The sequence below is a fragment of the Delphinus delphis genome, chromosome X (genome assembly GCF_949987515.2).
Source record: "Delphinus delphis chromosome X, mDelDel1.2, whole genome shotgun sequence".
NCBI classification, from domain to species: Eukaryota; Metazoa; Chordata; class Mammalia; order Artiodactyla; family Delphinidae; genus Delphinus; species Delphinus delphis.
The window spans coordinates 65,316,733-65,532,052 of NC_082704.1; the positions used below are offsets into that span (position 1 = coordinate 65,316,733).

Below are 215,320 nucleotides of genomic sequence, written 5' to 3' on the forward strand. Positions count from 1 at the left end.
GTCCTCACTTAAATTCAATGCAGAGTATGGACAAGGGAGACTCTAAGGTTACTCCCAGCTTTGTCATTGTTATAGGTCTCTCTTCTGTATCACCCTCAATTCCAGGCTGCTGCCTGGCTGTATAACCCAGCTATACTAGCCCATTCAAGTTCCCCCATCAATTACAAGGGAGAAGAAAAGGAGTACAGACCCTGGCATAAATTTGATTTGAAATGAGATTTCAGTTCTGAAACTAAACTTCCTGCTGTTAACCAGGTTAAGACTATTTCACCCATGTAGGCAACATAACACACCAAAGCTGGATTTTTAGATCTGTTTATTTTGTTCCAAACCTTCTGAGGATTTAAATGTCCCAGATCTCAAGCTCCCAAATTTTGTTCGTTCTCCTTGATTTAACTGTGGTGCATAAGAGGCTGCATCTTACCCTAAATATTAATACTGTGCTGCTTTCGCCAACCAACGTTCTCTCCAAAAGTGCACAAGCACGCACATGCACGTGTACATGTGTGGAAGAAGTAAACTGACACCCTGCCACGTTATGTGACACCTGATAGGGCAGATTTGGGACCTGTGAATGTCTTTCCTTCATCTGGAGAGAAGTGGGTAGCACCCTGATTCTTAAGAGCTATCCATACCATGAGCAACAAAGGAGGCCCCTGCAGAACTGCCCTCAGGTGACTTGGTGGGAGTGGGCAGGGAGCAATGGAAGCAGGGGCTTTGTTGCTCCAACATTTTCAATGGCCTCTTCTGGGACTTAAAGAGCTCCTGGGGCCCAGCTCCTCCTGTTCCACTGCTGTTTGGGATAACAGGATCATAATTAGGCAGGCCCCTTCCTATTCACAGAGCCAAGAACCAGTGGGTTTTCCTTTGGGGAACTGATAAGAGCTGGACTGGGACCAAGGGAGGGGGCTTCAGACTTTGGCCTTGAATGAAGCCATCAGAGGCCAACCATGCCCCAGCTGCCTGTTCGTAACGGAAAAACTCATGGGTGGGGACCACTGTCTTCTTTGGAGCTCCTCAGGGGCGATCTCATCCTCCTGGCCCTGGCTCGGGGTGGCAAGTCACTGTTAGCTCTAGGTGACAGCCAGGTATGCCTGGTAAGAAGATGATGAAAGGTTAGGGTAATAGGAACACAGCAGAAAAAGACACAGAATAGGGAGAAATACAAAGAGGCTGAGTGAGGGAGGCTGAGCTCCTAATACGGTGAGTTGTGATGGCCGGACACGGCGTGGCTGGAAATGATCTTCAGCAAGAGTGCTTCCCAGAGCTTAGGCATAGGGAAACATCTGGTACCTACTTCAGAGGGATGAAGATGGTCCAGAGTCTACCTTTCCTGGCACCTTTAATGCCCACTAAGTAGAGTGGTCCAGGATGCCCAGCATGAGGGACACATTAGGTAATAAAGGTTAGGATGGTTTCCTCTTCCTAGAAGTTTTCCAACCCTATGTGCAGCTGCTGCCTCTACCTTTGGGGGATCCAGGTTGGGAATGGGATTTTTCCTCAAACAGTTCCTTTTCTGGCCTGGCCCAGGTGGAAATGTTGACCCGTTATGAATAATGAGAGATGGAGTCGGTCCTTCCCCAGGTCCATAACTATTGCTCCTCCCCCCACCATGCCATTCCCCCTGTCATCAGTCTTCCTCTGCCTGCTGAGAATGAAAGGAATTTCTTCACATTTTGACAGGTGGATATAAGGATTGGGAGCTGGGACAGCCTGCAGGTTAATGCATTGTCCTGGAAAATCTGTAAAAAATCAGTGAGTGGAATTTTACGGTGTTTAAGGTCCCTTTCCTATGTGATATTCTATTATTCCACTATAGGATTATAGCAGCTTGGGCCAAAATATGAGATGTGGCTCAGCCTGAGATGAGTGGAATTGATGCTAGTGTTAGGGGTGGGCTGGGCCAAGGTGAGGCTGATTGGCCCAAGCTCTGGGTCCCTCCTTTCTTCAAGCACCCACGAGTCTATATGACAGTCATAAAAAGAAATAGAGGGGGATGAGAAGGGAGAAGAGGCAGTAGAGGAAAAAAAGGAGGAAGGAAAGAAGAAAGCAGACTGTTAACCAACCATATGATGGGGAGACTCTCTGTACACTTGTAAAATGATGTCACCCATACCTCTTGGGAAGCCATAGCCCTCAGAGACTCTGAGGCTAAACAAGGCTCCTCATCTCATTTTACCTCTATGCCCTTTCCCTTGCACCCCCCGATGGTTCCTAAGGACAGATGGCAAGGAACTCCTCAGCACACAGGCTTGGATCTTCCCACCAGGCTCCTGGGGACACAGTAGCACCTTTGGCAGTTGCTTTTAGTGGGTGACTAACAAGCTGGGCCAGGAGTTCCCATCCTCCTCCTCCCCCAAGAGTTAGAAAGTATATGGAGAGGGTCCAAAGGCGAGGGGGTGATCCCAAGCTTTCCTAGATCCTGGGAGGAGAGGACCCTGGCAAGTTTAAAGGCATTCACAGGGAGAATTTGGTTAATGAGTTTGGAACACCTGGAGCTTTGGCTCCAGGGGGATGGTCAGGTGGCTGAAATGCTGCATGTGCAGGTTTGGGAACAAGTGTGCTGGTGGCAAAAATGTAAATGCTGAGCAGGGCAGGGTGAAGGGAAAGGTTTGGGGAGGAGCACACAATGGCAAATATGAGGCATTAGATTGGTTCCTCAGGGGTGGGGGAGCCTGGCAGCAGCTCTCCATTGGGGTCTGGGTCAGGGGTCAACATCTTATCCTTGCTGGAATCCCTTTGCTCTTTCTTGAACATCCTTTGATGCATCAGAGGGACAAACAAGAGGATTACAGCTCCGACGATCGGGGGCACACCGGCAAAGTAGAAGGCCACATGATAGTCCCCAAAACAGTTGCGGAGGAGGCCTGAAAAGTCAACAGAGACAAGTCAAGCCCAGCTTTGCCCTCTTGTACAAAGGTGCTCTCTGCCTCTTCTAGGGGCCATCACAATGCCTATCCAGAGACTCTTGGCCTGTACTGCCTTGACCCGAGAGCCCCCTCAGTTTAAACACTCCTAGATGGAAGAAACAAAACCTCTATTACAAAGACAGGCTGCTCCTCTCTGAGGCACTGGGGTTGCAGGCTCTTGAGGTTATGAAAGAAGCAAATGAAGCTTCTCAATTTCTCCATTTCTGACTTTCATGAAGCTACAGCTAACTTCTAGTCACTCCAAGGTATGGAGTTAGGAGGGAAGCTACTCTAAAAGAACTCCAGAGAAGATGACCAAGACTTGTTTTGGTTCACAGTGATATACCCTTCCACCCCCAGCTTGTTCTAGAGTGTTCTTGTGGAACAATTCAGCCAAGTTCCTATTTTCCCTTTCTTTGAAATGCCCATTTGCCCTAAGAGGAGGCTGTATGTGTATCCTTCCTTCTAGTTACAGATATGGTTGGCCCCTCTGGATCCCTCTAGGTTGCCAATACGGTAAATGTGTTTGGCATGGGATACAGGGCCTTCCCTGCTCACCTCCAGAAGCTAATGTGGGACACCTCATGGGAGGATGAGCCCAGAAACACTACCGAAGAAAGGCAAGTAGGCCCTGAGGCTGCTTAGGAGGTAAGCAAAATGGAAAGAGATATGGATTCTGAGATCCACCTTTGGGATCAGGAGTTGGGTAGAGGCTCCCCTCCCCCAGTGGACAGTGTGGCTGTTGAACAAGGGCCTGAGTAGAAGGTTTTGTCACTGTAACACAGCATGACCAGTGCCCTCACAACACCTTGCACAGAATTGGTATTCAAGGAATACTTGTTGAGCTAGCCCAGTTGGCCAGCCTAGGAGACTCTAGCCTATGAATCAATATTTGCAATAAATCCTAAAGAAAGGAAATGATGTTCTCTTCTTATTAGTTTTCCTTGTTTCCTAAGTTCTCTGGGGTACCAACAATGTCCTTCTTGGAAGTGGACAGAGAAATTGGGAGTGCTGAAAGATGGCAAGCCAACACTTTGCTTGTTGCCTGCAGGAAGTGAGCCTCATTGGTCCAGTCCTGGGTTGTGTTCTTAATCAAATCTTTTCTACAGGCTCAGTTCAGAAGCTGGTAGAGGAGGAGGGGGTATCTCTAAGTCTTAATAAAACCAGGGCCCACTTTCTCTTCTCTTCCTGCTCAACTACCTTCCAAATAATTACTTGCCTGTAAAGAGAGAGAGAGAAGATTCTGGATCAATAGAATGGTCAGGAAGGCCAAACCCATTTCTCTCTCTACCGTCCCAGAATCAGCCATGCTGTCTACAATAAAACCCCACAGCAACAGATATACAGCCATGAAAAGCCCATCCCCCCCAAATGAATCCATGCACATATACTGTCCTTAGTCTCTTTCACCAGTGGTGGTAAGGGGTTTCATGCACTCTGACGAGGCTGCTTAAATAGAAAAGAAGGAGAAAAGGGACTTTAAGCAGAGGTGCTTAGGAGATCTAGGTCCCAAGGAAGACAGGACTCCCCCACTCATGCCCTCCCTGCAATATTAACCTCACCTGCAATGGGGGGTCCGGCAATCATCGGCAGGGCCATCATGCCCAGGAGGTAGCCAATGGCCTGTGAGGCCTGCATTGGGCCCACCAGCTCAAATGCGATGGGGGCCATGATGGTGATGAAGAAGCCATCACACAGGCCCAAGAAGAGGCAGACAACGATGAGGCCCCCGAAGCCCCGGCAGAGGGGAATCATCATGGACATCAGGCCCAGGAGCAGGAAGGAGATGACCTAAAGGAGCAACAGCCTGAGGTCATGTTCTGCTTGCCTGCCAAGACCACATAGTAAATCACATCTCCTTTCTCAGGGCCTCGTTTCTACGTCTGTAAAATGGGGCAAGGGGATATCAACAGAGAGCCCAGTGGACTAGTTACTTAGGCCCCTTCTAAGTCCTGCTTAGAAGGACTTAGGATTTAAAGATTTTAAGAGAGCCCCTATTTAACTTTGATTCTGTCAAGACTTTTAAAAGAGGAGGCATTGCTCCTGTCCTCAAAAAGTTGTCTTTTAATTGGATTCTGAGATAAAGGGAATTGCTGTTGCTGCTTTCTGATCCTGTGTTTGTCTGCCCCAGGCAACAGGGTCTGGGATCAGACCATGCTGGTATTTTCAGATCCATGTTAGATATGGGAAGAGGAAGGGGAGGAAGTGAGGATGACTTGAATAATTGAATAATGATTAGATGGGGGCATGAATGGAAGGCACAGCTTCCTGAAATGAGGAGGGAGCCAGTCCCCATTTTTGTGGGAGACTGATTTTAGAAAACACCTTGGTATGAAGGAGGCCATTGGGAGGTTCACCCAGGTTCCTTAGGCTTTAGGACATGGGACACACCACCCATCTCAGACACTCAGACGTTATGGCTCTGGGGGCTTCTGGGCTTGTCTGGGCACCCTGCGAAGGCAACAAAGGGGGCTCTAAGGAGAACCAAGACACTAGGAAGAGGTCTAGGGTGGCTGAAGCCAGTCCAGGGGGCACTGACTAGCCACTGGGCTTTCTTTGGGCTGAGCAAAATGACTCTGAAGTAAAGAAGCTGCCTTTCCAGAGGCTGGTTTTTCCCTCTCAATAGAGATAAGGGCCACTGGACACACAGCTGGCCTTTTGATGAAAGTCATCTGCCACCTGTGTCCGTGAGCCAGACTGAAGACCTGGGCTCCACCCACTGTAGCCAGCAGAGCCAGGTTGTCCCAGGGTCAGGGCTAAGGCCTGATCTGTTAACCAAGGCCTTGACAGGATCCAGGATTTTCTAATAGTTCACACAAGCAGGTTGACTTACCCAGGAAGCGTAAGTCACCACATGGTAAGGGTATGTCACCACATCACCACATGGAAGGCAGGTAGGAGGGTCAAGGCTGTTTCAAGCACTAAAGATTTTCTGTGTTGTTGCTGCCAATGGGTTTGTTAGGCTAATTGGTTGGATTTTGCAGAGGATAAGAAATGTCCTGGTCATGCCATCTGAGGAAATCTCTTTGTTGAGGGACTTTTGAAATTTGCCCAAGATGTTTTGGGATAGCTAGGCAGAATCTAGGAATAAGAACCCAGATATCCCAGTTTCTCCTCTAGGAGATTCATGTACAACTGTAAGATAAAACCAGACCCACTTATCAACCAAGTCATAATGGTATGGCAATTAAGGAGTTAATACCATTATATAATACAAAGGACCCCATTAACTGATTTCAATTGGCTGTAATTACTACCTACTGTATCTAACTGCCTCTTAACATCCTCCACAAGGCCTTGCCAAGGTTCAGAAATTAAAAATCCCTCTTGGAACTGAGAATCAGGCCTCAAGAACTGGCCCAAAGTGAGGTTGTCCTGCAGGTTGTCACCACTTCCTTACCAACAGACTGTCCAGGGCCTTGATACCAGACACGTGCCTGTCTTTGTCAGTAGTAGGAACCACAAAGTCTAGTGGATGGCTCTTCAGAACCTGAAGCTGTGTACACTCCTTTTCTCTCCCAGACCAGTACTCCTGCATCTGACCCAGGGAGAAAGGGAGGCAAATTCTTGTGATGGAATATCTTGAGTAGCTCAAGAGAGAGAAGTTCATTCATTGTTTTGTGCTTTCAGCCTGAGACACTTACCAGCACAATGAGTTTGAACAAATCACTTTCCCTCTCTGGGCCTCAGTTCCTCAGTTTGTAAAATGGAGAATTTGGACTACAAGTTGATGAAGATATGTTTCAGCTAAAAAGTTCCAAGATTATTTTATATTATTCTAAGTGGTAAAACTGGGTCAAGTAAGAGTGGAAAAGGGGAGAGATTGTTGGGTGGGTAGGGGAAATGTTCAGCAGAAGCACTGGGCCATAAGCCTAGTTCTTCTTCTGACTAGCTAATGCCTCTGCCTCTCTTGGAACTCCCTCTGCACAATACAAAGCAAAAACTGCTTGGGCCCTACCTTTCTCCTAGGGACTACAGTGAGAAATGAGCTATATGGCTAGGCAAGGGCGTCTGCCTTTCCTCAAGATAAAGCCCTGGCCCAATACTAGCTTACCCTGATCTCCAGCACTCTTTGGCATCTTGGAGTTGCTGATATTGACAGGGAAGACCCACAGGGGTGCCATGTGGAAGAGGCTGGGAAAGCCACACACAGTCCTATGCAAAAAGCCACCCAGGTAAGGTCTTGCTGATATTGGCACAGGAATTTAAAATTTTATAATTGGTTTATCTCAATCACAGCCTTTTGGTTTGACCTTGGTCTAGTCACTTATGTCTGGGACTTGGTTCTGCCATCCATCGCTTAGTGTAAAGTGGAATATGAGAAGAGTGCTACATAGGAGTTCAGTTCTGCCATGACTCTCTGAGTCTTTCCCTCAGTTTCTCCATCAGTGTAATGAGAGGTTGGACTGGATGGACCATAATGGCACCCTGAGCTCTGACAAAGCAGATTCACTAGCTCTTGCAAATCTAACACAAAGTTAAACACAACAGGAAACCTTAATCATATCCTCATCCAAGACATACGAGGGTATTTAGGAAAACACTTGGGGCTATCAGAAGACAGAGAAATCCCTGCTGTGTGTATAGTCAGGGCCCCTTGGAAGTTCTTTTAGGACTTCTCCAGGATAGTCAGAACTCAACCACATTCCTGATGGACTGTGACCCACATGTTTTCTGGGGCTGCTGTTATCCCTTCACAGGGTTCCACACTTGGGCACCTTCTGGTAAACCCAACTGCTGTTGGCTCAAGCAAAAAGCATGAGCCAGGTCAGAAAGACAATATTGTTGCCCAGTAGACAAAGACAGACAGCTTGAGCAGTAGTCTGTATTAAAGCCAAACCAGAGCCCAGATCACACAAAAAGTGGCCTCTTGAGCATCCACATGGCTACTGCCCACAATATGAGGCTACCTGTGTCACTGTGAGAAGGATTAAAACTTCGCATGGCTATAACACTTTTTACTTCTCAAAGCCTGGTCACACCTGTATTCCTTTTGATCCTCACCTGCAAGGTGAGATAGGAAAGGCAAGGATTATTCTCATTGCACGAAAGAGGAAAGTGAGGTGTAGAGAGGGCAAGTGAGGTCTGGCCTTTTCTGGCAATTATTTTGTGTCTGTCAAGAGGATGGCATTTGAGAGCCAGTGTTTGGTGCCAAGTAGCTCTGGAGGTATAAGAAGTGATGGGTCTGGGCCTAGAGGAGAGAGACACTGGGCCACAGAGTACTGCAGATGCTCAAGACCCTCCAAGAGAGTATAAGGTAGCAATGAGTTCAGTCTTCAATGGGGGCAGCATCTAACTCCTGGCTTCAGTTTCCCTCTTTCAGATGGGAGAGTCTTTATTAATAAACATTTTCTTTGAAAGTGTTCTTAGAGGTTCTATTTACACTGACAGCTTTCACTACATCCTCACTCCATTTTGATGAAGGAGGCAGAACAAGGATGATGATCTTCACTTGAAAGCAAGGGAAATGGAGGCTTAGAGAATTTGATTGACTTTCCCATGTCACATAGCAAGCTGGTGTCAGAGCTGGGGCCCAGGCCACAGCAGTTATACATCCTACCATTGTATCCCAAAGGCTGGATAACCTAGCATCTGTGGCAGGCTGTTTTCCCCACAGTAGACAGGGTGGTCACACTCACCTGCAAGTAGATCTTCTTAAGTCCAGGAATGGAGTCACTGACACGGCCTGACACAAGGCGACCAAGGCCTGAGGTAGCTCCAATACACACCAAGAGCACCCAGGTCTGCTTGATTTCCAAGAATTCCTCTTCCACATACTTCATCTGAAAAGCATAGCATCAGGCCCACGGGATAAGAGGAAGAAGAAGAGCTGGCTGGTTAATTGTTGGCATACCCAGAATGCTCTACTGCTTACTTCCCTGGACCATGGCAAGAGTTCCTTCTCTTGCAGCTCCCTCCTTTATAGCCTTAGCTCCAGAACAAGCTCTCTGGCTGTTTCTAACAGTTTAAAAGGCTGCATATCCCTTGGCTCTCTGGATTCTGGGTTTCTGAGCAACAGCTGAGGGCAGTGGGTGTCTCTAAGCCCCTTCCAAGCCTTGGCAGGACAGAATACAGCCTTAACAACTGAAAAAAGTCCAAGGGTTCCCCTATTATCTCCTCATTCCCTGACCCAGAACTGACAGCCTAGGGTAACAGCAGGTCACCAAGGGAGAATGATCCACTAACTTCCAGGTAATATTCCAAAAGTGTGCTTTAAGAAACACAAGGTCTGTGGAAGATAACAGTTGGACCACAACCAACAAATCTTTGGTCATGTAAGTTGGGTGTATGGTGGTTAAACAAAGCTTAATTGATTTCTTTACAGCAGGATTTTTGGTACCTTTAAAAGATTGCTACACATTATGAAGCTAGAGAAATCTAGTATATGTTATTTCTTAAACAAAATTACTTGACCCCAAAGACTAGCATTCCATAAGACACACTCTTAGAAAACTCTATCATTGAGGGACTTCCCTGGTGGTCAGTGGTTAAGACTCCATGCTCCCAATGCAGGGGCCTGGTGATCCCTGGCTGGGGAACTAAGATCCTACATACCACAACTAAGCCAGCGTGCTGCAACTACTGAGCCCGTATGCTCTAGAGCCTGCATGCTGCAACTAGAGAGCCCAAGCACTGCAACCACTGAGCCAACATGCTGCGACTACTGAGCCCATGTGCTGCAACTAGAGAAGCCCACACGCCACAACGAAGAGACAAGGCACTGCAACGAAGACCCAGCACTGCCAAATAAATATAAAAAAAAAAGAAAGAAAAGAAAACCCTATCATTGGGTCATCTGAGGCAGCCTCCTGTATCCCGGTGATGCTTATCTTCTCCTGAAAATCCATCTAGATTTATCAGTGGGGGAAACCATAGGCATGGGCCTCCCCGTGAGGAACTTCCCCCATTTCCCATTGAGGTCATCCCTCAGCCTGTGCTCTTTCCTACTCTGGGTCTCTCCAACCACTGTTTTGTCTTTCTCCAAAGGTTCCAGGTCTGCCCTTTCAATGTCTTCTGCTCCTACCCTCTGGACTTCAGGCAGGTTAAGGGCAACTTCTTGGGGTCAGGTAGGGTGGACCCACCCTGGTATTCCTCACCAAGTGTACATAGGGAACGAAGTAGCCAAGGGCAGCAGCAGCGATCCCGAAGGCCCAGATGCGGTAGGTACGTTGGCGGAACACTCGCATGTTGAAGTACTTCCTGAGCTGAGCCAGAAAGCGTTGGCACAGGGTGTGGACACCTCTCTTGCTTGGGGTGTCCTGCGAGCTGGGCAGGAGGGGTCGGTAGGTGAGTGAAAGCAGCGTAAGAATAAACATAAAGGTACTCAGCACCTGGAAGGTTTGGGCGAGCTTGATCTTAGCCCCCAGCGTTTTGATGAGGAGGGGGAAGGATATGGAGAAGATGCTACTCCCAGCAGACACCACACCATTGGCCAGACCCAGACGGCGTTGGAAGTAATGGCCCAGGATGACGAGAGATGGCTGAAAGGCGAAGGAACAGCCACAACCAAAGAGAATCCCGTAGGTGAAGTAACGCAGGCTTAGTGAGCTGTGGGAGAGACACCAAGAGCTATCCTCAGAAGCCTGACCAACAATCCACCTGCCCTTCCCCCCTCACCCTTCTGAGATCTGCATACCCCCACCCTTAACCCATGGCCCCAGTTACTACTGACCCTCAGAATATACAAGGAATAGGACCTTCTGATCCCCATTTTGTAGATGGGGAGACAGAGGCTCAGAGAAGTAAAGTAATTTACCCAAGGTAGCATAACTGGGAATCAGCAAAGCTTGGACTTGAATCTAAGTCTGTGTGACTCTAGTTTGAATCATAGTACCCCATCAGAGAGTACTGTTCAAAAGAAAGCCAAAACTAGCCTATGCAAAGTCTGGATGAGGGGCTACAAAGAGTAAGTCAGTGCCTTAGAGAGAATAGTTACACCTACTGCTCACCTAGACACCATGGTTGGGCTGGTAACCAAAGCTTTATCCCAAGTAACAAGAAAGTTCTGCAAGGAGCCAAGATTCTAGAAGGTTGAGACCCTCCATAGGACTCTTCAGTGTCTTTCTTCATGCTCAGGGCCCTTAATATTTCACAGAATGGTTGATGGTATTCTGAGAGACGCCCCCTCTCCAACCATGCCCATGGTCTGGATGTCCCAAGACCCTTTACTCCAGGCCCTAGATAATTTCCATGGGGATCCTAAAGTAAGGAGTTTCTATAACTTCCAAAGCCTGGCTCCTGTTGCTGGACATGATATGGACTAGCTTCCCAGAGTAGCTTGGCTGCTTGATGGGAACTGGAAACTCAAAGAAGTTGTGGGCCTGGCCAAGTAAGAGAGGCTCTGGCTTAAAACCCTTAGGCCCTGCTTTGACTATAAACTTCTATAACAGAAGGCAAAGTATCAGAAGGGAAAAGGCCATGGGAAGGTCAGCTTGGTTGGCCATTTGCCCTCAGATGATATTGGCACAAACTAGTGAAAAACTTTGTTTTCTTTTTGATGCCTCCACATATTTTGCAATACTTCTTATCTGACCACGTAATAACCTAATACTTTCCATGGTTGGGCAGTTCCTCTCCATAGATAGATCCAGTCCTCATACTAAAGGACTGGACCTATGCTGCAGAGACGAAGTGGTGCTAGTACTCATGATTCCAAGACAGCTATCATCATCATTTCTTTCTATCTGCTTGGATTCATTGGATATGAGCAAGGGCTTTGGTTTCAAAAGGGTTGCCTCTACTTAGAACACATAGCTAAGCCAAGTGCTCCTCTTCTGTCAGATTCCTTGGGGCTTCCTCCCATTAGAATCTAAGTACATTTGGGATTGACCTGGGCTGGGGGCCTTGTCTAAGGGAGAGGAGTTATGAAGGTCTGAGGGAGACCCTCAGGGAGGGGGCCAGTGGGAGCAAAGCATGGGATTCAGTTCAGGGAGCTGTGTGGTGGATCTATTTCTAGCTGGGCCCAAAGGCAGGAGGCCCCTGAGCAGGCTTGCCAAGGCCTCCCCACCCCTGCCCCACCTCACACCATCCAAAGGAACTCAGAGCCCTGATTCAAGCAACAGGAAAGATGACTTGGAGTTCTAGCCACAAGCAGAACCATTTTTCCACTGGATGTGAAGCCATCCAGAAAGTTTCTTGGCTTTGAAGATGTTCTTGCAGAAAGGGCAAAGGGGGTGGGGGAGGAGCTTAGGGGCTGGAGAACAGAACGCCTACTCCAATGTGCCTAAAGAAGAATGCCAGGAGAAAGCACATCTGAGCTCCTTCCCCTCCTGTAACTGAGCTCATGTGGATTGGAAGGAAAATGGGATCCGTATGTTGCTAATTTGTTTACACTTTGCTCTGCTTGGCCTTAAAAAACAGGCCTCTGATGTGTAGCTCTGAGACTGGAGCCGCTTCTGAGGCCTAGCTCCTTCCCACAAGGAGCCAGACACGAGCTTGCTGAGGGCAAATGAGGCCGACCACCAGAGGGGTCCTGAAAGGGTTTGGAGCTGCTGCCCTGGGAAGACTGAGCAGATTACAGACAGGATATGGTTTTCCCTGCCTCTGTCCCAGTTGGATGGGACCAAGCCAAGAAACCATTGCAGGCCACATCCAAGCTCTGTTGGAGGGTGGGCTGGGCAGCCGGAAATGCTCAAGTCATAAAGAAAGCTGGCTCAACCTCACAAGGCCCAGTTGTAGCAGAACACAATTATCATCCTCTGCTGTGAGTGGAACCTTAGGCCTGGAGAGCATAACCATGGTCCTTCTCTGGGGAGCCAAGCTCAGAAAGCAAGTCTCTGATAAGCTAGCCACGTCTCCAGGCTGGCATTCTCCTACACCAGCCCAGGCAGATTGGAAGTAGGAGGTACCATAACTCCCAAAGTGTCTTTGGCAGAAAGTCATTGGAGTTCTTTAGGAATCCCATATTCCTCAGGCTGTGGTGGAGGGTTTTTACTTCTCTCCTCCCCTACAGACATGCTTCTGGAGAGCTGGCAGAAAGAAAGCAGAAAATGAACTTGTAGCCTGCTCCTTGCCTGACACTACCAGTTTCTGCCAGTGGGACCTATGGGACCAGAGTTTGAGTTTACCTAGCTTAGGCCTAGTTGGGTAGCTGGGTGCTGGGTCTGTATCTCAGTGAGGGAGGCTGCTAAACATCCCTTCTCACACCCAAGACATGAATCTTTATCTGTTCCAAATCATCCATGCATTGCTATCCAGAAATGGAAAAGGACCAGAAATGCTAAACAGCCTTGGGCTCAGCTGACCTCTTTTTCAGCATAAGATTACCTTAGGAATCCTGTAATGGTAGGTGTTCACATGGGCTTACTCCAGAAGTTCATTTCCAGGAGGGCAGTTGAGGTCATGAGATGTGTGGCATATTGAAGGGAAATAGAATGGCAGAGCTGGAAGACACCTGAAAAGACCTGATCTAATCTCCTCATGTTACAGTATAAAAATTGAGGCCCAAAGAGGGGAATGGTACTCATGAATTGTTCCATTGCCATTCAGTGGCCAAAACTTGACTTGGGCCCAGCAGTATGAATGCCCAAGCTTTGGCTCCTCCCACCACTTTGGAACTCTTGGATCCTCTTTGGGTATATTCCCTACCAATGTGTCCTGGGGACCCTACCAAGATGAGTCCCATTGGACAATAATTCCTGGGAGCAGGGTCTTGAGGACCCTACATGGAAAGGGCCACAGGGGATTCTACAATGAGAAGAGTGTCTAGTTGAGGCCCAGAGAGAAGCCAACCCTCAGCCTTGGGCAAATGGTCGGCAACTCCTAGCCTTACCTGGTGAAGGAGCTGGTATGGAGGCCAATGAAAGCGACGGCAGCCCCTGCAGTTGCTGTGATTCGGCAGCCCAATCGATCAGTGAATATACTCACAATGGGAGAACAGAAGAAGATCATGCCCATTGAGAGGGCTCCTACCCATGCTGCAGAGAAAAGAAGCACAAAGACACCTTAGTTTAATGTGTTACCTGGTGGTGCGGCTGGTATCTCAGATCTTCTCTGGCCTTTCACTGGGGGCATTGCCTTGGTCTGCACTGCCAGCCTGCTAGTCCCTGATGGTCAGTGAGGTTAGGAAATTTTCAAAGTGCCTGTAACAAAGGAATGTGAGAACCAGGAGTCTAGTTCATAAGTATACCCAGAACTTCAAAGCTGGGGCAGGGAGCCTTTAGAGATCAAGTCTGTGATGGAGACTTCTAGCTAGCTACCACACAGCTACACTACATTTCTTAGCCTGTTCAGCTGTTTGGCTTGACCATGTGACTGAATTCTGACCAATAGCATGTGGGTAAAAAAGACTAATACCACTTCCAGGCCTGGACCATAAAAAGACTACCATGATGTTTTTGCTTACTTGGGAGCTATAACGGCAGAGTGACCTTGGAAGCCATGTATTAAGACTGGCAGAACTGCCATCAGTTCTGTCTGGGTCTGTGAATGGAGTGAAGTTTCCCCTCTCTCTCCAATCTGGAACCCCTGCCCTGAATGTTACATAAGAAGTAAAGAAATGTCTTGTCCTTTAAGCTACTGAATTTTCTAGGGCTATTTGTTATAGCAGTTAAACAAACAAACTAAAACAAAGAGATTCCTCTACAACCATTTTACTGATAAAGAAACAGCTCCAGAAATGTGAAGGGACTTGCCAAAGATCACACAGCAAGTTAAGTGGAAGAGCTGGGACTCAAACCTAACTCTCCTTATTTCTAGTCCAATGTTCATTGTATTATATCTCTTACTGGGATGAATGAAGCTTCCCATCATTGGAGGTGTATAAGCAGAGGTAGATATAAAACAGGAGATTTAAGCACTGTGGTCAGATTTGGACCAGCCAACAATTCAAGCTTCCTTCCAGGGATGCTAAGCCAGATTTATAGCCTTAGGCATTGGGCTACTTGGCTTCAGTGCCAAGGAACATGAGAATTAATTAAGCCTTCAGGAGCTTAGGTAAGACTTCTCTTGGTCATTGGAACAGTCCTGTGAAGATGCTAAGACTAAGGAGTAGGGAAGGCCACAGACAAAGGGCTCCTGGAATTGTACAGGGACACAGGGCAGGTTCAGGAGATACTCAAAGATTTATAAGGACACTATGCAAGAGGGTCATGTAACTCTCATGCTGAAATCCTTCATCAGAGCCAATGTTTGGCAAATCTCTGACTCCAAACTCAAATAAGAAGAGTTTATTCTGTTTATAAAGGCTCTTAAGTGTCTGTAACAATCCTCAACAGGGAGGAAGAAATTTTCCCTTTTCCTTGGATTCTTCCAGCCCATTTCCCTTTGCTCAGCCCTCAGAAAGAAAGCCCAAGCTTTTTTTGTTTGAAGGCTGTATCAAGTTTCATCATGGGCCTCTGTTTTCTAGGCTAAACAATTCTTAGTTTCATTAATATTTCTTCGTAGCTTTAATTTCTAAATCTGTATTACTTTGAGAGCTCTCCTGTTAACACATTCCTAGCCTTCATCATCATCATCAAAAAGTATTCATTGAGTGTCACCTGAACAGGATGCCAGGCCAGCTTCTGGCTCTCTTCAATTGTGGAGCCCCAAATGGGCCAGAGGAGTGCAGTCTGAGGTTAGACTAGTCCACTGTCTGAGTCTCTTTCCTCAGTGCCTAATAGGTTGCTCAGATCTCCACTGGTAATCTTTGCTTTGCTGTGGGTGCCATCTTGAGTCTTAGCTGGCTGGCTCCAACAGTACTGGCCTGAGACCGCAGGAGACCCTAACTCTCATCACAATTTTACCTTATACCTTTCAATTTCACCTCTTATCAGCTATGGGACCTTGAGCAAATTACACAGCACTTCTCTAATCCTCCGACTTCTCATCTGTAAAATGGGGATTAAAATTCTCCATGTGCCTTCCCCAAAGTTTTTTTTAATCTAAAGATTATCAGATGTGATCATATGTATGAGAGCTTTATAAATACCAATAGTCACACCGTACATAAAAATTAATACAAATGGATCATAGACTCAAATGTAAAACTTAAAACTTCTAGAAGAAAGTATAGGAGAAAATCTTTTTGAACTTCAGTTAGGCAAAGATTTCATAGATAATTACCAAAAGTGTGATCCATTAAAAAATTGATACATTAGACTTCATCAAAGTGTAAAACTTCTGTTCTTTGAAAAATACTGTTATGAAAATGAAAGGGCAAACCACAGATTGGGAAAAGTATTTACAATACACACATTGATAAAAGACTGGTATCCAGAGTACAAGTGTGAGTTGACTCTCATAACTCAATAAGACAGCAAACAATCCAATTTAAAATACGGGCAAAAGATTTGAACAGACATTTTACAAACACAGGACGTGAATGGCAATTGAACACATGAAAAGATGCTCAATATCATTAATCATTCAAGAAATCCTTATTAAAACCACAATGAGATACCCCTATACAACCACTAAAAAGGCTTTTTTTTTAAAAAATGACAATACCTAGTACTGGTGAGGATATAGAGGAACTGGAAATCTCATACACTGTTGATGGGAATGTAAAATGGTATACCTGCTTTGGAAAACAGTTTGGCAGCTTCTTAAAAGTTAAACATACAGGGGGACTTCCCTGGTGGTCCAGTGGTAAAGAATCCATCTTACAATGCAGGAGACGCAGGTTCTATCCCTGGTTAGGGAACTAAGATCCCACATGCCGAGGAGCAACTAAGCCTGCACGCCACAACTACTGAGCTCACACGCCTCAACTAGAGCCTGTGTGCCGCAAACTACAGAGCCCACATGCTCTGGAACCCGTGCGCCACAACTACAGAGCCCATGCACCCTGGAGTCTGAGCGCCACAACTAGAGAAGAGAAAACCCGCACGCCACAACTAGAGAGAAGCCCACACGCCACAATGAAGAGCCCGTCTGCCTCAACGAAGATCCCACGTGCCAGAACTAAGACCCAATGCAGCCAAAAATAAATTAAAAAAAAAAAGTTAAACATACAATTACCATATGACCCTAAAATCATTCTCCTGGGTATTTACCCAAGATAAATGAAAAATTATATTCATACAAAAACCTGTGCCTAGATGTTTTTACAGATTTTTCATAACTGCCAAAACGTGGCAATAACTCAAATTGTACTTCAACTGGTGAATGGATAAATACGTGGATATACATTAAGACAATGGGATACAACTCTGCAATAAACAGGAATGAACTATTGATACAGGCAACAACTTGGACAATTCTCAAAGGCATTATGCTAAGTGAAAAGAAGCCAGACACAAATGATTACATTTATATGTAATTCTGGAAAGGCAAAACTGTGGGGTCAAACAGATCAGTGCATGCCAAGAGGAAGGGTGAGGGGAAATGACTCATTGTAGATGATCATGAGGGAACTTTTTGGAGTAATGAAATGTTATATATTTTGACTGTAAGTGGTGATATTCTTTTGTCAAAATTCGTAGAACTGAGCATATAAAAAGGGTGAATATTACCATATGTAAATTATACCTCAATAAATCTGTTATAAAAAAAGAAGAGGGGGCAGGGAAGAAGGAAGTGCCAGTGTGAGATCTCATTTATGATGTATGTATTTTTATTCTGGCTGGATTTTCAAAAAAACTAGTTCAAGAGTATTATCAAAAATGAAAAAATACTTAAATTCAGTAAATTATCTTACTGTCATGTTATCAACTACAACTCACCATTATTTGGCCCTTCTGAATTTCTAAAATACAATGAAAGCTGATGATTGGGCTTGAAAGTATCTTTTGCACAGTCAAAGAAAAATTAAATTATATTGGATATAGCTTTTTATGTTAATGACATGTATTCATCATTATGGTATTATACAGAACATTTTCACTGCCTTAAAAATACCATACTCCACCTATTCATTCCTCCTCCCCTCCCAACCTCTGGCAACCACTGATCTTTTTACTGTCTCCATAGTTTTGCCTTTTCCACAATGTTATATAGTTGGAATCATACAGTATGTAGTCTTTTCAGATTAGCTCCTTTCACTTAGTAATATGCATTTAAGCTTCCCCCATGTATTTTCATGACTTGAAAGCTCTTATTTTTCAGCACTGAAAAATATTCCATTGTCTGGATGTACAACAGTTTATTTACTAACTCACCTACTGATGGACATCTTGTTTGCTTCCACATTTTGGCAATTATGAATAAAGCTGCTATAAATATCTGTGTGCAAATTTTTGTGTGGACGTAAGTTCTTGATTCATTTGGTTAAACACTAAGGAGCATGATTGCTAAATTGTATGTTTAGTTTTGTAAGAAATTGCCAAACTTTCTTCCAATGTGGCTGTACCATTTTGCATTCCCAACAGTAGTGAGTGAGAGTTCTTGTTGCTCTACGTCCTTGCCAGCATTTGGTGGTGTTGGTGTTCCAGATTTTGGTCATTCTAATAAGTATGTAGTGGTATCTCACTGTTGTTTTCATTTGTATTTCCCTGATGGCATATGGTGTTGTGTATCTTTTCATATGCTTATTTGTCATCTGTATATTTTCTTTGATGAGGTCTCTGTTAAGGTCTTTGGCCCATTTTTCAACTGGGTTGTTCATTTTCTCATTGTTGAGTTTAAGGAATTCTTTGTACATTTTGGATAACAGTCCTTTATCAGATATGTCTTTTGTGAATATTTTCTCCCAGTCTGTGGCTTATCTTCTCATTCTCTTGATATTGTCTTCTGCAGAGCAGAAGTTTTTAATTTTAATGAAATCCAACTTATCAATTAGTTCTTTCTTGGATCGTGACTTTGGTCTTGTACCTAAAATGTCATAATCATACCCAAGTTTTCCTAAGTTATTTTCTAGGAGTTTTAGAGTTTCATGTTTTATATTTAGGTCTGTGATCCATTCTGAGTTAATTTTTGATAAGGATGTAAGGTCTGTGTCTAGATTAATTTTTTTGCATGTGGATGTCCAGTCGTTCCAGCACCATTTGTTGAAAAGATTATCTTTGTTCCATTGTATGGTCTTTGCTTCTTGTCAAAGATCAGTTGGCTATATTTATGTGGATCTATTTCTGGGCTTTCTATTCTGTTCCCTTGATCTATTTGTCTATTCTTTCACCAATACCACACTGTCTTGAATATTGTAGCTTCATGGTAAGTCTTGAGGTCAAGTAGTGACAGTTCTCCAACTTTGTTCATCTCTTCCAATACTGTGTTGGCTATTTGGGGTCTTTTGCTTCTCCATGTAAACTTTAGAATCAGTTTATCGATATCCACAAAATAAATTGCTGAGATTTTGATTGGGATTGCATTGAATCTATACATCAAGTTGGGAAGAACTGACATCCTGACAATATTGAGTCTTCCTGTGCATGAACATAGAATATCTCCATTTATTTAGTTCTTTGAATTTTAGTTCATCAAAATTTTGTAGTTTTCCTCATATAAATTTGTACATATTTTGTTAGGTTTATACATAAGTATTTCATTTTTGGGTGTGCTAATGTAAATGGCATTCATTTTTAAAGTTTCAAATTCCTCTTGTTCATTGCTGGTTTATAGGAAAGCGATTCACTTTTGTATATTAACCTTGTATCCTGCAACTTTGCTGTAATTGCTTTTAAGTTCCAGAGTTTTTTGTCATTTTTTTCAGATTGTCTACATAGATGATCATGTCATCTGTGAACACAGACAGTTTTATGTCTTCCTTCCCAGCCTGTATACTTATTTCTTTTTCTTGTATTATTATATTAGCTAGAACTTCCACTACAGTGTTGAAAAGGAGTGGTGAGAAGGGACAGCCTTGTCTTGAACCTGATCTTAGTGGGAAAGCTGCAATTTTCTCACCATTTAGTATGATATTATTAGTAGATTTTAAAATATTAATCTGAGTTTTTTTCAACTTTTGAAACAATTATAGATTTATAGGAAATAGCTAAGATAATCCAGAGAAGTCCCATGAACACTTCACCCAATTTCCCCCAATGGTTACATCATATATAACTATACTATAATATCAAAACCAGAAAATTGACATTGGTACAATATGTGTGTATAGTTCTATATCATTTTATCACATGTGTAGATTTGTGTAACCACCACTGCAATCAAGATACAGGATTATTCCATCACCATAAAGATCTCCTTTGTGCTACTCTTTCATAATCACACCCAGTCCACTCCCCCACTGTCCCTAACTCTTGGCAACCACTAATTTTTTTTCCATCTCTATAATATTATTTTAAGAAAGTTATAGAAATTGAGTCATATAGTGTGTGACTTGTTGAAATTGGCTTTTTTTCACCCAGCATAATTCCCTGAAGATATATATTTGAAGTAAGTTTCTTGTAGACAGCTTATAGTTGGGGTATTTTTTTTTTCCTGCCAATCTCTGTCTTTTAATCAATGTATTTAGATCATTTGCAAGGAAGTAATCATTGACATGTTAGGGTCATTTTATTTTTGTTTTCTGTTTGTTCCCTCTGTTTTTCCTTTCTCTACTTTCTTTTTCTCTGCTTGCCTGTAGGCTCCCTTAACAATTTTTAGAATTCCAATTTGATTTATTTATAGCGCTTTGAGTGTATCCCTTTGTATACCTTTTTAAGTAGTTGCTCTAGCTATTACATCATAGTTTATTGATGTTGACATTTCACTAGTTTGAGTGGAGTGTAAAAACCTAAACTCCCTCATGTCCTTTCACTATCCTCCATTTATAATATAATTTTCTTAAATATTTCCTCTATATACATTGAAACCACATCAGGAATCATTATAATTTTTGCTTCAACTGTTAAACATAATTTAGAAAATCCAAGAGAAGAAGGAAACTCTATTCTATTTACCCATAATTTTACTCTTTTAATTGTTCTTCCTTCTTGATGATCCAATATTCCTTTTTCTATTGTTTCCTTTTTGTTTAGAGAATTCCTTTGGCCACTCTTTTAGGGTAGGTCTGCTGGTGACAGATTCTCCTATTTTTCCTTCATTTGAAAATGCCTTGATTTCCCCCTTTGTTCCTGAAGGATATTTTCACCAGATATGCAATTCTGGATTGACAGTTTATTCTTTCAGCACTTGAAGAATGTTTTGTGACTTCTTCCTTCTACCCTCCATGGTTTTTGATGAGAAATCCACTATCATTTGAATGTTTTTCCCCTTAATTAAGGCGTCATTTCTCTCAATTTTTTCAAGATGTGTGTGTGTGTGTGTTTATATTTCAGAAGTCTGTGATGTGTTTTGGCATAGATTTCTTTGAGTTCACCCTCTTTGGGATTCACTCAGCTTCTTAATACTGTAGATTTTTCTTTTGCCAAATTTGGGAATTTTTCAACCGTTATTTCTCTGAGTAATTTTTCAGCCCCACCTTCTTTCTCCTCTCCATTCAGGACTCCTCTGATGACAGGAATATTACCTCTTCTGTTATAGCACCACAGTTCTCTGAGGCTCTGTTCATTTTTTAAAAATTTATTTTCCCCCTGTTGTTCAGATTGTATAATTTCTATTGTTCTGTCTTCAAGCTTACTACTTCTTTCCTCTGCCCTCTCCATTATTTAATGGAACCCATCCAGTGAGGTTTTAAAAATTATTATTATTTCAGTTTTTGTATTTTTCAGTTCTAAAATTTCCATTGTTTCTTCTTTGTATTTTCTATTTATTTGTTGAGACTCTATTTTTTCATTTGTCTCAAGTATGATTGTAATTGCTCATTGAAGCATTTTTATAGTGGCTGCTTTAAAATCCTTGTCAAATAATTTCAATATCTGTGTCATCTTGGTGTTTTCTCATTGAAAACAACATGTAGTCTTTTCTCGTTGAAGTTGAGATTTTCCTAGTCTTTGGTGTGACAAGTGGTTTTTCTATTTTACCTGGGAAATGTTGGATATTATGTTATGAGACTCGGTATCGTATTTAAATCTTGTGTTTTAGTAGGCCTACTATGACACTGTGCCAGCAAGGTACCACCACATTATTTCTAGATGGGGTGGAAGAGATGGGGATGGAAGTCCAGGTTCCCTGCTTAGCCTCCATGGACACCCTGGGGAGGATCGGTGCCTTGTTATGCTGAGCAGGGGTTGGTGTTCAAGATCCCCACTGGTCTTCCTCTGATCCTTAACTGGTTGGGAGAGGTCTTCCTCTGATACTTAACTGGTTGGGAGAGGTAAGAGTCTCTCGTTACTATTCTCCACTTTGCTTCAACTGATACTGTACTGAATGATGCTAAAAGTCCTAGTTTCCTACTTGGCCTTCACTGACACCACCTTGGCACCTCTTCAGGAATGGGAGGAGAGCCAGAAGTTACAGACTGGCAAGGGTGAACGTCCAGGTTCCCTGCATGGTCTCCACTGAAACAATGGACGGAGAATAGGCCTTGCTACAACTGAGAGGATGACATTCCTGGCTCCCTACTCAGTTTTCTCTACTACTACCTTGGAATGGTAGGCGGACAGATTGGGGCACCTTGTTATAACTGGGTGAGTATATAAGTCAAGGTTCCTTATTAGGCCTTTGTTGGTAAAGGTCAGAAGGTATGCATTTTTCCCCATGGTGTTTGGCTGGAGTAGAGTGGTTATTGTCTAAAAGTTTTCTGTCTTGATAGGCTCCTCCTTTCTTGGTCTTTTGGTTAGAGAAATCAGGCTTTTCTCAATGCTTATTTTATTTGTTTCTGTTGGCATTTCTGGGTTGCAAGCTTCTTCAGCTCCAGGTGTAAGATATATGAGGCAAAAAGAAAACCCAGGTAATTCACCACTGTGTTGTTCCTTGAGTCCTGAGATACCTAGTCCATCAACTTTCTTCTCTCTACCTTTTAGTCTTCTTATATTTGCTTTACATAATGGCCAGTGTTTTTAGCCATACTTCATGGGAGGAATAGGGAAAAGTACCTTGATATAGTTTTTGACGCTAAATGTACATTTAAAAAAAATGAAGCCATCTATATATGATATTCATTTATTTAAAAGTTATTTAACATCCTTTCTGGCCCAAATACACAGCTATCCCACAGGTACTGAGGATGCTAAATGAGTGACATATGGTCTTTGCCTTCAAGGATCTCACAGTAGAATAAGGAACACTTTTTTGAACAGGACAGTAAAATGTATAAATCCCATGGTTCAAGACCACAGTAAAATTTTCTATTTAAAGATTTTCAGAGAGGTCAGACATTCCAAGGGAAAGAAAATTTGCTACGTTAAGGAAAAGAAAGGTAATTTAATAGCTAGATCAATGACTGAAGAAGAATAGAACAATTGTTAGCAGGAAAGGTTATCAGAGGAAATTTTGTAAGAGAAAAATAATCAGCTATAACTATATTTAAAAAAGAAGAACTAATAGTGATAATAATAATGATAATTATAACCATGTTGATGGTAGAATGAGTGTTGTTGGTTATTCTTTATCTTTCTTGCACTCAATTTCCTTTTTTGGAAAATACAAGGCATGGGTAGAGGTTTTCTAGAACTCTTGACAGTCCTTGGACTCAAAGCTGGGGAGTTTTTGTTGTTCCCCATATTACCCTTGCTCTCATATGAGGAAGACAAAGTGATTTTTTTTTAATTCCCTACTGCTGATGACAAAGTGATTTTGATGAAACAGCTGAATGTGGGAGAGTTCAAAGGGTGAAAAGTAGACTTTAACAGGAGGTATAGAAGGCTACCTTTATAAACAGTCTTGGCAAAATCAGAGATGGCACCCCACAACTTTCCATCAGGCAGAGAGCATTATTTTCAATGCACAACTGTGCTAAGTGCCAAGCGTCTAATTTCTGACTAATAAACTTTCTGTCCAGCAGAGCCCTAGGACTTTAAGGATTAACTATGTATAAACCCACCATCCACAACTTTCATCCAATGATACCCAGAATTCTCTTCAGCCTCAACCACTACCCTCAGGTGAGTTAAGTACTCCCAAAGAGTTGGCCCCCAAATACCTGTGCCTGAAGTGAACACAATGTCTATATTCACTGGACACCACCTCCTTTCCTCCTCTAAGCACCCATAGCCAGCTGGGCTTCTGTTGAGCCTGAGCAGTGCAAAAGCAGAACCCCAGCCTTTCCAGCTCCATCCTGGACCTATTGGCCCTCAAATTTCCTTATATTCCAAGTCTTTTCACTCAAGTGCCCAATTAGTGCCCTGGCTCCTTACCCAGGCTCACAGTCTAATGTCTTTGAAGTACAGGGAGTCTGCTCAGAAAAGAACTCAAATGCGAGACCAGATTCCCCATTCCTTGGTTTCCAAAAGCCAACTTCTCTGAGCTCTCCCTCTGAGTTGGAAAGTGGGGAGAGAGTACTCTAAGAGCCAAACTCTCTAAATAAATTATAGGCTTTCACAAATTCCTGTTGTTGTGGGGAACTAACAAAAGCTCAAATGAGGGAACGATGGAGCAAAGCCAAAGAAAGGGCAAAGCTGGGGAAGGGTAAAGGAGAGAGAGAGGTGAAAGGGGGTGACACGAGGGCAGAGATATCTCTATTCAGGAGCCCCTGCTTCATGACAAGGTGAACAGTATGATGAAAGACTAGCAAATAGGATTAGGAGCCATGTTCTGAAGCTTGCTATGCAACGCTAAGTGGAGGAAATGTCACTATTAACCAGAGTCCCTGTTGCCAGAAATATTCCCATTTCTGCCCCATCTCCACCCTTCTTCAGAGTCCCCAGAACACAGTAAAGAGACTAAACCTAGATGGGATAAGTGAGCATGGTCAGAATGGCATAGGTAGGGCATGGGGACCATGTGGGGTTGGTGGCAGGTAGCTCAGGACTGTGCTGATGGTATGCTGGCACATCTAGCCAGTTGATCAGCACACATTAGTAAGATGACTGAAAGCATTGGTGGAATACATTTAAAAGGAGGCAAGTAAAAGCACTTCAGGGGTCAGCTGGGGCACTCCAGAGGAGAAAAATGCAACACTCTGGTCTTCCTTGGGGACTGGGATGGCAGGAGCCCTGCCTTTCATTCTCTCTGTGGCTGACTGGAGAGTGACCTCCAGCTGAGCTTCATTTATTAACTATTTCTCTAGCCTTGTGCTAGGAGTTAAGTGCTAGGTAGTTATTTTTCTGGTGAATAAATGTAACAATCTTGTTCAGGGAAGCTGATTCCAAAACTTTTTCTATGGTTTGATAAACATTATGTTGAGAAGCTCTTTCTTCCAGCTCTCAGCCTATCGAAGTCCATTTACTTTGGTAGCTACTCACAACCACCGTGTCTAGAACACTACTCCAGATCTGTAGCAAGCCTTTATTTTAAAATTCCAAAAGTGTTTTCATATTTGTCCTGGCAGTGTTTTATTTTTTCTCTTCATTAGAATGTGGTGGCGTTTTGCTGGGTTGGCACAGAAATACTGGAAAACATTCTTTTCCAAGCATTCAACATCTAAACAAACCCCATTTTTAACCTTCTACACTTTGTCTCAAAACATGCCAACTTTAATGGGCTACCTACTTTTGAGTGTCAAAACTTGTAAAGTCAAATAATCACTGAAAACATAAGTTGTCTTATTACCCCCCTTATTATTTTATTTGACCTCATTCTCTGTGCTGCTATTGTTTATTTACTTCCAGTTTTTGGAGTTGGAAGATCTAGACATCCAGTTCCTAATTTTACAGATAGTCAGACTGAGGCCCAGAGAGACTCACTTAGAAGTACCCATGTCAAGTCTGAAAATGCAGTCCTTCTAACTCCTGCCTCAGTCCTTCAGGGATGATAGGCTTTACTTAATGTCTTATGGCCACTGATTTGGCAACCACTGGTTTAGGACAATGGTCAGTTATCTATTCTAATGGCTAAGGTATATTAGAGGTGGTTCTTGAACCCAAACCATCAGTGCTTTGGAAGAACTACGACTTGAAACAGTTTCCTCAGTTTTCTCTGAGGGGGCTGGCTAGCACCTAGAGACTCTGATTGTCAGACACTCACCTGATAAAGAGTATGGAAAAGAGGCAGGAGACAGAGACAGAAAAGAAATAAGGAGACAGAGAGAGAGATGCATATATCTAAAATAGAAAGATTGATGATGAGCATATTATTAGAACTGCAAAGTGTTAAAAATGAAAGGGTCCTCAAGAATCATAGAGGGGGTAACCAAGATGGCTTCACTGGTGAATTACAAACATTTAAGGAAGAAATAATAACAAGGTTACACAAACTGTTGCAAAAAATAAAATAGGAGGCAATACTTTCCAACTCATTCTACGAGTCCAGTGTTACCTTAATACCATAACCACCATAAAGACAGCACAAGAAAAGAAAATTACAAATGAATGTCCCTCATAAACACAGTTGCAAAACGCTTAACAACATTTTAGCAAATTGAATCAAACAATATGTAAAAAGGATAAAACATCATGACCGAGTAATATTTATCCCAGAAATACAAGGTTAGTTCAACATCCAAAAATCAACCAATGCAGTATGTGATTATTAACGACTACAAAATTTTAAAATCCCATATAATTACCTCAGTAGATACAGAAAAACACTTGACAAAATTCAATACCCATTCAAAATAAAAACTCTCAGAAAACCAGTAATAGGTGGGGACTTTCTCAACCTGATAAAGGGCAACTAGTGAAAACCTATAGCTAACATCATACTTAATAATGAAAGACTAAAATCTTTCATCCTAAGACTAAGAACAAGGCAAGGATGTCTGTACTTGCTATTTCTATTTAATATTGCATTGGAGGTTCTCACCAGTGCAATAAGACAAGAAGAAGAAATAGAAGACATACAGATTATAAATAAGAGTTACTTATAGTTTTACAACTATCTCTGTTTACAGACAACATGATTGTCTATCTAGAAAACATTAAAGACTACAAAAAAGCAACTAGAAGTAATAAGTGAGTTAAATAAGCTCACAAGGTACAAATCAACATACAAAAACCAAATGTATTTCTATATATTAGCAATGAATAATTAAAAACTGAGATAAAAATACCATTTACAATACCATCCGAAATCTGAAATATTTATGGATAAATTTGATGAAAATATGTACAAGATCTCTACATTGAAAATTACAAAATGTTGATGAGATAAATTAAAGAAGACCTAAATAGGGCTTCCCTGGTGGCACAGTGGTTGAGAGTCCGCCTGCCGATGCAGGGGACACGGGTTCGTGCCCCGGTCTGGGAAGATCCCACATGCCGTGGAAAGGCTAGGCCCGTGAGCCATGGCCACTGAGCCTGGGCGTCCGGAGCCTGTGCTCCGCAACGGGAGAGGAGAGGCCACAACAGTGAGAAGCCCACCTACCACAAAAAAAAAAAAAGAAGACCTAAATAAATGAAGGATATATCTTGTTCACAGGTCAGAAGACTCAATATTGTTAACATATCAATTCTCCCCCAAGTTGTTTTACACATACAATGCAATCCCAATCAAAACCCCAGCAAGGTTTTTTTTTTTGATAAAATTTGGCAAACCGATTCTCAAATTTATGTGTAAATGTACAGGATATAGAATACAAAAATAATTTTTACATTGAAGAACAAGGTTGGAAGGCTTATAATGACTTGATTTTAAGACTTACTATAAAATTACACCAATCAAGACATTATGGTATTGGGGCTTCTCTGGTGGTACAGAGGTTAAGAATCCACCTGCCAATACAGGGGACACAGGTTTGATCCCTGATCCAGGAAGATCCCACATGACATGGAACAACTAAGCCTGTGTGCCACAACTACTGAGCCTGCGCTCTAGAGCCTGCGAGCCACAACTACTGAGCCCACGTGCCACAACTACTGAAGCTCGCGTGTCTAGAGCCCGTGCTCAGCAACAAGAGAAAACACCGCAATGAGAAGCCCGCACACCACAATGAAGAGTAGCCCCCACTCGCCACAACTAGAGAACGCCTGCACTCAGCAACGAAGACCCAATGCAACCAAAAATAAAATAAATAAAATAAACAACAACAAAAAAAGGTATTATGGCATTGGCATAAAGATAGACATATAGATCAATGGAACATAACATAGTCCAGAAATGCGCCCACACATATATGGCTAGTTGATTTTCAATTTAAAAAATGTTAAAAAAATTCAATAGGGAAGGATAATATTTTTCAACAAATGGTGCCGGGTCAACTGGATATCCACATAAAAAAGAATGAAGTTGAACTAATATCTCACACTATACTCAAAAATTAACTCAAAATGGATGGTAGACCTAAATGTAAGAGCTAAAACTATAAAACTTCTAGAAAACATAGGATAAAATCATAGTGAACCTGGGTTAGGCAAAGATTTCTTAAATAGAGCACAAAGAGCACAAAGTATAAAAATACATAAAATTAACTTCATCAAAATTTTAAAATTTATTCTTCAAATATACTTTTAAGAGAATTAAAAGACAAGCTACAGACTGGGAGAAAATATTTGCCAATTATATATCTGATAAAGGAGGACTCATATCCAGAGTGTTTTAAGAATAATTTCTTATTTACAAAAACAAGAAAATAAAGAACCCAACTGAAAACAGGCAAAAGATTTGAACTGATACTTTACCAAAGATATATGAGTGGTAACCAAATACATGAAAGAATACTCAACATCATTAGCCATTAGGGAAATGAAAGTTAAAACCTAATGAGATGCCAATACACACCCATTAAAACATCTAGTATTTTTAAAACTGACCATACCAAGTGTTAGTGAGGATTTGGAACAACTGAAACTCTGAATTGCAGTTGCATAGTTGCTGGGACTGTAAAATGGTGTAATCACTTTGGAAAACAGTTTGGAAGTTCCTCAACTGGTTACATATAAAGTTACAATGACCCAGCAACACCCCAAAATTAAAGCATATGTCCACATCAAGACCTGTACATGAATATTTATAGCAACTATATTTGTAGTAGTAAAAAACTAGAAACAACCCATGTCCATCAATATGTAAATGGACAAACACATTGTGGTATATCCATACCAAGAAATGGTACTCAGCAACAAAAAGGAATGAACTATTGATATATGCAACAACTTGGATGAATCTCAAAACAATTGCAGTAAGTAAAAGAAGTCAAATTTTTTAAATACCTACTTTTTATTCCATTTATATAAAAAGTCTAGAAAATACAAACTAATCTGTAGTGACAGAAAGAAGAGCAATGGTTGCCTGTGGATAGGAAGAGGACTTTGGAGGATGATAGATATGCTCATTATCCTGAATATGGTAATGGCTTCATGATGTATACATACGTATATCAAAACTTCTTGTACTGTGCAATTTAAATATGAGCGTGTTTATCGTATGTCAATTATAGCTCAATAAAGCTGTTTAAAAATAAAGTAACATTTTCCTACTTTTAAAAAGAGCTGTATATTTTCACAATTGAAAAATTAGAAAAACAAAGAAGCAAGGCAAAAAAAAATCTCCACAATTCCAATCACTTGGAGACAAGTATTTTTACCTTGATATGTATCCCTCCAGATTTTTCTATACATTTATATCTATATAGTTTTTTCAAATACAGTATATATAGTATACATCACTTATAAGCTGCTTTTAAAATTTTCTCATGTTTTAGAGACCTTTCCATGTTAATAAAATTCAACACCATCTCCCCAAAAGAAATACTGGAAGAATGGAAAGAAGGTAGAAAGGGAGGGGAACGAACAATTGATACATGTAACAATATGGATGAATCTCAAAATAATTATGTTGAGTGAAAGAAGCCAGAGCCTACCAAAAAATACATACCCTATGACTCCAGCTATATAAAACTCAAGAAAAATACAGATTAATCTATAGTGAGAGAAAGCATATTAGTGGTTGCCTGGGAGTGGGGAGGGGCCAGAAGTGGGCTGGGAGAGAAGAATTATAAAAAGACATAAGAAACCTTTTGGAGGTGATGGACATGTCCATTACTTTGATCACAGTGATGGTGTCATGAGTGTGCACATATGTCAAAACTTGTCAAATTGTATACTTGAAATATATGCAGTTTATTGTATGTTAATTATTCCTCAATAAAACTTTAAAAAACCATAGATGGGGAAATCGAGGCTCAGAGAGGACACAAACTACTCAGGGAGACACAGCAGGTCCATTGCTGAGCCAGAACTAAAACCCCATCTTTGGACTCCTAATCTAGTGCTCCTTCCACTGTACCACAATGCCTGACAGGCCTCCAATGATCTGCCCAACCACCAGGGAAGAGCAGCAGGGTCAGATGGCTGATTTTCTAAGCTCTGCTTTCAGCAGAACAAGAACAGAAAACAAATGCTGAAATGATGAGCCCCTTCCTTCCCTGAGACTGAAACTAGATAGGGCTCTGCCCTCAGCTTTGAGAACACTCCTGAGCTAAGGAGGAAGCCAGTTTGGGTAGTTCCTTCAAGTAGGCAGGTAACAGCTCTGTCTCCAGAAATAGCTCTCTCCACACTTGCAGTCCAGCAATTAGGAAGGAAACCTTGGATGGTCAGCCTGAGACAGATGACAAGGTAATCAATCCAGGGAAGACTGGCTGCCAGGATCAATAGGGCTTTGATTCTCAGAGCTGAGATAAACACTAATGTTAGCTACACAGTTAGGGACCTCCTGCTATGGCTTCAGGATGTATCAAAGCCAGAGGAAATCTCACTTCTGATATTAGGCCATGTTCCTGCCTCTGAGCAGGAATCTGCTGACAATCCCTAGCACCATTGGATTCCTTATTAGAGCGGAGGGATGGAGGTAGGGAAAAGATGGCAGAGGGAAGGACTGGGGAAACATGGGCAGAACCCATTTTTTCAATGTAAAGTGCTTTTTCTAGGGATACTGACCCTTTCTGTTGAGTGTTTTATGAGAGAGATGGGGAAAATGAGGAAAAGAACAGAGGAAGAAAATCAAATCCCTGCAGACCAGAGAATATTACAGTGGTTGGCAACCTGCTTCCCAACAGAGAAATTTCCTTGAGCCTCAGCTTGGCTATCTTGGAACCAGGCTGTTGGGACCCGTACCACTACAAGGAAGGTTCTGGGATGGATTAGTCTTTCTATAATGTATAGATTAAGAGCACAGTCTCTGAAGTCAGAGAGACATGGGTTTAGGAAAAGATCTACTTACCTGCTGTTTGACTTTGAGCAAATTACTTCATATCTCTAAGCCTCAGTTTCCTCATCTGAAAAATGGATATTATAAAAGTGCCACTAAGTGTTTGTTTTGTGAAGATTAAGTGAGGTAATATAAGAGACCTGGCATGTAGAAATTAAATAATGTCCTGGAGAGAGCAGATGAAGACAGTCACTTCTCTCAGCTGTTACTGAAGGGAATCCCACACCCAGACACATACACCCCTCATTTAACTAGCCCAGATTTGTTGGATGGTCATTATGTAACTGTGTCTTTGTGTGCAGAAGTCAATGACTGTTCAGAGCAGTAAGTCTTCATGGCACCCCATGGGTTCCAGCACACCCCCAAACTTGAAAAGCAGCAACAGCAGCAACTAAGAGCCAGACCCTCGGCAGAGCAAATGCAAAGTGCAGTCTGGGCGGGCGGGGCACAGGCTACTTATCTGAGAGGTGACTCTGCAGTAAGGGTGGGAGTGGAAGTTGGCAGAGGGATGGAGGTCAAGATTTCAAATCTCTTCTTCCAATTCAATCTGCCAGGAGGAGTAAATCATCATGATGGCAAGGATAGGTAGGTGGACAGGGAAGGAAATAGCCAGCACTGAGCAAGTCAGAGATCATAGACTCAAGATAAACCTCTTGGCAGCAAGGAGGAAGGTCCCAACACCTTTATGTTTTAATTTCAATACCATCTCACGTTTGAAAAGTGCTTTTATCTTCCAAATGCTTTTCCAGCACTTACCTCATTACATCCTCATGGCAACTGTATAATAACCTAACATAGATAGGCCAGCAAATGTCCTCCTGCATGTCTTCCTTTTCTTCATAGTGGTAGTAGTAATAGCTGAGACTTGTATAGTACTTACTATGTGGCAGGCACTATGTTAAATTCCTTATGCATATTAGCTATGTCATCTCATTTAATCCTCATAACAACCTGATAAAGTAAATACTGTAAGTGACCCCACTTACTTTCCGTCAACTAAGTAAACAGACAAAGAGGGATTTGGTGACTAGACTAGGGCACATGGCTAGTAAGCAGTAGAGCTGAGACACCAGCCCAGGTCTGTCTGATTTTAAAGCCCTTGCTCTTAGCTACTATGCTAAGGTATATAACCCTATTTTGCAAAGGAAGAAAATGGAGCCAGAGAGCTTGAATGGCTTGCCCAAGGACACAAAGCAAGCTAGTACCAGAAGGAGGCCTAACTTTGGGCCTTCTGACCCTCAGCCTAGTGTTTACTCCCTTATTCACTTCCCAGCCATTGGTACTACACTCCAGGTGCCCTGTGGTCAACATGCACTTGGAATGCCAGAGATCAGGTAAACATGCCATCTACCAACAAGGTCACAGTTTAATCTTTCATTATTTTATGATACCTGCTCTATAGATGAAGTAACCAAGGTGCAAAGGAGGCAAACAGCTTACCCCAGATTTTCCACTGTACCAGGAGCAGAGGAATTCCTCAAAGTTCTTAACTTTCAAGTCTGGGCTTGTTTCACTCGAATACCTCTGTGTGCCCACAAGGCAGCAAAGAAAGCAGTGTGGATCAAAAGACAATCAGACAAAAGAAACCCAGTATACTCCCTGTCTCCTTTTAATTGGATCTGTGGAGCCCTTAGGGCTGGGACAAAGAGAGCTGACACAGAAGTGAGGTAGCTGAAGAGAATGTCAGGGGTCTGCAGGGATAGGACAAGAGAGGTTTGAAAAAGCATATAATTTGGGTAGAGGTAGAGGGTAATGTTAGGGTCTTGAAGCCTTGGAATACCTTTTTGTAGAGGCTCTGTGGTATCCTTTAAGAGGGTATGGAGAAGGCAGGAACACAAGCAGAGCTGTAAACCCATTTCTATCCTGGTCTTCAGCCATGAAAACAACACTGACTAAGAACCTGCCGGGATTTTGGCCTGGTACCAGAGACTGAGGTGGCTATGGTGCATTGCAAGCCAAAGGTCTAGCCAGTCAAGCAGGAAGCTAACATACATGTAAAGGGAACTTGTCCAGTGATCCCAAATGCCAGGCTTGGGACCATACTTACCTGGTTGCATCTGCACTACCTAGGTAATTCAAGGTCATTGTCAAGTTTGGGAAGCTCTGTATTGGCTCAACTAGTATTTTTCAGTGTCAGTGACCATTGTGGGGAGTGGTCAGAAGGACCATTTGGTTGGAGCTCTCATTCAGAAAAGGTCTCCAATGTAGACCTTATTAATCTTGTAATTATCTTGTGAATGACATATACATATATATATTTTAACATCTTTATTGGAGTATAATTGCTTTACAATGGTGTGTTAGTTTCTGCTTTATAACAAAGTGAATCAGCTATACATATACATATATTCCCATATCTCCTCCTTCTTGCATCTCCCTCCCACCCTCTTGTGAATGACATATATTAATTACCTTGTATTTATGTGATGTGTGTTAAAAGCATATTTTGGCAATTCCTTGTTTAAAAGTACCCAGAGAGCCTCACAAAATGGATGTGTCTTGAGCCTTTCCCCTGCTCTGCATGTGGAGAGCTATGAATGACAGGGTCAGGGAAAGGACCTGGATCTTTACATACTGGAGACCACACACACACACACACACACACACACACACACACACACACACACACGGTTCAAGTGGAATGTTAAAAAGATAACTGTGGTCATTGTGTCCATAAAGGTGTGGAGGCAGGATTGGAAACCACCACTGAGGAGGCCAGTGTCAGAATTTTTTAGGGATGGTAGGAAGAAGCCTGGACTGGAGACCTGCCAATGAGAACAGGCTTAAGACTGAACCACATAAACAAGAGTTTGGAAGAACAACTTTTAGTGTTTATCTAAACTCACCTCCTCACTTTATGCATGGACAAACTGTGGCCCAGAGAGATTAAACATATCACCCAAAGTCACTAATTTGTTACAGCCTAAAGTAACATGTTACATATTTCTAGTACACAAATACTTAAGATATTAAAAAGGGACAGGACTCTTTCTGGAGAGGAGGGAGGAGAGAGCTGAGGAGGACTCCAAGGTTTCAAGTATGTACCTGCATCCCAGATAGTGCCAGAACCCAGGACCCTCCCACCCTGTGGAAGATGAACAGGATTTCAGGGAACACCTCAAAGAAAGTTACTGAGGGCCTACCTCCAGGGGCTCTTTCCATGCAGTGGGCCAGGGGTTGGTCGGGTCCCTGGGTAAGGCTCCCCACCTGATGGGTTTTGGTGGAGAATCAGGTATCAGTAAAAGCCAGGCTACCCAGCTCCCATTGCAGCCTGTTCTACTCTTCTATGTGGGTGGCATTCCCCAAGGGCCAGGGTGGGGGCAGGGTGAACAAGCAAGCAAACACCAAGGTGAAGAGGAGCAGGAGCTATTTGTTAAGACATGTGCTCTTTGGAGGGGGTGGCCTTCATGCCAAGACAAACTCTTTCAGAAATAAATATGGCACATAAAAGACTAATTATGGGTTTGGTCTTTGGGATTTAGTAGGAGAGAACTGGCTCTCTTCAGGATAAAGTTTTGCAGTCTGCAGTACCAGTCTGCAGCAGGGGAACATGAAAGGGCAGGGTGGGAAGGGGTGTCTCCAGTACCCCTCAGCAGGCTCCTCTGGCTAGGAAGTGATGTTTACCTAGGGGGAGACAGTTTTACAAAGTTGGTTTTACTAGGAACTGAAACAAAAGGGAGCCAGAGCAGAGATGCAGCCCACCATAAATGGCAGCAGCTGCATTGGATTCTTCCCTCTTGTGCTACTTGCCCAAGGGGCTTCAACTATACCCTCTCCAATCTTCCTCCTCAACTGGCTTATGCTGTTATCATCAGTTGCCACGAAAAAGCCTCTTCACCACCAGGCCTGGGGATAATAGCACTCTATCCCCTCCCACCCCGAGTTGCTTGCATTCTGTCTTGTCTGCCCAGCCAGGTAAATACTGTGTCCAACATGGCACAAGTGGAAGCCAGGCAGCTGTTCTGTACGCAGCCCAGGCCACGCTGGTGAGAGACACTAAAGAATACTTTGACAATTGAAGGCCCAGCTCTAGCTTCATCCTTTACCTTCTATATAACTTCAGACAATTAACACCTTCAAATTAATTTTCCTACTCTGTAACATGAGGGTAATAGTAGTCATCTTATAAGGTTAGTATAAGGACTATATAAAATAATGCATATGACTCTCAACCTGTCTCCTGTAATGAAGATAGAAGAAAATTTATTTAAGGGAAAGCAGAATTGCAACCTTTTTCTTTGGATGTAAAGTACCTTGAAAAGCTGTTGCCAGGCCTCTGGACCCAACAGGACCCTATAACTCTTACCTGAATTGGATTGAGCTGAAATAAAGAGGTAAAATCCTAAATCATCCATTGAAATCTTCTTGAAAGGGTTCCTGGACACAAGATGGCAGAGCAGAAGGACATGAACTCACCTTTTCTTATGGAAACCCCAAAATCACAACTAACACTGAACAACCACCAACAAAAAATGCTGGAACCTACCAAATAAGATACTCTATATTGAAAGACAAAGAAGAAGCCACAAAGAGATGGTAGGAGAGGCACAATTGTGATAAAATCAAATCCCATACACACTGGGTGGGCGAGTCACAAAAAGGAAAATAATTATACCACAGAAGTACTCCCACAGGAGTGAAAGTTCTGAACCCATGTCAGGCTCCCCAGTCTGAGGGTCTGGCAATGGGAGGAGGAGACCCCAGAGAATCTAGCTTTGAAATCCAGTGGGGTTTGATTGCGGGAATTCCAAAAGACTGGAAGAAACAGAAACTCCACTCTCAGAGGTCACACAGAGGGTCCCATGCACAGCAGGACACAGGGGAAAAAAGCAGTGACCTCATAAGAGACTGGGCCAGACTTACATGCTAGTATTGGAGGGTAACCTGTGGAGGCAAGGGGCAGCTGTGGCTCACTGTGGGGACAAGGACACTGGTGACTGTAGTTCTGGGGAGTACTCATTGGTATAAGCCCCCTTGAAGGTCGTCATTTTCTGACCAAGACATGGCCCCACACAACAGCCTATAGGCTCCAGTGCTGGGATGCCTCAGGTAAAAAAACCCAACAGGGCAGGAACACAGCTCCACACATCAGCAGAGGGGCTGCTTAACGACTTCCTGAGCACATATCTGCCAAATAAACACACCCCCTAACATGGCTCTGCCCACCAGAGAGACAAGACCCAGCTCCACCCACCAGAGGGCAGGCACCATTCCCTCCCACCAGGAAACCTACACAAGCCCCTGGTGCAACCTCACCCACCAGGGTGCAGGAACCAGAAGCAAGAGGAACTACAAGCCTGCAGCTTGTAGAAAGAGGACCACAAACATAGAAAGTTAGACAAACTGAGACAACAGAGAAATATGTTGCAGGTAAAGGAACAAGATAAAAACCCACAAGAAAACTAAATGAATAGGAGATAGGCAATCTACCTGAAAAACAATTCAGAGTAATGAATCCTATGCATCCTATGGGATGCAGTGAAAACAGTTCTAAGAGGGAAGTTTATAGCAATACAATCTCACCTCAAGAAATAAGAAAACCTGTAGGAACCAAGATGGCGGTGTAGAAGGACGTGCTCTGACTCCCTCTTGTGAAAACACCAGAATCACAACTAGCTGCTGGACAATCATCAACAGCAAGACACTGGAACTCACCAAAAAAAATATACCCCACATCCAAAGACAAAGGAGAAGCCACGATGAGACAGTAGGAGGGGTGCAATCACAGGAAAATCAAATCCCATAACTTCTGGGTGGGTGACTCACAGACTGGAGAACACTTATACCACAGAAGTCTACCCACTAGAGTGAAGGTTCTGAGCCCCAAATCAGGCTTCCCATCCTGGGGTCCTGGCAACTGGAGGAGGAATTCCTAGAGAATCAGACTTTGAAGACTAGTGGGATTTGATTGCAGGACTTTGACAGGACTGGGGGAAACAGAGACTCCACTCTTGGAGGGCACACACAAAGTAGTGTGCGCATCGGGACCCAGAGGAAGGAGCAGTGACCCCAGGGGAGATTGAACCAGACCTACCTGCTAGTGTTGCAGGGTCTCCTGCAGAGGCGGGGAGTGGGGGGCTGTGGCTCACCATGGGGATAAGGACACTGGCAGCAGAAGTTCTGGGAAGTACTCCCTGGCATGAGCCCTCCCAGAGTCTGCCATTAGCCCCACCACAGAGCCCAGATAGGCTCCACTGTTGGGTTGCTTCAGGCCAAACAACCAACAGGGAGGGAACCCAGCCCCACCCATCAGCAGTCAAGCAGATTAAAGTTTTACTGAGCTCTGCCCACCAGAGCAACAGTCAGCTCTACCCACCACCAGTCCCTCCCATCAGGAAATTTACACAAGCCTCTTAGATAGCCTCATCCACCAGAGGGCAGACAGTAGAAGCAACAAGAACTACAGTCCTGCAGCCTGTGGAACAGAAACCACATTCACAGAAAGATAGACAAGATGAAAAGGCAGAGGGTTATGTACAAGATGAAGGAACAAGATAAAACCTCAGAAAAACAACTAAATGAAGTGGAGAGAGGCAACCTTCCAGAAAAAGAATTCAGAATAATGATAGTGAAGATGATACAGGACCTAGGGAAAAAAACGGAGGCAAAGATTGAGAAGATGCAAGAAATGTTTAACAAAGACCTAGAAGAATTAAAGAACAAACAGAGATGAACAATACAATAACTGAAATGAAAACTACACTAGAAGGAATCAGTAGCAGAATAACTGAGGCAGAAGAACGGATAAGTGACCTGGAAGACAGAATGGTGGAATTCACTGCTGCGGAACAGAATAAAGAAAAAAGAATGAAAAGAAATGAAGACAGCCTGACAGACCTCTGGGACAACATTAAACGCAACAACATTTGCATTATAGGGGTCCCAGAAGAAGAAGAGAGAGAGAAAGGACCTGAGAAAATATTTGAAGAGATTATAGTCGAAAACTTCCCTAACATGGGAAAGGAAATAGCCACTCAAGTCCAGGAAGCGCAGCGAGTCCCATACAGGATAAACCCAAGGAGAAACATGCTGAGACACATAGTAATCAATTGGCAAAAATTAAAGACAAAGAAAAATTATTGAAAGCAGCAAGGGAAAAATGACAAATAACATACAAGGGAACTCCCATAAGGTTAACAGCTGATTTCTCAGCAGAAACTCTACAAGCCAGAAGGGAGTGTCATAATATACTTAAAGTGATGAAAGGGAAGAACCTACAACCAAGATTACTCTACCCGGCAAGAATCTCATAAAGATTCGAAGGAGAAATCAAAAGCTTTACAGACAAGTAAAACCTAAGAGAATTCAGAACCACCAAAATGGCTCTACAACAAATGCTAAAGAAACTTCTCTAAGTGGGAAACACAAGAGAAGAAAAGGACCTACAAAAACATACCCAAAGCAATTAACAAAATGGTCACAGAAACATACATATTGATAATTACCTTAAACGTGAATGGATTAAATGCTCCAACCAAAAGACACAGGCTTGCTGAATGGATACAAAAACAAGACCCGTCTATATGCTGTCTACAAGAGACCCACTTCAGACCTAGGGACACATACAGACTGAAAGTGAGGAGATGGAAAAAGATATTCCATAAAACTGGCAATCAAAAGAAAGCTGGGGTAGCAATACTCATATCAGATAAAATAGACTTTAAAACACAGAATGCTGGGCTTCCCTGGGGGCGCAGTGGTTGAGAGTCTGCCTGCCAATGCAGGGGACATGGGTTCGTGCCCCGGTCCGGGAAGATCCCACATGCTGCAAAGTGGCTAGGCCTGTGAGCCATAGCTGCTAAGCCTGCGCATCCGGAGCCTGTGCTCCACTACGGGAGAGGCCACAACAGTGAGAGGCCCGCGTACTGCAAAAAAAAAAAAAAAAAATACAGAATGTTACAAGAGACAAGAAAGGAAAATACATAATGATAAAGGTATCAATCCAATAAAAAGATATAACAATTAGAAATTTATAGGCACCCAACATAGGAGCACCTCAATACATAAGGCAACTGCTAACAGCTATAAAAGAGGAAATTGACAGTAACACAATAACAGTAGAGGAATTTATCACCCCACTTACACCAATGGGCAGATCATCCAAACAGAAAATAAATAAGGAAACAGAAGCTTTAAATGAAACAACAGATCAGACAGATTTAATTGATATTTATAGGACATTCCATCTAAAAACAGCAGAATACACGTTCTTCTCAAGTGCGCATGGAACATTCTCCAGGATAGATCACATCTTGGATCACAAATCAAGCCTCAGTAAATTTAAGAAAATTGAAATCATATCAAGCATCTTTTCTGACCACAATGCTATGAGATTAGAAATGAATTACAGGGAAAAAAACTTAAAAAACACAAACACATGGAGGCTAAACAATACGTTACAAAATAACCAAGGGATCACTGAAGAAATCAAAGAGGAAATCAAAAAATACCTAGAGACAAATGACAATGGAAACACGACGATCCAAAACCTATGGGATGCAGCAAAAGCAGTTCTAAGAGGGAAGTTTATAGCTATACAAGCCTACCTCAAGAAACAAGAAAATCTCAAATAAACAATCTAACCCTATACCTAAAGGACCTAGAGAAAGAAGAAGAAACAAAACCGAAAGTTAGCAGAAGGAAAGAAATCATAAAGGTCACAGCAGAAATAAATGAAATAGAAACAAAGAAAACAATACCAAAGATCAATAAAACTAAAAGCTGGTTCTTTGAGAAGATAAACAAAATTAATAAACCATTAGCCAGACTCATCAAGAAAAAGGGGGAGAGGACTCAAATCAATAAAATTAGAAATGAAAAAGGAGAAGTTACAACAGACACTGCAGAAATACAAAGCATCCTAAGAGACTACTACAAGAAACTCTATGCCAATAAAATGGACAACCTAGAAGAAATGTACAAATTCTTAGAAAAGTATAACCTTCCAAGACTGAACCAGGAAGCAATAGAAAATATGAACAGACCAATCACAAGCAATGAACTTGAAACTGTGATTAAAAATCTTCCAACAAACAGAAGTCCAGGACCAGATGGCTTCACAGGTAAATTCTATAAAACGCTTAGAGAAGAACCAACACCTATCCTTCTCAAACTCTTCCAAAAAGTTACACAGGAAGAAACACTCCCAAACGCATTCAATGAGGCCACCATCACCCTGATATGAAAACCAGACAAGGATACTACAAAAAAAAGAAAATTACAGACCAATATCACTGATGAATATAGATGCAAAAATCCTCAACAAAATACTAGCAAACAGAATCCAACAACACATTAAAAGGATCATACACCATGATCAAGTGGGATTTATTCCAGGGATGCAAGAATTCTTCAATATATGCAAATCAATCAATGTGACACACCATATTAACAAATTGAAGAATAAAAACCATATGATCATCTCAATAGATGCAGAAAAAGCTTTTTACAAAATTCAACACCAATTTATGATAAAAACTCTCCAGAAAGTGGGCATAGAGGGAACCTACCTCAACATAATAAAGGCCATATATGACAAACCACAGCAAACATCATTCTCAATGGTGAAAAACTGAAAGCATTTCCTCTAAGATCAGGAACAAGACAAGGATGTCCACTCTCACCACTATTATTCAACATAGTTTTGGAAGTCCTACCCATGGCAATCAGAGAAGAAAAAGAAATAAAAGGAATCCAAACAGGAAAAGAAGAAGTAAAACTGTCACTGTTTGCAGATGCAATGATACTATACATAGAAAATCCTAAAAATGCCACCAGAAAACTGCTAGAGCTAATCAATGAATTTGGTAAAGTTGCAGGATACAAAATTAATGCACATAAATCTCTTGCATTCCTAATAATAATGATGAAAAATCTGAAAGAGAAATTAAGGAAACACTTCCATTTACCATTACAACAAAAAGAATAAAATACCTAGGAAGAAACCTACCTAGGGAGACAAAAGACCTGTATGCAGAAAACTATAAGACACTGATGAAAGAAATTAAAGATGATACCAACAGATGGAGAGATATACCATGCTCCTGGATTGGAAGAATCAATATTGTGAAAATGACTATACTACACAAAGCAATCTACAGATTCAGTGCAATCCCTATCAAGTTACCAATGGCATTTTTTACGGAACTAGAACAAAAATCTTAAAATTTGTATGGAGACACAAAAGATCCCGAATAGCCAAAGCAGTCTTGAGGGAAAAAAACGGAGCTGGAGGAATCAGACTCCCTGACTTCAGACTATACTACAAAGGTGCAGTAATCCAAACAATATGGTACTGGCACAAAGACAGAAACATAGATCAATGGAACAAGATAGAAAACCCAAAGATAAACCCACACACCTATGTTCAACTAATCTATGACAAAGGAGGCAAGGATATACAATGGAGAAAAGACAGTCTCTTCAATAAGTGGTGCTGGGAAAACTGGACAGCTATATGTAAAAGAATGAAATTAGAACAATCCCTAATACCATACACAAAAATAAACTCAAAATGAATTAGAGACCTAAATGTAAGACCAGACACTATAAACTTCTTAGAGGAAAACATAGGAAGAACACTCTTTGACATAAATCACAGCAAGATCCTTTTTGACCCACCTCGTAGAGTGATGGAGATAAAAACAAAAATAAACAAATGGGACCTAATGAAACTTAAAACCTTTTGCAAAACAAAGGAAACCATAAACAAGACGAAAAGACAACCCTCAGAATGGGAGAAAATATTTGCAAACGAATCAACGGACAAAGGATTAATCTCCAAAATATATAAACAGCGCATACAGCTCAATATTAGAGAAACAAACAACCCACTCCAAAAATGGGTAGAAGACCTAAATAGACATTTCTCCAAAGAAGGCCTACAGATGGCCAAGAAGCACATGAAAAGCTGCTCAACATCACTAATTATTGGAGAAATGCAAATCAAAACTACAATGAGGTATCACCTCACACCAGTTAGAATGGGCATCACCATAAAATCTACAAACAACAAAGGCTGGAGAGGGTGTGGAGAAATGGGAACCCTCCTGAACTGTTGGTGGGAATGTAAACTGATACAGCCACTATGAAGAACAGTATGGAGGTTCCTTAAAAATCTAAAAGTAGAATTACCACATGATCCAGCAATCCAACTACTGGGTATATACCCAGAGAAAACCATAATTCAAAAAGACACATGCACCCCCATGTTCATTGCAGCACTATTTACAATAGCCCGGTCATGGAAGCAACCTAAATGCCCATCGACAGATGAATGGATAAAGTAGTTGTGATATATATATACAATGGAATATTACTCAGCCATGAAAAGGAACGAAATTGAGTCATTTATTGAGACGTGGATGGATCTAGAGTCTGTCATACAGAGTGAAGTATGTCAGAAAGAGGAAAACAAATATCGTATATTAACGCATGTATGTGGAACCGAGAAAAATGGTACAGATGAACCGGTTTGCAGGGCAGAAGGTGAGACACAGATGTACAGAACAAATGTATGGGCACAAAGGGGGAAAGCTGCGGGGTGGTGGGGATGATGGTGTGATGAATTAGGTGATTGGGATTGACATGTATACACTTGATGTGTATAAAATTAATGACTAATAAGGACCTGCTGTATAAAAAAATAAATTAAATTTAAAAATTAAAAAAGGAAAAACCTCAAATAAAGAACGTAACCTTACATCTAAAGCAACTAGAGAAAGAATAACAAACAAAACCCCAAGTTACTAGAAGGAAAGAAACCATAAAGATCAGAGATGAAATAGAAATGAAGAAAACAATTCAAAAGATCAATGAAACTAAAAGCTGGTTCTTTGAGAGGATAAACAAAATTGATAAACCATTAGCCAGACTCATCCAGAAAAAAAGGGAGAGGATTCAAATCAATAAAATTAGAAATGAAAAAGGAAAAGTTACAACTGACACCGCAGAAATACAAAGGATCATAAGAGACTACTACAAGCAACTATATGCCAAAAAAATCGACAACCTGTAAGAAATGGACAAATTCTTAGAAAGGTACAACCTTCCAAGACTGAACAAGGGAGAAATAGAAAACATGAATAGACCGATCACAAGTAATGAAATTGAAACTGTGATTAAAAACCTTCCAACAGACAAAAATCCAGGAGCAGATGGCTTCACAGGCAAATTCTGTCAAACATTTAGAGAAGTGCTAACAGCTATCCTTCTCAAAATCGTCCAAAAAATTGCAGAGGGAGGAACACTCTCAAACTCATTCTACGAGGCCACCATCACCCTGATACCAAAACGAGACAAAGACATCACAAAAAAAGAAAACTACAGGCCAATTTCACTGATGAACATAGATGCAAAAATCCTCAACATAATGCTAGCAAACAGAACCCAACAACACATTAAAAGGATCATAGCGCATGATCAAGAGGGATTTATCCCAGGGATGCAAGGATTCTTCAATAATAGCAAATCAATCAATGTGATACACCATATTAACAAATTGAAGAATAAGACCATATGATCATACCAACAGGTGCAGAAAAACTTTTCGACAAAATTCGACACCCATTTATGATAAAAATAACTCTCCAGAAAGTGGTCTTAGTGGGAACCTACCTCAACATACTAAAGGCCACATATGACAAACTCACAGCAAATATCATTTTCAATGGTGAAAAACTGAAAGCATTTCCTCTAAGATGAGAAATGAGACAAAGATGTCCACACTTGCCACTTTTATTCAACACAATTTTGGAAGTCCTAGCCATGGCAATCAGAGAAGAAAAAGAAATAAAAGGAATCCAAACTGGAAAAAAAAAAGTAAAACTGTCACTGTTTGCAGATGACATGATACTATACATAGAAAATCCTAAAGATGCCACCAGGAAACTACTAAAGCTCTTCAATGAATTTAGTGAAGTTGCAGGATACAAAATTAATGCACAGAAATCTCTTGCATTCCTATACATTAACAATGAAAGATCAGAAACAGAAATTAAGAAAACAATCTCAGACTTCCCTGGTGGCACAGTTGTTAAGAATCTGCCTGCCAGCGCAGGGGACATGGGTTCAAGACCTGGTCCCGGAAGATCCCACATGCCGTGGAGCAACTGAGCCTGTGTGCCACAACTACTGAGCCTGCACTCTAGAGTCCGTGAGCCACAACTGTTGAGCCTGCATGCTGCAACTACTGAAGCCCATGCACCTAGAGTCTGTGCTCCACAGCAAGAGAAGCCACTGTAATGAGAAACACGTGCACCGCAACGAAGAGTAGCCCCCGTCGCTGCAACTAGAGAAAGCCAGCGTGCAGCAATGAAGACGCAATGCAGCCAAAAATAAATAAATAAATAATTTTTTTTAAAAAAGAAAACAATCTCATTTACTATCACATGAAAAAGAATAAAATACCTAGGAATAAACCTACCTAAGGAGGCAAAAGATCTGTACTCTGAAAAATATAAGACGCTGATGAAAGAAATCGAAGATGACACAAACAGATGGAAAGATATACCATGTTCTTGGGTTGGAAGAATCAATACTGTCAAAACGACTATACTACCCATGGCAATCTACAGACTCAATGCAATCCCTATCAAATTACCAATGGCATTTTTCACAGAACCACAACAAAAAAATCTTAAAATTTGTATGGAGACACAAAAGGTCCCAAACAGCCAAAGCAATCTTGAGAAAGAAAAAGGGAGCTGGGAGAATCAGACTCCCTGACAGAAGACTATCCTACAAAGCTACAGTCATCAAAACAGTATGGTACTGGCACAAGAACAGAAATATAGCACAGTGGAACAGGATAGAAAGCCCAGAAATAAACCCATGCACCTATGGTCAGTTAATATATGACAAAGGAGGCAAGACTATACAATGGAGAAGAGACATCTCTTCAATAAATGGTGCTGTGAAAGCTGGACAACTACATGTAAAAAAATGAAATTAGAACATTCTTTAACATCATACACAAAAATAAGCTCAAAATGGATTAAAAACCTAAATGTAAGACTGAATACTATAAAACTCTTAGAGGAAAACATAGGCAGAACACTCTTTGACATAAACCACAGCAATATCTTCTTCAATCCATCTCCTAGAGTAATGGAAATACAAACAAAAATAAACAAATGGGACCTAATTAAACTTAAAAGCTTTAGCATAGCAAAGGAAACCATAAGCAAAACAAAAAGACAACCCACAGAATGGGAGAAAATATTTGCAAACAATGTGACTGAAAAGGGATTAGACTCCAAAATTTACAAACAGCTCATGTGGCTCAATATTGAAAAAACAAACAACCCAATCAAAAAATGGGCAGAAGACCTAAATACACATTTCTCCAAAGAAGACATACACATGGCCAAGAGGCCCATGAAAAGATGATCAACGTCACTAATTATTAGAGAACTGCAAATCAAAACTACAATGAGATCTCACCTCACACCAGTCAGGATGGCCATCATGAAAAAGTCTACAAACAGTAGATGCTGGAGAGGGTGTGGAGTAAAGGGGACCCTTCTACACTGTTGGTGGGAATGTAAATTGGTGCAGCCACTATGGAGAACGGTATGGAGGTTACTTAAAAAAACTAAAAATAGAGCAACCATATGATCCAGCAATCCCACTCCTGGGCATGTATCTGGAGAAAACCATACTTTGAAAGATACATACACCACAATGTTCACTGCAGCACTATTTACAATAGCAAAGACGTGGAAGCAATCTAAATGTCCATCAACAGAGGAATGGATAAAGAAGATGTGTTTTTTACATATATACAATGGAATATTACTCAGCCATAAAAAAGAAGGAAATAGTGTCAGTTGCAGCAACATGGATGGACCTGGAGATTGTCATACTAAGTGAAGTAAGTCAGCCAGAGAAAGACAAATATCATATGATATCACATATATGCAGAATCTTAAAAAATGATACAAAAGATCTTACAAAACAGAAACAGACTCACAGAAATAGAGAATGCACTTATGGTTACCAGGGGGGAAGGTTGGGGTGGAGGGATAGATTGGGAATTTGGGATTGACATGTACACACGGCTAAAAAAAAAGAGATAAAAAATTTCAAATTTAAACAACAAAATAAAATACTGCATATGAATGGTATGTAAAGAAGGGGAGCACTTAATTTATCATGCAAATCATGCCAATTTTGAGAGGAAATTTTAATTTCAATAATTAGAATGTGACAATATACATAAACGGGGACATCCAGTTATTCTATTTATACAGGTTGCCTATTATTAAGAAACCTGACTTTCATTTCTGCAAATGATCGCTGTGGAACATTGAGCAAATGACCTTCATTATCTGGAACTCAGACTGTCTATACGTGAAATAGAGTAAACAGGGTACAGTGGTAGTCTCAGAATTACACTGACGTTTATAATTGTTTCTTTGAGACCAGTCAGGATTGTGCATTTTACTTCAGAAATTTAAAGCACTGCTTTAAATTGCTAACAACTGAGTGAAATAGAGATTTTCAGCTTTCTGACCACTGTAATAAGTGTAAGAGCCCTGTGTTCCCTGGGTCTCAGTTCCCAGCTCCGAGAAAGAAGGGGCTGAACGCCACTACACCTATGCTTCCTCTCTCATCCAAAGTCTGACAGGGGTGGGTATGGCATGGGGGCGAGAAGGGAAGTGTGTCCCCCAAAGGACTGGAGGCCCACTGGGATCATTGTTTTTCATGGGCACAGGCCCCACCCCCCAGGGCCAGTGGCAAAGAGAGACCATATGGACAGAGTCTGTGGGTGGGGGCCCCAGGGACCAGAGGGCCCTTCACTTTCTGTTCCAAGGACACATACAGCTTCTCAATGCGTCAGTACTTATGAAACAGCCTGGAAACCAGAAGTCTCAGAAGCCAAACAACAGGAGTGACCAGGCGGGTAAAATAAGGCATTTCCTTATTTTTTCCCTGAAAGTTTCACTTAAACATCCCTGTGTGTCACTGAGCTCAGTAAGTAAAGGATCCACAGGACATTGTCCCATGCTTTTCCCCCCTTCTTTCCTGTGTCACTCCTCCCCCCCCACCCCCACATACATAGGAGAAGAGTAGCAGGGATGGAGAAAAGGGGCAGCCTTGCTCCCTGCCCTTTATGTTAATTGTCAAGGTCAATGGAAGCTAAATCACAAACACAGGTTTGAAGAAGGCAATATCTTGGCCCTCTGCATGAGTGGGGGAAAAAGAAAACGGTTTCTCAGAACAATTGAACTGTTGCCATTTTTGGAGGCCTTGCAACCCACACTTTGCATCACAAGAGCCAGCAAGAGAAAGGGCACCCAGTTCATATTCAACTTCTGCTCAGAACAGCCACTGAAGACTCAACAGTGAGCTTTGGGGTCCCTAACCACTACTTTGAGAACCCCTGGTGTGATGAAGGGGAGCCTCACCTCTTCTCCAGGCCCCAGAAGTTGCCCAGTTATCGGTGACGTGACAAAAAGTTCCGGAGAGTAATCCGCACCCTTGACCACGTCTGCCTGGCCTGAAGAGGGGAGACCGATGGCTCCCCAAGGATACCTTCCCAACCAGCTAGAACCGACTCCTCCAGAAATGGGCACGGACAGCCAGGAAAGTGCCTGCAGCACAGGATGGTTCCTGAGACCCTGAGACGGGCTCCGCTGGGTTCCCACAGCCCCTGGCTTCCTTTAGCCTGGGGGTAGCTCCCTGGGTTGGACTCACCTCTCGAGCGCTTGCCTGCCTAGCTAGGCTGCAAGCTCTGAGAGGGCAGGGACCACGTCCCACTTGTTCACTGTTCGGTTCCCAGTCACTCGGTCACTAGTTGTTGAATAAAAGAAGTAGCTAGGATACTCAGTGGCTCGTGGTGGGTGGTCAAGTTAAGCGTCCCAGCTCAGGCACTTGGTAGTCAGACATGCTTGTGACCTTTCTCCCTGTGGCGTGCATGCATGTGTGCCTGTGTGCCTGTGTGTGCGTGCATGTGTGTGCGTGTGTCCTGTATTTGCCCAGGAGAACCCAGGAGCTCCCTGAGGGTGGGTTTCATAAACTGGTTTTAGTTCATGCCACAACTCTGCTCCTTAGGGGACTGGCTCTCCACTTCACCATCACCCGCCCTGCCCAGGCAAGATCCCTCCTGAGGAGGTCTCCAGCTCTTTCCTACCCCAAGCTCCTCCCTGTCCCAGCTCTGTGTAACCTTGGACAAGTCCCTGTTTCCTTGTCTGGAAAGTGAGGATGTTGGGCTACATGGAGGGCAAGGAGCCAATCGGTGCCACAGTTGCTCAACTGCATGATGTCTCAACACTGCTGCCTCCTGAACGCCTCGGGGATTGGGAGCAGGGACTTGAGGGCTCTAGAGCCCACTCTGCCACCATTGTGACTTGAGTTGTGGTGATGAAAATGGCTGTCACCCACCCAGGTACTTCTGGGTCAGCCAAGAAGCTTAGACAGACCCAGGCCTCGGCCAGAGGAAATGAGGCTCAGAGACAGTGGGACACAGGCAGGAAGACCCTCCTGACTGTAAAGGTAAAGAAAACCAGCAATCATTTACCAAGGAATGTTGTGGGTCTCCCTTTCCTGGAGATCACAGAAACGTGGAAGCTAACGGGCCCCTGGAGATCGACTGGTGCAGCCCCCTCATTGTATAGATGAGGAAACCGAGACCCACAGGGAGGAAGTAGCCCACCCAGGGTCACAGAGCAGCGTAATGAAAGAGCAGAGACCCAGACCTGCCACCAGGGCTCTCGGGCCAGAGCTGATTCCATTACTCCAAGCTGAGAGGCCTCCTTCAACCACAGGGCAGCCCAGGCGATTCTCTGGAGTGTCTTCGCTGCACGGATGAAGACTCCCTGAGGCTCTCAGAGGGTAAATGACCTATGGGAGGGAGGGCTGAGGCCAGAGGCCAGAGGCCCCTGTCCTCAGGATGCCCAAGCCCAGGCTGCTGCCTGGGCAATCCCTTGCCTTCTCTGGGGGCAAGAGAGACCCCTATCACTCTGGAGTGTCTGATGGCTGTTCCTGCCTGGGGTCCGGGATCTCTCCTCAAAGCCTTGCCCGTACATTGAGCCCACTCACTCTCCAGAAGGCCCCTCACTCGGGCAGTCAGTCAGTTAGTCAGCTGCCCTTTGGGGAGTACCTTCCAAGTGACTCTGGGTGAGGCTCAGCTGGGGCAGGTCACAGATATCCAGAAATAAGTTCCCCGCACTTGGGGTGCTTCTGGGTGAGGGAGAGACTGAGGTACATGCACCCAAGGGCAGACACTTGGGAATAGAGAGAAATGGGCCAGGGTGGTCAGAGGAGGTGGGAACGCGTGGGTCTTTGACAAGATGCTAGGCAGGACCTGGACTAGGAGGCGGGGACAGGGTGGAGGCCTTCCCTGCCTCCTTCCTAAAGCCTTCCCCCGCCTTTCTGGAGGCAGGACAGGTGGAGGTGGCAGAGTGTGTTTATTAGGAGTTTAGGCTCCTGACATGAGTTCCCGGCCTGGCCCCCCCCCCCCCGCCCCGTGCCTCAGTAGCTGGGTGACCTTGAGCTCTTCATTTCATTGCTCTGAATCTCAGTCTCCTCATCCCAAGAGTTGGGAATTAATAATGCCTCACATAACTCAAGGCAGGGCTCACAGGAGGCCTCAGGAAGAGCCCGGGGGTTAGTGGTTTGCAGGGTAATTTCGGTTTCTTGGGATTTCAGTATATTGTAGGGACATACTCGGGACCCAGAGTTGGTATAAAGATTGTTTTAGCTGAAGACATTTGAGCTTTGATAGACAACAGGGAAAAAAAGCCTTTTCTGTAGCTTCCCTTATCTGACTAAAAACAGCAACTTCTAGGAAATGAGGCTGCCAAAAATTCCTTCTCAGGGCGGATCTACTCCCGGAAGGTAGACTGTGAATAAAAAGTCTACGCCAAATCTTTTCCCCAAGTGAGTTTTGTGGCCCTGAAAAGATAGAAAGGCCACTCACACCTGTATAGACAAACATGACAGCCTCTCTTATCAAGTGTTGGTTCTCCTGAAAATCCGTGTATCTTTCCAAAAAGTCATTTATACTCCTGGCAAGTGCCTTTCTCCCCCACTTCATCTATTAAGATGGTATGTAAGACCCAAATTCCAACCACTCCTTTGAGTTATCATCACTGAGTTCTTCTGTGTATATGGAAGTTGCACATGTAAATACACTCTGTTTCTTTCTCCTGTTAGTCTGTCTTTTATCAGTTTCATTCGCAGGCCCTAGGTACTGAACCTAAGAGAGTAGGAGAAAAGTTTTTTCTCCCCCAAAGTGTTCAGAAAGGGGAACCTCTAGATTACCGTGTGGCCTTTATTTAGACCTTGACTCAAATAAACCGTGAAATCAGAACAAAAAATGAAAAACAATCAGTACTTCATGATATTGATGAGGCATTTGAAGTTTGAACACTGCCTGGATATTTGATGAGATTATGGAATTATTGATAATTACTTTAGGTGCTCTAATGACACTGTAGTTCTGTTAGAAAGAGAGTTCTCATGTTTCAAAGCTAGATACTGAAATGCAGTTACAATGATGTGATATCTGGCCAGGGGTTGATAATTGTTGATGCTGGGTGATGTCCACGGAGCCTCATTATGCTATTCTCCTTGTATATAGGCTTGAAATTTTCCACAACAAAAAGTTTTTAATATGAAATAGAAAAGGGTGGATCAAGGAGATGTTTACCCAAATGTGGCTTAGCTGTCTGCCTTTGGAAGACTTTTCATTATAGAGAACAACAATCGCAAATTTAAGAAAAGCCTGGTATCTGTTTTGTGAGCAACAGCGACATATGACTAGAGACAGTGATTTCGCCCCCTCATTTCAGCCCCCTCATTAGGCAGCATCTGTGCTGCTCCTCTCAGCCTGTGGCAGCCCAGTTTGGTTGCCAGGCAATGGAAGCCAGAAGCCAGAAGCCCTTTACTTGGGAGGGAGAAAGGGGGAAAGGGAGGGAGAAAAGCAAGGAGTGGGGAAGGCAGAAAGAAGCTGCCCAGAGGAAGGCTTGTCCCTGCCTAGCGGCCTGGCCCAGGGGGGATAGATGGGGTGGTGGGGTCCCTTGTTGGACGCTGGTTTCCTACAGCCCCCACTTTCCATGGTTTATTCCTGGGGGCAGCCTCACTGTCAGAGCTTGAGGCCCCACAGAAGGAGTGGGGTGGGGGTGCACACATGTACACCTCCTGCGAAGACCAGTGAGGTCTGCGGTTAAGTAAGATACCAACTAGCACCCACTCAGAGTCAGAATTTCGGACAGGCCTCCCCTGGGGGATGCTCCTGAGCTCTTATTGAGTTAAAAACAATTCTGGGAAAGCAGCTCGTCAAATGGAAATTCTCCACTGGTGATCACCCTTTGCTGGGGCCATTCCAGAAGGCAGGAGGGCAGGAGGCTTCCCCCTCGGGGTGGAGAATTCTGTCCTCGCTGTCTTTTGGGGAGGGAAGGCAGAAGCCTCTGGTGCTGTGCAGTGGCCTGGCAGTCTCATGGACGCTGACTGTGTTGGGGAGCCCTGTGTTCTGGCATTGGTTCAGACCCAGCTCTAACTGGAAGGCTGTGTGGGCCTGAGCCCATGTCTGACTCTCAATTTCCTGATCTCTAGAAGCCCAGGGAGTATGGTACCTTGCCTCCCTTCAGTCTCAGATGGGCTGGGGTTACAGTGCACACCCCACCCCACCCCCGACCCTGGGCAGGAATTGCTCTCATCCAGGGTAAAAGGAGCCTGGCCCACGCTGAGGCAGGAGGTAGATGGGCCCCAGGCTGAGCAGCTGGAGTTGGTCCCCTGTGGACAGATACTCCAAGATGAAGAGGAGGAGGAGCTGAGCCCTGCCCAGGTAAGAGACAGAGACCACATACTTCTCATTCTCGAGGTCAAGGAGACCTTCCCGACTATACATGTGCAGAAAGGCTCCTTGGAGGTCAAAAAGGGATTGATGTCAACCTACCCATAGGCCTCTTCACTAGAATCCATCTTGGCTAAGAGATGCGTGTGCACACATGGGAGGACCCAGAGATAAACCAAATACGGACTCAGAACCAGGCAAAGCAAGATGGTTGGCCAAATTAAACCCGGAAGAAATGCCCCATATAAGTGATTCAAACTACCACAAGGGCGTGACTCTCTCTGAGCCCACCCGTGTGTGTGTGTGTGTGTGTGTGTGTGTGTGCCTATTCACACATACTCTTTTTCCTCCTAATAGACACTTGTTTCACTACTTTCTGACTCTCTGTGGAAATTCATTTCTACACAGCTGATGGGCCAGGGCCTTGTTACTGGCCACTGGTCCCTGGTGGTCTAGTGGCAAGGATTCAGCGCTCTCACTGCTGCGGCCTGACTTCAGTCTCTGGCTGGGAACCGAAACCCTGCTTCAAGCCTCTGCAGGCCGAGGCCACCCGAGATCAACTCTACTTCCACCCACCAGGCCAGGCTGGAAGAACCAACACAGTCAGCGACCTCTGAGAGACAGAGTGAGGGCCCTTCCTAGAGCCACCCTGCTATGATCATGAACTACCTCCTGCTGTCCTGGGAGGTGGGATTCAGAGAAGCTCTAGGCAGGCAGGATAGGGGGTGAGGTCAGGCAGCTGCCCCAGAGATCAGCCTTTCAAGACCCAGCATCTGAGAGAGGAAGGCTGGCTGTACTCAGTGAGAAAAAAACGTCAGGGAGGCAGTAGTCAGGAGCTGAGCAGGAGCAGGGCCCAGACAGCCCCCTTTCTCTGCAGCATCTTTGTGGCTCCTGGTTGTTAGGAGCAGGCTCTTCCGTTGCTAAGCAACTGGAGCCTGGTGGATTAAAACCAATTTCCTGAGCTCACTGAAAGGGGGAGGGAGAGGAGGTACAATGCAGATGCCCTGGGGAAGCTCATCCCTGCCTCCAACCTTTGTCAGTGCACTCGGGTGGAGGTGAAGGGAAGGTGAGGTGCAGCTGGGAGCTGATCTCTAGGGAGAAGGTTGGGGGTGGGGTGGCTGGGGGAGGGCTATGCACCAGATATCCATTATAAAGACCAAAAGACCAGAGCGAAACTGGCAATTAAGATGCCAATTAGAGCACTAATGAATGCTAATGCTGCTCCTTTTTGAAACCCCAGAAAAGGCCTGCAGTCCCTGGGGTGTTTCTGAGCCACCTGACCAGGCCAGAAAGGATTGGGCAAGGTTTGTCCTCCAAAGATGGGAGGATCAGAGCATTTTAGGGTCCACGGGCCCCCAACAGTCCTGGGGTCCTACCTCTTGTTGAATGACAGAGGCCCCTCGACACGCTGCCCTCTGCCTAGATAATAACCTCCAGATGACAGGGAGCTCACTTCCTCCTGCAACAGCCCTTTCTGTATCTTTCCCATAGAGAGTGCTTTGCCCCACATGGCCCAAGTCTGTCTTCCTGTGGCTCTTTCCCGCAGGAGCCAAGGGAGTCATCCCAATCTGCCCTGCTGTAGGGACATGTAGCCTCTTTCTTCTGTGAGGCCCACCTCCTACCTCTTGCCACTACTCAAGGGACAGAATGGGTGGGGCCTCACCATCACTTGGTGCCCTCTGATCCCCCACCCCCAGCCTGGTCTTTAGCCTCCTTAAGGAAGAAGCCACTAGGATGGACAAATTTACAAAGAGGTCCTGGATCCAATTCCTGCCCCAGAGTCCAGGCTTCTCCCACTACCCTGCTCAGATGAGATCTTGGGTCAGAAAGAAGAGTCTGTGTCTGTGTTGGGGACTGTGGTGGGGTGTTTACAAACTTAACAGAGAGGGTTCCGGTTCTAGAATAGGGATGTAATAAGCCTTGTGGACCCATTTTCTAGTGAAAAAACCATAATTGGTATAATCTCTTAAACTTATTAAGAAGTTGTTCTAATATCATATAGCAAATGGAGCAGCATTTATTCAAAATACTCTAATAAATCTTGATAGGAACAAGAGTCCATGGCATTTGAGCCATGACTTGTTCCCATCTCTGCCCTCTCTTGCTCAATGTAATATAAGCTCTATTGTAGGTGAGTGTGGCCAATAATAGGGAGCTCTGTCTTCCTCCAGGTCCCAGTACTGGGCTACAGTTTTATTCCTGGAAGGATGGGATACAGGCATCTCTCATCCTTCCTTCAGCTCTGTGTTGCAAAAGCTTTGTTCCAGACAGGCAGGGCCAAGAGGATTGATAAGCCTTTCTACCACTCAGCTCCTATTGGTATGGTGAGAGCTCTACTCCAGACATGGCACCTAGAATATTGTCTCTGATAATCTCTGCCCTAATTCACTCATAGGGTAGAGGTTACATGTTAGGAAAGACAAGTCAAAAAAAGCAGTAGCTACCATCTTGCCTAGCACCCTGCTCATAGAGTTGGGGTGTCACTCTGGGAGATGTGAGATGCTCTCCCCACCTCCAGTTCAAGTACAGTGAAGCAGAAGTTTCCATCCAGAGGAAAGACAGACTTTTAAGATGTGAGAGCCCCTTTAGCTCTCCCTAATGGGACTAACTTTATGTGGAAAAGAGAGCGGAGAAGTTCTTGCCAAAGGGTATTGTCAGAAACAATGAAGTTCTTGATGTTGAGCAATTAAGAGGGGACTTGGAGCTTCAGAATTTTAGTAGCAACTGTAAAATGTTAGACCAGTTAGAAGTTTAACAGAGAGAACCAGGGAAAGAACTAAGAAGAACTATTCTAGGGTCTGAGCAAGCCTCAAGGACTGATAACACCCTGCCCCTGAAATGGAGCAGAAACTTTAATTGGATCAGATTGTGGAATAATTTATGCCCACAGGCATGATTAAAAAAAATAGTGGAATTAAGAAGAAATTAGTAGAGGCTAATAGCTGGGTGTGATACCACTAGAGATAGATCAGTTAGAAGCTAAATGGGAATCTCAATGAAAGAAACAGAGATTCCATTTGAAAGCACAGTAATCACTTGTAGTAGTGATGCTGTGTACATATCCATGGCTGCGACTTTTGAGGAGGTCGTATACTGCAGGAAATAGACCTCACAAACCTAGTCCAGAAAAGCCAGTAACAGTAGCTCGAGTTTTACGGTATATTTTTCAACAAAAAAATTATGAAACATGCAAGAAACAGGAAAGTGTAACCCGTAAACAGGAAAAAAAATCAGGCACTAGAAGCTGTCTTGAGGGGGCTAAATGGTGGACTTAGAAGACAAAGCTGCTATTATAAATATTTGCAAAGAACTGAATGAAATCATGTTTAAAGAATTAAAAGAATGCATGATGACAATTTCTAATCACAAAGAGAATATCAATAAAGAGACAGAAAATTTTTAAAAGAACCAAATGGAAATTCTGGAGTTGAAAAGTACTGTATGTGAAATGAAAAATTCAACAAGGAGCTCAACAGTAGATTTAAGGCGGCAGAAGAATAACATCAGCAGACTTGAAGGTAGATCAAAACATATCATGCAAATTGAAAAACATTGAGAACATAGAATTAAGAAAAATGAACAGAGCCTCAGAGAAATGTAGGGCACCAATAAGCCCACCAATATACATGCAGTGAGATTTCAGAAAGAAAGAATACTCAAAAATAATGAAAACTCCTCAAATTTGAAGAAAACATTAATCTACACATATAAGAAGCTCTACAAATAACAAGAGGATAATAAACACGAGGAGAGACATCCCAGAGACCCCATAATCAAAATGTTGAAAGCCAAAAACAAAGGGAAATCTTGAAAGTGGCAAGAGAAAAATGACTAATCATGGACAAGAGAAACTCCATAAGATTAATGGCTGACTTCTACCAAATAGAATAGAGGTCAGAAGGCAGTGGGATGACATATTCAAAGTGATGAAAGGAAAAAACTCTCAATCAAAAATATTTGCTATGGAATGTCCAAAATAGGCAAATCCATAGAGACAGAAAGTAGACTATTGGTCACCAGGGGCTGGGGAATGGGGAGGTTGAGAAGAGATAGCTACTAGGAAGAATCTTCTTGGGATGATGAAAACGTTCAGAAATTAGAGAGTGGTATTGGTTGGAAAAAATTGGAAATATACTAAAAACACCAAATTATACACTTTAAAAGGGCAAATGTTATGGTATGTGAATTTTATCTCAACAAAAAATTTTAAAAAGTAAAGAGCTCAAATCATGAACCTAACTTTCCAGCTAAAGAAACTAGAAAAAGAAGAGCCAACTAAACCCATAGCATGCAGAAGAAAGGCAAAAATTAAGACTAGAACAGAAATAACTCAAATAGAGAATAAAAAGTGGAGAAAATCAATAAAACCACAAGTTGGTTCTTTGCAAATATCTATAAAATTGGCAAACCTTTAACCAGATGGACCAAGACAATAAAAGAGAGAAGACTCAAATTAGTAAAATTAAGTACAAAGAGGGGATATCACTGCAACCTTACAGAAATAAAGGAGCATAAGTGAATACTGTGAACAGTTGTATGATATAGACAAATTCATACAAAACCTCTACTCATAGGGTAGAGATTACATGTTAGGAAAGACAAGTCAAAAAAAGCAGATAACAGATGATATAGACAAATTCATACAAAACCACAAACTACCAAAACTGATGCAAGAAGAAACAGAAAACCTGAATAGAGATATAACAAAAGATTGAATAAGTAATTGAAATACTTCTCCCATCCTCAAAAATAAAAAACCTAAGCCAAATACTTTTACTAGTGAATGGTACCAAACATTAGAGAATTAATACCAAACTTCACAAACTCTCCACAAATAGCAGGGAACATTTCTCAACTCATGAGGCCAGTATTACCCTGATACCAAAGCTAGCCAAAGACATCACAAGAGAAGAAAACTACAGACCAATATCTCTTATGAATATTGATGTAAAAGCCCTCAACAAAACACTAGCAAATTGATTACACTAATATATAAAAAACGATTATACATCATGACCAAGTGAGGTTTATCTCAGGAATGCAAGATTGACTTAAAATCTGAAAATCAACCAATGTAATACACTGTATCAATAGAATGAAAGAAAAAAAACACATGATTATCTCAAGAGATGCAGAAAATGCATTTGAAAAATCACAACATTCCTTCAAGATAAAACATTCAACAAATGAGGAATAGAAGGGAACTTCCTTGACCTGATAAAGGTGATTTATGAAAAACCCAAGGACAATATCATATACGTTGGTGAAAGACTGATTACTTTCCCTCTAAGATCAGAAACAAGACAAGGATGTCTGCTGTCATCATGTCTGTTCAACATTGAACTCAAGGTTTCAGCTAGGCCAATTAGGCTAGAAAAATAAATAAAAGGCATCCAGATTGAAAAGGAAAAAATAAAACTATCTCTGTTTGCAGATAACATGATCTTGTATATAGAAAATCCTGAGGAATCTACCGAAAAAAAGAAAAAACTTCAAATAACCTAGCTCAGCAAGGTTGCAGGATACAAGATCAATATACAAAGATCAGTAGTACTTCTGTACAATAACAAACAATTTGAAAATGAAATTAAGAAAAAATTCCATTAACAATAGCATCAAAACATAAATTACTTAGAAATAAATTTAACAAAAGAAGTATAAAACTTACACTCTGAAAACTATAAAATATTGTTGAAAGAAGTTAAAGAAAACCTAAATACATGAAAATACATCCCATCTTCATAAGTAAAAAGATGTAATATTGTTAAGATGGCAATCTCTCCAAGTTGATCTATGGGTTCCATATCAAAATCCCAGCTGCATTGTTTTTTGCAAAGATTGACAGGTTGACCCTAAAATTTGCATGGAAATACAAGAGACCCAGATAGCCAAAAAAAACTTGAAAAAGAAAAAGTTGAGGACCCACACTTTCTGATTTAAAATTTGCTACAAATCTATAATAATCAAGGCAGTGTAGTACTGGCATAAGGATAGATACATCTGTTAATGGAATAAAATGGAAAGTCCACAAAAATTACATTTATTGTGAATTTACTGCTTGCAAGAGTGCCAAAATAATTCAGTGTAGAAAAAGTAGACTGTTCAATGAAAGGTGATGAGTCAATTAGATATTCACATGCAAAAGAATGAAGACCCCTACATCACACCATATACAAAAATTACCTCAAAATGGAGCATAGTCCTAAATGTAAGAACTAAAACTATAAAACTCTTAAAAGAAAGCATAGAAGTAAATCTTCACGACCTTAGATTAGGCAATGGTTTCTTAGATATAACAATAAAAGCACAAGCAACAAAAGAAAACTGTAGATAAACTGGACTTCATGAAAATTAAGAACAGTTTTGGGGTTATATACCCAAAATAATTGAAAACAGGGACTTAAACAGATATTTGTACACTCATGTTCATAGCAGCATTGTTCACAACAGCCAAAATGTGGAAACACCCAAATGTCCATCAATGGATGAATGGATAAACAAAATGTTGTATATACAAACAATGGAATATTATTCAACATTAAAAAGAAAAGAAATTCTGACACATGCTACAACATGGATGAACCTTGAAGACATTATGCTAAGTGAAACAAACCAGTTACAAAAGGACAAATATTGTATGATTTCACTTATAATGAAGTACATAGAGTAATCAAATGCATAGACACAGAAAGTAGAATGTTGGTTGCCAAGGGGTCAGAGGAGGAGAAAATGGGGAGTTATTATTTAAAGGGCATAGAGTTTCAGTTTGGGAAGATAAAAAATGTTCTGGATATGGGTGGTGGTGGTGCTTGTACAACAACGTGAATGTACTTAATACCACTGAAACATATGCTTAAAAATGGTAAATTTTGTTATGTATATTTTAGCACAATAAAATATTAAAAACTTTTGTGCTTCAAAGGACACGAGCAAGAAAGTGAAAAGACACCAACACAATAGGATAAAATATTTGCATATCATTTATCTGAAAAGTGCTTGTAAGGCCAACTGGCTCGAGGCAGGGGAACGCAATCAGACTCACAGGTTGCATCAGACCAAAACTTTCCAGACCACCCAGTTCCAGGAACTGACCTGGGGACTTTCCACCCGGCCCAGCCTTCCCACCTTTCGAGGGGCGGGACTAACGGTCCCAAGACTGACGCAACCGGCACCGGATATTGCCACGATACCCGAAGAGACCACGAAATAAGGAATAACCTGCGCCCTCCCGGATTCACCACACCCCTTTCCCTTCTTCCCCTATAAATTCTGCCCAAACCCTCGCCCGGGCACGACTTCTCTGGCCCCTTTCTCTCGGACCAGTGAACCTCGCCCAGGAGCGTTCCCAAATAAAGCTTGTTAAAGCTCTCCTCCGTTTCTTGGTGCCGTTCCTTACAGTGCTGAGTATCCAGAATATATAAAGAACACTTACGATTCAACAATAAAAAGACAACTCCATTTTTTTTTGCCACGCCATGCGTGGCCTGTGGGATCTTAGTTCCCCAACCAGGGATTGAACCCACGCTCCCTGCATTGGAAGCATGGAGTCTTAACCACTGGACCACCAGGGAAGTCCCAGCAACTCCATTTTAAATAGGCAAAGATTTTATGGTCTGGCATGTAAGGAGCTTGGAAGTCATCACTCCATCCTAACAACAAATAAAAAGCTGAACAAACTAAAAAATCAACAACTCTTCTTAGATTCATTAGAGAAGTGAGGTCACAGGACAAATTACTATACTAAAAATTATAGAGACATACAGCTGAATACAGAGAATCACAGCTTACTAGAGCAGAAACCCATGAGCAGAAAGTTCCGTGAAACAAGCATCAGGGTAAGAAAACCTGAATTGTAACTGACAAATTGCTGGAGGCTCAGTGTGGACAAGTGTGAGTCTTAAAAACTCCACGGGAGCCTATCATGGTGGGGGTTGGGGGGCAACCCTTTTGTGAATTTTACCTCAGGAGCTCTACCAGGTTCTCACAGTGAAGACTGGAGAAAAATTCTTTCATGTTTCTAGCAAGGGGAGGGGGAAATGTAGCTATTTTGAAATATATCAGAGCATTCTGTTCTTAACAAGGTCTGCCCACAAGAGAAACTATTTTACCAGAGCCTAAACTGTTGAGGCTTTATCAGAGTCTAACTGATCTGGGGGAAGAGAAATACCCAATCAACCCCTTTTAGCCATCCTGTCCCACCTAAAGGGGAAAAAGAACTGTGACATACTTTTGAAGTTCACAGCCCAGAAGCACAGGCTCACTAAGAGACTGAGACTTAATGATAGGACTATAAAATACTTTCTCTCCCTCCCCACCACACCATACGACCACATCACTAAAGGCCTATTTACCAGAGTTCATTTTACCTAGTACATCATGTCTGACTTTCAACGAAAAATTACAAGCATACTAAAAAGCTAAAAACAGAGTGTAAAGAGACAGAGTGAGCATCAGAACCAGACAAGATATGGCTGGGTTGTTGGAATTATCAGACAAAGAATTTTTAAAAACTGTGATTAATAATATGGTAAGGGGTTCTAATGGACAAAGTAGACAACATACAAGAACAGATGGACAATGTAAGCAGAGAGAAGGAAATTCTAAGAAAGAATCAAAAAGAAATGCTAGAGGGACTTCCCTGGTGGTGCAGTGGTTAAGAATCCGCTTGCCAATGCAGGGGACATGGGTTCGAGCCCTGGTCCGGGAAGATCCCACATGCCACGGAGCAACTAAGCCCGTGCGCCACAACTACTGAGTCTGCGCTCTAGAGCCTGTGTGCCACAACTACTGAGCCTGAGTGCCACAACTACTGAAGCCCGCACACCCAGAGCCTTTGCTCCACAACAAGAGAAGCCACGGCAGTGAGAAACCTGCACACCGCAACAAAGAGTACGCCCCGCTCACCGCAACTAGAGAAAGCCCGCGTGCAGCAACGAAGACCCAACACAGCCAAATAAATAAATAATTTTTTTAAAAAAAGAAATGCTAGAGATATAAAAACAGTGTAACCGAAATGAAGAATGCCTTTAATAGGCTCATTAGTATTAGTAGATTGGACATGGTTGAGGAAAGTCAGTGAGACTGAGGATATGTCAATAGAAACTTCCAAAATGGAAAAGCAAAGAAAAAGAGACTGGAAAAAATGGAACAGAATATCCAAGAACTGAGGGACAAGTACAAAAGATGTAACATATGCACAATGGGAGTACCAGAAGGAGACAAAAGAGAGAAAGGAGCAGAAAAAATATTTGAAGCAATAAGGACTGAGAATTTCCCCAATTAATGTCAGACACAAAATCACAGATCCAGGAAATTCAGAGAACACCAAGCAGAATAAATGTCCCAAAACAACACCTAGGCATATTATATTCAAACTGCAGAGAATGAAAGGTAAAGAAAAAAAAATCTTGAAAGAAATTATCTTACCTAAAGAAAAGATAAGAATTACATCTGACTTCTCCTCAGAAATCATGTAAGCAAGAAGAGAGTGGGGTGAAATATTTAAAATGTTGAGAGAAAAATAGCACCAACCTGGAATTCTGTACCATGGGAAATTAACCTCCAAAAGTAAAGGAGAAATACTTTCTCAGAAAAATAACAATTGAGGGAATTTGTTGCCAGTGAACCTGCCATGCAAAAAAATGTTAGAAGAAGTTCTTCAGTGAGAAGGAAAATAGTGGGTGGGCCAAAAGGTTCATTCGGTTTTTTCCTTAAGATGGCTCTAGTAGCACCTAGCTGTCTTTCGGCTCTGTGCTTTGTGACCAGCTAGAAGGGTGGGATAGGGAGGGTGGGTGGGACGGAGGCGCAAGAGGGAAGAGATATGGAGATATATGTATAACTGATTCACTTTGTTATAAAGCAGAAACTAACACACCATTGTAAAGCAATTATACTCCAATAAAGATGTTAAAAAAATAAATAAATTTAAAAAATATATTAAAAAAATAAACAAAGTTGGTGAATTTTTGTGTAGCCATTTTAATATTGAAGACAAAAGAAAAAAAAGCAACATTTTCAGCATATTATGCTTTATTATTTCAAGAAAGGTAAATATGCAACTGAAACACACAAAAAGATTTGTGCAGTGTATGGAGAAGGTGCTGTGACTGATCAAACATGTCAAAAGCGGTTTGCAAAGTTTCGTGCTGGAGATTTCTTGCTGGATGATGCTCCATGGTCAGGTAGACCAGCTGAAGTTGACAGCGATCAAACCGAAACAATAATTGAAAACAATGAACGTTATACCATGCAGGAGCTAGCCGACATACTCAAAATATCCAAATAAAGCACTGAAAATCATTTGCACCAGCTTGGGTATGTTCATTACTTTGATGTTTGGGTTCCACATAAGTTAAGTGAAAAAAACCTTCTTGACCATTATTTCTGCATGCAATTCTCTACTAAAACTTAATGAAAATGTTCCATTTTTAAAATCAATTGTGACGGGCGATGAGAAGTAGATACTGTACAACAACGTGGAATGGAAGAGATCGTTGGGCAAGCGAAAGGAACCACTACCAACCACACCAAAGGCCAGTCTTCATCCAAAGAAGGTGATGTTGTGTATATGGTGGAATTGGAAGGGAGTCCTCTATTATGACCTCCTTCTGGAAAACCAAACGATTAATTCCAACAAGTACTGCTCCCAATTAGACCAGCTGAAAGCGGCACTCGACAAAAAGCGTCCAGAATTAGTCAACAGAAAATGCATAATCTTCTATCAGGATAACACAAGACCACATGTTTCTTTGATGACCAGGCAAAAACTGTTACAGCTTGGCTGGGAAGTTCTGATTCATCCGCCATATTTACCAGACATTACACCTTCGGATTTCCATTTATTTCAGTCTTTACAAAATTCTCTTAATGGAAAAAATTTCAGTTCCCTGGAAGACTGTAAAAGGCACCTGGAACAGTTCTTTGCTCAAAAAGATAAAAAGTTTTGGGAAGATGGAATTATGAAGTTGCCTGAAAAATGGCAGAAGGTAGTAGAACAAAAGGGTGAATACACTGTTCAATAAAGTTCTTGGTGAAAATGAAAAATGTGTCTTCTATTTTTACTTAAAAAACCGAAGGCACTTTTTGGCCCACCCAACAATATAGGTCATAACTTTTGATCTACATAAAGAAAGGAAGAGCATTGGAGAACAGATGAGCGAAAGTAAAATAAAAACTTTATTTTTAATTGATCTAAGAGATCAATTTTTTGCTCAAAATAATAATAGCAACAGCATTCAATTACGTATACTTACATATAAGTGAAATAAATGACAGCAATGATAGAAGGGACAGCAAGGAAGAATTAGGATTATTTTGTTTTTATAAGATACTTGCACTACTCATGAGGCAGTATAGTGTTATATAAAAGTGGTCTTGGATTAGTTGGTTATGACTTTTTAGATATGATCCATAAAAGGAAGAATTGATAAGCTGTATTTCATTAAAATATAAAACTTTTGCTCTGCAAAAGACACTGTCAAGAAATGAGAAAATAAGCCACAGACTGGGAGAAAATATCTGCAAAGGATATATTTAATAAAGGACTGTTTGTTATCCAAAATATACAAAGAACTCAAAATTCAACAATAAGAAAATAACAACCCGATTAAAAAATGCGCAAAACATCTGAACAGACACCTCACTAAAGAAGATATATAGAGGGCAAATAAGCATATGAAAAGACGTTCCACATCATGTGTCATTAGGGAATTGCAAATGAAAACAACGAGATCCACTACATACCTATAAGAATGGACAAAATCCAAAACACTGACAACACAAAATGCTGGCCAAAATGTGCAGCAACAGAAACTGTTATTCGTTGCAACAGAATTGTTATTCGGTGAGAATGCAAAATGGTACAGTCACTTTGGAAGATAGTTTGGCAGTTTCCTACAAAACTAAACATACTCTTACCATATGATCTAGTGATTGTGCTCCTTGGTATTTAAGGAAATGAATCAAAAAACCTATGTCCACACAAAAACTTGCACATGATTATTTATATCAGCTATATTCATAACTGCCTAAACTTGGAAACAATCAAGATGTCTTCAGCAGGTGAATGGATAAATAAACTGTGGTTCATCCAGAAAATGGAATATTATTCAGTGCTAAAAAGAAATGAAGTATCAAGACATGAAAAGACATGGAGGAAATTTAAATGCATGTTACTAAGTGAAAGAAGCCAACCTGAAAAGGCTACATACCATATAATTTCAACTATATGACAGCCTGAAAAAGGCAAAACTATGGAGACAGTAAAAGAATCAGTGGCTGCCAGGGGTTCAGGGGGAAGGAGAGAGGAATAGGTAGAGCATAGAGGATTTTTATGGCTGTGAAACTATTCTGTATGATACTTAATGGTGGAGTTTGACGTTTGTCAGAGTTCATAGAATGTACTGATACAAAGAGAGAACGCAATGTAAACTATGGACTTTGGGCACTGATGATGTACCAATGTAGGTTCACTCATTGTAATAAATGTATCACTCTGGTTTGGGATGTTAATATTAGGGGAGGCTCTGTGTGTGTTGGGGCAGGGGGTATATGAGAAATCTCTGTACCTTCCACTCAATTTTGCTGTGAGCCTAAAACTGCTCTAAAAAATATAGTCTTTTAAAACATCAGGCAAAAATAACTATTTAGATAGACATTTCTCCAAAGAAGAAATATGAATGTCCAATAAGCATACGATAACATGCCCAACATCATTAGAGAACTGTAAATCAAAAGAAAAAAAGAGATACCACTTGATACTCACTAGGATGGTTACAATAATAATAATTAAAAAGGAAAATAAATATTGGTAAGGATGTGGAGAAATTGAAATCGTCATTCACTGCTGGTGGGGATGGAAAATGATTCAGTTGCTTTAGAAAATATTTTGGCAGTTCCTTAAAATGTTAAACATAGAGTTATCATATAATCTAATAATTCTACTCTTAGGTATATATCCAAGACAAATGAAAATATATGCCTACAAAAAAAAACTTGACACAAATGTTCATAGCAGCATTATTTATAATACCCAAAAAATGGAAACAACCCAACTGTGCATGAATTGATGAATGGATAAACAAAATGTGATATATCCATACAATAGAATATTATTCAGCCATAAAAATGAATAAATTAATGATACATGCCACAACATAGGAGAACCCTGAAAACATTATGCTACGTGAAAGAAGCCAGTCAAAAAGACCGCATATTGTATAATTCCATTTACATGAAATGTCCAGAACATGCAAAGACATGTGGACAGAAAGTAGATTAGTGTTTGCTGAGATGATTGTATGGCATATGAATTTTGTCTCGATAAAGCTGTTATTTAAAAAAAAAAGCTTAATAGAACAGAAAGTGATCTTTGAGTTGAGTCCTGAAGGATAATCAAATAATTACAAATGGTTTGGAGGCTTGAAATATGAATGATACAGTGTGAATGGAAAAGGTATGTGTGGGTGGTTTAGGTAGGTGCTGGGCGGAAAAATATAAGCCTGGAAAAGCAGCCTGGGAACTTGAATGGCATGCTCAGGAGTCTGGATCAAATCTCACCAAGTCAATGGAGATTCATGAGTTGTTTCTGGGCTGGGAACTGACAAAGTCAGATTTTCATTTTTATGGAGCATGTCCTGACAACGGTCAGTCTGCAGAATATATGGGAGGAGGCAAGAATACCAGTTAGGCTTTTGTAAACTGTGTAGTCTGCAAAGGCTGTCACTGGGGGCTTTCTCAATTATCTTCTCTGAGCTGCCTCCCTCAGGGCCTGCCCTGATCCTCGTTCCCACAGGGTCTCGTCCATACTAAGATTTTATTTTTGGAAAATTAAATATGCACAATTTTCAAGCTCCAAAAGAATTACTCAGAGGTGGCATCTCTGTTTCTGAGAGATACTTTGGTGACAGTGCCAGGAGCCTACCAGGTCAAAAGCAAACCAACCCTAGAGGTGGCCACAAAGTCCAGAGTAAGGGTCTTAATCTGCTTTCTGCATGCCACCCACACACTTAACTTAGGATATTCTCTGTTTTAGAAGCTTCCCTTCAACCCATAGCCCTAGACTCCAGTTCTCAGCTCTACCACTAATCTGCTATGAGGCCTAAGTCAAGTCCCTTACTCTTCTAGATCTTTGTTTCTCTGCCTATATCATGAAGGATTCTGAAAATATTTGCTCTAAGGGTCCTTGTCACTTTCCAGCTGAGCTTTCTTTAAATAGAGCTAAGGCTGAGTGGGCAGAGGAGGAACAGAGACAGAGACAGGAAAATAGAGAAGAGGGGTAAGCCCTTAGACCTCTCTCTCTGGCTGAGAGCTACCTGGGTATATGGTAATCTGGTTCAGCCTGGGAAGGGTGGGGACTGTCCCTAAGCCAAACATGCTCCCCTCAACCTGGCATCTGCCCTTTGGGAGTGTTCCACTTTCAAATTCAAAATGTACTTCATATTTTCCAATGTTCTCTGGTTCTCCAAATCTCAGGAGAACATATTGTTTTGGGTAAGATCGGAACCTATAAGAAGCATACCCTTCATTAACAATCTGAACAGTCCACTGAACAATGGCAAGCAGACCAAAAGAAACTTGGAGATCAGGCTTGGCTTAACTGTGGTGAGGATCCTTGCCCTCATCCCTCTAGCCTGTCTGGGTTCCTGCCCATACTTCACAGAGGCCTTATAACTGAGGAGAGACAACCCAGAGAAGAAGGCCTACCACTCTACAAAGCAGCCACAGTTTGAAAGGCTAGTATGGCAGTGTCACAGAAACTGGGGAGCCAGGTTTGAAGGCAGCAAGTTGAGAGCAGGGACTCATTCTCTGGGGCACCTAAAGGGCTGATGGGAGCTTAGTGACCGTCTATTCCAGCAGCTTTTTTTTTTTTTTTTTTTTTTTTTTGCGATACACGGGCCTCTCACTGTTGTGGCCTCTCCCGTTGCGGAGCACAGGCTCCGGACGCACAGGCTCAGCAGCCATGGCTCACGGGCCCAGCCGCTCCGCAGCATGTGGGATCTTCCCGGACCGGGGCACGAACCCGTGTCCTCTGCATCGGCAGGTGGACTCTCAACCACTGCGCCACCAGGGAAGCCCTCCAGCAGCTTTTAACTGAAAATGGTAGAAGGTAGTAAAGAGGGAATGGAGGGAAGGAGAGACGTCTTTGAATGAATCTGAAACCCTCAAAGAAATTCTAGGTTGACCCAGGATAAGGTGACATACAGCACATGCTCACTAAAGTGTGAGGTTTCTTTCTTTTTGGCTATAACAGTCATTACCTTTGCTGGTCAGAAGTTCTGATTGGCAGTTATGACTTAGGCTAATAAGATGAGGAAATAAATTATAACATAATCAATATATTTATTAGTAAAAAAAAAAAAAATCTCGCAAAATACATGGCCCAGGAGGGGAAATATTTTTAAGGGTGAAAAATTTGGGAACTGCTAATGGAATCCAAATATTTAATTTTACTCATGAGGAAACTGGGACCCAAGGAAGAGAAGTAACTTCTCTGAAGTCACATAGTGAGTGGACCTGTCAGTTATGGAGCCCAGATCTCTTAACTACCAGCCAGAACCCTGTTTCTTCTACTCCACTCCAGGACTGCCTGTTCCTCCACAATAAAGCAGGTGCTCAGAAAAGGTTTGTTGAATTGAACAAAACCCATCCATTTTGCCAGGAAAAATGTCTGGCTAGATTGGTTCCATGGTCATAAAGTGATCTGGGTTGGCAGAATTGGGCCAAGAAACTAGAACCCAGGCTAAAATGTATAACACCTCTCTAAGGCCACATCACTAAGTATTGGGTACTGTTGCAAAGCCATGGACTTCTGAACCATGCTAGATCTATGGCAACCTTAACTTAGATCAGGACATCATAGTCTCAATCCAAACCACAAGTTCCAGAACTCCCAGACCCCTCCTACTAGGTGAGTGTTTTATTGTGTCCCCAGTGTCACTGAACTGGTGCTCAGAGTGGCTGTGACTGGGTTGGAGCTTGGTAAAATAACTCAGGGAAAGGCAACTTTGTTTTCACCAGGCACAATGGGTCAATTTCTTTGTGTGGAGGAGAGGCACAGAGAATGAGAGTCCTAGAAGAAGCATGGGTCTGCAGAAGATCCCAGATAAAATATATTCAGGTGAGAGGAATGGTGAGTAGGGAGTCAGAGAAGTAGATGGAAAAATGCTGTCGCCTGAGCAGCTGTTTGGCATTTGTAGCTTTTTAGGAGCCAGGTCTAGAAGAAGCTCATAAAGACAATGAAAGTAAAAAATTCACACCAGCCCCAAGCACCATGGCTTTGAAGCATTGGTGAGAGAGTACGCAGTCTGAATCCACCGCCCATCCGGACTCCTGGAACCCTGGGGCCTTGGATGGAGCCTGTATCCTTCTTACTAGGCTTCCCCCAATGGCGTTGCCTGCTGGGTTTGCAGTTCTCCGGGTTCCCTTCTCATTTCTCCTTGGAGGTGGTATTGACCAGCCCTCTCCCACCAGATAAGGACATCGTGTTCTTCCTGATCTGGGAGAGCAAAGCAGTCCACATTCCCTGGGGTCTGGGAGGGCCGGAGAGGGAAGTTCTAATGTTTGTAAGCAGATCCGTCAGTCTCCTGGGCAGCCCCAGGGGCTCCTGGTCTAGATATCCTCCACCACCTCCCTTTTAGTCCCCTCCTCATCTTTTTCCCCTCGCACAGCTTCTGGACTGCTTTGTTCACTGCCCAGAAACTTGCAGCTAGCCAAGAACAATGCATCCCACATCCCTGGAATTGTCTCTTCAGTATGGGGGTTGGCTGAGGAAGAAAACTGCCGTGTGCTCCTCACTAGGCCTCTCTCCAGCCCTTTCCTGCCTGCCAGTGGGGACTGTTCTGGTGAACAAACACTGTCTCCAATCTACAGGATGGGCTTAGCACTACCTCCAGCCTCCCTGGCAGCCTAGCATAGCAAATAAAATACTATTTAAGCTGGTCCAAGTGGCCTCAAGGCCCAGGGGAAGTATCTGAAGAGTGAGCAAGGGCAGCAAGAACCTGGAGGGCTGTAGTAACTGATGAGTCAGTGCTTTGTAAAGGGTTCTGCTCCTGCCTTTCTCTGTAGTAATTCATTCTCAGGGACACATGCAGGGACTCCAGAGTCCAGGGCAAAGTTTTTGTGCTTGGATTCCCCATTCTAGGCTGCCCCTTCTCACACTGTGACAAAATCTTCTCAAGCCACACTCTCTCCTGGACTGACAGTCATCCTTGGTTTCCAAATAATCCCATAAGGCCATTTTAAATTTTGTTAAGGAAATATCAACCAAAATAAAATAAGAATGAAATAAAAGTATGGCCATTTCCTTGGGGAGTCCTGGAAGGAAGACATGAGATAGATATCATATCCTGTGCACAGATGCATGGATGCACACCATGCAATCTCTCTCTGAACCCCTTTCCTGAAACAACAGCTGTTTGCTGGCCATGGGCCAGCCCAAACCTAAAGGCCAGATCCCTCCATGTTGCCATAGTCTCTGGCTCAATGGCAGAGCAATAGGTCTGAAACTGACTATCTTAGGATTGTGTTCCCTGTTCCACTCATGGACTTGTAGTCTCTCCTATCTGAAGACCCTAGCCTTTATCTAGGCCAGTGGCTTTAAAAAGAAATTAATTCTGTCCTTTTTTGGTATTATATTTATTGGTTTGTTTTAGTAAATATATAATATTTACAAGGGCTTTGGCTCTTATTTCCCCACCAAGACAACTTTTTATACAAAACGTCTTAAGTTTTTCAACTGAAATTCTTCCTACATGGGTTTTCAGAAACCCATTCTTCACACTTGGGGAAGTGCTACTGCAGGGTCAACAATGTGTAATAACATCAAAAGGATGTAAAATATCAACAACAACAAAAACTGCCAAAAATAGCATTGAGAACAAAAGGGAAACACAAATGCAACATTCGCCAAGTCAGTTTCTGCTAAACACATTTTGAAAATGGAAGTCATCCGTTGAATTAAAAAGCACTTGTAAATGACTTACACAGAAATGTTCATAACAGCTTTATTTTTAATAGTCCCAAACTGGAAACAACCAAAATATCTATCAACAAGTGAATGGATAACTGTGTTATATCCATACAGTGGAATACTACTTAGCAATAAAAAGGAACAAAATGGTGATACACACATTATTTTGAATCTCAAAATAATTATGCTGAGTGAAAGAATTTCTAAGACAGAGCACATACTGTATGAGTCCATTTATACAGAATTCTAAAAAATGCCAACTAATATATAGTGACAGAAGACAGACCAGTGGTTGCCTGGGGATGGTGGTGGAACAAAAGATATACTGTGCAAGGGCATGAAGAAACTTCTGGGGGTGATATGCTCATTATCTAGATTACTGCAATGATTTCATGGGTGCATACATTTGCCAAAATTTACCAAATTATAAAATTTAAATGTATGCAGTTTGTTGTATATCAATTATACTCTTATAACCTGTAAAAAAAAAGTAATTAGATACAGAGTAAAAAAGTTAATTGTAGCAGATGCTGTTGGGCTCACTCAATATCTATTTCAATTCTCTATTTCTGTCACCATTACAGAAGCTACAAAAGCTAAAAGCTTACCTTTCCAGACTCCCAGCTAAAAGTTAGAAAGTTTAAAAATCTTTCTAAATCCATGGAATCTCTTTTCCTTTCCAATTGCAATCTTACACTGAAGCACATTGTGTAAATTATATAAAAGCAGGGCTGCACTAGTGTGATGAGAGTTCTTGTCGGGATAGTGGAAACTCCACTCAATTTTTTCTCATTTGCTTTCTCCTCATCAATTCTCTCCCTCTGCTGTAGTCCCTGAGGGGTTCTGAATAATCTCTGGAGTCATACAGATCTCGTCTTTCCCAAGCTAGCTACTATCTCACTATCTGTCCTAAAAGAGATGGAGTCCAGTCTCCTCATTTGATAGGTGGAGAAACTGAGCCACAAAGAAGTGAAGGGACCTGCACATGGTCTCACAAGGCAGAAGCAGAAGTTGCTGGCCCAAATGTTTTCGGAGTCCCAGGCCAGATCCCCGTGTTGAGCCTGTGGGCTTTCATTTTGATGGGATTTTCTCTTTAGTTTCTTCACAGGTGTCTTGAACCCCTAATTAATTCCTGCTACACTAGTCCTAAGCACAACTATTTCTCTGGCCCCTGCTCAGTCTTATTTCTCTTTGGTCATGGTCTTCCAGACCTGTGAACCCTCCCCGTCCTTTCTAGAGAAGCCCATTCTCCCTGGATCTGCAGCAGGCTTGACAGCAAAGTTGTGACATGCTGGGACAAGAACACTAAACTGGGACCAAAAGCTCTGGGTGAAACACTAGCAGTCAGAAGTCTCCCCAGGAAACAAGTACCTCAGTACAAGTACCACTTTAAATGAAGAGAACCTCAAGCCCCAAAGGAGCCTGGGAACCAGAAAACACAAACAACCTTGATTCCCAATCGTTCTCTGGATGCCTGCGAGGGGCTCCACCCAAACTCAGAGGGGCAGCTCCGGACCCTCTTCAAAGACACTGGGTCAACAGAGGTGGGGTTTCCGCCACTAGGGCGAAGAAGAGACAGGAAGAGGGAGTCCAGAGAGAGGGGCAGGTATGAAACGAGCTGGCCTGGCCTGGGCTGAAGGGCTCAGAAAGACACACTCCACTGAGGGTAGGAGAGTGAAGGCCACTGCAGGGCACAGGGTTAGATTTAGAGAAATCAGGAGCTTGGAGCCTTTGCTGCTGGCCTCTCCATATGGGGCTGGAGATGGGATTAAGGCTGAATCTCTCCTAGGAGGAGTTGGAAGTGATTAAGTTTCAAATCTCTGGGGTGGTTTCCGGCAACATAAAGCTAAGAGCTAGAATGTCTTTCAACTTTGTAATTTCTTTAATTTGGTAATGATACCAGAGCTGCAGACCCTCTGTTCCATATATCTGGATCTGTCTTTTAGTAGTAGATCCAACCCAGGCCAAGGAGCAAGGTAAAGAAGATTGTAACTCCGAAAAGAGCATTCATTCTTACAAAAGTAGGTCACCATGTGTGTTGCCTAGCACTGCGTGTGAGGGAACCGCCAAGCGAAGCTGGAAACAAGCTGCATAGAGGGGATGTCTCTGTCTTTGTCTCTGTCTCTCTCTTTCTGTCTCTCACACACACACACATACACACACACACTGCACACACTCCTTTTCCAACACATTGCTGTCCTTTAGAAGAACTTGAACACCACAATTTGGTTAAGAAAAGACTGAGAAAACAGAGAAAAAGTGGTAGTCACAAAAAATAAGAGCTGAGGCCCAGAAAGGGAAGGTCATAGAGAGTGTAAGGACTTGTTCAAGGTGACATGGTTTGTTAGTGGCAAACCTGGAGATAGATTTCCCTGACTCACAATCCAAAATGGAGATCAAGATGAAATGAATGCTTCTTAGGCAATACTATAGCTAGACTAAAGAAAGAGCTTCTTTGAAATCTTGCCATTTGTGACAACATGGATGGACCTTGAGGGCATTCCACTAAGTGAAATAAGTCAGATGGAAAAACATAAATACTGTATAATCTCATTTATATGTGGAATATAAAAACAAAACAAAAACAAAAACCCAACCAAACAAAAAACCCCAGAGCTCATGGATATAGAGAACAGATTGGTGGTTGGCTGAGGGTTGAGGTGGGTGAAGGGGGTCAAAAGGTACAAATTTCCAATTATAAAATGAATAAGTCATGGGGATGTAATGTACAGCACGGTAACAATAGTTAATAATACTGTATTGCATACTTGAAAGCAGCTAGGAGAGTGAATCTTGAAATTTCCCATCATAAAAAAAAATTGTAACGTTTGGTGATGGATGTTAACTGGACTTATTGTGGTGATCATTTTGCATATATACAAATATCAAATCATTACACTGTACACCTGAAACTAATTTAATGTTATGTCAATTATACCTCAATAAAAAAGAAACATCTTCCTCCATAAGAAGTCATATAAGACACTGAGTTAGAACACTGAAAAAAAAAGAAAAGAAACTTATTCATACAAGATTCTGATTTGGAGTAAAGCAAGACAATAAATTTGGATCACTCACAAAGTCTCTCTAAACCCTAGGGATTTTCTCCCAGTGTTTAGAAACTTGATGACTGTTTTCTAAGGGTGGCTCACGGCTTCTCATCACATATGACCCTGGATATAGATCCAGACTCCAGGCCAATCCATTTGATTTCACATTGCTCAGAACTTGTGTTAGTCTGGGGCTTCCTAGAATCGGACAGTAAAATGGAAATAAATATTCGAGGATTTACTAAGGGAAATGAGAGCATGGGGAGGGGGTCCTGGGAAGGCTAGGAGAGCCATGAGACTGCAGTGTAAGCCTGGCCCTGAACAAAAGAGAGAGGAAGAGAAGATTGGGTAGAGGTGTCCCAGTCTGCCCTACACTCTAAGGAAGGTTTGGCAAAGCCATCAGAGATTCATGTGACCAATTTCAGTCAGCAGTCAGAGGAGTTCTGTGCCTCCCGGGAATAGGCCTACTACCTTGGTATCTCTGCCATGTAGTAGGTGCCTCAGTGCAAATGCTGGGATGGATTTCAGATCACAGCAGCCAAGGCCCTTGGTGGCTTAAGCTCCTTGTAGTTAGAGGTCATCAAGGCACATTCTCTTGAATACCACAGAACTCCACCTTTATCTTCTACTGTACCCCTTCTTTGCCCAAATGCATCTGCTTTCCCCAAACCCACAGGCCCAGCTGGAACCTTGAGTCTCTAGAGAGAAGGAACAGAAGAGAACAGGGACCAGAGAGCCTCTACCTGAAGCACTGAAGTCAGACCCACCTTGAGCCGTGGTTCTTTTCTTCCATAGCTCTGCCTTCTGTCATGGGCTAACATGTTCATACCACCCATGCTAGTTGTCCATCGAAGCCATTCAATTCCAGCAGCCTTTCCAAGTACCCTGAATGTACACACTCTTTCTTGCTCCAGGCATATTCTTATCCTTCCTTTCTCTAGCCTCCTAATCACCTGGGTCTGGAGAACACAAAGCAAAGAATGGCCAAGGAGGTGGGGTGAGAGTTGGAGAGAGTGTCACATACAACTGTTTTCTTCCAACAGTGGGTATGACTATTAGGACCAGGCCAACATTTTGTTGACCCCCCTCCAATATACCTAACCTGCATTACTCTATACATCTGTACTGATAGGTATTAGAATACTTGTTTAGTGGATGAGAAAACTGAGGATACAGGTAAAGCCACTTGCCTACAATCACACAACTCTAAGTGGCAGAGGCACTAAAGTTACAATGAACCAAAACCTTGGGGGAAGGGGACCCAAACTTTGCCGTTCAGTGAGTTTTTCCTCTTTCAGAACCCCAGGGATTGACAGGGGTACAGCTGTCTCTGCAAGCTGCCTTCACTGGAGGCCATCACTAATCTACATTTCTTTCTGATAACTTCCATGTCTTCAACTCAGCTCCAGGCACTAGGGTGGCCACTGCCTCAGTGTCTGTTTCCCAGCATACCTCTCAGCTTCTGGCCTTGATAGGAGGCAGGAAAAGCCCTGGATTAAGATCAGGGTCAGAGCTCAGTTACAGATAGAGGCCAGAGCAGATGTCTGGAACTGGCTTGAGGGGATCCAGGCAAGGTTCTGGTTAGACAAGGATTGGAGCTTATCTGGGCTTTCTAGGCACTCCAGTCCATGCACCACTTAATGAAGTGAACAGGATAAGCTATTCTCCCACAATACTGGCCCAGAGGGATTTCTTTATTGCTGTAGCTTTGATTTTACATTTAAAAGTCCACAGAACACCAGTCCAGGAGATTTAACAATCACATTCTTGGGCACTAAGCCATAGGTGGTAGGAGGTAGAAGAAGGAGCAGAAATCTGACTAAAGGAGGACATCAAAAGACAACAACATAGCAAAGTGCCTATGTTGCCAAAAAATTATTGATAATCCCTTCCAGCCTGATTATGTAAAGATAGGTGTATATAGTATGTTGAAGAGGATGTTCTGTTTATTCAGTATTACTAATGTTTTGTTTACTAGAATATTTCAATAAATCTTACTTTTCTAAAAACAAAGAAAGCCTATTTGGTGGTGTGGGAAAAGATACACATATCTACCCCCTCATCCCTGGGTAAGTCAAGCTTACACACAACTATGGGCCCAGAGCCAGCAAGACAGCAGGCAGAGATGAACAGGCATCCCAGGAGTCCCAGTGACCAGTGTCTCTCTTCTCCCTCCTCTGTGCTAACTCTTCCTAAGGCTCTGGTGCATAGGAAGCATGCTCTATGTGTGAGAACTGTAAGTATTGATAGATGGGGTGGAAGCTGAAGGATATTCTAGATAGCCTGAGTCCCTTGGAGGGAGCCAGAGAAGAAACATGCCTTGTGTGGGAGGCTTCCAAGAAAAGTCAGAAACTGGGTAAAATTGTTTGTGGGCTTCTCACTAGAGGCAGACAGTCTCTTCATAAGCCTTTGTGATAGGTAAAGAAAGAGTAAGAAGGCTGGAACTAAAATAGTTCTGATATAGCACAAGAGGAAAGTTGATGACAAAAGGGTCAGTGGGGCTCAGGACAGTATCACTGATCCTGAAACTCAAACTTTCAGACTTCTAGGCCCTCCACATACCCGGGTTCAGGGTCTTGTTGAGGTGCAGGGTGACCGAGAGTCAATTGAGCAGAGGCTGGGAAGCCTGATTTGTTGGGAGTCTGTCCTTCGAGTCTCACAGATGTAAGGTTCGTTTTCTGTAGAGCAAGTTCTTAAAAAAATCTTGACTGTACATTAGAATCATCTAGAAAGCTTTTAAAAATGCTGCCCCAGCCCCCAGAGATGCTGATTCAATTGGTCTGGGGTAGGGCCAGCCCATCAGCATTTTTTAAAGCTCCCCAAGGGATTTTGATGAGAATCACTGCTCTGGAAGAAGCCCATAGTCTCAGTCTGATGCCAGCTTAGGTAACAGGTCAAGTGACTGGGAGTTGGTGGAGGTAGAGAGAGAGGAAGTAGCAAGAGATGGATGCTGTGGAAAGCACACACTGGCCTATGTGAGCCAGGAGATCTAGGTCAAGGCCCTGTTTCTGCCACTGCTTTACTGTGTGCCCCTGGTCAAGTCCATGCCTTTCTCTGTGCTCCCATATCTCCACCAGTATAAAAAAAGAGTTGGATTTCTAAGTGTCCTTCCAACTTCTTCAACATTCTAGGAATTTACCAGGCAGGAGAAGGGAGTGGGGGATGCTTTGCTGCTGCTGTGTGGTCAAGGCTTGGCCCGCAGGGGATGCAAAAAAGCACTGCTAACCCAGCCCACTGGGAAGGGCTGGTCTCAGGGACCTGCCTATCCAGAGCTCAAATTGGAAGGCATGCAAACTGTCCTCAGGTCCTCCTCAATTGTGAACCCACTAGGTAGAGGCAGTGCCTAAGTGCAGGCTCCCGTTGATAGCATCACATACAAGTTTATTAATATTATTTGCAGTAGTAGTAGTAGTGATAATGATCTTAATTTGACATCTAGATTTCCCATCTCATAATAATAACAGCTCAAATGTGTCTGCAGTAACATCCTAAGGAGCTTAAACCACTTCAACTGCATTCTCTTCTTCATTCTTATTATCTCCCCACTGGGAAGACAAAGGCCCAGGGAACCGAGGTAGAAGTGTACATGGTAATTCATATTTCAAGTCACTGTTTTCCAAGCTTGAGCCTGGCCAAGATTCTCAGCCCACACATTGGACTCTAAGAATGGCTTGCTGCCCAGTTGGGAAGGGAGCAAAGTGTCTTCTTCCACCTGCAATCTATACCTCCTTTCCCAGCCAGTGTCCTCATACCTCCTGGCAGTTTCTTCATCCATTTCCTGCCTCTCCCCATAGCCCTACTCATGAACCACAACTACAGAACACAATCCATTCAATAACAATTTCACCATGCAACAACCACAACTCACAAGTAAGTCAATTACATAGACTGAAAGCTTCTTGGGAAAGAGATCTTGCTTCCTCTTTCTCCTCAGTCCCCTACAGCTTAACATGGAACTGATCAGTTCAGTGCATATCTTTCACAAGAGGCCAGTTGGCTCATCTGATAAAGTTGCCAGGGCTAATCAATCAAGGATTGTAAGAGCCCAGTGCAGTAGCCAGATATTCATGGATTTTGTGAGCAGATATTTTGGAATACAGATCCAGAGCCTTGGCTTGCCACTGCAGGCTCTCCTTGTTCCTCTCCCACACAGTACACTCCAACCCGTGCCATAGAACTACTGTCTGCTCCCCACATGGCTGCCATGACCTGATGTCTCCTCTTCAGGTTCATTCTCCTCCTGATCCAGGTCTCCTCTACCAGCAATATAATGTAGGAGGAGCAACACTCCACCTCCTCCACTACCCCCCACCCCACTTGGGACCCCTCTGCCTGGAATGGGCTGACAGACTCTTATCAAGGCCAATACTACCCTATCCCTTCCTCATTGCTTCCTCATCACCACCAGCAAGCCTTCCCTACTCCCCCAGCCAGAAGAACTTTTAAATTCCCTGGGGCCTTTTGCTCCCCTCTCTCATGGCCCTTAGCATTTTCTATTCTACTTTTATAATTAATCCCCCAATAACCCTAAGACAGCTCATTTGCTGTATGACCTTCAACAAGTCACTTAACCTCTCAAGCTTTAGTTACTCATCTGTAAAATGGAGATGACAATTCTCGCTCTAACCTCCTCCCAGATCACAAGATAACATATGTAAAAACATATAGTACATAATGATAGTTAATAAATATTTATTAACTAATATTTACTAACTAATATTTAGTAACTATCATTATATGTGCCAGACACTGTTCTAAGTACTTCATATAGACTAATTCACTTAAACCACCAAGCAACCCTATGCAAAGCATACATTTATTATCCTGATTTTGAGGAAACTGAGATACAGAGAGAGATTAAGTAATTTGCACAAGGATATACAACTAGTAAATTGTAAAACTGGATTTGAACCTAGGCATTCTAGTTTTTGAGTGCTCACTTGTATGACTTAGTAATACAACTCCAGTGCAGGCAACAAGATATTAATTTACATATACACACACAAATGCATACATACATATATATTCTTATATAATAAGTGTGATGCAATAGACAGGAAATGCAATAGAAATTTAGAAATCCAGAGTACAGATCGATGTGATTTAAAGCTGTTGAATAAAGTGTCATGGAAGATATAGTGACTTAAGCTAGGGCATGAAAGATGAATTGGAGCAAGGAGGGTATCAGAAGATGAGGGTTTAGTGTAGTCAAAAACCCAGAGTCAGAAGTATGTTTGAGGTACAGGGAGGAAAACAGTGAGGACACCGAGTTGGCTGGAGTTGGGGCATCATGGTAGCCAGAGAGAGAAAGGATAGATGAACAGTAAAAGGAATGGTCTGGAAAAAAATAAACATGATCTGCTGAGCAAGAGCTATGTGGGGTTTAAATGTAATTCTCTCCAGGCCAACGAAACCAAATTTATATGCATGAAGATGGTCACGGATGAGATATGTAAGTGGATTCAAAAAAAGTGAGTCAAGGTGAAAGGTATACTGTAACAGAGATAAATGACAGTTAATATACTTAGAGTAAGAAGAAACCTGCACAATTACAGAATGAAGGAGCTATGGCTTAGTAGAAACATATGTGAGAGATACCTAGGAGTTTTAGACAACAATAAGTTTAATAGGTATCAAAGTTGTGATGTGCTGCCTTATTGGAAATCTTGAACTGAGTTGTCCAAAATGTACTGATCAGAACAAAGGAGGAGATAGTTGTGCTTTTTTCTGCTCTGAGCAGACTATGCCTGGAGGGATGCTGTGATTCCAGGGCCCCACACTCAAAGACCAACTGGAATGTGTCTAGAGGAGAGTAGAGTGAGGACAATTGAAATTATACCATATGAGCATCAATGAAAGAAGACCTATATATATTTATATGTGCAAAATATATATGTATTACACATACCTATATATGTATATGTCACATTTGTGTCATGATGTAAAATGTATATGTATATATATATATATATAAAATCTATATTTTAAAATATACATGATATTTACATATACCTTGAACAAATTTCATAAAACAGTAATTACTCCTACTCTGTGTGACAAACTGACATTTTCTAATGCACTGTATTTTTTTAAAATGCAGAATATGAACTTACTAAATTAATTTCATGACCCACTAATGGGGTATAATGCACACTTTGAAAAACACTGTGCTACATAAATCTAGAGGTCTCCACATGCTCTAGGCCTCTACCCTTCTGTATTGCTCATTGCTTGCTCCCTGGTCCAAAATGGTACCTGAATTATGGGCATGTCCCTGCTCTTCTTTCCTAGAGCAGGAGCTATAAGACTGCCCTCAGCGGGACAAAAGAGAAGGCCTGCCCCCTCCAGGCTAGTTCTCAAATCCACTCTGCTGAGAGTAGTAGTGGTAATGCTTCAGGGAAGAGAGCTGAAGTTGGAAAGGTGGTGGGAACTGGCTGGCCCAGCTTCAATGCATGTCCAGTGTGGGGGTTGCCTAGGGGGCTTGCCAATTCCATTCTGGTCATTTTACCATGATCCAAGGGGGTCAAGACCAACCTGCTGCTAGTCATTTAGCTCAAATTGTGCTCTTAACAGTGGACAAAGACATTGACTTTTCCCTTCTTCAAATAGAGGGCCTCCTTTGGCCCTTTTCCCAATTATGGACTCCTCCAAGCCCCTTACTAATGGTAATGCATCCCTCCTCTTTCTGACAGAGCATGACATACTTGAATTCAGGCTCATTCTCTCCTATTTATAACACCAGGGAGGCTCAAGTACACGAAAAGCATTTGATCAGTGTGGCACATTTAAGTGTCACATTCTCCATTTGTCCCATGACAGGTGTGCGGGACCCCCAGGGGGATGACATTTCAATGCAAATAGGCATATCACTATGAGAAACTCCCCCTCATACACATTCATACACTTCCTTTATAATCCCTTCTTGAGCTACTGGGCCCTGAGGATCCAGAGTTCTCCTTGCCTCATAGCTTATCCCCCCATCACTAACCATTTACTTTCCATGTCAATTTATAGCCAAGCCTACCAAAGTCTAGCCATGTGACATGGTCATTTGTTCCTTGCCTGGAATAAAACATTGAAAATAACAGGTGTCATTGGCAAAGTGCATTGCAAGTCTGAATAATCTCATAGAGTCATAGAATGAACAGCAGAACTGGAAGTTACCTCAGATATTATGCAGCCTAAATCTGATCTTTGATCATGGAGCCTAACTGTATATACGAGGGAAGGTGGGAGGTATGGGTGCTCAACTTTTCAATTTATTGATTACACTTGTTAGGCTGCATACATTCTTTGTCCAATGAACATGTTTTGCCTCTCCTCAGAAAACTGCCTCTACCTCCCCTCTGAAACTCACCATATACCCACATACCCACTGCCTAACCCCAACTCCAACCTGACTCATCACACTCAAAGCATATGCACAAAACAAACTGCCTTTCTACTGGTTACATATTTGGAATCAGAATCATAGATGTCAGGGATTGGAAGGTTTCTTAAAGGTTATCCTTAATAAACAGCATCTTTAAAGTGCATGTGCTTCATCCACAGAGCTCTATGGAAACCCAATCCAGAGGGACAAGAAAGGAAAGACTAACTAAGAGAGATTCTACCCTTTCCAGTTTTCTGCCTGGTTTCCTTTAACCCCAGGCAGGGATATATTTTATGGCTGTATATATTTTATGGCTGAATGAGACTTTCAAAACCAAGACAAGGATTTGTTCTGTCATGACCAAGACTCCCAGGTCTTCAGGAACCTGTCCACCCCAACCACCACTAGGCCCAGGGGATACCATTTGTGCAACTTACTTTTCGTGGGCCATCAAAGACAGTGTAGAAGGGGCAAAAAGTGGGGGACCTTGAATGTTGTGACTTTCACTCATAGAAGCGAGATCTAATCAGTAATCCCTATTGTCAGGGAGGGAGGCAGTGCCTTCTCTGAAATTGGCTTGGTCCAAAATCCAGAGTTTAGTTCTTTTTTCCCATCAGCATGAGCCAAATACTCTCTGATAACTAGATGGAGGTTTCTTTCACTTCTTGAAGCAGAGGTGGGGGGAGGGATTTGGTATTAGAATCCAGATCACAGAGCCTTAAACTGCCAGAAATGGAAGATTCCCTAAGGAACCATTGAGTTCAGCATCCAATTCTATAGAGGGAGAGACTTAAGACCCAGAGAGAGGAAGGAATATGCCCAAGGTTAAAAGATGGGTTAGCGGCTGATCCAGGTCTCCTGACTCAGCTAGCACTACTTCCTTTGGTTTTTCGGTCTGTTTAGTCTTCATTTGTTCAGTCATTATTCATTCAACAAATATTTATTTAGTATTTATTATATGCCAGGCAGGCCTTGTGTTAGACCCTGAGGCATGCAATGGGGTGTCCATAATTTCTCAATAGGAAGGGCATAAGGAAAGCAATTTGGCTGGAAGGAGGTGACTAAAGGACTTGTCTTGATGCTTGCTTGCATAGCAAGTGCATGAGTTTTACTCAGATTATCGATTTATTAATTATGGCTTTTGGAGATGCTAAAGCTTCCCAAGGTAGCCCTTGTTACTGTAACTGGTGGTAAAGGGAGTGTGGGCCTTCCTGGTAGACCATAGCGCCCTGTTCCGAGACAAAGACCATCCTATTATCCCTAGAGGATTAAGGCGGAAGGTGGGGAGGAGGAGGGAGGGAGGGTTATTGGGAGGAGAAGGGTTAGGCAGAGGAGAAATCCCCAGAGTAAAACTGCCAAAAAGAAGAGTTCCCCACAACAGGATGAATCAAGTCCTTTCCAGTCAGAGAAACCACAAGCTGCTGGCACTGAGCCAGTGCCAGCAGGTGACCTAGTGAGAGGGGTGTATGGCTAAGGGAGTCAATGTGCTAAGATTACGCAAAAGAGAGCCAGGGAGGGGATCCTGAAAAGCGAAGTTAGCTGTGTCCTCAGGCTCTCACATCCAGTGGGAAAAGCAGTTTTCTGTTGCACCTGGCTGCCTTCAAGAAGCTGAAACATCCAGAGTGCAGTGGAGCCAGGCTGCACTGAGATATCACCCAGCTGAGGCCCACTGAAGCCAGCACAGTAGGGCATGAACATGTTATGCAAATTGCTCTGGAGGTTAGATCTTGAACCTGGGGTAAAAACACATCTTCTCCAAGAATGAACTCAAGATGTGGGATGAATAGGGCACCACGGGGTCAGGGAATGGGCATCACCCATTAGGTGCCCTCTCCCTTGACCCTACAGCGTGGCTCTTAAGTTAGCAGCATTCAATAAAAAGTGAAAGGCTCTGAGTCCAACCTCCTCATTGTGTGGTTGGGAAAACTGAGGCTTAGAGGGGTGAGGGCCTACTCCCCAGTCATATCAAGTAAACATAGCAGTGGTGAGGCTAGAACCCAGGTCTAATGACAGTCAGTGCTCCTTCTACCATACTCCCCTACCTAGATTGACACTGAGCTCATCTCAGTGAACAAAAATGAGAACTACAAGTCAGCCCTGCCTTGCCCTCCACCAGCCATCTTTCCATTCTACTTCTTACCCTGGCCCTGAAGAACAGCAGGCCAAAGATGTGGGCAGCCCTGTAGACTTAGAAAGGGTGAAACAGTGCTGTGAGAGTGATAAGCATAGCTTAAGATGTGGACATGAAGGAACACCTCCCAGGGTTTGCCTCAATGCTGGGTAATTGACATTTGAGGCATTTTTCAAAGCATGTCATTACCCTTGCACTTAAGGCTGCCCCAGGCGATAGTGTGATGGGAATAAGGCCAAAATTCCCTGAGATAAACAAACAGACACTTAGCTCCAGCCCCAGCTTTAGGTAACCTGCTGCCACTAGACATTCCGGCTCCCTCAGCACAAGAACTGGGCTCCCAGCTCCCACACAGCTCTGGACAGATTTCTGGCAGCACACACACTTGAAACTTTGCAGTTGTCTCTGCTTTCTGAAGGAAGGGGTCACTGTGGCTCCTGCCCCAACCTTTTATTCCTGGAAAAATGAAGGTGCAGAGGCTAAGAATGTGCAGCAATTTGAGAGTCTGGCTTCAAGGATAAAACTCAAGGACTTGGAGCCTCAGAGATGGGTCTGACTTGGCCCCAGAGTCAAAGTATGCATAATTCCAGAGACACAGAAAGATAAGTAATGGCAGGATGCAGAAGAGTAATATGTGTGTTCTATGCAAAGAGGGGATGGTAAGAACCAAGGCAGAAGGGCTCTGCCCTTATTTTCCTGTCTGGCCACTTTGCCGTAAGCCACTGACCCTCTGAGCCTCAATTTCAGCATCTAAAAACAAAAATCAAAGGATTCAACCAAGCAATTCCCAAACCTGGCCTATTATCAGAATCACCTGATGAGATTATTTAAAATACAATACACACTTTGGGGCCCCACCTCAGAAACCCTGATTCAGTAGATTTATCATGGGCCCCAGAGAAGCTGTATTTTTAACACATTCCCTAGATAATTTTGATGGTCAGCCAGGGTTAGGAACCACTGGACTAGATGACTGCTGTGGATCTTCTAGCCCTGACCTTCTATGAATATAAGTCAAGTTTGGACCAAGTACTTTATCATGATTATCAGTGTCACCATCCAAAAAGCCTTTATCATGCAACTACCTTCACATGACTCAGGTCTGGGCATTTCACATGGGGAGTTTGTGGGCCTCTCTGAAAACTCACAAAGATTGAAATTGACCACGTGTTCAGACCTAAAGGACATACCTATGGTCTCTTGAACATTGAAACTTTTATTTGAATAACTAAGTCAATAACTTAATAAACTTATTTAGGATGAGAAGGACAAAAGCTTATTGAGGGGTGGCAAAGGGAGAGGTATTCAATTACATGTTGGGGCAGGACCGGGTGGGGAGGAATGCATTCTCTATTGCAGTTAGGTAACTCTGTCATTCTGTCATCCTCATCTTCATCCGGGCCTCAGGCCAAAATCTGAACTTCAGACACTAAGAAAATAGACAGAGACCTTCATCTCTCTGTCATGACTGGAGGCAGGAGGCTGAATCCAAGGCATTAGGGAGAACTGTATCTGTAACAATGTCTTAGAATTCTCAAAGTTGAGAGGTTCTTTCTTCTAGATTAATTTTTTCTGCTGCAGGTTTACCTCACCAGTAATCTGGTCTTTGTATGAGAGGTAGGCAAGCTTAAAATACCAATCCCTAGATAATTATATGTCAGAATCCACTTGAACCTGGGATGCAATCTGCTTGCTCCATCCAAAGGTGTCACTGAGCTGACAAGAGAGAAGCCTGTCCCCCCTGTCAACTTTTCTCACAAAGGGGAAAGAAAGCAGAGAATTGACTTAGGTTGAGTCTGGAAACTGGGGGTGGGGAGGCCAGGCTGCCCAAGGAAAGACAGGGAAGATGCCTAGGAAATTTACCCTGTCCAGCTGCCCCTGGAGTGCAGACAAGGCAAACCATGTTTGGGAATTCCAGACTCGGCTGGCCAGAGGATGGGTGAGAGTGTACCTCTACTCTGGAATTGAGAAACCTGATTGGTTCCAGGGGAAGAAGGCAGGGGGTGTGTAGAATCTTGGCCTCCACAACTAAAATCAGAGTCCATAGATAGGGCAAGGAAATGGGAAAGACATTTGCCAGCTGTCCAAGAGCAAAGTGAAGCTCAGGGGTTTCCTGTGGGATTTTTTAGGCAGAGGGGCATGGTCAGCAGTCAAAGGAAAAGCCAAAAACTCCGATGACCGTGGCTGTTAAGAACAATGATTTGGAAAACAAATCCAAATACATCACACCTTTAAAGTAGCCTTGCAAATAAGACCCGAGAAGTCAGCGGTGGATACTGAAGTGACAGGCGTGAAACATGCCCACAATGCATTAACCTTTCCCCCAAACATGCCCATGGTCTCCTACCTTTGGCCCTCATTTCTTTCAATACACATTTATCACACACTTACTATATATAGTGCATTGTGTTAGGTGCCGGGATCATTACATCATTCTTTATAAATCACTGTACTCAATTGTATGTCTGTTCATACAGACATGAAACATGAGACTTCGTTCTCTAGCTCCCCTTGATCATAGCACCTAGCAAATGTGATATATATAGTGAAATAAAATAAGTCTTCTTGTAAGAACCCAAGCCAAATAGAGAAAGAGACGAAAAGGTAGTGCACAGTCAGTATCTTTTTGGTGCACTGCTTAACCTTTTTTAGGATTGCTGCCTGGTTTTATTTGATTCCTGGAGACTGATGGCTATCTTAATAGCTAATCCAGACTTCTCACCTCTCATATGCTTCCAGATGAACTTCCTACCCACCTCAACACACACACACACACACACACACACACACACACACAACTTAGAACCTGCCAATTATCATCTACGTGCCCTTTACTTCACTCCTCTGAGCTTTGGTTTCCTCATCTGCAGTAACGGGCTAACAACATCCTGAGACAAGCCGCATCTTCCCAGATAGATTTCTCCTACTGGTTTGCATTGACTTGAGATTGCCACTGCTCTTATGGGTGAGATGAGAAAGCATTTTGGTGCAGAAAAGCCCAGCTAAGTTTGTCCCTGGGAGAAGAAAGAGGACCCTGTGGGAACATTGTGATTCTCCGCCAAAGACATAGAGATTCCAGGAACAGATGACTACCTAGTCTTCAGAGCAAACATCAGAGGGGGACAGGACATTAGCCAAGCTGGGCAACTTTGAATGTATGTGTATGGCAAGGCAGTCAGGGAATAGAGGGTATTAACGATAACAACTCTTCTTGTGCAAATAGCACTTTAGAGCTCTCCAAATATTTCCAGTTTATTCTCTCATTCTATCCTCAAAATAAGCAACAGAAATGTCCTAGATGTTTTTGCATACATATTTTTTCATTTAAAACCTGAGTCAAACCTTGAAAAACAGTTTGTTTTTTTCCTATTCTACAAATGACAGAACTGAGGTTCAGGGCAATAAAGTACGTTGTTCAAAGTCAACAGGGAGATAGTGGTGAAATTTGCGGATAGTAGTAGAACCCATGTTTTCTGATTCCTTTCAGAGTGCTCCTTTCCCTGTAACAAATAACAAGGGTGAAGGAGTGAGGGGCAGGATATGGTGTCAGGAAAGCAAGGTTTGAAGAAGGAGGCAGTATAGAGAAGGAAGAGAGAGAGCATCAAGGTGAAAGAAGGGGAATGGGAAGGTATCTGAACCACAGCCCCTCCACCCATAATAATTTCCCAAGTGCTGCTCAGGGCCCTCCTAGGGAAATTCCCCTCCCCAGATGTTGCCTCCACAGTCAACTTGGCTCATGCCAGACCCTGGCCACCAGGCACATCCAGGTAGTCTCTGATTGTGTAGATCAGTACCACCTCCACCAGACCTTGACTAATATCACTCTGTAAGCCAAACTGCCTTCTTCTGCTCAAGGTTGAGAAAAGGATGGAAAATTCATCATCACCTTCCAAGAGGAAAAGGTCTGATGGAGTAGTGGGGAAGGAAATATTCATCTCAGCCTACCAAGGGCTGTGGACAATGCAGAATCAAGGTTGATCTCTGTGTGGGTTAATATCCAAAATATAAAAACAGTTTATATAACTAAACATCAAAAAAACAAACAATCTGATTAAAAGATGGGCAGAAGACCTGAATGGACATTTTTCCAAAGAAGATATACAGATGGCCAACAGGCACATGAAAAGATGCTCAACATCATTAATCATGAGAGAAATGCAAATTAAAACCACAATGAGGGCTTCCCTGGTGGTGCAGTGGTTGAGAGTCCGCCTGCCGATGCAGGGGACACAGGTTCGTGCCCCGGTCCAGGAAGATCCCACATGCCACGAAGCAGCTAGGCCCATGAGCCATGGCCACTGAGCCTGTGCGTCCGGAGCCTGTGCTCCGCAATGGGAGAGACCACAACAGTGAGAGGCCCGCATACCGCCAAAAACAAACAAACAAACAAAAAACACAATGAGATATAACCTCACACCTGTCAGAATGGCTATCATCAAAAAGAACCCAAATAACAAATGTTGGTGAGGACGTGGAGAAAAATGAACCCTTGTACACTGTTGGTGGGAATGTAAATTGGTACAGCCACTGTGGAAAACAGTATGGAGGTTTCTCAAAAAACTAAAAATAGAACTACTATGTGATCCATCATTCCACTCCTGGATATATATCTGAAGAAAATGAAAACACTAAATTGAAAAGATACATGCACCTCAATGCTCACTGCAGCATTATTTACAATAGCCAAGATATAGAAGCAAGCTAAGTGTCCATCAACAGATGAATGGAAAAAGATGTGCTATACACACACACACAATGGAATACTACTCAGCCATAAAAAAGAATGAAATTTTGCCATTTGCAACAATGTGGATGGAATTAGAGGGTATTATGTTTAGTGAAATAAGTCAGAGAAAGACAAGTACTGTATGATATCACTTATATGTGGAATCTAAAAAATACAACGAACTAGTGAATATAACAAAAAAGAAACTCACAGATGTAGAGAACGAACTAGTGTTTACCAGTGGATGGAAGGAAGGGGGAGGGGCAAGAGAGGGGTAAGGATTTAAGAGGTAAAAATGACTATGTATAAAAATAAGTAAATAAATAAAAATAAGCTACAGGGATGTATTGTACAACACAGTGAATATAGCCCATATTTTACAATAACTGTAAACGTAGTATAGCCTTTAAAAATTGAGTCACTATGTTGTACACCTGAAACTTATATAATATTATACATCAACTATGTGTCACTAAAAAAAGTTTTTTTAAAAGGTTGACCTCTGTCTGCAACTCTTAACTATACCATAAACCCAGAGAAATGCGCACACAGACACAGACACAGTCACATAAGGCATGGAGGGAGCTTCTCTGGGCCCATTTTGCAGGATTTTCTCATTTGCCAATTTAAGGAGATATTTCCTGTTTTTCACAGAGGGAAAGAATTACAGGGCCCAGGCCTAGAGCCCAGAGCAGCTTCTAGAGGTTGATACAGAAAGCACCTCACTTGGTACTTGGGGTCAGCAGTGCGGTAGCTAAGTCAGAGCTCCAGGCCAACAGACTAAGCTGATTGGGGGCCACTTGCTCACTCTTCCCTAGAGGGAAGGGGAGCATGACAGGGGAACACAGCAAAGTGACTCAAGGCTGCTTGAGTTTGTGAGGAAGAGTTACCATAGAGTTGCTGACCTCTAGAATGTCAAAGCTGGAAGGAGCTTTAAGAATCATGTAGATGGGGAATCTGATATCCACAGTGGATCAGGGAAAACATCCTAGGCTTGGGAGTCAATAGGCTATACTAGTGCTATACTAGCACTAGACCTTGGATGAGTTACCTAGCATTTCTATTCCTCAATACCCTTATCTGTAAAAAAAAGGGAGGAGTATACTCCCCATAGGGCTATTTTGAGAATTAAGTGAGATAATGCACGGAAAAAATATTAGCATAGTGCCTGGTGTGTAGTGGGTTCTCAATAATTTATTTTAAATGTAAATGGATTTCATACCATTAGTCAAGCAGAGTTGTGTTTGAATTCTGTTTCCCCTTTTACTAGCTGTTTTACTTTAAGCAAGCTACTTTACCTCTTGGAGTTTCTTACTGAGATGAATCCTACTTCACAGGGCTCTTGTGAAGGTTCAAGGAGATAATTAATACATGTAAAAGTTTAGCATCGTACTAGGCGTATAGTAAATGCTCAATAAATATTGACTGAGTCTGAACTAGCATATCACAACATGAGACCTGGGTTGTTTTCTCAGTTGTGCTGCAGCACCCCATACTCTTTTGCTTCATCCTTTGTTTGAATGGTCAGGCAAATGTATGCAGCCTGAACAGAGGTTCAAGAAAGCTAGATTTGTCCATGTGAGGACTGAATCACGGTTTGGGGTTTGGCTTCATTAGCACTGGGCTAATGCACAGCTTGCACTTGCTAACTTGCACAGCTAACTCCTCAGCCACAGATAGAACAGGCTAGAGCTCATGAGAGAGTCACCCACCCTTCTCCTGGGGGCACAAATCCCCATTTCAACAGCCGACCCTAACACTCCTGGGGCCTCTCCAGCCATTTCCTTTGCCCAGAGCCTAAAGTGATGAGGGCAGGAGCTGAAAGGTCAGAGATTAGAAGGGGAGAGGCTTTCCTGTCTTATTGCTCGGTCTGGGGATACTTTCAGCCTATGTCTGGCCCACATCCTGTGAAGGCCTCTAGTGGGTCTTTACTATCCAGGTTTGTCTCCAAGGCAAACCTCATCTGTAGGTTGTATGTTTGGAGCTGGGAGGCTTTGTGTGATGTTCAAAACACTGGAAAGTTTCTATTACTTGAAAAGTTCCTTCAGGGAGGCAGGCTTAGAGAACTGGCCATCTGTCAAATCTTCCCCTTGCACTCAAATCTAGGCTTACAGGCACCTCAAGCTTACTCTCAAGCAGCTTCTTCCCACACTTGCCAAGCTCCTGTTGTTTTCAGAAACCTTAAAGAAATAGCTAGGCTTTTACTCCAATGCATGGATTGGCAGTTGGCTCCCAATCAGGATTTTGTGACTGTCGCTAATCTACCCCTAACCACTGACAAGAAAATAGTAAGTCTCGTTACACATGCCTCAGTTTCCTCACGTGTAAAATGAGATGGTGGTCTATGTGATTGCTCTCTGGAAGTTAAAAAGTTCACAACTTAATGAATCAGGGGGTCAGGCCTGGTGCTCATGTACACACACACACACACATGCACACACACACTCATTTATCCTCACCACACCCATGTTCATACACTCACATGTCCATACACATGTACATGCCCATAGTTACACACAGTTACATATACTCATATTCCCACTCCCACTCGTACATACTTTAAAAACTTTGATACAAATACATACACACAGTACACAAAATTGCACACACACACACAAACATACAATTTCTCCTCTTCTGAAGCTGACCAGGAAATAACATACTTGGGAAAGAGTTCCATTATATATTTATGGACGACAGCAAGAAAAGGAGTTCATGTTCAGAATAAATAATCCTTAGTCTCAAGGCTGAATCTCCCTGCCTTGCTCCCTACTACCCAACCGCCCCCCTCACACACATTTTTCAAGTCATACTTGTGAGGAGCCCTTACAGTTTGCCCTTTCCTGGAAAACTAGAGCAATATGGCCTAAACTTAGAATGAAAATACATTTTGGTCTGCCTGGGACAATCCTAGTTTATGCCTGTTGTCCCACCAGGCTATTGAAATGGGAACTATTATTATTAATAATAATTAATATTATAAATGGTGTCTGCTTTCATTCTTAAAAGTATCCCAGTTTGGAAAATAAATTATCTGATAGCCCTGCCTAAAGCTCTCCTCACCCTGGGCCATGGCTAGGCCACCTGGAATGAGGCCCATCACATCTGGCCTGGGCCTGCTCTCTTTCTGGGAAACCATCTTGCTCTTTAACCAAGCTTAACTTTTCAATTCTATCACTAGGGATACTTCTTGGTGTTCCCACCCTGCACACAACAAAACAGTTTACTAGATCACATCCAGGTGATTAAGGGGAGGCTGAGGTGCTTTGCCTTTCTAGTTGGCCTCAAAGTGGGCATTAATCCATCTCCTTTTGGTGTCATCCCATTTAATTCCGCAGCTATGTTCTTCCTGCTTATAATCCCCAAAACCCTAACTTTTTTTCTCCTTTCCTTTCTCTTCCTTCCTCCCAAAGAGGAACACCATCCTCTACCCCACTACTGAGACAGAGAGAGAGAGAGAGAGGGAGGGAGAGAGAGAGAAGGACCCAGGGAAGGGAGAGAGAGAGTGAAGAAGGAGGAGGAGGGGAAGGGGAAGAAGAGGAGGAGGAGGGGAAAGGAGAGGACAGGAGAGGGGCGATTGATTGATTCAACCTCATTTACGCTCTGTGACTAAGTTTCATTAGGCTTTTTGCCTAATTTCTTTTAGCTTCAAGGCATGTGAGCCAGTGACTATTTTCATGGCTAGATTAACTGTGTTTTGAAATAAATATGAAAAAACTGTCAAACATGGATATCAATATATTGTTCAGAATAGAGTGCTATTCACAGAGCATACTCTGGATACCACATACTACAGCTTGAATTGTGGCAGTAGCTGTGCTAATCTGCAAACAAAATGGAAGCAAGGAAGAGGCCCCAGCAAGGGCAAAAGGGACATTATCGGTATGAAATGGGGGGATTAACAAACAGGACCTTTCTCAGACCCTTAGAAAACTGAATGGTCTGGGGGGAAGCTGAAGGGTATGGTATGCTCACCTGTACAGCTATGGGGCTGTACATATATGTACATATGCATGTAAAAACATACATAGATACATATACATCTGCCTGTGTGTGGATATATATGTGAGAGAAAGAGAAAGAGGCTATCAATATAGATAAATGTGTATCTGTGTGCCTATGGGTATGTGCTTTTAGTTGCCTATGTCATGATTATGTGTATAGTTTTGTACACACAAGTGGTTGCTTATACATATGTGCATCTTTGGTGATGCCTCAGTCCAGCTCTACATACATGAGTACATGTGCAAATCTACAGATAAACTTATGTACCTGGCAGCCATGATGATAATTCATATGTAAGGCTCAAATCAGTATTCAAAGGACTGTCACATCCATCCTCTCATTTGAACCTCATCGCAAGACTGAGAGATTATTACTCTCCCCCCCACCCGCCATTTTGCAGATAGGTAAAGTGAGGCTCAGAGAGGCCAAATGACTTGGCCATGGGTTGCAGATTAGGTAAATGGCAAAGTCAGGACTCTAATATTGGTCTATCTGATGTCAGATCCTGTTCCTTACCTATACCACACAGCACAAGGAGAAATGACGCAAAAGGGACTTGAACTTCAGGGTCTTCTTTATGACCTCCCATTGTAAAGCAATCTTTTCTGTTAGTGCTGAAACAAATTCCATGAAAAGGAAGAGGGCTCCAGGACCTATGCTAGTCTCTGTTGAGCCATGGTCTGGAGACTGGCCTGCAAGTTGCTGGTCCTGCCTGGAGATGTGGCCAAATCCATTCATGGGACACAGATAAGCCATGGTCCTCTTGAGCAGGTATTCACTGGTGACACCCTGGAGCCCAAGGGGAGGCTTCCAGGGGTTAGGAGTCAGGACAATAGGTTTGTTCCTTCCCTATTCTCTCCTCTGGCTGTCTGTCTTTCTCTTCCTAAGAGCCACAGGCTCTCAACATCTGGTCTGACCAGTTCCACTGAGCCTTCCATGTTTGAGATATACTGTGAGGAGGGCAGGGAGCACAGGCTTGGCTAAGCCTGAATGTGAGTGGTGCCATCCCAGGGCAAAGCAGCAAGTGAACCTGTTTGGGGTCCTGCTAACTTCCTGTACCCTGGCCACCAGGTCCCTCCAGATGGTTGACCCGAAGATTTAAGGAAAACTTGCTTTTGGCTAGTCTTTCCATAGGCAAAATCTAGGTCAAAGCAAAAAACCACTGTGGCTCTTGGAACACACACAACTTTCTTGTTGTTCACCATTTGGATGATTAGAACCTGGTCAAGAGTAATAGAGATAATGATAGTAATTCCAAATCTTCAGGATCACTAATTTGAAATCCTTGGAGAAGTCAGGGCTCAGGGAAAGGGGGATGGTCTCCTAGTCATCTGCAGGCAGGAGATCCTCACCATTCCCCATCTCTACTATGACTGTACTCAGTCATCCCAACTGGTCACCAGAATTTTAACTTGCTAATATTTAGAGCCTCCCATAGGGGGCCCTTACTGGGACTTCCTGGCATTTGTCTTCCCCTCTCCCACCCGAGAAGATGAACCCTCCTTCCAGGTAACAGGATGGGAGGTCCCAATGGGCAAGGAGGTCAAGGGGCTTGGCAGGATAAGCTCTTAGGAGGCAGGACACAGAGCACCATGTTGTAGATAGAGCTGTTTGGGTTCAAAATTGTTGTATGTGTATGTGTAGACCACTCACAGTCATTGGTTCCCTCCAGAATTTAGGGAGGAGCTTATAGGCTGATGTGGCCAGTGCAGGATTACCCAACAGGGACTAAGTATGAATTTAAGGAATCAATGAAGCAAGGGCACCTCAAAATTAAAAAGTTATAAATTTAATGAATTGTTTCAGAATTCAGCAGTTGGAAAAACAGTGCTGCAAGCCTCTAAAGGTATTAATTCTGGCCCTGGGAATGACCAACATCAGAGAAGCCTAGATGGTATCTTGAGAAGGCACCTTTACCTCCAAAATTCCTGAATGAGTAATGCTAAACTCCCTTGGGCTCACTTGGGGTTACATTAGCTTACTAGACAGATAAGAAGAACAGCAAATGCTTATATGTGCCAGTAAAAGCACTTACTATGTGCCAGACACTGTTCTGAGATATATATAACTCACTTAACAACCCTACTGGTAAGTACTCTTGTTATCCTCCCTTATGCATGACGAACTAGTGGAACAGAGAGGTTAAGTGCCTTGCCTAAGGACACACAGCTGGTAAATGGTGGAGCCAGGACTTACCCAGGCAGTTTGGCTCCAGGGTCAGTCAGTGCTCACTCAAGAGGGCTCCAAGAAAGGAGGACTCTCAGTGGTACTTTTCCCATAAGACACGAACTCCCTTTTAAAAAAATAAAGCTAAGATCTTAAAAAAGTGATATTAAAGTAGAGAATATTCAGGAAAGATGTCCAGGAATGTTGACTCAGCATATCATAATCTGTCCCACCAAATCTCAGTTTCACATTGAGGTACTTGCTCACTTGTGCACACATGCTCTCTCTTTGCCTCTCTTGGGTGGAATTCTTCAAGGAGATAGGATAGAGACCATGGGAGAGCTATCATTTCCAAAACTCATCTTTCCTCAAATCAGGGAGGATCAGTTTTCAATTTTCATCAGAGAAGTTGTTCTCTTACACTCACTGTCTCACCATTCTTTATAACCTCTGACCCCTTGCCGGGAAGCACCCAAGACATCTTTGGTTTATAGAAACCACTGGTTCTAAGCACCACTAAGTTTCTAGGAGGTCTAGCTTTTTCATTGCTCAAGTGGAGAAATCAAGGCCCAGAAATGGGAAGGGACTTGTCAAGGTCACAAAGACAGTAGCTGAGCCAGAAGCAGAAATTGGCTCTCCTGACTCCCAGTCCAGTGCTCTTTCTTGATCCCAGCCAGCAGGCCTTAGCTATGCCCAGATCCTTCCTTCCATGACACTTATTTCTGTCCCCCTTAGCTTTCTGACTCCCAATTTGTTTCAGGCTGCTATCAAGTTTAGGAAAAACTGTTCCAGGTTTCAGGGAGCTCCTACATCTCTGCCCCCATGGAACATGGAATTGGGAGACCTGGTTTCTAGTCTCAGCTCTGCTAAATATTAAGTATATGAGACGTTGGGCCACTCACTTGCCCTCAATCTGCTCTCCATTTTCTGCAACTGTAAAATGGGAATATGGTTCTCTACACAGCCCTTCCCTGCCATGAATTTTTCCTGAACTAACACAAACCACATTGACTTTTCATTTTCCAGAACCCCTCAACACACCACTTGCTGTGATCAAAGAAGTTGGCACATAATGAGATTCAACTGAGTATTTTATGTCATAACTGTCTCGGTTGCAAGGATAAACATCAATTAAGATGTGAACTACAAATGTACCACACACAGAAGGGATTATTATCGCTCAGTTGTCTCCCCCTCTTCTGGGGCTCATAGAATCAGACCCGTTTGGAACTCAGGGTGAGGGGCTGAGAGCTGCTGCCACTTCTGCTCTCAGGCCCTTTATCCCTCTTCTTGGACCTCTTAGAAAAAGTACCTGGCTGCTGACATGGAAGAGCAGGTGGTGTAGGCTGGGTGGGCTATGCCACAAGCAACTTGTAGGCACCTCATTCTGTGGCCCAATGTCCAGACATCCCCCTGTCCCATACCCTTTTCTCTAAATGTCCTCAGTATTTTCCTCTCCTCCTTCCCTTCCACTCCACTCCACCTGCTGGGTCAGGGACTTCCAGAGGGCAAAGACCCAGACATCGAGTAACAACCAAACTGTCCAATTCACAACCTTCAGCTGACCACTGCCCAATTCATAGGCTCCTCTCCACTTAGCTAAGTCCCTTTTCAAGTTACAATTCTACCAGCAAAACTTCATTGATTCCTCTGGCCCTCACATTCGTCTCTCCTTTTCCACATCACCACACCAAAATTGCATTCAATTTTATATATACATATTTTTGCTACCTAGCAGTGATCTGTGGTTGTTTGGTATGTTATGTCTTCTCAAAGAAATTATAAACTTCTTGAGGAACACCTGTCCTTCTCTTGTTCATCCAAGGTCCAGCCTCCTAACATATAATAAACACCTATTGACTTGAATTGAACCAACATCAATTGAATTGAAGATGGAGAGTATGGGGAAGGCTTGTGAGCAAGGAGTGAACTATTTACTGAACACTTAGTGTGTGTTAGGCTGTATGCTAGATGCTTTATATGCCTCCTCTCATTTACTCTCGACACCAATAATGACAGATGTTATTATTATCCCTATTTTACACATGAGAAAACTCAGACTTCAAGAAGTTAAAACCTTTGTCAAGGCCAGCCATATGGTGAGTATTTGAATCTAGTGCTGTTTGATTCCAAAGCCTATATTCAAAGATTGGTTACAGCTTGAATGCTTATTAGCAAAGTGCTGAATGAATAAATTATGACATACCCATATAATGGAATACTGTGCAGTTATAAAAAAAGAGTGAGGATTTTATGTACTTAATGTGTAATAATATCCAAGATACATTTTGAAGTATAAAAGGCAAGGTGGAGGATAATGTGAATTAAAGGCTACCATTGTGTTTTTAAAATAGGATGTATACACACATACACAAATGCTTGTACATATACAGAATATCTCTGGAAGGACACCCCAGATAACACTGGTGGCCTCTAGGGAGGGGAACAAGGCAGGCACAAGATAGTGTAGGAGAGACACTTTTTACCATCATACCTCTTGAATTCTGTCTCAGATTAAATAAATAAAATTACATTTATTACAACACAATACAATCTCTTTCCGCAAAGTAGTGCCTGGGGATTAACTTTAGAAAAGTTCAGGGAAAGATGAAGGGGGCAGGATGCCAGTTATTGAACTGGGGAACCCCCAAGGTGCCAGAAGTCCCACCCCTTACACCCATTCCCCAACTCCTCTTATAAACCAACCTTCACTACAATCATCTACCTATAATACTGATTGAGGTTACATCTTTCCAGATCTCAGTTCTCTCCCTGTAAAATGGGAACCAAATGGTTAGGAATAGGTAGTCTCTAAAACGCCTTCCAGTTCACACATTTAAATAACTGAAAGTCAAGATGGTATGTCCTAGTATATTTGAAATATTAGTCTCAAAGAAGGACTTGGGGATTTTGTTTTGTTATTTACAACAAGAAAGAAAAACATTTTCATTGTGAAATGGTATAAACATTTGTCTACTAAATGGTATTAATGGAGGCTCCATAAGTGTTCACTGAAATGCTGCTCAAAATTGCTATTGCAAAGAAACCAAGATGGAGGAGGAGTAGGAGGACATGAAGGTCATCTTAACACAAATGCATCAAGAATACATCTACAGATGGAACAATTCTCACAGAACACCGGCTGAACACTAGCAGAAGACCTTGGACAATGGAAAGGACAATAAAGGTTCTCGCATAACCAGGTAGGACAAAAGAAAGAAGGAAGAAAGAAGAAGAGAGGAAGCAGTAAGGGATCTGCACCCCTCGGGGGGAGCTGAAACAGAGGAGAGGTTCCCACATCTGGGGAAGCCCCTTCACCAACGGGGAAATCAGTCGGGACAGAAGGGGAGCATCTGAGGCTGTAAGAGGAGGATGAAATGGCCAGTCTGTGGCAGACAGGACAGAGTAAGATCTACACAGACAGTCCATGCCACAGCCCTGTGCACCCCAGACTGGAACGTGTGTCCACCAGTGCACACAGGGGCTGAGAGCTGGAACATGGGAATTGGAGAGCAAACCCGGGGGGAGGACTGCAGTTGGCTGTGAGGAGACAGCCTGAGTGGACCAGAGGGAGGAAATCCATAACTAGGAATGCTTGTGGAGGAAACCCAGACTGCCACAGAAGCAAGGCGCCACTGTTGAGTGATGTGCAGGGGGTGGAGCCGCCATTGCAACCTCTCTCTCCCCATGTGCCAGCCTCCAGCCCTGCCAGGTGCTAGGAAAAGCCCCCACCAGGGCTAACTTTCTCACGCCTGCCACCAGGCACTGAGAAAAGTCCCCACAAGGGCTGACCTTCTCACACCTGATGTCAGGCGCTAGGAAAGGCTCCCACTAAGGCCAGATCTCTCATGCCCATGGTCACCGGCTTCCCCACACACCTGTTGCTGCCAGGGCCCCCACGACCCAGGCATTTCATGCCACCTCTGTGCCCTGTCCTCACCAGGGCAGATCCGAGTGCTCCAGGACAGCCTCAGGAGCAGAGTCCAGTGGGTGGCCCACACGCAGAGGTGGAGCCATAGCTGAGCCCCAGGGTGGGGCGACTAGGAAGAGGAACAAAAAACTTTCCATGCAGTAGCACAAGCTGCAGATTAAATCCCCACAATCGGCTTGGTAATATCTTGCATCTATGGAATATCTGAATGGACAACGAGTGGTTGCAAAACTGAAACCAGTCTAGCTCTAGCAGCTATGGACTTTGGGGACTAGTACATGCAGGAGTTATGCCAGGTCAGAGTCTGAGCTGCCCCCACAGGGCCCACAAAGGGACCAGAGACCTACCTAGAGGTTTTGGAGGGCTTCCTGGGGAGGTGGAGGTTGACTGTGACTCACAGTGGGGGGCAAGGACATTGACAGCTGAAACTGCAGGAAAATATAATTATTACTATTTCGTCTTGTTCTGTTGTTGTTTTTTATTATTTTTTTAAGTTTCATTTAGTTTTTTAAATTTTTATATATTTTTTATTTTTTTATATTTCTATGCCTATGTTGCTTCTTTTGTTCTTCTGTGTTTTTTCCTTGATTTTTTAAATTTCCTTTGTTCTATTTTGTTTTTACCTTTTTCTCCTTTGTTCTATCTGTTCTTACCTTTTTTAAATATTTTTAAAATATTTTTTGTGTGTTTGTACTGTTTTCTTTGCTGTTTCCTTCAGTTGCCATTGTGCTTTTGTTTTGTTTTTTATTTTTTGTTTTTGTTAGTTTTGTTTTTAATTGTTTGATTTCATTTTGGGATTCTTTTGTTTGTCTGGTTATTCTCTTGTTTTTTGTTTTCTCTGTTTTTGTTTCTTATCTTGTGTGTGTGTGTTTGTTTTTTTGTTTGTTTCTGTTTGTTAGGTTTTGCTTTTACCTTTGTCTGGGGTTCTGTTTGTCTGTTCGTTTGATTGTCTATTTTTAATTGTTGTTGTCACTGTTTGCTTGATTTTGTCTTTGCTATTGTGTTGGGTTTCGTATGTCTGTTTGTTTTACATCGTGCCCTTTTTTCGCTTTTCTTTTTTTTGCCGTTTCTGCCAAGCTGTGTGGCTTGTGGGGTTTTGGTTCCCAGGCCAGAGGTTGGGCTTGAGCCTCTGGGGTAGGAGTGCTGAGTCCAGGATACTGGAACACCAGAGAATTCCTGACTCCAGGGAATGTTAATCAGTGAGAACTCTCCCAGAGGTCTCCATCTCAACCCCAAGACCCAGTTCCACTCAACTGCCTGCAGGCTTCAGTGCTGAATGACACACGCCAAATAACAAGCAAGACAAGAACACAAAACCAACAATCAGCAGACAGGCTGCCTAACATCATATTAAGCCCACAGACACCCCAAGACACACAACCTGATGCAGCTCTGCCCATAAGAGGCCAAAGGTCCAGCACCACACACCAAACTGTAGGCACCAGTCCCTCCGACCAGGAAGCCTACACAAGCCACTGGAACAACCTAATCCAAGGGGGGCAGACACCAGAAGCAAGAGGAATTATGACCTACAGCCTGCAGAGAGGAGACCTCAAACACAGAAAGTTAGACAAAATGAGAAGACAGAGAAATATGTTGCAGACGAAGGAGCAAGGTAAAAACCCATAAGACCAAATAAATAAAGAGGAAATACACAGTCGACCTAAAAAAGAATTCAGAGTAATGACAGTACAGATGATCCAAAATCGTGGAAATAGAATGGAGAAAACAGAAGAAACGTTTAATAAGGACCTAGAAGAACTAAACAACAAACTGTGATGAACAACACAATAAATAAAATTAAAAATACACCAAAGGGCTTCCCTGGTGGTACAGTGTTTAAGAATCCACCTGTCAATGCAGGGGACACGGGTTCGATCTCTGGCCCAGGAAGATCCCACATGCCGCAGAGCAACTAACCTCGTGTGCCACAACTACTGAGCCTGTGCTCTAGAGCTTGTGAGCCACAACTACTGAGCCCATGTGCCACAACTACTGAAGCGCACGCGCCTAGAGCTCGTGATCCACAGTGAGGGAAGCCACTGCAATGAGAAGCCCATGCACCGCAACAAAGAGTAGCCCCCGCTCGCTGCAACTAGAGAAAGCCCGCGTGCAGCAACGAACACCCAACACAGTCAAAAATAAATAAATTAATTAATTAAATTAAAAAAAAATTAGAGACTAAAAAAAAACACACCAAAAGCACTGTCTTAAGGTTTCCTTTGCTGTGCTAAAGCTTTGAAGTTTCATTAGGTCCCATTTGTTTATTTTTGTTTTTATTTCCATTTCTCTAGGAGGTGGGTCAAAAAGGATCTTGCAGTGGTTTATGTCATAGAGTGTTCTTCCTATGTTTTCCTCTAAGAGTTTGACAGTTTCTGTCCTTACATTTAGATCTTTAATCCATTTTGAGCTTATTTTTGTGTATGGTGTTAGGGAGTGCTCTAATTTCATTCTTTTACATGTAGCTGTCCAGTTTTCCCAACACCACTTGTTGAACAAACTATCTTTTCTCCATTGTATATTGTTGCCTCCTTTATAAAAGATAAGGTGACCATATGTGAATGGATTTATCTCTGGGTTTCTATCCTATTCCACTGATCTATATTTCAGTTTTTGTGTCAGTACCATACTGTCTTGATTACTGTAGCTTTGTAGTATAGTATGAACTCAGGGAGCCTGATTCCTCCAGCTCCATTTTTCTTTCTCAAGATTCCTTTGGCTATTTGGGGTCTTTTGTGTTTCCATACAGATTGTGAAATTTTTTGCTCTACTTCTGTGAAAAATGCCATTGATAGTTTGATTGGGATTGCACTGAGTGTGTAGATTCTTTAAGTAGTATAGTCATTTTCACAATGTTGATTCTTCCAATCCAAAAACATGGTATGTCTCTCCAAATGTTTGTATCATCTTTAATTTCCTTCATCAGTATCTTATAGTTTTCTGCATACAGGTCTTTTGTCTCCTTAGGTAGGTTTATTCCTTGGTATTTTATTCTTTTTGTTGCAAAGGTAAATGGGAGTGTTTCCTTAATTTCTCTTTCAGACTTTTCATCCTTAGTGTACAGGACTGCAAGAGATTTCTCTGCATTAATTTTGTATCCTGCTACTCTACCAAATTCATTGATTAGCTCTAGTAGTTTTCTGGTAGCATGTTTAGGAGTCTCTATGTATAGAATCATGTCATCTGCAAACAGTGACAGTTTTATTTCTTCCTTTCTGATTTGGATTTCTTTTATTTCCTTCTCTTCTCTGATTGCTGAGGCTAAAACTTCCAAAACTAAGTTGAGTAAGAGTGGTGAGAGTGGGCAACCTTGTCTTGTTCCTGATCTTAGAGGAAATGGTTTCAGTTTTCCACCATTGAGAACGATGTTGGCTGTGGGTCTGTCATATATGGCCTTTATTATGTTGAGGTAGGTTCCCTCTATGCCCACTTTCTGGAGAGTTTTTATCATAAATGGGTGTTGAATTTTGTCAGAAGCTTTTTCTGCATTTATTGAGATGATCATACGGTTTTTCTCCTAAATTTGTTAATATGGTGTATCACATTGATTGATTTGTGTAGATTGAAGAATCCTTGCATTCCTGGGATAAACCCCACTTGATCATGGTGTATGATCCTTTTAATGTGTTGTTGGATTCTGTTTGGTAATATTTTGCTGAGGATATTCACATCTATGTTCATCAGTGATATTGGCCTGTAGTTTTCTTTTTTGTGACATCTTTGTCTGGTTTTGGTATCAGGGTGATGGTGGCCTCATAGAATGAGTTTGGGAGTGTTCCTCCCTCTGCTATATTTTGGAAGAGTTTGAGAAGGACAGGTGTTAGCTCTTCTCTAAATGTTTGATAGAATTGACCTGTGAAGCCATCTGGTCCTGGGCTTTTGTTTGTTGGAAGATTTTTAATCACAGTTTCAATATCAGTACTTGTGATTGGTCTGTTAATATTTTCTATTTCTTTCTGGTTCAGTCTTGGAAGGTTGTGATTTTCTAAGAATTTGTCCATTTCTTCCAGGTTGTCCATTATATTGGCATATAGTTGCTTGCAGTAATCTCTCACGATCCTTTGTACTTCTGCAGTGTCAGCTGTTATTTCTCCTTTTTCATAACTAATTCTGTTGATTTGAGTCTTCTCCCTTTCTTTCTTGAAGAGTCTGGCTAATGGTTTATGAATTTTGTTTATCTTCTCAAGGAAACAGTCTTTTAGTTTTATTAATCTTTGCTATTGTTTCATTTGTTTTTCATTTATTTCTGATCTGATCTATGATTTCTTTCCTTCTGCTAACTTTGGATTTTTTGTTTGGTTGCTTCTTTTTCTGTCTCTAATTGCTTTAGGTGTAAGGTTAGGTTGTTTATTTGAGATTTTTCTTATTTCTTGAGGTAGGATTGTATTGTTATAGACTTCCCTCTGAGAACTGCTTTTGTTGCATCCATAGGTTTTGGGTCGTCGTGTTTTCCTTGTCATTTGTTTCTAGGCATTTTTTCATTTCCGTATTGATTTCTTCAGTGATCTCTCGGTTATTTAGTAGCATATTGTTTAGCCTCCATGTGTTTGTATTTTTTAGTTTTTTCCTGCAATTGATATCTATTCTCATAGTGTTGTGGTCGGAAAAGGTACTTGATACAATTTCAATTTCCTTAAATTTACCATGGCTTCATTTGTGACACAAGATATTTGCAAATGAAACAACTGAAAAAGGATTAATCTCCAAAATATACAAGCAGCTCATGCAGCCCAATATCAAAAAAACAAACAACCCAATCCAAATATGGGCAGAAGACCTAAATAGACATTTCTCCAAAGAAGATATACAGGTTGCCAACAAACACATGAAAGGATGCTCAACATCACTAATCATTACAGAAATGCAAGTCAAAACTATAATGAGGTATCACCTCACACTGGTCAGAATGGCCATCATCAAAAAATCTACAAACAATAAATGCTGGAGAGGGTGTGCAGAATGGGGAACTCTCTTGCAACGGTGGTGGGAATGAAAATTGATACAGCCACTATGCAGAACAGTATGGAGGTTCCTTAAAAAGCTAAAAATAGAACTACCATATGACCTGCAATCCCAGTCCTGGGCAAATACCCTGAGAAAACCATAATTCAAAAAGAGTCATGTACCACCACAATGTTCATTGCAGCTCTATTTACAATACTCAGGACATAGAAACAACCTAAGTGTCCACTGACATATGAATGGATAAAGAAGATGTGGCACATATATATAACGGAATATTACTCAGCCATAAAAAGAAACGAAATTGAGTTATTTGTAGTGAGTTGGATGGACCTAGATACTGTCATACAGAGTGAAGTAAGTCAGAAAGAGAAAAACGAATACCATATGCTAACACATATATATGGAATCTAAAGAAAAAAACAAGGTTATGAAGAACCTAGGGGCAGGACAGGAATAAAGACGCAGACCTACTAGAGCATGGACTTGAGGATACAGGGAGGGGGAAGGGTAAGCTAGGACGAAGTGAGAGAGTGGCATGTACATATATACACTACCAAATGTAAAATAGATAGCTAGTGGGAAGCAGCTGCATAGCACAGGGAGATCAGGTCGGTGCCTTATGACCACCTAGAGGGGTGGGATAGGGAGGATGGGAGGGAGACACAAGAGGGAGGTTATATGGGGATATATGTATACATGTAGCTGATTCACTTTTTTATACAGCAGAAACTAATACAATATTGGAAAGCAATTAAAATCCAATAAAGATGTTTAAAAAATACACTAGAAGGAATCAATAGCAGAATAACTGAGTCAGAAGAACAGATAAGTGAGTTGGAAGATAGAATGGTGGAAATCACTGCCACAGAGCAGAATAAAAAATGCAGAATGAAAAGAATTGAGGACAGTCTCAGCGACCTCTGGGACAACATTAAACACACCAACATTGAAATTATAGGGGTTCCAGAAAAAAAAGAAAAATAGAAAGGGTCTGACAAAATACTTGAAGAGATTATACTTGAAAATTTCCCTAACATGGGAAAAGAAATAGTAAGTCAAGTCCAGGAAGTGCAGAGAGTCCTGTACAAGATAAACCCAAGGAGAAACATGCTGAGACGCAATTTTTTTTTTTTTTTTTTTTTGCGGTATGTGGGCCTCTCACTGCCGCGGCCTCTCCCGTTGTGCAGCACAGGCTCCAGATGCGCAGGCCCAGCAGCCACGGCTCATGGGCCCAGCTGCTCCATGGCACGCGAGATCCTCCCGGACCGGGGCACGAACCCGCACCCCCCGCATCGGCAGGCAGGCTCCCAATCACTGCACCACCAGGGAAGCCCACTGAGACACATATTAATCAAACTATCAAAGATTAAATACAAAGAAAAAATATTAAAAGAAGCAAGGGAAACCAACATATAACATACAAGGGAACACCCAGAACGTTATCAGCTGATCTTTCAGCAGAAACTCTTCAGGCCAGAGGAATGGCAGGATATATTTAAAGTGATGGAAAGGAAAAATCTACAACCAAGATTACTCTACCAGCAAGGATCTCATTCAGATTCAATGGAGAAATCAAAAGTTTTACAGACAAGCAAAAGCTAAGAGAATACAGCACCACCAGACCAGCTTTGCAACAAATGCTTAAAGAACTTCTCTAGTCAGGAAACACAAGTGAAAAAAAGACCTACAAAAAGAAACCCAAAACAATTAAGAAAATGGTAATAGGAACAAACATATCGATAATTACCTTAAATGTAAATGGATTAAAGGCTCCAACCAAAAGGCACAGACTGGCTTAATGGATACAAAAACAAGACCTGTATATATGTTGTATATAAGAGACCCACTTCAGACCTGGGAACACATATAGACTGAAAGTGAGGGGACGGAAAAAGATATTCCATGCAAGTGGAAATCAAAAGAGAGCTGGAGTAGCAATACTCATATCAGACAAAATAGACTTCAAAATAAAGAAACAAGGAAGGACATTACATAATGAACAAAGGATCAATCCAAGAAGAAGATATAAAAATGGTAAATATTTATGCACCCAACATAGGTGCACCTCAATACATAAGGCAAATGCTAATAGCCATAAAAGGAGAATTTGACAGTATCACAATAATAGTGGGGGACTTTAACTCTCCAATTACACCAATGGATAGATCATGCAGACAGAAAATTAATAAGGAAACACAAGCCTTAAATGACACATTAGACAAGATAGACTTAATTGATATTTCTGGGACATTCTATCCCAAAGCAGCAGAATACAGTTTCTTCTCAAGTGCGCATGGAACATTCTACAGGGTAGATCGCATCTTGGGTCTCAAAGCAAGCATCAGTAATTTAAGAAAATTGAAATCATATCAAGCATCTTTTCCAACCACAATGTTATGAGACTAGAAATCAATTACAGGAAAAAAACCTGTAGAAAACACAAACACATGGAGGCTAAACAATAAATTACTAAATAATGAAGAGCTCACTGAAGCTATCAAAGAGGAAATCAAAAAATACCTAGAAACAAATGACAATGAAAACATGACAACCTGAAACCTATAGAATGCAGTAAAAGCAGTCCTAAGAAGGAAGTTTAAACCAATACAATCCTACCTCAAGAAGCAAGAAAAATCTCAAAAAAATAACCTAACCTTAAACCTAAAGCAACTAGAGAAAGAAGACCAAACAAAACCCAAAGTTGTTAGAAAGAAAGAAATCATAAAGATCATAGCAGAAATAAATGAAATAGAAGCAAAGATCAATAAAACTAAAAGCTGGGTCTTTGAGAAGATACACAAAATTGATAAACCTTTAGCTAGACTCATCAAGACAAAAAGGGAGATTTTAATTTCAATAAAATTAGAAATTAAACTAAATGAAATTAGAAACGAAATTAGAAACGAAAAAGAAGTTACAACTGACTACAAAGGATTATAAGAGACTCTTACGGGTGACTATATGCCAATAAAATGGACAACCTGGGAGAAATGGACAAATTCTTAGAAATGTACAACCTTCAAATACTGAACCAGGAAGAAATAGAAAATATGAACAGACCAATCACAAGTAATGAAATTGAAACTGTGATTAGAAACCTTCCAACAAACAGAAGTCCAGGACCAGAGGGCTTCACCAGCGAATTTTATCAAATGTTTAGAGAAGAGCTAACACCTATCCTTCTCAATCTCTTCCAAAAAATTGCAGAGGGAGGAACATTCCCAAACTCATTCTACAAGGCCACCATCACCCTGATACTAGAACCAGACAAAGATATCCGCAAAAAAGAAAATTACAGGCCAATTGCACTGATGAACATAGATGCAAAAACTCTCAACATAACACTAGCAAAGAGAATCCAACAACACATTAAAAGGATCATACACCATGATCAAACGGTATTTATCTCAGGGATGCAAGGAATTTTTAATATTTGCAAATAAATCAGTGTGATACACCATACTAACAAATTGAAGAACAAAAACCATATGATCATCTCAATAGATGCAGAAAAAGCTTTTGACAACATTCAACACCAATTTATGATGAAAACTCTCCAGAAAGTGGGCATGCAGGAAACCTACCTCAACGTAATAAAGGCTATATATGACAAACCCACAGCAAACATTATTCTCAATGGTGAAAAACTGAAAGCATTTCCTCTAAAATCGGGAACAAGACAAGGGTCCCTACTTTTGCCACTATTATTCAACATAGTTTAGGAAGTCCTAGACATGGTAATTAGAGAAGAAAAAGAAAGAAAAGGAATCCAAATTGGCAAAGAAGAAGTACAATTGTCACTGTTTGGAGATGACATGATACTATACATAGAAAATCCTAAAGATGCCACCAGAAAATTACTAAAGCTCATCAATGAATCTGGTAAAGTTGCAGGACACAAAATTAATACACAGAATCTCTTGAAATCCTATACACTAAAAACAAAAGATCAGAAACATAAATTAAGGAAACAATCCCATTTACCATTGCAATGAAAAGAATAAACTGCCTAGGAATAAACCTACCTAAGGAGGCAAAAGGCATATATGCAGAAAAATATAAGATACTGATGAAAGAAATCAAAGACGACACAAACAGATGGAAAGTTATACAATGTTCTTGGATTGGAAAAATCAATATTGTGAAAATGACTATATTAACCAAAGCAATCTACAGATTCAATGCAATCCCTATCAAATTGCCAATGGCATTTTTCACAGAAATAGAAAAAAATTTTACAATTTGTATGGAAACACAAAAGACCTCGTATAGCAAAAGCAATCTTGAGAATAAAAAGAAAAAGAGCTGGAGGAATCAGCCTCCCTGACTTCAGACTATACTACAGAACTAGAGTAATCAAGACACTATGGTACTGACACAAAAACAGAAATACAGATCAATGCAAGAGGATAGAAAGTCCAGAGATAAACCCACGCATGTATGGTCACCTAATCTATGACACGGGAGGCAAGAATACATAATGGAGCAAAGACAGCCTCTTCAATAAGTGGTGCTATTCAATGCAATCCCTATCAAACTACAACTGGCATTTTTCACAGAACTAGAACAAAAAATTTTACCATTTGTATGGAAACACAAAAGACCCCGAATAGCCAAAGCAATCTTGAGAACAAAAAACGGAGCTGGAGGAATCAGACTCCTTAACTTCAGACTATACTACAAAGCTACAGTAATCAAGACAGTATGGTACTGGCACAAAAACAGAAACATAGATCAATGGAACAAGATAGAAAGCCCAGAGATAAACCCACACACATATGGTCACCTTATCTTTGATAAAGGAGGCAGGAATGTACAGTGGAGAAAGGACAGCCTCTTCAATAGGTGGTGCTGGGAAAACTGGACAGGTATATGTAAAAGTATGAGATTAGATCACTCCCTAACACCATACACAAAAATAAGCTCAAAATGGATTAAAGACCTAAATGTAAGGCCAGAAACTATCCAACTCTTCGAGGAAAACATAGGCAGAACACTCTATGACATAAATCACAGCAAGATCCTTTTTGACCCACCTCCTAGAGAAATGGAAATAAAAACAAAAATAAACAAATGGGACCTAATGAAACTTCAAAGCTTTTGCACAGCAAAGGAAACCATAAACAAGACCAAAAGACAACCCTCAGAATGGGAGAAAATATTTGCAAATGAAGCAACTGACAAAGGATTAATCTCCAAAATTTACAAGCAGCTCATGCAGCTCAATAACAAAAAAACAAACAACCCAATCCAAAAATGGGCAGAAGACCTAAATAGACATTTCTCCAAAGAAGATATACAGACTGCCAACAAACACATGAAAGAATGCTCAACATCATTAATCATTAGAGAAATGCAAATCAAAACTACAATGAGGGGGCTTCCCTGGTGGCGCAGTGGTTGAGAGTCCGCCTGCCGATGCAGGGGACATGGGTTCATGCCCCAGTCTGGGAGGATCCCACATGCCGTGGAGCGGCTGGGCCCGTGAGCCATGGCTGCTGAGCCTGCACGTCCAGAGCCTGAGCTCCGCAGCGAGAGAGGCCACAGCAGTGAGAGGCCTGCGTACCGAAAAAAAAAAAAAAAAAAAAAACTACAATGAGATATCATCTCACACCAGTCCAAATGGCCATCATCAAAAAATCTAGAAACAGTAAATGCTGGAGAGGGTGTGGAGAAAAGGGAACACTCTTGCACTGCTGGTGGGAATGTGAATTGGTACAGCCACTATGGAGAACAGTATGGAGGATTCTTAAAAAAACTACAAACAGAACTACCATATGATCCAGCAATCCCTCTACTGGGCATATACCCTGAGAAAACCATAATTCAAAAAGAGTCATGTACCAAAATGTTCATTGCAGCTCTATTTAATAGCCAGGAGATGGAAACAACCTAAGTGTTCATCATTGGATGAATGGATAAAGAAGATGTGGCACATATATACAATGGAATATTACTCAGCCTTAAAAAGAAATGAAATTGAGCTATTTGTAATGAGGTGGATGAACCTAGAGTCTGTCATACAAAGTGAAGTAAGTCAGAAAGAGAAAGACAAATACCATATGCTAACACATATATATGGAACTTAACAAAAAATAATGTCATGAAGAACCTAGGGGTAAGACAGGAATAAAGACACAGACCTACTAGAGAATGGACTTGAGGAAATGGGGAGGGGGAAGGGTAAGCTGTGACAAAGCAAGAGAGAGGCATGGACATATATACACTACCAAACGTAAAATAGATAGCTAGTGGGAAGCAGCCGCATAGCACAGGGAGATCAGCTCGGTGCTTTGTGACCACCTAGAGGGGTGGGATAGGGAGGGTGGGAGGGAGGGAGATGCAAGAGGGAAGAGATATGGGAACATATGTATATGTATAACTGATTCACTTTGTTATAAAGCAGAAACTAACACACCATTGTAAACCAATTATACTCCAATAAAGATGTAAAAAAAAAAAAGTGGTGCTGGGAAAACTGGGCAGCTACATGTAAAAGAATGAAATTAGAACACTCCCTAATACTATACACAAAAATAAACTCAAAATGGATTAAAGACCTAAATGTAAGTCCAGACACTATAAAACTCTTAGAGCAAAACATAGGCAGAACACTCTTTGATATAAATTGCAGCAAGATTTTTTTGACCCACCTCCTAGAGTAATGAGAATAAAAACAAAAATAAAGAAATGGGACCTAATTAAACGTAAAGCTTTTTCACAGCAAAGGAAACCATGAAAAAGACAAAATGACAACCCTCAGGATGGGAGAAAATATTTGCAAACGAAGCAACTGAAAAAGGATTAATCTCCCAAATATACAAACAGCTCATGCAGCTCAATATCAAAAATACAAACAACCCAATCCAAGAATGGGTGGACGACCTAAATAGACATTTCTCTAAGGAAGACATACAGGTGGCCAACGAACAGATGAAGAAATGCTCAATATCACTAATTATTAGAGAAATGCAAATCAAAACCACAACGAGATATCACCTCACCCCAGTCAGAATGGCCATCATCACAAAACCTACAAACAACAAATGCTGGAGAGGGTGTGCAGAAAAGGGAACCCTCTTGCACTCTTGGTGGGAATGTAAATTGATAGAGCTACTATGGAAAGCAGTATGGAGGTTCCTTAAAAAGCTAAAAATATAACTACCATGTGACCCAGCAATCCCACTACTGGGCATATACCCTTAGAAAAACATAATTCAAGAAGATACATGCAGCCAGTGTTCACTGCAGCACTATTTACAATAACCGGGACATGGGAGAAAACTAAATGTCCATCAACAGAGAAATGGATAAAGAAGATGTGGTATACATATATACAATGGAATATTCCTCAGCCATAAAAAGGAATGAAATTGGGTCATTTGTAGAGACATGAATGGACCTAGAGGCTGTCATACAGAGTGAAGTAAGTCAGAAAGAGAAAAACAAATACCATATATTAACGCATATATGTGAAATCTGAAAAAATTGGTATAGACAATCTTATTTACAAAGCAGAAATAGATACAAAGTGGGGGGGGTGAATTGGAAGATTGCGACCGACACATATATACTATTGATACTATGTATAAAATAGATAAATGATAACCTAGTGTATAGCACAGGGAACTCTACCTAGTGCTCTCTGCTGATCTAAATGGGAAGGAAATCCAAAAAAGAGGGGATGTATGTATACATATAGCTGATTCACTTTGCTGTACAGCAGAAACTAACAGTTTTAAAGCAACTATACTCCCATAAAAATTAAAAAAACAAAACCAAAAAACCTGCTGTTGCAGTCCTCCTCCAGGCCTCTGGCTTTCTGTGGCCTCTGTTCTCGGGGGCTATCCTGTTTAGAACATAAGGAAATTGGCCCACTCCGAAACTGAATACAAAGGAGCAAGGCCCCTTCTTTGCTTAATGTCCCCTGGCCCAGACCTTCTGACCCTAAATATCCCTTTCCTTCTTTTCACTACCTGCAGGAGAACAGAGGCCCTGTGAGAGACCCTCGGGAGGAAGTGACACCCTAACTCCACCCACCATCTGCCCCCAATGTGCAGCAATTCCTATTTAAAAACTCAGTCCTTGACTCAAAGGGAGGTTTGTGAGCTCCTGCCAAGAGCTGTAAATATTTCAACATGCCTTGTTTCCTTGAATGTATATGACCTGGGATCTGGCCCCTCCTCTCCCTGGGCTCCTAGAGAATTGAGGAACAAAGAAAACATGGCCAGTCCTTAGCTACAGGATACCCGGGTAAAACTGCAGAAGAATACAGAGGAGAGATGGGGAAGAGATGGCGTGGGGAGGTGGAAGGTGGGGAGGAGAGGTTGATTCCTCTTCCAGAAATATTTAGAGAAAGGTATAGCAACTCACTTTCTAGGAGCTGGAAAAGGTTACTGGATGATGATGAGGATGATGTTGATGATAATAATAATACCAACCCCTTCACAATTTACAAATGTCTTTCACATACAGAATCTCATGTGACCCTTCATAGTCCTATAAAAGTAAATACTGTCAATCTCACCATGAAGATGAGAACACTGAAGGCTTGAAAGGTTATATGACTTATTCAGGCTAACCAACTAAAAAGAGATGGTTTCTCTGGCCCTGTTTTGGACCCAAGGACCATGACTCTGGGTAGAGTAAGACGGGTGGTTAGAAGAGTATGTCATGTATCACAAGACTGTGAGACTTTTGTTTACTAAACCCTTTCTTGGTCCTCTCTTTTTATCCCTTAGTCATAAGGATGCCCTGAGGCTACAGGAATGGAAAACTCTGCAGCAGTCTTCCTTGGTAGCTGTGCTCCTCCCATCTTTAGTATGTATTAGGTGATATCTAAAGGCAGGAGTTCTGGTCTCATACTCTCTGGGTTCAAATCTTGGCTCTGCTATTATTTGCTATATGAGCTAAGCAAGCTACTTAACTTCTGTGCATCTTTCTCTTTATCTGTGAAATGGAGGAAATAATAGTACCTACCTCATAGAGTTGTTCAGAATTTAAATGGGTTGGTACATGTAAAGTGCTTAACATAATGCCTAGCACAGAATTAATTGCTAAATGCTAAATAAATGTTAGCAATTTCTATTGTTATTATTACTATTATTATTACTATTAGGGTGCTTGATGGAAGTAAGAAGCTAAATGTCAAAGAAATAACACTGTGGAAGAGCAGCTATCACTAGGCTGTATGCTTTGTGTCTTTTCCCCATAATAGGGAAAGCTTATAGGGAGTCATCTCCCTACTTTTACCCAGTCCTCTTGGGATCAGTGGCAACCCCACATGAGGGGCATGGGTGATGAACAGAAGAAGAGTTCTTTTCTTTGTGAGAAGCTCAGTTACCTAAACAAGTGACTGAACTTGTGACCTGAGTCTCATAGGCACCATGTTTTAAGCAACTGTGCTAATTGGCCCAGACAGACATCACACACCCAGCTATACACACGTACACACAGGTCTGGACACATGGGTGTATGCACATACCCTTCCAGCCTGGGTAAGAAGGTGGGTGGACAGATCCACAGAATAAATTAGACAAGGAGACTGTGTGGGGACTGCTAGTTTAGTGACATTTCCTTTCCTTTTTTCCCTTTAGCTGCATGGAAGCAGGGAAGCAACTAACCTGGGAGTTTTACTTCCTCCCTCTCCATCCTCACTGAAAGCACTTTTGACTCTAGTTAGGACATGGGTGTCTGTCTCCTCCCCCCTTCGACTCCTCTACAATCAATTCTGCAGTATTTTTTGGCAAGAAGAGAGATGATAGGGGCTCAAAAAAGAATGAAGAGTTCTATTCTATCGAGAACTGTTGAAGCTACTGAAAACCCATCTGAAGTCTCTGGAAGTTCAGTTGGCTGAGGAATTGAGGGACAACAATAGTGAGGATTTGAAGAGGGAGGGTGCAACTGACCAGGACATTTGTTGAATACTATTGAGTAAGACCTGCTACAATGCTATCTCTTTGACTGGGGTCCTGGGGCTGTGAAAAAAGGAGGTGTGGAAATGATGAAAAGGTTTCACAGCAGCTTTCTTACTGCAAAAATCCAGAGGTGATAGCTTCTACACTCTTGAGTGCTTCACAGGAAGTCACCCTTCCCCAAGAAAGTGGAGAATAAGAGAGGAGAAAGGGGAAAAGGGGAAAGATACTTCCACAGGATGTGTGGGAATGGGCCTGAGATCCAGTCTGGAGTGAGGCCTGTACAACATCCAAATCCCAGTTGTTCCTCTAATTGAATGAGGGAAAGAAGAGAGAACAATGCTGGGAGCAAAGGGATGGCGTATGAGCAGAGGTATTACAAATGCACTGTGAAAATAGGAGGAGCCAAGAAAATGTGTGGTTGGGACAGCCAGTTTTAGCCCTTCTTCTACCAACCCCAGAAACAAGCAAACAAGAGAACAGAGACAGACAAGACTTCCAGGGTGAAGAAGCATGTACTTCCTCAAGCCACCCAAGCAGGCCACATTCCCTACCCACAAAATAAGTGCCAAGTGATTTCACACTAGTAATCATTAGTACCTTGACTTCAAGGCAAATGATTAGACATCCCTAGGCTTAGTCCTCTGTCACCCTTAAACCAGGAGAGGGCTGGAGTATTCTAAACCCTCTTCCCAATAACCTTTGAATACCAAGAGGGATGCAGGATAAGGAGAGGATGGAAGCAGAAAGAAACTTACAATAAATGTTTCCAAGCCCCACTGTTGGGGAGTTGCAAAGAGTCCATGCCAAGAGGTACAATCCAGGCTGGCCATATTCCCTCCATCACTCTTACCTAACAAGTTTCCCAATCTGGGCCCTTTGCACTAGTCCGCCACAACCCCTACAGAAGCTTCTGTTACATTAAACCTAATTCTGTAAACAGATGAGAAAAGATGTTTTTCAGATAGAATACTCATAATCCATGGCTTGAGGTGTAGAGTGTGTATATGTGTGTGTGTGTGTGTGTGTGTGTGTGTGTGTGTGTGTGTGTGTGTGTGTTTTATGAATAAAGCTTTTTCTCTAAGGTTTACTCATTCAATTCCAGGTGAAATAATTCCTTTCAAAACAGGAAATCCCACTCCATCTTTCACACAATCTGAAAAGAATAAATGATTCTTTCAAAATGTAATAAAACAAAAAGATGTTGATGGGAAAGGCAGTATACCCTCCTGGGAAACTGGTCTGCTCAAAAGGTCCAGATGACATCCTTTATATATTTCTGTAAATGTTGATAGTCCATCTGTTTGTTTACTCTTCATGGCACTGCAGGAAATATTTCCAAAGCAAGTATAAATTCAGGGAAAAGGAGAGAGAGCTCTGTGCCTGCTACTTCAGTAGCCACACTCTCAGCTAAGCCCTGAGTGAAGCTGAAGTTGCCCAGAAATTGTGGATACTCAATATGGCCTTCTCTAGGATGGCAAGCAGCAGCCCTCTCATACCCACTACAAGGCAGCAGCCCTTAGCCAGCTATAAAGATGCCCTGTCTGAAGCCCCCTGAAGGAAAACACCGTATTGCACTTAGGAATCTTGGTTTACTCTTCTATCCTGAAGTAACAGAAAACCAAGATCATACTAATCATTTCTGAGAAATGAGAATGAGCTGTGGAAAATTAAGTTTCAGGAGAGGGGTCCAAACTGAGGCTTAAGGGAATGCTTGCAGTTTAATGCTTTTTAGAAGCAGGCTCAAATGCTGGGAAACAGCAGCATACAGAACTACTCTGCTAGCCTGCAGAAGGCCAAGTTAAGGGAATTCTCTTGGAGGCCCAATTCTATGCTAAGCAGGACATTCTGGGAGAAGCATTGTGGATCTGAAGTTGCCTTTACACACTGGGTTAAAAAAAAGTGGGTCTTTTCAACCACATCAGTACATATGAGTTAGCCCCATAGTCTTTTAATACACATGGAGAAATGATGTCTACATGGTTTTTCATTGCTTTCCCAATCTCCTCCCAACCCATCCACACCCTCATTCAGGCAGATTAACATGTTTCCATTTGTCTGAATGAGTCAAAATTTATGCCAAGTGAATAGTAAAGAATAAAATATCACATAATTTTAGAAGGATAGAACAGCAGAGCTAAGAAGTTTATCTAGTCAAACCCTTTCACTTTACAGATAGATAAACTGAGGTACAGAGAGGTAAAGTGCCTGCTCAAAGTCACAGAGTAAGTCAGGGGCACAAGGTTTCTAGCTCCTAGTCACTGCCTAGTTAGTATTACTGAGATCACCAGCCCATTGGGATCCATATTTAGACTTAGAATGAGCACTCGAGGCTACTGGACAGTGAGCTAGGGATCCAACTTCAATTGGCTACTCCAGCTCAAACAAGCATCCCCCTGGTTGGCTTCCAAGTACCCCAACCTCTCCTCCTCATCCCCTCCGGTATGAGTCAAGGTCTCAGTTTGGGACCCAGCTTGGTTGGAGAGGAGTCAGAGGAGTGACTTGAAAGATGCCTGGCCAATGGCCCTGTGACCCAAAGCGCCATAGCAGGCTCCGAGCCAACCTTCTCTGGACAGTAAGCAAAAGCCTTCAGCCAAAGGCAAGACATTGGCAGATTTGCTCAAAAGACGCCTGGCTCTCAAAGTCAGCAATTTAGTTGTCAGCCCAGTGAGACACTGAACTAAGCAATGAAAGCCCCTAAAATGGGGAAGAGAAAGATAGCTTAAACTGTCCCTGGCCCCATCTATCTTTGGGACTCTGCCCAAAGGCAGATTGTATCATTTATCCCATGCCTAGAAAATTATGTCTCCATCAGAGTGGCCCATGAGCCTGAACTATCTTGTGCCCAATAATGAACCTTCCTGACCATTATTACCCCTTTCCCCAGGTGGTGAGAGACACAGCTCCACCCTCCTCACCTGGGAGCCTACAAGGGTCATGCTTATAAACTGCCCAGGAAAAGATGCCTCCCATCATATATTATGGCTCAGTGCTAGACTGGCAGTCAAGGTGGAAAGTGCAGGGTACTGGGTTTACTCTGGAGCACGTTCAAAAAGACCTAAGCTTGGAGACAATGTTAAAAACTCTGACTTGTTCCGCCTTGTCTTCTGGACCCCCAACCCTAACCTTGCCCCAGCTCCAACTCATTTAGGGTTCCAGTAATGACCTGAGGCCTGCAATCAATGCTACCTTGCTCTTTCTTTCCTCCAAAATGCTTCCCTCTCATGCCAGGAAGCCATGATATACTTTCCACCAAATTGTTGGGTTGCCCATGTCCTGTTTGCTGCTTGGCCTGGGTTGGGGGAATTCCCAAATTTCCCACAAGCTCTACAAAAGTATAGGCTCATTTCTCTCTTGATTTTTTCCATTTTTCCCTAAATCGGACCTTGGTCACTTGCCTCCATCTCAAGAACCTTTTGTCTGCCAGTCATCCCAGGCCTAAGGCCCAGGGAAAGTTGGTTTCCTTTTCAAAATGGGTGAAGAGAAAGGACAAGATACATTGCCACCATAGAATTGTATGCACCACAGATTTCACAAAGACTGAACATTGCATGCTCTAGAATGGCCTGCATTCCACTTCCCTTCTACTCTCCATGGCTTTTTCACATGACCAGAGACCCCTCTGATGTGGAGTTAGCCCCCAGACATCAAAACAACCTTTCTCTGGGGCAGACTCACAATAGTCCCAGTCATCTGCAGAGCCTTATACCCATTAAGCCAATCAGCACAGCTTTAGGACTGTGGAGATATTAGGCCTAGCCAAAGAGAATTTGGGTTGTGGGGTGCCTCCAAATATTAAATTCATAGCTTTCTAGAGATGCAAGCCATGTCAGACGTTAATAGAAATGGACAATGCACCAACCTCCTTGACTGTGGGAGTGTATATTCTATGTTCCTCAGAATGGCTATTGGGCAAACACTGGCTGACAAACATCTTAGCAAGCTTCTACTGGCTTATTCTATCCCTTTGAGACACCAGTGCTGTGGCATAGGTAGCTGAGAAATTTTGAGTAAACTGCAGAAAGTGTGTGGAGACAGAGGCACATTTGGAATCTCAGGACCTGAATGGTTGCTTGGCAAAGCTGAGGGGCTCAAGAAAGGTAGTGGTGAGGATGAGATTTTCTAGGAACTCAGGAGTGTAGTGGGGTGTTCTTGACTTTTTTAAAAAAAAAACTGAGGTGTTTCCCAGAGTCTCCAGTATCAAAAATAACTTTCATGAATTCAAGACACATACAGTAAGGACCCAAGCCAAAGTAGTCTGTGACCCTGGGGACATACCAAATTCCTCTCTGTCCTTTCCTGACCTATACTCACCATAACTTAAACTGGTAACCCCAGCCCCTCAATGGATCTAGTCTGTGTCAGAACACACACCAGCCACACCTCTGCACAGCTCACTGCTACCCCCGCTTCCCAGCTGCACTGTGAGGTCTTGACCGGAAAGTCTCAGCCAGCCCTCCCCCTGAGTCCCCTATGATCACCTACTTTGAAGTTTGTTCCCCAGCAGTGAACCTCTTCCTGGTAAAATAGTGGTTTTTCCAAGTTTTATTACACACTCCTAAGGCCCCAGCTCTAGGCCTGCTCACATCACATGAAAGCCAGGGCCTAGCTTCAGCCCATCCCCCATTACCTCCCATGAAGTTTTACCCAGACTTTGCCACTGACCCCGAAGGCCAACAGCCTGCCTTTAACCACAAGGCAATGCTCAGCAGGTGCCCTCCAAGGTAACCTAGGCAACAGCCAGAGGCCCTACACTGGCTTCCTTCCCAAGAGCCCCTGAACTGCATCAAAGCAGGGAAAATGTAGTCCCGGGGTGAGTGTGACAGTGACCTTCCGCCCAAATGTTGTTCCACACAGTCAGGGACCCCCTCCACTCAAGCGTCAACGCAGCCTGGGCAGTCCTGAGATTGCCTTGGACAGCCATTGCCGCACACTTGAACTTTCAAGTGGGGCCCGCACACTAGAACACCGATGGATCACAAGGTCAGAGGCACCAAGAGTCCCAAAACCTCTTAAAGGGTAGCCTAGCAAACTAAAAAAAGAAAAAAGAGAGTCCTTGGTTGAGAGCCTAGGAGAGGCCCTCTAAGGGCTCAGGGAATCCACAGGTGGATGCCCCCAGAATTCAAGGTTTCTATTCACTAAATGATCCCCAGCCTCCCTCAAAGAGCAGCAGAAGTACGTGTTTGGGGGTGGAGAGAGGAGGGAACCCTTCAGTCCCAGGGCAACACTTATTCTGAGCTGCGTTTTAAAAAGCCACGTATTCTAAGCTGCAAACTTGCGGCGGGTCTCCAGTGGAGCTGTCCTGAGGAACCACAAGAGGGAGTGAGCCTTGAGGAAGACGGCATCCCAAGCCCCTCGGCTCGCTCCCGAGACTCCTCATGAGAACGGCTGAGGGGCTTCGCCGGCGGCTTGCTGAGAAAGCGGGATGGCTACTTTGACTTCTCCAAGTCCACAGGCAGGCTCAGGCTCAACGGGAGGAGCGCACAAGCCTGTGGTCCTGTGGCCGCGGAAGAGCGAGAGCTATGCCCCCAGCCCTGCTTGTCTTAGGGAAGAAGACCAAGTCAGCACCACACGAAGGCAGGAGGGGTGGAGGCCGGCATTCCGGCTAAAGACTAACGAGGCACCCAGCGGATAGCGGAGAGGCGCGGGGCGCCAGGCAGGGCAAGGCTGAGATTGGGGGCGGTGCGAAGTGAGCCTCAGGGCCCAGTCTGCCAGCCGCCTCACGCCTCTCTGGCAGGAGACCGCGGAGACTGCCTCCCTGCCTGCTTTGGGGTTCAGCTCAGAGGGCACAGAGATCCGCTCTTTCCCTCAGAGTGGCAGAGGACGGCCGGGCCCGGTTGGGCCGTAACCACGGCGGGCAAATAGACGCGCGCACACCCCCCACTCGCACTCCTTCCCTCCCTTCCTCTCTCTCCTGCAGATACACACGCCTGCCATGTGTTAGAGTCTTCGCTCAGTCACCAGGATTCCTAAAGTGTTTTTGACAGAAAACACCTCCGCTCCCCGTACAGGAACAGGGGCTGCTGCGGAGATCTGCGGTACAGTGTTTCTCTCAAAGTCCTCCCAACCTCCAAACTCTCTCCTCTCCCCATGTCTTCGCACTCCCCCCCAAAAAAAAAAACAAAAAACAAAAAAACCACAACATTCTGCAAATATTTTCCCCCAGTACACACGCTCAGAGTACTTTAAATAAACCCGAAAGGTGCGTCTGGATATGTCCCAGAGCAAAAAATTCATTCCTTGCGTATGATCAACGAAGGTCCCAGGTCCCACCCCCGGGACTTCTTGCGCCTAGTCTCCACAGCCGAGGTTGCCCAGAGCCCGGCAACCGGCGCTCTAGCAGCGCCACGGGCAAGGGGCAAGGGGGAGGAGTCCAAGCGGCGCGCTAGAGGGGTGCCTCGGACCAGGAGGTATAGGATCGGCGGCAGCCGGAGCGGACACCCTTGCCTAGAATGCCAGGTGGGGCGCGCGGAGCCGCTCACCTGCTTGGAACTCCACTTGGCGATTTTTCTCTCTTTCCTCCTGCAGCAACATGGAGTAGAGAATCCCGAAGGAGTTCTGGATGCCAAAGATGGAGCCGTTGCACCAGGTGGCAGCGAAGACCACCATCCAGCCGAAGCCACCTTCGGGGGGCTGGAAGCCGCGCGCGGTGCCGCGGGTCTCCACGGTGGGCGTGGGCTCGGGTTCGCGCACCGGCTCAGGCTCAAACTCCAGCTCCGGCAGTGGTGCAGGGTCCGGTAAGGGCTGGGGCTCCGGCTGGGGCTCTGGCTGGGGCTCGGGTGGGGGTACTGGCACGGGCTCGGGCTCGGGCTCCGGCTCCGGCTCCGGCTCGGGGCTACCCACACGCTCCTGCTGTTCCTGGTCTGCCTCCCGCCAGGGCCCCTTAGCTTCCTCGCTCGCCGGGCTTTGCAGCGCCATCGCGGCCGGGGGACTGTGGCTTCTCGGGCCGGAGGAGCCGCTGTGTGGCTGGTACTTGTTTCTGCTGCTGCTGCTCCAAGCGCTGCTACTGCTGCCTCCTCCTCCCGGCTCCGCGCCCCAGCTGGCCAGCCTGTCCCGAGACAGACAGTCCCTCGAGCCCTCTCCTCCTCCTCCCCCATCCCCCCTCCTCCTCTCCCCATGTCATCTCTCTCCTCCCCCTCCTCCTCCTCTCCCTTCCCCCCAACCTCTTCCTCCCTCAACAGGCAGCCGCTACAGCCTCTCTCTTCTCCCCAGCCCTTCCTCCTCCTCATACTCGCCTACCTACTCAATCCGCAGCTGTCTCCCTCAACTCCCTTTCCAAACTACTGAATTCTTTTCTCCTTGTCCAGAAGACCAGTAGAGGGATAGTTAAAATGGAAAAACGAGAGCATAAACTATCCTGTTCCTCTGCCCTCTCCTCCCTGCAGGCTCCAAACGAGCATTGATCAACCCAGAACCCCCAAGGAAGACCCCGCCTGTCCTTTGCTCCCACTCTCTCCTTTCTCACAAGTAGCCTGGAAGTGGGGTGGCCCCAGGGACCCCAGGACGAGAGGTGGCCCTTGAGAGACCCCACCCCGCCCTCAGTAGTGCCTATGCCCCCCCTTGGGTTTGAGGGGGACTTGGAAGGGACACCCAAGCTCGGACAGAGGGTGGGCACAGTCTTCTCGAGCCCGGAGGCTCAGCCCCCCACAGTCCTGCGCAACAGCCCCCCCATCCCCGTCTCTCCCCCTCCACCCCCGCCCTTCCCAGCAAATCCCTGGCGGGGCACGGATGGGAGGAGACGGCCCGGCAGCGAGGCCCGCCTCTCCGGGCAGTCAATCAGGGCTTTGTTTGCGCCAACCTGGAGCCCAGAGGAGCCGTAGAGGGCCGGGTCTGGGCCGGGGGCCGGGCCAGGTAGGGAGGGAGGTGCAGTGGCACCGGAGGGAGCCGGGCCCGGGCGGGGCGGGAGCTAGAGCTCAGCTCAGGCTCCTCCCGGCTCTCTGTCCCGCATTGGGGAACTGGGAGTCAGGGCCATGTCGAGCCGCCAGTTCGGGCAAGGGCCGCTCAGCCCGCAACATCCCAGCTGGGTTGGTCCCCCGGGCCTCCGCCGCGGCTTTTCGGGCGCTCGGGAACTCGGCCGAGGCGCTAGCGGAGGGATGTCTTCCCAGCACCCACCGCGCCCTTCCGCCCACCTCGGGCATAGAGACACAAGAATCCCGGTGAATGTCCCAGACTAAGGCCCTAACCCCGCGAGGGTAAGGGAGAGTTTGCTCCCTACGGAGTGCGCGGCTCTCGGGAGACGGGAGGGGTGATCTGCCCTGCGGGCGGCTGGGCTCCCTGACGCAGTGCACGGCTGTTTCCAGCCTCAGCCCTCGGGGCCGGCCCCAGCGATCCCGGGAAGCTCTGCCTCCCCTAAGGGCCCGCGCGTCTAATGCACTAATCATGAGTTCGTGGTGTGGTTACCAAGCTACTTCGCTCCCCACCAGCGGGCGGGCAAGCGCCAAGCCCTTTCTACCCAGCATCTCATTAACCTTCTTGCTGGGTGAAAAGACTGCATGGCAGGTGAAAATGCAGCTCAGGGCTGTGACATGCCCAGGAACACAGTCATTAAGCACCTGAACGCGGGCTGAGCTGAGCGGGAGGGTAGAGGTGTCCCAAGTAGCTTGCCATGCCGTGAAAGGAATCGGCCATAATTCACAAATCACGGGGGCCATGCCAGTCAGCAAAGCAGGCATTGCTAGAGGAATAGAGCATTCCCTTATTGCCCGGAGGTGAGTATTTTTATCACCTGCTTTTTCCAAGCAGGAAGGCAGAGGCTCAACGAAATCAAGGCGTTTATTAGCCGAAGGTCCTGGGAAAAGTCAAGTACAAGGTGGAATTCAAGGCAAAGCCTCGTGCTCCCTGAGCTTCACCACAGGCGGCTGGGGCTTGGTGCTCCCCGGAAGAGGGACAGAGGAAGGAAAGGCAGGATGTGGCTGAGTTATCACAGTAGGCTTCCGGAGCACATAGTGGCCTAGATGGGCCTTGAATCTTGAGAAGGATTTTAACAGGCTGGGGGTGGAGGTTGGGTGTCCCTACCTAAGAAGGACAAAACAAAGAGGCATGGAAGGACTCTACTCATAGAAAGAGGTAAGTGAAAGCTAATCAGGCCAAAAAGTTAATATGTATGCTGCCTCTCCCAGGAAACGTTTGCATTTTAATAAAAATCCACAATGCTTCAGTCATGAGGAGTGACAAATCATGGACAGTATGGGCACTGGGGCTTAAGATTTGCTTTTTAGTCAGCGGTTTCACAGGACCAACTGTTGCCCTAGGGGAGCACTAGCCTTGGCTTCCATTTTCAGGGAACCTGATTAAGACCCTGAAAAGGGCTATTTCCAACCCCAGAACCAAGAATAGACCCTGAAGTCTTGAAGCCCATCTCGGACTCCTACTGTCTAAATTCTGTTCTAGTTTGAATGTCTTTTTTAGAGCACTGGAGTGGAGTTGTGATGACACTCACTGAGAAACTCTTGTGAGCCTAGTTGTTTAAGTTGTTTAAGTTGTTTAAGTCTACAAAGCCATCAAGAGGCAGAACAGGAATCTTTGCTCATTTGTGTGAGCTTCAAATTATATGCTCCATCCAGGAAACAAGACTGCATAATTACCATCCCGCCATTCCAGAAACACATGCAGTACCTACCATTTTTTCCCTTTTTAAAAGGCATTTTATAATGGCTAGAGCACTGGCATCAAGAGACCTGGATTCTAATCATGGTTCTACCATTGCATACCTGGGTGATCCTAAGAAAGTTGTTTACCCTTTCTGAGGTTCAGTTTCTTTATCTGCAAGATGGAGTTAATACCCACTTCACAGTTATTAAATAGCATACTGAGAAGTATAGGCTTTATTTTGGAAATACAAGAGAGCCACTGAAGATTTTCGAGTAGCTAACTAATATCAGATCTGCATTTTAGAAGAAAAACAAAACAAAACTGTGGTGACAGTATACTGTGGCTTGGAAAGATAAGAGGTAAGGAAACCAAACAATGAACCGGGTAAAAGAAAATTTCATGATCTGGAATAGGGCACTGACTGGGGATGAAGAAAAAGGGTTGGCTCTGTGAACCATTGTTACGGTAGAGCTGACAAAAACAGATTTGGGTAGTGAGAGAAAAAGAAGAAGCAAAGATGATGCTGACATCTCTTGCTCAAGTGAAGGAAAGGATGGTCGTAGTGTTAGTGAGGATTGGGAATTAGGAGCCAAATCAGGTCTGAAGGTGCCTGTGGCTGTCTCTTCTTCCACCTAGAGACTTTTGTACAAGTTCTGCCTCCTGGGTCCCACTCCACACTTGCTGAATCAAAATATCTGGGGGTGGGAGCCAGGAATACATAGTTTTAACAAGGCTCCCAGTAATATTGATGCACTGCCAGGTTCTGAAACCACTAGACCAAAATAATAATAACCAAAAATTTGGATCTCAAAGACTCGTACAATTTCTCTAAAATTTCTCCCCAAACTTTGGGAACCAACATAAGGATGTTAACTTTTAATGTTGCCATGTAAGGGCATGTATCATCACTATCATATCATTAATGAAATGATGTTTTAACACTGAAATATAGAAAATGTAGAAAGGACATAGTCTTTTACTGAGGAAAGTCTTTCTCAAGAAAGGTCAGTTGGCAACAATTTTTCTCAACATTTCTCTGATGAAAATGTCACAGACTGCCATGGGTCTGCAGGTTAGTGCTTGGGACTCACTGGTCCAGATGACCTCTGAAAGCCTTTTATCCCTGATGTTCTCTATTTAGGTCAAATGTACTTCCTTGCTTTGGGCCTCTCCTATTTTTCGATAGAAGTCTCAAGCTAGAGTGGAACTTAATAGGTCATTCTCATCATCCCCCTGTCCTGCGCCTAAATCATCCTAACTACTTGAGAATGGATGACATATTGAGAACTTTCTCAAGAAGGTGGGTACATAATCTTTCCCTCATTTGCTCACTTTTCTTTATTAATGTCTATGAGGGTAACTAAGGAGTTCTGATGACACAGCAACACCTTAGATTGATTGTGAGAGCCAAGTGGGATTGATTGTGAAAAGGAGCCAGGATGCTTGTAGTGGCAAAAGAAATAGTGATGGCAAAAGAAGTCCAAAGGCAAAGAAGACTGAGGTTTTATTGTCCATAATCAGGAAAGAGTACTGATTTGGGGAAAGGAATTTGAATGTTGACACCTCCTGGTAGCCAAAGTGGAGGCATGGAAGGGAAAAGATATTGGATGTAGCCTGATTTCAATTTGAGCCAGGTGCATTAAAAACAAATCAATTGGCCATATGCATGGAGCCTGCTTCCTGACTGCCAAGGAAGCAATTCTGCTCAATCATTGGTCTATTATTAGAGCAGGCATAGAGGAGAAAAGATGACAGAAGCAACAGGAGCTTTATAGAACAAAATGAGATAGGACTTAACCCTCTGAGGGCTAGTACAGAACAGCAAAGCTTGAAGTGAGAGAAAGGGTGAAATGGATTGGTTTCCTGATCATATCCAATGGAGAAATAGAATGGGCTTTTTAAAGCCTTTTATTAATTAATTAATTTTTTCATTTATTCAAGAGATATTTATTGAGAGGCTACCATGTGCTAAACATTGTGCTAAACCTTGGCTAAAAGTTTCCTATCCTGAGAAGTGACACCTTTGTAGGGCTGGAACAGAGGTGTCTCAGGTATATGTTACAATGCAGTGTAAGGATGAACTTTGCCCTTTATATCTTGGTTTCTTGTCCTACACTGTGACCTCCTTGAGCATAGGGTCAGCATTATTTATTTTTATATCCTTAGCATTTAACACTGCCTGATACAAAGAAGGTACTATAAATAAATAAATAAATTTAACCACTTAGTGTAACAAAGCCCATAAACAATAGAGAAGAGGCTCATCTTTCAGATTTGTTGTGAGGATGGGAAATAAAATATGGAAAGCACCTGGCATAGCACCTGGCATGTAGTAGGTACTCAATAAATATTAACATGTAGTAAATGCTCAATAAATGTTAACAAGATGGTTTGCAGATTGCTTTCACTGGAAAAAGAAAACAACCTAGTATGTTCTTTGGCATTGGTTCAATTCCAAAATCTAGAGCACAGATGTCAGAGCTGGAAGGGACCTTCCACAAAATCCAATCTCATTACACAGATGGGAACACTGAAGCCTAAAGAGGGAATAGGACTTACTTAAGGTGATATATAAATTATCTAAGCTTTTCCTTCGAATTACCTCAAATACTTGTGAACAGCAATATGACATACATACATATAAGATAGGGATATCATTTTACAATCAACACAGGGAAAGGTTAAATCATTTACTCAAGGACCTGTGATTCACACTGTGGCAGTCTGGCTCCAGGGTCTGTGATTTTTAACCACTAACACTTCTCTATCACAGCACTTATGAAATTATATTAAAATTACCCATTTAACATGTCTCCTCACTAGAACCTAAGCTCCTTGGGGATAAGAACAGTGTCTGACTTCCACTGTGTATAGGTATTCATTCATAAATATTTATTGAGCAACTATTATACAATCAGGAATTGCTAGCCTTAAGAGCAGGCCATATCTTTGAAGCCAGATTATCTAGCTCTGTGGGGCTGCTGGTTTTTATTTCCTTCCCTTTTCTAGTGTCTTGTTGAACATTTCAGCTTAGTCTCATCTGTTCTGTGGGGCATAAAGTTCTGGGCCAGGCTTGGGTCAGACTGTTAAAGGAGAATAATCAGAAACTTCAGGGGGAAAGTGAAGTGCCAGAGATATGATGAGATCTGGGAGTTCCTCTTCACATCAAGAGGCTTCTTCCATATGTTGATACATGCAGAAAGATAACTCCCCTAGCACGAGGTCAGTGGTAGAGACACTAACTGCTGAAGAGAGTATAGGTGAGCCAAGTGAGGGAGACCTGGGGGTGGGATGGGTTGGGGTTCAGGTTAGCAGCGGGAAGGCTGGGAGTAGACATAGTGTGTCTGCATCCTCAGACATTTCCTGGTCCACCTCTTTGGGGTGACTTCTCAGACTCCAAGATAGCCACAGACCTAAGGCCTTTAGGAACCCCAAGGCCCTTACACAGGAAATTTCTAGAGAGCAAGAGACAGAAGGATGAAACAGTGGTGAGTCTTAAGGCCAGAAGCAGGTATCAGCAGCTGAGTTAGAGGAGAGTGACTGGTATGCTCTGGTCCAGGGGCCAAGTTTCAAGTCTAACTTGCTGACCCTGCAGATAAAGAAAGCCAGTTAAAGAGGAGGGAAAAAATCATTCAGATGGAGCAAGGGCAAGAGTGCAAGGGGCCGGGGCAAGGGAGTTGGCTGGAAGGGAAGGACAAACAAGAAGCAGTTTATTTTTCTCCTTCAGTACATATATACACAGTTTCTTCTGTGCCTGATTAAACTCAGTTTTCTGAGGGCCTCTTCTTGGGTGGAAGAGGGGTCAAAGAAGGAGGAGTATATTTTGTTGAAACTTTCTGAGACCTGGAGGTACTGATCCACTTGCCCAAGGTCATGCTGTAAGTGGTACCAGAACCCTTCTCTCTTAACTCCTAATCACAGAACATTTTTCCATTCCACACTGCCTCTTATCATGTCATTCAACTCCTTAAAAATCTGAGATGATTCCTCACTGCCTAAAAGGTAAAGTCCAGACTCCTGAGCTGCCACATGAGGCCCCTTCTTATCTGGGCTCTGTTCAACTCTCTGATTGGTTCCTGGGCCACTTCCCACAATGACATTTAAGCCCAAGCAGCACAGAGCTCTTTCCTTTCCCCCAAATGCCCTAGTTTCCTTTTTCTCAACTCACCCCCACCAAATTGAAATAATTTTACCATGAACACCTGTATACTCACCACTGGATTCTACAATTAACAATTTGCTATATTTGCTTTATCACATATCTGTCCATCTATTCAGCTCTGTTGATCTATCAATCCATGTTATTTTTAATACATTTCAAAGTAAATTGAAGACATTAGTATACATCTTTCCCTCAATATTTCTGCATGTATATTATTAATTAGAGTTCAATTTTCTTGCAGTTTTTTCCTTTTGAGGTAAAACTTACATATAGTGAAATACATAAATTTTAAGGAAACATTTGCTGAGTTTTGACAAATGTTAACCCAAACCCCTATCAAAATATAGAACATTACCATCACCCCACAGATTTCCCTCATGCCCCTTCCCAGTCAGACCCACCCCTACCTCATACTTGAGAGAACCACCATGGATTAGTTGTGTCTTTTCTAGAGATTCATATAAAAGGAATAATACAGTTTGTAGCCTTTTGAGCATGGCATCTTTCACAGCATAATGCTTTTGAGATTCAGCTGTGTTGTGCTGGGTAGTATTCCACGGTATTTGTATTGTATTTATATTGTATTCACCAGTTAATGGGCATCTGGGTTGTTTCTAGCTTGGGGCTGTTATGAATAAGGCTGCTATGAATATTTGTATACAAGTTTTTTCATGGACATATTTTAAGTTCTTTTGGGTACATACCTAGAAGTGGAAATGTCAGGTCATAGGGTAAGGTGTATGTTCAACTATATAAGATACAGCCAGAACTGTGTCAGAATAAGTTGTTCCATTTTACACTGCTGCCAGCAGTATATAAGAGTTCCACATCCTCACCAATATTTGGTATTTTCATTTAAAATTTTTTACTTTAGTCATTCTAGTGGATGTGTAGTGGTTTTAACTTGCAGTTCCCCGATGACTAATGACATTGAGTATATATTTTTTCATGTTCTTATAGGCCTTCTTTTGTGAAGTGTCTTTCAAATATTTTGTGCATTTTTTTAATGCCATGTTTATTTATTTATTTATTTATTATCATTATTATTTTTTTTATTTGCTGCACCGCGTGGCTTGCAGAATCGTAGTTCCCCGACCAGGGATTGAACCTGGGCCACTGCAGTGAAAGCGCCAAGTCCTAACCCCTGGACTGCCAGGGAATTCCCTGTGCATTTTTAAATTAGGTTGTTCATTTTTTATTATTATTGAGTTGTAGGAGCTCTTTACATATCCTGAATACCAGTCCTTTGTCAGATATACGTTTTGCAAATTTTTAATTTGCAAAATTAATTAAAATTTTAATTTCAATACAGTCTAATTTAGCCACTTTTTTTCTTGTTTGGGTATTGCTTTCTGTGACTTAAATATGTGCCTACCTGCAAGTCATATTCTCCTATGTTTTCCTCTAAAAATTTTATGATTTCAGATATTACATTTAGACTTATAATCCATATCAAAGTAATTTTTGTGTGTGATGTAAAGTAAGAGTTGAGGTTTGTACTTTTCATATGGATATACTATTATTCTTATGCCATTTGAAAAGACTTCCATTTCCTCCATTGGATAGCTTTGGTTTCTTCTCTTTTTATTGTTAGCTCTTCTATCTAGAAAAGTGAATGTGTGCATATCATTGGATTTTCACAAATGGGACACTCCCATTAAACCAGCCCCCATATCCCAGCAATCTTATCATTACCAGCATCCCAGATGCCCCCTTTGTGCCTACTTAGAGTTAAAACCTGTCCTTCTGCTGCGGTGGTAACCACTATCCTGATGTCTAATAGCATAGATTAATTTTGCCTATTTTTTATACTTTATATAAATGGAATTGTGTGCTCTTTTGTGTCTGGCTTCTTTCCCTTAATTTTATGCTTCTGAGAGTCATCCATTTTGTGTACAGCAATAGTTCATTCATTTTCATTGCTGCATATTATTTTATTGAATGAATACACTACATGGACATGGACATTTGGGTTGTTTCCAGTGTTTGACTATAATGAATGGTGTTGCACATATGTATGCAATTCCATTAGATGTATACTTAGGAAGTGGAACTACTAGCTCATAAGGCATGCATGTCTTTACATTTTAGTAGATGCTGCCAAACAGTTTCTGAAGTGATTATTTCTATATATATTCTCACTAGTAGTTGCTCCACATCCTTGACAACACTTGGTATTGTTAATCTTTGTCATTTTATTTATTCTGGTGTAAATGACATTGTGGTTTTTATTTTATTTCCCTGATTAAATGAGTACCTTTTAATACATGTATCAAACATTTATTTGTCCTCTTGGAATTGTCATCTTTTTACTTGTGACCATTCTGGTGGGTGATTTACTTCCCTTTATACTTACTAAGAATATATTCTACCTTTAAGATCCAGCTCAAATGTCACCTTTTTGATGAAGCTTTCCCCATATTATAGGCCTTATAAATGTTCCCTCAGAATTCTCATAGCATTTTGCACTCAATTATAATATTTCACTTTTATTGGGTATCTATTTTCACCCTTTACTGGGTTAAACTGGGGCAACTCCAGATTTGCATCATGGGCCTATCTTTTTGTAATTACCTCCATTACTAAGCTAGGAGCTCTTCAAGGACAGAAACTCCACCTTGTTTAATTCTGTACACCCTCTTTCATTCACTGTCCCCACACTTACAGAGTGACAAGCACATAGTAGGTACTCAATAAACATTTGTTGAATTAAATGCATGTTATTGAATATATGACACATTACTTTGGATCTACACACGGCCTCAACAAATGGCTGATATTGTTGAGTTAATGCTAAAATAGATTTTATATGGAAAGCATTAAATCTAGCGATTGAAAGCTCTTCCATAGCCCTGAGGCTCAGAACTAAACCTTGGATTCAGTTTCCTAGGCCAGAGGGACAGGGGCTATTTTTCTTAGGTCCCTGCCATGCTCCTAGAATGTCGGTTCCTTGGGAGCAGCGACTTTTATCTCCAGTATCTAGAAGAATGCCTAGACATAGTAGATGTTTAATAATTGGTTGTCATGTGAATAATAAAGTCAACAAAGTGGCCTGAGCCTCCACCCTCTATCCCATCCTGCCCTGATGTTTAAAATACTGTATTAGTGGCAGCTTCCTTCAAGTTATGCTCTTTCAAAATACCAATCCCCAAAGAGAGATGACTCATTCAACCTTTCACTTGTACATTGTGATTGACTGTTCACAAAGCAACTTGATGTTCAGTATCCCTTTTGATCTGTACAGTAATTTTCTGAGAGGTAAGCGGGTCAGGGATTATCATGCCTGTTTTGCAAAGAGGAAACTGAGGTAAAACAGAGAGGTGAAATTATTTTGTTCCAAGTAACACAACTAGTAAGTGAAAAAGCCAAGACTTGAACCCATGTTTTCTTATCTCCATCCAGAAATTTTCCCACCACAAATGAATTTATTGGATTGGTGAAAACTGGGGTACTTGAGATCCCTGGGGATGTGAATGGAGTGAGAAGGAGCCAGGGAGAAAACTACAAACAGAGACAAGGATCCTGAAGGGAGAAGTGGGCAGAGACAGTTGAAGATGAGTCTGGTGCTATGGCTGGTCTGTCCTCTCCCTATGCATTGCCTCAGGAGCCCCAGTTTTAGCAGGGCGGCTAAGCCTGATACCTATATCAGTAGAGCTCCCTCAAGGTGAACACTTTCCTGGTTGTGAGGAATCCAATCCAGCGGACAGTTATGAAAGAAACAGTATTTTGGGCCCTCTTCCTATTAGAAGATTTCATTTTAAGGGTTTGGAGCTTTTGGGGGTATTTGGGGGAGCAGAGATGATAGTAAAAGTGGCCTTCAAGGCCCTGCCAGCCAATCAGCAACAAAATCCCTATGTCCAGGTTTCTGGGGAAGCAGTGCATGTGTGAAGGGGGTGGGAGTGGGTCCCCAGCTTCTCATCCAACTACGGAAACCAAATAGAGGTACCAAAATCAGATACTACTAATCAGTTACAGACCTATTTCCAACACTTCCTTTTTGAAGTGCTCCATTAACAAGTCTGGGCAGGGGAGGAGATTGGGAGGAGCCACAGCCCAGCACTCAGTACTTTTGGAGTTGAGTTTTCTGGTCACATTCAATTTGTTCATTCCCGTTTGGAGGGTGGGTTCTGTGTTTGCAAAGGCTATGAAGGAGTAGGCAAAAGGAAGGGACATTGGTGACAAATGTCAGTGGTTAAAAAAAAAAGCAAAAGACTGTATGGCCATGGCCTTGCAACTCCATACTTTGAAGGGTATTTAATACCTATCAGTCCCCATGGTTGAGAGAAGAGAAGATCGAACCTTTGGACTAGGGCTGCTGAACTTGGGTAGGCCAGGGCTTGTGCCCACTCTCCTCCCCCTCCCCACTTTCATCAAGCCTTTCTCTGTGCTCTTGTAGCACCCTGTGCTCCCTGACCCAGCAGTCTAATCAGCTGTTTACTGAGATGTTTCACCCACTGGAATATAAGCTTTTTGTATTCTCAGGCACATGATAGGTGCTCTATAATTTCATGTTGTGTGTATGAGCAAATGAGACCAGGCTTTGGAAGATGGGGCCTCACAGGCACTTGACCCAGAGAGACATGGGAAATCATTGTACCCCACACCTGCCTTGGCCCTCCTGAGTCATAGATTCTGTACCAGTCCCAATTCAGTATGCAAATAGTATTTCTTCTCCTTCCTTTCCATCCTTCTTCCCTTCCTTCCTATGGGAGCGTCTGGATAGTGGAAGGGCTTCCTAATACCCTTGGAATATGGTACAGTGAAAGGAGAAAAGGCCTGGAAGTCAGTAGACTTGGGTTTAAGTCCCAGCTCTGTCACTGTCACTGAGTGACCTTGGATAAGTTCCTTGCCCTTTCTGGGTCTTTTACTGTCTTTACCTGACAATAGAATGAACTAGGATAAGTACTTTTCCAGCTGTGCTCTTTGGTGCCATAAGGTCATTTCCTGAAGTGTAATACAAGGACATGAGACAATTTTAAGTGCTACCAGAAGTAAATCTTAAATTTCAATAGTCATGGATGTATTTTAATATGAATTAGAAAAAATATGCTTAGGACATTAAATTTATGATATTACATAGGATGAGGCTGAATTTATTTAAGAAAAAAGTGTGTCAATTTAAAGAAACATATTAAATAAATATTATCACACTGGCTGGTAGATAAGGTAAAATTTTATAGGTGCTCTGAGTAGGATGGAAAGTTGGACCACGCTGCCCTAGAATTCTGAGGTATCTCTTCAGGCCATGATTGAGCCCAGGGCCTCCCACTGTCAACCATCACCACTACCCTTTAACCAAAAGAGTTACATCTTTAAGTTGAAGAAAAAACAAAAACAAATCTCCAAACCCCCAAACCCTGGCCTAGGTAATCCCCAAGGGTCCCCCAGTGCTGACATTCTAACACTCTAAATCACAACAGCCACACTTGGACATTCTCCTGGCCCGAGGAGTAACTTGATGACTATGTCTGAATCACGTGATTTGAAAAGCTGCCTACTTTCCTGCAGTGCACTTCAGGCTCCAGGGCAAAGTTATGGGAAGAAAGTTGGAAGCTGCCATTCAAAATTAGCTTTGGGGGGTGGGGCATGGTGGTTGTGGTAATAGTCTCCAAAACCCAGCTGCCCCCTGGTGGCCATAGGATAAGCATCAATGTGTATGGATAAAGAGTTCCTTTTGGCCTGGATTGGCATCCATTCAGAGCAGATAGTTCCAGAGCACAGTGATTTTCAATAAGCCTCAGAGACTGTGGAGGATGGTGGAGTAGGGGTGGGAGTGGAGTAAGAATGAACCTGAGAAGTCTTTATAGCTCTGGCCATTACACCTGAGTTGGCAATATACCTTCTTCAGCCCAAGAGCAGAATGATAGAAAAAGGCTCACTAAACCCTGGACCTAACCCAACATTCAGACCAGTTTGCTTGACTCCCAAGTCCATCTCAAGAAGGGACTATTGGTGGTTGACCAGGCTCATCTTCCCATCCTGACATGTAATCTCAGAAGCAGCTTCCCTATCAAAGAACTGCTTGCTACTTCCACAGCACCAAGAGAGGCCTGGGAAGGATTTAATACTTTGCCCCATAATTTCCATCAGCTCTCGTGTGTCCATGATATTAACAACTGGTGTTTTCGCAAATTTATGCAATGTGCTTTGCAAACACAGCCTAAGAAAAGTTCTCTATTTCTCTAGTCTGCTTCTCTAACCAGTTCCCTCTGCCACCCTTAAAAACTGCCTGTTGGAAATTCTAGAGCCACTTCAGCCTTTGGACTGCATGTAGCACTCATGACTAGCAGAGCACAGTGTTTTAAGAATTAGGATAGATCAGTCAGTGAAAATTACAGAATAGGGAACTCCAGGTATACAACCCTCCCGAAAAGCAGCTAATGAGCTAGGAAAACTGTCAGAATTAGCTATGGAAAAACTCTGGAATCTAGTCAAGAACTTACAACAAGGGTACTTATAACACCAAGATTTATTAAAGAAAGAAGATGTTGCTTTATGGTAAGAGAGTGCTTTGGTGTTTTAAATCATCCACTTACCATCCCCCACACTCCAGATCAGCAGCAGCTGTGAGGACAGTAGCAGGCACAACTGGTGCAAGTTGCCAGTGCCAAAAGGAGCAATATGGACGTTACCCTTAAAGAATTGTGTTATGGGTCTCAACCTGCCTGGAGCCTCCCTCAAGAACTGGTACAAAGGTTTCTTTTTATTTTGCTTGACTCAAAGTGTCCACTGGAGTCAGGTGGCTTCCAGGGAGGCTATTGCCAAAAGCATTTAAATATATAGGTATTGGCCACAGCACCCTGAGGCAAAGGACAACACTTGAGATAAGCAATAGACACATCTAGAAGCCTGGGAAGGAAGAGAATGGGCAGGAGATATGTGAGAATAAGGACTATCAAAAGCTTTTATGTATACTGGGGAATCAAAAACCCATATACATAACAAGGACAGGACACATGCTTGAAGAGGCCTGAGAAGACCCTAAGTTTTCATCTCTGGCTGGTCTTCAGGATTGACACATGTAGGAAGTGGAAGCTAAGGCAGAGTCGTAAGTGACCCAGCTAAGCATTGAAGGAGTGCCCCAGCACTTAACCAATAGGCAGAGGTTGGGAGAGTATTTTTATCCTTCTTTTTTTCCTTCTATTTTGCATTTCTTGGCTCCAGGCGTTTAGGCTAAGTCTGTCAAAACAACAGCTGACCATTAAGCTAACAGAACACAGACTTCAGTGGGCACACTAAACAAAGGATATAGACTTCATACAGATAGTTTAGAAAAGTCACAATACAACCAAACAACAACCCACTATAGTCAGCAGAAACAAACCCTGAAGAGGAGGCAGAATCTGGTTTCCAGAGTTGTCACATTATAATATTCAAAATGTCCAATTTTCAATTAAAAATAGAGACATGCAAAGAAACAGGAAAATATGGTCCATTCACAGGAAAAAAGAAATGAGTAAAAATTGTCCATAAAGAAGCTCAGGGATTCAACTTACTATACAAAGACTTTAAATGTATGGGTATAATATGCTCAAAGAAATAAAGGAAACCATAAACAAAGAACTAAAGGAAACCAGGAGAGTGATATCAAACCAAATAAGGAATACCAATGAAGAGGGAGAAATTATAAAAAGGAATAAAATACAGTTTCCAGAGCTGAGAATTACAATCATTGAGAGGAGTTCAACAGCAGATTTAAGCAGTTAGAAGAAAGAATCAATGAGTGTGATTATAGTCAACTGAGATTATATAGTCTTGTGAGTAGAAAGAGAAAAGAATGAAGAAAAAAGAGTAGAGCCTAAGACACCTATGGGATAACATCAAAAGTACTATGTGCATAATGGGATTCCCAGAAGGAGAGAACAGAGAGAAAGGACAGAAAGCACATTTGAAAACATAATGACCATGAACTTCCAAAATTTGAGAAAAGAAATGACTCTATACATCCAAGCTCAATCAACTCCAAGAAGTGTAAAATTAAAGAGATCCACACTGAAACACATATTCAAAGTGATCAAAGACAAAAAAAAAAAGGCAGCAAGAGAGAAGTGACTGAACATGTCCAAGGGATCCCCAATAAGATTAACAGCTAAATTCTTTTTTTTACATCTTTATTGCAGTATAATTGTTTAAAATTGTGTGCTAGTTCCTGCTTTATAAAAAGTGAATCAGTTATGCATATACATATGTTCCCATATCTCTTCCCTCTTGCGTCTCCCTCCCTCCCACCCTCCCTATCCCACCCCTCTAGGTGGTCACAAAGCACCGAGCTGATCTCCCTGTGCTATGCGGCTGCTTCCCACTAGCTATCTATTATGCGTTTGGTAATGTATATATGTCCATGCCACTCTCTTGCTTTGTCACAGCTTACCCTTCCCCCTCCCCATGTCCTCAAGTCCATTGTCTAGTAGGTCTGTGTCTTTATTCCTGTCTTACCCCTAGGTTCTTCATGACATTTTTTTTCTGAAATTTCATATATATGTGTTAGGAATGGTATTTGTTTTTCTCTTTCTGACTTACTTCACTCTGTATGACAGACGCTAGGTCCATTCACCTCATTACAAATAGCTCAATTTCGTTTCTTTTTATGGCTGAGTAATATTCCATTGTATATATGTGCCACATCTTCTTTATCCATTCATCCGATGATGGACACTTACATTGTTTCCATCTCCTGGCTATTGTAAATAGAGCTGCGATGAACATTTTGGTACATGACTCTTTTTGAATTATGGTTTTCTCAGGGTATATGCCCAGTAGTGGGATTGCTGGGTCATATGGTAGTTCTATTTGTAGTTTTTTGTTTTTTTGTTTTTTGGGGGGTTTTTTGCAGTACACGGGCCTCTCACTGCTGTGGCCTCTCCTGTTGCGGAGCACAGGCTCCGGACGCGCATGCTCAGCAGCCATGGCTCACAGGCCCAGCCACTCCGCAGCATGTGGGATCTTCCCGGACCGGGGAACAAACCTGTGTCCCCTGCATCGGCAGGCGGACTCTCAACCACTGCACCACCAGGGAAGCCCTATTTGTAGTCTTTTAAGGAACCTCCATACTGTTCTCCATAGTGGCTGTACCAATTCACAGTCCCACCAGAAGTGCAAGAGTGTTCCCTTTTCTCCACACCCTCTCCAGCATTTATTGTTTCTAGATTTTTTGATGATGGCCATTCTGACTGGTTTGAGATGATATCTCTTTGTAGTTTTGATTTGCATTTCTCTAATGATTAATGACGTTAAGCATTCTTTCATCTGTTTGTTGGCAGTCTATATATCTTTTTTTTTAACATCTTTATTGGGGTATAACTGCTTTACAATGGTGTGTTAGTTTCTCCTTTATAACAAAGTGAATCAGTAATACATATACATATGTTCCCATATGTCTTCCCTCTTGCGTCTCGCTCCCTCCCACCCTCCCTATCCCACCCCTCCAGGCTGTCACAAAGCACCGAGCCAATATCCCTGTGCCATGAGGCTGCTCCCCCCACTAGCTATCTACCTTACTACGTTTGTTAGTGTGTATATGTCCATGACTCTCTCTCGCCCTGTCACAGCTCACCCTTCCCCCTCCCCGTATCCTCAAGTCCGTTCTCCAGTAGGTCTGCGTCTTTATTACTGTCTTACCCCTAGGTTCTTCATGGCATTTTTTTCCTTAAATTCCATATATATGTGTTAGCATACGGTATTTGTCTTTTTCTTTCTGACTTCACTCTGTATGACAGACTCTAGGTCTATCCACCTCATTACAAATAGCTCAATTTCATTTCTTTTTATAGCTGAGTAATATTCCATTGTATATATGTGCCACATCTTCTTTATCCATTCATCTGATGATGGGCACTTAGGTTGTTTCCATCTCCGGGCTATTGTAAATAGAGCTGCAATGAACATTTTGGTACATGACTCTTTTTGAATTTTGGTTTTCTCAGGGTATATGCCCAGTAGTGGGATTGCTGGGTCATATGGTAGTTCTATTTGTAGTTTTTTAAGGAACCTCCATACTGTTCTCCATAGTGGCTGTACCTATTCACAGTCCCACCAGAAGTGTAAGAGTGTTCCCTTTTCTCCACACCCTCTCCAGCATTTATTGTTTCTAGATTTTTTGATGATGGCCATTCTGACTGGTTTGAGATGATATCTCATTGTAGTTTTGATTTGCATTTCTCTAACGATTAATGACGTTGAGCATTCTTTCATCTGTTTGTTGGCAGTCCATATATCTTCTTTGGAGAAATGTCTATTTAGGTCTTCTGCCCATTTCTTGATTGGGCTGTTTGTTTTCTTCTTATTGAGCTGCATGAGCTGCTTATAAATTTTGGCGGTTAATCCTTTGTCGGTTGCTCCATTTGCAAATATTTTCTCCCATTCTCAGGGTTTTCTTTTGGTCTTCTTTATGGTTTTCTTTGCTGTGCAAAAGCTTTGAAGTTTCATTAGGTCCCATTTGTTTATATTTGTTTTTATTTCCATTTCTCTGGAAGGTGGGTCAAAAAGGATCTTGCTGTGATTTATGTCATAGAATATTCTGCCTATGTTTTCCTCTAAGAATTGGATAGTTTCTGACCTTACATTTAGGTCTTTAATCCATTTTGAGCTTATTTTTGTGTATGGTGTTAGGGAGTGATCTAATCTCATACTTTTACATGTACCTCTCCAGTTTTCCCAGCACCACTTATTGAAGAGGCTGTCCTTTCTCCACTGTACTTTCCTGCCTCCTTTATCAAAGATAAGGTGACCATATGTGCGTGGGTTTATCTCTGGGCTTTCTATCCTGTTCCATTGATCTATCTTTCTGTTTTTGTGCCAGTACCATACTGTCTTGATTACTGTAGCTTTGTAGTATAGTCTGAAGTCAGGGAACCTGATTCCTCCAGCCCCATTTTTTGTTCTGAAGATTGCTTTGGCTATTCGGGGTCTTTTGTGTTTCCATACAAATTGTGAAATTTTTTGTGCTACTTCTGTGAAAAATGCCAGTGGTAGTTTGATAGGGATTGCATTCAATCTGTAGATTGCTTTGGGTAGTAGAGTCATTTTCACAATGTTGATTCTTCCAATCCAAGAACATGGTATATCTCTCCATCTATTTGTATCATCTTTAATTACTTTCATCAGTGTCTTATAATTTTCTGCATACAGGTCTTTTGTCTCCTTAGGTAGGTTTATTCCTAGATATTTTATTCTTTTTTTTTGCAGTGGTAAATGGGAGTGTTTTCTTGATTTCACTTTAAGATTTTTCATCATTAGTATATAGGAATGCCAGAGATTTCTGTGCATTAATTTTGTATCCTGCTACTTTACCAAAGTCATTGATTAGCTCTAGTAGTTTTCTGGTAGCATCTTTAGGATTCTCTCTGTAGAGTATCATGTTATCTGCAAACAGTGACAGCTTTACTTCTTCTTTTCCGATTTGGATTCCTTTTATTTCCTTTTCTTCTCTAATTGCTGTGGCTAAAACTTCCAAAACTATGTTGAATAAGAGTGGTGAGAGTGGGCAACTTTGTCTTGTTCCTGATCTTAGTGGAAATGCTTTCAGTTTTTCACCATTGAGGATGATGTTGGCTGTGGGGTGGTAATATATGGCCTTTATTATGTTGAGGAAAGTTCTCTCTATGCCTATTTTCTGCAGGGTTTTTATCATAAATGGGTGTTGAATTTTGTTGAAAGGTTTCTCTGCATCTATTGAGATGATCGTATGGTTTTTCTCCTACAATTTGTTAATATGTTGTATCACGTTCATTTATTTGCATATATTGAAGACTTCTTGCAATCCTGGAATAAACCCCTCTTGATCATGGTGTATGATCCTTTTAATGTGCTGTTGGATTCTGTTTGCTAGTATTTTGTTGAGGATTTTTGCATCTATGTTCATCAGTGATATTGGCCTGTAGTTTTGTTTCTTTGTGACATCCTTGTCTGGTTTTGGTATCAGGGTGATGGTGGCCTCGTTGAATGAGTTTGGGAGTGTTCCTCCCTCTGCTATATTTTGGAAGAGTTTGAGAAGGATAGGTGTTAGCTCTTCTCTAAATGTTTGATAGAATTCGCCTGTGAAGCCATCTAGTCCTGGGCTTTTGTCTGTTGGAAGATTTTTAATCACAGTTTCAATTTCAGTGCTTGTGATTGGTCTGTTCATATTTTTCTATTTCTTCCTGATTCAGTCTTGGCAGGTTGTGCATTTCTAAGAATTCTTCCATTTCTTCCAGGTTGTCCATTTTATTGGCATAGAGTTGCTTGTAGTAATCTCTCATGATCTTTTGTATTTCTGCAGTGTCAGTTGTTACTTCTTCTTTTTCATTTCTAATTCTATTGATTTGAGTTTTCTCCCATTTTTTCTTGATGAGTCTGGCTAATGGTTTATCAAGTTTGTTTATCTTCTCAAAGAACCAGCTTTTAGTTTTATTCATCTTTCCTATTGTTTCCTTCATTTCTTTTTCATTTATTTCTGATCTGATCTTTATTATTTCTTTCCTTCTGCTAACTTTGGGGTTTTTTTGTTCATCACTCTCTAATTGCTTTAGGTACAAGGTTAGGTTGTTTATTAGAGATGTTTCCTGTTTCTTAAGGTAGGATTTTATTGCTATAAACTTCCTTCTTAGAACTGCTTTTGCTGCATCCCATAGGTTTTGGGTCATCGTGTCTCCATGGTCATTTGTTTCTAGGTATTTTTTGATTTCTTCAGTGATCACTTCATTATTAAGTAGTGTATTGTTTAGCCTCCATGTGTTTGTATTTTTTACAGGTCATTTCCTGTAATTGATATCTAGTCTCATAGCATTGTGGTCAGAAAAGTTACTTGATACCATTTCAATTTTCTTAAATTTACTGAGGCTTGATTTGTGACACAAGATATGATCTATCCTGGAGAATGTTCCATGAGCACTTGAGAAAATTGTGTATTCTGTTGTTTTTGGATGGAATGTCCTGTAAATATCAATTAAGTCCATCTTGTTTAATGTATCATTTAAAGCTTGTGTTTCCTTATTTATTTTCATTTTGGATGATCTGTCCATTGGTGAAAGTGGGGTGTTAAAATCCCCTAATATGAATGTGTTACTGTTGATTTCCCCTTTTCTGGCTGTTAGTGTTTACCTTATGTATTGAGGTTGTCCTATGTTGGGTGCATAAATATTTACAATTGTTATATCTTCTTCTTAGATCGATCCCTTGATCATTATGTAGTGTCCTTCTTTGTCTCTTCTAATAGTCTTTATTTGAAAGTCTATTTTCTCTGATATCAGAATTGCTACTCCAGCTTTCTTTTGGTTTGCATTTGTATGGAATATCTTTTTCCATCCCCTCACTTTCAGTCTGTATGTGTCTCTAGGTCTGAAGTGTGTCTCTTGTAGACAGCACATATATGGGTCTTCTTTTTGTATCCATTCAGCCAGTCTGTTTTTTTGGTTGGAGCATTTAATTCATTTACATTTAAGGTAATTATCGATATGTATGTTCCTATTCCCATTTTCTTAATTGTTTTTGGTTTGTTATTGTAGGTCTTTTCCTTCTCTTGTGTTTCTTGCCTAGAGAAGGTCCTTTAGCATTTGTTGTACAGCAGGTTTGGTGGTGCTGAACTCTCTCAGCTTTTGGTTGTCTGTAAAGATTTTAATTTCTCCATCAAATCTGAATGCGATCCTTGCTGGGTAGAGTAATCTTGGTTGTAGGTTGTTCTGCTTCATCACTTTAAATATGTCCTGCCAGTCACTTCTGGCTTGCACAGTTTCTGCTGGAAGATCAGCTGTTAACCTTATGGGGATTCCCTTGTGTGTTATTTGTTGTTTTTCCCTTGCTGCTTTTAATATGTTTTCTTTGTATTTAATTTTTGACAGTTTGATTAATATGTGTCTTGGTGTGTTTCTCCTTGGATTTATCCAGAATGGGACTCTCTGTGCTTCCTGGACTTGATTAACTATTTCCTTTCCCATATTAGGGAAGTTTTCAGCTATAATCTCTTGAAATATTTTCTCAGTCCCTTTCTTTTTCTCTTCTTCTTCTGGAACCCCTATAATTCGAATGTTGGTGCGTTTAATGTTGTCCCAGAAGTTTCTGAGACTGTCCTCAGTTCTTTTCATTCTTTTTTCTTTATTCTGCTCTGCAGTAGTTATTTCCACTATTTTATCTCCCAGGTCACTTATCCGTTCTTCTGCCTCAGTTATTCTGCTATTGATCCCATCTAGAGTATTTTTAATTTCATTTATTGTTTTGTTCATTGTTGCTTGTTTCATCTTTAGTTCTCCTAGGTCCTTGTTAAATGTTTCTTGCATTTTTTCTATTCTATTTCCAAGATTTTGGATCATCTTTACTATCATTATTCTGAATTCTTTTTCAGGTAGACTGCCTATTTCCACTTCATGTGTTAGGTCTGGTGGGTTTTTATCTTGTTCCTTCATCTGCTGTGAGTTTTTCTGTCTTCTCATTTTGCTTATCTTACTGTGTCTCCTTTTTGCAGGCTGCAGGTTTGTAGTTCCCATTGTTTTTGGTGTCTGTCCCCAGTGGCTAAAGTTGTTTCAGTGGGTTGTGACGGCTTCCTCGTGGAGGGGACTAGTGCCTGTGTTCTAGTGGACGAGGCTGGATCTTGTCTTTCTGGTGGGCAGGTCCACATCTGGTGGTGTGTTTTGGGGTGTCTGTGGACTTATTATGATTTTAGGCAGCCTCTCTGCTAATGGGTGGTGTTGTGTTCCTGTCTTGCTAGTTGTTTGGCATAGGGTGTCCAGCACTGTAGCTTGCTGGTCATTGAGTGAAGCTGAGTGCTGGTGTTGAGATGGAGATCTCTGGGAGATTTTTGCCATTTGGTATTATGTGGAGCTGGTAGGTCTCTTGTGGACCAGTGTCCTGAAGTTGGCTCTCCCACCTCAGAGGCACAGCACTGACTCCTGGCTGCAGCACCAAGAGCCTTTCATCCACACCGCTTAGAATAAAAGGGAGAACAGTAGAAAGAAGAAAGAAAGAAAGGAAGGAAGGAAGGAAAGAAAGAAAGAGGAAGGAGGATAAAATAAAGTTAAGTAAGATAAAATAAAATAAAGTTATTAAAATAAAAAATAATTATTAAGAAAAACAGTTTTTTAAGAAAAAAAAAGGGTAGAACCCTAGGACAAATGGTGACAGCAAAGCTGTATAGACAAAACCTGAAACAGAAGCATACACATACACACTCACAAAAAGAGGAAAAGGGGAAAAAATCATAAATCTTGCTCTCAAAGTCCACCTCCTCAATTTGGGATGATTCGTTGTCTATTCATGTATTGCACAGATGCAGGGTACATCAAGTTGATTGTGGAGTTTTTTTTTGTTTTTTTTTTTTTTTGGTGGTACGCAGGCCTCTCACTGTTGTGGCCTCTCCTGTTGCGGAGCACAGGCTCCGGACGCACAGGCTCAGTGGCCATGGCTCACGGGCCCAGTCGCTCCGCGGCATGTGGGATCTTCCCGGACTGGGGCACGAACCCATGTCCCCTGCATCGGCAAGCGGACTCTCAACCACTGTGCCACCAGGGAAGCCCCTGATTGTGCAGATTTGATCCGCTGCTCCTGAGGCTGCTGGGAGAGATTTCCCTTTCTCTTCTTTGTTCGCACAGCTCCGGGAGCTCAGCTTTGGATTTGGCTCTGCCTCTACGTGTAGGTCGCCAGAGGGCGTCTGTACTTCGCTCAGACAGGATGGGGTTAAAGGAGCAGCTGCTTCGGGGGCTCTGGCTCACTCAGGACGGGGGCAGGGAGGGGTGCGGATGCAGGGCGAGTCTGCGGCAGTAGAGGCCGGCAGGACGTTGCATCAGCCTGAGGCGTGCCGTGCGTTCTCCCGGGGAAGTTGTCCCTGGATCCCGGGACCCTGGCAGTGGCCGTCTGGACAGGCTCCCTGGAAGGGAGGTGTGGATAGTGACCTGTGCTCGCACACAGGCTTCTTGGTGGCAGCAGCAGCAGCCTTAGCGTCTCATGCCCGTCTCTGGAGTCTGCGCTGTTAGCTGCGGCTCACGCCCATCTCTGGAGCTCCTTTAAGCAGTGCTCTTAATCACCTCTCCTCGCGCACCAGGAAACAAACAGGGAAGAAAAAGTCTCTTGCCTCTTCAGCAGGTGCAGACTTTTCCCCGGACTCCCTCCCAGCTAGCCGTGGTGCACTAACCCCCTGCAGGCTGTGTTCACACCGCCATACTCAGTTCTCTCCCTGCGCTCCGATGGAAGCCCGAGCCTCAGCTCCCAGCCCTGCCCGCCCTGGCGGGTGATCAGACAAGCCTCTCGGGCTGGTGAGTGCCGGTCGGCACCGATCCTCTGTGCGGGAATCTCTCCGCTTTGCCCTCTGCACCCCTGTTGTTGTGCTCTCCTCCACGGCTCCGAAGCTTTCCCCCTCCACCACCCGCAGTCTCTGCCCGCGAAGGGGTTCTTAGTGTGTGGAAATGTTTCCTCCTTCGCAGCTCCCTCCCACTGGTGCAGGTCCCATCCCTATTCTTTTGTCTCTGTTTATTCCTTTTTCTTTTACCCTACCCAGGTACGTGGGGAGTTTCTTGCCTTTTGGGAGGTCTGAGGTCTTCTGCCAGCGTTCAGTACATGTTCTGTAGGAGTTGTTACACGTGTAGATGTATTTCTGGTGTATCTGTGGGGAGGAAGGTGATCTCCGCGTCTTACTCTCCCGCCATCTTCCCGGTTCTCCCCCAACAGCTAATTTCTTACCAGAAACCGTGGAAGCCAGAAGGCAGTGAGATGACATATTTAAAGTGCTGGGGGAAGAATCAAGCAAGAATTCTATATCCAGAAAAAACAACCTTCTAAAATGAAAGAAAGGTATCCACTTTCCAGTACAGCATGTATGGAGCTTGGAAATCATCACTCCATCCTAAAAACAACTAAAAAACTGAACAAGTTAAAAATTAACAAGTCTTCGTAGACCTGTCGGAGAATTGAGGATGCAAGGCAAACTGATGTGCCCCAAATTGGACAGACAGACAGGCAGATACAGAGAATTACATTTACCAGAACAGAAACCCAAAGTGGAAACATCCATGGGAACCAGTACTGGGGTAGGAAAACCTAAACTATAACTGATGAATTGCTGGCAGCTCAGTGTGGACAAGTTTGAGAATTAAAAATTCCAGAGGGTCTAGTCATAGAGGTGCCCTGACACTTTTGTGATTTTTACCTCCAGGAGCCCTACCAGGTTCCCACAATGAAGATCAGAGAAAAATATCCTTGTGCTTCTAATCAAAGAATGGGAAAAGGAGCCATTTGGAAATATGCCCAGAGCATTCTGTTCTTCACAGTGAGGCCCTGCCTTCCAAACTATTTTATCAGGGTGTAACCTACTGGGCTTTTATCAGTGCCTGCCCAACCTGGGGAAAGGGAAATACCCAACTCTAGCACACTCTGACCTTCCTGACCCACATAAGGAGAAGAAAAAACTGAGAAGCCCTTGTGAAAGTCACTACCCAAGAGCACAAGCTCACTAAAAGGCTGAGACCTAATCGTAGGTCTGAAGAATGCTTCTCTCCCACACCTTATCACCACATTGATAAAAGCCACTTTACACCAGTTCCTTTTACCCAGTACATCACGTATGGTTTTCAACAACAAATTACAAGGCATACTAAAAGGTAAAAAACACACTTTGAAAAGAAGCCAGACAAAGAAAACATCAGAACCGGACTCATATGGCAAGGATATTGGAATTATCACACCAGGAACTTAAAATAAAATATGCTAAAGGCACTAATGGATACAGTAGACAGCATGAAAGAACAGATGGGTAATTTAAGCAAAGAGATGGAAAATCTAAGAAAGAATCAAAAGAAGTGCTTGAAATAAAAAATACACTGTAATGGAAAAGAAGAAAGCATTTGAGAAAACAATCCAAATATCCATAAACAAGTGAATGGATAAAGAAACATTATACACACACATGCACGCACATGCACACAAGCACAATGGACTATTATTCAGCTTTTAAAAAGAAGGAAATCCTGCCATTTGCAATAACATAAATGAACTTGGAGGACAATATACTAAGTGAAATAAGCCAGTCAGAAATACAAATACCACATGATTTCACTTATATGAGGTATGTAAAATAGTCAAACTCATAGAAACAGATAATAGAATAGTGGTTTCTAGGGGCTGAAGGAGAGGTAAATAGAGAGCTGTTGTTAAATGGATATCAAGTTTCAGTTACACAAGATGAATAAGTTTTAGAGATCTGCTATGCAACTAGAGTTAACAGTACTGTATTGTGCATTTAAAAATTTAAGGGGATAAATCTCATTTTAAATGTTCTTACCACAAACAAAACAAAGAGGCATAAGAAATGTTTGGAGATGATGGATATGTCTATTAATTGATTATGGTGATGGTTTCATGGATGTGTACATATGTCCAAATCCATCAAATTGAATACATAATATATGTGCAATTTTCTTTATATCAGTTATATCTCAATGAAACTGTTTTTTTTTCTTCTTTTTTTAACATCTTTACTGGAGTATAATTGCTTTACAATGGTGTGTTAGTTTCTGCTTTATAACAAAGTGAATCAGTTATACATATACATATATCCCCATATCTCTTCCCTCTTGCGTCTCCCTCCCTCCCACCCTCCCTATCCCAACCCCTAGGTGGTCACAAAGCACTGAGCTGATCTCCCTGTGCTATGCGGCTGCTTCCCACTTAAAAGAAAAAAACAATATATTTCATGAGCTCAGTAGTAGACTGGACATGGCTGAGGAAATAATCAGTGAGTATGAGGATATGTCAATAGAAATTTCTAAAACTGAAAACAAAATTAAAAAGAAAGAACAGATATCCAAAAACTGTTCAGCAGCAGCTATGAAAGGTGTAACATATGCATAATGGAAATACCAGGAGAAGAGAGAAAGGAACAGAAAAAATATCTGAAGCAATGATGACTGAAAATTTCATGAAATTAATGTTAGACATCAAACCAAAAATCCAGAAATCTCAGGGAACAGCAAGCAAGATAAATGCCAAAAATTCCACACCTAGGCACATCACTTTCAGACTGCACAAAATAAAAGATAAAGAAAAAATCTTGAAAGAAACCAAAGGAAAAAAATTACTTTACCTATAGAGGGGTAAGTATAAGAATGACATCAGACTTCTCTTCAGAAACTATGCAAGCAGGAAGAGAGTGTGGTGAAATATTTGAAGTATTGACAGAGAGAGAGGGAAAAAGCACCAGCCCAGAAATCTGTATCCAGTGAAATTGTCCCTCAAAAGTGAAAGAGAAAGAAAAACTTTCTCAGACAAACAAAACTTGAAGGAATTTGTTGCCAGTAGGCCATTTGTGGAATAAATGTTAAAAAAAAAAAGGGCTTCCTTGGTGGCACAGTGGTTAAGAATCCACCTGCCAATGCAGGGTACACAGGTTCGAGCCCTGGTCCAAGAAGATCCCACATGTCATGGAGAAACTAAGCCCATGCACCACAACTACTGAGCCTGCGCTCTGGAGCCTGCGAGCCACAACTACTGAGCCTGCGAGCCACAACTACTGAGCCCACGCTCCTAGATCCCATGCTCTGCAATAAGAAAAGCCACCGCAATGAGAAACCTGCGCACTGCAATGAGGAGTAGCCCCTGCTCACCACAACTAGAGAAAGCCCGTGCCCAGCAACAAAGACCCAATGCAGCCAAAATAAATAAATAAATAAAATAAATTAATTTTTAGAAAAAAGCTAATGAAGTTCATATAGTTTTAAAGCTGGAGGTGAATGCATTGTATTCCCCAAGTCCCACCCCACCCCTTCCTTCAGTAAATGCACCAGCAAGATAACAGTACAATTAAGAGTCCTGAGAAAAAGAAAAAAAAAAAAGTCCTGAGCCAAATCTGGGGATAAAATAGGAGGCCCCCAGCCTTATGACGAGTTTTATTAAGTTTTTTTTATTATAAAAACTTGTATTTTTCTTATTCTTAATTGATAGAATACATAAAAGTTTGTTCAAAATAATAATAGCAACAATGCATTCAATGATTATACCTTATGCATAAGTGAAGTAAATGACAACAATGACACAAGGGAAGGGAGGAGGAATTAGGACTACTTTGTTATAAGATACTTGCCTTACTCAAAAAGTGGTATAGCATTATTTGAATGTGAACTTAGATTAGCTGTAAATGTATACTGTAAAATAAAGGAGAGAGATCAAGATGGCAGAATAGGAAGATCTGGAACTCACCTTCTCCCATGGACACACCAAAACTACAACTACATATAAAACAACTATCTCTGAGGATGACCTGAAGACTAGCAGAACAGATTCTCTACAACTAAGGATATAAAGTAAAGGTCACACTGAGATGGGTAGGAAGGGCAGAGATGCAATCTAGTCAGAACCCACACCCCTGATGCAGTGACCCACAAGCGAGAGGAATATCACAACTGCAGAGGTCGCCCTTGAGGAGCAACTTATTCAAGCCACATGTTGGGCTCCCCAGTTCAGGGGACCTGCACTAGGAAGACACCCCCCCATAACGTCTGGTTTTGAAAACAGTGGGGCTTACATCTTGGAGAGCCCAAAGGGGCTGTGGGAAACCAAGACTCCACTCCAGAAGGGCTCATGCACAAATTCATTTGCTCCAAGTTCCAGCACAGAGGCAGCAGCTTGAAAAGTATGTGGGTCATGCAAAAAGGAGAGCCACTGACTAATTTTAGGTCCTGTGCCAAAGTGGGCAGGGATCTTATGAAACTTTCTCCAACTATAGAAGTGCTATTGGGCACTATGTTTTTTTTACTCTCCTTCCACCTAGCTGGCCCAGCACTGGAAGGTGCCATTTTACTCACTCTCCATCAACCTAGCTAACATTGTGTGCCTTGCCCTGGAGTTCCCTTGGGGACCAGCCTTGTTCAACCTGCTAGCCCCAGCCAGCTCCTCCAAAGTGTCTCCTGGCCCACCCCACCTGCTGGGTAGCCTCAGCCAGCACCAGTACCCATACAAAGAAACTCCTGTCTCACCCCATCCAGCAGGCAGCCCCAGCCAGTACTGGTGCTTCTCTAAAGTGTCTCCCACCCTAAGGGTGCAGCCCTGCCCACCAATGCACATGCAGCAATCTCAGACCAACCACAACAAGAGGGTTCATGCAGCCCACACAGGGGATATCCCTGGAGCACCAGGCTCTGGTGACCAGAGGGGATTGCACCACTAGAGGGAATCAACAGCAGATTAAAGGATGCAGAATGGATTAGCAACCTGGAAGACAAGGTAGTGGAAATCACCCAACCAAAACAGCAAAAAGAAAAAGAATTTTAGAAATGAAAATAGTTTAATGGAGCTTTGGCACAACATCAAGCATACTAACATTCACATTATAAGAATCTCAGAAGGAGAAGAGCAAGAGAAAGGGACAGAAAGCCTATTTGAAGAGATAATGGCTGAAAACTTCCCTTACATGAAGGAGAAAACAGAGTCCAGCTACAGGAAGCACAGAGTCCCCAAAAAGATGAACCCAAAGAGATCCACACCAAGACATGTTATAATTAAAATGGCAAAAGTTAAAGATAAAGGGAAAATCTTAAAGGTAAGAGAAAAACAACTAATCATATAAAAGGGAAACCCCATAAAACTATTAGCTGATTTCCCAGCAGAAACTTTACAAGCCATAAGAGTGTGGTGGGATATATTTAAAGTGCTGAAAGGAAAAAACTTCATATAACCTAGAATACTCTATACAACAAGGATATTATTCAGAATTGAAGGACAGATAGTTTCCCAGACAAGCAAAAACTAACAGAGTGGACTTACAAGAAATGTTAAAGAGTCATCTTTAAGCAGAAAAAAAAAAAAGGTCACAACTAGAAATAAGAAAATATGTGAAAGAAAAAAATCTCATTTGTAAAGGCATATATATAGTAAAGGCAGTGGCTCAGCCACTTAAAAAGCTAGAATGAAAGTTAAAAGACAAAAGTAGTACAATCAACTCTACAATAAGTATTTGAGATATGCAAAATAAAAAGATGTAAGATATGAGGTCAAAAACATAAAATGTGGGGAAGGGGGAGTAAAAATGTAAAGCTTTTAGAATGCACTTGAACTTAAGCAACGATCAACTTAAAATAGACTGATATATACATCAATTTTCATATATGTATCTCATAGTAACCACAAATCAAAAACCTATAATAGATACACAAAAAAGTAAAGAGAAAGGAACACAAAAATAACACTAAAGTCATCAAATCACAAGGGCAGAGAACAAGAGAAGAAAGGAACAGAGAAGAACTACAAATACACCCAAAAAACAATTAACAAAATGTGAATAAGTCAACATATCTATCAATAATTACTTTAAATGCAAATAGACTAGATGCTTTAATCAAAAAACATAGGGTGGCTAAATGCATTAAAAAAAAAAAAACAAGACCCATATACATGCTGCCTACTAAGGCTCATTTTGGATCTAAAGCCATTGATAGATTAATGGATAAAAAAAGATGTGGTGGGCTTCCCTGGTGGCACAGTGGTTGAGAGTCCGCCTGCCAATGCAGGGGACACGGGTTCGTGCCCTGGTCTGGGAAGATCCCACATGCCGTGGAGCAGCTGGGCCCGTGAGCCATGGCCACTGAGCCTGGGTGTCTGGAGCCTGTGCTCTGCAACAGGAGAGGCCACAACAGTGAGAGGCCCACGTACCGCAAAAAAAAAAAAAAAAAAAGATGTGGTATATATACGCAATGGAATATTACACAGCCATAAAAAATAATGAAATCTTACTATTTGCAGCAACATTGGTGGACCTAGAGAGTATTATACTAAGTGAAATAAGTCAGACAGAAAGACAAATGCCATATGATTTCACTTGTATGTGGAATATAAAAAACAAAACCAAATAGAAACTGGTAGTCACCAAAGGGGAGGGGACTGGTGGGTTGTGTGAAGTAGATTAAGAGGTACAAACTTTCAGTTACAAACTAAGTTAGTTCACTGGGATGTAATGTATAGCATAGAGGACATTGTCAATAATGCTGCAATATCTTTGTAAGGTGACAGACGGTCACTAGACTTATGGTGATCAATTTGCAATGTATATAAATGTTGAATCATTATGTTGTGTACCTGAAACAAATACAATATTGTATGTCAACTATACTTCAATTAAAAAAAAAGAAAAAGACAAAAATAAAAACCACTAAAAATTTTTTAAAAAGAATAATTGACATGCTAAGAAAATAGAGAAAACAGAATCACATAAAATGCTCAATTAAAACCACTCAGAGAAGGATGTGTGCTCACTCCCTCTTGTGAGAGCACCGGAATCACAACTAACTGCTGAACAATCATTGACAGGAAGACACTGGAACTCACCAAAATGATACCCCACATCCAAAGACAAAGGAGAAGCCACAATGAGACAGTAGGAGGGGCAGAATCACAAAAAAATCAAATCCCATAACTTCTGGGTGGGTGACTCACAAACTGGAGACCAGTTATACCACAGAAGTCCAAACACTGGAGTGAAGGTTCTGAGCCCCACATCAGGCTTCCCAACCTGGGGGGTCTGGCAAAGGGAGGAGGAATTCCCAGAGAATCCAACTTTGAAAGTTAGTGGGATTTGATTGCAAGACTTGGACAGGACTGGGGGAAACAGAGACTCCACTCCTGGCGGGAACATGGAAAGTAGTGTGTGCATCAGGACCCAGGGGGAAGGAGTAGTGACCCCATAAGAGAATGAACCAGACCTACCTGTTAGTGTTGGAGGGTAACCTGGGGAGGCAAGGGGCAGCTGTGGCTCACTATGGGGACAAGGACACTGGCAGCAGAAGTACTGGGAAGTACTCCTTGCCATGAGCCCTCCCAGAGCCTGCCATTAGCCCCAACAAAGACCCATTCCTTGGTTGCCTCAGGCCAAATAACCAACAGGGAGGGAACTCAGCTGACCCATCAGCAGACAAGTGGATCAAAGTTTTACTGAGCTCTGCCTACAAGAGAAACACCCAGCTCTACCCACCACCAGTCCCTCCCATCAGGAAGCTTGCACAAGCCTCTTAGATAGCCTCATCCACCAGAGGGCAGACAGCAGAAGCAAGAAGAACTACAATCCTGCAACCTGTGGAATGAAAACCACATTCACAGAGAGACAAAATGAAAAAGCAGAGGACTACGTACCAAATGAAGGAACAAGATAAAATCCCAGAAAAACAACTAAATGAAGTGGAGATAGGTAACCTTCTAGAAAAATAATTCAGAATAATGATAGTGAAGATGATCCAAGACCTCGGAAAAAGAATGGAGGCAAATTTCAAGAAGATGCAAGAAATGTTTAACAAAGACCTAGAAGAATTAAAAACAGACATATAGAAGAATTAAAAAACAAACAGAGATGAACAATACAATAACTGAAATGAAAAATACACTAGAAGGAATCAATAGTAGAATAACTGAGGCAGAAGAATGGATAAGTGACCTGGAAGACAGAATGGTGTAATTCACTGCCACAGAAGAGAAGAAAAAAGACAGCCTAAGAGACCTCTGGGACAACATTAAACACAACAACATTTATATTGTAGGGGTCCCCAGAAGGAGAAGAGAGAGAGAAAGGACCAGAGAAAATATTTGAAGAGATTATAGTCAAAAACTTCCTTAACATGGGAAAGGAAATAGCCACCCAAGTCCAGGAAGCACAGGGAGTCCCAGGCAGGATAAACGCAGGGAGAAACACACCAAGACACATAAAATCAAATTGACAAAAATTAAAGACAAAGAAAAATTATTAAAAGCAACAAGGGGAAAATGACAAATAACATACAAGGGAACTCCCATAAGGTTAACAGCTGATTTCTCAGCAGAAACTCTACAGGCCAGAAGGGAGTGGCATGATATATTTAAAGTGATGACAGGGAAGAACCTACAACCAAGATTACTCTACCCAGCAAAGATCTCATTCAGATTGAACAGAGAAATCAAAAGTTTCACAGACAAGAAAAAGCTAAGAGAATTCAGCGCCACCAAACCATCTCTACAACAAATGCTAAAGGAACTTCTCTAAGTGGAAAACACAAGAGAAGAAAAAGACCAACAAAAACTAACCCAAAACAAGAAAATGGTAATAAGAACATACATATTGATAATTACCTTAAATGTGAATGGATTAATTGTTCCAAGCAAAAGACACAGGCTCACTGAATGGAAACAAAAACAAGACCCATATATATGTGGTCTACAAGAGACCCGCTTCAGACCTAGGGACACATACAGACTGAAAGTGAGGGAATGAAAAAAGAGATCTCATGCAAATGAAAATCAAAAGAAAGCTGGAGTAGAAATACTCATATCAGATAAAACAGACTTTAAAATAAAGAATGTTACAAGAGACAGGGAAGGACACTACATAATGATCAAGGGCTCAGTCCAAGAAAAAGATATAGCAATTATAAACATATATGCACCCAACATAGGAGTACCTCAATACATAAGGCAAATGCTAACAGCTATAAAAGAGGAAATTGACAATAACACAATAATAGTGAGGGACTTTAACACCTCACTAACACCAATGGACATATCATTCAGACAGAAAATTAATAAGGAAACACAAGCTTTATATGACACAATAGACAAAATAGATTTAGTTGATATTTTTAGGACATTCCATCCAAAATCAGCAGATTACACTTTCTTCTCAAGTGCACATGGAACATTCTCCAGGATAGATCACATCTTGGGTCACAAATCAAGCCTCAGTAAATTTCATAAAATTGAAATCATATAAGCCATCTTTTCTGACCAAATGCTATGAGATTAGAAATAAATTACAGGGGCAAAAAATGTAAAAAACACAAACACATGGAGGCTAAACAATATGTTACTAAATACCAGGAGATCACTGGAAAAATCCAAGAGGAAATCAAAAAATACCCAGAGAAAAATGAAAATGAAAACACGACGATCCAAAACCTAAGGGATGCAGCAAAAGCAGTCTGAAGAGGGAAGTTTACAGCAATACAATCCTACCACAAGAAACAAGAAAAACCTCAAATAAATAATCTAACCTTACACCTAAAGGAAAGAGAGAAAAAAGAACAAACAAGACCCAAAGTTAGTAGAAGGAAAGAACTCATAAAGATCAGAACAGAAATAAATGAATTAGAAACAAAGAAAACAGTAGCAAAGATCAATAAAACTAAAAGCTGTTTCTTTGAGAAGATAAACAAAATTGATAAACCATTAGCCAGACTCATCAAGAAAAAATGGGAGAAGACTCAAATCAATAGAATTAGAAATGAAAAAGGAGAAGTAACAACTGACACTGCAGAAATACAAAAGATCATGAGAGATTACTACAAGCAACTCTATGCCAATAAAATGGACAACCTGGAAGAAATGGAAAAATTCTTAGAAACGCACAACCTGCCAAGACTGAATCAGGAAGAAATAGAAAATATGAACAGACCAATCACAAGCATTGAAATTGAAACTGTGATTAAAAATCTTCCAACAGACAAAAGCCCAGGACTAGATGGCTTCACAGGCGAATTCTATCAAACATTTAGAGAAGAGCTAACACCTATCCTTATCAAACTCTTCCAAAATATAGCAGAAGGAGGAACACTCCCAAACTCATTCTATGAGGCCTCCATCACCTTGATACCAAAATCAGACAAGTATGTCACAAAGAAACAAAACTACAGGCCAATATCACTGATGAACATAGATGCAAAAATCCTCAACAAAATACTAGCAAACAGAATCCAACAGCACATTAAAAGGATCATACACCATGATCAAGTGGGGTTTATTCCAGGAATGCAAGGATTCTTCAATATACGCAAATCAATCAACATGATACACCATATTAAAAACTTGAACGAGAAAAACCATATGGTCATCTCAATAGATGCAGAGAAAGCTTTCAACAAAATTCAACACCCATTTATGATTTAAAAAACCCTGCAGAAAGTAGGCATAGAGTGAACTTTCCTCAACATAATAAAGGCCATATATGACAAACCAACAGCCAACATCATCCTCAATGGTGAAAAACTGAAAGCATTTCCACTAAGATCAGGAACAAGAAAAGGTTGCCCACTCTCACCACTCTTATTCAACATAGTTTTGGAAGTTTTAGCCACAGCAATCAGAGAAGAGAAGGAAATAAAAGGAATCCAAATTGGAAAAGAAGAAGTAAAGCTGTCACCATTTGCAGATGACATGATACTATATAGAGAGAATCCTAAAGATGCTACCAGAAAACTACTAGAGCTAATCAATTAATTTGGTAAAGTAGCAGGATACAAAATTAATGCACAGAAATATCTGGCATTCCTATATACTAATGATGAAAAATCTGAAAGTGAAATCAAAAAAACACTCCCATTTACCACTGCAAAAAAAAGAATAAAATATCTAGGAATAAACCTACCTAAGGAGACAAAAGACCTGTATGCAGAAAATTATAAGACACTGATGAAAGAAATTAAAGATGATACAAATAGATGGAGAGATATACCATGTTCTTGGATTGGAAGAATCAACATTGTGAAAATGACTCTACTACCCAAAGCAATCTACAGATTGAATGCAATCCCTATCAAACTACCACTGGCATTTTTCACAGAAGTAGAACAAAAAATTTCACAATTTGTATGGAAACACAAAAGACCCCGAATAGCCAAAGCAATCATGAGAACGAGAAATGGAGCTAGAGGAATCAGGCTCCCTGACTTCAGACTATACTACAATGCTACAGTAATCAAGACAGTATGGTACTGGCACAAAAACAGAAACATAGATCAATGGAACAGGATAGAAAGCCCAGAGATAAACCCACGCACATATGGTCACCTTATCTTTGACAAAGGAGGCAGAAATGTACAGTGGAGAAAGGACAGCCTCTTCAATAAGTGATGCTGGGAAAACTGGAGAGGTACATGTAAAAGTATGAGATTAGATCACTCCCTAACACCATACACAAAAATAAGCTCAAAATGGATTAAAGACCTAAATGTAAAGCCAGAAACTATCAAACTCTTAGAGGAAAACATAGGCAGAACACTCTATGACATAAATCACAGCAAGATCCTTTTTGACCCACCTCCTAGAGAAATGGAAATAAAAACAAAAATAAACAAATGGGACCTAATGAAACTTCAAAGCTTTTGCACAGCAAAGGAAACCATAAAGAAGACCAAAAGACAACCCTGAGAATGGGAGAAAATATTTGCACATGAAGCAACTGACAAAGGATTAATCTCCAAAATTTATAAGCAGCTCATACAGCTCAAGTGCAAACAAAAAAATCCCCCAGCATATCCATTCCTAGGTATATATCAAACAAAAGTGTGTAATTAGGTACAAGAATGTTTATGGCAGCTTCATTCATAATAACCAAAAACAAGAAACAACCCAAATGTCATCAATAGTAGAATGGATGAATAAACTGTAATATATATAATAAACTATAATATATAATGGAATTTTTTATGGCAATGAGGAAAAAAAGAACTATTGCTATATGACATGAATGAACTTAAAAAATATAACCTCAAGGAAAAGAATATAGACAAACAATTATACATACTTATGATTCAGTTTATAAAAAGCAAAAGTAACCTGTGTTTTTAGAAGTCAGAGTAGTGGTTACCCTTGAAGGGTGGAGTATGACTAGAAGTATCCACCGGGGACTGCTGGTGTACAAGTAATGTCATGTGTGATCTGGATACTGGGTATAGGGGTGACTTAATAAAACATCATTGAAAAAAAACATCATTGAGCTGTACATTTATGATTTGTGTGTTTCTCTGTATGTATGATATACTTCAAAAAATTATTTCCTTAATAAAATGCAAGTGCAGGATGTAGAATAGTGTATCTATTTTGAAAAACACACATCAAATGTTATTAAAGGTTATTGCTGGGACTTGAGGACATTTTTAACTTATTTCTTATACATTGATATATTGTTTTCATTTCCTACAATGAGTTTACATCCTTTTTTTTCTTTTTTTTTGGCTGTGTCTGGTCTTAATTGCAGCACACAGGATTGTCGTTGCAGCATGCAGGATATTTTATTGAGGCACGGGCTCTTCATTGTGGTGTGTGGGCTTCTCTCTAGTTGTGGCATGAGGATTTTCTCTCTCTAGTTGTGGCACATGGGCTCCAAGGCACGTAGGCTCTGTAGTTGTGGCACACAAGCTCCAGAGTGTGTGGGCTCTGTAGTTTGCAGCACACAGGATCTGTAGCTGAGACTCACGAGCTCAGTAGTTGTGGCGCACAGGCTTAGTTGCCCCACGGCATATGGGACCTTAGTTTCCTGACCAAAGATCGAACCCATGTCCGCTGCACTGGGTGAGTAAAGGTGGACTCTTTACCACTGGATCACCAGGGAAGTCCCGAGTCTACATCCTTTTAATGTAAATTCATAAATGTGGTCATATATATATGCCTTTTAAATGTTTTTTTTCCTTTCCACCTTTTTCCTACCCTCTCTCTTCTATGTCAGCATGACCCCCACCTTACCATAGGTAACATTTTTAATATTTGCATATCCTTCCAAATTTTCTCTATATTCCTAAAATCATATATAGATATACACACATATATTGGGGATGCTTTTGGTTATTGTTTTACATAAAAAGCAGAGGTGGGGGAGATAACACCCACACTTTTCACATATTTCTATTTTCATTAAATAATACAGACATCCAGGTCCAGGAAGCACAGGGAATCACAAATAAGATCAATGCAAAAAGGTCCACATGAAGACACATTATAATTAAAATGGCAAAAATGAAAGATAAAGAGAGGCTATTAAAAGCAGCAAAGGAAAAGCAGCTAGTTACATACAAGGGAACTCCCATAAGACTGTCAGCTGACTTTTCAGCAGAAATTTTGCAGACCAGAAGGGAGTGGCAGGATATACTTAAAATGCTGAAAGGAAAAAAGCCTAAAAGCAAGAAAACTCTACCCAACAAGGCTGTCATTCATATTTGAAGGAGAGGATAGTTTTATAGACCAGCAAAAGCTAAAAGAGTTCAGCACCACTAATCTGGCTCTATAAAGAACGTTAAAGGGACTTCTCTAAGTGGAAAAGAAAAGACCACAACTAGAAATATGAAAATAACAGAAGGAAAAGTCTCATTGGTAAAGGCAAATATACAGCAAAGGTAGATCAACCATTTATAAAGCTAGTAGGAAGGTGGAAAGACAAAAGTAGTACAATCATCTATGGCCACAATAAGTAATTAAGGGATACACAAAACAAAAAATGTAGAATGTGATGTCAAAAACATTAAACGTGGGGGAGGAAAAATGCAGGGTTTTTGAACCTAAGAGAACCTAAGAGATTTGAACCTAAGAGATCATCAACTCAAAATAATCACATACATATATATAGGCTGCTATATGTAAACCTCATGGTAACCACAAACCAAAAAATCTGCAATAGATACACATACAAAAAAGAGAAAGGAAACCAAACAAAACACTAAAGAGATAGTCGTCAAATCACAAGGGAAGATAGCAAAAGAAACTACAAAAATAGCCCTAAAATAATTAACAAAATGGCAATAAGTACCTACCTATCAATATTTACTTTAAATGTAAATAGACTAATTGTGCTAATCAAAAGTCATAGGATGTCAGGATGGATAATAAAACAAGCTCCATATATATTCTGCCTACAAGAAACTCACCTCAGATCTAAAGGCACACATAGACTGAAAGTGAGAGGATGGGAAAAGATATTCTATGCAAATAGAAATGAAAAGAAAGCTGGGATAGCAATACTTGTATCAGACAAAATAGACTTTAAAACAAAGACTGTAACAAGACACAAAGAAGGACATTACATAATGATAAAGGGATTGATCTAACAAGAAGATATAACAATTGTAAATATATATATATACAACCAACATAGGAGCACCTAATACATAAAGCAAATATTAACAAACATAAAAGTAGAAATTGACAGTAACACAATAATAGTTGGGGGACTTTTAACACCCTGCTTACATCAATGGACAGATCATCCAGACAGAAAATCAATAAGGAAACACTGGCCTTAAATGATGCACTAGATGAGAGGAGCTTAATAAATATATATAGAACATTCCAACCAAAAGCAGCAGAATACATTCTTTTCAAGTGCACATGGAACATTCTCCAGGATAGATCACATGATAGGGCACAAAATAAGCCTCAATAAATTTAAGAAGACTGAACTCATATCAAGCATCTTTTGCTACTACAATGGTATGAGACTAGAAATCAACAATAAGAAAAAAACTCCAAAAAAACACAAATACAGGCTTCCCTGGTGGCGCAGTGGTTGAGAGTCCGCCTGCCGATGCAGGGGACACGGGTTCATGCCCTGGTCTGGGAAGATCCCACATGCCGCGGAGCGGCTGGGCCCGTGAGCCATGGCCGCTGAGCCTGCGCATCCGGAGCCTGTGCTCTGCAACGGGAGAGGCCACAGCAGTGAGAGGGCCGCGTACCGCAAAAAAAAAAACAAAACACAAATACATGGAAGCTAAACAATATGCTACTAAACAACCAATGGGTCACTGAATAAATCAAAGAATATGTGGAATAGATCCTGGGATTCCTACACTTATATCTTTTCTCTGTCATTTATTTGTTCATAAATTTAGGTAGTTACCCTTTGGGCTTCAGTTTCTTCATCTGTACAATTAGGTTAATAATAACTATTCTTCAGGGATAATATGAGACCAGAAAAATGAGTTAATGAATATAAACTACTTTGTCCAAAGTAGTTGTTAAAGAAATGTCCCTATAAGGGTGTCCCATCACAACCTTTCTACTCTTTGGGTCTAAGGCCCTTTGTCAAACTTAGATTGAGAAATTAATCAGTGCCTCAGCCATTTTCCTTCCTCCCACGTTATGGCATATTCCACTCTCTTACGCTCTTGTGGATCTTTATAATTTTCCTCCATGGATATGTTAATTAAGGTACTAGCATTACCCACACCTTATTCTCAGTGAAATAGCCTTGCCCACAGCTGGTATTGGCCAAGTAGTCACATTTTCTAGCATATGACTCCACCTGCTCTTCTTCCCCATGCCACAGCTAAATTTTTTTGGCAAGGGAGGGAGAAAGACCTTTTACAAGGGCATAAGTTGGCCTGTATAGATTGGCTTGAAAAAATTAGCTGGGCTAATCAGATACTTTATCTCTTAAATATAAAATATGAAACAGAAAACAACAATAATAAAAAACAAACTGAATTATTACAGCTAAAAGATCATGAGGTATAGTTGGGTCTGGAGAAGCCATGATAGGCCATGTACAGGGAGATTTATGAGTAATAAATAATTAGAGGCAGTCAAGTGGCAGTGGGATGGAAAGAAGCAGTCACTTGGTCACTAGAATGTAGACTCTAAGCTCTTACTGAAATTCTTTAGTGTTACCTTGAAGCCAAAACTATCCCCCAACCTAATCTTGGTGAGGTCCATTCCTGTTACAGTGTTTATTCTTGGATTTATGTACTACTTCTACACCATTACTTTACTTATAACCTTAGAATAAACTTAACTTTACATGAGTTAACTTTAGTGGGTTTCTTGTAACCAACTGAGCCTGAGTAAACCATCTATTCTTTCTTTAATTTCTCATGGATTATAATGGGACATTTTACCCTGGATAAAATTACCAAATACAAAGATGGATTTCATTTACACGAAACTTGCACCAAATAATGATACATATTAGTTGCAAGCACAATTGTGATGTCTCTGTAAATATTCTGCCTGGAAACCAGAGTGGAAAGAAATGGAGCTTTCTGATAGAATGCATGATCATTTAATATAGGCTGAAGGGTTGCAGTGGCAATTAGAAAGGAGCTCATTCAAATCATGTTGATATAAGTATGGGGGTGGAAGTGTGGTCTTGCAGAAATAATCAGGAAAGCCCAAGTCACTGCCTTCAAAGCTCTTGGCTCTGCTAGCTATATCAACACAACATGGGCTACCCTGTCTGGTTTGGCTTACCTCCAGATGAGTCAACAGGTTCTTAACTTGATGCTTTTAGAATGTTCTGGTTTGTCTCTAGGGTATTCTACCTCATTTTTCTTCCATCCTGTCACCATATCCCTTCAAATTTGCCCCTCCCTTTTCCCTGCCTTGGGCTTCCTGTCTTGTCTGGTTGCTTACTCTTTAGCTTTTTGTTACATTTCTGCCCTGCCTGCCTCAGAAGCAAACCTATGTACCATATAGCAGTTTCCTTATATGACAACTTGATTTTTGGAGAATTGACCAAGAGTTCTCTGTTCTATCCTTTCTGAGATCCCTGGTCGAGATCCTACAGATAGTCTGATAAATGTGTTTTATTCCTCTACCAATTTGGTGTCTATGTTCACTCTGGAACTCTCCATTCTTCAACTTCCTCCATAACAACCTCCCAACCCATTTTAAATTCATATATAAATCATCTACTGCTATAGGCTGGAAATAAATGCAACTACTTTGCTGGCATTGATGTGTGGCTTGGCTCTGGCTCAACTACTTGGGTACTGGCAAAAATAACTAACTGGAGACTTCCCTGGTGGTGCAGTGGTTAAGAATCCGCCTGCCAATGCAGGGGACATGGGTTCGATCCCCGGTCTGGGAAGATCCCACATGCTATGGAGCAATGAAGCCCGTATGCCACAACTACTGAAGCCCGCGCACCTAGAGCCCCTGCTCTGCAACAAGAGAAGCCACCACAATGATAGAAGTCCACACACCGCAACGAAGAGTAGCCACTGCTCACTGCAACTAGAGAAAGCCTGCGCGCAGCAACGAAGACCCAACGCAGCCAAAAATAAATAAATTTTTTTTAAAAGGCTCAGCAGGGAATGGATGGGCAGGCTAATTAAAAAAAAAAAAAAAGTAACTAACTGAACTGCAGCATGTTAGCCAGTGAAAAGAAAGGGCCTGAAGAATGGACTGAAGCAGAGAGGGTAGAGGACATTCTTGGACATTGCTTCGACAGGTGCTAATAGACAAATTAAAGGAAATTGGTCCAGGGACTTAGGTATGATGATACTTTAGGTGTCTATGCTAAGATTCTTCAGTTACAAGTAACAGAAAACAATGAAACTACTTCAGGAAAAAATAGGTACATTTACTATAAGGACTTAAGGGTGTCTCACAAAACCCAAGGTAAGAACATTACAGATCTCAGGAATGGACTAGAACAGGCAACTACAAAGTCTTCAGAAAATCAGACAGTAGACAATATCATTTTTTAAAATTTATTGTATGTATTTATTTTTGGCTGTGTTGGGTCTTCGTTGTTATGCGTGGGCTTCCTCTAGTTGCAGCAAGTGGGGGCTACTCTTCGTTGCAGTGCGTGTGCTTCTCATTGCGGTGGCTTCTCTTGTTGCAGAGCACAGGCTCTAGGCACGTGGACTTCAGTAGTTGCGGCACGCGGGCTTGGTAGTTGTGGCGCACGGGCTTAGTTGCTCTGCGGCATGTGGGATCCTCCTGGACCAGGGCTCGAACCCATGTCCCCTGCATTGGCAGGCGGATTATTAACCACTGTGCCACCAGGGAAGTCCCTATCCTTCTTTTTATAATGTTTCCTTTTGCTTCACTCTCTCTGATGAGCAGCTCCTCTGCTCCTCAGAAAGCATGGGGAAACATAGCTTCCCTTCAGGGCCATGGCATTATTGTTTACTTTCTAAGGTCCAGCCACAGACAAAAATCTCTCTCTCTCTCTCTCCCCCCACTGTAATTTCAAGCTTCTGGAAAGAGCTTCTAAATAATCAGGTGCTCATCCTTAGGCCAATCAACTTAGGCCTAGGATTGGAACAACAGTTATAAACCATATTCACTGCCATGATATCACCCCTATAAGGAAGAGAGTGGAAAATGGGGGATAATTTAAGGAATCATGTGAAGTGCACAGATGCTCCAAAAGGGATTCATCACTGTGGCCAAGCAGTTTTCTTTCAGTACCAAAATGCATACATATGAGAACAAGCCCTAAAGGCCTCTGCTTCCTTTCAATCCCCTAACAGTGAAGTGAAGAAGACAGAGATTTAAACACAAAAGAAAGTTAAAGTAGTGAAATAAAGTGACTAGTAGCCTCCTTAGTGTGTTGAGTCAAACCAAAATGTAATTAGGCCTGTCACATAATAAGCACTCAAAAAATAAGTTAGCTATTATTATGGAAATCAAAAGAGGCTGGGTATAGTCGGACTCTGAGCAAAAAGAATTGGCTAATCTTTACAGATAGTTCCTGCAGAACGCAAAGGAACCTGGGAAATGTTTCTACTCCTTAGTAGGATATACCTCCATAAGAACCAAGATTTAGGTCTGCCACATACAACTCTCTCTTCCTTGCACAGAGCTGATCAACACTGACAAATTCTTGGGTTTAGGTGCTACTTTTTCAAGATTCTGTGCAAACTTCCCTTTTGTTATGACAACACAACAATTACCTCATCTTTCTTACAGTTGAACCCAAGACAACTCCCCTCAATGAATTCCATTCCAGTCACATCTACTTCAGAATCAGCCTGATTGAACTTGGAAGGCTCCTGGTATCCTTGATTATGTTCAGAAAACATGTAGTGTACTTTATTGAAATGTGGGAAACACTCAACAATATTATAAGCATATACTATCTCTCCAGGTTGGCTAAATTTTGTTAATCTCCCATTCCTACTGATTCTTAATAATTTCAGTTTGAGAGGCAGTTTCTGACTTTGTCTCCAAGTGCACCCTTTTGGGGATGTGTGAATTCCTCTGGATAGTAGTCACATTGTACACACATATGAGAAATAAGAATATAAATAATGGGGATGAATCCACCTACCATTCCACTTGGTAAGTCTATGTCTTAGAGTGAGGGTTGGGAGACTTGAATCTGTCCTTCGCTTCGGCGATCTCAGGTCCTGTGTGCTTCTCATAGTGTAAGTATGTCACCACCTTTAGTGTGTTTCTAGTGTTTAAACATACATAGATTTCATGCAACAGGGACCCCAAACCCAAGCCTCCTACTTAATCTGGTGTTCAATTGAAGAAACAGGGATCTGTTCCAATGTTGGCCCTATTGATAGACATTGTATACATTTTTCACAAGTGATTTTCAAGGATTATTTTGACTATAGGTTATTCTCCCTTAAAAGTTTAATCCCCTTTAGAATCTGGCCTCAGCATAAAAAGCAATTTCACTGTACTAACTATAGTCTACAGGTTGAGAAAATGGCTTTTGTCCCCCACCAGCTTACTGAGAGTGTGTGTTTTGGACAAGCTACTAAAAAGGAAGTATATCATAGACAGGACAGGAAAAGATTTGGCCATGGACACCAATCCTCTAAGCACTTGGCAAGTGGTAGTGAAATTCCTCAGATGTACTCAGAGATAGGGATTGGAAATGGACGTTGTATCCTCATATTCCACTTTACAACCCAAGATTCCATTCTGTCAGTAGAGCAAAAGTTTATGGAAAAATCATGAATGGGGTAGTACATCTTCAAATCAGGACACAGGTAAAAGGCATGGGTAAAAAATGTGCAGGATGAGGAATGGGGAGTAAGATGAAGTTCTGTTCAAATGAGGGCATTGATTGGGAAAGAATAAAATCCTGGAAATGGGAGTGGGGACCAATGGGAAGATTCCAATGAAGCTGGAAATGTATATCCCTAAATTCTACTGAGTCTTCTTTACCAGCCTTTCCACCTCTGCCTGTGAAGGTTAACTCTGCTTTGTCCAAAAAATCTGTAATGGCCTCCCTTAAGGTAGTTTCTTTGCAAAGCACTGCTGACTCTCCTCAGTACCTACTTCACAACCCCCTTTTGCTTTTAGACATACACCTAGACTCAAGTCCCAGAAGCCCTTGAAGGGTGACCCACTAAAATGTGTGCTACGCACCAAAGCAAGTGCATGATTTTTCCAATTTATACAGACAGAAATCTAGAGAATATGTGTGGGAATGTATATTAAGAGGGTGGGATAATGATGGAAGGAAAATGAAGTTGAATCAGGCCAAATCTATTGATATGAACTCAGTAAGCAGAAATTATGGATTCAGTGTTTAACTCAAGGTGTTAGAAATGGCTCTAACAATTTGGTTGGTTGGCTGAAAATGGATCAAAAAGTTACCTACACTAAATGAAGTTGAAACGCCAGAACTGCCTTGGTACTATAAAGGAAGGGATCCAAAGGCTTAGAGAGACTGGAATGTTAGAGCGGATTTATCATTTAAGATCTACTTACCCACCCTGGAGGACACACCTTTCACCATGACTGTGAGAAATAAATTTGTGAGGGAAATTCCAGCTTCCTTGAAGAACTCTATGGTCACTCTTCTCCGTAGGGCAGAAATTACAGTGGAAACTGCTGCCACTGAAATGGAATCTTTAAATACAATGAGGATAATTGGAGCCTAGGGTTGCAGGGGCCAAATGGTGAAACTTAATCACCAAAGAGAAGATGGGTTTTGTTGCCGTAACTGACAATGAAGTCAAAGTAGTAATCAGAATAGTGTAACTTGCAGAGACCTTTGGAGTTGCCTAGTTGATCAACATGTCCCTAGAAAGGAAATAGATGGGCAATCTACTAAATTCTTAGTTGATCTGTGTAACTGGGAGAGTCCTAGTTTGAGCGAACAACATAGGACAACATATTTCTCATTTGAGTGTACTACTCTGACCCACTTATTAAATAACTTAAAAAGTTGCTAGTTTTGTGTGGGGCTTAGAATAAGAGAAGGCTCTACAACAGACAGGCTGCCATGCAAGCTGCTTTGTTACTTGGACGATATGATTCATCTAATCTGATGGTGTTTGAAGTGGCAGTGGCAAGTAGAGATGCTATTTGGAGCCTTGGCAGGCCCTTGAAGGTGAATTGCAGTGCAGGCACTTAGGGTTTGGGATCAATACTCTGCCTTCCTCTGTGGATAACTACTTTCATTTTGAGAAACAGCTTTTGGTTTCCTACTGGGCCTTAGTAGAGACTGAATACTTTACCATGGATCACCAAGTTACCATGCAACCTGAACTGCCCATTGTGAACTAGGTGTTATCTGTACCACGAAGCCATAAATTTTGCCATGTTCAGCAGCACTCTATTATCAAAAGGAAGTGGTAGATACAAGATTGGGCTTGACTGTACTCTGAAAGCCTAAGAAAGTTACATGAGGAAGTGGCCCAAATGCCACAAATCTATATATTTGTGGACTATGACCAATGATTTAGCTAGATGGTGGGGAACTTAGAAGAAACATGATTGGAAAATTGGTGACAAGGAGGTCTGCGGAACTGTTATATGCATAGATGTCTCTGAATGGGTAAAGAATGTGAAGATACCTATATCCCATCTAATTCTCAACAAAGCATGACCTCAACAGAGGATGATTTTAATAATCAAGTGGATAGAATGGCCCTTTTTGTGGATATCTCATAGAGTGTTTCTTAGTATTACCATGTCCTGGGATTAAATGTTCCAAGGATGTGGAGAAAAGGGAACCCTTGTACACTGTGGGTGGGAATATAAATTGATGCAGCCAGTGTGGAAAACAGTACAGAGGTTTCTCAAAAAACTGAAAACAGAACTACCATATGACCCAGAAATTCCACTCCTGAGTATATACCTGAAAAAAATGGAAACACTAATTTGAAAGGAGGACACATGTACCCCAATGTTCATAGCAGCATTATTTACAATAGCAAAGACACGGAAGCAAACTAAGTGCACATCAATAGAAGAATGGATAAAGAAGATGTGGTATATATATATATATATATATATATATATATATATATATATATACACACACACACATACACACACACACACACACACACATACATACAATGGAATGTTACTCAGCCATTAAAAAGAATGAAATTAAGAATGAAATAATGCCATTTGCAGCAACATGGATGGAATTGGAGGGCATTATGCTAAGTGAATTAAGTCAAGCAGAGAAAGACAAATACTATATGTTATCACTTATATGTGGAATCTAAAAACTACAACAAATTAGTGAATATAAAATAAAAGAAGCAAACTCAAAGATATAGAGAATAAACTAGTGGTTACCAGTGGGGAGAGGGAAGGGGGAGGGGCAAGATAGGGGTAGGAGATTAAGAGGTACAGACTATTGGTATAAAATAAGCTACAAGGATATACTGTACAACACACAGAATATAGCCAATATTATATAATAACTATAAATGGAGTACAACCTTTAAAAATTATGAATTGTTTTATTGTACACCTGTAACATATAATATTATACAGCAACTATACTTCAGTAAAAACTTTTCATAATTTTTTTTAAATTGTTAAAAATAAAGTTTATGGAAAACTACGACCACCCAATTCAGGCCCAAACCCTCCATGAGTGAATGTTTGGGACATCCCACCAGGCAAAGAATTATAATCAACAGAGGAAAAAGGAACTATGGAATGTGTAGTAGAAGAAGTTAGTTATAAATACCAGCTATGACCATGTGACCAGTTACAGAAATGAGGACTACTACAGTTAGGAGTATTTTTCGTTGATAACCTCTCAGGTTAGCTTCACTATGAGGCCTCTCATTATTGTCTCTATATGCTGCGAGAGTAGGTGCTTACCTTTTTAAAGGAGTGGTCAGAAAAGTGGCACTGCATGGCAATTTCTCTCAAATTTCTCTCCCAAGTCCTTGCTAATGGTGGTCTTTGTGGGTCTGGCAAATTGTGTAATAGCTATAACCAAGTAGTTGTCAATTTGGGTGGAGAAAGTCCCATGCAAAAAGAGGTTAGATTTCTCCATAAGATCAAATGTGTTTTTTATATGAATTGTCTTTGCTTTAACACTCAAGAGCTATGACTGTTTATTGTGAGCAACCAGTGTTGTAACTGTTGTAGCGCCCACTTCCACTAAATGTTATATAAAGTTTGCAGTTGGTATTGTGAGAGGTTAGGTTAGGGAAGAACTTGCAAGCTGGCTGCAGTCCTGATTTTTTAGACATGTCTTGGCACAGGAAACATCATGTAGTATACATTGCCTTCCTTATATATATTGGTGGCCAGGGAGGGTGTATTAGCCAGGGTTCTCCAGAGAAACAGAACCAACAGGAGATAGATAGAGATACAGAAGAGAGAGAGAGAGAGAATTATTTTAAGGTATTGGCTCACTTAATTATGGAGGCTTGGCAAATCCAAAACCTAATGGAATAGGATGGAAGGCTGGAGACTCAGGGAGTAGTTGTAGCTCTACTCCAGTCTGCTGGCAGAATTCTTCCTTGCCCAAGGGAAGATCAGTCTTTGTTGTGTTAAGGTCTTCAACTGATTGGATGTGACTCAAATTATGGAGGGTAATCTACTTTACTTGAAGTTCACTGTTAAATGTCAATGTCATCCCCCAAAATACACCTTCACAGAAACACCTAAAATGTTTGAGAAAATATCTGGGTGCTGTGGCTCAGTCAAGTTGACACATAAAATTAACCATCACAGAGGAGGTTCATGGTAAGGTGCCAATTTCATTCCACCTCAGTAAGTGGGGCTTGTATTAGAGGAGGAAAGAGATCATTATAATTAAAAGGAAAAGAGACCAATAGCTGCAAGAGTATACATTGTTAGCAGAGTTTATACTTATCATTATCCCAGAGATTACTAGAAGCTCTAATTTCATCTCTGTAATCCCATAGGGTGTGTTAGTGTTGGTTCTTGATTACAACATCTTTAACTTAATTGTACAATCATGAATATCCTAGTTGTAATATTGGGTACATACTGTCTCTGTGCATTCTTTAAATAAGACTTGATAGATAGTGGCCTATTGCTCTACTTACTTGATGGCATTAGTTAATAATAGTGGATTTCATTTCGTTTGAGGTAAAAATTGGCCCATAGGGCTTAGAAGGCACCTGGAGTCACCAACAGTATTATAGAGTCTGGCTTAGCAAGGAGAGGTGTTGCTAGTAGTAGTAGAGATAGGAGGAAGAGTACTAGTCTCAGTGTTGACGCCTGTGGTCATGTTAGTCGGATTGACCAATCTGAATAACCAACAAAGTGATTCCCATTGTCCTCAATCTGACCAGTGTGATATGAATGTGGCATGCTAAGGTGATCCATCAATGGGCATGTAGTCTACACTGGTGAATGCAGGAACATTTCAAGTAAGGAAAGGCCACAGCAATAGAGTAGGCGTTAAACTCAGAGGTCATCTTCAGCCAGCAGTAGTGGATCTAATTGTCCACTGTATATCTCTCAGGGACAATTAATTCAACCTCTTGGGTGCCAGAATCTGATCCAGATTTGTTCCACAGTGCCTTTAGTAGAGCAAACGATGTGATGGCATATGGATGCCTCTCTCTCCACATAGTGGCGAGTGGTTTGCTCTGCTTATGCTGGAAGATGAACAGACACAGGCTGAGGATGGTTCCAGAGCCAATAGTCTGCATCAGGTCCTCATCAGGATTGAGGAGGAAATAGCTAGGATCTAGATTTTCTATGAGGGAGAAAGGAAAAGTTAAAGTATCAGGTGGTTATTCCTCTGCTGTGAGCAATAATGTCAGGGTTACCATGTTCGTGAAAACTAATAATTGTGTTGTATGCAGTGTGGGTATATACAACAGCAGTGGTTGCAGCATCTCTATTGGTGGTCTCCTTATTTTCTGTGGATTTAAACATGGCATAGTTATGCCATGGTAGGGGAGACAGTGAGAATTTAATGTAATTGGGACTATCGATGGTATCAACCACTTGGGGGACCATTGTCTTCCAAATTCTCTCCATAGTCCTTGTTTTGTTTTGTTGTTTTACATTTTTATTGGAGTATAATTGCTTTACAATGGTGTGTTAGTTTCTGCTTTATAACAAAGTGAATCAGTTATACATATACATATGTTCCCATATCTCTTCCCTCTTGCGTCTCCCTCCCTCCCACCCGCCCTATCCCACCCCTCCAGGTGGTCACAAAGCACCGAGTTGATCTCCCTGTGCTATGCGGCTGCTTCCCACTAGCTATCTATTTTACGTTTGGCAGTGTATATATGCCCATGCCACTCTCTCACTTTGTCAAAGCTTACCCTACCCCCTTCCAATATCCTCAAGTCCATTCTCTAGTAGGTCTGTGTCTTTATTCCTGTCTTACCTCTAGGTTCTTCATGACATTTTTTTTTTTAAGTTCCAAAAATATGTGTTAGCATACGGTATTTGTCTTTCTCTTTCTGACTTACTTCACTCTGTATGACAGACTCTAGGTCCATCCACCTCACTACAAATAGCTCAATTTTGTTTCTTTTTATGGCTGAGTAATATTCCATTGTATATATGTGCCACATCTTCTTTATCCATTCATCCGATGATGGACACTTAGGTTGTTTCCATCTTCTGGCTTTTGTAAATAGAGCTACAACGAACATTTTGGTACATGACTCTTTTTGAATTATGGTTTTCTCAGGGTATATGCCCAATAGTGGTATTGCTGAGTCATATGGTAATTTTTTTTTTTTACATCTTTATTGGAGTATAATTGGTTTACAATGGTGTGTTAGTTTCTGCTTTATAACAAAGTGAATCAATTACACATATACATATATTCCCATATCTCTTCCTTCTTGCGTCTCCCTCCCTCCCACCCTCCCAATCCCACCCCTCTAGGTGGTCACAAAGTACGGAGCTGATCTCCCTATGCTATGCGGCTGCTTCCCACTAGCTATCTATTTTACGTTTGGTAGTGTATGTATGCCCATGCCACTCTCTCACTTTGTCACAGCTTACCCTTCCCCCTCGCCATTTCCTCAAGACCATTCTCTAGTAGGTCTGTGTCTTTATTCCTGTCTTATCCCTAGGTTCTTCATGACATTTTTTCCCCTAAATTCCATATATAAGTGTTAGCATATGGTATTTGTCTTTCTACTTCTGACTTACTTCACTCTGTATGACAGACTCTAGGTCCATCCACCTCACTACAAATAGCTCAATTTCGTTTCTTTTTATGGCTGAGTAATATTCCATTGTATATATGTGCCACATCTTCTTTATCCATTCATCCCATGATGGACACTTAGGTTGTTTCCATCTCCGGACTATTGTAAATAGAGCTGCAATTAACATTTTGGTACATGACACTTTTTGAATTACGGTTTTCTCAGGGTATATGCCCAGTAGTGGGATTGCTTGGTCATATGGTAGTTCTATTTGTAGTTTTTAAAGGAACCTCCATATTGATCTCCATAGTGGCTGTACCAATTCACATTCCCACCAGCAGTTCAAGAGTGTTCCCTTTTCTCCACACCCTCTCTCCAGCATTTATTGTTTCTAGATTTTTTGATGATGGCCATTCTGACTGGTGTGAGGTGATATCTCATTGTACTTTTGATTTGCATTTCTCTAATGATTAATGATGTTGAGCATTCTTTCATGTGTTTGTTGGCAGTCTGTATATCTTCTTTGGAGAAATGTCTATTTAGGTCTTCTGCCCATTTTTGGAATGGGTTGTTTGTTTTTTTGTTATTGAGCTGCATGAGCTGCTTGTAAATTTTGGAGATTAATCCTTTGTCAGTTGCTTCATTTGCAAATATTTTCTCCCATTCTCAGGGTTGGCTTTTGGTCTTCTTTATGGTTTCCTTTGCTGTGCAAAAGCTTTGAAGTTTCATTCGGTCCCATTTATTTATTTTTGTTTTTATTTCCATTTCTCTAGGAGGTGGGTCAAAAAGGATCTTGCTGTGACTTGTGTCACAGAGTGTTCTGCCTATGTTTTCCTCTAAGAGTTGGATAGTTTCTGGCCTTACATTTAGGTCTTTAATCCATTTAGAGCTTATTTTTGTGTATGGTGTTAGGGAGTGTTCTCATCTCATACTTTCACATGTACCTGTCCAGTTTTCCCAGCACCACTTATTGAAGAGGCTGTCCTTTCTCCACTGTACATTCCTGCCTCCTTTATCAAAGATAAGGTGACCATATGTGCGTGGGTTTATCTCTGGGCTTTCTATCCTGTTCCATTGATCTATCTTTCTTTTTTTGTGCCAGTACCATACTGTCTTGATTACTGTAGCTTTGTAGTATAATCTGAAGTCAGGGAGCCTGATTCCTCTAGCTCCATTTCTCATTCTCATGATTGCTTTGGCTATTCGGGGTATTTTGTGTTTCCAGACAAATTGTGAAATTTTTTGTTCTACTTCTGTGAAAAATGCCAGTGGTAGTTTGAAAAGGATTGCATTGAATCTGTAGATTGCTTTGGGTAGTAGAGTCATTTTCACAATGTTGATTCTTCCAATCCAAGAACATGGTATATCTCTCCATCTATTTGTATCATCTTTAATTTCTTTCATCAGTGTCTTATAATTTTCTGCATACAGGTCTTTTGTCTCCTTAGGTAGGTTTATTCCTAGATATTTTATTCTTTTTTTTGCAGTGATAAATGGGAGTGTTTTCTTGATTTCACTTTCAGATTTTTCATCATTAGTATATAGGAATGCCAGAGATTTCTGTGCATTACTTTTCTATCCTGCTACTTTACCAAATTCATTGATTAGCTCTGGTAGTTTTCTGGTAGAATCTTTAGGATTCTCTATGTATAGTATCATGTCATCTGCAAACAGTGACAGCTTTACTTTTTCTTTTCCGATTTGGATTCCTTTTATTTCCTTTTCTTCTCTGATTGCTGTGGCTAAAACTTCCAAAACTATGTTGAATAAGAGTGGTGAGAGTGGGCAACCTTGTCTTGTTCCTGATCTTAGTGGAAATCCTTTCAGTTTTTCACCATTGAGGATGATGTTGGCTGTGGGTTTGTCATATATGGCCTTTATTATGTTGAGGAAAGTTCCCTCTATGCTACTATCTGCAGGGTTTTTATCATAAATGGGTGTTGAATTTTTTAGAAAGCTTTCTCTGCATCTATTGAGGTGACCATATTGTTTTTCTCCTTCAATTAGTTAATATGCTGTATCACGTTGATTGATTTACATATATTGAAGACTTCTTGCATTCCTGGAATAAACCCCACCTGATCATGGTGTATGATCCTCTTAATGTGCTGTTGGATCCTGTTTGCTAGTATTTTGTTGAGGATTTTTGCATCTATGTTCATCAGTGATATTGGCCTGTAGTTTTCTTTCTTTGTGACGTCCTTGTCTGGTTTTGGTATCAGGGTGATCATGGCCTCGTAGAATGAGTTTGGGAGTGTTCCTCCCTGTGCTATATTTTGGAAGAATTTGAGAAGGATATGTGTTAGCTCTTCTCTAAATGTTTGATAGAATTCGCCTGTGAAGCCATCTGGTCCTGGGCTTTTGTTTGTTGGAAGATTTTTAATCACAGTTTCAATTTCAGTGCTTGTGATTGGTCTGTTCATATTTTCTATTTCTTCCTGATTCAGTCTTGGCAGGTTGTGCATTTCTAAGAATTTGTCCATTTCTTCCAGGTTGTCCATTTTGTTGCCATAGAGTTGCTTGTAGTAATCTCTCATGATCTTTTGTGTTTCTGCAGTGTCAGTTGTTACTTCTCCTTTTTCATTTCTAATTGTTTTAAAAGCCTGTTTTATCTTTGCATGGTATCTGCTCATGTAGGATGATAGGGTAGGTGAAAAACACAAGCAATGTTATTTTGTAATGCCCATTGTTGCATATGCTCTTCAGTGAAGTTGGAGCTTTGATCTGAGTGTGTAACACTCCCAAAGGCTGTAAAAGCTGTTTTGTTAACCTCTCAGTAATATTAGGAAAGACTGGTGCCTTACACAATAAGCCAGTAGAAGGTCTGTGTGGGTATTTACCATTGTTAAGGCATATTTAATGACTCTTGCTGCTGCAGGAAGAGGCCCAGTGAAGTTGATTTGCCAGTTCTGTTGTGGCTGTTCTCCTCTAAAAATTTCTCCAGTGTTTAGATTTTGGGCACTTGGTACAGTCTCTAATGGCCCTGTGTAAATGTCTTTCCAGTAGGTCAACTCTTCTATTAGCAATCCATTTTCATAACCCCATAATACTCAAATACCCTGGCCTCTTGGGTGCATACCAGTAGAAGGTGTAGGGTGACTAGTCCCAAAGTTCTGGAGACTCTCTGTCCTTCAAGAAGCTTATCTGTTTCAGTGGTCTGGTTAGTTAATCGGCTTTGGTATTGTATCATCCCTCCTCCATGCCTTGTTTGGTATGAGGTGAGATATGGTATACCAAGATGGGCAGAGTAGGAACCAATGTGGCAATTTTTTCCCATATCGCTTTACCCCCAAATGTCTCAACCTTGTATTTTCCAGCTGTGATCTTGTTGAAGTCCTGATGAAGTTAGTTGTTAGCCCATTAGCCATCACCCAAGAGTTGGTAAACATAGAGCCTTAGGAAAATGTTTGTCAAAGGCATGATTTAGTGCTAGTGGTATTACATGCAGCTCAGGCTATTGGGCACTTTATCTAACCCCCTTATGGAAATTGGAGTGTTTGGATCGGGATGATAAGCTGTGGTTGTCCATTGTCTGACTCCCTTATACCCCATGCTCACTTCATTGGTAAAGACAGACCATTGTTTTTCTCATTTTGAGAGTACTGACCATCCTCCTACCAGTCTCCATTGAGCAAGAAGTGGGGACATTTCTTGGGACTTTGGCAAGTTATCCTCAATGGCAGAGTATATGGCTATTTCCTCTTGGAGTTGTGAAACTCCTATGAGGCTAGGTTTCTCTTGATCCTTACTTGGCTGTGCCCCAGTAAGGCCTTAAGTTTCAATAAGTGCCCAGTATGTCACCAGGAGTTGTTTCTCTACTGGTGAATACCTTTGACCCGAGTCTGGGGGCTTCTTATACCAAAAGCTTATGCATAGTTATTTACATGTCCTTTTGGTCCAGAGGCTCCGGAAAGCAATTTTTGGATTGGCCCAAACTTCTAATTATAAGTTGTGTCCTCAAGGTACTAGTGCGACTGCCAAAGTAATAGCCTCCTTTAGTTTATTAGCCTCCTTAGTGCCTGTTTTTGCTCAGGTCTTCACTGAAAGGTGAAAGATTTGTAGGTTTCTTGATAAACAAAGACCAACATTGGAGGGGAGGAACGTGTTGGCACCAAAGTCCAAATATTCTTTCCAAATCTTGGGCCTCCTTTACCAATGTGGGAGGTTTGAGTGCTAGGTTCTTATCTTTTATCAAATTGGGAATAGCTCCCCTTCTAAGTTCCAAATATAGCCCCCAAATTTAGCAGAGAGGGGCCTTGTATCTTATGTGGGGCAACTGTCCATTCCTTCTCACTGAGGTGCTTGCTCACAGTTTTAATGACCTGTGAGACAGTCTTAGGTCCGATGAGAAGGGTGTCATTGATATAATGCCAAAGTTGGGTTTCTAGTGCAAGTGGGTCAGGCATTTAGGTTGTGCCTACGAAGATGGTGCAGGACTATTTAAATACCCCATAGGCAACTGGAAAAAAAGTGTACAGCTGACCTACAAAGGTGAAGGTAATTTATGGTTGACTCCTGTGAAATGTTTGTAGAATAGAACATGTTAGCTAAGTCTATAACTGTAAACCATTTTACCCACATTGTTTTAAATGTCATCCATTAAGATGACAATATCTAGTAGAGGTGCTCTAATAAAGGGAATATCTTTGTTAACTCTCTATAGCCTATAGTTATCCTCTACTCATTAGTTGTGGCTTTAAGCACAGGCGACACTAAAGAATTCAAATGTAGTAAGAATCAGTGTCCCTTCTTTAACTAAGTCAGCTATGAGAAGCCGTAATCTTTCCGTGCCTCGCCTTAGCTGGTACTGTGGCAACTTCACCACCCATACCAGTAGAAGAAGGTTAACTGGTTCTTACTCGGTGGTGCCCAACAACAGTGTAAAAGCCTTAGGCTTGTTCCACGAGGTTAACTGCTGACTAAAAAGGTCCATTCCCATAGTGGAGAAATAAAGATGGTGGCGGTGGGATGGGGAATAACTAGGAGAGAAGCATCTTTTAGCAATAACAGAACCAATTTTAATATTTAATCAGGTAACTTCCCTTTTAATTAATATTCTTCCCAAGCTGGTCACCTCCTGGGGAGAGGAGATCCCTTTAAAACATGACTGCTTCCTGGGGTTAGGGAGATATGGGTACTCATGTCCAACAGAGCCAGCCCAGCCAGTATTGATTATATTTTGGAACTGAAACCACAGTTAATGTGGTAAAAGGGTAATTTTCTGCCAGAAGGGGGCACTTCCATGACCACTAGATCCCTGTGTAGCAGGTCCCTGTCACTGGCAGAGATTAGGAGCAAGTATGGAGGTAAAGCTACCCCCAACGGGGAAGCCAGTTATCGGTTGTAATCTAACTCTAGTAAGTATTGTAATTGTTGCACCTATTTACCAGAGGTTATTCAATTTGGGACCCTCCTGTCCCTTGGGTTGCATGAGCTTATCTCAAAGCTTATCTCAAAGCTCATGCTCAAACAAAGGCCTAGCTGTAGATGGTCTGTTTGGCCTAGGAGGAAGGTGATCTCACTGCTGACAGTAATTTTGATTTGGACCCAATGGGGTGTGTTTTGTAACAGGCAACACTTGATTCTGAGTTAGTCTTTCTTGAGTTTCTGTTAAATCCAGGGAGGCACTTCCCTGGTGGTCCAGGGGTTAAGAATCCATCTTGCAATGCAGGGGACGCCTGTTCGATCCCTGGTAGGGGAACTAAGATCCCTCATGCTTCGAGACAACTAAGCCTGCATGCCTCAACTACTGAGCCCATGCACCACAACAAGAGAGCCCACTTGCCACAACTACAGAGCCCACATGCTCTGGAGCCCGTACGCCACAACTAGAGAGAAGCCTGTGCGCCACAACAAAGAGCCACAAAAGATCCTGTGTGGCGCAACTAAGACCTGACACAGCCAAAAATAAATAAATAATAAAACCTGGTCTTTTAAATAAATAAATAATCAATGAATGAATGAATCAATCAATCCAGGGCACCTATGTCCTCTTTAATGCTTTAGCATTAGTCATTGCCACTAAAGAAGACTTATATTTGTCAAGAGTCTTCCTGTGAAACAACTGGGTGGATTTAGGACTCAATTCAGCCTCCTCTGGACTTGCCATGTCATCGTGTGACATACCATGTATTGCCTGATAAGGCCACTCCAACCTCCCCAACTGGTGGAGGAGAGGGTTAACCTTGGCTAACATTTTCCACTGATAGTTGGCCCAGGCCACTATAGGCCTAACATAGAGTGCGAAGCCTTCCAAGCCATAAAAATTCACATCCACAAAGTATAAATTTGAACCAGGGTTCAAAGTTTCCCCTGGGACCATTACAACCTTCCACACTAATTGTGCAGGATCCTTTAACAAGGATACCATTTTTTTCATCTCATACTACAGCAGCCAGTTGTTTAGTTCAGCTCCCATTAGGTGGAAATTGCTCCTTACCAGAAACATCCCATGTACCCAGGCAGCACTTTTTCATCTGGTTCCTGAGCTAGGTCATTAAGAAGAGACTAGGCCTCAGGGTGAGAGAGAGAATGTATCTCCTACACCAAGTGAAAACCAGTTTCTGGTTTTTGGCCCTCCCATTTTGTCTCTCTTGTTTTTATTACTTTGTGAGTTGTCACCAGTAAAGCAGAGGGCAAATTATCCCAGTCACTATTATGGTGACATCATGCTGCCTTTTCTTCTAGAGAGCACTAATCCTCCTCCCCAGGGTCTTCCCCTCCATCTAGTCTCTCTAGAAAGTTTGGGCTTCTACCTCCTTTTCAGGTGGCATGCTGGTGAGAAGCTGCCTAGAGCAAGGCTTAGCATGAGACTTGTGGTTTAGAACACCTGTTCAGCAGGACAATGACCTTTTTCAGAGTCCTGGAAGGGGCAGGATTATATATTTCCTTGTCTTTAGTCATTTTAAGAAATGCTTTAGCCAGCTCACTCCAAGAGTTGGGATCCCCATATCCCTCTGGGGAAGGACTAGAATGACAACACCTGCAACAGCATAATTGAGTGTCACAACAGCAGAGGCATGCTAGTTATTTGCAAAAGCTCTCCCCTAACTGTGCTTAATAGAACAACCTTGGCCTAATGTCTGCCTTATCCTCCTTTGCTTGCCATAACAGTCCCCGTGACAAGGACATCCTCTCAATTCAGAGTACCCCAAATCACCAGCCTGGCTAAGGAGAGCTCTTATGATAGCCTGTTAAGGGGACACAGGCAGCTCACCCTTAGTCTAGAAGCATGAACTTCTCCCCTTTTCCTATTCAGGCCCACAGGTCTTACAACTTCCAGCACCTGCCTAGTGAGGGACCCAGGTGTGTGGGTTGATATCCTCTGGCTGATTGACACCTCTGACCACAAAAGTCAGTTTTAATGTTATGCATTCACTCAACTCCTGGTGCTACTGCTTGGCCAAGCTCATGAGATAAAAGGGAAAATCACAAAAAAAATATAGAGTGAAGTACAACAAAGAGCAATGCCATGCCAAAAAGACTTAGAGTTATTCCAATTTTGAGTCCCAATTACTTAAGGCTTTCAATGAACTATTTGATAATTGACTGTCTTACTGATAGGCTAGGGCCCATGTCAATTCCTTGATCATCATGGGAATCCTGTCCTTATCACCACATATAGTGAGCTCAAGGATTTTGAGATAAGACCATGAGGTGATGGTAGCACATAACAAGCTTAATTTGTGTGGCAATTGAACAGGTTGTATGAGAGAAGTCCTTCACAGCACATGACCTTCCAGAGAGAGCCATACCAGTCCACTACCCAGAAAGGGAAGAACGCAAGGGAACACTCAGGGGAGAGCAGAATCAAATAAGGGGTTAGGTACCTAGGCAATATCACTCAGCAGTAAGATGGGGAGTCTCTGGTTCAGAAAACTTCAATAGGTAGCATCAGCTTGAGTTCTTTTATAGCTATAGGGTTAGTTTTTGTCTACATCTAACAGATGTTTGATGCAGTTTTGTGAGGTATATGAAGTAGGAAGTCTCCTAATGGCTAAAAATCTGCTTAGTTGCTCTATATTTTTAAAAATTGGAAGTGGTGGAGTCAAGATGGTGGAGTAGAAGGACTTGAGCTCACCTCCTCACAAAAACACAAAAATCACAACTAACTGCTGAACAACCATCAACAAAAAAGACTGGAATCTACCAAAAAAGATATTCTACATTCAAAGACAAAGAAGTCACAATGAGATGGTAGGAGGGGAGCATGTGTGATACAATCAAATCTCATATCTGCTAAGTGGGCCACCCACAAACTGGAAAATAATTACATCGCAGAGGTTCTCCCACAGGAGTGAGAGTTCTGAGCCCCAGGTAAGGCTCCCCAGCATGGGGGTCTGGCATCAGGATGAGGAGCCCCCAGAGCATTTGGCTTTGAAGGCCAGTGGAATCTTAACGCAGGAGCTCCACAAGACTGGGGGGAAAGAGAGACTGCTCTCTTGGAGGGTGCACACAATGTTTCACATGCACTGGGACCCAGGGCAAAGCAGTGACTCCATAGGAGTTTGGGCCAGACCTACCTGTGGGTCTTAGAGAGTCTTCTGGGGAGGTGGGGGTCAGCTGTGGCTTACTGTGGGGACAAGGACACTGGTGGCAGGAAATATTCACTGGAGTGAGCTCTCCCAGAGGTGGCCACATTGGCACCAGACTTGGCCCCACCCAGCAGCCTGCAGGCTCCAGTGCTGGGACGCCTCAGGCCAAACAACCAACAGGGTGGGAACACAGCCACACCCATCAGCAGACAGGCTGCCTAAAGTCATCCTGAGGCCACTGCCACTTCTAAACACACTCCTTGATACAGCCCTGCCCACCAGAGGGACAAGACCGAGCTCCACCCACTAATGGGCAGACCCCAGTCCTTCCCACCAGGAAGCCTGCACAAGCCTCAACCTCACCTACCAGGGGACAAACATCAGAATCAACAGGAACTACAAACCTGCAGCCTGTGGAACAAAGACCACAAACACAGAAAGTTAGAAAAAAATGAGATGGCAGAGAAATATGTTCCAGACGAAGGAACAAGACAAAACTGCAGAAGAACTACTAAGTGAAGTGCAGATAGGTAACCTACCTGAAAAAGAATTCAGAGTAATGATAGTAAAGATGATACAAGATCTCGGAAAAAGAACAGAGGCACAGACTGAGAAGATACAAGAAATATTTAACAAAGACCTAGAAGAAATAAAGAACAGAGATGAACAATGCAATACCTGAAATGAAAAATACACTAGAAGGAATCAATAGCAGTAAAAATGAAGCAGAAGAATGAATAAGAGAGCAGGAAGACAAATTGGTGGAAATCACTGCAGCGGAACAGAATAAAGAAAAAAGAATGAAAAGAAATGAGGACAGTCTCAGAGACCTCTGGGACAACATTAAAGGCACCAACTTTTGCATTATAGGGGTCCCAGAAGGATAAGAGAGAGAGAGAGGGCCTGAGAAAATATTTGAAGAGATAATAGCCAAAAACTTCCCTAACATGGGAAAGGAAACACTCAAGTCCAGGAAGCACTGAGAGTCCCATACAGGACAACCCAAGGAGGAACACGCCAAGACACATATTGGTAAAATTGACAAAAATTAAAGACAAATAGAAAATATTAAAAGCAACAGGGGGGAATTCCCTGGTCGTCCAGTGGTTAGGACTTGGTGCTATCAGTGCCAGGGCCCGGATTCAATCCCTGGTCAGGTAACTAAGATCCCACAAGCCACATAGTGCAGCCAAAAAAAAAATAAAAAAAATAAAATAAAATAAAATAAAAGCAACAAGGGAAAAGCAACAAATAACATGCAAGGGAATCCCCATAAGGTTATCAGCTGATTTTTCAGCAGAAATTCTGCAGGAAAGAAGGGAGTGGCATGATATATTTAAAGGGATAAAAGGGAAAAACCTACAACCAAGAATATTCTACCCAGCAAGGCTCTCATTCAGATTCAACGGAGAAATCAAAAGCTTTACAGACAAGCAAAATCTAAGAGAATTTAGCATCACCAAAACAGCTTTAGAACAAATGCTAAAGGAACTACTGTAGGCAGAAAGAAAAGGCCACAATTAGAAACAAGAAGTTACGAATGGGAAAGCTCACTGGTAAAAGCAAATGTACAGTAAAGATATGAAATCATCCACACACAGATATGATGTCAAAACCAGCAATTCTAAGCAGAGAGTACAAAAGTAGGGTATGGCAAATGCATGTGAAATTAAGAGACCAGAAACTTTAAAAAATCTTGTATATATGGATATATATATATATATATATATATATATATATATATGCACACTGCTATATCAAAAGCTCATGGTAACCACAAACCAAAACTCTACAATAGATACACACAAAAAAAGGAAGAACAATCCAAACACAACACAAAAGATATTCATCAAATCACAAGAGGAGAGAACAAAAGAGGAAGGGAAGAAAAAGACTTATAAAAACAAATCTGAAACAATTAACAAAATGCCAATAGGAACGTGCATATCAGTAATTACCTTAAATGTAAATGGATTAAATGCTCCAACCAAAAGACATAGACTGGCTGAATGGGTACAAAAACAAGACCTGTATATATGCTATCTACAAGAGGCCCATTTCAGATCTACGAACACATACAGACTGAAAGTGAGGGGATGGAAAAAGGTATTCTATGCAAAAGGAAATCAAAAGAAAGCTGGAGTAACAATACTCATATCAGACAAAATAGACTTTAAAATGAAGACTGCTACAGGAGACAAAAAAAGGACACTACATAATGATCAAAGGATCAATCCAAGAAGATATAAGAATTGTAAATATATATATGCACCCAACATAGGAGCACCTCAATATATAAGGCAAATGTTAACAGTCATAAAAGGAGAAATTAACAGGAACACAATAATAATGGGATACTTTAACACCCCACTTACCCAAATGGACAGGTCATCCAGACAGAAAATCAATAAGGAAACACAGATCTTAAATCACACATTAGACCAGATGGACTTAATTGATATTTATAGAGCATTCCATCCAAAAGCAGCAGAATACATATTCTTCTCAAGTGCACATGGAACATTCTCCAGGATTGACCACATGCTGGGCCACAAAGCAAGCCTCGGTTAATTTAAGAAAATTGGAAATCATATCAAGCATCTTTTCCAACCACAACTCTATGAGATTAGAAATCAACTAAAAGGGGCTTCCCTGGTGGTGCAGTGGTTAAGAATCCGCTTACCAATGCAGCGGACATGGGTTCGAGTCCTGGTCCAGGAAGATCCCACATGCCATGGAGCAACTAAGCCCATGTGCCACAACTACTGAGCCTGCGCTCTAGAGCCCATGAGCCACAACTACTGAAGCCCGTGTGCCTAGAGCCTGTGCTCTGCAACAAGAAAATCCACCACAATGAGAAGCCTGCACTGTGCAACAAAGTGTAGCCCCCGCTCACTGCAACTAGAGAAAGCCCGTGTGCAGCAGCAAAGACCCAATGCAGCCAAAAATTAAATAAATGAATAAATAAATAAATTTATTAAAAAAAAAGAAATCAACTAAAAGAAAAAAGCTTTAAAAAACACAAACATGTGGAAGCTAAACAATATGCTACTAAACAAACAATGGATCACTGAAGAAATCAGCAAGGAAGTCAAAAAAATACCTAGAGACAAATGAAAATGAAAAAGTGATGATCCAAAACCTATGGAACCCAGCAAAAGCAGTTCTAAGAGGGAAGTTTATAGTAATACAATCTTACTTCAGGAAACAAGAAAAATCTCAAATAAATAACCCAACCTTACACTTAAAGCAACTAAAGAAAAAAGAATGGATAAAACCCAAAGATTTTAGAAAGAAATTTCAAAGATCAGAGCAGAAATAAATGAAATAGAGATGAAGAAAACAATACAAAAGGTCAATGAAACTAAAAGCTGGTTCTTTGAAAAGATAAACAAAATTGATAAACCTTTAGCCAGACTCATCAAGAAAAAGAGGAAGAGGGCTCAACTCAATAAAATTAGAAATAGAGAATCCCCGGTGGTCCAGTGGTTAGAACTCTGTGCTCTTACTGCTGAGGGCCTGGGTTGGATCCCTGGTCAGGAAACCAAGCTTCCCCAAGCCATGCAGCATGGCATAAAAAAATAAAACTAAAATAAAATAAATAAGATAAAATATAATAAAACAAAATGAAAAAGGAGAAACTGAAACCACAGAAATACAAAGGATCATAAGAGACTACTACAAGAAACTATATGCCAAGAAAATGGACAACCTAACAGAAATGGACAAATTCTTAGAAAGGTAGAATCTTCCAAGACTGAAGAGGAAGAAATAGAAATTATAAACAGACCAATCACAAGTACTGAAATTGAAACTGTGATTTAAAAACTCCAAACAATAAAAAACAAAAACAAAAACAAAAACAAAAAACTCCAAACAAACTAAAGTCCAGGACCAGATTGCTTCACAGGCAATTTCTATCATACATTTAGAGAAGAGTTAACACCTATCCTTCTGAAACTATTCCCAAAAAAATGCAGAGGAAGGAACACTCCCAAACTCATTCTATGAGGCCACCATAATTAAACCTGATACCAAAACCAGACAAAGATACTACAAAAAAAGAAAACCTGATGATCATAAATGCAAAAATCCTTAACAAAATACTAGTAAACTAAATCCAACAATACATTAAGAGGATCATACACCATGATCGAGTGGGATTTATCTCAGGTATGCAAGGATTTTTCAATATCTGCAAATTAATCAGTGTGATACACCACATTAACAAATTGAAGAATAAAAATCATATGATCATCTCAATAGATGCAGAATAAGCTTTTGACAAAATTCAACACCCATTTACAATAAAAACTCTCTAGAAAGTGGGTGTAGAGGGAACATACCTCAACAAAATAAAGGCCATATATGACAAACCCACAACTAACATCACACTCAATGGTGAAAAGCTAAAAGCATTTCCTCTAAGATCAAGAACAAGACAAGGATGTCCACTCTCACCACTTTTATTCAACATAGCTTTGGAAGTCCTAGCGACAGCAGTCAGAGAAGAAAAAGAAATAAAAGGAATCCTAATTGGAGAAGAAGTAAAACTGTCACTGTTTGCAGTTGACATGATACTATACATAGAAAATCCTAAAGATGCTACCAGAAAACTACTAGAGCTCATCAATGAATCTGGTAAAGTTGTAGGATACAAAAGTAATACACAGAAATCTCTTGCATTCCTATATACTAACAATGAAATATCAGAAAGGTAAATTAAAGAAACAATCCCATTTACCATGGCATCAAAAAGAATAAAATACATAGGAATAAATCTACCTAAGGCAGCAAAAGACCTGTATTCAGAAAAATATAAGATACTGATGAAACAAATCAAAGATGAAACAAACAGATGGAAAGATACACCATGTTCTTGGATTGGAAGAATCAATATTGTCAAAATGACTATACTACCCAGGCAATCTACAGATTCAATGCAATCGCCATCAAATTACCAATGGCATTTTTCACAGAACTAGAGCAAAAAATTTTTAAATTTGTTTGTACACACAAAAGATCCCAGATAGCTGAAGCAATCCTGAGAAAGAAGAATAGAGCTGGAGCAATCAGGCTCCCTGACTTCAGACGATACTACAAAGCTACAGTCATCAAACCGGTATGGTGCTGATACAAAAACAGAAATATAGATCAATGGAACAGGATAGAAAGTCCAAAGATAAACCCATGCACCTATGGTCACCTAATCTGTGACAAAGGAGGCCAGAATATACAATGGAGAAAAGACAGTCTTTTCAATAAGTGGTGCTGGGAAAACTGGACAGCTACATGTAAAAGAATGAAATTAGAACATTCTATAACACCATACACAAAAATAAACTCAAAATGGATTAAACCTAAATGTAAGACCACATCCTATAAAACCCTTAGAGGAAAACATAGGCAGAACACTTTCTGACATAAATCACAGCAATATCTTTTTGGATCCACCTCCTAGAGTAATGAAAATAAAAATAAACAAAATGGACCTAATTAAACTTAAAAACTTTTGCACAGCAAAGGCAACCATATACAAAACCAAAAGACAACCCACAGGATGGGAGAAATTATTTGCAAGTGAAGCAACAGACAAGGGATTGATCTCCAATATATACAAACAGCTCATGTGGCTCAGTATGAAAAACAAACAACCCAATCAAAAAATGGGCAGAAGACCTAAACAGACATTTCTCCAAAGAAGATATACACAATATAGGGGTGGGGGAGTGGGAGGTACAAACTACTGGGTGTAAGATAGGCTACAAGGATGTATTGTACAATACAGGGAATATAGCCAATATATTATAATAACTAAATGGAGTGCAACCTTTAAACATTGTATAAATTTTTTAAAATTAATTTTAGAGTCATTGTTTAACATTCTTAGCAATACAGTGTAACATCAGATTTTATATTTATTCAAATAAAATGGATGAGATATCTCAAAGAAAAAGTTTTTAAAGGCATACAGATGGCCAAAAGTCACATGAATAGATGCTCAAGTTCGCTAATTATTAGAGAAATGCAAATCAAAACTACAATGAGGTTATCACCTCACACCAGTCAGAATGGCCATCATCAAAAAGTCTAGAAACAATAAATGCTGGAGAGGGTGTGGAGAAAAGGGAACCCTCCTACACTGTTGGCAGGAATGTAAATTGGTGCAGCCACTATGGAAAACAGTATGGAGGTTCCTTAAAAAACTAAAAATAGAGCTACCATATGATCCAGCAATCTCATTCCTGGGCATATATCTGGAGAAAACCATACTTCAAAAAGATACATGCACCCCAATGTTCACTGCAGCACTATTTACAATAGCCAAGACATTGGAAGCAACCTAAATGTCCATCTACAGAAGAATGGATAAAGAAGATATGGTATAGGGACTTCGCTGGTGGTCCAGTGGTTAAGACTCCACGTTTCCCATGCAGGGGGCACAGGTTCCATTACTGGTCAGGGAACTAAGATCCCCTCATGCCACAAGTTGTGGCCAAAAAAATAAAATAAAATTGGGCAGCTCGATGCTTTATGACGACCTAGAGGGGTGGGATAGGGAGGGTGGGAGGGAGGCTCAAGAGGGAGGGTATATGGGGATATATGTATACATATAGCTGATTCACTTTGTTGTACAGCAGAAACTAACACAACATTATAAAGCAATTATACTCCAATAAAGATTAAAAAATATATCTTTAAAAAAAACCATAGGGGACACATATAAAATGGAAGGTTACTCAGCCATTAAAAAGAATGAAATAATGCCATTTGCAGTAACATGGATGGACCTAGAAAGAAGTACATCAGACAGAGATAGATATCATATGATATCACTCATATGTGGAATCTTCAAAATGATACAAATGAACTTATTTACAAAACAGAAACAGACTCACAGACTTAGAAAATAAACTTATGGTTACCAAAGGGAAAAGGTGAGTGGGAGGAATAAATTAGGAGTTTGGGATTAACATAGACACACTACTATATATAAAATAGATAACCAACAAGAATCTACTGCATAGCACAGGGAACTTTACTCAAAATTCCGTAATAACCTATATGGGAAAGGAATTTGATAAAGAATGGATATATGTATACATATAACTGAACTAATTTGCTGTACACCTGAACATAACACAACCTTATAAAACAACTATATTCCAGCATAAAATAAAAATTAAATTAAAAAAGTCCCAACACTCTGAATAAAATGAAATAAAACTTGGATGTGTAAAATTTGAGTTTGGTACTGTTAGGCTTTTGAGCTTATGGTCCAAGCCTGTTGTGAATAAGTAAATATAGGGGCCATCTTTAGCTTATTTACATAACAGTTGTGACAATCCTTTTTCTGATATAGACTTTATTTCCTGGTCGATATCAATGGCACACCTCTTCAGGGGAATTTTTCCAGCATCTGGCCACACACAGTAGTGTAATGTGGCCAGAAAAACAGCAAACCCTCTAAGTTTTATATTTGATCATGAGTTTTTTCCATTATATCAGATAAGGGATTATACTTAAACTCTAAGTTCATAAATCTTCCAAACAATAACTCAAAGGGAGAAATATCATGCCTGCCAGAGGAAGTTGACCTTATTTTTAATAAAACCAAAGGTGAAGCTCTGGGCCATTGTAAGCTGATGGCTTGATATTATTTAGTGAAAGAATTCTTTATAGTTCATTTGTTCTTCTTGTCCAAAAGACTGAGGATGATAAAGAGTATAGCAAATTATTGGTTTAGTGTTTACAGAGCTCCTACATAACCATAGAAATGAAATGACTTTCCCTATCAGACTCCAGATATTCAGAAATTCCAAAGGTTGGGATGTTATAATTCAGTAAGTCCTTGAAACACTGAGCATCTGCTTTAGCTGCTAGGAACACTTCTGGCAATCCAGACATCATATACAACATTACTGATCAATCTCTTCTGCCTTCTGAAGGTGAAAGCTCTATGCTATCAACAGAATGTGTTCTCCCCAAATTCTTATGTTGAAACCTAATCACCAATGTGATGGTATTTGGAAGAGGGTCTTTGGGAGATAATTAGGGCATGAGGGTGGAGACATCATGAATGAAATTAGTGTCCTTATAAAAGAGACCCCATAGAGCTCTCTCGCCCCTTATGCCACGTGAGGACACAGCAAGAAGAAAGCCGTTTATGAAAAAAGAAGTGGACCATCACCTGACATTGAATCTGCCAGCACCTTAATCTTGGACTTCCCAGACTCCAGACCCATGAGAAATAAGTTTATGTTGTTTATAAGCCACCCAGTCTGTGCAGTATTCTCTTATAGCAGCCCAAATGGATTAGGACACTCTATAAAGTCTATTTGCCACCAGATCCCAGGTAACAATGTCCTCAGTAGACTTATTTGCTTTACCTTAAGTGTTTCCTGTAAATAATTTTTCTGACAAGCAGCACACCTTTGTATTATTTCTTGAATTATTTGACCCTTATTCCAAATGTGGTACAATTCCAAGGTTTTCAGTATACTCCTTTTGTTTGAATAAGGTTGCTGGTGTCATGAAAAAGCCATCCAAGCATATAATAAGTGAGATACAAAAATACTCCTAGAGTCCATTCTCTAGTAAGTCTGTGTCTTTATTCCTGTTTCACCCCTAGGTTTTTCATGACATTTTTTTTTTAAATTCCATATATATGTGTTAGCATACGGTATTTGTCTCTCTCTTTCTGACTTACTTCACTCTGTATGACAGACTCTAGGCTATGGGGAGGGGGAAATGTAAACGGTGACAAAGCGATAAAGAGGCATGGACATATATACACTACCAAACGTAAGGTAGATAGCTAGTGGGAAGCAGCCGCATAGCACAGGGAGATCAGCTCGGTGCTTTGTGACCGCCTGGAGGGGTGGGATAGGGAGGGTGGGAGGGAGGGAGACGCAAGCGGGAAGAGATATAGGAATATATGTATATATATAACTGATTCATTTTGTTGTGAAGCTGAAACTAACATACCATTGTAAAGCAATTATACTCCAATAAAGATGTTAAAAAAAAAAAATACTCCTAGAGTGTAATTCCCATATTCCTATGATATTCTTCATAGCTCTCCTTGGTTTCCAATTTTCTAAATCTTGTGGAGTTGTGTATTTCTGAAATTGTAAATAAGAGTTCTTGGATAGAAGTAATGGGGCTTCAATTTCCCCAGTCAAGACCTAAGTAGCCCTTTCTGTGGCTTGATGTGCAAATTAATTTCCTTTAGATATGTCATGTTGTTGTCTGTTATGAGTTCTACAATGAATTTCAGAAATCTGTTGGAGAAGCGGGGGTGACTAATAAATCAGCAATTACGTTTCTAGTGTGATATTTCAGTTACTACTGCTATGAGAAAGTTCCCTCTATTCCTCCACATTTGTTCCATAGCATGACAGATACCAAATGCATATTTACTATCAGTATAGATATTCACCTTAAGATTGGTGGCTAATTTAAAAGTTTGTATAAGAGCTAGTAGTTCCGGTGAAAGTTCACAGCGCAGCGGCGGGTCTGGCTGGCAGCGGCGGCGGGCGGGAGGCGAGTGCCCCGTGTGCGCTTGTGGAGATAGAGGCGCGCTCGACTCTCGAGGCCTCCGTCACCAGCTCAGCTCCCTGCCCTAGGCGAGGAGGGCGGCTTGTGGGGGGTTGAGTGGCCCGAGCTGAGGGTGCGGAGAGCTCAGGGCGGCGACAACAACGGTGTTGATATCGGTGGTAACAACGGCCTCAGCAAGCCGGGAAGATGGAAGGGCGGATCGAGCTGGGAGATGTGACACCACACAATATTAAACAGTTGTAGAGATTAAACCAGGTCATCTTTTCAGTCAGCTACAATGACAAGTTCTATAAGGATGTGCTGGAGGTTGGCGAGCTAGCAAAATTTGCCTATTTCAACGATATTGCTGCAGGCGCAGTATGTTGTAGGGTGAATCATTCACAGAATCAGAAGAGACTTTACATCATGACACTAGGGTGTCTGGTACCATACCGAAGGCTAGGAATAGGAACTAAAATGTTAAATCATGTCTTAAACATCTGTGAAAAAGTTGGCACTTTTGACAACATCTATCTGCATGTCCAGATCAGCAATGAGACTGCAATTGACCTCTACAGAAAGTTTGGCTTTGAGATTATTGAGACAAAGAAGAATTACTGTAAGTGGATAGAGCCCGCAGATGCAGGAAAACCTCAAAGTCCCTTCTGGCCAGAACGCACATGTGCAAAAGACAGATAACTGAACAAATTACAGATGAACTTTCTTGCACTTGCTTGTCGCCAAATAAAAGAGATGCCCATTGATTCCCCACCCCCCTCTTTCTTTTAAAGCTTTCCCCCTTCCTTGTTCTTGTTTTTCCTCCTTTCAAAACTCCTTCCCTTTCCTCTAAAGGTTTTAAACTTTTAAGGACTTATTAATCATGTTTGGATTGTTTTAGTTTTCTTATTTTTGTGAGGTGGTTTGACTGTAGGAAGGAGAAGGTATAAATAGATCTGTCTAGTTTCACAGATAAGATATATGGTCCCAAAAACTTGTGTCAATTTCATTTCTTTTAATGTCCTGCTTTCACATTGAAGGGCAGAGTCTACAAAATACTGTATAATTCAAAGGACAAAAAGCAGCAGCAGCAATATCTTGTTCTCTAACTCATAGACAAGTTTAGTGTGTTTGTGGTACTTTGGGTTTTTCAAGATTTTGTGGGATACCAATCCCTATACATTGCCTTCACTCCACCTTTTGTCCTTCTGAGTATTATCTCAGAAGTTGGACCATTGTTATCCTTGTAAGAAATACTAAGCTTATTTTGTTCTGCTAAGCAGTTATTTCTTCCTTCCTCGCTGGCGGCTGAGGGTAGGTGGGACAGTTTGAGTAGGTAGTATTATACTTTTGTCTCAGCATTTGAGTTAAACTGATTTTTGCTAATGAGTGGGCTGGTTGTTATCAGGTTTATTTTTCTTGCTGTTGATTGTTAGAAGTGGCATTAACTTTTAGAGTGTGGGCTGGTGAGATTAATTTTTAATATCCCAGCTAGAGATATGGCCTTTAACTGACCTAAAGAGGTTTGTTGTGATTTGCTTTTTTTTCTCCTGTCCTCTTTCTTCAGTAAACCCACAATAGGTAGTCAGACCTTAAAAATGGAGTTGATGTCCTCATAGGTGAGTGCCCCTAAATAAACCCGAAGCAGGCATTGTCTCTTGGACATACTAAAAAATACCTAAAAGGAAGCTTAGATGGACTTATGGCACAACAAATGAATTTAATATCAGCTAATGCAGACTGTTAGAAGTGTGGCCACTGAGCATTTGATTTTAGAGGAAAGAATATCTAGACAGTATTTTTGAGAATAACATAGCTGCGCTATTGCTTATCTGTTGGAGAACATCCCAGATTTGCTTACATTCTGTGCCTGTGATATTGAGTTTAAGAATTTGGGGGTGGGGGAATTGTTAAACATCTTGCTTCTATTCTTGGAAAAAAGTAGAAGTCTAGAAGCATTAATAACGCAAATGTCACTGTGACCTCCTCTACTGACAGGACTGGTTTATGCCAGATCGTTTTCTGGCACATAATGAGTGGCTTTGATGGGTCGATAACTTTTTGTAAGATAGAAGACATCTGAAATTTTCATGTTTTCCTCCATAATCCCATCTCCAATATTTAAAATTTTCTACATTGCCAATACTGGTGGCCCAAGAAGTGTTTTCATTAGACTTTAAAACAATGCATAGGGCTTGCATTTTCTGTCATTTGACTTTAAAAGGAATGTTGATTCATAATATTTATCCTCTTATGTAAATTCTGGCATAAAAGTTTCATCTCTTCATATATGTTGTTGAATGACAAAATTATTTTACACAATGTTCATGCACATTTTATAATCTTAAGTTCTTATTTGAGAATGTAAAAATACAAGGTACAGGGCTTCCCTGGTGGTGCAGCGGTTGAGAATCTGCCTGCTAATGCAGGGGACACGGGTTCGAGCCCTAGTCTCGGGGGATCCCGCATGCCACGGAGCAACTAGGCCCGTGAGCCACAACTACTGAGCCTGCGCACCTGGAGCCTGTGCTCCACAACAAGAGAGGCTGCGATAGTGGGAGGCCCGTGCACCGCAATGAAGAGTGGCCCCTGCTTGCCACAACTAGAGAAAGCCCTCGCACAGAAATGAAGACCCAACACAGCCAAAAATAAATAAATAAATAAATAAAAAGCCAAGCATTTGAAGCCCTTTTAAAAAAAAAAAAAAAAACAAGGTACAGTAGACTTCAACAGTCTTAGCTGAGTGTGAAGAATAATATAGAAAAGGAAGATAGTTGATAAATGAGTTTATAGGGTTATAATCTCAAGATAGTAAAAATGTAGAAAGACCATGCTGGTTTCTTGGGTATCAGTTTCTTAAGCAGTCCAAATCTAAGCTTAGAAGAAAAGTTTAGCATTAAGCACCTTTACCTTCACGGATAAACTTCAGCTTGCTCTTGCTAAGAGAAGAGTGCCTGAGTTACAGAAGGTATAATTAGTTTGAAAATTCAGCCTTTTTGTAAACTTCAGATATCAAAATAGATTTTGATATATAAATGAGTTTTGTGAAATGACACTGCCTCTATTTCTATAACCATTTCACCTAGACTATCTAATCAGTCCTATGAATGTATCCCTAAATGTATTTAATGAAAACCAAATAGCTGCCTCATGACAATTAAGTACATATTATTTATGGAGGAAAAAATATTAAATTTTGAACTGTGTAGGCTCCCTATCATTTTAGTGTTTCTTTTTCCACACTAGTCACTGGCTTTAACCTAAATTGTGTTTGTAAAGGGTGACTTGTCCTACATCAAACTTACATGAAATAATTCCATCCACTTATGGAAGAGGAGGATGTAGAAGAGGTAGAAGCTGGGCACTAGTTCGTGTGCCTATGAGTCGGTAAAGACTGAAAAAATAATGTCCCATGTTCAGTTGGTTATTTTGATAAAAATTATCATTGAGGTAAAACAATTCTATTAACTGGAAGATCACAGGATATATCCATTATATTTTTCACGGCAGATAGTTTTTCTGTGGGGCAAATAGGTAAAAATTATATTGTATGGTAATGGCATTAGGTTCTAAAGAAAAGAATCTGCAGAGAAATCTATGCAATATATAATTGGTCCAGATTAGTTTTTATTTGGAGAAAGAAGTTCAGAAATATCCCCAAAGCAGTTTACTCATCAACTGAAAGTCCTCCAAAAATAGAACTATTGGGAAACCATGGTATATGGGGTGGAAAAGAAAAACTCCCTCAGTTTTTTGGAGGGAATAACTTTAAAAATACTTAAATAGCTGAGTTTACTTGGTGCAGTTAAGATTTAAACTTGTTGATTTTAACATTGCTGTTACATCTGAAATAAACTTACCTGATGTTCTGGTAAAAAAAAAAAAAGAAAGAAAGAGAGAGAGAGCTAGGAATTCTACTTCTTGGGCTGACTTTATATTTGGGAGAGGATAAGCCTCTAAAACCTCATGAGGACTGACTACTGTATATGATGCTTTTCTATTTCCCTGTGTGTCTCTCACTCAAATTCTATCCGTGAACAATATTAAATCAAGATTAGGAATAGGAATATCAGATAAGTCAGGCAAACTTTGAATATCTTCTGCTATAACTGTGAGGGAATCATTGTCTGCTATTTGGTCAGGATTTGGCAACAGAGTAGCTGGGTTCAAAAGGTTACACCTTCCTAGAATAACATTAGGATTAGACAATAAGACTTGTTCATACCTAGTCCAGTGGCACAGTGACAATGTTGTATCTTATGAATTTATAAAATAGCAGTAACAGCATGAGGTGCATATAAGTAAGTTAAATGTTCCAGAGTCAAAGCCTGAGACTTTTCAACTAGAATACCAACTGCTGCTAAGGCTTATAAACATCCTGGCATCTCTAGAACAAAAGAATCCAACAACACATAAAAGTAAGCAATAAGCCTATAATCAGAGCCTAACTTTTAAGAAAGTACACCACTTTCTTAAGTGCTCTCTTATTATCATTACAAAAAAGGTGGAATATTTTGTCAAAGTTAGGAACTCCTAATACCTTTGGGCTACTCTAAGTGTTTAAAAGGCTTCTCTAGCTTCTTTGGACTACTGTAAAGGTTCTGGTGATGCATGATGTGACATCTCAAAGAGATGGTTAGTATTTTCAGAAAATGCAGAGATACATTGCGTGCAATACCCAACCAACCCCCCAAATTGGTGGAGTGGTTTTTTTTTCATAGTAGTTTACTTCATTTATAAATAGGCTGACTTTGTAATGGAACTACCTTTTGTCTATTGACTAATATGAAATGTCCCAAATATTTGACTTCAATTTAACGATACTAAAATTTATCTAGGAAGGTTTTATGTTCTTCAGCAGCTAAAAATATTATGAAAGCCAAAGCATTTTCTTTATAGGCATTTAAAGTCTTAACAATTATCAATAAATCATTCACGTATTGAACTAGCATGGGCCACGAAGGAACTTCTTCAAGTTCTTTTATAAATATCTAGAGAATATATAATAGGCAAATCTCTGAGAGATTCATTGCCACAAATATTGAAAGCCTCCATAGGTAAACACAAAGAAGAACCGTGATTCCTCAGCTAAAGATGAGAAAAGAAAGCTAAAAATAAGTCCCCTACAGAAAAATATTTAGGAGATGCAGGTATAGAGGTTAAGATAGTAGCAGGGGGACTTCCCTGGTGGCTCAGTGGTTAAGAATCTGCTTGCCAATGCAGGGGACACAGGTTCAAACCCTGGTCTGGGAAGATCCCACATGCCACGGAGCAACTAAGCCCGTGAGCCACAACTACTGAGCCTGCGTGCCACACTACTGAAGCCCACGCGCCTAGAGCCCATGCTCTGCAACAATAGAAGCCACCCCAATGAGAAGCCTGTGCACCGCCTGTGCACACAACAAAGACCCAACGCAACCAAATAAATAAATAAATAAATTTATTTTTAAAAAAAGATAGCAGGGATGGATATAAAAGATGTCAGAGAGGGCTTCCCTGGTGGCGCAGTGGTTGAGAGTCTGCCTGCTGATGCAGGGGACACGGGTTCGTGCCCCGGTCTGGGAAGGTCCCACATGCCGCGGAGCGGCTAAGCCCATGAGCCATGGCCGCTGAGCCTGCGTGTCCAGAGACTGTGCTCCACAACCGGAAAAAAGATGTCAGAGAAATGACTAACTTCTTGTACAAATTTATAAGTTGAAATTTCATGTCAAATTTTCCTTCCTCTTTATAGGTACATGGCAAATGCCCCCCCTTTTTTTTATTATGTCCCATCTTTCTAGTTATGTAATTGCAGGTTCTAGTTCTTGTATTGGAGCTAAAGAGAGAGGATATTGTGACCATGGCCATGGTTTTCATTTGTTGTAATCTATAACATTAGTATTAATCCTTTTTATTAAAGGTGTCATTTGTTCATAGGATTCCTAAATCCTAATTCCTAAAGACGAATCTATTTCCTATAATTCAGAGTGCTTTTCCAGCACTTTTTTAGGTGAGACTGTCACTCTATCCTGTCCTTCTTTTGTTTCAGAAGGACATATTTACCAAAATCTCCATCTAGAGTACAGAATATGATAGCCCTAGTTTACAGATCAGGTCCCGTCCCATCAGATTAAGAGGCACAACAAGAGACAAAAGAAAAGCATGTTCCTCTAACAGATGACTTATTTGCACAGGAAACTTAGAGGAGAAGAACAGGTAAAATGTAGTGCAGAGGTACCCACAACTTGAATATTTTTATAGGTAAAGGAAAAATGAGAAAGATCATTAGAAAATACAGAACATGTGCCTCCAGTATCCATAAGAACAGCCAGGGAAAGATTAAGGCAGGGAAAAGAAACAGACATATAAGTATTTCCCATTCTCAGCTCCAAGTTTCCCCCATTATGCCAATTTTGCTCATTAGTTTGCACCACTTGCCAGTTATTTCCTGTGTGATTTCCTGGGGGGTAGTCTCTTTGATGCAGTTGTAAAGCTTCAGAGTTGGTTTCCATCCCTTGCATATTCTTCAATCTCTTCTGGCATCCATTTCTCTAGGGCCCCATCTTCTTATAATAGTGACATATTGACTTTACATTAGGGGACTCCCTCTTATGAGTTGATGACTTCAGATAAGGGTCTCTTTCCTTTGTGAATAATTTTAACTGAAAAGCTAACACTGAGGTCTTAAATTTCTTTTTGCCTTCTTTATCTTTCTCCATATTTTCCCAAAACTGAGTTGCTGTTACTGCCAATATCTGAGAAACTGTCCTTGCCATCCACCTACTTTTTCTCTTACTTGTGCTTGATTTCTAGGCAAAAAGGCTGCCACAAAAGTAGAGACGACAAAGGGCTTTTACTAATCTGCCCCTGGATCCATCCTTGTAAATTTAGATAATGCCCAGTAAACTATTGGTGAAAATCAGAGAGGATTTATCCAGCTTCTTGAGTGCGGCATTGTAGTTTCTTCCAGCTCACCTTCTGCAGAAAGACTTCGAGGATTGCCAACATCAATCCCTTGTGCTGAGTTTCCAAGGTATGAAAAGCAACCTGAGTTGTTGGAGGGGGCAAACTGTAGACTTCCTGAGGCATGGTATTCCCTGATAATAGGAGTTATTATTTGGTCTCTGTTATGAGTTATATTGTATCCTCCAAAAAGATATGTTGAAGTCCTAACACCAAGTAACCTGTAAATGCGACCTTATTAGGAATTAGGGTCTTTGCAAATGTCAACAAGCAAAGGGCGGGCTCTTATACAATGTAACTGGTGTCCTTTTAAGAAGATGAAAACACTGTGTGATGACAGAGACACACAGGGAGAATGCCATGTGAGGACAGAGGCAGAAATTAAAATGATGCAGCTGCAAGCCAAGAGTACCAAGGATTGGCAGTCACCAGCAGAAGCTAGGAAGAGGCAAAGAAGGATTCTATTCAGTCTCAGAGAGATGACCCTGCCAACACCTTTATTTCAGACTTCTAGCCTCCAGAACTGTGAAAGAATAAATTTCTGTTGTTTTAAGTCACCCAGTTTGTGGCACTTCATTATAGCATCCCTAGGAACCTAATAGAGCCTCATCACGCTTGTTCCTTTAGTTGAGCAAGACAGCCAATAGCAATAGTTCATGCAGCAGCCAGTATACATCCCATGCATAGGGCTGCAGGTTGAAAACACTCCATGGAGCACCTCAGAAAAAAGTTACAGATCTTCCTGGAGCACTGGAAAAGAGCTCTTAAAATAGTAATAGCTGGCAAAAGGGTATATGGACTCTTACCATTTCTGGTGTTCCCAGGAGTCCTGGATAACCTCTAAAGAAGCATTTGAGCTTTGGAGCTCCAGAAGGGTAGGATAGATTTTCTTCATGCAGAGATTAAAAAATAGGGAGGTTTGAAAGCCATTCTAGTTTCCATTCTCATTTTGCCATTTATACTGCTTTTTAAAATTATTTTTCTTGCAAGTTACCAGGGCAACCAGATACTGTAAGGAACGGCACCAAAAACGGAGGAGAGCTTAAACAAGCTTTATTTGGGAACGCTCCCGGGCGAGGTTCACTGGTCCGAGAGAAAGGGGCCAGAGAAGTCGCGCCCGGCTGCGGGTGTGAACAAAATTTATAGGGGTGGACACAGGGGAGGCACTTGCTGTGTGAAGCAGCCCCCTTTTTTGGTAATCTTTCGGGTGTTGTGGCAATGTCAGGTGTCGGTTGCATCAGCCTCAGAGCCGTTGGTTCCGCCCCTCGGGGAGCGGGAAGACCGGGGCCGAGTGGAAAGTCCTGGGTCTGTTTCCTGAGCAGGTGGAAAGTCCCGGGCTGATGCCACTCGTGGGTCCGGCTGCATCAACCACCCTGGCGGGGGTTCCGTCTGACTCCCTGGGCCCTTCCCCGGACCTGCTGGCCTTACAGTTACCAATCCAATGCCTTTATTCTAAGGCACAGTCTCTTATTCAAATTCTAAATGACTCCTTGCTCTTTCCTTTAATCATTTTTGCTTCCCTATGTTTTGCATGTTTGGTTTTTTGAGAATCTCAGAGGTGAAATTGAGACTTGGGCAACCCATATCAGGACATTTGAGTAAGGCTGGCAATTCTCCCTCTTCTAAAAGGAAGTCATCTCTGGGTCTCAGACCCACTAGGCACCATCCATCCAAGAGGTCATTACCCACCTTCTCCCAGGTCCTAGATTGAAACAAGGAATGGTGAAAGGAAACAGAAGGAGCAGAAGGGGCAAAAGTAGGGAAGAATTGTGAACTTGGAGAAAGAGAAGGAGTTTTCCGTTTCTTAATATCTTCCTCCAATATATTAATTAATTGTTTATGGCTACCCAATTCATTCTTGCATTTACTTCCTGAGAAATATTCATCTCAGAGATTTTTCAATAATCCATTGGTTGGGTTGGGTTTTTCTAAAGATTCCTGTAAGTAGACCAATTTGTCTACCCCAGAAAAGCCTTCCTCTGGCCATTGAAATACAGTAAGTCCTCTACATACGAACATTCAAGTTGCGAACTTTCAAAGATGCGAACGTGCGTTTGCATGTCCAACCAAGTAAGTTAGTTCACGTGTCTGGCTTCCATTGTCACATGCATGCATCCTCTACAAATGGCTGAGCTTTTGTGTACTTTACTGTACAGTACTGTATAGAGTACAGTAGTACAGTGTCTTTATTTCAAGCCCAGGATGTCCGGAAGCAAGTGTAAAAGCAGCGGTGATGTAGCTGGAACTGCTAAGAAGCGCCAGGAATTGGAGGCCCAGAGAAAGAACGAAGAGAGACCAGGGAAAGAAGAAGTAACTGAAGAACCAAAGAGATTCACGATGCAGGAAATGGCAAGGGGATTTTCTTTATTTGAGGAGGCACTGTTAGCTTTTGAGGCACAGGACTCTAACATAGAATGGTACACGAAGGTTGCAGCAGCCGTTCACAATGCAATCCAGTGCTACCATGTCATCTATGATGAGAAAAAAAGAGCTACTACCCAGACATCACTGGATCGTTTTTTCAAGAGGATAGATAGAATTGAATCCAGCAAGGAACCAGAACCTGTGCCATCAATGTCAGGCATGAGTGAAATTGCAGCTTGCCCTCTATCTCCTATTGCTGATGATCCTTCCGCTCTACCATCTCCCACCTCCTCTCCCTCCTCCAGTCAGTAACTCTTCTTGCCTGTTCACTCAATGCCAGCCCTTGTATGCCAGCTGTTGTACTGGACTACTGTATTTTTCAAGGTACTGTACTGTGAGATTAAAAATGTTTATTTTTGTGTTTGTTTTTTATGTATTACTTGTGTGAAAAGTATTATAAACCTATTACAGTACAGTACTATATAGCTGACTGTGTTAGCTGCATACCTAGGCTAACCTTGTTGGATTTATGAACAAATTGGACTTATGAACTCATTCGTATGTAGGGGACTTACTGTATAGGGTTTTAATAAGTATCCCCATCACAAACATGATAGAGTGAAATCAGTCTTTTAAGAGAGAGACCTACGAGCAACATTCTGGGCTTCCCATATTTTTCTACCATTGAAGCTAATGGTGAACCAAATGGATTCTTAGAACCTGTATTACCTGTTTTGCTCAGTACTTTTGGTAAACAGTCAGCCCATATTCACTTTATATCAGTTGCTACACTGAACTTATGTGGAAGTCCTATATTTCATAATTCTTCTTCAGGCTTAGTCTGGCATTCTGCTCTCTCATAATTGTTTATCAGGTTTATTCTGCCATTTTGTTTTCCATAATTCCCATGGTTGCCCCTGACAGTATATCTTGTATGTATAATTCATCGCATCCTTCAACATTCTTCCATAAAGTTAAATTCAGTTTCCCAAAAAGCATGATTTTTTTAATGGTTGCATGATATTCTATCACACGGCCATGCCATAATTTATTTTAATACCATTTTCCTCTTGTTGGAAATTCATATGATTTCAAATACTTTCCCATTATAAACAATGTCATGACAAAGATCCTTATGCATAAAACATGATGCATATTTCTAATATTTTCTTTATGCTATCCAGAAGTGGATGCTCATGAGGATGAATACTTTTAAGCTTTAGTACATATTGATACACCACTTTTGGGAAAAACCATAATAATTTATGCTCCCATGGGCAGTGAATGAGAGAGAACTTATCTCATCAAAGATATACATAGCCTCATGTTGCAGAAATGAAAAGACTGGTAATCTTGATAGGAGAGAATGAAAGAATGAGATCTTGCTGATTGCAACTAAGGCAGATGAAAATGTTTGGCATATAGTATGGACTTGTCTGTTTCAACATAACAACTTGACATGGGCAAGTTATGTTATCTGTGATAATTAAATATAGACTGCCTAAAAGAATGGCAGTTAGGAGATCACATGACATAGGCCTATATAACTAGGGTCAAGTTGACAAACAGTAGTACCTGAGGTTGTTGGAGATGGTTCAGTAAGTTGGCTTTTATTTTTGAAGTTTAAAAATTGTCTTTAGGGCTTCCCTGGTGGTGCAGTGGTTGAGAGTCCGCCTGCCGATGCAGGGAACACGGGTTCGTGCCCCGGCCCGGGAAGATCCCACATGCCACGGAGCCGCTGGGCCCGTGAGCCATGGCCGCTGAGCCTGCGCGTCTGGAGCCTGTGCTCCGCAACGGGAGAGGCCACAACAGTGAGAGGCCCGTGTACCGCAAAAAAAAAAAAAAAAATGTCTTTAAGCTTTAAATTTTTAATAAAAACATTTAAGTAATACATGTTAATGGTACAAAATTCAAAGGCACAAAAGGGTACATCATGAGAAATATGTATCCTATGCCTGTTCTTTCAGTGACTCAACTCTCCTGCCCATGGTTACCAAGTCTCTTGTTTATCTTCTCAATGACAACCTGAGAATTTACAAAATAAAATTCTTTTTTATACACTTTTGCTCTTCCACACAAAGGGTACCATATGATACATACTGTTCTGTACCTTGCTTTGTTTTTTTAAAATTTTGTTTTAATTTTTTGCCTGCACAGCACGGCATGCGGGATCTTAATTCCCTGACCAGGGATTGAACCCATGCCCCCTGGAGTGGAAGCATGGAGTCTTAACCATTGGACCACCAGGGAAGTCCCCTCCTTGCTTCTTTTAGTCAGCAATTTAGCTTGGATATCATGCCATATGAATACATAAAGAGCTTATCTATATGTGTAAGCATATATTGATTATTTAGCATATATTTGTTGAGGACCTACAAGGTGTCAGGCCTATTCTACACACTGAGATATGGCAAATAAAACACAGAATCTCAACCCTCATGGAACTTATATCAAAATGGGGAGAAATAGAAAAACAAAATAATAAGTAACATATGTTATATGATGGAAAGTGTTATAAAGAAAAAGAAAATGTTTGTTGAGCACCAACTGAATGTGCCCTTGATTGCTGAGGGGACACCGGCATGGGGAGGTGGTCTGCCAGTCAGATTGAAATAACAAAGCCCAGGCAGGCCCAAGTCCAGGAAGCAGCCCTGCTTAGGAAGCAGCAGCTGAGGCCTAAAGATATTCAGGATCAGGACACAGATAACCAAGCAGGGAGAAGACACACTGCTCTCCTCCTCTGACCAGAGCCAGTTATTCCTAAAACAGAAACCCTAGCAGAGAGAGAAAAACCTGAGCACTGACTGATGAAGTCCTGAGACAGGAGGTCTCTGCCTGAGCAGAGTAGTGGGAGAAGCCTGGACTCTGGGGCAGGAATTGGATCCAGGACCTCTTTGTAAATTTGTCCATCCTAGTGGCTTCTTCCTTAAGGAGGCTAAAGACCAGGCTGGGGGTGGGGGATCAGAGGGCACCAAGTGATGGTGAGGCCCCACCCATTCTGTCCCTTGAGTAGTGGCAAGAGGTAGGAGGTGGGCCTCACAGAAGAAAGAGGCTACATGTCCCTACAGCAGGGCAGATTGGGATGACTCCCTTGGCTCCTGCGGGAAGGAGCCACAGGAAGACAGATTTGGGCCATGTGGGGCAAAGCACTGTCTATGGGAAAGATACAGAAAGGGCTGTTGCAGGAGGAAGTGAGCTCCCTGTCATCTGGAAGTTATTATCTAGGCGGAGGGCAGCGTGTCGAGGGGCCTCTGTCATTCAACAAGAGGTAGGACCCCAGGACTGTTGGGGGCCCGTGGACCCTAAAATGCTCTGATCCTCCCATCTTTGGAGGACAAACCTTGCCCAATCCTTTCTGGCCTGGTCAGGTGGCTCAGAAACACCCCAGGGACTGCAGGCCTTTTCTGGGGTTTCAAAAAGGAGCAGCATTAGCATTCATTAGTGCTCTAATTGGCATCTTAATTGCCAGTTTCGCTCTGGTCTTTTGGTCTTTATAATGGATATCTGGTGCATAGCCCTCCCCCAGCCACCCCACCCCCAACCTTCTCCCTAGAGATCAGCTCCCAGCTGCACCTCACCTTCCCTTCACCTCCACCCGCGTGCACTGACAAAGGTTGGAGGCAGGGATGAGCTTCCCCAGGGCATCTGCATTGTACCTCCTCTCCCTCCCCCTTTCAGTGAGCTCAGGAAATTGGTTTTAATCCACCAGGCTCCAGTTGCTTAGCAACGGAAGAGCCTGCTCCTAACAACCAGGAGCCACAAAGATGCTGCAGAGAAAGGGGGCTGTCTGGGCCCTGCTCCTGCTCAGCTCCTGACTACTGCCTCCCTGACGTTTTTTTCTCACTGAGTACAGCCAGCCTTCCTCTCTCAGATGCTGGGTCTTGAAAGGCTGATCTCTGGGGCAGCTGCCTGACCTCACCCCCTATCCTGCCTGCCTAGAGCTTCTCTGAATCCCACCTCCCAGGACAGCAGGAGGTAGTTCATGATCATAGCAGGGTGGCTCTAGGAAGGGCCCTCACTCTGTCTCTCAGAGGTCGCTGACTGTGTTGGTTCTTCCAGCCTGGCCTGGTGGGTGGAAGTAGAGTTGATCTCGGGTGGCCTCGGCCTGCAGAGGCTTGAAGCAGGGTTTCGGTTCCCAGCCAGAGATTGAAGTCAGGCCGCAGCAGTGAGAGCGCTGAATCCTTGCCACTAGACCACCAGGGACCAGTGGCCAGTAACAAGGCCCTGGCCCATCAGCTGTGTAGAAATGAATTTCCACAGAGAGTCAGAAAGTAGTGAAACAAGTGTCTATTAGGAGGAAAAAGAGTATGTGTGAATAGGCACACACACACACACACACACACACACACACACACACACACACACGGGTGGGCTCAGAGAGAGTCACGCCCTTGTGGTAGTTTGAATCACTTATATGGGGCATTTCTTCCGGGTTTAATTTGGCCAACCATCTTGCTTTGCCTGGTTCTGAGTCCGTATTTGGTTTATCTCTGGGTCCTCCCATGTGTGCACACGCATCTCTTAGCCAAGATGGATTCTAGTGAAGAGGCCTATGGGTAGGTTGACATCAATCCCTTTTTGACCTCCAAGGAGCCTTTCTGCACATGTATAGTCGGGAAGGTCTCCTTGACCTCGAGAATGAGAAGTATGTGGTCTCTGTCTCTTACCTGGGCAGGGCTCAGCTCCTCCTCCTCTTCATCTTGGAGTATCTGTCCACAGGGGACCAACTCCAGCTGCTCAGCCTGGGGCCCATCTACCTCCTGCCTCAGCGTGGGCCAGGCTCCTTTTACCCTGGATGAGAGCAATTCCTGCCCAGGGTCGGGGGTGGGGTGGGGTGTGCACTGTAACCCCAGCCCATCTGAGACTGAAGGGAGGCAAGGTACCATACTCCCTGGGCTTCTAGAGATCAGGAAATTGAGAGTCAGACATGGGCTCAGGCCCACACAGCCTTCCAGTTAGAGCTGGGTCTGAACCAATGCCAGAACACAGGGCTCCCCAACACAGTCAGCGTCCATGAGACTGCCAGGCCACTGCACAGCACCAGAGGCTTCTGCCTTCCCTCCCCAAAAGACAGCGAGGACAGAATTCTCCACCCCGAGGGGGAAGCCTCCTGCCCTCCTGCCTTCTGGAATGGCCCCAGCAAAGGGTGATCACCAGTGGAGAATTTCCATTTGACGAGCTGCTTTCCCAGAATTGTTTTTAACTCAATAAGAGCTCAGGAGCATCCCCCAGGGGAGGCCTGTCCGAAATTCTGACTCTGAGTGGGTGCTAGTTGGTATCTTACTTAACCGCAGACCTCACTGGTCTTCGCAGGAGGTGTACATGTGTGCACCCCCACCCCACTCCTTCTGTGGGGCCTCAAGCTCTGACAGTGAGGCTGCCCCCAGGAATAAACCATGGAAAGTGGGGGCTGTAGGAAACCAGCGTCCAACAAGGGACCCCACCACCCCATCTATCCCCCCTGGGCCAGGCCGCTAGGCAGGGACAAGCCTTCCTCTGGGCAGCTTCTTTCTGCCTTCCCCACTCCTTGCTTTTCTCCCTCCCTTTCCCCCTTTCTCCCTCCCAAGTAAAGGGCTTCTGGCTTCTGGCTTCCATTGCCTGGCAACCAAACTGGGCTGCCACAGGCTGAGAGGAGCAGCACAGATGCTGCCTAATGAGGGGGCTGAAATGAGGGGGCGAAATCACTGTCTCTAGTCATATGTCGCTGTTGCTCACAAAACAGATACCAGGCTTTTCTTAAATTTGCGATTGTTGTTCTCTATAATGAAAAGTCTTCCAAAGGCAGACAGCTAAGCCACATTTGGGTAAACATCTCCTTGATCCACCCTTTTCTATTTCATATTAAAAACTTTTTGTTGTGGAAAATTTCAAGCCTATATACAAGGAGAATAGCATAATGAGGCTCCGTGGACATCACCCAGCATCAACAATTATCAACCCCTGGCCAGATATCACATCATTGTAACTGCATTTCAGTATCTAGCTTTGAAACATGAGAACTCTCTTTCTAACAGAACTACAGTGTCATTAGAGCACCTAAAGTAATTATCAATAATTCCATAATCTCATCAAATATCCAGGCAGTGTTCAAACTTCAAATGCCTCATCAATATCATGAAGTACTGATTGTTTTTCATTTTTTGTTCTGATTTCACGGTTTATTTGAGTCAAGGTCTAAATAAAGGCCACACGGTAATCTAGAGGTTCCCCTTTCTGAACACTTTGGGGGAGAAAAAACTTTTCTCCTACTCTCTTAGGTTCAGTACCTAGGGCCTGCGAATGAAACTGATAAAAGACAGACTAACAGGAGAAAGAAACAGAGTGTATTTACATGTGCAACTTCCATATACACAGAAGAACTCAGTGATGATAACTCAAAGGAGTGGTTGGAATTTGGGTCTTACATACCATCTTAATAGATGAAGTGGGGGAGAAAGGCACTTGCCAGGAGTATAAATGACTTTTTGGAAAGATACACGGATTTTCAGGAGAACCAACACTTGATAAGAGAGGCTGTCATGTTTGTCTATACAGGTGTGAGTGGCCTTTCTATCTTTTCAGGGCCACAAAACTCACTTGGGGAAAAGATTTGGCGTAGACTTTTTATTCACAGTCTACCTTCCGGGAGTAGATCCGCCCTGAGAAGGAATTTTTGGCAGCCTCATTTCCTAGAAGTTGCTGTTTTTAGTCAGATAAGGGAAGCTACAGAAAAGGCTTTTTTTCCCTGTTGTCTATCAAAGCTCAAATGTCTTCAGCTAAAACAATCTTTATACCAACTCTGGGTCCCGAGTATGTCCCTACAATATACTGAAATCCCAAGAAACCGAAATTACCCTGCAAACCACTAACCCCCGGGCTCTTCCTGAGGCCTCCTGTGAGCCCTGCCTTGAGTTATGTGAGGCATTATTAATTCCCAACTCTTGGGATGAGGAGACTGAGATTCAGAGCAATGAAATGAAGAGCTCAAGGTCACCCAGCTACTGAGGCACGGGGCGGGCCAGGCCGGGAACTCATGTCAGGAGCCTAAACTCCTAATAAACACACTCTGCCACCTCCACCTGTCCTGCCTCCAGAAAGGCGGGGGAAGGCTTTAGGAAGGAGGCAGGGAAGGCCTCCACCCTGTCCCCGCCTCCTAGTCCAGGTCCTGCCTAGCATCTTGTCAAAGACCCACGCGTTCCCACCTCCTCTGACCACCCTGGCCCATTTCTCTCTATTCCCAAGTGTCTGCCCTTGGGTGCATGTACCTCAGTCTCTCCCTCACCCAGAAGCACCCCAAGTGCGGGGAACTTATTTCTGGATATCTGTGACCTGCCCCAGCTGAGCCTCACCCAGAGTCACTTGGAAGGTACTCCCCAAAGGGCAGCTGACTAACTGACTGACTGCCCGAGTGAGGGGCCTTCTGGAGGGTGAGTGGGCTCAATGTACGGGCAAGGCTTTGAGGAGAGATCCCGGACCCCAGGCAGGAACAGCCATCAGACACTCCAGAGTGATAGGGGTCTCTCTTGCCCCCAGAGAAGGCAAGGGATTGCCCAGGCAGCAGCCTGGGCTTGGGCATCCTGAGGACAGGGGCCTCTGGCCTCTGGCCTCAGCCCTCCCTCCCATAGGTCATTTACCCTCTGAGAGCCTCAGGGAGTCTTCATCCGTGCAGCGAAGACACTCCAGAGAATCGCCTGGGCTGCCCTGTGGTTGAAGGAGGCCTCTCAGCTTGGAGTAATGGAATCAGCTCTGGCCCGAGAGCCCTGGTGGCAGGTCTGGGTCTCTGCTCTTTCATTACGCTGCTCTGTGACCCTGGGTGGGCTACTTCCTCCCTGTGGGTCTCGGTTTCCTCATCTATACAATGAGGGGGCTGCACCAGTCGATCTCCAGGGGCCCGTTAGCTTCCACGTTTCTGTGATCTCCAGGAAAGGGAGACCCACAACATTCCTTGGTAAATGATTGCTGGTTTTATTTACCTTTACAGTCAGGAGGGTCTTCCTGCCTGTGTCCCACTGTCTCTGAGCCTCATTTCCTCTGGCCGAGGCCTGGGTCTGTCTAAGCTTCTTGGCTGACCCAGAAGTACCTGGGTGGGTGACAGCCATTTTCATCACCACAACTCAAATCACAATGGTGGCAGAGTGGGCTCTAGAGCCCTCAAGTCCCTGCTCCCAATCCCCGAGGCGTTCAGGAGGCAGCAGTGTTGAGACATCATGCAGTTGAGCAACTGTGGCACCGATTGGCTCCTTGCCCTCCATGTAGCCCAACATCCTCACTTTCCAGACAAGGAAACAGGGACTTGTCCAAGGTTACACAGAGCTGGGACAGGGAGGAGCTTGGGGTAGGAAAGAGCTGGAGACCTCCTCAGGAGGAATCTTGCCTGGGCAGGGCGGGTGATGGTGAAGTGGAGAGCCAGTCCCCTAAGGAGCAGAGTTGTGGCATGAACTAAAACCAGTTTATGAAACCCACCCTCAGGGAGCTCCTGGGTTCTCCTGGGCAAATACAGGACACACGCACACACATGCACGCACACACAGGCACACATGCATGCACGCCACAGGGAGAAAGGTCACAAGCATGTCTGACTACCAAGTGCCTGAGCTGGGACGCTTAACTTGACCACCCACCACGAGCCACTGAGTATCCTAGCTACTTCTTTTATTCAACAACTAGTGACCGAGTGACTGGGAACCGAACAGTGAACAAGTGGGACGTGGTCCCTGCCCTCTCAGAGCTTGCAGCCTAGCTAGGCAGGCAAGCGCTGGAGAGGTGAGTCCAACCCAGGGAGCTACCCCCAGGCTAAAGGAAGCCAGGGGCTGTGGGAACCCAGCGGAGCCCGTCTCAGGGGCTCAGGAACCATCCTGTGCTGCAGGCACTTTCCTGGCTGTCCGTGCCCATTTCTGGAGGAGTCGGTTCTAGCTGGTTGGGAAGGTATCCTTGGGGAGCCATCGGTCTCCCCTCTTCAGGCCAGGCAGACGTGGTCAAGGGTGCGGATTACTCTCCGGAACTTTTTGTCACGTCACCGATAACTGGACAACTTCTGGGGCCTGGAGAAGAGGTGAGGCTCCCCTTCATCACACCAGGGGTTCTCAAAGTAGTGGTTAGGGACCCCAAAGCTCACTGTTGAGTCTTCAGTGGCTGTTCTGAGCAGAAGTTGAATATGAACTGGGTGCCCTTTCTCTTGCTGGCTCTTGTGATGCAAAGTGTGGGTTGCAAGGCCTCCAAAAATGGCAACAGTTCAATTGTTCTGAGAAACCGTTTTCTTTTTCCCCCACTCATGCAGAGGGCCAAGATATTGCCTTCTTCAAACCTGTGTTTGTGATTTAGCTTCCATTGACCTTGACAATTAACATAAAGGGCAGGGAGCAAGGCTGCCCCTTTTCTCCATCCCTGCTACTCTTCTCCTATGTATGTGGGGGTGGGGGGGGGAGGAGTGACACAGGAAAGAAGGGGGGAAAAGCATGGGACAATGTCCTGTGGATCCTTTACTTACTGAGCTCAGTGACACACAGGGATGTTTAAGTGAAACTTTCAGGGAAAAAATAAGGAAATGCCTTATTTTACCCGCCTGGTCACTCCTGTTGTTTGGCTTCTGAGACTTCTGGTTTCCAGGCTGTTTCATAAGTACTGACGCATTGAGAAGCTGTATGTGTCCTTGGAACAGAAAGTGAAGGGCCCTCTGGTCCCTGGGGCCCCCACCCACAGACTCTGTCCATATGGTCTCTCTTTGCCACTGGCCCTGGGGGGTGGGGCCTGTGCCCATGAAAAACAATGATCCCAGTGGGCCTCCAGTCCTTTGGGGGACACACTTCCCTTCTCGCCCCCATGCCATACCCACCCCTGTCAGACTTTGGATGAGAGAGGAAGCATAGGTGTAGTGGCGTTCAGCCCCTTCTTTCTCAGAGCTGGGAACTGAGACCCAGGGAACACAGGGCTCTTGCCCTTGTTCCAAGCAACACAGGTAACTCCTAATGAATTTAACGATAAGCTTGGATATTTTGGAAAGAGATAACGTAATGCTAATCTTCCATTCCATTTATTCACTGAAAATATTTCAGCTGAATGATTGCTATGTGCCAGATACTGTTCCAGGTACTAGAGTACAACAGTAAACAACAATAGGCAAAATCTTCTGCCCACATGGATCTTGCATTGAAATGGACATAAACGCTAAAAACCTTAATAGGAATATATAATATGTTGCAGTATATATAGTATGGACATTTATCTTTTATAGGGCCATAAAGAGCGGCCTCCTTGAGGAAGCGACATTTGAGAAAGGACTTAATGTAGGGAACATGCCATGTGATTATCTGGCGGAAAATATTCAGGTAGGAGGGACAAGAAGTATAAGTCCCTGAGATATGTTTGAAGAACAGCAAGAAGACTAGTTTGCCTGTAATGAGAGTGAGGTAGTTCCTGTGTTGGGAGATGATGGCAAAGAATTGAAGTGAGAGAGTCAGATTATATACAGCCTTGCAGGCTGTGATAAGAACTTTGGTTTTTATTCACAGTGAGGTGGGAAGGCATTATATTATCAGGAGAGGAGCAAAATTATCAATACATCCTCTAGTCATTAACTGGGTCACTGTGGTAATTGTGCCAAAATGGACTGTTTGCAGGCAAGATCAAAGTAATGAGACAACCTAGACCCCTTGTTGATGTTCCCCTGCCATTAGAGATATACTTGGCAACTTCCATTTCAGGATAATTTAGCCCTCTTCATTAGTGTTGGCCTCAAGGGCAGTACTGGAACTTGGATTAGGCTCCAAGCCCTGTGGTGTTTCTATTGCCCTACATAGCCTTTCGTTGACATTGCCAATAAGGTGAGAAAAAATGATGGAATAGGGAACATTGAAGGACTAGCTCTGGGGATTGTAGGAATAATACTTTAAAAAAAGGAAGAGGGTAAATGGCATGAAAAAGCCTGTAAAAAATAGTGGTGATTTTTATTACTGTTTGCTGAGAGATATTAGAGTTGTTGATCAGTAACCATTTCTGGAAAACTATTATGGATAAATGATAGTGTTAAAAGATTTTGCGAATACGTCTTTAGGGATTTGGACGTTCTGGTCAGGAAATAAAAGGATTCCTTGACACCTGATTTCTTACAATTGAAAGTTAGAAATGGGGAAGAGAAAAATGTTACACATAGATTTTGACCTAATGTTGGAGGTTAGTGTGTATTCTTTGCTTATATAAAGAAAGCAGAATTTGTCAATTTTTAGTGACAAGAACTCTGACCAAACTTTAGTCAGTCTCCTCTGAGCACTCTTCTCAACTAGGCCTCGAACTTTGGACTTTTGTGTCCATCTTTGCATTGCCCAGTTTTAGCAGAAATCCTGCTAAAATGAATTAGCAAGGATCCCCCACACTCAATACATGATCATCCTTGATATCTGATTAAATTCTTCATCCCTCACCCTTGGTATCTGTTCACCCAGGCCTGCCTTCAGCAAGAATCCTGTCAAGTCAGAATCCCCCCCTCACCCCTGATGTTTCCTCTTAGTAATTTTCTGCCCACTGACTCCCACCCTGCTCCTTGGCAAAAATCCCTACTTGTCCTTGGTGTATTCAGAGTTGAACTCAATCTCTCCCTCCAGCTGCAAACCCCCTTTGCAGTAGTCCCTTGAGTAAAGTCTTCATTACTATTCCTTAACAAGTGTCAGAATAATTTTTCTTTGACAGTAATGTGAAAGACAAAATGCACTGGACATTAAGAAGATGCTTTCATTCATGCTATTGCAATAGGGAGAATGTTAATTTCTGTGGGAGAATGTTTCGGAGAAATGGAAGGGGGCCTAAATTTACAGAGGCAGATAAACAAGGGAGCCATGAGGAAAGGTGAACATCAAATTTTATCTAACTTATGAAGAAGAGTGGAAGGGAATATAGGAGGGCAGGGGTGCCCTTTGTAGTTAGCCATTTCTTAGAACACAAAAAGGTGAGGGGATTTCTCAACCATCTCTGCTCTTCCAAAGCACAAGGCTCAAATATAGTTAAACACTGTTACTAGCTTTCTCCTATCATCTTGATTTAGGAAAATAACTTTCAGGCTGCATTATTGTCTGGAGTTTTTGAGATGATACTATAGAGTACACACATGCTAGCATATTCATAAACATGTTTCTGGAAGAATACACAAGAAACTGTTATTAGTTCCTTTACCTTTGAGGAGGAAAACTGGGGAGCATGATGATGAAGGTAAACATTTCTTTTTATACTCTTCTATTTTGTGTGAATTTTCTGGCCTTATGTATACATTCATTGTATTATTAAAAATACTGTCATTGGGAGTTTCTCTGGACAGTGAATCATAGGTTTTTTGTTTCTTCTTTATATTTTTCTGCTTTTCAAACCTAATAATCTTTTTTTTTTTTTTTTTTTTTTTTTTTTGCGGTACACGGGCCTCTCACTGTTGTGGCCTCTCCTGTTGCGGGGCACAGGCTCCGGACGCGCAGGCTCAGCAGTCATGGCTCACAGGCCTAGACGCTCCGCGCGGCATGTGGTATCTTCCCGGACAGGGGCACAAACCCGTGTCCCCTGCATCGGCAGGCGGACTCTCAACCACTGCGCCACCAGGGAAGCCCAAAACCTAATAATCTTTTAAAGAGTGATATGGGGAAATTTTTACTGCAAGCTTGGTTATTAAAAGCAGCCCCAAGGGGGAAAGAGACTGCCTGGAGAAATTATTTGGATTGTCCTAGGGACTGGTCCCTGGATGTGTTTTTTCCTATTGCCTAAGTGAACGGGCAAAAAATTAATAAGGTGTGAACGTTCTCAATCTATTCTCTCTCCCCCAAGGAAGTAAAGAGATGCAGTCTTTCCAGTTTAGCAGCCCCAACCAGGAGACCAATTCCCTACCTGGTGAGTTCTTGGACCTTTTGTGATGCAGAAATGGAAAATGAACTGAGGAAAACAATATCTCAAAGGTGAGCAAAGAAAAGGAAGTATGTAAAGAGAGGAAGCTAAACTCATCTACATAATAAAGAAACAAAAGATATTGGGGCGAAAGAGAGGGGAAAAAGAGTATTTGAAGGCATTTTTGCAGATGAGAGGCTCCAAAGATATTAGGGTGGGAGGTGTAAGAAAATTGAAAGATAAGAGAGGATATAAAAAGTATTGCTAAAAGCAGATGAGAAAAATGCAGCCCCTTAAAAAGCATGAAGGTAGTGGAATGGATATTTTTCTTGTTACAAAGAAAAATATTTTATTATAAAACTTTGGAAAATATGAATACGGGTAAGTAAAAATTTAACATGAAAAGCTTAAAACCAAACAAAATGCCCCCACATAGAGATAATGGCTGTTAATGCATGGGTGTATGTCTTTCCAAGAGTTTTATAATCTACTCTTTCTATATAAAGTATATTTTCAAAAAAAAAAAAGTATTGCTGGTGTAAATTGGATTCTATGTCATATTCTGAAAGGGATATAAGATAAAAATGGAAAAATTTATGTATATCTATACCTATGTATCAATATGTACCTAAGACAAATTAAAGTGTCAAGTATTTAGCTCAAAAGATAAAAGAACAGAGTAAAAAAATTAAAAAAAAAGGAAAACATTTTTTGATTATTTAAGCTGTTCTGAACATATGTCTTTGAATATAACTCCTTGCAGTAATTGGACCATATGGGTCCAGTATTCATATTGGTTACTTTTGGGGGCTTTTCCATGATAATGGAACTATGAAGTCATGTTCAACTCTATCCAAATCTAAACATGCCTTAGGCCTGAGCCAAGAAATGTCCATTTCTGGCATCCAGATTGTTAGAAAAATCATGCAAAGACATTTAGATAAACTCAGCATAAGCAGTAATGGTGTTTGAAATATTCTCTCAAGTGGAGAGGGATATGAGAGAGAGCTGAATTCTTTCCTTTAGAGTTACTGGGTGAAGTGACCTTCAAGAGGCAGTGCTTCAAGTGGAAATTTGGAACTGTGCTTGCTGCACAGTTTCTAAATAAGATCCCAAAAGGAGGTGGGCCACATTGGGCTGTGTGTACACATGTGTTGTCTAACACAATATATTTTACCTTTCGTCTATATTTTGTAAAGCTTGTAAGTTTTCTTGTAAATGTAAATGGTAATGTAATGTAAATACAAAACATTTAAGTTTTCTGTAGAAAAGTTGCAATAAAAGTACAGGGAGGGCTTTTCTGGTGGCACAGTGGTTGAGAGTCCGCCTGCCGATGCAGGGGACACAGGTTCGTGCCCCGGTCCGGGAGGATCCCACATGCCGCGGAGCGGCTAGGCCCGTGAGCCATGGCCGCCGAGCCTGCACGTCCGGAGCCTGTGCTCCAAAACGGGAGAGGCCACAACAGTGAGAGGCCCGCATACCGCAAAAAAAAAACAACAAAACAGCAAAACTTATGAGATTTAGTGAAAGTAGTGCTCGGGAAATTTTACAGCTGTGACTGCCTATGTTAAAAAAGAAGAAAGGTCTCAAATTCATTACTTGATTTTAAGGAACTAGAATAAGAATAGAAAACTAAATCCAAAGACAGCAGAAGGAAGGTAATAATAAAGATTAGAGTAGAGATAAATGAAAGAGAGAATGGAGAAAATCAACAGACATTGAAGTTGGTTTTTTGAAAAAAAAATCAATAAAATTGACAAAATATTAGCTAGACTGACTATGAAAAATGAAAGCATACTCAAATTACTAAAACATCAGAAATGAAAGTGGAGGCATTAGTATTGACATTACAGAAATAAAAAGAATTATAAGGGAATACTATGAACAATTGTATGCCAACAAAATAGATAACTTAGATGAGATAGACAAATTCCTAGAAACACACAAACTATAGATACTGACTCAAGAAGCATGGAATATCTGAACAGTCCTATAACAATAAAGAGACAGAATTTGTAATAAAAACCTCCCAACAGAAAAAAGGTCAGGACCAGATGGCTGCACTAGTGAATCCTACCAAACATTTAAAGCAGAATTAACTCCAGTCCTTTTCAAATCCTTCAAAATAGAAGAGGAAGGAACATTTTGGAACTCATTCTATGAGGCTAGCATTATCCCAATACCAAAGCCAGACAAAAATATCACAAGAAACAAAAACAACAGATCAACATCCCATACAAATATAGATCCAAGAATCCTCAGCAAAATAACAGCAAACTAATCCAGTAGTGTATTAAAATGATTATACCTATGACCAAGTAGGAAATATCCCAGAAATGCAAGAGTGGTTCAACACACAAAAACAAATTAATATAATTTATATTAAGATAATTAAAGGGGAATAAACCACATGATTATCTCAATTGATGCGTAAAACCATTTGACAAAGTCCAACACCATTTAACGTTAAAAACACTGAGTAAAAATTTCCTCCTAGTTGTTTTTCTTTTTCAGAGATTTTCTGTGTCTTTTTACATGTATATTTTCCCATATGAACTAAGGAATCAGGTTGTCTACTTCAAAAAACAATCAAATAAAGAAACCATGTAGTTATATTTGTTGGGATCCTGTTAAATTTATAAATTAGGGAAAATTGGCATCTTTATAAGTTATTAGTTTTCTGAAAATTGTTATAACATGTTATCATGTTATCATACATACAACATATTTTTAATATGTATAGTTTAAGTAATAATAACAAATCAATATTAACTCACTACTAGAGATAAAACTAGAATTATTACTTTTATTATTATTATTATTTATTTTTAAGTGTGGTAGTATGCATATAAAATAATATTTACTAAACCATTTTTCCTGGCTTTATTGAGGTATAATGGACAAATAAAATTATATATATTTAAAGTATACAACTTGGTGATTTAATATATACACACATTGTGAAATGATTACCACAATCAAGTTATTAACACATCACCTCACAGTTACCTTTTTTGTGTGTAAGAATGCTTAAGATCTACTCTCAGCAAATTCAAGTATACAATGCAATAGTATTAACTATAGTTACCATGCTGTATGTTAGATCCTCAGAACTTACCCATCTTATGATCAAATATTTGTATACTTTGTCCATCTTCCCCTATCCCCCACCTCCTAGCCCCTGGTAACAGATATTCTACTCTCTATTTCTATTAGCTCAGCTTTTCTTTTCTTTTTTTTAAATTTCACATATGGGTGATACCATCCAGTATTTGTCTTTCTCTATCTGGCTTTTCTCACTTAGCATAATGCCTTCCAGGTTCATCCTTGTTGACCCAAACAGCAGGATTTCCTTCTTTTTCATGGCTGAATAATATTCCATTATATATATAGATATCATAACACTTAGGTTGTTTCCATAAATTGGCTATTGTGAATAATGCTGCAATGGACATGGGGGTGCAGATATCTCTTTGAGATCCTGTTTTTATTTCCCTTGGATATATATCCAGAAGTGGGATTTCTGGATTATATAGTAGTTCTATTTTTAATTTTTTAAGGAAACTCCACAGTGTATCTATAACGGCTGTACCAATTTACATTTCCAGCAGTGTACAAGGGTTCCATTCTCTCACCAACACTCGATTTATTTTGTCTTTTTTTTTTTTTTTTGTGGTACGCGGGCCTCTCACTGTTGTGGCCGCTCCTGTTGCGGAGCACAGGCTCCGGACGCGCAGGCTCAGCGGCCATGGCTCATGGGCCCAGCCGCTCCACGGCATGTGGGATCCTCCCAGATGGGGGCATGAACCCGTGTCCCCTGCATCGGCAGGCGGACTCTCAACCACTGTGCCACCAGGAAAGCCCCTCTTTTGTCTTTTTTATATTGGCCATTCTAACAGATGTGAGGTGATATCTCACTGTGGTTTTGATTTGCATTTCTCTGATGATTAGTGATGTTGAGCACCTTTTCATGTACTTGTTAGCCATTTGTATATCTTCTTTGGAAAAATGTCTATTCAAGTCTTTTGCCCATTTTTTAATCTATTGAATTAATTGTATAAGTACCCCTTATCAGATATAAGGGGTACTTATACTTTTGCTATTGAATTAATTGTATAAGTACCCCTTATCAGATATACAGTTTACAAATTGAATTTTGCTATTTGAATTAATTGTATAAGTACCCCTTATCAGATATACAGTTTACAAATATTTTCTCCCATTCTGTAGGTTGCCTTTTCATACTGTGGAATCATACAATATTTGTCCTTACGTGTCTGGCTTATTTACTGAGCATAATATCTTTAAGTTTCATTCATGTTATAGCATCAGAATTTCCTTCCTTTTTATGGCTGAATAATATTTCATAGCATGTATATGCCACATTTTGTTTATCCATTCATCTGCCAATGGACACTTTGGTTGCTTCTACCTCTTGGCTAATGTGAATAATCCAGCTATGAATTATATATGCTATGTACAAATATGTCTTCAGGACCCGACTTTCAATTCTTTTAGATATATACACAAAAGTGGAATTGCTGGATCATATGGTAATATTTTTAATTTTTTGAGGAGGTGCCATACGATACTTTTACCTTTATTTTGGCATTGAAAAGTTTTCGTCTTCATCCTAAAAGCCTGGGCAATCACAACCTTTAGAGCACAAAGATTTTTCATCACCAGCATATGTAGAGAACTTTCTTCATCTTAGGCATTCATTGAATTAAAAACTGGATCATTTCTACCCTTAAATAATACATTATGCTCATCTCTAGTATCAGTGACATTATTATTTCCACAACCGCATACATCATTTACACTGCTCTTCATTACTTCTTGTATAGTTGACCTATTATCTGGTATCGTTTTCCCTCTTCCAGAACATCTGGTGGCAAAATCTTTCGATTTTTGTTTGCCTGAAAATGCCTATTTTTATTTACTATTTCTGTTTTGCCTAATCATTTAACAACTTTTTATTTACCTTTTTATTATGAAAAATTTCACAGAAGAAAGTTGAAAAAAATAGTACAATGTACTCTGTATTTACACCATGTGGATTCAACAAATGTTAACATCTTATCATATTTGATTTAATGTCTGCATTTATGTGTGTGCACATGTGTGCGCACATAAAATCTCTTGAGAATTCACAGAAACAGAAAGTAAAATGGTGGTCACTAGGGACTGAGGAGAGGGGGGAAGTGGAAAGTTCTTGTTTAAGGGGTATGGAGTTTCAGTTTTGTAAGATGAAATAGTTCTGAAGATCTGTTGTACAACAAAGTGAATATACTTAACATTACTGAACTATACAGTTAAAATATATCGTTAAAATGGTTAAGATGGTAAATTTTATGTTGTGTTTTTTTAAAAAAATTTATTTATTTTTGGCTGCGTTGGGTCTTTGTTCCTGTGCATGGGCTTTCTCTAGTTGTGGCGAGTGGGGGCTACACTTCGTTGCAGTGCGTGGGCTTCTCATTGCAGTGGCTTCTCTTGTGTGGTGCTCGGGCTCTAGGCGCACAGGCTTCAGTAGTTGCAACACACGGGCTCAGTAGTTGCGGCATCCCGGCTCAGTAGCTGCGGCTCGCGGGCTCTAAAGTGCAGGCTCAGTAGTTGTGGCGCACAGGCTTCGTTGCTCCGCGGCATGTGGGATCTTCCCGAACCAGGGATCGAACCTGTGTCCCCTGCATTGGCAGGCAGATTCTTAACCACTGCACCACCAGGGAAGTCCCTATGTTGTGTGTTTTTTATTGCAACTTTAAAAAACCCTGAGAAATTTTTTCTATGGATATCTAAGATGCAACATGGTAAATACACGGCTCTATGAACATACAGTCAGGAGCAAAGGTGGGGAAAATGTGTGATACTGGGCCAGTCATCTTAGCAATCACAAGGCTACGTCTTCTAACATAGTTCCAGGTGTTCTAACTTGTACTCTGCTATGAACATAGTGACTTGATGCCTTGAGTCATCTGCATTTAAAATGGAACAGTAGTTTAATAAGCTATAATGGAAGGGGATGCTTTAGTTCTGGTTCATTCTCATCCCTGGGGTGCAGCTTTTGGGGTCTGTGCTCTCCTGGCCATGTTTGCCTTCAAAACTTTTCTTCTACCTTCCCTGGCTCCCAGCCTCTTGGAGAAAAGCCTCCATGGTTGGGAGGAAGAAAGAGGCCAGGGCATTTCTCTCTGCTTTTGGCAGCTGCTCTGGCAGTGGCTCCATTTTCTCTGTGGCTCCAACTGGACAGGCCTGCTACAGTTCTAGCTTCCACTAGGTGACCCCTGAGCTCCAGTGACATTGCCTCTTACTTCTGTATCTCCAACCCAGAAAAGATTGTGGCATCTTGCTCTTATTAATCTATGGTATCCCATTTGGATTTCAGATCCTCCGTCACCAGTGTGCCAGTTGCCTGCAGTATGTTCCTCCTGTTGTAAATACGTGGTTTCTGCCTTCCTGGCAAAACAAATGGGCTATAGTTTACAAGAGTTCTCATCCTCAGTGTGCCCTGAACTCCACTTGTCCCATTTGTCCCCCAACCTCAAAAGGCACAGTCCAGCATCTTAGGAACCTCTTTGCTTTGGCAAATGTAAGCAGAACAGAGGTAAACCTAATTGATAGGTCCACCTCCACTTTTCAGGATTCCTGTCTTTTCCCAGAATTTCATTCCAGCAGTTCCTCACTATCTTGTTAGCTCTGTGATACTT

The 215,320-nt window shown here is 41.9% G+C and overlaps 1 protein-coding gene and 1 pseudogene across 1 annotated transcript; one reads left to right on the forward strand and one right to left on the reverse strand.

Moving 5' to 3' along the window:
• Positions 1-320: 320 nt before the first annotated feature.
• SLC16A2 (solute carrier family 16 member 2) lies at positions 321-119,689 on the reverse strand. Its single transcript, XM_060002968.1, has 7 exons — positions 119,678-119,689; positions 118,362-118,927; positions 13,681-13,825; positions 10,007-10,457; positions 8,549-8,692; positions 4,472-4,700; positions 321-2,867 (listed from the first exon to the last, which is right to left on the reverse strand). The coding sequence occupies exons 2-7, from the start codon at positions 118,795-118,797 to the stop codon at positions 2,647-2,649; spliced, it is 1,626 nt and encodes a 541-aa protein (XP_059858951.1). The 5' UTR covers positions 118,798-118,927; positions 119,678-119,689; the 3' UTR covers positions 321-2,646.
• A 67,000-nt stretch (positions 119,690-186,689) lies between these two features.
• Positions 186,690-187,185, forward strand: LOC132418429 (N-alpha-acetyltransferase 50 pseudogene; annotated as a pseudogene).
• Positions 187,186-215,320: the final 28,135 nt, after the last annotated feature.

Coding starts and splice junctions, on each gene's coding strand:
- SLC16A2 (XM_060002968.1), bottom strand. CDS start 118,797: ATGGCGCTGCAAAGCCCGGCGAGCGAGGAAGCTAAGGGGCCCTGGCGG. Junction 8,693..10,006: donor TCGTTCCCTATGTACACTTG/GTGAGGAATACC, acceptor TATGCTTTTCAG/ATGAAGTATGTGGAAGAGGA. Junction 4,701..8,548: donor TTAAGAAGATCTACTTGCAG/GTGAGTGTGACC, acceptor TTGCTCCTTTAG/GTCATCTCCTTCCTGCTCCT.